Source organism: Pelobates fuscus, chromosome 7, assembly GCF_036172605.1.
Source record: "Pelobates fuscus isolate aPelFus1 chromosome 7, aPelFus1.pri, whole genome shotgun sequence".
Lineage (NCBI taxonomy): Eukaryota > Metazoa > Chordata > Amphibia > Anura > Pelobatidae > Pelobates > Pelobates fuscus.
This window is the reverse complement of record NC_086323.1, coordinates 11,696,266-11,968,008: the sequence shown is the minus strand read 5'-3', so window position 1 is coordinate 11,968,008 and position 271,743 is coordinate 11,696,266. Positions and strand designations below refer to the sequence as shown.

At 43.7% G+C, this 271,743-nt stretch overlaps 5 protein-coding genes across 5 annotated transcripts in view; 2 read left to right on the top strand and 3 right to left on the bottom strand.

Annotated features, from left to right (window-relative positions):
* LOC134568521 (uncharacterized) overlaps positions 1 to 27,475 on the top strand; it is a 35,881-nt gene extending 8,406 nt beyond the window's left edge. The window contains exons 2-5 of the mRNA XM_063427153.1: positions 19,670 to 20,116; positions 22,042 to 22,317; positions 23,670 to 23,833; positions 26,332 to 27,475. Coding sequence (XP_063283223.1) covers positions 19,670 to 20,116; positions 22,042 to 22,317; positions 23,670 to 23,833; positions 26,332 to 26,376 — 932 coding nt within the window. The 3' untranslated portion in view covers positions 26,377 to 27,475. The remainder of the gene's footprint in view (positions 1 to 19,669; positions 20,117 to 22,041; positions 22,318 to 23,669; positions 23,834 to 26,331) is intronic.
* A 2,931-nt stretch (positions 27,476 to 30,406) lies between these two features.
* Positions 30,407 to 54,134, bottom strand: LOC134568952 (uncharacterized). Its single transcript, XM_063427694.1, has 12 exons — positions 53,985 to 54,134; positions 42,319 to 42,428; positions 41,493 to 41,526; positions 39,866 to 40,026; positions 38,570 to 38,651; positions 37,759 to 37,951; positions 36,752 to 36,819; positions 36,465 to 36,541; positions 35,746 to 35,846; positions 32,662 to 32,744; positions 31,996 to 32,148; positions 30,407 to 31,203 (listed from the first exon to the last, which is right to left on the bottom strand). The coding sequence occupies exons 2-12, from the start codon at positions 42,382 to 42,384 to the stop codon at positions 31,064 to 31,066; spliced, it is 1,158 nt and encodes a 385-aa protein (XP_063283764.1). The 5' UTR covers positions 42,385 to 42,428; positions 53,985 to 54,134; the 3' UTR covers positions 30,407 to 31,063.
* Positions 54,135 to 54,225: 91 nt separating this feature from the next.
* On the top strand, positions 54,226 to 61,472 carry MMACHC (metabolism of cobalamin associated C). The gene is made up of 4 exons (XM_063427695.1): positions 54,226 to 54,340; positions 55,237 to 55,431; positions 58,046 to 58,198; positions 60,615 to 61,472. The coding sequence occupies exons 1-4, from the start codon at positions 54,275 to 54,277 to the stop codon at positions 60,924 to 60,926; spliced, it is 726 nt and encodes a 241-aa protein (XP_063283765.1). The 5' UTR covers positions 54,226 to 54,274; the 3' UTR covers positions 60,927 to 61,472.
* Positions 61,473 to 76,243: 14,771 nt separating this feature from the next.
* Positions 76,244 to 159,657, bottom strand: LOC134569100 (HORMA domain-containing protein 1-like). Its single transcript, XM_063428002.1, has 10 exons — positions 159,607 to 159,657; positions 153,576 to 153,720; positions 128,480 to 128,543; positions 127,363 to 127,399; positions 121,495 to 121,515; positions 119,170 to 119,196; positions 111,914 to 111,981; positions 110,104 to 110,255; positions 77,331 to 77,548; positions 76,244 to 76,769 (listed from the first exon to the last, which is right to left on the bottom strand). The coding sequence occupies exons 1-10, from the start codon at positions 159,655 to 159,657 to the stop codon at positions 76,704 to 76,706; spliced, it is 849 nt and encodes a 282-aa protein (XP_063284072.1). The 3' UTR covers positions 76,244 to 76,703.
* Positions 159,658 to 176,355: 16,698 nt separating this feature from the next.
* On the bottom strand, positions 176,356 to 193,507 carry PRDX1 (peroxiredoxin 1). Its single transcript, XM_063427693.1, has 6 exons — positions 193,411 to 193,507; positions 183,855 to 183,965; positions 183,197 to 183,350; positions 182,416 to 182,538; positions 180,793 to 180,923; positions 176,356 to 176,775 (listed from the first exon to the last, which is right to left on the bottom strand). The coding sequence occupies exons 2-6, from the start codon at positions 183,958 to 183,960 to the stop codon at positions 176,690 to 176,692; spliced, it is 600 nt and encodes a 199-aa protein (XP_063283763.1). The 5' UTR covers positions 183,961 to 183,965; positions 193,411 to 193,507; the 3' UTR covers positions 176,356 to 176,689.
* Between the last annotated feature and the right edge of the window lie 78,236 nt (positions 193,508 to 271,743).

Below are 271,743 nucleotides of genomic sequence, written 5' to 3'. Positions count from 1 at the left end.
TGTGTGTGTATACATAGTATATATAACGGTGTATAGTGTGTGTGTGTGTGTGTGTATATACATAGTATATATAACGGTGTATTGTGTGTGTGTGTGTGTGTGTGTGTATATACATACATAGTATATATAACGGTGTATAGTGTGTGTGTGTATATACATAGTATATATAACGGTGTATAGTGTGTGTGTGTGTGTATATACATAGTATATATAACGGTGTATAGTGTGTGTGTGTGTGTGTGTATATACATAGTATATATAACGGTGTATAGTGTGTGTGTGTGTGTATACATAGTATATATAACGGTGTATAGTGTGTGTGTGTGTGTGTGTGTGTGTGTATATACATAGTAGATATAACGGTGTATAGTGTGTGTGTGTGTACATAGTATATATAACGGAGTATAGTGTGTGTGTGTGTGTGTATACATAGTATATATAACGGTGTATAGTGTGTGTACATAGTGTATATAATGGAGTATAGTGTGTGTGTGTATACATAGTATATATAACGGTGTATAGTATGTGTACATAGTGTATATAATGGAGTATAGTGTGTGTACATATAAAGGTGTATTGTGTGGCTGAATGATATTAGTTGAGTTTTTCCTGGAAGCCGTGGAAAGCGAGGAATTAACAGAATTATTCCGTCAGTATTCCCAATGTTTCCCTTCATTCCGGATTCATGACATCCTGCGTAGCTGACCGTTAGGTTGATTTATTGGGCTGCTTCATGTTTTTTTTTTACAATAATTCTACAAATATTTTCATCTTTCTCATTATGACTAAGAAACATTGTTCCATTTTTGGGGGAGATTTTTGTTAACTCTTTGAGCTCCCAGAGAGGGCCGAATCCCGTCATTTCATAATTTAGGCGGAGTTATGAGTCCTATATTAAGCTTGGTTTTGTGATTTGGATTTACTTTTCGTATAATTTGTCGTTTAGAGAATAAACCTCATGGAGTGGGAAGGTTTCTTGGTAACATCTCACATCCCACGAGTGACGCAAACCTTAGCCAGATGTTCTGAATGTCACTGCTCTCAATGAAAGTATTTCAGAGAAACGTTTGATATCTATCTGTATTCACTATATTGTGTATCTATAAAATACCACGGTCTCATTCACTGATCAGCCACAACATTAAACCCACTGACAGGTGAAGTGAATAACATCGATAATATTGTTACAATGGCTCCTGTCAAAGGGTGGGATACGTTAGGCAGCAAGTGAACAGCCAGTTCTTGTATTTCATGTGTTGGAAACGGGAAAAATGGACAAGTGGGAAGATCTGAGTGATTTTGACGAGGGTCAAATTGTGATGGCTAGAGACTGGGTCAGAGGGTCTCCAAAACAACAAGTCTTTTTGGGGAGTTCCGAGTGGTTAGTTCCTACCAGGTCAGGGCACCGGACTGGGAGGGAAAGGGTTACTCATATACAATTTACCTACCGTTCAAGCAACCTACAATCTTGGGGTTTGAATGTGCTCAGATAGCTCAGTTGGTTAATGCACTATCTCACCAACAGAATCAATGAACATTCCCAAGTGTCTGTGCTCCCAGTTGTGTTTTGTGTACAAATGATACAAACGTTTTCTGCCTTAGAAGTCCGATTTCCCGTCCCAGGCCTGTGCAGCTGTATTACAGTGTTACATTCCTACACCCATTAACACAGGGCTCGTTTTTGGAGATCAGAGGGTACACAGGTGTTCCAAAGGGGAAATACAATCGACAAACACAGGACTCAGCAAAGAAATGGTCCATAAAATAGACCAAGCCTAAGGGCGATAATGACTTCACACTAACCTGAAAGAGACGATTACAGTGTTAAAACATTTCCCTAAAGCCTTTTTAACACCCAGAGACAAAACAGCTGGAGACCACCCTAAGCAATGCATGTCGGGGGGTTTAACAGGTCCCAACGATACCTAGGAGGTTTCCATACCAGGCAGGGAACTAACCGAATTAAAGGCACTAACTATTCACAACTGGCGAAATAATAATAATAATATAATGAACAGTCAGAATAAAAAGTCACAATATGGAAATTAAACCATCTCATTCCTTCTTGTACCTTAACCAACAAAACCCAATCGTACAATAGGGATAAACCGTAAACGTGCACACAGTAAATGTCACATGCAATAATAAGTGTGTTAAACAAACCCATTACTGTGCATTTTATGCGCCATGTGCCAGCCAGCATTTGTTAATACATTAGGAGCGTTATAAAATGAACACATTGACATTTGATAATAAATAACTGTTAGTGGTTAAAGCAAAAATTAGTAACTATTAAAATCCATTTTTTTCGTATAGGTTATTAATTCTAATGGTTGCTATACTCTGACTCCCATCACTCACACAGCCTCTCTACCTCCATAATAGATTAAGGGGACAGAGTTTGGGGGTGTTAATTCTAGCGGTTGCTATACTCTGACTCCCATCACTCACACAGCCTCTCTACCTCCATAATAGATTAAGGGGGCAGAGTTTGGGGGTGTTAATTCTAGCGGTTGCGATACTCTGACTCCCATCACTCACACAGCCTCTCTACCTCCATAATAGATTAAGGGGACAGAGTTTGGGGGTGTCTGCCCTAATTTGGCATCCGCAACAGGTTGAAGAATGTTCCTTTAAGCCTAAAATGTTTTTGTATTTGGCTACTATAACCCAAAATGGTCAAATCCTTTGACAAATTTTCAGATTAGTTTGACAATCCCTAGTTTAGTGAGAAAGGCACTAATCATATATATGATTTTATTATTATTATTATTATTATTTTATTATTATTGTAATAAGATGCACGCACATAGACACACATTAGTAGAATTTGTACAGTCAGACATCACGCCCCGAGCATTGGAAGCGAAGTTACATTCACTGGAGTCCGGGGGGATTTAATAAACAGTGAATGGGGGGGGGGGAGTTGACCTAAAATAGAATTGGAACCAAAAAAAGGAATGTTGGGATTGAGTTGAAACTTGTTTGCTGTTTAGTGAATGGACCCCATGCGGTTCCTTTGGTGCAGTGTGAATGTGACCGTGTGCATGACTCACCGCCTGCCACCAGTCCCTCGCTGTCAGTCACTGAATCTGGGACATTGCAGGTGACGCACAGATCGCTCCCCTGTGGAAACACAAATCACACATTTCACAGAGTGACGGTGGGTTGTGAGCTCAGCCGCTCCTGGTGCAGACGCAATACATGTCTCCCCGGCAACCGCACAATCTCCCAGGGCCAACAGTCTGCCATTCAATGTCAGTTTTAATGTTTACGCCAAAATGACTGAATTGCAAACATTTGCCAGCTGTGTCCCCAGTTTGGCTATTTTGACACAATATTTGAAATTCACTTGGAATCCATTTTAAATTCCTGGCAGTTCACAGGGGATAATCCTGTTCTGGACCGCCTGGTAACTGCAAGCAGTCGGTGAAACTGTAAATGAGGGGAACCTTAACTGTCAGAGGGTATTTTTCTTTTTTTTTTTTCTTCAGTTTTGAGAATCCTAAAGGCTCTCCTGCGAGTGGGGAGGTGACAGCATAGACGCTGTGTCATCGCTGAGGGTGATGTGAGTGGTGTTCATAAGACTGCCTCGAGAGAAACAGTGCTTTACGCTGCTCTCAACCAGCTCTCATAAAGTCAATGTAGTACGCCAGTTAGCGTTTCACATGACACTTGAGAAACTTATAAACTACAATTCCCATGATGCTGAGCCAGCCTTCAGGTAGATCTGCAGCGCCATGTTTCAAATGTTAGTTGCGTGGTGTTGGGTTATTTCTAAATATTAATAACAAAGTATTTAACCAGGAACGGTACATTCAGATTACTCTGGTTTAGCCCGGCATCCAGGGGTTGTTACTATTACCCAATTTAATGGTAACGCCGCTGAACAGTGTTTTCAAACTGGGAACATTCTCCAAAGTAATTTTGTCTGCGACTGTGACATAAAATGATTTTGTCAATTCTCTCCAATTCCCCGATAAGTGAATACGCCCGGAATGTTTTACGCTCCTTGGAGACGAGCGCTGGCGGTCAGGTTTATACAGGTGGGAGTGATTGTGAACACAGTGATTCTAATCCCTAAAGCATTTTAATCTCCCTCGTCAGATGGGAATAAATGTACCTGTATTTATGAACCCTGTACACTCCAAATACACTTTATACAGGAAGGAGCAATACTGTATCCAACAGGTAAATAGATTCAACTTCAACTTATTCAATTCCAATAAAATATACAGGTATTTAAATCCCACCACTGTGGGGCCAGTAACTGACAAAGGGGAGTAATCCAGCTTTTTACAGAATAATCAGAGGAATTCCTAAACAATAAATTGAAAAGTTTATAAAAGGGGCACACCTGGCACTATAACCACTGCAGCAAGCCACCAACACAGGAGAGCCTGAAGTTCCTAAGAAGAAACCTGTGTTAGCTCTCCTGAACAGAGCCCTATCCGGCAAGGCTTGGCTCACCGGCTGAGAGCAATCCGATAATGTGGACCCCAAGTTAGAAGTAAATCTGTTCCAATAATCACTATGGCGAGATGTAGTGGTTATGGTACTTGTAGTGTTGCTTAAATCTAAAGTTTCCAAACTGTGACTATCGCCCAGTTTGATACATTTTCCAAATCATCTGCTCTCCAAATTCTGTGTAGAATTGCGTCTGTGACTTTTCAACAGTTCACAAATTAGTTTGTAGCCCTGTGCATCGAATAAACCTAGACTTAGAGGACTGTGGAGAAAGGGCCAAAATACGGCGTACACCTATACAGAACAGCGACTCACATGATTCCGAGCCAGTGGCTCAAAAGAGTTCAGAGAAGGGCTACTAAACTGGTTGATGGATTGCAGGATAAAACTTACCAGGAAAGGTTAAAGGATCTTAACATGTATAGCTTGGAGGAAAGACGAGACAGGGGGGATATGATAGAAACATTTAAATACATAAAGGGAATCAACACAGTAAAGGAGGAAACTATATTTAAAAGAAGAGAAGCTACCACAACAAGAGGACATAGTCTTAAATTAGAGGGACAAAGGTTTAAAAATAATATCAGGAAGTATTACTTTACTGAGAGGGTAGTGGATGCATGGAATAGCCTTCCAGCTGAAGTGGTAGAGGTTAACACAGTAAAGGAGTTTAAGCATGCGTGGGATAGGCATAAGGCTATCCTAACTATAAGATAATGCCAGGGACTAATGAAAGTATTTCGAAAATTGGGCAGACTAGATGGGCCGAATGGTTCTTATCTGCCGTCACATTCTATGTTTCTATGTTAAAAAAAAAAAGAGAGAAAATACCAATGTCTTTCATTGGCACCATGTTGCTGACAGTGGTAATGACCAGCCAGATGGCAGATCAGATGGCATCATTTGACCAGGGAAACCCTATCATGCTGGGCTTTGTGGCTCTGGCTGTGGGCAAGGGTGGGCTATTTCTGGATATTTTTATTTATTTTTTTAATTTTTTATTTTTGCAGTGCAGAAAAGTTTAACATACAGGCATGTGATGCCCCGACGGCATTTCACGTGCTTATGCAAATAAACAATAATAACAGCGGGGTATCTGATATATCTTGCACATTTTTTAGGGTATAGGGTGCGATTGCACGCAACTTTAACATGGTAAGATAGGTTGTAGGTTTTCAGTAGCTTGTGGCTAGATATTCACGATGCTTATATCAACGTTGGTTATATTTACGCTTAATGTGCATTATATAGATTACGTGATGGAAAGTCATAACAGTAGAGGAAAAGAAACGATAACTTGGCTCAACAATTAGTATGACTGTTAGCTTGTGGGTCACTGAGGTTCGGAGCTGTGTGTAGTGGTGCCTCCTTTTCTCCATGGGTGTCAATCCTGGTCTCACCGTACAACAGGCTTAGGCTGAAGATGATGAGCCTGGCGCTGACCTGTATGGAGGCTATGTGTAGAGAGTCTCTATTATCCAATGCCATCTCTTGTGAAGCAGTGGACAGTGGTTGAGGTAGTGTCGGATGCTGCTGCAGCGGTGGGCAGTATGGGGACATCCTTCCAGCCCCAGGCTGTTGTGTAGGCCTGCATCACGGTGCCACAAACTCTGCAGCTTCTGGAGCCTGAGTTTTTTCCCCTGACGGGGGGCAATGGAGGGCATGGTGGTCTTTGGCCTCTTTCGGCAGTGAAGCCTCCTTGCATGTGGATGATGCGTCCGGGACTTCGCCCTTTTGGCCTCCAACCCGGGTGGGCACTGTGGTTTGGGAGTGTGTGGAGCGCCTGTCGCTTTGCCCAAGGGTATGCTCGCCTCTCCCCGCCGCTGTCTGCCTCCCCCGCCCGTCATCCGTGCTGGACTTTGAGCGGTTTGTGCTGCTCTCATGCGGTCTCTAAGGTTTGCCCAGAAGCGGCTGAATATTACCTCCAGGTGTCTTGGTAGATCAGCGTGAGCTGGGGTTGATTCGGCGCGGGCGGCGTGTCACTATCCGCCATCTTAGGGGTGCCTCGTGGGCGCCGGCAGTGGTCTTTCTCCACCTCACTTCTCGGTGTGGCTGGCGGCTCCGAACCCACCGTGCGGACCGGGATGACCCCCGCCGGTCCAGGGGGGAGGGGGGGTAGGAGGTGAGTCGTTTGGAGGATCTCTCTCCCGAGTCACCCGCGAGGAGAGCAGCTGCCTCTCCCCAACAGGGCCTCGAGTAGGCCTCTTGATGCTGGTGCCGGTTCCCGGCAAGCAATTGGTTAACGGCTGGTATCAGTCGATTTGCCCGGGTGTCCCCGGTTGTGCTGTCACCTTCCAGGCGTTGAGCGTGCTGTTTTATTGGGGGTTTTGCCCCAAATCGTGCCATAATGCTCAGGAGCTCTAATTCAGCACGTCCTTGCAGCCTGGAAGCCAGGCTCCGCCCCTATTTCTGGATATTTTAAGTGACTTCATGAGAATTTTCTTCCTAACTCGGGCCACTCAGTAGGTATGAGATATGTGTCCATTTTACCCCAATCATTCACCAATACCATTTATATATATATACTGGGTAATTGTAGAATAATGTGTGCACCATAACATGTAGATTTAAATGATCAAGTTGCAGATTTTATACCAAATTAGCCGAGCTGCAGAAACTGTTTAGTTGGAAACGTTTGTCCAGTTCGGCTCTCGACCTAATATGTCCCTTCCGTTTAGTTATTCCTAGTGATTCCGAACTCCATTGTAGCTGTAAGGAATGTGTACTGAGGTTTCTGTTTGTTATTCAGTTTTCCCTGAAAGACCAGCAGCGTCTCTGCCTGAACCTGTCCCAATCGTTCAGATTATCGCAGCTCCCGGCCACGAGCTGTACGTGTTGCCACAAGGAACGTGTCTTCCTTCCCCCACGCCCTGCCCCACGGGCTGATTTTCCATCGTCTATTGTCTTTGAAAAGTGGTTGTCCCACCCCGCCGCGATCCCTGGTGCGCTAACATGAGAAGGAACCGGGTATATTTACAAAACGGTAAATTGTAGGTAAGAAAAGCCAAGATGTGATTATGACACCGTTTATTTTCAAAAATGTTCTTTTTGAACAATTATTTTTTCTACAAACCAGCACAATTCACTGTTTAGTAAATAGTTCCCCAAATCATTGCCACACCGCTAAGTTAGCGTTCTGGGCGGACGTATTCTCTGGCACTCCAACTGTAACATACTGAAACTCCCACCATGCATAACTTGTTTTATGATCTGTGTGAGAATAATGGGAGTTGCCTTCCTCAACAAAGTGAATGCCAGAGCTTGTCAATCTGTTTAGGGTTAGAATGAAGAGAGAACATCTATAGCAGGGTACCCGGCCTTGGCTTGCGACTTATTGTTGGACTACAGTTCCCATAATTCTCTGCCAGCAATATGTCTATGTATGAAGTGTTTACACCCAATATATTTTATAAAATGTTTCCATATATGACATAATATAAGAAATATGGTCTCTGCACCTAAAGAGATACCTCTGGCAGGATCTCAAGAATAGACTTCACTTTCAATTTAACCTGAAGGGTAAACGGCAGTTTTTGAGTTTCTCTTACGAAGTTTAAGAAGCTCTGACATATACAGTGGCGCAGTGTCATGGGCATTCTCTAAATGGGAACGTTAAACTATAAAACCTTTCAAAGAAAATGATTTTTGTGAAATCTGAGGCTCAAAATGATGACATTTTTAATAAATCCTGACAGTCCATTCTAAAGTTTGTCCTGATAATGTGGGGGGTCATTCTCTTACTGTGTCACGGAGACAACCGAAGAGCAAAATGTCAAATTAAAAGCTGTCAGAATTGGAGAATTCTTGATATTCTGCTAATTTGACCTAAAATGGCAATTTTGTTTCAGTGACCCCATAATTTACTGTGACCCCCCCAAACTGAATCTGACATAACTCCAAAGCGGATATCTATATGTGGACTATACGCTCTGCGTCTAACGAGTTAAAGATTATTGCTGTTTAATTAAAACTGGTTTCCTTCAGTGAAGCTGAATTGATGCCAGTCTCTGCAAAAAGGTGGATTCTAAAAATATTCGGCTAAATCTACGCATTTCCATCGAGCAGTGATGGCTGATTTTGGCACCTGGAATAATTCTGAACTACTTATCATTCTGTGCTCAGCCAGCCTCAAACACAAATTCCTAACCCTTTACTGTCCCTCGTTAGACAGGACCTGTACAGATTTTTACTTACCTCTCCTCCTCCTGTGAAGTCACAGATGAGGCATTGTCTCCTAGAGCATTGGGGACCTGATGTGCATAGCAGTGGTTATGGTGTCTCCCTGAGTAAGTAGGGAAAGGGAAATACAGATTAAGTTATACACTATGGAGAAAGATCTTTAGATTGTAAGCTTCTGTGGGCAGGGCCGTCTTGATCTACTGCTCCCGTATGCACATCATGTTCTGAATTAAACGTTTGCCTTATTAACCTATTGTACAGCGCTGCATAATATGTTGCCGATATATAAATAATTGTAATAAGAAAACATTTAAATCCAATACCCGCTAACCGGATCTGGTGTGAAACCCAGAGACGGCCAATGGGAAGCCATGTTACAGAGGGTATGTTTATGACCGATGAATTGTGTGACTGCCTTTCCCATGATGCTTAGCCAGCCATTATTGCTAAACAATACTTCGTCCAGTGTATATAACTACCAGAGGGTCAAATCACACCTCGCAGGTGACGCAGGATCCTCGCCATTCCTGTCCGAGCTGCCGGGAGGGGAAGACGCTCACGGTCACTCTCATTCCCTCTCTAGCTGAAGTGAAGAAAAATGAATTAATAAATCATGATGTTCATTGCGTGGAAATCCCAACCGAACAACGGGGTAAAACCCCTGAGCTGGTTTATTTTTATAATTTATACCCCGGCTGTGAAGTAGACGTATTCTATACAGACAGTTTACAGATTGCTTTAAGCCACTGGATCTTTAATATTTATTAACCTCGACCCACCCATCTGTAACACGTTAGAAAGACTTAAAGTGATTGTAAATCAGCCAGACAGGGAGAGGCAGGTAGGTGTCTGCAGGTAAGTGCTCGATATCCCCATTTGGGGGCCAGGCAGGTGCCCCTGAATGAAAGGCTTACCCCCTTCCACGCTTTTCAGTCCAGGGCGCTCAGTGTTTATTCAGTTAACTCGGAATTACGCTGAATGGAAAGCTAATTTCAGACTAAAATAGTCAATCTGTCACTATATTCTCCTAATCGGCTATTATAGCCTGCGTTTTGAAATCCGGGCTTCAGTTCACTGCTATTTGGTGTTTAGCGAATAAACCCCTCGGGGTCTGACTGAGTCTCATCAAAGTGAGAATTATCTGGAATTTCACAATTAAGGCCAAAGTAATAGAACTAGGAGCATAGCTGACTTAAAGAATTTGGCAACTTCAACTATTTTGGCCTGAAATGTAAAATTCACCTTAAAATCCCAACAATTATCACTTTAGTTAATAACCCTGTGTGTATTTTTTGTTTTGTTTCTGATTTTTCTTTTTTACGTGAGGTAGATGGGCGGGACTAATTCTCAGTGTGAATGAGCAGATTCTCCATAAATACACAGATTCTCAGGGTACCAGTGTAAATGGGCAGATTCTCAGTAAATACACAGATTCTACATAAATACACAGATTCTCGGGGTACCAGTGTGAATGTGTAGATTCTCAGTAAATACACAGATTCTCAGGGTACCAGTGTGAACGAGCGGATTCTCAGTAAATACACAGATTCACAGGACAAATCCTTGGGGTACCAGTGTGAATGGGCAGATTCTCAGTAAATACACAGATTCTAAGGGTGCCAGTGTGAATGGGTAGATTCTCCACAAATACACAGATTCTCAGGGTACCAGTGTGAATGGGCAGATTCTCAGTAAATGCACAGATTCTCAGGGTACCAGTGTGAGGGGGCAGATTCTCAGTAAATACACAGATTCTACATAAATACACAGATTCTCTGGGTACCAGTGTGAACGAGCGGATTCTCAGTAAATACACAGATTCACAGGACAAATCCTTGGGGTACCAGTGTGAATTAACAGATTCTCAGTAAATACACAGATTCTAAGGGGGCCAGTGTGAATGGGTAGATTCTCCACAAATACACAGATTCTCAGGGTACCAGTGTGAATGGGCAGATTCTCGGTAAATACACAGATTCTCGGCGTACCAGTGTGAATGGACAGATTCTCAGTAAATACACAGATTCTCGGCGTACTAGTGTGAATGGACAGATTCTCAGTAAATACACAGATTCTAGGGGTACCAGTGTGAATGGGCACATTATTGGAGTCTCAACGTGAACGAGCAAAGTCTGAGATTGGCCAGATTCTTGATGCATGCGCAGATTCTCAGGGTGAATGGGCAGATTCTCACAGTCTTACAGTCTGGAGATAATTCTGTTACAATTTCCACTGACCATAAACGAGTTTCCATAAAGGATATCAATAATGAACTAGGACTGGTAATAACATCACATTGTTATCACAATGTCATTTCAGTGATGGGCTATTGAAGAGTTCATTAAATTCCATAAGGATTTGAGGCTATAAGCTCCTAGCCAGTAATTTGGCCCAATTTCTTGAGGTCATTTCGGACGAGTCTAAGGCCAGAGCTGACCTCCTCGTAGGATGAAAGGCTCATGAACCAGGCATTTTATAAGCGTTTTATTTTATAAGCATTTCTCTGTTTTGCTTCTACACTCAGATCCCCTGAGGAGGGATGGAGGATTAGATTTAAAAAGTCTGGATGGAGAGAGGCCTGTTTTCACATGAGAGAGTATTTGTTGATTTGTCCCGCGATTCCCATTTGTCTGTCAGCTTAGCAAATATTTATAACATCCCCTGGTGTCTGCGTCAGCTCAGAGCTTCACAGATATTCCAAATAGGGCCTGCTTTCTGACTGAGACTCTCTGACAATCCTCACGTCACTGGGAGCACAGGCCGGCTCTCGTTCTGAGAATTAGCACGAGCCTCTGACTCACATGGCTCAATGGAGCGTTCGTCTGGGCTTCGTGAGAGCATCAAACACAAGCTGCTGCATGGAATCGCGCTGTTGCAAAGGCGTTAATTTATCTTGAGGTTCGCACAGGAGATGGTGAAAATCTCAGTTTTAAGTAGCGACTTTTATTGCATCAATTTTCACAGAAAGAGCCCACAGACAGACACCCTTCTAAAACCTTTTCACACTTTGGATTTTTATAGCCTGCGCAAATTGATGTTTTTATTGGGCTTCCGGCAATCCAGACTGGGGGTTATTCACTGAACGGAGTATTGGGCAGAATTAACCAGGGATGTGACAGTTTGTCTGTGGATTCTGCTCCTGCAGTATTATCTATGGGAGTCTTGTATAAAAAGAATCTGATGATGTGCCACGTTCCTATTTACAAATCTCATACCCTGACCTTTATACACGATGCCTTAATCCACCGCGCAGGGAATAGCAGAAAAAATCTGACGGTAACACAGAAGCAGTAACTTGTTTAATTGTGTGGGTTTTTTTTTTTTTTTTTTAACATAGCGAACGTCATACTTGCGATGTGAAAATTAATTGAGGAAAGGTGTGGGAAGAAGAGCCAAGTGGAGAATTCTGATGCAGACAGGAACATGGCTAGAAACCGCCTTGGCACGTTTTATTAAAACTGTCAGGACAAGTTTGGCATATTGTCTGCACATGGTTAATAAAATGGGTTCCATTAAAGGGACACGAAACTCCTAAATACTACAAAGAAATAACTATTTAGGAGATATACCCCAATGAAAACATGCGTGCATTTAATTATGCATTTTCTTACCCAATGAGGGTATATCTAAAAAAACAGCTTGCAGACGCTGCAGATCTCTTTCTGCTTCCTTTGCAAGCCCTCCCCTTCTAACCCCGCCCAGACTTTCTGTGGCTGTCCAATCACAGGCTTCTCAATGCAGCTCAATGACACGTCTTTGCAAGGCAGGTGCTCTGGGCAATTGCTGCCTCTTGAGTTTATCTCCACTGAGCTAACTAAACCAGGAAGTAACAGGACCGGTTATCTGAGTGACAGCCAGGTGGGTGTAACCGGGTTAATTTATAAACTGCTAATTTCTAATGATGCACTTTTTCAAAAACGAAAAAAAGAGACACTCTTCACATATAAAGCCCTCCAGCAAGCTAAAGGGTCCATTTCAGTTTACTAATGATATCTAGAATAATCCAGGATGGTGACAAGTCCTTTCCTGGTTAAATCATTTCATTTTACTAGTTGACTGTTTGTTTGTTTGTTTGTTTGTTTTCCTTGTCAGGGCAGTTCAGTAAATGATCCCCGACGCTCGTGCAGTCTGGCATTCTGGTGACTAAACTGCACTTTATTAAACACCGAATACTTAATGTCATAATCTGATAAATACTAATTAATCCGGTACCGGATAATAACCGGTCTCCCCTGTTTATAAAGTATGTAAAGTACTGTTCCACCGGAATGGATGGAAAGTTAGCCGGAAATTGATATCATGTTTTTATAAATGGTTCATTATCGAGGAATCCCAGCAGAGTTTGATATATCATTTATTAATGTTTTATTCATTTTAGCCGTTATATAGCGCATTCTCTGTGACATTCTCGCTGTATTATAAATGGGTTAGAAGGGATTATATCTGTTTTCTGGTCCCAGATTTCGGTAGGTGTACACACACGCTGTCTGACACACACTGTTCGAGGGATCTGGTTAGCATCAAGCTAAAATACTGGAAAATTAAAATGGTTATATATAGTGTTGTTAGTGTGACGCAAAAAGGCATCGGAAAACACCCCCAGACCTTGTAAACCCACCACAAAGATTATCATTACGGGAATCTCTGGTTATTGCCCCTCGCTGTAATATTGTGTCTGTAATACCCCGCTCTGGTTATTGCTCCTTTGCTGTAATACCCCGCTCTGCTTATTGCCCCTTTGCTGTAATACCCTGCTCTGGTTATTGCCCCTCGCTGTAATATCCCGCTCTGGTTATTGCCCCTCGCTGTAATACCCCGCTCTGGTTATTGCCCCTCGCTGTAATACCCCGCTCTGGTTATTGCCCCTCGCTGTAATACCCTGCTCTGGTTATTGCCCCTTACTGTAATACCACGCTCTGGTTATTGCCCCTCACTGTAATACCCCGCTCTGGTTATTGCCCCTCGCTGTAATACCCCGCTCTGGTTATTGCCCCTCGCTGTAATATCCCACTCTGGTTATTTCCCCTCGCTGTAATACCCCGCTCTATCTATTGCCCCTTGCTGTAATATCCCGCTCTGGTTATTTCCCCTCGCTGTAATATCCTGCTCTGGCTATTGCCCCTCGCTGTAATATCCCACTCTGGTTATTGCCCTTCGCTGTAATACCCCGCTCTATCTATTGCCCCTTGCTGTAATATCCCGCTCTGGTTATTTCCCCTCGCTGTAATATCCTGCTCTGGCTATTGCCCCTCGCTGTAATATCCCACTCTGGTTATTGCCCTTCGCTGTAATACCCCGCTCTATCTATTGCTCCTTGCTGTAATATCCCGCTCTGGTTATTGCCCCTAGCTGTAATACCCTGCTCTGGCTATTGCCCCTCGCTGTAATATCATATCTGTAATACCCCGCTCTGGCTATTGCCCCTTTCTGTAATATCCCGCTCTGGTTATTGCCCCTCGCTGTAATACCCCGCTCTGGCTATTGCCCCTCGCTGTAATACCCCGCTCTGGTTATTGCCCCTCGCTGTAATACCCTGCTCTGGTTATTGCCCCTCGCTGTAATATTGTGTCTGTAATACCCCGCTCTGGTTATTGCCCCTCGCTGTAATACCCTGCTCTGGTTATTGCCCCTTACTGTAATACCACGCTCTGGTTATTGCCCCTCGCTGTAATACCCCGCTCTGGTTATTGCCCCTCGCTGTAATACCCCGCTCTGGTTATTGCCCCTCGCTGTAATACCCTGCTCTGGTTATTGCCCCTCGCTGTAATACCCTGCTCTGGTTATTGCCCCTCGCTGTAATATCGTGTCTGTAATACCCTGCTCTGGTTATTGCCCCTCGCTGTGATATAGTGTCTGTAATACCCTGCTCTGGTTATTGCCCCTCGCTGTAATATAGTGTCTGTAATACCCCGCTCTGGCTATTGCCCCTCGCTGTAATACCCCGCTCTGGTTATTGCCCCTCGCTGTAATACCCTGCTCTGGTTATTGCCCCTCGCTGTAATATTGTGTCTGTAATACCCCGCTCTGGTTATTGCCCCTCGCTGTAATACCCTGCTCTGGTTATTGCCCCTCGCTGTAATATTGTGTCTGTAATACCCCGCTCTGGTTATTGCCCCTCGCTGTAATACCCTGCTCTGGTTATTGCCCCTTACTGTAATACCACGCTCTGGTTATTGCCCCTCGCTGTAATACCCCGCTCTGGTTATGGCCCCTCGCTGTAATACCCCGCTCTGGTTATTGCCCCTCGCTGTAATACCCTGCTCTGGTTATTGCCCCTCGCTGTAATACCCTGCTCTGGTTATTGCCCCTCGCTGTAATATCGTGTCTGTAATACCCTGCTCTGGTTATTGCCCCTCGCTGTGATATAGTGTCTGTAATACCCTGCTCTGGTTATTGCCCCTCGCTGTAATATAGTGTCTGTAATACCCTGCTCTGGTTATTGCCCCTCGCTGTAATACCCTGCTCTGGTTATTGCCCCTCGCTGTAATACCCTGCTCTGGTTATTGCCCCTCGCTGTAATATCGTGTCTGTAATACCCCACTCTGGTTATTGCTCCTCGCTGTAATATAGTGTCTGTAATACCCTGCTCTGGTTATTGCCCCTCGCTGTAATACCCTGCTCTGGTTATTGCCCCTCGCTGTAATATCGTGTCTGTAATACCCCACTCTGGTTATTGCCCCTCGCTGTAATACCCTGCTCTGGCTATTGCCCCTCGCTGTAATATCATATCTGTAATACCCCGCTCTGGCTATTGCCCCTTTCTGTAATATCCCGCTCTGGTTATTGCCCCTCGCTGTAATACCCCGCTCTGGCTATTGCCCCTCGCTGTAATACCCCGCTCTGGTTATTGCCCCTCGCTGTAATACCCTGCTCTGGTTATTGCCCCTCGCTGTAATATTGTGTCTGTAATACCCCGCTCTGGTTATTGCCCCTCGCTGTAATACCCTGCTCTGGTTATTGCCCCTTACTGTAATACCACGCTCTGGTTATTGCCCCTCGCTGTAATACCCCGCTCTGGTTATTGCCCCTCGCTGTAATACCCTGCTCTGGTTATTGCCCCTCGCTGTAATACCCTGCTCTGGTTATTGCCCCTCGCTGTAATACCCTGCTCTGGTTATTGCCCCTCGCTGTAATATCGTGTCTGTAATACCCTGCTCTGGTTATTGCCCCTCGCTGTGATATAGTGTCTGTAATACCCTGCTCTGGTTATTGCCCCTCGCTGTAATATAGTGTCTGTAATACCCTGCTCTGGTTATTGCCCCTCGCTGTAATACCCTGCTCTGGTTATTGCCCCTCGCTGTAATACCCTGCTCTGGTTATTGCCCCTCGCTGTAATATCGTGTCTGTAATACCCCACTCTGGTTATTGCTCCTCGCTGTAATATAGTGTCTGTAATACCCTGCTCTGGTTATTGCCCCTCGCTGTAATACCCTGCTCTGGTTATTGCCCCTCGCTGTAATATCGTGTCTGTAATACCCCACTCTGGTTATTGCCCCTCGCTGTAATATAGTGTCTGTAATACCCTGCTCTGGTTATTGCCCCTCGCTGTAATGTAGTGTCTGTAATACCCTGCTCTGGTTATTGCCCCTCGCTGTAATATAGTGTCTGCAATACCCTGCTCTGGTTATTGCCCCTCGCTGTAATACCCTGCTCTGGTTATTGCCCCTCGCTGTAATATCGTGTCTGTAATACCCCGCCCTGGTTATTGCCCCTCGCTGTAATACCCCGCCCTGGTTATTGCCCCTCGCTGTAATACCCTGCTCTGGTTATTGCCCCTCGCTGTAATACCCTGCTCTGGTTATTGCCCCTCGCTGTAATACCCTGCTCTGGTTATTGCCCCTCGCTGTAATACCCCACTCTGGTTATTGCCCCTCGCTGTAATACCCCGCTCTGGTTATTGCCCCTCGCTGTAATACCCTGCTCTGGTTATTGCCGTTGTAATATAGTGTCTGTAATACCCCGCTCTGGTTATTGCCCCTCGCTGTAATACCCCGCTCTGGTTATTGCCCCTCGCTGTAATACCCCGCTCTGGTTATTGCCCCTCGCTGTAATACCCCGCTCTGGTTATTGCCCCTCGCTGTAATACCCCACTCTGGTTATTGCCCCTCGCTGTAATACCCCGCTCTGGTTATTGCCCCTCGCTGTAATACCCTGCTCTGGTTATTGCCGTTGTAATATAGTGTCTGTAATACCCCGCTCTGGTTATTGCCCCTCGCTGTAATACCCCGCTCTGGTTATTGCCGTTGTAATATAGTGTCTGTAATACCCCGCTCTGGTTATTGCCCCTCGCTGTAATACCCCGCTCTGGTTATTGCCCCTCGCTGTAATACCCTGCTCTGGTTATTGCCCCTCGCTGTAATACCCCGCTCTGGTTATTGCCCCTCGCTGTGGTACTGAAGTTTGAAAGCATATAATGTGTTTGCGGTGATGGGGCCGGGACCTGAATTCCTGTTTACTCTGCAGTTTAGTTATGAATGAGGCTTTGAGAGACTGTGTGCTTATTATTGACCCTTTATCTACCGGGGTCCGGCAGGGCTGTACTTATTATTAACCATTTATCTACCAGGGACCGACAAGGCTGTACTTCTTATTAACCCTTTATCTACCAGGGACTGTCAGGGTTGTGTACTTATTATTAACCATTTATCTACCAGGGACCGGCAAGGCTGTGCTTATTATTAACCATTTATCTACCAGGGCTGTGTACTTATTATTAACCCTTTATCTACCAGGGACTGGCAGCGCTGTACTTATTATTAACCATTCATCTGCCTTAACCATTCATCTGCCAGGGACCAGTAGGGCTGTACTTATTATTAACTCTTTATCTACCAGGGACCGTCAGGGCTGTACTTATTATTAACCATTTATCTACCAGGGACCGGTAGGGCTGTACGTATTATTAACCATTTATCTACCTGGGACCGGCAGGGCTGTGCTTATTATTGACCCTTTATCTACCAGGGACTGTCAGGGTTGTGTACTTATTATTAACCATTTATCTACCAGGGACCGGCAGGGCTGTACTTATTATTAACCATTCATCTACCAGGGACCGTCAGGCCTGTACTTATTATTAACCAATTATCTAACAGGGACCGGCAGGGCTGTACTTATTATTAACCATTTATCTTCCAGGGACCGGCAGGGCTGTCCTTATTATTAACCATTTATCTACTGGGGACCGGTAGGCCTGTACTTATTATTAACCATTTATCTACCGGGGACCGGCAAGGCTGTACTTATTATTAACCATTTATCTTCCAGGGACCGGCAGGGCTGTCCTTATTATTAACCATTTATCTACCAGGGACCGGCAGTGCTGTACTTATTATTAACTATTTATCTACCGGGGACCGGTAGGCCTGTACTTATTATTAACCATTTATCTACCTGGGACCGGCAGGCCTGTACTTATTATTAACCATTTATCTACCGGGGACCGGCAAGGCTGTACTTATTATTAACCATTTATCTTCCAGGGACCGGCAGGGCTGTCCTTATTATTAACCATTTATCTACCAGGGACCGGCAGTGCTGTACTTATTATTAACTATTTATCTACCGGGGACCGGTAGGCCTGTACTTATTATTAACCATTTATCTACCTGGGACCGGCAGGCCTGTACTTATTATTAACCATTTATCTACCGGGGACCGGCAGGGCTCTCAGCTTATTATTAACTGTTTACCTACCAGGGACCCACAGGATGTTTGAAATGCTTATAGAAATGCTTTGCATTAACTGTTTGAACCGCAGCCCATTTTGCAGAGTGTGAGACTCCGTGTGAATGTTTAAAGCTTTTTCTTTATTGTGGATCTCTGTTTATTTACAGTAGTCAATGGCCAGCTCTCCAGCTGTTGCAGTACTGTATTTCCCATGATGCTTTGCTATCCTGTACACAATTCAAAGTAAATGTAAAATTTAAAGGAACACTACTATCATTTATATTCCTAACACTAAAGTGCTCCTCCTGCTCTCACCCCCGTTAATTAACCCTTTCTGTCACTCACCTTATCACACTTGGTGCTGGCTCCGTCTCAGCTCCCTCCAACGCCAGCCTTGAGGGGGATCCTGATGCGCACATTAGGGCCTTCCCATAGGAAAGCATTGAATCAATGTTTTCCTATGGGGGATATTGAGGACGCTGGACACCCTCATGCCCTTAGGACGTCCACCATAGTTTCCCAGAGTTAAACTACGTGAAACAGCAGGAAGCGCCTCTAGTGGCTGTCTGTTTCATTTCTCTAAAACTGCTGTGATTTACATTGCAGTATTACGGGAACAGAGACATGCTCCCAGACCAGTACAATGAAATGAAGTGGTCTTGGTGCCTATACTGTCCCTTTAAGGCCAAAATGGCCGAACAGGAAGCCTAGCGGACTTAGAGAATTTTCCAGTTTGGCTAATTTGACCGACATTTGAAATTCTTGTTGAATTCTCATTTTAATAAAAAACTGTGTAAGACTCCAAGAAGCTGCCCTCTCACCATGAGAATCTTCTCATTGACACAGAGACCCCAGGAAATTGTTAGTAATCCTCAGATACAATGACTCACCTTTACACTCCCGATGTTGCAGACGACATATCCTTCATAGCTCTGCTAGCAAGTTAATATTAATCACCACACGTGATCTAAGTTACCTGCCTTATACAATACCCACCTCCCCCCAGTATCAATGTGTAAATGGTTCTGTTACATTTTGTACAGCGCCATGTAACATGTTGGTGCTATGGAAATAATAAAGACCATATACAATTCAATGTTTATTAAGCGCCATCTAGTGTCCGTTTACCATATTGTAACCCACAATGAAACCGCTTAAAATGATTTGCCATTCCAATCTGCCTTAGCATTACGAGAATGGAGCACCCACATTCTCACAGGTTCAGAAACTGCACAGATTATTATATATTCATCAAAGTCTGAAAACTATCAGAAGTCTACCGTCAACCAAATGGGCCAAATGTAGATGCCTGGAACGTTACCCTGTAATATAAAACATTGTGTTTCTGTATTAGGAGTACCTCTGGAATCTCTGAGCACCCCAACCCCGGAGCTGTTTACTGAGAACCCCCTGGTTACTGGTGTTACGGACCGCTCTGCACAAAGAGTAAAGGCAGAGGTGGAGAACTGGGCCTGGAGTTCCAGCCAACCAGAAAGCACGAATGCCAGTCCGGTACGATCTGTGAATGAAAGTGAAGGAGTAACAGAACAAAGCATATCGGTAGCCGATACATTGACTACAGGCAGTATGGCAACGGAACCCGACAATCCTGCAGTGAGTACCGGAGCTCCTGAGGAGGTTATCACCGGGCTTGTGAAGACCACATCCAATCCCACTCAGACATTCCCCAATCAAAACAACATGGAAAGGGAGGTAACCAGTTCTTTCAACTCCCAGCCCACATCCACAGCGACACCGACCACCACTCCAACAGCCACCACCAGAGCCGAGGAGACAGCAGGTACGGAGCTTTATCTGCTCATCATTTCTCTAGTGAGGCGGCCTGGGCCTTTACCACAAGGGCTCAATGTACTGCATGTATGATTGGGGTGTGGTCTTCCGTGAGTTAGTGTAAAGAAATGCACTATTTTATTTTGTCTGTGGTTCCATGGAATTATAAAAGATATAAATATAAATATAACATTTATTTGTGATAGTTTTGATATATCGCACGTCTAAGGGGCATCTAGGAGAATTTTATCCCCACATTATTTTATTGCAATCTACAGCCTGGAGTGTCCATTTAATAATATAAACCCACCCGGTATAACTAACTGTAACCTAACCTACACAGTGCATCTAACGTGTGTGGGAGCCTGGAGTGTCCCTTTAATAATATTAACCCACCCAGTATAACTGTAACCTAACCTACACAGTGTACCTAACGTGTGTGGGAGCCTGGAGTGTCCCTTTAATAATATAAACCCACCCAGGATAACTAACTGTAACCTAACCTACACAGTGCATCTAACGTGTGTGGGAGCCTGGAGTGTCCCTTTAATAATATTAACCCACCCAGTATAACTGTAACCTAACCTACACAGTGTACCTAACGTGTGTGGGAGCCTGGAGTGTCCCTTTAATAATATAAACCCACCCAGTATAACTAACTGTAACCTAACCTACACAGTGCACCTAACGTGTGTGGGAGCCTGGAGTGTCCCTTTAATAATATAAACCCACCCAGTATAACTAACTGTAACCTAACCTACACAGTGCACCTAACGTGTGTGGGAGCCTGGAGTGTCCCTTTAATAATATAAACCCACTCAGTATAACTGACTGTAACCTAACCTACACAGTGCATCTAACGTGTGTGGGAGCCTGGAGTGTCCCTTTAATTATATGAACCAACCCGGTATAACTAACTGTAACCTAACACACACAGTGCATCTAACGTGTGGGAGCCTGGAGTGTCCCTTTATTAATATAAACCCACCCAGTATAACTAACTGTAACCTAACCTACACAGTGTACCTAACGTGTGTAGGAGCCTGGAGTGTCCCTTTATTAATATAAACCCACCCAGTATAACTGTAACCTAACCTACACAGTGCACCTAACGTGTGTGGGAGCCTGGAGTGTCCCTTTAATAATATAAACCCACCCGGTATAACTAACTGTAACCTAACCTACACAGTGCACCTAACGTGTGTGGGAGTCTGGAGTGTCCCTTTAATAATATAAACCCACCCAGTATAACTGTAACCTGACCTACACAGTGCATCTAACGTGTGGGAGCCTGGAGTGTCCCTTTAATAATATAAACCCACCCGGTATAACTAACTGTAACCTAACCTACACAGTGCACCTAACGTGTGTGGGAGTCTGGAGTGTCCCTTTAATAATATAAACCCACCCAGTATAACTGTAACCTGACCTACACAGTGCATCTAACGTGTGGGAGCCTGGAGTGTCCCTTTAATAATATAAACCCACCCGGTATAACTAGCTGTAACCTAACCTACACAGTGCACCTAACGTGTGTGGGAGTCTGGAGTGTCCCTTTAATAATATAAACCCACCCAGTATAACTAACTAACCTAACCTACACAGTGCATCTAACGTGTGTGGGAGCCTGGAGTGTCCCTTTAATAATATAAACCCACCCAGTATAACTAGATGCACTGTGTAGGTTATGTTACAGTTAAAGTGTGGGAGTCTGGAGAAGCAAGTTCCCTCTCATAATGGCAATTCAGATATATCAGACAATTTATAGAAATTATGTGACTTTGTTCGGTGTCTTAAATCTGAGACCATGACTCTGTCTGTTATTTTCCAAACTGAGTTGATATTTCGTGTACCGGTTCTTCTATATATTGGCCTCATGGTCGGCAGCAAACCATCTGATATTGTTGACATTTCCCTCATTATTTCACCCATCAGAGACCGTGAAAAGCCACACTGAGATGCCTCTCACCACTCCCGAGCCACCAACAGAACAATCACAGTCTAGCAGTGACACATCCACAGTTATCACGCAGGGTACAGTGACGACAGCCACACAAATGGCCGCCATCACCACGAACGTGTTCATAACCTCCAGGGCAACCACAGCAAGTCCCACCAGTCCTGCCACCCAGGGCACCAGGGCTGCCCACACAACACGATCAGAGGTTGAGGAGCATCCGTCTGTACTGAATGTGGGAGATGATGATAGAGGTGAGTGTCATGTCTACGGTAATCGTAATACAGCTTATTTAAACTTTTTATTGAGTAAATATTCCCAGCTAAGTCCAGTATGATGTTATTATTCATTAAACGCAGAGCTCAGTGCATTCACACATATTAGCGATCCCCTGCAGTATCTAATGAGCTTCTCATCATAATTTTCCTGGTTTTATTCTGTCTTGCGGTGTTCGGACTTGTGTACGGGCTCTAACTAAATACCGAATTAGGAAATGGCCACTTGTGTCTATTTTAGACCCAAGGGATGTGTAGTCATACTGCATTGTAGAGGAAGTATATCGGTTATTTATCGGTAATTAAGTCTTGTCAGAAATTCTATGTGAATTTCAAATTTGAGGCTAACAATAATAGAACTGAAATCTTAAAGGAAAACTCCAGTGCCAGGAAAACAGTCCGTTTTCCTGGCACTGCAGGTCCCCTCTCCCTCCCTTCCCCCAATCCTCGGTTGCTGAACGGGTGAAAACCCCTTCAGTTACTTACCAGAAGCAGCGACATGTCCCACGTCGCTGCTTCTTACTCCGCTGCTGCTCCTCCCTGTGATTGCGTCGGCCGGTGGGCGAGACTGATCCCGCCCACCGGCCGAGGAGACCTAATACGCATGCGCGGCAAAATGCTTTTCAGTGCTTTCCTATGGGGAAACATAGCGTGAGGACGTCCAGCGACGCTATAGCACAGGTTTCGTGTGCTAGGAACCAGGAAGTGCCCTCTAGTGGTTGTCTAGTAGACAGCCACTAGAGGTGGAGTTAACCCTGCAAGGTAATTATTGCAGTTTATAAAAAACTACAATAATTACACTTGCAAGGTTAGGAGTAGTGGGAGTTGGCACCCAGACCACTCCAATGGGCAGAAGTGGTCTGGGTGCCTGGAGTGTCCCTTTAACTAACGAGGAGAATTCATCCATTTTGAGTAGTGTGTACTAAAGTTTGATGTTTATTTTGAATTCCCAGCAATTCATGCTTTAGTAAATATCCCAGACCTGAGTGTTATCTCACCACTGCTTCACTAGATTGGAGACTGTCAGAATAAGAAATGTTAGGTGAGTTGGCTAATATTTCCAGTTTGCCGATATGTTCCAGTTCCTGGCTTATTTAATAACCTTGACAGAAAATAGACAGGAGATTTGTAAATTTTATGCAAAATGGATTCGTCATAATTTGTAACAACGTTATTACCTTTTGTATTTTGACCAAAAATGTAGTGATTAAAAAACAAATATTTGTATTAATATCTGTTTTTGGTAGATGGCACTGTCATGGGCACCTCATTCTGCATTGCTGAACCGTGCTCTAGAACACATCTGATTGTAATGTCCTATCCTTTCCCAGATCTGCCAGGTTTCTACTCCAAAAGTAATTCCAACCCGCTCTTTGTGATGATCGTGTCTGTATTTACCATAATGGTCGTCATGGTTGTTGTCATTGTGGGGTTTCACCGTTACCGGCGGAGGAACAGCCGAACCGAATTTAGAAGACTACAAGACCTCCCGATGGTGAGTGACCCCAACATGCATTGTGTTTGAGAAACAGTAAGGTCACATCATGGAAGGTGTCCAACAGGAACTCCTAAGGACACTCTGCATCACATCAGGGATAAGGCTAGGCAGAAGTGTTGTACAGTTCCCCCTAGGAGTTGTTGTATCTTAAATTCCATAAGTCTCTGCAACCCAGCTATGAGGTAGAGTCCAACAATAGCTAGTGTAAGAGTTTAAATCCCCTGCAATACAGTACTCCTGGAATAACAACAGTGCAGTAGACATTTACTAAATATAAGCTAGGGATCGACCGATTATCGGCCAATATTCAGTATTTTCGGCAATATTGGTATCGGCCTATAGAGATACCGATATTGCCGATAATACATACTAGGACCGCTGGGCCCATGACAAGCCTGGCTGTCCTGGTGGGCCCGCAGCAAGCTCTTACCTTCCCAACAGCTCCCCTGTCTAAATCTCGCGAGTCCCGCCGCCGTCAGAGCGTTGCCACAGATTACCATGGCAACGCTTCACGCGGCACGCTGGCCGCAACAGTTAGACAGGGGAGCTGAAGGGAAGGTAAGTAAGAGCTTGCTGCGGGCCCCCACTGCACAGTCCATGCCACCGGACCATTAGGGAATGCCATATCCCCCTCCCTGGCCAAGTAAGAAGCAGGGAGGGGGGGACAGAAAAAATTTAATATTTCTTATAATTTAAACTAAAAATGCCCCCCCCCACCCCCCTTTACATACATTACATACCTACACAAACACACACTGCATTCACTATACACACTGTATTCATTATATACACACTACACAACACACTCACTGCATTCACTATACACACTAGACAAACACGCACACACACTGCATTCACTAATCAAATACTCTCACTGCTTCCACTACACACACACACATATTCTTGACAACAAACAATTCTGACTGGCATGTATATTTTGGGCATTTACCTTAATAATAATAAAAAAAAAAAAATAGCAAAAAAAAAATAATAAAAATGTTCAGTTAACAGTAGATTTGTGTAGAAAGTTTTTTTTTTTTTTTTTTTTTAAGACTGTAAATGTACAGAATATCGGCAAATTATCGGCTATTGGCCTGAAAGTTCACAGATTTGTCTCTTAAAAAAACAAAAAACCAATATTGGTCCATCCCTAATATATGCTGTTCGATTTGACTTAAAGGGGCTCTAATAAGTAAAATTAGATGGTCCCACAATAATCTGCAACTAAATTTATTCTATATTTTAGGTAAAGTGAACAGGTTTCATATGTACAGACTATCCGATGCTGGTGGCAAAAAATGTGCCACTAGGTGTAGGAAGTCAGTTGGTTTACCCAGCATCCTCTCTGGTCGTCACAATATGGTCTGTGCGATGTTAGTGTTTTCTTGACAGAGTCCCTTTAAGATCAGGCTATCCCGGAGGATTCCAAGTGCAGCAGTCTGTACCTTTAATGACGTTACCATGACATACATACCCCTCTCACAGTCTTTGTTGTAGTTCACCTTTTCCCGACTCATTGTCAGCTCAGTGTTATTATTATTATTATTATTATTATTATTATTGCCATTTATATAGCGCCAACAGATTCCGTAGCGCTTTACAATATTTTGAGAGGGGGGGATGTAACAATAAATAAGACAATTACAAGAAAACTTACAGGAATAATAGGTTGAAGAGGACCCTGCTCAAATGAGCTTACAGTCATAGGAGGTGGGGTATTAGAAACATTAGGATAGGAAATATCAAGTAGGAGTGAAGCAGAGCTGGAGGAGAGAGCAAAGCACTATCCCATAGGAGAGCAAGAGACAGGTATGTAAGGGAGAGATTACTCTGGGAGGCCATACGCTTTCCTGAAGAGATGGGATTTAAGGCCCTTCTTAAATGATTGAAGACTAGGGGAGAGTCTGATGGCAGTAGGCAAGTTATTCCATAGGAGAGGAGCCGCCCGTGAGAGGTCCTGCAAGCGTGAGTTGGCCGTACGGGTGCGAGCAGCGGTCAGGAGGTGGTCGCGGGCAGAGCGGAGGGTACGAGGAGGGGCATACCTCTGGATCAGTGAAGAGATATAAGAGGGGCTGGAATTGTTCAGTGCTTTAAATGTATGGGTTAGCACTTTGAATGGACTCCTATAGGATACAGGGAGCCAATGTAAGGACTGGCAGAGGGGCGAGGTGTGAGAGGACCGACTGGATAGGAAAATCAGTCTAGCTGCAGCATTCATTACAGACTGTAGCGGGGCAGTACGGCTTTTGGGGAGACCAATCAGGAGAGGGTTACAATGTAGCCATTTGAGTCCAAGGCTATATTATATTAAACTATATTAAAGGGTTTATCTGAGTCACAATTCATTATTGTGTCCTTGTATCAAATAATTACCTCCAGCAATATGAATTTCTTATTGCGCAGGTAATATGTCACAAACGTTCTTTAAAAATAGACACATTCTTTATACACAGTCCCGATTGTTCCTAACCTCCGTTGTCGTTCTCTGTTTGCAGGATGATATGATGGAGGATACACCGCTGTCTCTGTACAGTTACTAAGACGGAGGTTGGACGGGAGCAGGGAGCGTTATTTTGCACAAGACTAAAAAAAGTTACAAACTAAAAATACAAAACCCTTTTATTGTGCCCCCAGAGACAACATGCGGGAAGAGAGAGTTTTTTTTGGACGCTCCTCTCTCCCCGCCCTTGTCCCCACTGTGCCTTCGGTCTCTGCAGTTTGGACTGAGTTCTCGCAGATGCCTTGCGAGAGGTTTCCTTGAAACTAATTCTGCTGACACGACTGAGGCAATTACAATCCATGGTGGGCCGTAAACGTACGACACCAGGCCTCCTAATACATAAAAGGTCCACTTAGCAACAGTGCCCCCTACAGTAAATGTATGTTGATAGCAATGCACCCCATTAACCCTTTAGTTCTAGAGTGACATTGTGTTCTTGTTTCACGTTTCCCAAAAGCATTTTGCCATTAACACTGTTGCTTTGAAGAGACACTGAAATCCAAAGTATCTGTGGGAGGAGGAGAACATCACATCACATCACGTCATAACCAACAGCACTGGCCAGAGGCCCCAGGCCATTCCACGCCTCTGCAAGGAATACAGAAATCACAGAAAATGAGCAAATATCGCAGGTTTATCTGAATAATCATCACATTTTGTCTGGTACTGCATTTATACCAGAGAGTAAAACACAGCAGCCGGGTCGAGGCCGAAGCACCCAAGACTAGGACACGGACATCTTTTCCCACTAATACTCCAGTCATGTTTTGGACACAATGTATGTTTCGTTCACAGAGCAGTGACTTGTCCTTTGAGCCTATTTTTTGTGCACAGAAAATACATTAGGAAATGGTGCTGCCATTAACCCTTCCACGGCGAAGTACAATAGTAATCTGTCAGTCCTTCAGCCAGGAAAGGGTTAATGGTAATGCACGGTGTTACTAGGTCTTAGTGATGTGAAGAGTGTGTTGTGTTAGGTTTAGAATTGCTAGTCTATATAGTGCAGATCTTTAAGAGATGTTATTGGTTTTGGCTATTTTAGCCGTGGGCATGTCACCAGTTACGTATCGTCCACTTTAACCCACTAACACAGCACCGTCTAGGGATAACCTACCTCTGATACTGCAGCCTCTATGGACTAGAACAGGCATAGGCAACCTTTGGCACTCCAGATGTTTTGGACTACACCTTCCATGATGCTTTGCCAGCATTATAGGTGTTAGAGCATTATGGGGGATGTAGTCCACAACATCTGGAGTGCCGAAGGTTGCCTATCCCTGGACTAGAACCTCCGGCTAGGCCGGGTTAGGCTTGGCTGAGCGTTGTAATCCACAGCCCAGAATAGCCAATCCTTTGTGTATCCGATGCTCAGGGTTACACCCGCTCCCATCACATCTAACACTATGTCGCTTTCTGTGCTTTGAGGTTACAGGAAACCTTTCGTTATTCTCACCGCCGCTTCCAACAAATACTTTACCTTCTAGTTTTCTTACTTCTTCAAATTAAAGTTTTATTTTCCCCAAATGACTCTCTCATTTCCAGCAATAAGTGGATGTTATTATCTACAATGGAAGAGCCAACTATACAATATTATTGCTTTATCTGCTCCAATAATGTCAGCCTAGAGCCGAAAACACTGGATCGTATGTTCACATCCACGGCAAACGCAAAGTTCAGGTAAATTCTGTTATCAATAAGGGTTTGATGAGCATTTAAAGAGTAAAGTTCTCAAAACAGAGAAATATAAATAAAACTGGATTGTTCCTGCTGGAGAGTTATTCCAACGTGCCTATATTGACCTAAAATGTAATTGGCGCACAGTACCATAACCACTACAGCCCACTGTCTATCAGATACACTAGAGCCAACTGTCGTAGTTAATGTTCTGTCACCTTCCCAGTATACGTTGTCAAACAGTCTGACAATGTACCTGGGTGCCGTCACTGCCTCCCCTGATGGCAGTAGCTCCTGTAAGTAGCACTGTAGTGGCCATGGTGCCAGGAGTGCTCTGGTGCACCCAGGGCCAAACTGGCCCACTGGGATACCGGGAAATTTCCTGGTGCACGGCTACTTGGTGCGCACCGGCCTGTGGGCCGCACGGCGCAATTACAGGGTGACCGGCGGGAGGGTATGCGCTCCCCCTCCTGTCGGTCACAGAATGTAGCGTGGCTGAGTAGGCAGACCGCGGTAGAGGAGCTTCTGTTCCTCTACCCGGTCTGACAGGAAGTACTCCCAGAGAGCACATGACTGCTTCTTGTCAGACCGGGTAGGGAAACAAACTCCTCCACCGCGGTCTGCCTGATCGACCACGCTACAGCAAGGTACAGGGAAGGGGGGGCTATAATGGGACACATGGAGGCTGGGGAGAGGACTAATGGGACATATAGGGGCTATAATGGGACATATAGGGGCTGAGTAAAGGGCTATAATGGGACACGTGGGCTATAGGGACACATGAAGGGCTGGGAGAGGGGGCTAGTGGGATACATGGAGGGCTGGGGGAGAGGGCTAATAGGATACATGGAGAGCTGGGTGCTGATGGGACACGTGGGGATGCTGCGGAGACACATGGGAGGGCTAATAAGACATACAGGGCTGGCAGGGGGATAATGGGATGCATGGAGGGCTGGAAGGTAGTATAGGAACACTGGGAGGGAGGACTAAGCTGAGACACATGGGAGAGCTAATGAGATACGTACAAGGCTGGGAGGGAGCTAATGGGACAAGTGCGGGGCTAATGAGAAGCACGAAGGAGCTGGGCGGCTAAAAAGACATTGAGAGGCAGGGGAGTAAAAAGACACTGAGAGGCAGGGGAGTAAAAAGACACAGAGTCTGTGGAGACAAAAAGACAGAGGGGTCTGGGGAGAAAGACTAACAAAAGACACACAGAGGGACTGGGGAAGGGGAGAATGAGACACACATAGGAGCTGTGGGGAAAGACACTTACAGAAGGGGAGAAAAAGACAAAGGGGCTGGGGCGAGGAGACACATGAAAGGGGCTAGTGGGAGAAAGACACAAACAAAGTGCATCTTCACTTGTGTCTCCTGCTCTCCCTGTAATTTAGAGTTGACCGGTGAGAGAAAGACTTTGTATTAAAGGGACACCATAATCACCAGAACTACTACAGTTTAATGTTGTGGTTCTGGAGTCTATAGCCTATCCCTGTATGCTGAGCACTGTAAATGCTTTTCAGAGAAAAGGCAGTGCTTACATTGCTGCCTAGGAACACCACTAGTGACAGTCACTCAGACGGCCACTAGAACTGCTTCCTAGTCCAGTACTGCACACTGTGCAGCACCTATGTTGAGCATCTCCACTCTCTGCATAGAGGCGCTGAACGCTCCCCATAGAGATGCATTGATGCAATGTATTTCTATGAGGAGATGCTGATTGGTGCGGTGAAGCGCAGCGTTTTGCCACACATGCGCAATAGCCTCCCAATGCTTTCCTATGGGAATTAAATTGGCGTTGACCAAGATCATCCAGTTGTCAGCCAAAGTGAAGAGCACACTCTTGTTACTTCAAAATGAGCAAGATAACGTCATTTTTTTTACTGCTGTGCAATAACATACATTGACAATTTCAGTCCAATTATGAAACTTTCCTTAATATGTCAAGGTAGTTGTACTGAAACATGGATTATATGCAAATGTACGTCTGCTTACAACAAATCCGCTCTTTTGTTTATTGAGTGCTTTCTTTCACGTTTGAGTGATAGTTTTCAGTTTTAAGGTATTTTTCCCGCTTCCCTATCTGTGCACTATGCTGGCGCAATGCATTATGGGGCTGGTATAGAATAATTTTCCAGGGCTGCTTCTCATTCCCAGTCCGGCCCTGGGTGCACCGCCTTTGTAATCAGTCAGACCGTTTAGTAACAGATTAATTCTTACCTGGGGTTCGCCGGGTGCCACTCCCTGCCTCCTCTCAGCCAGAAGTTCTCTTGTCGGAGATAATCCTGGTAATGCAGAGCTTAGCTTCTTGGTCAAGAGTGATAAGGTCATGCTTTCACCCAATGTGTTGGGCTTAGCTCTGGATGCCTAAAGAGGAAGGGGCAAGCTGTAGTGGTTATGGTGCCTGGAGGTTTTCTTTAATAATGATTATGATCCACATAGAGTATTTTCTGTTTAGAGTGGAGGCAGTTTGGCACAATATGATCTAAATGCACAAATGAAAAAAAACTTCAAATCACATTTGGACTAAATATAAAAAAATGTATTTATGGAATTATATATAAAAGGAGAACATGTTCTTATATCTCATACATAGCAGCGGCAGACAGTCCTAGACAGCGGACTGAAAACACATTGTGGGAGAACGAGCGACGATGGTTCAATACAATTGGTGCAAATGTGAGCACAGTGATTCAGTCTTTACCCGATGTGGACATGGCCATAATTAGATCTGCACTTTTTATAAGCCATTTAAGCCACACTCAGCTACAGAATGAAAGCAGACGGCTACTTTGATGCTTCAGGTCTGTCAATGTGCTGCTCATCCAGTCCTAGTCATTAAATAAAATCAATGTATAAAAATCTTTTTTTTCTTGATAACATAAAAAAAAAAGTCCTGTTCTGGTTGATTGTTGCTGTAACAGTACATCCGATAATGAAATACAATGTACAGTCTTTGGTTTGCATTGCGCCTGGAAGATGCTACTCATTGTAGTCTGCTGGGTAAGTAAATATTCAAACGATAAGTGTCCCAGTACGGTGACATCACAGAAAGGTCAGAGGTCACTGAAATTGAGTTCGGGAGGGCTGTCAGAGAGGCCATCAAGGTCATCGCTAAGGCCATCCCCATTCGGGATACTAGTTGTCTTGTCTCTGCTGCCGACCCCGCGGCTAGTACTCGACTTTTCATTAGAACCTGTTGACAAGGCAGATTGGTAGATTAAATTATTACATCTCAACAAATATTTATTACACCTCCATCATTCTAGGTACAGATGGCAGTAATAATAATTATGGATACATTTAAACATTGGTTATTGGGCCTATGACCTGAAAAACATTATATAATATTAATCAGCTCAGCAGGAAACCCAGTTATATTAATATTTTTTTAATCTAGATCAACAATTGAATTATTTTCTTAATCATACAATTCACACTGGGTAGAGTTCTTTCCAGAATGCATTGGACCTTGTCCTAATTAGCGGTATCTCTTTAAATCCGTAACATTATACTGGAGGCACAAATCAGCACATGACAAGCGGACATGCTGAATGGTTTTACGCACATTTGATTTTGGCAATGGTTTATAAAGGAGAGCGGTCTGCTTTATCCTATTCAGAATATGCCTTCTGATATAATATTGTTTATTTTAATTCTGACCTGCCATCTGCCAAACACGTGGGTGGCAAGATCACCTCCGGGCGGGTGTATATCTAATTTATATGCAAAACTTTTCACAAAATACCTCCTCCTCCAAGGTGGAGGTGGCAATGTCTGCCTGCTACTAATGGTGGGATTTGATCAATAAAGACAGACATATCTAAAGAAAATATCAATACATTTTAGGACAAAAGTGGTAGATTTGAAATATTCACCAAGTCTGTCAAAGTTCTCTGGAATTTCTAGTAAATCATGAAGGATTTGTTTGGCCCTCGTCATTTGTGCACGTTACCATTAATGTGATAGTGTAGCGGGATGGACGTACCACGTGACGCAGGTGGGATTCCCAGACTGTACGACGTGTCCTCTGAGCTAATGTCTGCCAGGCTGACCTGAGATGATGAATCCTCCTCCTCAGAAGAAGAAGAAGAAGGACACTGAGATTTTACAGATTTCTTCTTCCGCGTCCCGGCCTTTCCTGTTTTGGCAGATAAATTCACTGATCAGGAATATAATTTATATCCAAAGCATTTTGTTAGGCAACAAAAATTAAGTAAGAGTTTGCTTAAAAACTATTGGTCACCCAGGAATGAGAAACTTGTTAAAGGAATATAATATTGTCAAAGGGAGTTCTGTTCTGACACTTCCCAAATCGATAGGTTGAATCAATCACTAGGAGCCGCGTTTGAGATGCATTGCTCTGGAATTTGCCAGCTAACGAGAGTCCCTTCAAATGCCCCGTTATTGAATAAATGATGCTATTATTTTAATTATTAGACATTGAATACAGGATGGGGGTTGCTTTCAGGAATGGTAGGTTTACAATTTCAAGGAATTACAGATTGTGAATCGGATTTGGCCAAAGTGAAATTATGATGATGGTAAAGCTATGCAGACTGCAAAACCGTGTGGGCTGCGATTCAAACAACACTCAGCCAGCCGTTAGGTATCATTCACAGCCGTGACAAACATGGTGGTTAGATTCTCTTACCACCTCGGCCGCTGCTGGCAGAATGTCTGTACACCTTTCCCTCTAGAATTTGCATATCTTCCTTTAACTCACTGATCGATGACCTGAAAATTATAAACAGAGTCAAAAAGCGTCTTTTAAGCTTCCGTCAATGCAGTAGAAGCAACCCAGGACTAGTAGATTGTCCTTATTGAATGTTAGCAAGGCATAATGGGAGGTGAACAATAGTTAAAGTGTTAATTAACTAAATCGGAAATTTCAAATCAGCCTATTTAGTTCAAAATGTCCAATTTCTCTACAAATCCCATCTATGTAAATAACCCCACTAGTATCTGTCACTGATCTGAAACGATTTGTGTTTGATTCAGCTGGAAAAGAAACCGGAGGGAATGCTGCCGTTATAAAACCATGCGCTGCTTTCTCCGTCCCAAAGACAATGTACCAATACACTTGTAATGACAGCAGCACCTAATGTACAATATAAGAGATCTGCTTATTTACTCTAAGGATTATCACAGTTAAACTAGAAGAGGCTATAGAGCATGCAATGTCCACATCCATAATGAATACATGTTGTGCACAATATGTGGGAACCAGCTTACTGGGACAAATCTGGGGTATTTCTGGAGACCCAGTAGGAGGATAAGGGTTTATAGTCAGAGGTCGAAAGGTCAGGCGGTGATCGATAAGCCCGCTCACTGCTCGCTGACCGGAGGGACCGGTGGCTGAGTGTCAGTTGTAGCAGTTTCCAAAGGGAGGAGAATCCAACTGTATCCACTGTCATCATGTAGGACTGCTCCCCATAGTGTGTGTTTTTTAAAGGAACACTATAGTCACCAAAACAACAGATTAATAAAGCAGTCTCACTGCTCAATTCTCTGCCATTCAGGAGTAAAATCACTTTGTTTATACAGCCCTAGTCACACCTCCCTGCATGTGACTTACACAGCCTTCCTAAACACTTCCTGTAAAGAGTCATCTAATGTTTATACTTCCTTTATTGCAAATTCTGTTTAATTTAGAATTTCTTATCTTCTGCACTTTTGAAGCCTTCTAGACCTTGCAGGAGCCTCGTGTACGTAATTAAAGTTCAATGTACAGTTTAGGAGATAAAAAAGTAAATTACCATCTGATTGAAAATGAAACTATTTATTTTCATGCAGGCTGTGTCAGTCACAGCCAGGAGAGGTGTGACTAGGGCTTCATAAACAGAAACAAAAGTGATTTAACTCCTAAATGGCAGAGAATTCAGCAGTGAGACAGCAGAGTCGTGCATTATGCACTATAGTGCTTGTGTGGATTTTAGGTTTCCAGTCCCCCTTAGATCTCTCTGAAAAGGTGATTTTACTTACCTTTTCGCACGTCGTATCTGTCTCGCTGTGCCTGACCCCGTCTCCATGGCTGGGAAGATCCAATTTGATGATCTCAGCCAATCCAATAAGAAAGCATTGGGATGCTATGTGCGACAAAAGCAGTGCTGCTCCAATCAACATCTCTTCATAGAGATGCATCGAATTAATGCATCTCTATAGGGAGCGTTCAGCGCCTCCATGAAGAGTGTGGATACACTGTACATGGGTGCTGCACACTGGGCACTGACACAGGAAGCACCTCTAGTGGCCGTCTGAGCGACTGCATCTAGAGGTGTCCCTAGGCAACAATGCTTGCATTGAAAAGCCTGCAAGGACTGACTATACTCACCAGAACAACTACATTAAGCAGTAGTGGTTCTGGTGACTATAGTGTCCCTTTAAGGTAAAGTTGTTTTCTTGACTATAGTGCCCCTTTAAGGTAAAGTACAGTGTAATGAACTCGCAGTATATAACAATCTCTCTAATTTCACTTACACTTGGATCCCAGAAAGCAGCTGAGAATCTGGTTGCAGCTTTCTAAATCTTGGAAAAAGATAGAAAAGTCTGGGGCCTGGCCCTCTATCACTTCATAGCACAACCAAGCATGGACCGCAGGCCTACCCTCTCTGTGCTCCATGAATTTGGATATTACTGTCCCGATGTAGATCCATCAGCTTCTTAAATTCTAACCCCAATGTCTGCCACTGTTTCTGCACCGCCACAGACAGTCCAACGCTGACTAGCAGGTACTGATGAAAGTTAAGACTATATAAAATGAGGATTGTCTGTCTGGTCTCTACCCAAAATGATTGCGAGTCTAAAAGATATCCCACATAGCCTGGGCAGGTCAGTGGAAAGTCTGTGTTCACGGTAATCATACTATTTGTGTTAACAATTAATGTTCCTGGTGCCCAAATTCTGCAAAGCCAGACCAGAAGTCGGGTTCTGTGCTGAGGGATAGCAGCAGTCAGGGCTGGAGTTAAACCCTGGTAAATATATTAAAATATCTCTGTATGGGCTGGATTTTAAGGAGAATTCATACAGAGTCCTTGCACTATAATATCTCAATCAAGCAGCAGTAATTGTGGTGCTTCGATAATCCATTTAACACACTGATCTACAATACATTACTTTTACAACACTGAGATTAAGTCATCTGGTTGCCTACAGCACGACTTAAACCACTTCAAAACACTGGCCAGCAATGTTTCGTCATGTGGATCCTATCCTTAAGGACATTAGATGGAAAATTTCTGGCATGTACTGGACAAAATGCTGTTCTGGGCACCCCGGTGCCTGGGCGCCTGATCCGCATTCCTCCACCTTGTTGTGAAGTGCAGATAGATGGATTGGTGTGCGCTACTTTGTGTCCCTGTGTGAAATGTTTTTTTTTAAAGTGTCCCCTTTAGCCCTATTCTTTTAAAGCAATTAACGCTTTCCCTACCCTTGGATCACTGCTTGCAGTGATTAGACTACAGATCACAGTATTTTTACCATCAAAGATTAAAATGTATTTAATTTTTTTCCCAATATTTTTAAATTGGGGATTTAGTTAGCGGAGGTAGGTGGAAGTTCGTGGGAAACTGGAAAATTTAGTGTTGGGCTAGTTAAGGACAAAAAGTTTTAAGAAGTTACAAAAATTAAAAAAAAAAAAAAAAAAAAAAAGTAGAGAGCCAAGCTATTGCTATAGTGGAGTTGAGAATTTTTCTAGTTTAGTTATTACTGTTAAGAGATTTTTTTTGTCTACTTTTACCTGATCTGCAGCAGGTCTCTCTGCACTCCTTGTGTGTCCATCCTTGTTCGGTTTAGATCCATTGTGTGAGTCTGCTGGCTGCTTATGACTCCCTCCAGCATCTAAATCAAAGAAACAAATGGATGAATCCAGTGTATGATAATCTATTTACTACAGAGACATCATGAATGATAAATGAAATATTTACAGTCAGGAAGCGCACTGATATCACAGTCTAATTAGAGAAGATTGAGGCTGCTTAAAGGGAAATTGGCAACAGATCAGTGCGAACTCAGCTCTAGCAATAATTCTCAGCAGAGGTAATACACTTACCATGATCCTGCTGTGCTGGGCATTACTTTACTATACTGCTAATATTATAGGTGTGAGTACTGAATTATGGGACCCAATTAATTCGCACTCAATGCCAGGTTGTACCTGGACAGAATTAGATTTGAATTTTTTTTTATTTTTTTTTACGCACAACCAACGGAAAGCTTAGTTCTTAATTTAATGATGTTGCATAAGCTTTTCTATATTTGAAAAAATATATAAATATATATATCACATATATATGAGATATATTCATATCAATATATCAAAATATTTTATCTTATTTTGAAAAGTTTTTCCAAAAATATTAAATGGGGGCTGAGGTTAGCAATCAGAACGTGCCATTATCTCCAAAGTGACAGTTCCTTTTAATTTACTGGTAAAGACTGACATCTTCGCACACCCACCTTAGCATTCCTTTCCTGAGCTCTCTTCACATCCTGACTTTCTGACAACTGGCGCAGCAAATCATCCTCCTGACGACCTGACAGAGAAACATCGAAATGTTATTCAACGTCTAAATAACATAAAAGGTTAAAACGAATCTTACTGAAACTCATCTACAACGTTACTACCAAAACATAACTCAGCTGCTCCTAGTCCTTTACCAGCTTCAGGACTCCAAGCTAAATGCCTGGTACCCACTAATGAGATGGATTCCCAATGGCAGCTCTCTGTAAATGGTGACACTTACGGAGACGTTGGTGGAGATAGTCCATGTCTCTGCGCAGACTCTCATACTCCTTCCAAAGGATTCTTTTGCTAAAATAAATAAATGAAAAGTAAAAATCCTCACATTAAAGATTAACTCTCATAAAAAAATGTTATAACTTAGTATGATCTTCATATCATAAAATGCCATTTTTAAAAATATTTTTTACATTTATATTGATTTTCTTTTTTTTTATTAAAGAGATCACCTGCCTACCTTTCCCATTCCCTCTTACTGACAGCCATCTTTATACTCCTGTGAGTTATCCCATCCAACGCTCACTTTTTGGTACCATCAGTTGCTTTAAAATAATCAGCAGACACAAAATGCTGCAGGCAGAGGGAGCACACAATCCTGATAAGTAATCGATGGTGGCAAAATAGTGAGCATTGGCTGGGATAACAGATAGTGGGATGTAAGGTGTAAAAGTTAGTGGTGGGAGGGTTTGAAAATGAAGGCTAGTGATTTCTCAATTTCCATATCCATAATCCTCTAAAGTCTAGTTGTGTTATTGGTGCATTCCTCGGCGTTACGGTTATCTGCATCGTTAAATTAGACATCATTTAATATACAGATATTCTTTTTTTATAATTAAATGTTAATGGAATTTTAAAGTACAAGAAAAGAAACCTAAAAGGACAGTGGAAAAACACCAACAAGCTTTCTAACAAAGCAATGCTTTTTTAAACATAACAGGATAAGTTTAATAATTTTGCCTTTTTCCTTGACAAGCATATGTAACTGCAAGCAATATCACAAAGCTTAGCCTGAGATTGTACTGTACTGTGAGCGACACACATTTCCGACTCAATGTCAAACGCTAGAGATGTAACCAGCAATTTGCTGACTGATCGCACAACACAAGAATGACATTTTCTACACTTGCATACCACGTGCCCTAAATCTAAGCATTTTCATTTAAGCTGTGATAAGTGACCAGGATGAAGGAGAACGCTCTGACCAAGTTACAGGTGGGTATAGTCACTTACTTCTCATTTACTTCCTGTAGGATACTGGCCGTAGAACGCAGCGCAGAACTCGTGTCTCTTGTTGGAGAGTCCCGTCCTCTCTCTTGCAGGTGGCGTAATTCATTGGACAGCTCTTGTTTTAGTCTCTCCATCTTTCTCTCCAAATCAGCCCCATGTGGGTCAACCTGTGCCCCTCGCAGATGGCGTACTTCATCTATAAAATATAAAACCATATAATAACCAGGTCAAAACACGTGACAACATACCAAATCAGCAACCACCTATGAACACATCATTAGCCATGCCACAACAAGCCTTCACGGTGGTTATTGTGAATACGCTAACCACAAAAACACCATTTTTGGTTGAAATGACCTCTTCAATTCTCCTCTATTCCAGAGAAGTGAATCAATTTGTGAGTAAAAGCAGAGAAATGCAGCTAAGGCTGAGAACGAATGAGCTACATTTTGAGCTCTGCGATATCTGCAACCATAGTGAGATATTCTAAATATAGCCAGAAAAGTTATTCGCTTGAATAATTTGATTGCTATTAATTATTAACAGACATGCAACTGCACTGCTTCCCAGTGGCCACTTGATGTCAGCATTATACGGCAAGACACTATCAGTATCCAAAGGTTTTTTGCCGACTTCACTGCAGTGATGGCTAACCTTTGTGAACTACTACCCATGATGCCTTTTCAGAGGTGCAAGGTTGGCATTTACAATTTAAAGAGACAGGTATCTACATGTGGCACTTGATAATCCCAAATGACATGTTTCACTGAAGACTGTGTTTCCATGGCTGGTGATGGGCACACAAGTCTTTTACCTTCCAGGCCCTGGATTCTCTGCTCCTGGTGGTCACGGTCTCGCTCCAGCCTGCCTATTGCCTGATGTAAGGAGGAGATCATCTAAAGGAGGAAACACATGGCATAAACATATACACACACCCAATGGGGTAAATCTACTAAAGATCTACACAAATTCTCCAGTGAAGAAAACCCAACAAGAGGTCAGAGCTTCGATAATACAAATCAAGTCCACATATATTGTGCAACTCAAAATATAAACATGTGATGCATGTACTGTATTATTAATGCAAAGCAACACAGTGTTTAGAGTTACACACTTGAACTACACTCTAGAGCTGTTAAATAACTAGACAAATAAGCCAACTACAGCCCAAATAATCCACTGGATATGTATATTCCAAAGTTCCACTGGATATAGAGGCAGTAAAATCTTGCCCATCAGCAATACAACTCCTTAATAATGTTTCTCTGTTTGAGTCCCCTCTTTCTGCGCTTGAAGCCCTGTGATTGCCAGCAAAATTGGGGAATGTATGAACTGGGTCCATTTACCCACGAAACGCGTTAGGCTGATGTGAATTGGTTTCTTGTGCAATTATAACACAGACAGCCACTTTCTCCCAGGTCTCCAGTTTGGCGTTTTGACTCAGCCAATGCTTCTCGTTGAAGCAGAGGATTGATAACGCAGTGCCTGAAACCAAAAACCTAAGGAACACTTTGAAATTGAAATGACATATATTTCTTTTTAAAGCTAAAGTGTTCCTTTAAACGATGTGCTGGTTTAATGGCCTGCATTGAGAAATACTAAAGTACAAAAAATAAAAGCCAAAACAAATACTATTCCTAATGTTTTTGCATTGTGTTGACTTAAGGGTGTTCCCCTTTCGGCCTTCGGACTAAAGTAGGAAATAATTCATACAGGGATAATAATAAACAAAAACAGATTTAGAAGAAGAAGAAAAAAGTGTACTCTAGAAAATACCTATGGTATCTTTTAAGAATTGTTGCCCTATCTGTATTTCAATATTCTGTGCTGCTTTCTAGAGGTTATTTCTACCAGTCTTGAGTGAACTGGCAGATTTGTGTAAAGGGACAACTTCGACCCTAACAGAATAAAGGAAAACTATGAGAGTCCAACTGACTGACAGCTGTGAGGGGCCGTCTTATACCTGGGACATTGCAACATAGTGCTGCCAGTTGATGATATGGTCTGCAGTCATGCAAAGCTGCAATGGCCCTTGGAAATATTGGTGTTAGTGTGGCCCATGACATCACTAGTCTGTTCCTATAATATATATGGCAGACTAGACACTTACCTTAGCCTGCGATAGAAGCTGGCTGCTCACGGTCACCCTGTCCTCAGACGGGGATACTCGGCTAAAGCCATTTGTGTATGAAACATATGGTGAAGAAGGTTTAGAGGGAGGCTCTTCATAAAGAGGGGTCTTTTCTTGTGGCAGATCAAACTGGACATCAGCTAGAAATTGTTCAGAAAATAAAGGGTTAAACGTGGTTAATAGTCAGTCTGTAAGTAAGTAACGTATGTCTGTCACATTTGGCTGTGAAATAATAACAGAGACCCCAGGACGTACGTGGAAACTAGTAGAAAGACCTTAGGTTAATACTTTATATTACAATGTTATCATGTCTCCTTTACACAGGATCTATAAACAAAGGACTTTAACAATACCCAGGACAATGCGAAGACGAATTGATTAAAGAAGTGCTGGTAGAAGGATAATTCTGGGCTTTTTAAAAAAAAGTTTTACATTCTTTATTTATATTTTGTCATATTCACTTGTTTTCCTTGCTCTATAGGGTCTCTAGGTCCCCCCACCCTCAGGGCCCCCTCCCACCGGGCTGTAGGGGGGGAAGAGGTTAAATTTACCTATTTTTCCAGCGCCTCCTCGACGTCGTCATCATCGGCTGAATGCGCATGCATTCTCAATGCTTTCCTATGGACGCTGGCGTCTTCTCACTGTGAAAATCACAGTGAGAAGCGCGGAAGCGCCTCTAGCGGCTGTCAATGAGACAGCCGCTAGAGGCTGGATTAACCCTAAAGTAAACATAGCAGGTTCTCTGAAACTGCTATGTTTATAGAAGAAAGTGTTAATGCTAGCTGGACCTGGCACCCAGACCACTTCATTAAGCTGAAGTGGTCTGGGTGCCTATAGTGGTCCTTTAAGCATAGAGAATGACAGAAGGGTGAAGTCAATAAAAATGTAAAACATGAATACAATGCACAACATAGTACTGTCATTTAAGTAATCATATATATATAGAAATGATGGTGAAAATAGTACAGTCCGGTTATATACAACACTCCTGAATAAGGTCCTGTGGTCCTGTGGTGTGTTTTAGGGACCTACGTGTGGGACCTAAAAAGTGTCTAGCCCTGGAGATCAATAGTTTGGGGAGAGTAGCCAAAAATGCGGTTTGCAACAGCTAGCCGTACCCTGGATTCGGTCGAAGTATTAACAGTGATCAATTACCCCTGAGCATTATAGGGGGGAATAGTGTGTGTCTGGAGCCCTGACGTCTGTGTGGTAGTATGTGGATCCATTAGTTGAGCATATATCAATTAAGAAAAATAAAAGGTCTGCATCTAGTAACGTGACAGATATATATAACAGTGATAACATTAGAACCGCGTTAAATGCCATCTGAAGACTGGCTTTTGGTTCGCAGAAAAAACTAAAGAAAAGAGTCAGGTCTGTTTCAGCCGGTATCCACTCCCGTGCGGGGCACGTCCCAGCGGCCCTTCACAACAGGGTCAGGAGCCTTTCGTAGGATGATGCCCAGCTCGGCAAGGAAGGAGGCCAGAGGCCTCTGGCGCAGTAAGCCTGTGAGTTTGTTTCTCTCTATATATTCTCATTTTAAATACTATGCAGTGTACATTTAACATTATATAAAATATTTCGAAGAAATATGAGAGCAATTTACCTCTGGTAAGTTCCCCTCGGGCGTACAAGCGCTCCTGTGAATAAAAGCATAGTAATAAAGGGATGTGCTTCTAGGGGACAGACAGAAAAACATGGTGTTGAAAAAGTTTGTGAAATAATATTTCTGTACAAACAACATCACATCTGCCAACCATATTGTGTCAAAACCACGGATTCACCCAATTCCCAGGCTCCCACACACGTTAGGTGCACTGTGTAGGTAAGGTTACAGTTAGTTATACTGAGTGGGTTTATATTATTAAAGGGACACTCCAGGCTCCCACACACATTAGATGCACTGTGTAGGTTAGGTTACAGTTAGTTATACTGAGTGGGTTTATATTATTAAAGGGACACTCCAGGCTCCCACACACATTAGATGCACTGTGTAGGTTAGGTTACAGTTAGTTATACTGAGTGGGTTTATATTATTAAAGGGACACTGCAGGCTCCCACACACGTTAGATGCACTGTGTAGGTTAGGTTACAGTTAGTTATACAGGGTGGGTTTATATTATTAAAGGGACACTCCAGGCTCCCACACACGTTAGGTGCACTGTGTAGGTTAGGTTACAGTTAGTTATACGGGGTGGGATTATATTATTAAAGGCATACTCCTCCAGGCTCCCACACAAGTTTGGTGCACTGTGTAGGTTACAGTTAGTAATACAGGATGGGTTTATATTATTAAAGGCAGATGCTGTGTAGTTGATACATTTTAAATAACTCGGTCATGGTGCCACGTCCCCACACCTGTGTGCAAGAAGTGCTCATTGAAGCCTATTCTGGCCCTTTATAAATACAGAATGAGGGCCCTACATACTCACCTTGATTCTAGCCATATTGATGTCTGTTGCATTCAGAATACCATCCAGCTTGGTGTCCCAGTTCATGCTTGTTTCGAAGGTACAATATACAGCAATGAATGCAGAACTACCTGGAAATCCAAATCACAATAAAAATAAAGCGAATTATTGGAAATTAACCTGGGAATTGCAAATGTAAGTGTGTCTGTCACCAGACTGTACATTCTGTTATTATGACATTATATATTGTTATTAGAATATTGTTTTTACAAAGGCCAACACTGACTGTGTTATTTATTATTATATTGTGTGTGATATATATTTTTAATATAAAATGTTATAAAGGCCAGCAGCCAACACTGGGTGTGTAAAAAAGTTATTATTATGACATTATATATTATATAATATTCATATTGTGTGTTATATATAATTATTACTATATTATTATTGAAATACAACAGACAGCACTGTGTGTTATATATTATTATATTATATTCTATTATAAAGCAGACAGCATTGTGTGATATATTATTATATTATAAAGCAGACAGCACGGTGTGATATATTATTATATTATATTATAAAGCAGACAGCATTGTGTGATTATATTATTATATTATAAAGCAGACAGCACTCTGTGATATATTATTATATTATATTAAAAAGCAGACAGCACGGTGTGATATATTATTATATTAAAAAGCAGACAGCACGGTGTGATATATTATTATATTATAAAGCAGACAGCACTGTGTGATATATTATTATATTATAAAGCAGACAGCACTCTGTGATATATTATTATATTATATTAAAAAGCAGACAGCACGGTGTGATATATTATTATATTATATTAAAAAGCAGACAGCACGGTGTGATATATTATTATATTATATTAAAAAGCAGACAGCACGGTGTGATATATTATTATATTATATTATAAAGCAGACAGCACGGTGTGATATATTATTATATTATATTATAAAGCAGACAGCACTCTGTGATATATTATTATATTATATTAAAAAGCAGACAGCACGGTGTGATATATTATTATATTATATTAAAAAGCAGACAGCACGGTGTGATATATTATTATATTATATTATAAAGCAGACAGCACGGTGTGATATTGTGGTGGAATCTCGGTAAAAATAAATTTAGTAGGCCGAGATTACCACGTGGCATGTGTACGTGCATATGCTGACGTATCGATCAGTTGGTTGCACGAGGCAAGATACGATCAGTAGTGTACGGAGCATGTGCAAGAATACAGGATGTAGTATTCCCCCTCCTCCATTGTGCTGGATAAGCCATGCGGTCAAACAGGAAGTTAATTCTTATTTGTGTTGATTGGTTAAGAGAATGTGCGGGTGGAGCTTAATATGGGAGGAGTTATGTGCCTATATAAGGAGCCTGCACTATTGTCCGGGGCTCAGAACTTGTGGTATTTTGGTGACGCTAGTCCCTCTGAGTCCCGATCGGTGATCCAATAAAGAATCTCTTCCTTCCTGAAGAAACCTGTGTCCATCTCTCTGTGCTTGGCTTCCGTCAGTTTCTCCGGTATCATTTGGTGCATTGGCCGGGAAGCTCATCGTTCAACGGTAGCTGAGAGGCAGAGGCGTGAGACGGTCTATCTTTGCCCACGTTCTCTACGGCTGCACCCCTGAACTTCTGCGTGGACCTCCCTTCGTCTCGGCGCCACTGGTCTGTTGTCCAGGAGATCATCGGCCTCTACGTGAGAAGTGCTGGGGTGTCCCCGTCGATGAGTGTGAACTCAGGTTCAGGAACGAGGAGGTAAGACAACTGCTGTTTTAGACGGCAGGACCCACTAGGGGTATACCGATTGTGCGGTAGGCCCAAAGGGGTTTTGAATCTGTGTATCTGCCCCCTCTGTCGGAGGGAAGGAGCGAAGGCGCACCGCTCGATCGAACGCTCTTTAGTCAGACCGTTTGATTCTGTTAGTCAGGCGGGGCTCTGGTGTAAATAGCCCTAGCCGGACACCGGTGTCTTGTCTAGACTAGCGTTCTAGGGTGTACATTTTGTTCGCTAGGTCGGAGGGACCGGGAGACTAAGCGGCGTCTGTGTAAATTCGGTTCGCTAGTTCTCATCCTATCTGGGCTAAGTGGGAAGGCGTGTAAATTTGGAACCCACTAGACTTTTGATAGTGCGACTAAGAGGCGTCTGTGTAAATTCGGTCCTCTAGCTCGCTATATATGTGGTGATTGGGCAGTGTGGCTAACCAAAACGTATGTAGATTGTTTTTAGGTAGTCCATTCAAGGTACTGGCCAATAGTTTAGTTGGGAATTGTAAATGTGTTAACGATTGTTTTAGTAAAGTGTATATCTTGTTAGATAGCGCGAGCTCAGCCGTCTAGCGAGAGTGTTAATAGTGTGTTGCTGTATTATAGTGCACGGTACCATAACCCTGTATATTTACTGACACTGTATATAAGTACTAATCATTGTCGTCCATTGCATGTTTAACACCATAACCACTAATAATTGTATTGTGACCTTAACTTGTGCTTTGACCTATGCTAACCGTACTGTAACCGCTATTTGTAAAAGACGATGTTACTGGGGTGTGTTATAGACGGGTAATTCGTATATAGAGAATTATAGCGTGGGTGACTGTATAGTTACGCCAAAGGGCATAATATTGATTATATAGTGACTGGTGTAACAGCTGTGTGTGTACGGGAATTCCCTGAGTGTTTATTGTTATTGTGTACGTTTCACTTGGTAACTGTACCACGTGGTGCTGTTGCCAGAGGAAACGGGTGTGACTGTTGAATAGTACGCGTGTATAGTATTCGTTGTCGACGACGTTCCATTGTTAAGTATGGGTGCGTCGCAGTCAACGATCCCGGATCCCTTAGGTTGTATGGTGAAGAATTTTAAAAAGGGATTCAAAACTTGTGATTTTGGGGTTAAAATGTCTCCTGTACGTTTGGTCACTTTGTGTACTAGGGAGTGGCCTACTTTGGTTGCGGCATGGCCGCCACGTGGCAGTTTGGATCCAACTCTGGTACAGCGCTTACACGTGGCTGTATCAGGTAGGCCTGAACTTTACGGCCAGTTTCCTTATATTGACTGTTGGAGACAGGCCGTAAATGACTCGCCAAAATGGCTCCGGACATGCCACGAGGAGCAATGTCGCCTCATGGTAGCTAGGACTTGTTCGTCCACTAGGACTGGTGTTAGGCCCATTTTGGACACGCCCCCTGAGTCCGAGATCCCTTTGCCGCCCCCTTACTTTCCGTTAAGAAGAAGTGACGCAAACGCAGGAAGTCCTGCAGCCCTCCCCTCATTACCCCCATCCACTTCCGCTTCCTCCTCCAGTACAGGATCCACCCCCCCTCGTACTAAATCTCCCCTTCCGGAATCAGAACCAACCCCCATTAAAAACGAATATCCTGATTTGGCGCCACTTCAGACTTCCGGTCAAGCTTCATCTAGCTCGGCTCGAAGTGTTTTATTTACGACCTTTTCCCAAAGCCAACCTCCCACATCCCCATACCCTATCTCTCCCCGACCGGAACCCATGACTGACGCCTCTCTACGTAGCCCCATCCAAACCCGACAGTTGACTGGTGCCCAACAATTAAAGCACTATCAGATGCCTCTTCGTCTGAATCCCGGGTCAGCCTATATCGATGCCGCAGGTCAAATGGCACACGCTGACCCTGTCTTCGTATATGTCCCATTTACTACAACCGACCTTTTAAACTGGAAGACCCACAATTCCTCGTATACCGAGAAACCACAAGCCATGACTGATCTGTTCACCTCAATAGTACAGACGCATAATCCGACATGGGCTGATTGCCAGCAGTTACTAATGACTTTATTTAACAATGAGGAAAGGACAAGAATAAATCAAGCAGCCATAAAAGCACTAGAGGATAGAGCCCGTGCTTTGAACCAAGCTAATCCAGCAGCATGGGCCGCAACACATTATCCCAACACTGATCCCGATTGGAACGTAAATGGTGCTGATATGGTTCAACTCAGAGCCTATAGAGACGCTATAATTGCTGGCATGAAAGCCGGAGGAAAGAAAGCTATTAACATGTCGAAGACAGTTGAGGTGATCCAGAAAAGCGATGAAGCGCCCAGTGTCTTTTATGACCGATTATTGGAGGCATACCGCTTGTATACCCCCTTTAATCCGGAAGACGCAGATAATTCCCGAATGGTGAACTCCGCCTTTGTCAGCCAAGCTTACGGAGATATTAAGCGCAAGCTACAAAAGTTAGAAGGGTTTGCAGGTATGTCAATCACCCAACTAATGGAGGTAGCGAATAAGGTTTATATGAATAGGGAAACAGAAAGCAAGAAAGAGGAAGAGCGCAAGATGCGTAAAAAGGCTGATATGCTAGCTGTAGCGATCGCAGGCGTAGATAGACGGGGCCCAGATAGAGGCGATAGTAAGTGGAATGAGGAACCTCTAAGTAGGAATCAGTGCGCATACTGTAGGGAAGAAGGGCATTGGAGAAATGAGTGTCCGCGAAGAGAACAGTCTGAGAGAGACAGACCTAGGACAGGTTATGTAAACTTTAGAGGCAGAGCGAGAGGTAGAGGAGGCCCCGGAGGGAGTAATGGTTATAGAGGGAGTAATGGGAACAGAGGAAGTGTTAGGGAAGACAGGTATATTCCAGCAGCGCAAAGGTCCCGCGATAGAGAAGGTAGGGACTTCGTAGGATTGGCTGACACGGTCATGGAGGACTATTGATACCGACCGGGCTCCATCCCCCTTGGTCGAGCGGAGCCTATGGTCGATGTATCAATAGGGGGAAAAAGGAGTGCGTTCATGATCGACACTGGTGCTGAACATTCAGTGGTGACTAATCTAGTTGCTCCTCCATCTGGAAGGACTATTACTGTGATAGGAGCAACTGGAAGAAGTGCTGAAAAACCGGTTCTTAAAAGTCGACTCTGTACATTGGGAGGCCACGTAGTAAAACATCAATTCCTTTATATGCCTGAATGTCCAGTCCAATTGCTGGGACGTGATATGCTATCAAAGTTACAAGCGCAGATTACGTTCCTACCAAATGGAACAACATCCTTAAAGTTTAATGGACCTTCAGGTATTATGACTGTATCCGTACCAAAGGAAGAAGAGTGGCGACTTTATACAGTGTTGACTAGCCAAAACCCTAGGAGTGATGAGACATTATTCAACATACCAGGAGTTTGGGCAGAGAACAACCCACCAGGACTGGCCCGCAATATTCCACCTATAAAAATTGAACTGAAACTTGGGGTTTATCCAGTGAGCCTAAGACAATACCACATCCCGCAGAAGGCTAAGAAGAACATTCAATCCTATCTGGATAAGTTCATACGGTATGGTATCCTAAAATTCTGTACTTCCCCCTGGAACACCCCATTGCTGCCTGTTCAAAAGCCCGGTACAGATGAGTATCGACCTGTGCAGGACTTGAGCGCAGTCAATGATGCGGTTGTTAGTATACATCCAGTCGTACCCAATCCATATAACCTGCTTGCTTTAATTCCGGGCGGGGCTACTTACTTCACAGTCTTAGACCTCAAAGATGCCTTCTTTTGCCTCCGAATTGCCGCAGAAAGTCAATGTATTTTCGCTTTCCAATGGGAGAACGCTGTAACGGGCTCAAAACGCCAAATGACCTGGACAAGACTGCCCCAAGGGTTTAAAAATTCACCTACCCTATTTGGTTCAGCTCTAAGTCAAGATCTACTGGATTTCGAGTCTATCCCAGGAGAGTGTGTATTGTTACAGTATGTAGATGACTTGTTGATAGCAGCAGTTACAAAGGAAAAATGTCAGCAAGCAACGCACGATCTACTACACATTCTCTGGAAGGCAGGATACAAGGTGTCCAGAAAGAAGGCTCAGTTGTGTTTGCCAACTGTCAAGTATCTGGGATTCCATATCTCTGAAGGTCAAAGAATTATGGGGCCAGAGAGAAAAGAAGCTGTCTGCCAAATACCAATACCCAAGAATAGAAGACAAGTGCGAGAATTCTTGGGGGCAGCAGGCTTCTGTAGGATATGGATTCCCAGCTATGCGATACTGGCAAAACCTCTGTACGCAGCCATCAAAGGTACAGAGCACGACCCCTTCTTATGGACTCAAGAACAGCAAACGGCATTTGAAGATGTGAAGAAGGCTTTGATGAGTGCCCCAGCATTAGGTCTACCTGATCACACACGACCATTCTACTTATATGTACACGAGCAAAGAAGAATGGCTGTGGGAGTATTGACACAGTACTTGGGATCATGGCAAAGACCTGTTGCTTACATGTCTAAACAATTGGATGCAGTGGCCAGCGGACTTCCACCTTGTCTAAGAGCCGTAGCTGCAGCCGCCCTGCTAGTAGCTGAAGCCGATAAACTCACTCTGGGTCAAGAACTTTATGTACGAGTCCCACATGCAGTACAGACGTTGTTGGATTACAAAGGAAATCATTGGTTTAGTAACAGCCGTATGACCAAGTATCAAGCAATGTTGTGTGAGTGCATTTAGAGACTGTAAACACCTTAAATCCAGCTACCCTTTTGCCACAACCTACTGAAAGTCAACATGATTGTTTGGAAGTAATGGATGAAGTATTCTCAAGTAGACCAGATCTTCGTGATTTTCCCATCCAGAACCCCGATGTTCAATATTATACCGACGGCAGTAGTTATGTGAAAGAAGGGATCCGCTATGCAGGATATGCAGTAACAACAATAGACAAGGTGATAGAAGCTCGGCCACTGGCGAAAGGAACATCAGCACAAAAGGCAGAATTAATAGCACTAACACGAGCGTTACAATTGGCTGAAGGTTTAAGAGTGAATATCTATACGGACTCTAAGTATGCGTTTTTAACCACTCATGCCCACGGAGCTTTGTATAAAGAAAGAGGACTACTGAATTCAGAAGGCAAAGAAATCAAATACGCAGCTGAAATCCTACAACTATTGGAAGCAGTGTGGGAGCCGAAAGAAGTCGGTATCATACATTGTCGAGCGCATCTGAGAGGAGATGGTGATGTAACCAAGGGAAATCGGATGGCAGATAGTGCAGCTAAGCGTGCTGCTGAATCAGGAAGACAGGAGTATGTGGGGCATATAGCTGCTCTTATACCAACTCCACTGTCCCAATGGACTCCAGTTTATACAGCTCAAGAAGAGGAGTGGTTAAAGACTGAACCGGGAAAGTATTTGGAGAACAAGTGGTATCAGCTAGAAGATGGAAGAATAGTCATACCAGCATCACTAGCGGTAGAAATTGTCCAAAATTATCACAACGGGACACATTCTGGGAGAGACAGTACTGAAGAATCTCTCAGAAAACATTTCTACATACCAAGATTGTCCAACTTGACTCAGGCCATTGTACGAAGATGTGTAACGTGTGCTAAAAATAATGCAAGACAAGGACCAGTAAAGCCACCAGGAGTCCAGTTTATGGGGGGACTCCCCATGTCCGATCTACAAATAGACTTTACAGTGATGCCTAAATCGGGTGGACATCGTTACCTGTTGGTAATTGTGTGCACCTATTCAGGCTGGGTAGAAGCATGTCCTACTCGTACAGAGAAAGCAGGAGAAGTTGTAAGATTCCTGCTACGAGAAATAATACCCCGATATGGACTACCCTGTTCTATAGGATCGGACAATGGTCCAGCTTTTGTTCATCAGTGCCTACAACAACTGACTCATATGCTTGGTATAAAGTGGAGGCTTCATACTGCATATAGACCCCAGAGTTCTGGTAAGGTAGAGAGAATGAATAGAACTATTAAGAACCAGTTGGCTAAAATGTGTCAGGAAACCCAACTTAAGTGGAACGTTCTCTTACCCATAGCTCTATTGCGAATCCGCAGTACCCCTACCAGAAGGATGGGCCTCTCTCCTTTTGAAATTATGTATGGGCGACCACCTCCCGTACTTGGTAACTTAAGGGGGGATTTGAGTCAGTTGGGAGAAGGAATTACCCGGCAGCAGGTTGTAGAGTTGGGTAAGACTATGGAGGAGGTACAGAAATGGGTACAAGATAGATTACCTGTGAATATTTATCCCCCTGTTCATAGTTATCATCCAGGAGATCAAGTGTGGATTAAAGAGTGGAATAATGTACCGTTAGGGCCCAAGTGGAGAGGTCCTTATGTTGTTCTTTTGTCTACCCCTACAGCGATAAAAGTAGCCGAAGTGACTCCGTGGCTACATCACTCCAGGGTTAAACCAGCAGCAGTCGATTCTTGGCAAGTTACAGCAGATCCAGAGAATCCCTGCAAGATCCGGTTGAAACGCACTACTCAGTCGGAGTAACGAGGAATTATTGTGGATTACAAATTTTATTGTTACAGGTGTGAGTGAGAAGGCCATAATAAAGCCTGTCCGCTTACCAACACATAGTGTATAAGCCAGGAAAGTCTCGAAGGGACACCTGTGAAGACGAGCAGAACTCCATTCCCTGCAGCCCTCACATCCTGGAAGCTGAGGTTCCATCGCACGGACGAAGACTGAGGATGACGGCGAAAGATGTGCTTTTTATAGTGTTTATTTATATGTGTTTTTATATTCAGGAAGGTAGAGGTACCGACACTCCTAGCTGTGAGGTATGCATTAAGACTACGAGAACAGGTAACCATATTTCCCAAACCCTAATTTGGCATTCACAATACGAGTGTAAAGGAGATGTATCGAGATGTAGATACTTAAATATAGACTATAGTGTGTGCCATTTAGGAGTAGGAGAACCTAAGTGCTTCAGTCCAGAGTATCAACCTCGTACAATTTGGTTGACTCTCAGGAATGGAGATCCTCAGGGGACCCTAATTAATAAGACGGTGTTAGAATCCGTACATTCTTCGCGTGTTCTGCTATTTGATGCGTGTAAAGCGATATCGAGTGGTAGAAAGCCGTGGAATGTATGTGGGGATCTTAGATGGGAGAGGACGTATGGGTCTAATGATAAATATATTTGTCCCAGTAGTAAAAATAAATATGTAAGTCCTAGATGCCCAAATAAAGACTATAACTTTTGCCCCTATTGGTCTTGTGTGGGGTGGGCGACTTGGGGACAGACAGTAGATAAAGACATGATAGTGACTAAGTTGCCGACTAGCCCATATTGTAAGTCTATGGAATGTAATCCCATCCATATACTTATAAATAACCCCGATAAGTTCTTAGACAAATATGGCAATTTATTTGGGTTTCAGATATACGGGACGGGTTTAGATCCTGGGACATTATTGTTTATAGGGATAGAGACTGATACGGTATCCTCCCAAACTCATCAAGTATACCATTCCTTTTATGAAGAGATGAGTATAGATAATAAGATCCCCCATAAAGCTAAAAACCTGTTCATCGATTTAGCCGAAAGTATTGCCGGTAGTCTTAATGTTACCAACTGCTATGTGTGTGGAGGTACTAACATGGGAGACCAATGGCCTTGGGAAGCAAAGGAGGTAATGTCCGGTTCTGAGGCAGTTGACCAACTAATATCTACACAAGCCGATTATCATTTGAGTGTTAGAGGTAAATCTGAGTGGAGATTAAAGACCTCCATCATAGGTTATGTTTGCATAGCAAGGAAAGGAATAATGTATAATACTTCTGTAGGAGAATTAACTTGTCTAGGGCAAAAAGCTTATGATGATGATACTAAAAATACAACTTGGTGGTCGGCTTCAAATGTCTCAGAACCATCTAACCCGTTTGCTAGATATGCCAGTTTAAAGGATGTGTGGTTTGATCTATCTATCACATCTACCTGGAGAGCCCCAGCAAATTTGTACTGGATCTGTGGTAAGAAAGCCTATTCGGAGCTGCCACAGGACTGGGAAGGGGCATGTGTGTTGGGTATGCTCAAACCATCCTTCTTCTTGTTACCGATTGAAACAGGTGAGACTTTAGGTGTTAAAGTGTATGATGTGAATCATAGGAAGAAAAGGGGACCCTTAGAGATAGGCACCTGGGAAGATAATGAATGGCCTCCCCAGCGTATCATAGATTATTATGGGCCAGCCACGTGGGCAGAAGATGGTACCTTTGGTTATAGAACCCCTATTTATATGCTCAACCGCATTATAAGATTACAGGCGGTGGTTGAGATTATCACTAACGAAACATCACAAGCGCTCAATCTCCTAGTGAAACATAATACCAGGATGAGGACAGCAGTATACCAGAATAGATTAGCCTTGGATTACCTTTTGGCAGTAGAGGGAGGTGTATGTGGGAAGTTTAACCTAAGCAATTGCTGTCTTCAAATAGATGATGAAGGGCAAGCAATAGCTGAGCTTACTAGCCATATGGTTAAACTAGCGCATGTGCCTACTCAGGTATGGAAAGGGTATAATCCAAGTAGTTGGTTTGGTAGCTGGTATGAGTGGTTTGGAGGGCTTAAGGCAGTGGTAGGTGGAGTCCTACTGATTTTACTGTTGTGTCTACTCCTACCGTGTCTTATACCCTTAGTAGTTAGGTCTGTGCAAAGCCTGATAGGAAGTATAGCAGAGAGGAAGGCTGCTGCACAGATAATGGCGATATATAAGTATAAGGCTCTAGATCAAGGAGAACCAATGCAGGAAGATGAATGTTGAAGATTCACCTCATAAGATAAGTCTGGTCTGGTTCAGGGTAACTTGCGGTGTATGCAAACCAAGGTTAAGTGATGCCTCAAGTAATTGTAAAATATCAAGAGGCATCAAAGGGGGGAATGTGGTGGAATCTCGGTAAAAATAAATTTAGTAGGCCGAGATTACCACGTGGCATGTGTACGTGCATATGCTGACGTATCGATCAGTTGGTTGCACGAGGCAAGATACGATCAGTAGTGTACGGAGCATGTGCAAGAATACAGGATGTAGTATTCCCCCTCCTCCATTGTGCTGGACAAGCCATGCGGTCAAACAGGAAGTTAATTCTTATTTGTGTTGATTGGTTAAGAGAATGTGCGGGTGGAGCTTAATATGGGAGGAGTTATGTGCCTATATAAGGAGCCTGCACTATTGTCCGGGGCTCAGAACTTGTGGTATTTTGGTGACGCTAGTCCCTCTGAGTCCCGATCGGTGATCCAATAAAGAATCTCTTCCTTCCTGAAGAAACCTGTGTCCATCTCTCTGTGCTTGGCTTCCGTCAGTTTCTCCGGTATCAATATATTATTATATTATAAAGCAGACAGCACTGTGTGATATATTATTATATTATAAAGCAGACAGCACTCTGTGATATATTATTATATTATATTATATAGCAGACAGCACTGTGTGATATATTATTATATTATATTATAAAGCAGACAGCACTGTGTGATATATTATTATATTATTATTATATATTGTATTATATTATATTATAAAGCAGACAGCACTGTGTGATATATTATTATTATATTATTATATAGTGTATTATATTATAAAGCAGACAGCACTGTGTGATATATTATTATATTATTATTATATATTGTATTATATTATATTATAAAGCAGACAGCACTGTGTGATATATTATTATTATATTATTATATAGTGTATTATATTATATTATAAAGCAGACAGCACTGTGTGATATATTATTATATTATTATTATATATTGTATTATATTATATTATAAAGCAGACAGCACTGTGTGATATATTATTATTATTATATTATTATATAGTGTATTATATTATATTATAAAGCAGACAGACCTCTCTCCTCTCTCCTCTCTCCTCTCTCCTCTCTCCAAGTCAGAAAGATTCAAACTGTCGCCCAGTTACCAGCGTCCCCTAACCGTCCGCGCGGAGCATGCCGGGAGCTGTAGTTCGAACTCTCTTCTATTCTATTGCGATCACTGACTGAAAAACTACAAGTGCAAGCGAGGCCTGGTGCCGTGACGTCATTGCCGGTGGCCGAGGCTTCTAAACTACAACTACCATGAATCATCGCAGGAGTGGGCGGAAGTTAGCTGTCAGTCGGTGGCAGCAGCCTGGCAGGTGTTATGGAGACCCACGTGGAGCTGCAGGAGATCCTGGGACCCTCTGGGTTTGAGGTTTATCCCTTCCAGGTAATGTTTGCAGCCCGAGGGCATGGCTGGTAGTGGGCACCATTTCTTCTCCTTGAGTTGTCATGGGTAACCTTGGAACAACTAGTTCTGAACTCCACTTCACATGATGCTCAGCCAGCCTGAAATTATATGTTGGCCATCGCTGTCCTGAGGTGACGTGTTGGCCATCGCTGTCCTGCGGTGACGTGTTGGCCATCGCTGTCCTGGGGTGACGTGTTGGCCGCCGCTGTCCTGGGGTGACGTGTTGGCCGTCGCTGTCCTGGGGTGACGTGTTGGCCGTCGCTGTCCTGGGGTGACGTGTTGGCCGTCGCTGTCCTGGGGTGACGTGTTGGCCGTTGCTGTCCTGCGGTGACGTGTTGGCCATCGCTGTCCTGGGGTGACGTGTTGGCCGCCGCTGTCCTGGGGTGACGTGTTGGCCGCCGCTGTCCTGGGGTGACGTGTTGGCCGCCGCTGTCCTGGGGTGACGTGTTGGCCGCCGCTGTCCTGGGGTGACGTGTTGGCCGCCGCTGTCCTGGGGTGACGTGTTGGCCGCCGCTGTCCTGGGGTGACGTGTTGGCCGCCGCTGTCCTGGGGTGACGTGTTGGCCGCCGCTGTCCTGGGGTGACGTGTTGGCCGCCGCTGTCCTGGCGTGACGTTTTGGCCGCCGCTGTCCTGGGGTGACGTGTCTGATATCACTGCCTAATCAATGGGCTGGCTGGAATGCAAGTCCAGAGCTGTTTTAGAAAATCTCATAGCATCTTGGGATGTGTAGTTCTTCAATAGCTGGAGGTCTTATCTTTAATGATATATATCTTTAAAATGTTAGGTAACACTATCAGACTCTTATTTTGGTCATTCTCTGCCGGGTGGTTTGTGTAATATTTAGGTGTTCTGACAGTAGAATTTTTTTGTTTCAGGTTGGTTGGTACAATGCAGTGCTTGACCCTGTCTTTCACCTCTCCTACCCTGAGGACACCTTGGCTTTTGTCGTTCTCAGCAAGCCTTCGATGTTTGAATGCGCTTTTAAGCCTTTCCTCTGTGAGCAGAAGCTTCAAAGTCTACGTGATCCTATTGACCAGTGCGTCGCGTACCACATGTCACTAGCGAAGGAGGTCAGTCGACTCCCACTTTATACGTTATATTTAGCTGGTGATATGATAATCCACCCACCAGATAAGATACTCCTAACAGAACCCCCAGGTCAGGCATTTTTATGGCTTATTTACCGTTTTCTTTAAAGAATCTCTATCAAAATATTGCTGTGAAAGTGACAAGCTCCATATTCTTAAGGTTAGTACAGAGCTATTCATAACAGCCCACAGCATTAACACTAATTATACCAATGTATCCCATGTACATTAAAGGAGCACTCCAAGCACCATAACCACTACAGCCATCTAACGTCGCCTACTACCTGAATGCGGATGCTACACTGGAAATGATGAGATTACCATATCACAGCATACTAAAGGGACACTGTAGGCACTATAAACATTTCATCTCCTTGAATTGGTTTTAGAGCTTTGAGTGCCCCGGTGCTGTCCCTCCATTTGAGTAGTTTAACGCTGGTCACTGGCCACCCGCAGCCCAGCCCACACTTGAGGTATGGCTAAAACATAAATTACACACTTCCTTCTAGCCGTATCAATTCATACCACTCATTGTACAGCGATGCAGAATTTGTTGGCGCCATATAAATAATACCAGCAGTGGTGGTGATGACTGGCTGAAAGTGGCCAGCTGATACTCTCAGCCAATCAGAGCTGCCCATTGCTGCTCAGGATAATGCTTCTTCATTAGCCCAATCAGTATAGAGGGTATAGGCTGCTGCATACTCTCACATTGTTTTAAAAACAGTTTAATAATGAACGGAAGGACGGCGCCAGGGGACGCCTGATACTATAACCACTTCAATCAAATGAAGCAGGTGCAGTGCCTACAGTCTCTTTTTAAAGCAGAATTGTCACTTCTATGGAAATTACATTATTAAATAAAACGTTGAAAATAACCTCTGAATTGTGTCTACCTTTTTTAATTCTCTGTTTTCTTTAAAAATGTATACTAAATATTTAGCAAGTGGCATTTCAATCCTGTTCAGTCTAGGCACAGCCAGGGCACGCTGTGTAAATGAGGAGGGGAAGTAGAAACATTGTTTTATTGTCTCCTCTTCAACTATCTGTGTTCTATGGCATTAAAGGGCAATATATAAAACAATGACTGACAGGGAACCAAGATGAAGACTTCCCAGTTCCAGCCTAGATCTGTGGATTTCTCTATTTAATTATATTTATTTACAATTTATGGTGGATACGTAAATATAATATTACGAGATCTTCGGAAGTGACAGTTCCTTTTTATGATCATGTTTACCCCAGAATTAAGTTGTATCCGCGGATAGTCTCAAGAATACTGTGCTAGTGGCGATGCTTGTTTGTCGGAACATATTTTATAGCTGCAGAGCTTTGGGTATTGATGTGTATATCTGAATACCATTACTGAAGCCGACATTTAGGTGAACAGATATTTGTCCACCGCAGCCTCTCACTGCAATACAATCTGTTGCCTAATTTCAGTGTTTTCTCCCCAGAGGTGTCCTTCGAAAAAAATCGATGTTATATATGGCACTATAAACATTTCATCTCCTTGAATTGGTTTTAGAGCTTTGAGTGCCCCGGTGCTGTCCCTCCATTTGAGTAGTTTAACGCTGGTCACTGGCCACCCGCAGCCCAGCCCACACTTGAGGTATGGCTAAAACATAAATTACACACTTCCTTCTAGCCGTATCAATTCATACCACTCATTGTACAGCGATGCAGAATTTGTTGGCGCCATATAAATAATACCAGCAGTGGTGGTGATGACTGGCTGAAAGTGGCCAGCTGATACTCTCAGCCAATCAGAGCTGCCCATTGCTGCTCAGGATAATGCTTCTTCATTAGCCCAATCAGTATAGAGGGTATAGGCTGCTGCATACTCTCACATTGTTTTAAAAACAGTTTAATAATGAACGGAAGGACGGCGCCAGGGGACGCCTGATACTATAACCACTTCAATCAAATGAAGCAGGTGCAGTGCCTACAGTCTCTTTTTAAAGCAGAATTGTCACTTCTATGGAAATTACATTATTAAATAAAACGTTGAAAATAACCTCTGAATTGTGTCTACCTTTTTTAATTCTCTGTTTTCTTGAAAAATGTATACTAAATATTTAGCAAGTGGCATTTCAATCCTGTTCAGTCTAGGCACAGCCAGGGCACGCTGTGTAAATGAGGAGGGGAAGTAGAAACATTGTTTTATTGTCTCCTCTTCAACTATCTGTGTTCTATGGCATTAAAGGGCAATATATAAAACAATGACTGACAGGGAACCAAGATGAAGACTTCCCAGTTCCAGCCTAGATCTGTGGATTTCTCTATTTAATTATATTTATTTACAATTTATGGTGGATACGTAAATATAATATTACGAGATCTTCGGAAGTGACAGTTCCTTTTTATGATCATGTTTACCCCAGAATTAAGTTGTATCCGCGGATAGTCTCAAGAATACTGTGCTAGTGGCGATGCTTGTTTGTCGGAACATATTTTATAGCTGCAGAGCTTTGGGTATTGATGTGTATATCTGAATACCATTACTGAAGCCGACATTTAGGTGAACAGATATTTGTCCACCGCAGCCTCTCACTGCAATACAATCTGTTGCCTAATTTCAGTGTTTTCTCCCCAGAGGTGTCCTTCGAAAAAAATCGATGTTATATATGACTATGAGCTACACCCTAATCGGCGGCCCAAAGTGCTGATGCAGACAGCGGCTCACGTGTCTGGTGCGGCCTATTACTATCAACGCAGAGACGTACCACAAGACCCCTGGGGAGAGAAGGTGAGTTAAGACATCAATTGAGCTGCATGGATTTTGGAGACTCTCGTCTGATGGATCGTGGCAGACATGTGGTTAACATTAAGCATTTTTCATGGTCCTCAGAGTTCTTGCTAGTGTTTAGTCTCTGTGTCTAAGGCACTTTAAAAGTGTCAGCTTTTTTGGCAAATTATTTGGTAAACAAACTGTTAATATAAATGATTACATTTACTTTTTTTGTGTAAAAGTTCATCCTTTTGTGTATTATTTATTTTTTATCTCTATTCACTTCAACATGTGTTTCGGCCTCCAATCCAGTATTCTGCCTTTTTACTCTATTCATAAATACAGTGTTTATCTTTTAAAGTCTTTGTAATCCTTTTACGACATCCAAGACTTTCCATCTAGGGATTCCAGTTCATAGTACATTAGAGAGTGTTCTTTTTACTATCTGTGTTATCAGCCAGTGGTGATCCTCATAATACCAATGTTAAATAGGCGAGGGACTGTTCATTTTCTGTTGAATTTTGTCTTTCGGTTGGTGCAATCTGACCATCTCTCAGCCCAGAACTAGTTAGAATAGATAGATTACGTAGGACACAGTGTTAGTGACTGTCATTTGGTCAGTATTGTAAAAAATCTGTACTCTGATTCTAGAGGAAATGTACACATAGAATGAAAACTAGATGTAGAAAATGAAAACTGGTGCAGCTGCATATCTAGAGAGAGAAACAAGAGTAATGCTCGGGAACAGACTCCTGCAGGACCCCCAGTATTGAATTCACAAGATTTCAAAAAGTTATGTCAAAATAAATGTTATGTGGTATTTTTTTATTGCCACAGTAACTATGGACTATATAGAAGTATTTTTATGAGATGAGCCTTTTTAACCTGATTGTGAGTATCCGAATAAATGGAATCTGTATTGTGTTCAAACTCGTCGTCATTTAGTTGCAATTGGAAGAAACACACTAGCATTGATTTATAAAATGCTGCACATACGGAGATAGATATAACTCCACCTCTGACAGTCATGAGGATGTCATCTGCCAGCCCGGAACTAGAGTGTTTGGTTGGCTAATGTCAATTCTGTGCAACTTTCATTGTATAGAATGTTGTTCATTGGCTGAGAGCATCATCAGCTGACGCTCTCAGCCAATGAATGGTGAAGGCCATGGCTTCCGACTTCTGCAGGAGCCGGAAGTTGTCACTAAACCACCAGGGAGCCCTGCGTGGATCAAGGTAAGGGGGCAAAATGCTGCTAAACTGTGATGTCCCACAAGTACAACAATGCCACCCCATGTACAGGTTTCATGTTGTTTTGAAAAGTTACAGTGTCAAATAAAGCCCAAGAATGGAAATTCCCTACATCTTGTCACACCATTTGCATAAGTAGACATGGGGTAAGTCTAGACTTTTTTAGTAGCCACTTAGTCACAAACCCTGGCCAGAGTTAGCGTTCATATTTTGTGTTTTTCATTTTCCACACAAAAACAGCACTTTCACTGATGATATCTCCGTCTTTATACGTTTTACTGCTCTTTTCCGCAATGTCTCATGAATACAATAGGACCCCCCATGTACAGGTTACATGAGGTTTTGGAAACTTACAAATAAGTGGGTTGCAAATTAAATTCTATGACATTTCTGCCTGTGTTCCTAGGCAGTTTCCATGATCGGATCCGGCATAGGGAGTATGATTTGGGTGGCTGCAGGAGCAGACGTTGGGAAACGTCCTAACGTTGTTAAAGCCCATGCCGTTCAGGACGTAATGACACTCCTAGTGGCGCGAAAAGGAAATGGAAGATTTTAGTTATGAAATAGTACTTTAAAAAAAAAAAACACTCCATTTGTTTACTTTCGAAAAGATGTCTCAGAAGGCATAGAATAACATTATACAAATACATATAGCGATGGTACAAACAGCTCTTTGGTAAAAGATTTCACATATCGCAGAAGAAAGAGTTCTTAACAATAAAAACAAGATATGGAATTCTCTGATTTTTCTTGTCCGGATTCTGCCGAGATGTAAAAATAATGCATTTTTGCATAAAACATAAAATAGAAGGATATGATCCTTAATATGAGGGGTAAAATTGATTTATAAAGAAATCTGTCTGAGTCAAGAAGATTTATTGATTTTATTTCTCTTTTTGCGCTGCATTTGGAAATCATTTAAATTTGGGGTTTATGCCTTCTTTTGGATCAGCAGAATAAATCGCTATATGAAAGGTTGAACTTGATGGACTCTAGTCTTTGTCCCCAACCTATGTAACTTTGTCATGTTTGACAGATTTTATATTTGGATTTTATTGGTATAAAGTTCCACGATATGTTTAAAGCAACATTCCAATCCCTTAAAACACATCAGCTGAACGGAGTCTGTAAATAAAGATAAGTATAGGTGTTTATTAATGTGCTTTTCTTGGCTCTCTTTCAGAAAATATTTGGGGTCTGCATACACCCTCGATATGGGGGCTGGTTTGCTATCCGTGCTGTGCTGGTGTTCAGTGAGGTACGAGCTCCTACCTTGGAGCAGCTTCTCCCGATAGACTGCATCCCCTCTCGAGAAGACAGAATTCAACTTCTTGAGGACTTCAACTTTCGCTGGCGAGATGGGAAATACCGAGACGTGCTGCCTGTTGAGCAACGCTACTCTACAGAACAAATCCTTTACTTCGCCACACCCCCCGCAGAAAGATTTAAACTGTTGGAAATGTGGGGTACACTACCTCTGAGCCCTCCCTGCTGATCCGGAATAGCCCTGTAGCTGTCTGTCTGTTCTCAAATCAAGGAAGAGTTACATAAACTCTACACATAGATCTATGTATGTAATATATTCCCATTTATCGCAGCTTGATACGCTGTGCCTTTTACAAGTAGGGTTATAGGTTTATATACTAAATCTTACTGGCCATATAAAATACCTCCTCTTTTATTTATTTTTATTTAGTTCCAGGGTTACATTTTTGTAGAACCGTTTTGTAGAAAGGTTCCCTGCAGTGACTTTTTAATGCAAGAAATGCACAACTTGTACATACCTCAGGGCTGCGGGTTCTGCTACCAGCTGAGTCAGCTCAGTTTTTTATTCTATTTAGGTTCATTTAAATGATTACTTAAGAAATGTGTATTAATTACATCTGCTAATCCAAAATTAATACTGTTATGTTATATCAGGCACCAGCTATGTCCTGAGTGCGGAGGTCGACAGAGTATGACTTTTGATAAATAGTTATTGCTGTTGATTAATTAACATACTGTCTTTGAACACTACAAATAAACCTGATACACAATTAAAGAGTGTTATTGGATGCACCCACAAATAAATGAAACTGAGCAGCTCCTTTTTAAAACGTCAAATTTACATACCTCCCAAGTTTCCCTAATTGGGAGGGAAAGTCCCTATTTTGGGCCCAGATCCATCTGTCCCTCTTTTCTATCCTAATGTTCCTCTTTTCTAGGAGCTCCATATTGTTGGTGTGTCCAAGTGTATAACAGAGCTCCCAGTAATATGTCTTTAAAGGGACACTATAGTCACCAAAACAACTACAGCTTATTGTATTTGTTCTGGTGAGTAGCATCATTACCTGCAGGCTTTTTGCAGTAAACACTGTCTTTTCAGAGACATCATCAGAAGTGCCAGAGGGCTGTGTTTGGCTTGTTCTGACTCTGCCCCTGATCTGCCTCCTTGACAAGCTCAGCCAATCCAATGCTTTAATTTGGGAGAAGCATTGTGATTGGCTAAGATCACCACTTCTGATGAGGTCATCCAATGAGGCAGATCAAGGGCAGTGCCAGCACCAGTAGACTAGAATAAAGGTAATATTTTACTATTATTACAGGGGATGGGGGCTAGATAGTGTTTTACACTGACTATAGGGTCATGAATACAAATGTGTTTCTTTAAACAACAATAAATCTGTTTAGAAATCAATCTGTATAAAATAAATATAAGATACTTTGTTCTTGTTCTAAGTTACATTTTAGTTGCATAAATTATCATTAGTAAGTCAACAAAAATATCTCAGAACAGCCCCACTCTTGATCAAACCCCCGATTAAACTCAGAACACTCAACCCCTGGTCACACCCTCTCTCACACCCCTGAAATTAAAGTGTCCCTCTTTGTCTATTTGAAATGTTGGGAGGTATGAATTTCTCCAGTAATACAGATATACTAAATTCTCTACAAAGTAGCAAATCAATTTAAAAAAAAAAAAATCCACCTACTTAACCGGATGACTAGCCTGTCAAACATGCCACCATCCCTGTTTTCGCTATAGACACCAAACATTAGGGTTCTTCACAAGAGAAATATATGTGACTTTTGTTCTACTCCACCCACAATTTGGTACCATTGTGCTGACTCCATCCGTGCTGTGTGTTATCTTCTTTAGAGAATTGATTTGTGTAATTTTCAAGCTTTGGATATCATGTGCATGTAATTTGCATACACAATACTCTGAGTATATTTGTTTTTGTAAAATAAAACTCCAAACCTCTAAGGTACTTTTTCAGGATGCTGAATTGCCTTAGGGATTAGTGTCCCCTGATTTCCACTTTCTAAAATTACCAGTTTCAAGAGAAATCATGACTTATATAAAGGTGCTAAGTTGCACCCTTAAAGTAGTCTGTCAGACGCCTGGGAGGGAGCCCTTTCCTGATTGCTTTGTGCCCAAGAAAAAGGGGAGGTGTCAGGAGAATCTCTAACACTCCAGTGCTATAACTATGTATTTACTTTGGATTGAACGCTGGATTGTTCCTTTAAGGAATACTCCACTCACTAGCGAATTAGTTTGATTAATGTTAAGAGTATTGATGTACCGAACTGTTCGCCGGCGAACATAGCGTGTTCGCATTCGCCGCCGCGGGCGAACACATGGGCGGTTCGATCCGCCCCCTATTCGTCATCATTGAGCAAACTTTGACCCTGTGCCTCACGGTCAGCAGACACATTCCAGCAAATCAGCAACAGACCCTCCCTTCCACACCCTCCCACCTCCCTCCCAGCATCCATTTTAGATTCATTCTGAAGCTGCATGCTTACTGAGAGGAGGGAAAGTGTAGCTGCTGTTCATTAGATAGGGAAATTGATAGCTAGGCTAGGGTATTCAGTGTCCACTACAATCCTGAAGGTCTCATCTGATCTCTGCTGTAAGAACAGCACCCCAAAAAGCCCTTTTTAGGGATAGAACATCAGTCTGCTTTTTTTTTTTTTTAATGTAATTGCAGTTGCCTGCCTGCCAGCTTCTGTGTCAGGCTCAGTGGATACTGTGCCCATTTCCCAGTGCCACCACTTATATCTGGTGTCACAATAGCTTAAGCTTGCATTTAAAACCAAAAAAAGTTTTTCACTGTAATAGATTGAAGAAAAGCAGTTAGTTGTCTACCAGCTTCTGTGTCAGGCTCAGTGGATACTGTGCCCATTTGCGCAGTGCCAACACTCATATCTGTTTTCACAATAGCTTATGCTTGACATTTAAAAAGAAAACATTTTTTTTCACTGTAATAGATTGAATAGCAGTTAGTTGCCTGCCAGCTTCTGTATCAGGCTCAGTGGATACTGTGCCCATTTGCCCAGTGCCACCACTCATCTGGTGTGACTATAGCGTGCCTTTAAAAACAAAAAAAGGGTTTCACTGTAAGCTAATAGCAGTTAGTTGTCTGCAAGCGTCTGGGTGTCAGGCCTTCAGCGTGTGCTCTGCCAACCTCCGCAAGTGTAATTTGCCACTCATATCTGGTGTCTCTATAGCGTGCATTTAAAACCAAAAAACTTTTTTCACTGTAATAGATTGAAGAGCAGTTAGTTGTCTGCCAGCTTCTGTGTCAGGCTCAGTGGATACTGTGCCCATTTGCCCAGTGCCACCACTCATATCTGGTGTGACTATAGCGTGCCTTTAAAAACAAAAAAAGGGTTTCACTGTAAGCTAATAGCAGTTAGTTGTCTGCAAGCGTCTGGGTGTCAGGCCTTCAGCGTGTGCTCTGCCAACCTCCGCAAGTGTAATTTGCCACTCATATCTGGTGTCTCTATAGCGTGCATTTAAAACCAAAAAACTTTTTTCACTGTAATAGATTGAAGAGCAGTTAGTTGTCTGCCAGCTTCTGTGTCAGGCTCAGTGGATACTGTGCCCATTTGCCCAGTGCCACCACTCATATCTGGTGTGACTATAGCGTGCCTTTAAAAACAAAAAAAGGGTTTCACTGTAAGCTAATAGCAGTTAGTTGTCTGCAAGCGTCTGGGTGTCAGGCCTTCAGCGTGTGCTCTGCCAACCTCCGCAAGTGTAATTTGCCCCTCATATCTGGTGTCTCTATAGCGTGCATTTAAAACCCAAAAACTTTTTTCACTGTAATAGATTGAAGAGCAGTTAGTTGCCTGCCAGCTTCTGTGTCAGGCTCAGTGGATACTGTGCCCATTTGCCCAGTGCCACTACTCATATCTGGTGTCTCTGTAGCGTGCTTTTACAAAGAAAAAAAGTTTTACAGTGTAAGCTAATAGCAGTCAGTGTCCTTAAAGCGGGTGTGTCAGGCCTTCCTTCAGCGTGTGCCCTGCAGAACCCTGCCAGCGTACTTTGACAGTTGCCACTCATATCTGGTGTCTCTGTAGTGTGCTTTTACAAAGAAAAAAAGGTTTCCAGTGTAAGCTAATAGCAGTCAGTGTCCTTAAAGCGGGTGTGTCAGGCCTTCCTTCAGCGTGTGCCCTGCAGAACCCTGCCAGCGTACTTTGACAGTTGCCACTCATATCTGGTGTCTCTGTAGTGTGCTTTTACAAAGAAAAAAAGTTTTACAGTGTAAGCTAATAGCAGTCAGTGTCCTTAAAGCGGGTGTGTCAGGCCTTCCTTCAGCGTGTGCCCTGCAGAACCCTGCCAGTGCACATTGCCACTCATATCTGGTGTCACAATTTTGTGCATTTAAAACATTTCTTCACTGTTATAGATTGAATAGCAGTTAGTTGTCTTCAAGCGGGTGTCAGGCCTACAGTGTGTACTCTGCCAACCTCTGCCAGTGCACATTGCCACTTATTTCTGGTGTCACAGTAGCTTGCACGCATAGTACCACTAATCCCCCAAAAAATGACAGGCAGAGGCAGGCCACCCCGCAGGGGCCATCGTGGTCGTGGTGCTGTGATTCCCTTTGGCCCTAGAATAATGCCCAGTTTTCAGAGGCCACGTACCCTAAACTTGAAAAGTTCTGAGGACATAGCTGACTGGCTAACACAGGACACCCAATCTTCTACAGCCTCCGCTCGGAACCTTGACGCACCATCCTCCTCCAGCTTAGCTTCAGGCACCTCTCAAGATACCACTCACCCGCCTGCCGCCACCACCAAAACTAGCACCACAGCCGCTTTACTTGGTATGTCAGAGGAGTTATTCACACATCCGTTTGAAGAAATGAGTGATGCGCAACCATTTTTGCCAGAGGATGTAGATAACAGGGATATGTCTCAGGCAGGCAGCATTACACACATGGACATACGGTGTGATGATGATGATGTTGTACCAGCTGCTGCTTCCTTTGCTGAGTTGTCAGATACAAGTGAAGCGGTTGATGATGACGATGCATCCATGGATGTCACGTGGGTGCCCGCTCGGCAAGAAGAAGAACAGGGCGAAAGTTGAGATGGGGAGACAGAGAGGAGGAGGAGGAGACGAGTTGGAAGCAGGGGGAGGCCGTCGCAAGGAGCTAGTGGCACAGTCAGACAGCATGCATCGGCACCCGGAGTCAGCCCGACAGCACGCCAATCAACGCATGCTGTGTCCACCACCAGAATGCCGTCATTGCAGAGCTCAGCAGTGTGGAATTTTTTTTGTGTGTCTGCCTCTGACAACAGCGATGCCATTTGCAACCTGTGCCAAAAGAAACTGAGTCGTGGGAAGTCCAACACCCACCTAGGTACAACTGCTTTGCGTAGGCACATGATCTCACATCACAAACGCCTATGGGATCAACACATGAGAACAAGCAGCACGCCTACTCTAAGCCGCCATCCTCCTCCTGGTCCAGCATCTTCAGCCACGTCAACCACTGCTGTCCTCATTGCCCCCTCTCAACCATCCGCCACTCCGTCTCCCGCCTTGAGCAGTTCCCGCTCATCTGCCCACAGTCATGTGTCTGTCAAGGACATGTTTGAGCGTAAGAAGCCAATGTCAGAAAGTCACCCCCTTGCCCAGCGTCTGACAGCTGGCTTGTCCGAACTATTAGCCCGCCAGCTTTTACCATACAAGCTGGTGGAGTCTGAGGCGTTCAAAAAATTTGTAGCTATTGGGACACCGCAGTGGAAGGTACCCGGCCGAAATTTCTTTTCACAAAAGGCAATCCCCAACCTGTACTCGATTGTGCAAAAGGAAGTAATGGCATGTCTGGCACACAGTGTTGGGGCAAGGGTCCATCTGACCACTGATACCTGGTCTGCAAAGCATGGTCAGGGCAGGTAAATCACCTACACTGCGCATTGGGTAAACCTGCTGACTGCTGCCAAGCATGGAATGCATGGCTCTGCAGAGGAGTTGGTGACACCGCCACGACTTGCAGGCAGTCCTGCTGCCACCTCCTCTACTCCTCCTACTCCATCCTCTTCCATAACCTCCTCGGCTGAGTCCTCTTCTGCTGCTGCGTCTTGCTCCACATCAACGGCACCCCCCCAGCTCCTCAGGTACTATTCCACATCCCGGATACGGCAGTGTCACGCCCTCTTGGGTTTGACTTGCTTGAAAGCAGAGAGTCACACCGGACAAGCACTCCTGTCCGCCCTGAACGTACAAGTGGAACAGTGGTTGACTCCGCAGCAACTGGATATCGGCAAAGTGGTTTGTGACAACGGAAAAAATTTGTTAGCGGCATTGAAGTTGGGCAAGTTGATACATGTGTGTAATCTGATCGTACAACGCTTTGTGCATAAGTACACAGGCTTACAGGACATCCTGAAGCAGGCCAGGAAGGTGTGTGGCCATTTCAGGCGTTCCTTCACGGCCATGGCTCACTTTGCCGATATCCAGTGGCGAAACAACATGCCAGTGAGGCGCTTGATTTGCAACAGCCCGACACATTGGAATTCAACACTCCTAATGTTCGACTGCCTGCTCCAACAAGAAAAAGCTGTTAATGAATATTTGTATGACCGGGGTGCTAGGATAGCCTTTGGGGAGCTGGGAATTTTTTTGCCACGTTACTGGACGCTCATGCGCAATGCCTGTAGGCTCATGCGTCCTTTTAAGGAGGTGACACACCTAGTCAGTCGCACTGAAGGCACCATCAGCGACATCATACCATTTGTTTTCTTCCTGGAGCGTGCCCTGCGAAGAGTGCTGGATCAGGCAGTAGATGAGCGTGAAGAGGAAGAGTAAGAGTTGTGGTCACCATCACCACCAGAAACAGCCTTATCAGCATCGCTTGCTGGACCTGCGGCAATGCTGGAAGAGGATTGTGAGGAAGAGGAGTCAGAGGAGGAATGTGGCTTTGAGGAGGAGGAGGAAGACCAACCACAACAGGCATCCCAGGGTGATCGTTGTCACCTATCTGGTACGCGTGGTGTTGTACGTGGCTGGGGGGAAGAACATACCTTCATTGACATCAGTGAGGAGGAGGAACGGGAAATGAGTAGCTCGGCATCCAACCTTGTGCAAATGGGGTCTTTCATGCTGTCGTGCCTGTTGAGGGACCCTTGTATAAAAAGGCTGAAGGAGAACGACCTGTACTGGGTGTCCACGCTACTAGACCCCCGGTATAAGCAGAAAGTGGCGGAAATGTTACCGAATTACAACAAGTCGGAAAGGATGCAGCATTTGCAAAAGAAATTAAAAAGTATGCTTTACACAGCGTATAAGGGTGATGTCACAGCACAACGGGAATCTAACAGGGGGAGAGGTGGAAGTCATCCTCCTCCTCCCATGACCACGCCGGCAAGGACAGGACGCTTTAAAGACGTGTTGTTGATGGAGGACATGCAGAGCTTTTTAAGTCCTACGCATCGCACAGCCCTTCGGGATCCACCCTCAGAGAATGACTCGACCGACAGGTAGCAGACTACCTCGCCTTAACTGCAGATATCGACACCCTGAGGAGCGATGAACCCCTTGACTACTGGGTGTGCAGGCTTGACCTGTGGCCTGAGCTATCCCAATTTGCGATAGAACTTCTGGCCTGCTCCGCTTCAAGTGTCCTGTCAGAAAGGACCTTCAGTGCAGCAGGAGGTATTGTCACTGAGAAGAGAAGTCGCCTAGGTCAAAAAAGTCTAGATTACCTCACCTTTATTAAGATGAATGAGGGATGGATCCCGAAGGGACTGACACTGGGCGATACATTCGATTAAAAAAGGCCTGATGAGATGAGCTGCCTTGGGCTAAAAATGGTCCACACGCTGCTGTATTTTAGCTCTGAATGCCGGTTGACTTGCGTGACTTATCCGCCACCAACTAGGGTTCAAGCCGCCATGTTTTAGGGCACTTTCTGCCTGTGAAACAAACATCATTTTTTTCTGGCTACAGCAGCGGCTGCAACAATACCAAATTTTTCAGGCATGTGTACATGCCTAATTTTTAGGCCCTCTGGTGCTGCACTGTGGCTTCAAAAACCAAACCAAGGGGGGCGGAGCCTGACCACGAGCCGGAGCGGTCGCACCTCAGCACAGCTCCCGACCGCAATCCGCAAAAATCCCGACAAGTGGGGATTAACACCCCCAACTCACCCACTCCTGACCAGGGGCATCATTGGCACTCTCCCCTACCACCTCCCATGCCGTTTGTGTGCCCGGCACGGGTGAACCGCCGGAAACGCAGACCTGCGGCCTACAAGCCGGCTGCAGCCCTCGATTGGGCGGCATTCCTCGACGGCCTCGATCAGCCTGAGGACTCAGCAGGGGACGATCCCCATACGGCACCCCTACACACTTGGGCAGAAATGGGCCGCCGGTCCCAGAAACCCTCACCGGAGACTGCCTCAGGGTCCAGGGATATCAGCACCATGCTGCAACAACACAGGCCGCCAGCCACAATGGCGGGAACAGCGGAGCAGGACACCATGAAGGTACACAGGGGTCCCAGCCCACATGCCCAACCCCCAGAACAGGTACCTACACCAGGGGGAACCACTGATGGGTCTGCCCCGGTCACCCAGCGGGACTTCCAACACCTAATTGGGGAAATCAAAAACCTCTTGGCGACCAGCATAGAAGCCATTAAGTCTGACGTGCAGGCTATAGCTGTCAGGGTTCAGACCACAGAGAACGATGTTACTGACATCAAACAGGGACTAACCACCTTGCAGGACACAGTACTGGCACTCCAGAATCAACAGCAAGCACTCTCTCTCCACTATATCGCCCTCGATGACAGGACAAGGCGAAATCACATAAAAATAAGAGGAGTACCAGACGACGTCTCCTCAGACGAATTACCTCACTACCTGAGACGCCTCGTGGCCGCCATCCTGCCACCTACACAGGCCAAGAAATTTAATACGGATGGGATATACCGCCTGCCACCTTCGGGCAGGACAGCCCCAAACTTGGCCCGAGACGTGATTGTCCGCTGTGCTACCTCCCAAGACAAAAGAATCCTGATGACTGCTCTCCGGGGCAAGACGCCACTCACATTTGAAGGCGCACAGCTTAACATCTACCAAGACCTCACCAGAGCCACGGTACAATGGCGCAGATCGCTGAACCAAGTCACCAGCACCCTCCGAGAAGCGGGGATAGAATACCATTGGAGGTCACCCAGATTCCTGGTGGTCACTAGACACGGAACTGTTCACAAAATCTCCACACTTGAGGAGTTCCCGACATTCTGCCACGCTCTGGGCATACCCGTACCCAACCAGGCCATTGACAAGCGACCTACTCCTGATGCCTGATTCCAATAACAGAGACTTTAACACACATGTTCTACGTTGCACAGTTATAACTACACACAATCTGCTGGCCTTGAGCCACTCCTAGCTCACCCCATTCCCCCCACTGACAAGAGGGAACGACCGCTCCAAACCTACGTACCCCCCCCCCCAGGCCCCCCAGGGCCCTGGGTACACATAGAAGAAGGCCATAACTCAGAACCCGAGAGGGTTACTACACACATATTATGGTTACTCGCCCATTCTCCCGAGGCAATTCACACACTCACGATAACATACCATTGCAGGCCCAAATTCTCTAGTACATGATTTCGTTTACATGCTATTGTTCATGCCATACTATGTTTTCATGATTATGTTTGATGTACATTTCAAATATTCTTGACCCGCAAGGGTATGAAAAAACAAAATTTCAATAAAAAGAGATTGACAAAAAAAAAAAACCAAACCAAAAAAAAGGCACATAGTGACCCTATGTAGGGGGAACAGTCCCTATTCTGCTCTGTGTCAGTGTGTATCAGGGATTTGACTATCTTTATTCAGATTCCAAAATTACAATTCCAGGAAAAATTTAACAAACATTTACAAGAACATGTTATGCACATCATAGAAACAACGTGAATTCTGCTCGTTGTCAGTGTGTATCAGGGGCTTTGAGGACGGGGAACAGTCTCTATTCTGCTCTTTGTCAGTGTGTATCAGGGGCTTTGAGGTCAGGTGTCAATCCATATCTGCCAAGTGACCCTATGTAGGGTGAACAGTCCCTATTCTGCTCTGTGTCAGTGTGTATCAGGGGCTTTGAGGACGGGGAACAGACTCTATTCTTCTCTGTGTCAGTGTGTTTCAGGGATCCTTAGGATAGGTGTCAATCCATATCTGCCAAGTGACCCTATGTAGGGGGAACAGTCTCTATTCTGCTCTGTGTCAGTGTGTATCATGGTCTCTGAGGACGGGGAACAGTCTCTATTCTGCTCTGTGTCAGTGTGTATCATGGTCTCTGAGGACGGGGAACAGTCTCTATTTTGCTCTTGCATTTCTATTTCTTCTTCTCGTGACCAGGGCCCCTTGTATCACCCCCTCAACTGCCTTCCAGTATCCTCTGATGGCCGAGCAGGCCCACCAGATGTGGTGCATTGTGCCCTACTCTATTAAACATCTCCAGCAAAGTCTCGAGGTGTTGGGATATATGGTCGCTAGTCTAGTCGGTACCAAGTACCACCTATATTGTATCTTGCGCATTAGCTCTAGGTGGGATGCGCATCTGGATCTACCTTTATGGGCTATGAAGGCTTGGTTCCATTGTTCTTCTGAGAAGACTGTACTCAAATCCTTATGCCATGCCTCCCAGGTGTGCGGTTCCTAAAATCGCTGCCATATACACGTCCACTGATAGGAGACGCAACAGGTATTAAACTGATAAGAATAGTACTAAACACACCACTCCTATCTGGTGGCACATTAGATTGCACGCGCAGTGCCCCAAATTTGAAGTAGGAGGACCGACCAAGCATCTTCTTCCATCTCGCTGTTCCAAAAATCGCTGCCATATACACGTCCACTGATAGGAGACGCAACAGGTATTAAACTGATAAGAATAGTACTACTAAGTTAACACACCTTATTACTTTTATGGCCCACACCCACCGCTCTCGGGTGGGGGCGGGGGGGAGGACAGTAGGTCCCCCCCATTGTGTTTTATGCCCCCCACCCACCGCGCAGGGGTGGGGGCCGGGGGGGAGGACAGTAGGTCCACCACCTTATCCTTATTTACTGAATATTATATTTTTTGTGTGCCCACACGAAGCTAGTGAGAGTCCTTTGTAGATGTCGCAAGTACGCATTGGGTAATGGGATCTGTAACGTTCTAGTCAGGTATTGGAATTTTCGGCAGCAGCCGTTTCCACTTTTTTTTTTAAGAATTTGCCAGTAATCTTTTTTTGAAGTTGTTCCCCTCCTCTTGACACGATCAATGACCTGAGAGTCTCCGTAAGCAGGGTTGACCTGTTAGTCCCGTTTTCCATTCAAGTTGTGCATGATGTCCAGGCTAGGTTTCCAGGGACAAATGTTGTAGCCTGTTGAACGAGGTGACCTTGCTCGGGTCCCAGGTGTGCGGTTCCTAAAATCGCTGCCATATACACGTCCACTGATAGGAGACGCAACAGGTATTAAACTGATAAGAATAGTACTAAACACACCACTCCTATCTGGTGGCACATTAGATTGCAGGCGCAGTGCCCCAAATTTGAAGTAGGAGGACCGACCAAGCATCTTCTTCCATCTCGCTGTTCCAAAAATCGCTGCCATATACACGTCCACTGATAGGAGACGCAACAGGTATTACACTGATAAGAATAGTACTAAACACACCACTCCTATCTGGTGGCACATTAGATTGCAGGCGCAGTGCCCCAAATTTGAAGTAGGAGGACCGACCAAGCATCTTCTTCCATCTCGCTGTTCCAAAAATCGCTGCCATATACACGTCCACTGATAGGAGACGCAACAGGTATTACACTGATAAGAATAGTACTGCTAAGTTAACACACCTTATAATAACGCAGAGAGAGGCAACGCAGAGAGAGGAGTCTGAAGAAGAGGAGTCAGAGGAGGAAGGTGGCTTTGAGGAGGTGGAAGACCAAACACAGCAGGCGTCCCAGGGGGCTTGTTGTCATCTTTCGGGGACCCTTGGTGTCGGCAGCAGCCGTTTCCACTTTTTTTTTTAAGAATTTGCCAGTAATCTTTTTTTGAAGTTGTTCCCCTCCTCTTGACACGATCAATGACCTGAGAGTCTCCGTAAGCAGGGTTGACCTGTTAGTCCCGTTTTCCATTCAAGTTGTGCATGATGTCCAGGCTAGGTTTCCAGGGACAAATGTTGTAGCCTGTTAAACGAGGTGACCTTGCTCGGGTCCCAGGTGTGCGGTTCCTAAAATCGCTGCCATATACACGTCCACTGATAGGAGACGCAACAGGTATTAAACTGATAAGAATAGTACTAAACACACCACTCCTATCTGGTGGCACATTAGATTGCAGGCGCAGTGCCCCAAATTTGAAGTAGGAGGACCGACCAAGCATCTTCTTCCATCTCGCTGTTCCAAAAATCGCTGCCATATACACGTCCACTGATAGGAGACGCAACAGGTATTACACTGATAAGAATAGTACTACTAAGTTAACACACCTTATAATAACGCAGAGAGAGGCAACGCAGAGAGAGGAGTCTGAAGAAGAGGAGTCAGAGGAGGAAGGTGGCTTTGAGGAGGTGGAAGACCAAACACAGCAGGCGTCCCAGGGGGCTTGTTGTCATCTTTCGGGGACCCTTGGTGTTGTATGTGGCTGGGTGGAGGAAGAGGCCTTCAATGACATCAGTGAGGACAAGGAACGGGACATGGCTAGCTTGGTATCCAACCTTGTGCAAATGGACTGTTTGCGGTGCGTTAAACGGGGAGTTTGGTCTGTCACTGTGAAGCAGGCATAACCCTTACACTACCTGATCGATACAGCATCATACAGTAGGTCCCCCCCCTCATTATTTTTATGGCCCCCACCCACCGCTCTCGGGTGGGGGTGGGGGGAGGACAGTGGGTCCCCCCCATTGTGATTTATGCCCCCCACCCACCGCGCAGGGGTGGGGGCCGGGGGGGAGGACAGTAGGTCCCCCACCTTATCCTTATTTACTGAATATTCCCCTGTATAACAATGTTTGGCATTTAGTGAATATTCCCCATTCTGCTCTGTGTCAGTGTGCATCAGGGTCTCTGAGGACAGGTGTCAATCCATATGTCAAGGTGTCAATATGTCATATGTCAGGTGTCAATCCATATTCATTGCGATTTAGGAATGTTAGGTGATTTCTGCCCTTTATGGATTAAAACCAGACTCTGCATCAACTGTGTAATTTTCCATGGGGGTTTTGCCATGGATCCCCCTCCGGCATGCCACAGTCAAGGTGTTAGTCCCCTTGAAACAACTTTTCCATCACTTTTGTGGCCAGAAACAGTCCCTGTGGGTTTTAAAATTCGCCTGCCCATTGAATTCAATTGCGGTTCGCGCGGTTCGCCGGTTCGCGAACGTTTGCGGAAATTCCCGTTCGACGTTCGCGAATCGAAAATTTTGGGTTCGCGACATCACTAGTTAAGAGCAAATGGTTTCTATGTGGACCGTCTTTACTGAATGAAATGTATTTTATTGTATATTTAAAGTGCTTCACTGTTTATTGAGAGAGTGTTTTTTTTTATAAAAAAAAACACTGGTTCAAAGGCTTGGTGTTGATATTCAGGTGTTTAGAATTGGAGTAGAATGTACAGTGCTGGTCATCTACTCCAAATTACAGTGAAAACATGTATACATTTAATTATGAGGGGTTTTTTTTGCTTGGAGTGTATATTTAAATCAGCTTGCAAAACCTATAGATCTCTTGTCTTTACAAGCCCTCCCCTTCTAACCCCGCCCAGACTTTCTGTGGCTGTCCAATCACAGACTTACCAATACAGCTCAATGACAAGTGTTTGCAAGGCATGTGCTGTGAGCAATTGCTGCCTCTTGAGTTTATCTTCCCCAAGATAAACAACCAGGAAGTAACAGGACCGGTTGTCTACTTGACAGCCAGGGGGTGTAACAAGGTTCATTATAAAATGACAATTTTATATTCCATTGTTTTACTTTTTGTAAAATTAAAAAAGGGGACACTTTCTAAAGCAAACTAATGTGCTTTAGTGGTCTGGAGTGTCACTTTATGGACCTCAGCGCTTTCCCTGGTGCTTTTACAACCTGAGAGAAAACGTAATCTAATGTTTGAAAAGAAAAAAGGTTTTGTTTGTTTTTTTCTTTTCTTCAAGACTGCCAAGTCGAGGGGATGTCTGGCTGTTTGTCCACAGGTTCTGGTAGATATAATCAAGGTTTCTTCACCTACAACGGCCAGTTCCAGGAACCCATGGTTAATTCCAACTTCTTTCCTTGTCTTCCTGGCGTGCCCAAAAAAAAATATTCTCCTGCACAGTAAATAAGAGGTAACTATTTACGCTCAAGTGATTCAGAGCCTATGGATTCTCGAATGTCTCGAATTGCTTGCCGTGTGTGGGTGAATTCCCACCAACAGTACAAGCATCCAGGTTATTCCTCCAAAATAAGGATAAAATTTGAAATAAAAACAGGTTTATTGATTAAAACAATAAAATTTGCAGACACGATTCACCCAGATTGGCAGGTTTCCCCAGTCTGCGATACATTGTGGGAGTCATTATTTTATTTACATATTACTGACACCTAGGAAAACAATTAAAATGTACTAATGCTTTGTATGGTTAATTTAAGCCTTATTTGTATTGTTAAAATAGGAATCGAGTAAAGCTAAAATAGTTTCTAACTTTAGTTTTCACCCTAATATTAATTCTAAATGTCTTATGTCTTAGTGCTGCAGTGAAGCCCTAATTGTAAGCTCAGCCTGTTTTCAGACACCGTGATCCTGAAGGAGGAGGAGTTCCGATGACTGTCAAGGTGTGAGGGGGAAAAACATTCTTATATAAAACTCAATGTGACTGAACACCAGTAATCTGTGGCTAGCTGTTCTCCACAAGTGTAGTCACTAAGGGGGTGCAGCTGAACCAGGGGCCATCATCAGAGGGGGAGACAACCGGTGCGGTTCTTTAGCCCCAAATCTCTGTCCTAACCGCAAACCGAATACAAGACAGGGAGAACCGAGCTTTAGGATTCTTGACTGTCTTGTGATGCCCATGAGCGGTTCTATCCTGGGTCCAAAAAACAGGAAAGAAATAGGCAGCCGCAGAGTGGGGATAGGGGCTGGGGTGAGGGACCAGACAATCGCTTCCTCACACGGACAGACTGAACCGTCGTGTCCAACACTGGGATGGTGCCTGCCTCTCCACTTGGTCTGCACAGGAAGAAAGTCCCACAAAGCCAGAACTTAAGGTTTCCAAACAGAACATTGCACTGAGCATCTCTGCCGGGCTTCCTCGTGCATACTGCTGCCATCTCTTCCCCAGGTACCTGGCCAGGCCAGGCAGAAGCAAATGTAACAAAAAACAAACCAAAATTAAAGAGTGCAGACAAATGCAAGAACATTAAACAAACCAGTGGAGCACAGAAATGATGGATAATGAGAACAATGCCAGGTCAAAATGGCAAAAGTAAAATAGAAAAATTTTATTCTCAGACACCACAACAGAGCACTGAAGAAACAGAACAATAATGTGTATTATTACAAGATCAGTTAAGACTGGTCAGCGTCACTCCTGCAATCACAGAATATGGAAGTATGAAAATATTTGCAAGATTGACTAATCATGGCTTGTATCACTACAGGGAGGAGGAGGCGGAGTGTCATAAAATGATGCAGGGTTACAACGTCCAGTGTCAGTCATAACTCCAGAATGCTACACATATCATCGCAATATCATACCGGTAGTTAAACATTCCATTGGAAGAAATTAAAGTAATTTGAAGGGATATGTGTGTATTTTACTATATATGTGTGAAAGATTTAATAACTATTAACTGATCAAATAGTATGATTTTTTTAAATTAATTACTGCTTACCATATTATATTTGAAACCTGGAAGATAAAATACATTTAAAAAACAGGTAAAAAGCTAAATAACCAATAATTAACTGTCTTCTATAATTTTAAAATGATAAAAAGATCTAAATGATATTTGAAAAGTTCTCAACGTTTTCTTTTCCTTGATGTTTCCTTTATTTTAGGTTTTTTGGCAACAGCATGTCCAGACACCTAAACAAAAAAGTAACAGTCAGATTTTCAAATAATTAATTAAAATACTATAATATTTAATTCCGTTTATTCTGTAGTACTGGATAATTACTTTAAAAGATATGTCTCATTGCAAACACAAAACAATTATTAGAAAAAAGTATGAAAATATGAATATTAAAGGGACACTAAAGTCACCAAAACAACTTTAGCTGAATCAAGTGGTTTTGGTATATACATCAGGCCCCTGCAGTCTTACTGCTCAAAGTGTATGTGTATATGTATATACATATTAACATAGCTAAATAAACGTCCCCTTCAATAGGGTTAGTTGTCTATTTTTGTTGAAAGTTTCGAAGAAATTGAGTATTGGAATGAGATTCAAGACATAGATTCAGTCTACATATTCACATCCAGTTGCTAGAATTAAAATAAATAGATAACTATGAAATAAATTAACTCTTTTGAATGGGACAAGGCAAGGTTGTCCCCTAACCCCTCAACTTTTTGTATTGGTTATGGAACCTTTATTATCCTCAGTCAGACAGGCGGAAAGTAAATAAAGAATCTCACTGTACTTACACATTTCTTCTGTGGCCCATCATTCTCTTCCTGTTCCTTAAATATTGATTGTTCATTCAATGTTTCCATTCTGTCTTTCTCAGTGGTAATCCGCAATTTAAACACATGAAATGAGGTTGACACCTCGGCCAGTTTCACATGCACAGGGTCACCTTCGAAATGTATTATGTGCGCCACCCCTTCCTTAAAGCCAGGTGGTTGGTAATGGGGAGGGGTCACTAGAAGAATGAAGCATGCATTTACAAACAGCTTTAGCTTACTAAATGAATATTGCATTTTTAACTGTTATTAGCACACTAGAATTCACAATTCACATTTTGTATGCATTCTGCCCATCCTGTCACTTAAATATCATGATCTAAAAATATTTATTTAGGTGCAGTGGCGTAGCGTGGGTTGTCAGCACCCGGGGCAAGGCAAGTAATTTACGCCCCCTAACCCGTGGATTTTAGCATAGTGCGTGGAGAGAGTGCCGTTTGTGCGTGGGGGGGTTCTGTGTGCGTGGGGGGGTTCTGTGTGCGTGAAGGGGTTCTGTGTGCGTGGAGGGGATCTGTGTGCGTGGAGGGGATCTGTGTGCGTGAAGGGGTTCTGTGTGCATGAAGGGGTTCTGTGTGCGTGAAGGGGTTCTGTGTGCGTGGGGGGGTTCTGTGTGCGTGGACGGGTTCTGTGTGTGTGGAGGGGTGCTGTTTATGTGTGGAGGGGCTTTGTGTGCGTGGAGGGGTTTTGTGTGCGAAGGGGTTCTGTGTGTGTGGAGGGGTGCTGTTTATGTGTGGAGGGGTTCTGTGTGCATGGAGGGGTTCTGTTTATGTGTGGAGGGGTTCTGTTTATGTGTGGAGGGGTTCTGTGTGCGTGAAGGGGTTCTGTGTGGAGCGTTCTCGCTTCCTGCTTCCTGTTACACTGGGTAGGGGATCAGAAGCTCCCCTACCCGGTCTGCCTGCTCGGCCACGCTACATTCTGTGACCGGCAGGAGGGGAGCGCTTCCCCTCCTGCCAGTCACCCTGTAATTGCTGCCGGGGCTGGTGCACACTAGGCGGCCGCGCACCGGCCCCCTAGTGTGCCGGCCCACCGGGATGTTGCGCCCGGTGCGGCCGGCCCGGTGCGGCCGGCCCGGTGCGGCCGGCCCCCCCTGCACCCCCCACGCTACGCCTCTGTTTAGGTGCTAGAGGTTAATTGACACATAGGCATACATTTTATTTTAATATTATTTTATTGATATGGAACCTAGGGATCAAGGTAATTAGCATGAAATCCATTAACCCCTTAAGACCGCAGCCAAATGTACAAGTTGTGATCCAAAAAAAATTTAAACAAACCACAGAATGTCTGTTCAACAATAATTTACCTCTTTCATACTAAGTGCACCCACACTTATTATATATAATTTTGTTCAGGGGAAACAGAGCTTTCATTTAATATCAAACATTCATATATGGAACTCCATTTTATATGAATAAAATCTAAAAAACTTGAAAAAATTATGAAATCTTGTTATTTTTCAATTTCAGCATGGCAATTTAACTGTTAATGTCAGAATACTGTTCGGTTTTCCTGCAATAAAACATACATATTTGTATTCAGAAATGTCTCACGAGTAAAACAGTACCCCCCATGTATAGGTTTTATGGGGTTTTGGAAAGTTACAGGGTCAAATATAGGGCTTGTCCATTATTTTATTTTCTGCATAGAAATTTGACAGATTGGTTTGAGTGACCTAGGTTGCCTTTTAGACCGTATGGCAGCCCAGAAATGAAAATTACCCCCATCATGGCATACCATTTGAAAAATTAGACATCCCAGGGTATTCAAAATGGGGTATGGTCAGTCTTTTGTAGTAACCACTTGGGCACAAACCGTAGCCAAAGTTAGCGGTTTTTTTTTTGGTTTTTTTTTACATAAAATCTGTACTTTCACTGATAATATTATTGTTAGTATATAGTTTACTGCCCTGAAACACTCCTAGTTCTGCTCAGTGATGTCTCACGAGTGCCATGGTACCCCCCATGTATAGGTTTTATGGAGTTTTGGAAAGTTTCAGGGTCATATATACGGCTTATCCATTTATGCTTTTTCACCTTGAAATTTGTCAGATTAGTTTGCAGTGTCCAGGCTGCCTTTGAGACCGTATGGCAGCCAAGAAATGAAAATTACCCCCATCATGGCATACCATTTGAAAAAGTAGACATCCCAGGGTATTCAAAATGGGGTATGCCCAGTCTTTTCTAGTAGCCACTTGGGCACAAACCCTAGCCAAATTTAGTGTTTTTTTTTTTTTTGCATTTTTCACATAAAATCTGTACTTTCACTGATAATATTATTGTTAGTATATAGTTTACTGCCCTGAAACACTCCTAGTTCTGCTCAGTGATGTCTCACGAGCGCCATGGTACCCCCCATGTATAGGTTTTATGGGGTTTTGGAAAGTTTCAGGGTCATATATACGGCTTATCCATTTAGGCTTTATTACATTGAAATTTGTCAGATTAGTTTGCAGTGTCCAGGCTGCCTTTGAGACTGTATGGCAGCCAAGAAATGAAAATTACCCCCATCATGGCATACCATTTGAAAAAGTAGACATCCCAGGGTATTCGAAATGGGGTATGCCCAGTCTTTTGTAGTAGCCACTTGGGCACAAACCCTAGCCAAAGTTAGCGTTTGTTTTGTTTTTTTGAATTTTTCACATAAAATCTGTACTTTCACTGATAATATTATTGTTAGTATATAGTTTACTGCCCTGAAACACTCCTAGTTCTGCTCAGTGATGTCTCACGAGCGCCATTGTACCCCCCATGTATAGGTTTTATGGGGTTTTGGAAAGTTTCAGGGTCATATATACGGCTTATCCATTTATGCTTTTTCACCTTGAAATTTGTCAGATTAGTTTGCAGTGTCCAGGCTGCCTATGAGACCGTATGGCAGCCAAGAAATGAAAATTACCCCCATCATGGCATACCATTTGAAAAAGTAGACATCCCAGGGTATTCAAAATGGGGTATGCCCAGTCTTTTCTAGTAGCCACTTGGGCATAAACCCTAGCCTAATTTAGTGTTTGGTTTTTTTTGTTGTTGCATTTTTCACATAAAATCGGTACTTTCACTGATAATATTATTGTTAGTATATAGTTTACTGCCCTGAAACACTCCTAGTTCTGTTCAGTGATGTCTCACGAGCGCCATGGTACCCCCCATGTATAGGTTTTATGGTGTTTTGGAAAGTTAGACGGTCATATATACGGCTTATCCATTTATGCTTTATTACATTGAAATTTGGCAAAGTGATTTTCTGGGCCTATATCGCATTTGAGAGAGCATGGCAGCCTGGGTAATAACATTTCCACTATTATGGCATACCATTTTCAAAAGTAGGCAACCCAGAGTATAAGAAATGGTGCATTGCAAGATGTTTGGTCTAACCACTTTATCAGAAATGAAGGGCCCACATAGCGGTTATAGCTTTATTTGTGCTTTTTCACGCACATGAACTCAATTTTCACATGAGATTTCATATTCCTGATATGAGTTATTGTAACAAAGCCTCACTATTTGTATTTAACATTGTCTCCTGAATGTAACAGTACCCCCATGTACTAGATTTTCTGTTTCCGGGGGGAAGTCACGGGGACAAAAATATTAGATGTCCTTTTCAAAGTTGGCAATTTGACAAAGTTAATTTCTGGGTCTATCTCGCCTTTGAGAGAGCATGGCAGCCTGGGTAATAACATTTCCACTATTATGGCATACCATTTTCAAAAGAAGGCAACCCAGAGTATAAGAAATGGTGCATTGCAAGATGTTTGGTCTAACCACTTTATCAGAAATGAAGGGCCCACATAGCGGTTATAGCTTTATTTGTGCTTTTTCACGCACATGAACTCAATTTTCACAGGACATTTCATATTCCTGATATGAGTTATTGCCACAAAGCCTCACTATTTGTATTTAACATTGTCTCCTGAATGTAACAGTACCCCCATGTACTAGATTCTCTGTTTTTTGGGGGGGAAGTCATGGGGACAAAAATATTAGATGTCCTTTTCAAAGTTGGCAATTTGACAAAGTGATTTTCTGGGTCTCGCCTTTGAGAGAGCATGGCAGCCTGGGTAATAACATTTCCACTATTATGGCATACCATTTTCAAAAGAAGGCAACCCAGAGTATAACAAATGGCATAATTTGAGATGTTTGGTCTAGCCATTTTAACAGAAATGCTGGGCCCATGTAGCGATTTCTACTTTGATTTTTGTCTTTTTAATCAGATAAATAGCATTTTCACTGGAAATGTCATAATACAGATATTAGTTAGTGCACTAGAGACTTGGTATTTTGATTTAACACTGTCTTCTGAATATAACGGTACCCCCACGTACTATTATTTCAGATTTTACTGATAAGTCACAGGGCGAAATATATTAGATGCCCTTTCAGCTTGTAAGTTTGCCAAAATTATTTTCTGGGCCTATGTAGCTTTTCAGAGAGTATGGCAGCCTGGGTAATAACATTCCCACCGTTATGGCAAACCATTTTCAAAAGTAGGCACCCCAGAGTATAACAAATGGCATAATTTGAGATGTTTGGTCTAGCCATTTTAACAGAAATGCTGGGCCCATGTAGCGATTTCTACTTTGATTTTTGTTTTTTTAATCAGATAAATTGCATTTTCACTGGAAATGTCATAATACTGATATTAGTTAGTGCACTAGAGACTTGGGATTTTGATTTAACACTGTCTTCTGAATATAACGGTACCCCCAAGTACTATTATTTCAGATTTTACTGATAAGTCACAGGGCGAAATATATTAGATGCCCTTTCAGCTTGTAAGTTTGCCGAAATTATTTTCTGGGCCTATGTAGCTTTTCAGAGAGTATGGGCAGGGCCGGATTAACATAGGGGCTGATGGAGCTGCAGCTCCAGGCCCAGGCCCATGGAATAGGCCCATTGATTTAAAAAAAAAAAAAAAAAGATTTTGTTTTTTTGTTTTTTTGTTTTTTTTACACACACTACTCTTAGGGTTGCCAGATATTTCTCATGTATTTCTTATGGTTGCCAGGTATTTCTCAGAAATATTTCCCAGGTATTTGAGGCTGCCTAGCCGGTGCGGGTATTGCAGTAATAAACAGAGTATAAACAGAGATTATTCTGCAATACCAGCGCCAGCCAGTAGGGGTCGCTGTTTGTGTGGAGAGAGGCAGGGATAAGAAGTTACAGCATCTCCCTCACTGCCTCTCTCTACTCATTGATCCGCAGGGGAGCAGCTCTGCACAGAGAGTCCAGACAGCAGTTTTGAGCCTGCGAGACATGGGGACAGTCTCTCAGTGTCCCCATGTCTCCCAGCCAGTGTCCCCATGACTCCCAGTGTCCCTGGTGTCTCTCTGTGTCCCTAGTGTCTGTGTCCCTAGTCTCCCAGAGTGCCCTAGTCTCTAAGTGTCCCCATGTATCTCAGTGTCCCCATGTATCTCAGTGTCCCCAAGTCTCACAGTGTCCCGATGTCTCTAAGTGTCCCCTAGTGTCCTAGTGACATCAGGACACTGGGAGACATGGGGATACAAACACTAGGGGACACAGGGAGACATGGGGACACTGGGCGACTTTGAGACTTGGGAGATATGGGGCACTCCCAGTGTCCCCATGTCTCCCAGCCAGTGTCCCTAGTATCTCAGTAGCTCCATGTCTCCCTATTTCACCCAGTATCTCCATGTCTCTCAGTGTCCGTAATGTGCCACTGTCCCTAGTCTCCCAGTGTCTCAGTGTCCCAATGTCATCCAGTGTCCCCATGTCTCCTAGTGTCTCAGTGTCCCCTAGTATGAAAGAAAAAATCTGAGGCACTCACTGTGATAGATTTAAGGTTTATTGGACACCACAATGTTTCGACCTGTACCCAGGTCTTCATCAAGTCTCCAGTGTCCCCTATGTATCACAGTGCCCCTATGTATTAGAGTGTCTCAGTGCCCCATGTCTCCCAGTGTCCCGGTGTCAGGATCGGGACAGGGATCCAACACGCAGAGTACAAACAGGTGGTAGGTACGTATACCGGACCTTAGAATGCCCGGACTTAACGTAAGGAGTAAGTAGAGAATGGTCTAGGAACAAGCCGAGGTCGAGGGAACGAGAGGACAGGTAAGCGAGAGACAAGCCGAGTCAAAGGGTAACAGAGATAAACAGGGTAGTACAAACAAGCCGGGTCAGAACCAAAGAGACAACTAGAATACAAGAGCACTGAGTGACTAGACAGGCTAGAACCACGACAGGGCAATGAGCAGATGCCGAAAGCCTTACTTTATACCTTGATTCTAGAGGGTAATCACGCCCCCGACGAGTCCTGATTAGTGCTCGGGACTTGACTGACAGGTCGACCCGGGTTGGCGTCATGACGTCGACTACTGAGCGTCGCGTCATATAAGGAAGTGGATCCCTCGCGGTCGGCTTGTAAATGGCCGAGAGAACCGCGAGGAACGGAAGAAACAACCCCTCTGGAGGATAAACGTCTAAGTCTCTTACCTCCTCTGAGGTAGAGACTTCAGGTACCCTGACAGTACCCCCCCTCTCAGAAACGCCCACCGGGCGGAAGGAACCGGGACGAGATGGAAAACGGGAGTGAAAAGCCCTGAGGAGGCGAGGAGCATGTACATCCTCCTGAGGTACCCAAGTCCTCTCCTCAGGACCATATCCCTTCCAGTCAATAAGATATTGTAACTTCCCCCGGGAGATTCGAGAATCGATGATGGAGTTGATTTCATACTCCTCCTGACCCTCAACCTGAACAGAGCGAGGAGAGGATATAGTGGAGGAAAATCTGTTACAGACTAGCGGTTTCAGTAAAGAAACATGAAAGGAGTTAGGAATGCGTAAGGCAGCTGGGAGAGCTAGGCGATACGCAACTGGGTTAATTCGAGTCAGAACCCTGTAAGGGCCAATGTAACGAGGAGCGAATTTCATAGAAGGAACCTTCAAACGAATGTTTCTAGTACTCAACCATACCCTATCACCTGGAACAAAAACCGGAGCCGCCCTTCTGTGCTTATCAGCGTGTTTCTTGAACAACATGGAATTATGTAGGAGAATTTGTCGAGTCTGATCCCACAACTTCCTCAAATTGGCAACATGAACATCAACCGACGGTACCCCTTGGGAAGGAGAAACCGAGGGAAGAATGGAAGGATGAAAGCCATAATTCATGAAGAAGGGACTGGAACGAGTAGAATCACAAACGAGATTATTGTGTGCAAACTCCGCCCAAGGAATCAAACCGACCCAATCGTCCTGGTGTTCAGAAACAAAACAACGCAAATATTGTTCAATCTTTTGATTGGTACGTTCAGCAGCTCCGTTAGACTGAGGGTGATAGGCAGAAGAAAAATTCAATTTGATGCCTAGTTGAGAACAGAAGGATCTCCAAAAACGTGAAACAAATTGGGAACCTCTATCGGAGACAATTTCGGAAGGTATCCCATGTAAGCGAAAAATCTCTCTCGCGAATATCTCCGCCAATTCAGGAGAAGTCGGGAGTTTAGTTAAGGGCACGAAATGAGCCATCTTAGTAAACCTATCAACCACCGTGAGGATCACAGTCTGTTTTTTAGAAACAGGCAAATCTACAATGAAGTCCATAGCCAAACAGGACCATGGTCTCTCTGGAATATTCAAGGTATGTAACAACCCACATGGAAGCGTATGAGGTTGCTTAGTCTTCATACAGACCTCACATGCTCCGATGAAATCCCTAATATCCTTCCGTAAAGAAGGCCACCAGAAATCTTTAGAGATCAAGGAACATGTCTTGCGAATACCCGGATGCCCAGCCGCCTTACTGTTGTGAAAACACTGTAAGAGTTCCAGTTGGAGTTCAGGAGGAACGAAATGCCTTGCCCCAGGAGTCTGTCTAGGCGCCAGATGCTGCAACTTCATGATCTGACCAAGCAACGGAGAGTGAATCTTAAGACTCGTGTTGGCGATAATATTGCACCTGGGTACTATAGAAGACAAAACCGGCTCAGATATCGCAGAAGGTTCATATTGTCGAGACAAAGCATCGGCTTTAGAATTCTTAGAACCAGGTCTATAAGTGAGCACGTAATTGAAATGCGTGAGGAATAAAGACCAACGAGCTTGCCTGGAGGACAAGCTCTTGGCCTCCCCAATATAGGACAGGTTCTTGTGGTCTGTCAAAATAGTAACAGGATGTAAGGTGCCCTCCAATAAATGTCTCCACTCCTTTAAAGCCATGATAACTGCTAGTAGTTCCCTGTCACAAATGTCATATCTGCTCTCAGGGCCTGATAGTTTCTTGGAAAAAAACCCACATGGATGTAAGGGCTTATCCACACCTAACCTTTGGGACAGGATAGCACCTATACCTGTCTCTGAGGCGTCTACCTCGAGTAGGAAAGGCAGAGTCGTATCAGGGTGAACTAAAATTGGTGCAGAAGCAAACAGTTCCTTGAGTGTTTTGAAGGCAAGAAGGGCTTCAGTAGACCAGTTCTTAGTGTCAGCCCCCTGTCTGGTCATATTGGTAATAGGAGCTATAATTGAAGAGTAACCCTTAATGAAGCGCCTATAATAGTTGGAGAATCCAATAAACCTCTGAATGGCCTTGAGGCCCCTGGGTAAAGGCCAATCCAAAATGGACTGGAGCTTATCCGGGTCCATCTTAAAGCCTTCCCCAGAAATCACATAACCAAGAAAGTTTATCTGGGATTGGTCAAAGCTGCATTTCTCCAATTTGCAGTACAGGCCATGTTGAAGAAGCTTGCGCAATACCCTTCTGACTTGTCTGTGGTGAGTCTCAATCTCTCTAGAGTGTATAAGTATATCATCCAGATATACAATAACGCAGTCATGTTGAAATTCCCTAAGAACTTCATTGATCAGGTCCTGAAATACTGCCGGTGCATTACAGAGGCCAAAAGGCATTACTGTGTATTCATAGTGCCCATAACGGGTATTGAACGCCGTCATCCACTCGTGTCCCTGCTGAATTCTCACCAAGTTATACGCCCCTCTGAGATCTAACTTGGTGAAAATCTTGGAGCCTTTTAGACGATCAAAGAGCTCGGTAATCAAAGGAATTGGGTAGGCATTTCTAATGGTTATTTTGTTCAAACCTCGATAATCAATGCAAGGTCTTAGTGTACCATCCTTCTTTTTAACAAAAAAAAACCCAGCCCCGGCAGGAGAGGAGGATCTCCTAATGAATCCTTTTTCAAGGTTCTCACGAATATACTCCTCTAAGACTAAGTTCTCTTTAGTGGACAAAGGATATACATTACCCCTGGGGCGCACAGTACCAGGTAGTAGATTAATCTTACAATCAAAAGACCTGTGTGGAGGTAAAGTATCAGCATTCTTTTTGTCAAATACTGCCTTTAAATCCAGGTACAGGGGCGGTATTTGTACCTCTGTAGAGTAGGTAGAATTAATCGGTGTGTTAACTGCGCAAAGCGGTGACACTGTCCGTAAGCACCTGTCCTGACAACCCTGACCCCATGAGATTATCTCCCCTAATTCCCAATCAATAATAGGGTTATGTTTTTTTAACCAAGGGTACCCCAGGACTATGGGAACAGAAGGAGAAGAAATAAGCAATAAAGATATGTCTTCCTCGTGTAAGATACCAACAGTTAATTTAACGGGTATGGTTTCACGGAAAATAACAGGCTCAACTAAAGGTCTACCATCTATGGCCTCAACGGCCAAGGGTGTCTCCCTTAACTGGGATGGGATAGCGTGTTTGGTAACAAAAACTTGGTCGATAAAGCTCTCAGCAGCTCCGGAATCTATCAATGCCATAGTTTCTAGTACTCCCTTCTCCCAAGTTAAAGAAACGGGTAGCAGAAGCCTGTGATCTTTATAATTAAGATTAGAGGACAAAATAGAAACACCCAAGGCCTGTCCTCTAGAGAAACTTAGGTGCGAGCGTTTCCCGAGCGATTAGGACAATTTAGGCGTAAATGACCTCTGACTCCACAGTACATACACAACCCCTCCCTTCTCCTGTACTGTCTCTCCTCTTCTGAGAGGCGAGTATTGCCTATCTGCATAGGTTCTGGAAAAAGTGAGGTTGTGGATTCAGAACTTTGAAATGAAGGAGCTAGTTTAAAGGAAGGTCTACGGTTTCTCTCTCGAGTGTTCTGCCTCTCTCTTAAACGTTCGTCAATGCGAGAAATAAAAGAAATTAAATCCTCCAAATTTTCAGGAAGCTCTCTAGTAGCAACCTCGTCAAGGATTATGTCTGATAACCCGTTTAAAAATACATCTATATAAGCCTGTTCATTCCACTTAACCTCTGCCGCCAAGGACCTGAACTCTAGTGCATAATCCACAAGTGTTCGGTTTTCTTGTCTAAGGCGCAACAGTAATCTAGCTGCATTGACCTTTCTACCTGGAGGGTCCAAAGTTCTTCTGAAAGCAGCTACAAAGGCATTACAATTATATACTAACGGATTATCATTTTCCCACAATGGATTGGCCCATCTCAAAGCTTTCTCAACAAGTAATGTGATAATAAATCCAACCTTCGCCCTATCTGTAGGATAGGAGCGGGGTTGTAATTCGAAATGGATACCTATTTGGTTTAAGAAACCACGACACTTCTCTGGAGAACCACCATAACGTACAGGTGGAGTGATACGGGAAGAAGCACCTACAGTGGCTACCTCTAGACCTGAACTCACAGGAGAGATAGAAGTATTACGCATCTCCTCTGGTTGATTACTAGAACGAGATAGTAACGCCTGTAGTGCTAGAGCCATCTGGTCCATTCTGTGATCCATGGCGTCGAACCTAGAGTCAGAAGGACCAACCTGAGTGTTTGTACCTGCAGGATCCATTGGCCCTGTCGTAATGTCAGGATCGGGACAGGGATCCAACACGCAGAGTACAAACAGGTGGTAGGTACGTATACCGGACCTTAGAATGGCCGGACTTAACGTAAGGAGTAAGTAGAGAATGGTCTAGGAACAAGCCGAGGTCGAGGGAACGAGAGGACAGGTAAGCGAGAGACAAGCCGAGTCAAAGGGTAACAGAGATAAACAGGGTAGTACAAACAAGCCGGGTCAGAACCAAAGAGACAACTAGAATACAAGAGCACTGAGTGACTAGACAGGCTAGAACCACGACAGGGCAATGAGCAGATGCCGAAAGCCTTACTTTATACCTTGATTCTAGAGGGTAATCACGCCCCCGACGAGTCCTGATTAGTGCTCGGGACTTGACTGACAGGTCGACCCGGGTTGGCGTCATGACGTCGACTACTGAGCGTCGCGTCATATAAGGAAGTGGATCCCTCGCGGTCGGCTTGTAAATGGCCGAGAGAACCGCGAGGAACGGAAGAAACAACCCCTCTGGGAGGATAAACGTCTAAGTCTCTTACCTCCTCTGAGGTAGAGACTACAGGTACCCTGACACCCGGGTGTCTCCCAGTGTCGATAGTGTCTCAGTGCCCCCTAGTCTCTCAGAATCCCTTAGTATCTCAGTGTCCCCATGTCTCACAGTGCCCCCAAGTGTCTCAGTGTCCGCTAGTATGAAATAATAAAAAAAAATTAAGCATTGTTTTGACCTGTACCCAGGTCTTTATCGAGTCTCCAGTGTCCCCTATGTATCACAGTGTCTCAGTGCCCCATGTCTCCCAGTGTCCCCTCATGTCTCAAAGTCACCCAGTGTCCCCATGTCTCAATGTCCCTAGGTATCCCAGTGTTCCCTAGTATCTCAGTGTCCCCATGTCTCCCAGTGTCCCAATGTCTCTCAATGTCCCCTAGTGTCCTAGTGACATGGGGACACTGGGAGACATACTGACACAGACACTAAGGGACTGGGAGACATGGGGACACAAACATGTCCCCTTTTTGTGTATGTTCACCCCTTTCAGCAGTTCTGGTTATGTGATTTGTGTCAGTGGCCCACCCTTTTACCCCATCCATAGACTTCCTGCTTTACTGGACACTGTTGTTAGGGGGTATGGTATGGGACGGGTTTACTTGAAAGATGAAAGGGTATGTGTTTTCTCATAGCTGCATCCTATGAGTTTCCCTCCAGCACCATCTCCATCAGATACATGACGCTTAGGAGGTAGGACTGTTTTAGTGTTGCTGGTCAATAAGATTTTGTAATTAGGCCCATCATAATTGTCAGCACCAGGCCCACTAGGCTCTTAATCTGGCCCTGATTAGACGGGGTGGATTTATTAAAGAGGGGGGTGGATTAATTAAGGGGGGGTGGATTAATTAAAGGGGTGGTGGATTAATTAGAGGGTTGGTGGATTAATTAGAGGGGGTGTGGATTAATTAGAGGGGGTGGATTAATTAGAGGGGGTGTGGATTAATTAGATGGGGTGGATTAATTAGAGGGTGTGTGTGGATTAATTAGAGGGGGGTGTGGATTAATTAAAGGGGGTGGATTAATTAGAGGGGGTGGATTAATTAAAGAGGGGGTGGATTAATTAGAGGGGGTGTGGATTTATTAGATGGGGTGGATTTATGAAAGGGGGTGGATTTATTAAAGGGAGGTGGATTAATTAAAGAGGGGGGTGGATTAATTAAAGGGGGTGGATTAATTAAAGGGGGTGGATTACCGTAATTAGAGGGGGGGTGGATTAATTAGAGGAGGGTGTGTGGATTAATTAGAGGGGGTGTGTGGATTAATTAGAGGGGGGTGTGGATTAATCAGAGGGGGGGTGTGGATTAATTAGAGGGGGTGGATTAATTAGAGGGGGTGGATTTATTAAAGAGGAAGGGTGGATTAATTAAGGGGGGTGGGTTAATTAAAGGGGTGGTGGATTAATTAAAGGGGTGGATTAATTAGAGGGGGTGTGGATTAATTAGAGGGGGTGGATTAATTAGAGGGGGGTGTGTGGATTAATCCGATGGGGTGGATTAATTAGAGGGGGTGGATTTATTAAAGGGGGGGGTGGATTAATTAAGGGGGGTGGATTAATTAGAGGGGGTGGATTAATTAGAGGGGGTGGATTAATTAGAGCGGGGTGGATTAGAGGGGTGGTGGATGAATTAAAGGGGGGTGGATTAGAGGGGGTGGATTAATTAGAGGGGTGTGTGGATTAGAGGGGTGTGTGGATTAATTAGAGGGGTGTGTGAATTAATTAGAGGGGGGTGTGGATTAATTAGAGGGGGGTGTGGATTAATTAAAGGGGGTGGATTAATTAGAGGGGGTGGATTTATTAAAGGGGGGGTGGATTAATTAAAGAGGGGGTGTATTAATTAGAGGGGGTGTGGATTTATTAGAGGGGGTGGATTTATTAGAGGGGGTGGATTTATTAAAGGGGGTGGATTTATTAAAGGGGAGTGGATTAATTAAAGAGGGGGGTGGATTAATTAAAGGGGGTGGATTAGTTAAAGGGGGTGGATTACCGTAATTAGAGGGTGTGTGTGGATTAATTAGAGGGGGGTGGATTAATTAGAGGAGGGTGTGTGGATTAATTAGAGGGGGTGTGTGGATTAATTAGAGGAGGGTGTGTGGATTAATTAGAGGGGGTGTGTGGATTAATTAGAGGGGGTGTGTGGATTAATTAGAGGGGGTGGATTAATTAGAGGGGGTGGATTTATTAAAGAGGGGGGGTGGATTAATTAAGGGGGGTGGATTAATTAAAGGGGTGGTGGATTAATTAAAGGGGGGTGGATTAATTAGAGGGGGTGTGGATTAATTAGAGGGGGTGGATTAATTAGAGGGGGTGTGGATTAATTAGATGGGGTGGATTAATTAGAGGGGGTGGATTTATTAAAGGGGGGGTGGGTTAATTAAGGGGGGGTGGATTAATTAGAGGGGGTGGATTAATTAATGAGGGGGTGGATTAATTAGAGGGGGTGGATTAATTAGAGGGGGTGGATTAATTAGACAGTACGGTATTTTGATCCCCAGACAAGATGAGTGCAAAGAGAAAGAGCTATTCTGTCGAGTACAAGAAAGGAATCGTGGAGGACTCCCACGGCAAGAATCTGACCACTTTCTGCAAAGAGATGAAGTTAGATCTCCGAATGGTCCGAAAATGGCTAGCAGAGTATAGTAACCTCAGTCAAAAGGTGGACGAGGGAAATGCTAAGAAGCGCAAGTGTGGATCAGGTCGCCAGCCATTATATCTTGAGCTGGAAGATGTCATCTGTGAATGGATTGCTGACAAGAGAGCAAAGGCTTTGGTTGTGCGCAGGGCTGATATTCAAGCATTTGCCCTTGAAATGGCACCACAATTCGACATATCCACAGAAGATTTCAAAGCATCACACCACTGGCTGGATGGCTTCCTTAAGCGATATGAACTGTCTCTAAGAAGATCGACAACATTGTTCAAGCTGGAAGATAATGAAGTTGTTAAACGTGCACTTGCATTCAAGTTCTTCATTGATGGCATAGACTTTTCTAAATACCAACTCTCCAACATGATTGCGATGGATGAAACTGCAGTGTATATGGGCCAAGGATCTCAAACGACAATTGATCAGAGGGGAGCCTCCTCAATCTACGTTCCCTCCACTGGTTATGAAAGTGCACGTGTTACTTGTGTTTTGGCAATTCGTCTGGATGGAACAAAAGCCACACCTCTAATTATCGCAAAGGGCAAGAAAGATAAGATTGAACGCTTTTCAGGCATTTATGTTCTTGAAACAGAAAAAGCCTGGTGCACACAAGCAGTTATAAGAAAGTGGATCGATTTAATGCTGCCACTTGTTCTGAGAGGTGGCCAAAGAGGTCTGCTAGTCTGGGATTCAGCCAGCACTCACCGCGCAAAAGACATGAAGAACTTCCTTGCAGAGAGAAGAATAGATCAAGTAATGATTCCTGCAGGAATGACTGCTTATCTCCAAACTCTTGATATTGCAATACCGTGTTTCCCCGAAAATAAGACCTACCCCTAAAATAAGCCCTAGCCGAATTTTCGGGGTGGGCTGCAATATAAGCCCTACCCCGAAAATAAGACCTAGGCATTTTACCTTTGCGGCTCGGCGGGACTTCTTTCTTCTATGAGGAGGAGGGGGAGGAGCGTTGCGGGCCGCGGCATCGCGCAGCGTGATGATGACGTGCGCAGCGCCGTCATTCTGCCTTCACGGATCTTCAGCGGAAGGATCCAGCGGAGGCACCCAGTGGTCGGATTCTTTGTTTTTTTTTTGTTTTTTTTTTATATTTTTATTGTGCAGGTAGGTACATGAGATTTACATACGCCACAACAGCGTTTATATAGATACACATACAGACGTTTGCGTGGCATTAGTGTGTGCACATTTTTTAAAGTATAAACAAAGTTGCTATAACAAGCTTAACATTGGTTAACAGTTACTGCACTGTAGTGTAGCGTGCAAGTGAGGTAGGTTTGTGTTGCTGTATACTGCTGCAGTATAGTAAAAGCTTGAACATACAGGTCTGGAGGTAAGCAAGACTGATTAATCAATAATAGGATACTGCAGACATGTGAGTATTAATAAAATAGTTAGGCAAGTAAATATACAAGCAATGCTGAATGGTTAGTACAGTTAACCCCTAGGCTTTACTTCCTTAATCAAAGCTACATTATGCATATTATCACCAGTTCCTAGCGACAGTAGTGTTAAAATTGCATGAGAAACAATATGAATCAGTATGAGAGATCTTAGAGATGGAGTAAAGAATGAAAGGTGAGTTGTAACAAAAGGAAGGAAACATAAAAGAAAATACTTTGGGCCTTATTCTCAGATATGTTGGTGTCTGAATAGGGGTGGTATGGCATGGTCAGAAAGTCCAGCGTTAGCCTATGCCCCGGCTTGGGTGGAAATTAAGGCTGATCGTGGGTTGTGCCATGCTGGAGCTGAGCGTGGAGACCCTCCAGCCCTGGGTCATGGTGAGAGCCGTCGAGGGGCCACAGGCTTGGGTCTTCTGTCTCCAGGCCAGGTCTCTCTGATGTAAGGGACGGCTGGTGCTCTTGTTAGATCGTCGCCGCCAGCGGCGGTGGGTCCTCAGCCTCCGTGGCAGATGTCGGGGTAGTATGCCCCTGGTGGCTTTGAGCCCAGTCTGGCCCGGTTGTGCTGTATCAGGTGTGTGGCATGGGAGTTCGCTCTGAGGGGGCCCGCTCACGTCCTGCTGCTCTCTGTTGCACTCTTCCTCTTGGTTTTGGCGCTGTGTCTCCATTGCACGGGCCTCTAGCTTTGCCCAGAAGTTAGCAAAGAGCCTGTCTACATTGTAAAGTAGACGCTCAAACGTATTTTGGAGTGACATTGTGATTTGTTTCGTGTCAGGAGTCTCCGCCATTTTGAGATTTTTGTCAGTAGTTTGATCCTGTCGCTTGATGGCTTTTTGTAGCCGACTAGTTGATGCTGGGTATGTCAGGGGGGGACCGGGATGACCCCCACCGGTCCAGAGGGGGGGGGGACAGCTTTGGACTATGTGCACTCCGCTGGGTACAGGGCTCGGAGAGCGGCCGTCTCTCCTCTGCCCACGCTTGTGTAGGCCGCAAGCCTGATTGTCAGCGTTCCGGTGCCTAAACGGCTGGAGTTTGGTATCGCTGGGTGCACCGTCGAACCCTTGTCTGGGTGGTCGTCGGTGGTGGGTCGGATTGGCAAGTGGCCCAGGTAAATCTGTGCTTAATTGGTTCCAGTCTGTGGAGCTCAGGCGATACACGTCTGAACGGCTCTGCATCCAGGCTCCGCCCCCCGTGGTCGGATTCTTTGAACGGTGAGTGGATACCGGCATTTTATGTCTGGGACTTAATTAATTAAAGGGGGGGGGATGAATTAATTAAAGGGGGGGGGTGAATTAATTAAAGGGAGGGTGAATTAATTAAAGGGAGGGTGAATTAATTAAAGGGGGGGTGAATTAATTAAAGGAAGGGTTAATTAATTTGGGGGGTGAATTAATTAAAGGGGGGTGAATTAATTAAAGGAGGGGTGAATTAATTAAAGGGGGGTGAATTAATTAAAGGGGGGGTGAATTAATTAAAGGGGTGGTGGATTAATTAGAGGGGTGGTGGATTAATTAAAGGGGGTGGATTAGAGGGGGTGTGGATTAATTAGAGGGGGTGGATTAATTAGAGGGGGTGTGTGGATTAATTAGAGGGGGTGTGTGGATTAATTAGAGGGGGTGTGTGGATTAATTAGAGGGGGTGTGTGGATTAATTAGGGGGGGTGTGGATTAATTAAAGGGGGTGGATTAATTAGAGGGGGTGGATTTATTAAAGAGGGGGTGGATTAATTAAAGAGGGGGTGGATTAATTAGAGGGGGTGGATTAATTAGAGGGTGTGTGGATTTATTAGAGGGGTGGATTTATTAAAGGGGGTGGATTTATTAAAGGGGTGGATTTATTAAAGGGGGGGTGGATTAATTAAAGAGGGGGGTGGATTAATTAAAGGGTGTGGATTAATTAGAGGGGGTGGATTTATTAAAGAGGGGGTGGATTAATTAAAGAGGGGGTGGATTAATTAGAGGGGGTGGATTAATTAGAGGGTGTGTGGATTTATTAGAGGGGTGGATTTATTAAAGGGGGTGGATTTATTAAAGGGGTGGATTTATTAAAGGGGGGGTGGATTAATTAAAGAGGGGGGTGGATTAATTAAAGGGTGTGGATTAATTAAAGGGGGTGGATTACCGTAATTAGAGGGGGGGGTGGATTAATTAGAGGGGGTGGATTAATTAGAGGAGGGTGTGTGGATTAATTAGAGGGGGTGTGTGGATTAATTAGAGGGGGTGGATTAATTAGAGGGGGTGGATTTATTAAAGAGGGGGGTGTGGATTAATTAAGGGGGGTGGATTAATTAAAGGGGTGGTGGATTAATTAGAGGGGTGGTGGATTAATTAAAGGGGGGTGGATTAATTAGAGGGGGTGTGGATTAATTAAAGGGGGGTGGATTAATTAGAGGGGGTGTGGATTAATTAGAGGGGGTGGATTAATTAGAGGGGGGTGTGGATTAATTAGATGGGGTGGATTAATTAGAGGCGGTGGATTTATTAAAGAGGGGGGTGGATTAATTAAGGGGGGTGGATTAATTAGAGGGGGTGGATTAATTAGAGGGGGTGGATTAATTAGAGGGGGGTGGATTAGAGGGGTGGTGGATTAATTAAAGGGGGGTGGATTAGAGGGGGTGTGGATTAGAGGGGGTGGATTAATTAGAGGGGGTGTGTGGATTAATTAGAGGGGGTGTGTGGATTAATTAGAGGGGTGTGTGAATTAATTAGAGGGGGTGTGGATTAATTAGAGGGGGGTGTGGATTAATTAAAGGGGGTGGATTAATTAGAGGGGGTGGATTTATTAAAGGGGGGTGGATTAATTAAAGAGGGGGTGGATTAATTAGAGGGGGTGTGGATTTATTAGAGGGGGTGGATTTATTAAAGGGGGTGGATTTATTAAAGGGGGTGGATTTATTAAAGGGGGGTGGATTAATTAAAGAGGGGGGTGGATTAATTAAAGGGGGTGGATTAAAGGGGGTGGATTACCGTAATTAGAGGGGGGGTGGAATAATTAGAGGGGGTGGATTAATTAGAGGAGGGTGTGTGGATTAATTAGAGGGGGTGTGCGGATTAATTAGAGGGGGTGTGTGGATTAATTAGAGGGGGGTGTGGGTTAATTAGAGGGGGTGGATTAATTAGAGGGGGTGGATTTATTAAAGAGGGGGGGTGGATTTATTAAGGGGTGGATTAATTAAAGGGGTGGTATATTAATTAGAGGGGTGGTGGATTAATTAAAGGGGGTGGATTAATTAGAGGGGGTGTGGATTAATTAGAGGGGGTGGATTAATTAGAGGGGGGTGTGGATTAATTAGATGGGGTGGATTAATTAGAGGGGGTTGATTTATTAAAGAGGGGGGTGGATTAATTAAGGGGGTGGATTAATTAGAGGGGGTGGATTAATTAGGGCGGGATGGATTAGAGGGGTGGTGGATTAATTAAAGGGGGGTGGATTAGAGGGGGTGTGGATTAGAGGGGGTGGATTAATTAGAGGGGGTGTGTGGATTAATTAGAGGGGGTGTGTGGATTAATTAGAGGGGTGTGTGAATTAATTAGAGGGGGTGTGGATTAATTAGAGGGGGTGTGGATTAATTAGAGGGGGTGTGTGGATTAATTAGAGGGGGTGGATTTATTAAAGAGGGGGGGTGGATTAATTAAAGAGGGGGTGGATTAATTAGAGGGGGTGTGGATTTATTAGAGGGGGTGGATTTATTAGAGGGGGTGGATTTATTAAAGGGGGTGGATTTATTAAAGGGGGTGGATTAATTAAAGAGGGGGTGGATTAATTAAAGGGGGTGGATTAATTAAAGGGGGTGGATTACCGTAATTAGAGGGGGTGTGGATTAATTAGAGGGGGGTGGATTAATTAGAGGAGGGTGTGTGGATTAATTAGAGGGGGTGTGTGGATTAATTAGAGGAGGGTGTGTGGATTAATTAGAGGGGGGGTGTGGATTAATTAGAGGGGGGTGTGGATTAATTAGAGGGGGTGGATTAATTAGAGGGGGTGGATTTATTAAAGGGGGGGGTGGATTAATTAAGGGGGGTGGATTAATTAAAGGGGTGGTGGATTAATTAAAGGGGGGTGGATTAATTAGAGGGGGTGTGGATTAATTAGAGGGGGTGGATTAATTAGAGGGGGTGTGGATTAATTAGATGGGGTGGATTAATTAGAGGGGGTGGATTTATTAATGGGGGGGGTGGATTAATTAAGGGGGGTGGATTAATTAGAGGGGGTGGATTAATTAATGAGGGGGTGGATTAATTAGAGGGGGTGGATTAATTAGAGGGGGTGGATTAATTAGACAGTACGGTATTTTGATCCCCAGACAAGATGAGTGCAAAGAGAAAGAGCTATTCTGTCGAGTACAAGAAAGGAATCGTGGAGGACTCCCACGGCAAGAATCTGACCACTTTCTGCAAAAAGATGAAGTTAGATCTCCGAATGGTCCGAAAATGGCGAGCAGAGTATAGTAACCTCAGTCAAAAGGTGGACGAGGGAAATGCTAAGAAGCGCAAGTGTGGATCAGGTCGCCAGCCATTATATCTTGAGCGGGAAGATGTCATCTGTGAATGGATTGCTGACAAGAGAGCAAAGGCTTTGGTTGTGCGCAGGGCTGATATTCAAGCATTTGCCCTTGAAATGGCACCACAATTCGACATATCCACAGAAGATTTCAAAGCATCACACCACTGGCTGGATGGCTTCCTTAAGCGATATGAACTGTCTCTAAGAAGATCGACAACATTGTTCAAGCTGGAAGATAATGAAGTTGTTAAACGTGCACTTGCATTCAAGTTCTTCATTGATGGCATAGACTTTTCTAAATACCAACTCTCCAACATGATTGCGATGGATGAAACTGCAGTGTATATGGGCCAAGGATCTCAAACGACAATTGATCAGAGGGGAGCCTCCTCAATCTACGTTCCCTCCACTGGTTATGAAAGTGCACGTGTTACTTGTGTTTTGGCAATTCGTCTGGATGGAACAAAAGCCACACCTCTAATTATCGCAAAGGGCAAGAAAGATAAGATTGAACGCTTTTCAGGCATTTATGTTCTTGAAACAGAAAAAGCCTGGTGCACACAAGCAGTTATAAGAAAGTGGATCGATTTAATGCTGCCACTTGTTCTGAGAGGTGGCCAAAGAGGTCTGCTAGTCTGGGATTCAGCCAGCACTCACCGCGCAAAAGACATGAAGAACTTCCTTGCAGAGAGAAGAATAGATCAAGTAATGATTCCTGCAGGAATGACTGCTTATCTCCAAACTCTTGATATTGCAATAAACAAACCATTCAAGGACCATTTGCGCACGGAAATCAATGAATACACTGAAAATAGATTGGTCAGAAATCAGCGTGGAAACTTTGTGAAGCCTAAACTGCTAGAGGTCGTGACATGGGTGAAGAATTCCTGGGATAAAATCACTGACAGCTGTGTTGCCAAAGCACTACGAGCAGGCTACATGGACAAGAAGTACTTGTTTAAGGAGAGCTATATTGCTTTACATGAGAGATTAGGCCCAATGGTTCAAAAGGAAATGGAGATGCAAGAAATTCAGGCTGGCAATCAGGGTTTGGAGAGTTATGATGACATTCCAGAAGAAGATGACATGATTGTAATTGAATAAATGTTGTTTATGGTAGGGAGAGCTACTGTACCATATATTGCTGTAAAGGAGAGATTAGGACCAATGGTTCAAAGGAAAATGAAGATGACTGTACCGGTATTTGAAGAAAAGTTGTTTAAATGTTGTTTAAATGTTGTTCAATGTACATACCGGTACCGTAAATAAATAAGCCCTACCCTGAAAATAAGCCCTAGTGTGTTTTTTGTGACTAAAATTAATATAAGACCCGGTCTTATTTTCGGAGAAACACGGTAAGTAATGTTACGTACCACCAGGCAGGTTATGGCTTACTGGGTTCTCGTCTACAATAATCTGGGTACTAAGACTGACATTTACTGTAACCTTGACTGTGATGTTGGCAGCAGGTATGTCCGTTTAGTGGCAACCAGAGCATCTTCTGGTAAGGCTGTCAGTGATAAGTCCAGCGGTGTGCGCTTTAGATGCCTTTCGTCGTGAAGAGCTGAGGTGGCTGTCGGCTGTGGCTTCAGGGTTGGTGTTAGTAGGCAACCTGTTCTCCGGCATAGGAATAATCCTCACAGGGCACCCCAGAGTCCATTTGAGTCCCGAGGACCCTCTGCAGGTCAAAGTGTTCGTGGGTAACCGTGATCTAATTACCCAGTTGTTAGGTGAGTGCGGATATGGCGCTTTACAGGCCACAGTGTCCATTTGTGGGTAGCGGTGGGATGGTGTCGTTGTGTGGTATTTTCTCAGTGTTAGTCTGCGGTCTAAATTATAGGGAGCTCCGATGGGGTGTGCTCAGGTGGGGTAGGTACTAAGCCTGCTTTTCGGTATTGCCGTTACAATGTAAGTAATCTGTAGAGTTGCAGGCTGCCGTCTTCCCTTCGTGGCTACGTTTGTATTCCAGGAGTGGTCATGGCTCTGGCTGTTAGGTGCATCGCTGTCGGCCATTTTGTTGAGGTCGCGTGGTAGCCGCTAGCTGTCGGTGTTGTGTCGCCCAGGAGTACTGCAAGGATGTTTATTTGCCTGGTGGGGACCGGGATAACCCCCGTCGGCCCAGAGGGGGGGGGGGGAACGGGGCCAGGAGGGCTCCAGCTGCGTTACTCAGTAGTCGGGGTGGAAAGCGAGGCAGCGGCCGTCCGCCCCACTCCCCTCCTGGGTAGGCCTCAGTCCCCCGGCCCCGGAGCGTCTCACCAGGACCCAGATTCACCCGATATTGGGTGCTCCAGCTGCACCGGGACACTCCAGGACCATGTACCATGAACCTCCAGGGTGTTCCAAGCTGAGAGAGGTGGGTATTTCCCCATTTTTAGCTGAATTCCTCATGAGCCATAGTGACTTGCAGCCTGCTAGCATGGCCGCCCTGCTCCGCCCCCGAAAGGGTTATTTTTTGATCTGTAAAAATAACCCTAAAAAAGGTCAGTCTGATCAGAGAGCCCTCTGATCACAGTGATCACTGATACAGTACTGTACAGCAGATATACTGTACAGTATAGTGATCACGGCAGCGGGGAAAGGGTAATGGAGATTTGGGTTGCTGCGACTGACACAAAGGGTAAAAATGATCCAATTGATCCAATTGATCCAAAAAATAAAAATAAATAAATACCCTAATCAGGTTGATCACAGTAATATGCTGTGATCAGCACTGAAAGGGTTAAATAAAATGTCAATTTTAAAACTTTAAAAAAAAAAATGTAAACTTTCTTTTTCCACAGGAGCTGCAAAAGCAACGATCTCTCTGCCTCTCTATCTCAGATCGAAGTGAGGTGAGGAGAGGGGCAGAGACAATGTGTCAGCCAGTGATCTGAGATCATTGGCTGACACATACTAACAGTGATCACAGTGACTGGCTGTCACTGTGATCACCTCCTACAGATCGCGGTAATTGGCCACAGGGGGAGTGCCTGGGAGGTACAGGCATGCCCCCCACCGGGATCTGTAGGGGGCTAATGGCTGCAGTTACATGTGTCAGCCAATAGGCTGACACATAGTAACACTGATCGCACTGACAGACTATGGCAGCCTGTCAGTGTGATCAGACTGCAGCCTGACAGTGCAGATCGCGGTCACTGACCCCAGGGGGGCTGCCTGGGGGGCCAGGCATGTCCCCCGACCGCGATCTGCTGCAGGAGAATGCGGCCGGCTCCATGTGTCAGCCGATTTCAAATCGGTTGACACATGGTAAATACCGATCGCAGTGACAGCCTGTCACTGCAATCAGAAGCTGCAGACCGCGGTCCCCAGGCACAGGGGGGCTGCCTGGGGGGCCAGGGATGCCCCCCGACCGCGATCTGCAGCGGCCATGTGCCGCCGGCCACGTGGGGGGTAAGACCGCACAGGACGTTCTATGCCGTCTTGCGGCGTTTAGAGCCGGCCAATTAAGGACGGCATAGTACGTCCTGCGGTTTTAAGGGGTTAAATCTTAATTATGGTTAATTAAGAATTGGAATCCCGATAATAAAGGATGGGTGAAACAAGTAGGATTACGAAGTGCCTATCTCTACAGTGGATTTTATATTATTTAGGCCCTCTTTGTAGAAAAGTAAATAAATAGACACACACCCTTCTTTTAGAATTTATATACCGTAATTAAATGTTGCCTTATGCTTTACTCGCCTTAAAGTGGCACTGTCATGCCGAATCCCGTTTTTTTTTTTTAACCCCCCTCCCGCCTCCACTACATCCAATTGACCCACTAGTCACCCCCAAATACCCCTAAGCCCCCCAGATAACCTCTTTTTAAATCTGTATCTTCTGCCCGATCTATATTCAGGGCGCCGTCATCTTTGTGTGGGTAGGGGAAGTCCCTGAGGGACACGTCATCTGCCCACACTAGACAGACTGTGAAATTCCTGCACATGCCCAGTGAAACACCTGGACATGCGAACGGGAATTTCATCTATTCATTCATTCATCAGACAGACGAATGAATGAATAGAAAAATCAGACGAACAAACTAACACTGTATCAGTGTTAGTTTGTTCGTTCAGTTTATTACAAGGAGGGAGCTACCGGCGTGCAGCTCCCTCCTTGTAATATGTAAAGATAGAAGCGGCAGGGAGCAGTGCTCCCCGCCACTTCATAAGCCCCCCATGTCCCCCCCTCACTCTATGGGAGTCAATTTGACCCCCATAATAGCACAAGGGAGATTAAAATCTCCCAAATGCCCCTACTCGCTATACCGCGAGTAGGGGCATGTCTACTAAACAGTGAGCAATTTAGTTTGAAAAAAAATTACATAAATTACAATAAGGGGGGGGGGGGGCGGACCTATTGTCATCCCCCACTCCCCCACCCCCACCCTGAGCGGCGGGTGGGGGCCATGAAGATAATGAGGGGGGGCCTACTGTCCTCCCTCCCGGCCCCCACCCCTGAGCTGTGGGTGGGGGCCCTAATAAAACAATAAGGGGAGGGGACCTACTGTCCTCCCCCCCTGGCTCCCACCCCTACGCGGTGGGTGGGTGGGGACCCTAATAAAACAATAAGGGGAGGGGACCTACTGTCCTCCCCCCGGCCCCCACCCCTGCATGGTGGGTGGGGGCCCTAATAAAACAATAAGGGGGGGACCTACTGTCCTCCCCTCGGCCCCCACCCCTGCGCGGTGGGTGGGGGCCCTAATAAAACAATAAGGGGGGGACCTACTGTCCTCCCCCTCTGGCCCCCATCCCTGCGCAGGGGTGAGAGGCAGGGGGGGAAGACAGTAGGTCCCCCCCCCTTATTGTTTTATTAGGGCCCCCACCCACCGCGCAGGGGTGAAGGCCAGGGGGGGAGGACAGTAGGTCCCCCCCCTTATTGTTTTATTAGGGCCCCCACCCAAGGCGCAGGGGTGGGGACCAGGAGGGAGGACAGTAGGTCCCCCCTTATTGTTTTATTAGGGCTCCCACCCACCGCGCAGGGGTGGGGGCCAGGGGGGGAGGACATTCAGTTAGAACGCAATTCGTCAGTTTCGTCTAAAATGACAGGAAGCATCGTGGGAACACAGAGGAAAGGTAAGGATTATGGGAAAATTGCTCTGACCAGCGGAAATAAAGCACACTTTGCTCCTCCGCTGGTCAGAGCTGTTCAAGCGGAGGAATCCTCCATAAGGCAAAGAGTCCCTACTTTGTCTTATGATTTTAAAGAAAACTAAAGAAGACGGGAAGAAAAGAATAAAAGATCCTGAGAGAGGGGGAGCAGAGGAAGAGATTGAGGAAAGGTAAGTTCGGCATGACAGTGCCGCTTTAAATTGATTTTTCTTTGGGTTTAGCATCAAGAAGAGCAAAAAGGTTTTTAAACGGTTTAACAGTTCCACCCCCCAACTTCACCTTGCACTGCTATAAATTCTATAAAACCCCAAGACATTGACTGTGTATTCCTCTTTCTTGGGTCCTCTACCAGGGGCCTGGGAGTCCAAGGGTTTGTCAGGGTACCTGAGGTCTCTACCTCTGAGAGAGGTAGAGACTTAGAAGTTTATCCGTCCGGACGGCATCTCTCCTCGGCCCCTCGCGGTTCACTCGGTCTTGCTAACGCCGGCCGCGAGGGAGTCACTTCCTTTTATAACAGGAGGACCGGAGGTAGACGTCATGACGCCAACCCGGAACGTACTGTCACTCAAATCTCGGGAGACGAATCAGGACTCGCCGGAGGCGTGTCTTCTCTCCCTAGCCAGGATACTTAACAGTGGCTCTCTCATTCACTCATTGCCCTGTCGTGGTTCTAGTCCGCCTAGTCACACAGTGCTTTGTTATTCTCTTGTCTTTTGGTTCTGACCCGGCTTTGGTATTTACTCTCCTGTCTTTCCGTTATCCTTGACCCGGCTTGTCTCTCGCTTAATTGTCTTCTCGTTCCCTCGACCTCGGCTTGTCTCTGACCATTCTATCGTAGTTATACGTTAAGTCCGGCCATTCTAAGGACCGGTATACGTATCTGCTACTCTTTGTACTCTGCGTGTTGGATCCCTGACCCGATCCTGACATTACGACAGGGCCATGGATCCTGCAGGTACAAATTGTCAGCTTGGTTCTCCTGATCCTAGGTTTGACGCCATGGATCATAGGATGGATCAGATGGCTCTAGCACTACAGGCGCTGCTGTCTCGTCCTATTAATCCACCTGAGGAGATGCGTAATATGTCTGCTTCTTCTGTGGGTTCAGGACTAGAGGTAGCTACTGTAGGTGCTTCTTCCCGAGTTACCCCACCTGTACGTTATGCTGGTTCTCCTGAGAGGTGTCGTGGCTTTTTGAACCAGATCAGTATTCATTTCGAGCTGCAGCCTCGTTCATACCCTACTGATAGGGCAAAAGTGGGATTTATTATTACCTTACTCATTGAGAAAGCTCTGAGATGGGCTAATCCGTTGTGGGAGAATGATAATCCATTAGTCTACAACTATAATGCCTTTGTAGCTGCTTTTAAAAGAACTTTTGATCCTCCTGGCAGGAGGGTTAATGCAGCCAGATTACTGTTGCGCCTTAGACAAGACAACCAAACTCTTGTGGATTACGCACTAGAGTTCAGGTCTTTGGCGGCAGAGATAAAATGGAATGAACAGGCCTATATAGACGTATTCTTAAATGGATTATCTGATGTAATACTTGATGAGGTAGCAACAAGAGAGCTTCCCGAGAATCTGGAGGACTTAATTTCCTTTATCTCTCGTATTGACGAACGTCTAAGGGAGAGACAGAATACTCGCGATAGAACCGGTAAATCTTCCTTTAGACTAGCACCATCATTTCAAATTTCTGAAACCAAAAATCCACAGGTTTCAGAACCTATGCAGTTAGGCCTTACTCGTCTCTCAGAGGAGGAGAGACAGTACAGGAGAAGGGAGGGACTGTGTATGTATTGTGGGGCCAGAGGTCATGTACGTTTGAGCTGTCCCAGTCGTCCGGGAAACGCTCGCACCTAAGTTTCTCTAGAGGACAGACCTTGGGTGTTTCGATTTTGTCCTCTACTCATAACTACAAGGAACATAGACTCCTATTACCGGTCTCTTTAACTTGGGAGAGGGGAACTTTAGAGACTATGGCATTGATAGACTCCGGCGCTGCTGAGAGTTTTATCGACCAAAAGTTTCTCACCAAACACACTATCCCATCCCAGTTAAGGAAGACACCCTTGGCTGTTGAAGCCATTGATGGTAGACCTTTAGTTGAGCCTGTGATTTTCCGGGAGACCACACCTCTTTACTTAACTACTGGTATTCTACACAAGGAGGAAATATCCCTACTACTCATTTCATCTCCTTCTGTTCCCATAGTCCTGGGATACTCCTGGCTTAAGAGACATAACCCCGTTATAGATTGGAGATCAGGGGAAATAGTTTCGTGGGGTCAGGATTGTCAAGAGAATTGTTTAAAGAAAGTGTCACCTCTTTGTAGTGTCAACTCACTTAATAACGCTACCGACTCTACCAAAGTACAAATACCTTCCTTGTATCAAGATTTAAAGGCAGTATTTGACAAAGGAAAGGCTGATACCTTACCACCACATAGGCCTTTTGATTGCAAAATTAATTTACTTTCTGGTACCATGCCTCCCAGGGGTCATGTATACCCTTTGTCTACGAATGAAAACTTAGTTCTAGAGGAGTATATTCGTGAAAACCTAGACAAGGGGTTCATTAGAAGATCCTCCTCTCCTGCTGGGGCTGGATTTTTTTTTGTTAAAAAGAAGGATGGTTCTTTAAGACCCTGCATTGACTACCGAGGTCTTAACAAGATAACCATCAGAAATGTATATCCGATTCCCTTGATCACCGAGCTTTTTGATCGATTAAAAAGTTCTAAAATTTTCACTAAGTTAGACCTTAGAGGTGCTTATAATTTGGTGAGAATTCACGATGGTGACGAGTGGAAAACTGCATTCAATACTCGATATGGGCACTATGAGTATACTGTAATGCCTTTTGGTCTCTGCAATGCTCCGGCAGTATTTCAGGACCTTATTAATGAGGTTCTTAGGGAGTTTCAGGATGACTGTGTGATTGTATACCTTGATGATATACTTATACATTCCAGGGATATTGAGACTCACCACGGACAAGTCAGAAGGGTTCTACACAAACTCCTTCAGCATGGCTTATACTGCAAACTAGAGAAATGCAGCTTTGACCAATCCCAAACTACCTTTCTTGGTTATGTGATTTCTGGGGAGGGGTTTGAAATGGACCCGGAGAAGCTCCAATCCATATTAGATTGGCCTTTACCTAAGGGTCTCAAGGCTATCCAGAGATTTATTGGTTTCTCCAATTACTACAGACGTTTCATTAAGGGATACTCCTCTATCATTGCTCCCATCACCAATATGACCAAACAAGGGGCTGAGACTAAGAATTGGTCTACTGAAGCACTTCTGGCTTTTAAGACACTCAAGGAGCTGTTTGCTTCCGCACCAATTTTAGTTCACCCTGATACTACACTACCTTTCCTACTCGAAGTTGACGCTTCTGAGACAGGTATAGGTGCTGTTCTGTCCCAAAGGTTGGGTGTAGATAAACCATTACATCCTTGTGGATACTTTTCCAAAAAATTGTCAGGTACTGAAAGCAGATATGACATTGGTGACAGGGAACTACTAGCGGTTAAAATTGGCTTGAAGGAGTGGAGACATTTATTAGAGGGTACTTTGCATCCTGTTACTATTTTGACAGATCATAAAAACTTATCCTATATTGGAGAGGCTAAACGACTTTCATCTAGACAGGCTCGTTGGTCCATATTTCTCACTCACTTCAACTACGTACTCACATATAGGCCAGGTTCCAAGAATTCTAAAGCCGACGCCTTATCTCGCCAATATGAACCTGCTGCCATATCTGAGCCGGTTTTGTCCTCTATAGTACCCAAGTGTAACATTATCGCTAACACTACTCTCAAAGTCCATTCTCCGCTACTTGATCAGATAAGGAGCTTGCAGCATCTGGCACCTAGACTGACTCCGGCTTCCAGACTTTTCGTTCCTCCTGAACTCCAATTGGAGCTCTTACAGTGTCTTCACGAGAGTAAGGTGGCTGGTCATCCGGGTGTTCGCAAGACGTATTCTTTGATTTCCAAGGATTTCTGGTGGCCTTCGTTACGGAGGGATATTAAGGATTTTATCGGAGTTTGTGTGGTCTGTACTAAAACTAAACTAAGGAATTCACTTCCGTGTGGCCTTCTACAACCTCTGGAAATTCCTGACAAACCTTGGTCCTGTGTGGCAATGGACTTTATTGTGGATTTGCCTGTTTCTAAAAAGCACACGGTTATCCTCACCGTAGTCGATAGATTTACCAAGATGGCACATTTCGTACCTTTGCCTAAACTCCCGACTTCTCCTGAATTGGCGGAAATCTTTGCTAAAGAGATTTTTCGCTTGCATGGGATTCCCTCGGAGATCACTTCTGATAGAGGCTCCCAATTTGTTTCACGTTTTTGGAGGTCGTTCTGTTCTCAATTAGGCATCAAATTGAATTTTTCGTCCGCCTATCATCCTCAGTCTAACGGAGCTGCCGAACGAACCAACCAGAAGATTGAGCAATACTTACGTTGTTTTGTTTCCGAACACCAGGACGATTGGGTCGGTTTGATTCCTTGGGCGGAGTTTGCGCACAACAATCTCGTTTGTGACTCTACGCATTCAAGCCCCTTCTTCATGAACTATGGCTTTCATCCATCTATTCTTCCCTCGGTTTCTCCTTCCCAAGGAGTGCCGTCGGTTGATGTCCATGTGGCCAATTTGAGGAAGTTGTGGGATCAGACTCGACAGATTCTTCTACACAATTCTGTACTGGTTAAGAAACATGCTGACAAACGTAGAAGGGCGGCTCCGAATTTTGTTCCAGGCGATAGAGTTTGGTTGAGTACTAGGAATATTCGTCTTAAAGTTCCTTCCATGAAATTCGCCCCTCGTTATATTGGTCCCTACAGGATCTTGACTCGAATTAACCCAGTGGCGTATCGTCTAGCTCTCCCAGCTACTTTACGCATCCCGAACTCCTTTCACGTGTCATTGCTGAAACCTCTAATCTGTAACAGATTCTCCTCCACAATCGCCCCTCCGCGCCCTGTTCAGGTGGAGGGTCAGGAGGAGTATGAGGTTAACTCCATTATTGATTCTCGTGTCTCCCGGGGGAGAGTACAATATTTAGTTGACTGGAAGGGATATGGTCCTGAGGAGAGGAGTTGGGTACCACAAGAGGATGTTCATGCTCCTCGCCTTCGCAGGGCATTTCACTCCCGCTTTCCATCTCGCCCCGGCTCCTTCCGCCCGGTGGGCGTATCTGAGAGGGGGGGTACTGTCAGGGTACCTGAGGTCTCTACCTCTGAGAGAGGTAGAGACTTAGAAGTTTATCCGTCCGGACGGCATCTCTCCTCGGCCCCTCGCGGTTCACTCGGTCTTGCTAATGCCGGCCGCGAGGGAGTCACTTCCTTTTATAACAGGAGGACCGGAGGTAGACGTCATGACGCCAACCCGGAACGTCCTGTCACTCAAATCTCGGGAGACGAATCAGGACTCGCCGGAGGCGTGTCTTCTCTCCCTAGCCAGGATACTTAACAGTGGCTCTCTCATTCACTCATTGCCCTGTCGTGGTTCTAGTCCGCCTAGTCACACAGTGCTTTATTATTCTCTTGTCTTTTGGTTCTGACCCGGCTTTGGTATTTACTCTCCTGTCTTTCCGTTATCCTTGACCCGGCTTGTCTCTCGCTTACCTGTCTTCTCGTTCCCTCGACCTCGGCTTGTCTCTGACCATTCTATCGTAGTTATACGTTAAGTCCGGCCATTCTAAGGACCGGTATACGTATCTGCTACTCTTTGTACTCTGCGTGTTGGATCCCTGACCCGATCCTGACAGGGTTCTGCTGTATCTTAGCTGTTCCTAGAATTGCACTCTTCTGGACAGAGACATCAAATGTCCCACCTAGAATCTGCTGCAGCGAATCTCCCAATTTGTTTGTTACAGCCTGAGTCCTCTTATCACAACTGGGAGTACTACTGCCTCTCCACATGCTTTCAATATTCTCTTTCAGTTCTTGGTATTTGTCCACCTTCTCATGTTCCTTCTTGATGTTTTGGTCACTGGGTATTGCCACATGCATTACAACTGTAGTCTTCTGTTCTTTTTTAACCACCATAATGTCGGGCTGGTTGGCCAGTACTTGCTTGTCTGTCTGGATCTGAAAGTCTTACAGTATCCTAGCCCTGTCATTCTCAACTATCCTTTATGGTATCTCCCATGAACGTAAGCAGGTGCAGCCCATAATTTATGCAGATATTTTGATACACAATACCAGAAACTTGGTTGTGCCTCTCAGTGTATGTGGTCTCTGCTAACAGCTTGAACCAGCTACTACAGGCTCCCTTGTTGATTTATATATAATAGAATGTAGCTTAATTGTCTAACCTCACTTCAATCCACCGGTTCTTCAAATTGTGTTGAAAATACTGAAGCACTTTCAGGACTGCCTATAGTACCTTGATATTTGATGAGTGGAGTCAGTTCCTTTGATTCCAGAAGCCCATTGTTATAATTAGTGTTCTCCCTATCCCGGGCCTAACTTGCCTTTTGTAAATACTGTGCAATGGACTAGCTCAGAGGACTTCTAATCCATAACCCCTTAAGAACACAGCTTCTGGAATAAAAGGGAAATATGACGGAATAAAGAATAAAGAAGCGGATAAAGAAGCTTTACTGTAGGTGAATGCTAGATTTCCATGACAGAATCCAGAAAATTAAGAGTTAGCAAGCTAAACTGCTTTAGGTGTGTGGATTGTTCCTTTATTTGAAAAACCTTCACAGATAGATCTCATAAATTATATAGATCAACTTTGATCAAACCTCACTTTCTAATCATGAGCTAACCCTAGAATTACAAAGCTATTTTAGACGTTGAAATTTCAATTTATGTGGAAGTAATTGTATTCAAATAACCCCCTCTATAGGCAACGACAGTGATGGATATTTATACCTTTCCTAGGTGCATTGTGATTTCCTTTGACACAGTATTTTTTTCACTGGTAGGGTGCCTGTTACATTATAAATACTTTCTTTGTGTTGTTTGATTCTTGTTAGTGCATTCGTTCATCAGGCAGGAACCTTCAATTTGTTTCTGAAGGCTTTCTTTTTGTTTAGATAATGCTAGCATGTCCTAGGCTCCATCCCATAGGTCCTTATAAACTCACTTTTGATGTTTTGGTGTAACCCATTCATGATGATCAAAGTACTCTTTAGCATTAGATTTGTTTCATAGTTCAGAATTATTTTCCATACCATTTGTAAACACCCATACGCTGACCCTTCAATCAATTTCAACAACACATTCACTCAGTTCCTTTACTGTTCTCTTTCCTGAAGCTGGAAAATAATTCAACCACAGCTTGACATGGAAACTGTTAGATGCAATTTGCAATAAGCTGTGTCATTGCAATCATTTTCAAAATATTTCCTTGGTAGCTCTCTTTTACTATCTAAGATGCAAACTATTTGAGATCTAAGAAATACGATATATGTATGCAGTATACTCTGTGTTCCTTTGCATTTGGACAGTAGCACTTTTTATTGCCTTGTATTTTTATTACATACTACTTCATCCACTATTCCATAATGTTTGGTGGAATCATGTCAAAAGAGTATTTAGTTTCTACATTGATTGTTGAAGATGACTGGAATCACCCGCTTGCAGTTGTGTTTCATTTCAAATTTAATGTTCTGGTGTACAAAGCCAAAACACCAACATTTGAAACACTGTCCATACACACATGGATGGCGTTGTATATTAATAGTATTGATGTCTGACAGAACCACCAACTTACCAGCATCATAGTAGAACAGTTTCATGGTCATCGATATATCACTGGGTAGAGGTCCCAGATTGTGCATCAAAAGGAAAAGTTTACGGATTAGACCCATTGATGCACTTTTAATGCCACCCATTGTGACATTTTTCAAAAGTGGAATTCTGTCACTAAAAGATAAGTATTGAAATAGTTATCATTTGTACAAAATATAAAACAATTAAGATTAATTCAAAAACTTAAAGTAACACTCTATGCAGAATAACCACTAAGTAGTCAGTTATTACCTAAGGTCTCTTCTCAGCCACCAGTAGAGCTATAAGCTCCTGTTTAGGAGCTCACCTTAGCTCTCCTGGGTTATGACCTGCACCGAACAGCTTATCTCAGACACAGCTTCTGAAGGCTATAGGTTAGGCAGGGAGCAGTGCCTGGTGGACCCCATTTAAGAAATCAAACCATTCTGACACAGTTTATTTATATTGGGAAACTCCAGGGCACTCTTGGCACTATAACCAATACAGCATGTGGTACTGGTTTTACTGCTTGGAGCGTTCCTTTTAGGGACAATTATATTACTTGGTGGCATCCTTATCTGCTCACCAAGACCTTATCCCATTGTGCTGCATCCTGCTTATATAGTACCAGCAGGCCTACACAGCTCTGTTGACATTAAATGAATAATATACTTATAATAGCATAGATATATTGTCATTGGTCCTGAAGAGGACACTCTGGGGGGTCACGAGTAGGCAAACTTTGGCACTCCAGATGTTCTGGACTACATGTCTCCTAATGCTTTTCAAGTATTATTGCTGCAAGACCATTATGAAAGATGTAGTCCACAACATCTGGAGTCCCCTAATGTTGTTCTTCTGGTCATTGTTAAACCCTTTTGGAATGGTTTAACCCTGAACAAGTGTCTCCAGGCCCCGCTGAAGGTATGGATAACCAGGGATTATCATTTAAAGTCCTACACTACTAGCCAGTCCTTAAGTTACTTCCCACAGCAATCCTGGAGGGCACATGGCAAACTCACTAGGAGGGGAGTTTTACCTACCAGGCTGTTGGCAAGTAGAAATGTTATGCCTTGATGTAATCATACCAGCATTGGGCAACTGTGATAGACCGAGAGTGGCCATACTTTAGCCACTATTTAGCCTCATTAGCCCAAGCAGCATAGAGGGTCGGGTCTGCGGGAACCTGGAGACCCTAATTCAGTGTTAAACAATTTAAAAACAGTTTAACCATGAGCAGAGGGATGACATCAGGGGATTGCAGGTGCTAAAACCATGTCAATGAGATAAAGTGGTTTTAGCACCTACAGTGTCCCTTTATTGGGTTCCAAATGTAACAGTATCCTATCCCTCTTTCTGACACCTCAAGGGTTAGTGAGTAGACATTTACGTTCTTCATCTACAAATAGACATAAGAAAATCAGTCTACAGCTGTCTGCCTTGGCTTTTTCACTGCTTTATATTTAGGAAAGTCACTGGTGTTTTTGTTTTCATTTTTACAATTAAGTAAGAATTCGAAAATGATCATCAGTAAAGGAGTTAAATATTACAATATAGATCTTCTCTTCTCAACTATTCTATACCGAAGGAGTGGAACGTTACATTTCTCAGCAGTTAAATTATAGTTTTTCATTATATGCAAAATTGGTTGATAATATAAGATTCATCTATTTTGATATTGGAAATACGAATGTTAGCAAATCATAAATACGTATATGCAAACACTAAGACCAGCAGCACTGTCCTGTATATACGGTGATTATCTACAAGTACCAATATATATCTTCTATACAAATGTGATTTTTTTCCATTACCTGGCAATATGCATCTGAGGTCCCTTGGGTGTGTATACAAATTTAAACTGGTATGATTCAATCAAGCTCTAAAAACATCAAAATCATGTAATATTTTATTATTTATATTTGCATTCATAAAATATGAATATTTGAAAATAATATATACAGATTTTTACATATTTTATTTACCAGTAAATTTCAAAGAACATGAAATTATTCTAATTATATAACCCTCAGGGGTTATGCTGTTTGCAGGAGGTATATTCACTTATAGCTGAATTTTGGATATAGAGTGAGATACCAGGAAATGCAATGGAAGTTTAGTAAACAGATGTGAGCTATTAGCGACAACAGTGCAAATGTCGGGTAGTCTGCTGGCTATGGCACACACATTATTATCATTATTTATGTCATATGTGCAGCCACAATGCCAGGCTAAGGATGAGTTACAGACATTCAATCACTTATACCGAGGGTACCAGCGGTATTTGCTGACAAAAAAACAAACAGAAAAACAGATGAAAGTTTTGTTAAGATTGTTAACAACACAAAAATCAGTTACTAATGGAGGTGACAGGTGAACAGCTGGTAGTTGTTGATAAAACATCTGTTTAGATATGAATCATACCCAGCTCCTTAGGGTGCATAGTAATGTTTTTTTTCTCCTCCTCTTCTTTATATGTCTAGTCAGTATATTGTTATTGTTGCGGTCACCGGCCCACCGAGCCTCACGGCCGTGCCCGACCGGCACGGCCACGCCGGGGACCGACCTTAGGTGTGATGTATATGTCCCCTAAATTGACTAAGAACCGTTTCCTTATCAAAGTAACCTTATCTTTCAAGAACACTACTGTTCAGTGTGAGGCTATGATTGACTCTGGGGCAGCGGAGAATTTCCTAGACAAAGAATTCTCTGCAAAACATCTCCTGCCCTTATGACATAAAGAGAAACCGATAGCAGTCGAGGCCATTGATGGAAGGCCTCTTACCCAGCCTTTCATCACACACGAAACTCTGCCAATCACTGTTTCAGTGGGTATTCTCCACTCTGAAGAAATTACCTTTCAAATCATATCTTCACCTACAGTTCCGATAATACTCGGTTTCCCTTGGCTCCTGAAACACAATCCACGTTTGGATGTGATTGAAGGAGAGATTGTGAGTTGGGGTGAGAGATGCAAAGGTGTTTGCTTTAAGCAAATCCCACAACCTATTGGTACCATTAATGTTCCTGTTGCACCTCCCTTGACCACACAAATTCCACTGCAGTATATGGATTTGAAAGAGGTATTTAACAAGGTCCAGTCAGAAGGGTTACCTCCTCATAGACCTTATGACTGTACCATAAACTTATTACCAGGGACTATGCCTCCCAAGGGAGGAGTCTATGCCTTGTCCCCCCAGGAAAATCTTTGTTTGGAGGAATATATTAAAGATGCTCTCAGAAAGGGTCATATCCGTAGGTCCTCCTCACCAGCCGGGGCTGGATTCTTCTTTGTCTCTAAAAAAGAAGGAGACCTACGCCCTTGTATTGATTATAGGGGTTTGAATAGGATTACCATAAAAAATGCCTACCCTATTCCCCTTATATCAGAGCTGTTTGACAGATTGAGGGGAGCTCGAGTCTTTACCAAGCTCGATCTCCGAAGCGCATACAATCTAGTCAGGATTAAGGACGGTCACGAATGGATGACCGCATTTAACACCAGAATGGGACATTACGAATACCTGGTTATGCCATTTGGATTATGTAACGCTCCAGCGGTATTCCAGGATTTTATTAACGATGTCCTAAGAGAGTACCTTCACATGTTCGTTCTAGTGTACTTGGACGACATTCTCATCTATTCCCCAGACCTAGAGACACATCACGAACATGTGAGAATTGTACTGAAAACCCTGTTACAGAACGGCCTTTAGTGTAAACTGGAAAAATGCCAGTTTGACCAAACGGAGATACAATTCCTTGGATACGTTATATCTCCGTCTGGTTTCCAGATGGATCCCCGTAAACTGGAGGCAGTCTTACAGTGGCCATTACCCAAGGGCCTTAAAGCCACTCAACGCTTTATAGGTTTTGCGAATTACTACCGCAAATTCATAAAGGGTTTTTCCTCCGTGATTTCCCCTATAACCAATTTAACCAAAAAAGGAGCAAATTGTACATCTTGGCCCAAAGAAGCAAGAGAGGCATTTGAACTGTTAAAATCTTTATTTTCCTCAGCACCTGTCCTGACCCATCCTGATCCAACCAAACCATTTATCCTAGAGGTGGATGCATCAGAGACAGGAGTTGGAGCCATTCTGTCTCAAAGAGAAAATCCTGATACACCTTTACATCCTTGTGGATTTTACTCTCGCAAACTCACACCTGCAGAGAAGAATTATGACATAGGGAATAGGGAACTTTTGGCCGTTGTACTTGCCCTTAAGGAATGGAGGCATCTCTTGGAAGGTTCCAAAGAGCCACTTTTGATCTTTACTGATCATAAGAATTTGGCTTATATTGGGGACGCTAAGAGACTGTCCTCTCGTCAGGCTAGATGGTCATTGTTCCTCTCCCGATTCAATTTCATAATTACGTACAGGCCTGGTACTAAAAACACCAAGGCAGATGCACTTTCTAGGCAGTTTGAGACAGATGAAGCTCCGGAACAGGTGATATATCCTATTATACCTCCTGAATGCCTCATTGCCACTACAGTTACCGAAGTGCATTCTCCACTCTTCTGTGCCATAATAGCAGATCAAACTCAGGCACCTGTGGGAAAACCTCCGGACAAACTGTATGTGTCACCTCAGTTTCGAAAGAAGGTACTAGATTTGTTCCATGACAACCTCACAGCAGGCCATCCTGGAGTCCATAAAACCCTCTCTGCCATCTCCCGGAGGTTTTGGTGGCCTGCTCTTAGAAACGATATCAAAGAATATGTTGGGGCATGTCAAATATGTGCCGTTTCTAAAGTTCCTCCTAGATCGCCTCCTGGACTCTTACAACCACTGCCCATACCCAGTGCTCCTTGGACCCACTTAGCCATGGATTTCATTGTGGATCTACCCAGTTCAAACGGATTTAATACAGTCCTTATGGTTATCGATAGGTTCACAAAGATGGCACATTTTGTCCCCCTTAAAAAATTACCATCTGCTCAAGATCTAGTTCAAATATTCTTGAGAGAGATCTTTCGGTTGCACGGTGTACCTAAAAGCATAGTATCTGACAGAGGTACCCAGTTTGTTTCTAGGTTTTGGCGTTCCTTTTGTAAGCAATTAGGCATTGAACTCTCCTTTTCGTCGGCGTATCACCCTCAAACTAATGGAGCAGCAGAGAGGGCGAATCAGTCTCTAGAAGCCTATTTACGTTGCTTTATAAATGCCAATCAGTCTAACTGGTGTGAGCTCTTACCCATGGCTGAGTTCGCCAGGAACAACGCCACTCATGAATCTTCTAATCATAGTCCATTCTTTGTAAATCAGGGTTATCACCCCGCTGTTTTTCCTTCTGAATTCTCAGACACGGAAATTCCTGCCTTGAACACCCGTTTGGAATCAATTCATGATACCTGGGATTCCGTCCATTCAGCTCTGCAGAAAGCTTCATTACGAGCAAAGGCCCAAGCTGACAAAAAACGGGGCGCTAATCCTGTATATCTTCCAGGTGACAGGGTGTGGCTCTCCACAAAACATATCAAGCTTAAGGTCCCGTCCATGAAATTTGCCCCTCGGTACATAGGTCCCTTTCGAGTTACCCAACGTATTAATCCAGTGACCTATTCTTTGGCACTTCCGGCTCATATGAGAATTGCAAATACTTTCCATGTGTCTCTACTCAAAACCCCTTACTTGCAATCGCTAGACCAGGTTATCCACTCCTCCTCCGCCCTTGGTAGTGGGTGATCAAGAAGAATACGAAGTCCGTTCTATCATGGACTCCAAATTATCCAGAGGTGTCTTGTCCTATCTCGTTGACTGGAAGGGTTATGGTCCCGAGGAACGTTGTTGGGTTCCTGCTGACCGGGTCCATGCGCCCCGTCTTATCCGGTCATTTCACAATCGCTTTCCTCTTAAGCCGGGTCCTTCCTGCCCGGTGCGCGGTCTTCGAGTGGGGGGTACAGTTGCGGTCACCGGCCCGCCGAGCCTCACGGCCGTGCCCGACCGGCACGGCCACGCCGACAACACGAGCTTACCTGCTCGTCGGCGAGCCGGGAACCGCTCCTTCCGTTCTTCCGGGCATCACGCCCGAATCAAACATGGCGCCGACCACGTGGTCGCGCCTAAGAGTAGCTCCGCCCCCGAAAATTATACCAACGTGTGCGTGACGTCACGACGTCAACGCACACGCACGTTTTGGGGTCAGAGGTCGCCCTCTGACCAATCATAGCCTAGAGAGGGGTATTTAAACCGCTAGCTTTTCCCATTACTTTGCCATGTCGTGGTTTCAGTTTCCTGATTTCCTGAGAGTGCTATTTCCGTGATTCTGATTTCCTGGTATCCTGATCCTTGGCGTTTCCCTGGTTATTCTGATCTCTGGTTTCCCTGACTTGGCTTGTTTTATCGGTATTGAGTATTTTCTGGCGTCCTTGACCTCGGCTTTCCCTTTGACCATTCTCTGTCTCTAGCGTATTAGTCCGGCCATTCTAAGGTCCAGTTTACGCTCTATCCTGTTATTTTCCTTTTCTTACCTATGTATATGTTTACATAGTTTCTGCGTGCTGGACCACATTACTAGTCGTGACAGTTATTTTTTGTACATGTATTTTATGTCTCGATATCTATCATGGATGACAAAGAAAAGGGTTTTTTTTGGTAATTATAACTCCTGATATTGCTTCCTTCTCTGGAGTGCTTAGTTTTGTAATAGTATTATTATTATTATTATATGTGCATTGAGGAGTCACTCCATGATGCACCCAAGAGTGGATTACTTAAGTTCTCCATGGTATTATTTTATGTAATATTAAGTTCCCTGAAGAACTAACTAAATTGGACTTTTAGTAGATAAGCAATTGATATTTCAAATTAAGTTTTCAGACTACTGTCATCTGGCCAACCAACTTAAGCGCCTATTTCTATATTACTTTGTATACAGCAGTTAGGTTGAGCAGCGGTTGGGCAGATAACAGAATAGTCTGACACAACATGGCTGCTCAGACAGACAAAAAACAAAATGAAATTTTCTCAAAAGAAAACAATATACATAATTTAAAAGATATTCATCATTGTTTTTGGTGTCTACCTATCAAGTTGTGTTTGATCAACTTTAGTGGTTATTCATCATTGTTTTGGTGTCTACCTATCAAGTTGTGTTTGATTTACTATAATTTAAAAGATGACTGTTACGCTTCTTAAACTTTTTTAACGTTAAAATGCCCTATTGGGCATTATGAATTGCCCTCCCCCATCTAAAAAGCTGCAAAAAAGACTTATAAAATTACCTTGAATCCAGCACAGTGCAAAGCTCCCAGCACCTATCTCCCTCCTCTGTCTGACCTCAGCAGGGGGTCTTGTGTGGTCCAATCACATGATTCTCGTAGAGAAGTCTATGATTGGACCATTTGCTGGATCAAAGTGCATTACTCACAATCTGAGCCCGCAAAGGGAGGGAGTGGGGGTGAGCAAGAGAGGGAAAAAAATAGACTGCAAAACTTAATGCAGGGAGGCATGAAGCTGGGAGGGCTGAATAAATGAAGGGAAGGTACATTTAGGTGCTCCAGGCTATCTGAGTCATGCGTGACTGTCACGTTCACAGTAAATGATGTGGAACACAACTGCAGATTTCTTAGGACTTTGATATTTTATTAAGACACTTAGATGGAACTGAGACTTCAGTTCCAGAATTACAGGTAATGTTTCTTTAAATAATAAACGGTTTGTTTCATTAAGCAATGACAAGGTTCAGAATTCATTAGAGTCCGTTATTCTTGTTAACAGTGCAAATTATAAGAGATTGTATACATTGAAATTATCTGTAGCAAGACTGGTGCAGCAAAACTTATATAGTACTTGTTTTGGGGGATGCTGTAGCAGGCTTGCTGGACAACTTGACAGCAGACTTTAGTATGAAGAAATAAGACTATCTGTAGCAAGACAGGTACAGCTGAACTTGAATAATACTTGATTTGAGGAAAGCTGTAGCAGGCTTGCTGAACAACTTGATAGTAGACTTTAGTATGAAGAAATAAGACTATCTGTAGCAAGACAGGTACAGCTGAACTTGAATAATATTTGATTTGAGGAAAGCTGTAGCAGGCTTGCTGGAAAACTTGATAGCAGACTTTAGTAAGTTGAAATAAAGCTTTAGCATTGTTAGCTCTTATCTCAGAGACTTTAAGTTACTTAACTTCCAGAAGTAGAGGGATTGTGTCCCCAGCTCTCCTCTGAGGCGGTTGCTTCAGTGAACAGTTGCAGAGAGTGCAGGCACCTGTCGGTGATGAGGAGAGATGTTGGGGACTTGAATATTCCTCCAGTCCGGTCCAGTAGCGAGTGGTCGTCTCAGCGAGGTATGTGAGCCGGTGAGTTTGGTGCGGTACGCGTTTCAATAATCCAGCGTCTATCAGCTGGTGCGGTCGCATTAAATAGCAGACCGCGTCAATGGGGGTGTGGCTAAGCTCCGTCAAACCCGGAAGCATGAGGAGACATCGGGAGGCTTAAGGCCTGACAGTGACAAGGTGTAACTAGCCCTCAGCAGTTGAAATGCTGAACATACAAACTCCTACCACCACGATCATTTCAAATCACTGAAATGGGCATGATAGATAGAGTTTAAAAGAAAAAAAAATCACTACATTTCATTAAATGCAATACACTTTTTAAAAATGAGATGTGAAAATGTGTGAGAGGGTAAAGGGTTACTCCAAGTTTCATAACCACTAGTGCCCACTGTAGTGCTAATGATGCTAGGAGTACCCTGGCATCGGTTTACGGAAATTGGTGAACCATTTTGTAAACTTTTTCACTCTTATCTAGGTACCTCCAGGAGCAGAACCTCCTCTCAATCCAAGTGAGATGCAGAGCAGCAGAAACCAGATGCCCATCCAGCTGGTCATTCATTGGCTGAGAGCGTCAGCTGAGCGCAATGCTTTCAGCCAATCAATGACGCTCTGCAAAGAATATGCACAGAATTATTATTAGCATGTACAACATTTAGGATTACATTTTTATTTGAGACAAGAAGTACAAAGGTATAAATCATAGAATTAATATTGTCTAAATAAAAAAATAAATTCAAAAATTCAAAAGTGTAGTCATGCAATAATAATGCACGTATACATTACATTTGGGTCTTCAGTATTCTTGTAAACCTAGAGAATGAATCAGAAATAAATATATGAAAAATAGTTGATTATTCTGTGTGTGCTATCTATAGATATTAACATGTTTAACACATTTAGCTTAATTGCATTTGCAATAATTAGATTCTTGCAGATTATTGGCAAAGAGAAAAACACCTGGTTATACTGGTCCTCCCTAAAACCGCACTACTCACTCTTCTGAGAAGTTTGTATATGGTGACCTAAAATTTAGTCACCTAAATTGTATGCGTGCTAGTTCTGTCTAGGGCTACCCAAAGCTTACGTGCCAGGGCTGCGTGCCATTTCCTTTGTAGGACCGTTGCCTGGTGATATTTATGGTAGTCAGGCAATGCCAGGCCTCCCCAAGCTCTCATGGTATATGCCATGGCGGAAGTATAAAGTGCATGGGGAGAACCTTTCGCAGAGTCAAGCTTAAGTATATGTTACCACTGTGGGGCCCTTTGTACGTTTGCCTGGGGTGCACACATGCTCCTCAAAAAAGGAGTAAAGTTCAAAAGTGAGTAGAGTGGATCACCTAACCACGTCCTGCAATCACTCTACAATGGGCTGTAGGATTCTTTATGGGGTAGTCAGGAAAGCCTTAAGAAAGAAATAAGGAATGAGCAAGAGGAAGAGAAAGAAAGAAAAATTAAGAGAAGTAGCAAAGGGGTATCGGATGACCTACAGGGCAGTCCACTCCGATAGGTTCATGATAAATTTGTCCCCTACCCAGATTTGACAGAGAAGGCTTACTGGTAACTCTCCTCACTCACTTGGTCTGCAGAGCCAGTATGTCTTTGTGAGAGCATTTTTTTAGTACAGGGAATTATATGATTTATTGTTGTATAGGGCTTGTGCAGGGAGTCTTCCAGCACAAGTTGTTATTTGTTGGTTGTCTATTTTATTCTCAGCTCTTATATATAATTTTGTTTTATTCGTGGATATACTATAATGTAGCCACCAAAGCTGCTCCAGCAGTTGTCTACTAGTCTGTTGGAGCTAATTTATATACCATCTCACACTTTAAAACTCTGATATACTATTGTTGTTGTTTTTAAACGGATCTATTTATCTTCAACCTGTTTAATAATCAACCTGTTTAATAATCATCTTGCAATAGGCAATAGAAGTTAAGTATCAGTCTTTGCAGATAACAGCAATCTGGTAAGTTAATAAATTGTGAGCACGATATTACAGAGGGATTTGGATAAATTAAGAGCAGATTCGATTGAATGTACATAAATGCAAAGTTATGCACAAGCAACCTATACCAAGTTATTGAAAAACAATAAAGGAGAAAGATTTGGGAATAGTTATAGACAACTATGTGCAATGTCAGGTACATGTTGCTAAGACCAATGAGGTATTGACATGCATAAGAAAGGGTATTAATTTAAGGGACAAAATTTTTATCACTCACTAATTATATTTTTATAATTAGTGAGTGTAGTAGTAGCACCGGCAATGTAGTAATTGTAGCAACCAGAGAAGATGCTATGCTGGAGAGGGCCTGTAGGAGAATTCTCCTGCTCTCATTATTAATCAGCACAGAGATCTATGCCATGCCATGCTTCTGAAGGATTGAAACCTGGGAAGGGAACTATATTTTTTTAACATAACATTTTGTAATTGTCTCATTTATTGTTAAATACCCCCAATTATAATATTATAAAGCACTGTTTAATAACTAGGGGCTACCTCTAGCATGTAAGCTCATCGAGCAGGGCCCTCAACCCCCTCTGTTCCTGTACGTCCAGTGGTCTGCTCTCAATTATGTGTCTGTTAGTCCACCCATTGTACAGCGCTACGGAATTTGTTGGCGCTATATAAATAATAAAATAATAATAATAATAATATAAATGTTAAAAATCATAATATTCATAGATTTTCCCTTGTCTATATATATATATTTTTTTTTTTTTAAATTCTGCTACAATATAAAGATGAAATTAAATGTATTATTACATTTAAAAGTTGTACCGTGATAGCTAAGCATCATGGGATACACTCTACTCCTTTGCAAAGCTATAAGAACACGAGGATTAGGCAGTTTGTGATTTGGTGACAACATGGTTTTGTGAATTTTGGAAGAACTCAAAATATGAGTCTCTTTTTATGTTGGAGTATTTTAAATGTATTTTTATGCAATATGTTAAATGCACTATTTATAAAACATTAGATAAAGGAGGTAAACTTTTTTAACAAAAATCACTGTATTGATTTCTTTATACATCAAAATCAGACATGAAACTTTTCAAATATTTGAACAACAAACAATATAAATCTGCTTAATTGATAAACACTTACTCCAAGTATTACCATTTGTAGCTGTGAGAAAATGAAACAAGAAAATGAATGTTTTACAGAATCATAGTATTACATATTCTTAACTTAAAAGTAAAGCAATAATAAATTTTATGTAATTTTCATGTTATAAAGCACTGTGTTTTTTTTAACAAATGTTAAGCAATAACATTACATACACATACGTACATGTGTAAAAGCTCCATTCTTTTACGCACTGCTTAATCCAATATGCCTAAATTATAACTGTAGGATTTATTTCCTTAGGTTATGAGGTTTTTGCAAATAAAGTAGATACAATACATAAAGTATACAATAGATTTAATTTTTTAAATATTTAAGAAGAAAGCAAAAATGGAGAATAAATATGTAAGATGAGTGAGGGAATTAAAATGGCACAATTCCAAGAAAGGGAATAATAAGAAGAGTGAAGTAGATGAGAGAATAATGAATAGGAAGAAAATGTAAATTAATGCAATTCAAACCATGTGCCCCGGAATTTAAATACATTGTGCAATGACGATAGCAAAACCATGATTATAGAAAAAATATATATATTTGATCATAGGACAGTCTTCAGAATAGGAAGTGTGTATGTATAAACAGTGACAGAGTTTTTCACCAAAGTGTGAAATGTCTCAAACTGAACTGCAAATTTAGACTGAATTAAAAACAAAGCTGACTAGGGGAGTTTCTTCCAATTAATTTATTTTGGCCTACATTTTAAATTCACTTTAAATCCCTGATAATTAAAACTTCAGTAAATAACCCTGTGAGTATAAAAAGAGAGAATAAAAGTATGTGAGTATCAAAGAGAGAAAAGGTTGAAAATTGTATCTGTACTTATTGTTTTAGAGACTTGTAAGATGTATTTCATGTACTGGAAAAGTAGGCTACTACAAGAGTTTACAATGGTTCAGTTTTTTTAGATGATGAACAGGGGCGTATTTGCCGCGAGGCAAACAAGGCATTTGCCTTGGGCGGCATTTTCCAGGGGGCGGCAAAAAAAGCCGCCCCCAAACGCCCAGGGCAAATGCCTTGTTAGCCTTGCGGCTAACAGACATCCTGGGCTGGTGGCTGCTGGGCTGGTTGCTGGGCGGGCGGCTGGCGAGGGAGCACTTCCTCTGAGCTGTCTGCTCAGCTCCCTCGCGCGCCGCAGAGTGAGGCTGGGAGCCGGAATATGACGTCATATTCCGGCTCCGCCTCCCAGCCTCACTCTGCGGCGCGCGAGGGAGCTGAGCAGACAGCTCAGAGGAAGTGCTCCCTCGCCAGCCGCCCGCCCAGCAACCAGCCCAGCAGCCCGACCGGCAGCCCCACTAGACCCCAGGGAGAGGGAGAACCCCCCCAGCATTCCCAAAGGTAAGGAGGCTGGGGGGGTAAATTAAAAAAAAAAATGAGTTAATGTGAGTGAGTGTGTCTGTTAGTGAGTGTGTCTGTTAGTGTGTGTGTGTGTGTCTGTTAGTGTGTCTGACTGTGTGTGTCTGTTAGTGTGTGTGAGTGTGTCTGTTAGTGTGTGTGAGTGTGTCTGTTAGTGTGTGTCTGTTAGTGAGTGTGAGTGTGTCTGTTTGTCTGTTAGAGTGTGTGTGTGTGAGAGTGTGTCTGTTAGAGTGTGTGTGTGTCTGACTGTGTGTGTCTGTTAGTGTGTGTATGTCAGTGTGTGTGAGTGTGTCTGTTAGTGAGTGTGTGAGTGTGTCTGTTAGCAGCTAACAGACACACTCACACACTCACTAACAGACACTCACACACACTGACATACACACACTAACAGACACACACACTAACAGACACACTCACTAACAGACACACTCACTAACAGACACACTCACACTCACTAACAGACACACTCACACACAGACACACTCATACACTCACACACACACACTGACAGATACGCATCCATTAGCTAACAGTTAGCTAATGGATGCGTATCTGTCAGTGTGTGTGTATTTAGAAGGCGGGGGAAGGGTTGGGTGGGGATGGCGGGGGGGGGGGGGGGGGGTGAGGGGGGCGCCTGAGTTTTGTCCTGCCTAGGGCAGCACAAAACCAGGATACACCCCTGATGATGAAGTTGCAGGAGAGAAGTTTAGTTAGTGAGTTGTGGGGAGGGAAACGTACTATCAGTTTCATTAATATACCTTCTTGAAGAACTGAGATTTCATTGATTTTTTGAAAGGACTGGGTCACAGTCTAATGGTGGAGCAGAGAAAGAAGTTAAAAAAAGAATAATGAAACCCTTGAGTATAGATGCAGATCGTCAGCCGAGCATAGATGATAGGTGGGAGTTTTGTAGAACTGTATAAAGATAATCAGGTTGTTGTAGCTGGAGTCGCCATTGCTTTATTAAGGCAAGCTAGCCTTTTTTCCACTAGGAATGTATAACGTCACCAGTAGTTTTATGCCCATGTAAGTATGCCTCTATGGGAATAAGGTGGAGTTTCTCATCCATCTAATGACCGTGTCTTTATGTGTGAGGCGGTCAATGGGTCCATGTCTGTGTGTGAAGAGGTTTTCCAGCTCTGTCTGTGGTGGTGAGGTCAGAGGCTCCCAGACTGTGTGTTGGGATCAGCGGTTCCATGTCTGTATGTGTAGGGGGAGGATTGTAGACCTAGTCTGTAGGGGCTTTTATCCCTGCCTATGTGTAGGTAAGATCTGTGAATGGTGTGGGGGATGGGGGCGGCTCTGATTCATATGTGTGTTTGTGTGTGTGGGGGGGTTACTGTAGTCGGTTACTTGCATCTCAGGGTACAATGCTATTGCTAAATGAAAAGGGAGACATCATGGTCCTTGGTGTCTACCTATCACTGAGCACACATAGCACTTGATTTAGCACCTTTGTTTCAATGGCCATGCAGTAGTATACAGTGGCGAGGATGTGATTTTTAGAGAGGGATTTTAGCCTCAAACAGATCGATATTTACCTTATCTGGATACCAGCACAGGACTGTCTGTCATTATGAGCCAGTGTATATACATATATAAATATATACTTTTATTTGATAAAATGATCCTCTTTACATAGGCTTATCTATAAATTTAGACGTATAGCTTAACTTTATGTAAATGTTAATGGGTATAGAAACATAGAATGAGACGGCAGATAAGAACCATTCGGCCGATCTAGTCTGCCCAATTTTCTAAATACTTTCATTAGTCCCTGGCCTTATCTTATAGTTAGGATAGCCTTATGCCTATCCCACGCATGCTTAAACTCCTTTACTGTGTTAACCTCTACCACTTCACCTGGAAGGCTATTCCATGCATCCACTACCCTCTCAGTAAAGTAATACTTCCTGATATTATTTTTAAACCTTTGTCCCTCTAATTTAAGACTATGTCCTCTTGTTGTGGTTAATGTAGATGTTGTGGTATATGTAGATTAATGGTGCATTCTGGTTTTGTGCTGCCCTAACTTGACAAGACAAACATGCACACTTACTGAGAGAAATGCATACACACTCAATGACAGACGCACACACTGGGACACACATATACTCACTGACAGATACACACTGACAAACACACATATACAACACTTACAGACAGACATATATACACTCAGTGTCAGACACACACATTGACTGACAGACACACATACACTAGCTGACTGACACACACTAACAGACATACACATTCACTGACAGACACATACTCTCTGTGACAGACTTGCATACACACACTGACAGACATGGATACACATGCTGAAACACGAATACACACACTGACGCATGCATACACACACTAACAGAACACACTAACACACTCACTAACAGACACACACTAATACACTCACTAACAGACACATTGACACACGCACTAACAAACACATTAACACTCTCACTAACAGACACATTAATACTCACTAACAGACACATTAACACTCACTAACAGACACACACACACACACACTAGCAGACACATTAACACACTCACTAACAGAAACATTAATACTCACTAACAGACACAATAACACTCACTAACAGACACACACACTCACTAACAGACACACTAACACATTCACAATTATTATTTTTTTAAATTCAATCCACACAGCCTCCCTACCTTTGGGAGTGCTGTAGTGGATTCTTACCTGGGGTCCAGTGTAATGTTTTGTGGACCCAGGATATACTTAAATGCAATGTTTTGTGGACCCAGGATATACTTAAAAATGAGAGAAATCTCAATGTATCCATCCTGGTAAAATATTTTATAAATAAATAAATACACAAGGGAGCTGAAAAGGGGAGAGCTCAGGGGACCGTGCTCGATCTCGCGCCCCGCAACATCAGCCATTCCAGCTTCGGGGGGTCTCTGCAGTGGCCAGTCGGTGAGCTCCTGGGCCCCCCAGGACAAGAGGCTGGCAAAGCATTTGCCAGGGCGATTGAGGGCGGCTTTTTGCCGCGCCCCCTGAAAGTGTCGTCCAAGGCAAATCCTTTTTTAGTCTTGTGGTAAATACACAGCTGATGTAGACTTTAAGTCCAGGTAAAGCCTTTTTTGGAGGAATTTACCCTCCTTATATTCAGATAATCCTGTTTAGATAATCCTGTTTTCACTTGGTCTCTGCATTAGCTGTGGTACCTAATATATCTTTCTCTGCTCTCTATCCTATGCTATCTGGTTCTGATCGAAGGCTATTGCTAACTACATTCTATCTATTTTTCAAATTGTATTTACCACTATTCTCAAATATAATTGTATCAGAGACAGGGATACAGTATAATATTGTAAAGCAGTGAGGAATAGGTTGGCGCTATATAAATGCCAATAATAATAATAATAAATTCCCACTAAAGGTTAGTTCCCACTATCATAGGGTAGTTAGATAATATCAGCAGTAGATTGGTCATAACACATGTATTCTTGTTTTTTTCTTAATCCTCTATTCATTGAGTTCAGGATGCCATCTAGTGGGGGTGGGTTTAAGTAATACATCACGTTTGAGAAAATATGACTTCTCTCATATTTGGTTCTTCCAGTATGGTGGTTTAAACCTTCATTTTAAAAATTAGTTTATTTGAGGGTTATGCCTTAACCCCTTAAGGACCAAACTTCTGGAATAAAAGGGAATCATGACATGTCACACATGTCATGTGTCCTTAAGGGGTTAAAGGGAAGTAGTGAGATTCTTTTTTTTTTTTAACTTCTATTTTTATTGTAACATATAAAAGGTCATACACACAAGGTGAAGAGATTTTTTTTAAATGTACATTTAATATAGTATTAAAAATCACATTTACCTTTACAAATTACATTTTGAAAGCCCAGTGTTGTGGGAGCACCAGGCTGTGGATGAGCTTTTTAGTAGAAGTATCCTGAACAGGCAAATGTGATTCATAATACTAACTTTTATTTTGCAATTTGTCGTAGAAAAAAAGTGAAAAAATTGTATTTAAAATCATGTTTTCAAAGTTGACCAAATGCAATATTTTTTTTAATGCTCATACATCGTACACATTAAAATAAATAAATCAAAATGGAATGCTAAACTTTAGTCTGGAGTGCTCTATAACAGTGTTTCAGGTTGTAGAATTGTATGCTTTTGAACAAATACTACCCCTTCTAAAGGAAATCACATTTTACACAAAATGCATGCAACACTACACAAGAAGGATTAGTAATTTAAAGATATAGCAGACACTGATTAGGTATCCCAGTGTAGCCATTACAGTTGTATAAGTAATGAAGCATGGGATGAACGCACAGAAATGTATGCATATTACAGCTGTAAAGAAGTACAGAAACCTAAATACTCCAGTGTGAGATGCATCCATGTGTGTGTATCATGTGTCTTTACAAAGAGCAGCCACTGCTTAATAAGATTACTAACTTCAGAAATATCAGTAGTAAGTTATCCTGGTAGACTCCTATACTTACGTATTTTTTTTCTAATGCATCAAAGCATCCTTGCATCCTATAACAATAAATGTGCATTAATTTGGGTGTCTATGCACTGAATGCTTGCAAAGCTGAAAGCACATACCAGATATGAAACAAACTATGAGGTTCAGCATTTCAAATTAACAAGTTGATAAACCAACACTTCAAGTATAACTACATGCTACAAGATTTGACAGAGTTTTAAAAAACCCACACACTTTGAAATTACAATTCAGACAAATATTCCACCAACTGGGAAAAATGGTTCCTAAAACTCAGGAATCTCTGCTCTATGATCTAGATCAGCAATAAATACCATTGCAAGAACAGCACTGCCGCTTGTAGGGCTTTTTAATTTTTTGTAAAGACTCCACAAGATGACATATCAGTTTGTGCATAGGTGTCCCAGAGTAGAGCTGAAAAGGACCTTAAACTGTCATTCACACCTTGGTGCTGCCTTTTTCTTGCCAATTCTTTGGCCATCACTTGTACTCTCCAACATGTGTGAAAATACAATAAGGGGTTTATAAAGAATATTGTAGGATAATCCATATATAATCTTGCTCATGCCCAATAAAGTACCACAGGCTTGAACTGCACATTACGTAAGATGATACCTGTTCCTATCACAGTTGATGGGAAATTGCTATGGAAACAAAGAATGTCAGTTACATAAGACAAGGTTGTCTCTACACTGTCTTGTGTATATATTTTGATTGTGATGGAATTGCAAAGAAATCCCAACACTGTTAAAAAGAGATTTATGAAATGTTTAAAAGTGGCATAGCTGCTTTGCCACTTATTTAAATGAATGAAGTTTTAATTGAATAAACACAATGAAACTGGAATCCTGTAGTGTCCATAAAATTATCAAGTGTTAATATTTTTAAAAATGCAGTGCGTTATCATTCCTACAGCAGAAGAGCTGAGGAGGATGAATACAATGATATACACAGAGGTATGTAGCTAGGTACAAAAGCTGAAAAGCAGAACAATTGAAACATAGTAAATTATTAGTTAATCCAGTTAATGTTTTATAATATCACTTAAAATCGTAAGTGTCATTCTAATTAACTTTATTATATTAATTCAAAATATCATAAAAATGACTCACCATTGTATTATCTTTGATGCACGTGGGTGTGAACTGTTTTCTCGCAAAATGTTTATGCACAGGTCTAGAATTGTAGAACATGAAGAAAAGGGGCACTTAATCCTGGATTTTTTTCTCAATTCGTTGCATAAATGAATTGTGAAAAACATGCAAAAACATATGAAATGTTATACAATACTCACTTTTAAAGTTTATTGTTTCAGTGGAAATCCCAACAAACTGCAGCATCAGCATTATTTATTCTAGGAAATAGCATGGCCAATCAAGAACCTCTCTTTCTAATTTATGGAGTTTGAGCTGTTGGGTATGTCTAACAGAGAACTGTAAAGCTTTAACGTGCACATTTAGTCCTAAAAATAATGGTTTTTTGTGCTATAATTTACCTGCTGTAATTGTGACCTATGTCCAGCCCCATCTCTGTCGAAAAATGCAAGGGTGCTGTGTCCCCCTCTCCACCTCCCTTTTGCATCAGCAAGCATGCTCACTTCTTCTGTCTTCTCATCCAAATCCTAGGTGGTGGTCTCAGACCCCTTTCTCTGTTTAAAAGGACACTATAGTCACCAGAACAACTACAGCTTATTGTATTTGTTCTGGTGAGTAGAATCATTACCTTCAGGCTTTTTGCTGTAAACATGGTCTTTTCAGAGAAAATGCAGTGTTTACATTACAGCCTAGTGATAGCTCCACTGGCCACTCCTCAGATGGCTGTTAGAGATCCTTCCTGGATCATGGCTAAAATGCATCCAAACATTCAGTATCTCCTCCCTCTGCATGCAGACACTTAACTTTCCTCATAGAGATTCATTGATTCAATTCATCTCTATGAGGAGATGCTGATTGGCCAGGGCTGTGTTTGAATCATGCTGGCTCTGCCCCTGATCTGCCTCCTTGTCAGTCTCAGCCAAGCCTATGGGGAAGCACTGAGATTGGATCAGGCTACCACTTCTAGTTATGTCAGCAGACTGCTTGTTTTTCTGAGTCTAACAGCATGCAGAGTTACAGCTTCAGGCTTGAATACAGTAAGATTTTGCTATATTTATGGAGGCATGAGGGGCCCAGGGGGGCTAGATGGTGGTATTAACACTATAGGGTCAGGAATACATGTTTGTGTTCCTGACCCTATAGTGATCCTTTAATGATGGGAGAGAGGGGCAGCAGGCATTGACATTTATGAGTGCAGGGGTCTATTGATGGACTCCTGGGGGTTAACCCCCCCTCCCAGGGTGTGTGTTCTGTGTGTCGGTTTCTTTTTCTTCTTCCTCCTTCTCTCACTTTCTCTTCATTGCACTTTCCATTACTTGGTGTTTCTCTCTGACTCACTCTTCTCCATCACTTCTTCATGTGTGTGAATTTTCTCTACATCCCCGCCTTGTACCTAACCTGACCCACTTTATTTCACTTTATACCCATGATTATTACCTTGCCCAAAGTTGCAAGTTAGTTATAGACTCACACACAACTACCCTATGGGCATATTACAGCAGCCGACTTTGATTGACCAAGAATCTAGTTAGTTTATAACTAAGAGTGGATCTTTACAGATATTAAATGTATTTGAAGCATAAACTATGGGTCCTAGTTCTTTTTTTTTTTATTACCCTGGGGTCCAGGAAACTCAAACAGAGATGCAATAAAAGAGGGAGGGAGTGGAAGCAGAGTAGCAGGGAATTTAAAGCGGCACTGTCATGCCGAACTTACCTTTCCTCAATCTCTTCCTCTTCTCCCCCTCTCTCGGGATCTGTTATTCTTTTCTTCCAGTCTTCTTTAGTTTTCTTTAAAATCATAAGACAAAGTAGGGACTCTGTCTTATGGAGGATTCCTCCGCTTGACCAGCTCTGACCAGCGGAGGAGCAAAGTGTGCTTCATTTCCGCTGGTCAGAGCAATTTTCCCATGATCCCTAGCTTTCCTCCCTGTTCCCACAATGCTTCCTGTCAGTATTGCCGAAAGTCCTGTCACTTAGACAGAACGCCGGCAAAACTGCCGAATTGCATCCTAACAGAATGAGCACTGTTTCTCCATTGGTGTTAGGATGCAATTCGGTACTTTGTTCGGATCGGAATTTCATTCAAATGAATGAAACTCCGATCCTATTCATTGCTGTGGCTGCATCTTGCAGCCGCTTAGTAGATAACTCCCTAATTCCCACGGTATCAGGGAGCTATCTACTAAAAGGCTGAAAGACCTAAATTGGTCTTTCAGCCAAATTTACTAACATCAAGTAAAAATGACTTGGTATTAGTAAATAATATGCTATACCGCGAGTAGGGGCATGTCTAGTAAGCAGTGAGCAGGCTGCTCACTGTAAAAAAAAATATATATATATTGCCCCCCACCCCCTAAACGACGGGTGGGGGCCGTAAAGTAAAATAAGGGAGGGAGACCTATTGTCTCCCCCTCCCGGCCCCCACCCCTGGCAGGCGGGTGGGGGCCATAATGGAAATAAGAGGGGGGGGGACCTACTGTCCTCCCCCCCCCGGCCCCCACCCCTGGGCGGCGGGTGGGGGCCATAATAGTAGTAGGGGGGGGGGGACCTACTGTCCTACCCCCCGGCCCCCACCCCTGGCCGGCGGGTGGGGGCCATAATGGTAATAAGAGGGGGGGGGACCTACTGTCCTCCCCCCCCCGGCCCCCACCCCTGGCCGGCGGGTGGGGACCATAATGGTAATAAGAGGGGGGGGGGGACCTACTGTCCTCCCCCCCCGGCCCCCACCCCTGGGCGGCGGGTGGGGGCCATAATAGTAGTAGGGGGGGGACCTACTGTCCTCCCCCCCGGCCCCCACCCCTAACCGGAGGGTGGGGGCCATAATGGTAATAAGAGGGAGGGGGGGAACTACTGTCCTCCCCCCCCCCGGCCCCCACCCCTGGGCGGCGGCCATAATAGTAGTAGGGGGGGGGGACCTACTGTCCTCCCCCCCGGCCCCCACCCCTGGCTGGCGGGTGGGGACCATAATGGTAATAAGAGGGGGGGGACCTACTGTCCTCCCCCCCCGGCCCCCACCCCTGGGCGGCGGGTGGGGGCCATCATAGTAATAAGGAGGGGGGGGGGAGACCTACTGCCCCCCCCCCCCGGCCCCCACCCCTAGGCGGCGGGTGGGGGCACTAAGTAAATTCCCCCCCCCCCCCATCAAGGTGACTAGGGGTGCCCAAGCCCCTAGTCACCCACCCCCCACCCAAATAAAAAATGCCCCTACCTACCCCCCTCACCCTAAAAAATAGTGAGGGGGGAATAAAATTGCTAACCTGTAAAGTAAAATTAAACTTACCATTCGACGTCTTCTTTTTTCTAAAATCTTCATTTTTCAGCCCCAAAAAAGGGCAAATAAAAAACCATCATAGCCGTCGAACTAAAAATAAAATAAAAAACCCGAGCGCAAAAAAAAAAAACCCGACGAAAAAGAAAAAACCCGAGCGCACAAAAAAATAATCCATCTTCACCCATGGAGGGCTCCGCGCAGACTGAGCTCCGCAGTGCGGGGCAAGGCTTATAAAGCCTTGCCCGCCCTGCAATTAGCCTAAGAACACTCTGATTGGTGGGTTTAAGCCAATCAGAGTGCTCTTTGTCATTTTACAAGCGTGGGAAAGTTCTTTGGAATTTTCCCACGCTTGTAAAATGACACAGAGCACTGTGATTGGATGGCTTGAAATCCATCCATTCACAGTGCTCTGTGTCATTTTACAAGCGTGGGAAAGTTCTTTGGAATTTTCCCACGCTTGTAAAATGACACAGAGCACTGTGATTGGATGGATTTCAAGCCATCCAATCACAGTGCTCTGTGTCATTTTACAAGCGTGGGAAAGTTCTTTGGAATTTTCCCACGCTTGTAAAATGACACAGAGCACTGTGATTGGATGGATTTCAAGCCATCCAATCACAGTGCTCTGTGTCATTTTACAAGCGTGGGAAAGTTCTTTGGAATTTTCCCACGCTTGTAAAATGACACAGAGCACTGTGATTGGATGGCTTGAAATCCATCCAATCACAGTGCTCTGTGTCATTTTACAAGCGTGGGAAAGTTCTTTGGAATTTTCCCACGCTTGTAAAATGACACGCTCAGTCTGCGCGGAGCCCTCCTGTTGCGGTCGCCGGCCCGCCGAGCCTCACGGTCGTGCCCGACCGGCACGACCGCTCCGACTACACGAGCTTACCTGCTCGTCGGCGAGCCGGGAACCGCGCACATAGTTCTTCCGGGCATCGCGCCCGGATCCAAGATGGCGCCGACCGCGTGGTCGCGTCTATTACCAGCCCCGCCCCCGAGAATTATACCAACGTGTGCGTGACGTCACGACGTCAACGCACACGCACGTTTTGGGGTCAGAGGTTGCCCTCTGACCAATCATAGCCTAGAGAGGGGTATTTAAACCCCTAGCTTTCCCCATTACTTTGCCATGTCGTGGTTTCAGTTTCCTGGTTTCCTGAAAGTGCTATTCTCGTGTTTCTGATTTCCTGGTATCCTGATCCTTGGCGTTTCCCTGGTTATTCTGATCTCTGGTTTCCCTGACTTGGCTTGTTTATCGGTATTGAGTATTTTCTGGCTTCCTTGACCTCGGCTTTCCCTTTGACCATTCTCTGTCTCTAGCGTATTAGTCCGGCCATTCTAAGGACCGGTTTACGCTCTTTCCTATTATTTTCCTTTTCTTACTTATGTATATGTTTACATAGTTTCTGCGTGCTGGACCACATTACTAGTCGTGACATTACGACATGGCCATGGATCCTGCAGAACTATGCAAGCATATGATCGCATGTGAGAGTAGGGTGGAGGATATGGACCACAGGTTAGACCAATTTGCCCAGGCATTTCAGACCTTGCTCCAGAGGACTGCCTATTTAGAGGTCCCTCCGGTACCACCTGTGGTTCCGCCACCTGTAGTGGTTCCCGTACCACATAAACCACCGTCCATAACCTTGTCACCGCCCCCACGCTATGGAGGTGATTCTAAGGAATTCAGAGGTTTTTTAAACCAAATTGAATACCACTTTGAGGCCTCTCCAGGTTCATTCCCAACAGATAGATCTAAAATAGGCTATCTGATGAACCAATTATCTGGAAAAGCTTTGACCTGGGCTAACCCCTTATGGGAAAGTGGTGACGCAGTAGCTCGTGATTACAATACTTTTCTTACGGCTTTTAAAGCTACATTTGAACCCAAAGGCAGGGAGAAGAACGCTGCCAAAGCCCTTATGCGAATCAAGCAAGGCACTCGTTCTGTAGCCGATTATGCTATAGAGTTCAGGACATTAGCGTCTGAGGTTGATTGGACCAATAGCGGTCTGGTGGCTGCTTTCTCTGAAGGTTTAGCTGAGAATATACAAGATGAGACTGCAGCTAGAGACCTTCCGGTTAGTCTAAATGAGTTTATTGCCTACATGATAGACATTGACAACCGGCTCAGAGAGAGAGAGAAAAACAAACAACGTAACAGACGCTCTAATTTGTCCATAGCTCCTCGTTTCTCTAACCCAGTGGTGAGTAGCCAGACGCCTCTTCCAGAACCAGAACCCATGCAATTGGGTAGTGCTAAACTCACTGAGGCAGAGAGACAACACAGACGTAACGAGGGGTTATGTATGTATTGTGGCAAGAAAGGGCATCTAAGGTCATCATGCCCGGTTCGGCCGGAAAACTTGCACACCTAAGGCACGTACGGGGACCGACCTTAGGTGTGATGTATATGTCCCCTAAATTGACTAAGAACCGTTTCCTTATCAAAGTAACCTTATCTTTCGAGAACACTACTATTCAATGTGAGGCTATGATTGACTCTGGGGCAGCGGAGAATTTCCTAGACAAGGAATTCTCTGCAAAACATCTCCTGCCCTTAAGACATAAAGAGAAACCTATAGCAGTCGAGGCCATTGATGGGAGGCCTCTTACCCAGCCTTTCATCACACACGAAACTCTGCCAATCACTGTTTCAGTGGGTGTTCTCCATTCTGAAGAAATGACCTTTCAAATTATCTCTTCACCTACAGTTCCGATAATACTCGGTTTCCCTTGGCTCCTTAAACACAATCCGCGTTTGGATTGGATTGAAGGAGAGATTGTGAGTTGGGGTGAGAGATGCAAAGATGTCTGCTTTAAACAAATCCCACAACCTATTGGCACCATTAATGTTCCTGTTTCACCTCCCTTGACCACACAAATTCCACAACAGTATATGGATTTGAAAGAGGTATTTAACAAGGTCCAGTCAGAAGGGTTACCTCCTCATAGACCTTATGACTGTACCATAAACTTATTACCAGGGACTATGCCTCCCAAGGGAGGAATCTATGCCTTGTCCCCCCAGGAAAATCTTTGTTTAGAGGAATACATTAAGGAGGCTCTCAGAAAGGGTCATATCCGTAGGTCCTCCTCACCAGCCGGGGCTGGATTCTTCTTTGTCTCTAAAAAAGAAGGAGACCTACGCCCTTGTATTGATTATAGGGGTTTGAATAGGATTACCATTAAAAACGCCTACCCTATTCCCCTTATATCAGAACTATTTGACAGATTGAAGGGAGCTCGAGTCTTTACCAAGCTCGATCTCCGAAGTGCATACAATCTAGTCAGGATTAAGGACGGTCACGAATGGAAGACCGCATTTAACACAAGAATGGGACATTACGAATACCTGGTTATGCCGTTTGGATTATGTAACGCTCCAGCGGTATTCCAGGATTTTATTAACGATGTCCTAAGAGAGTACCTTCACATGTTCGTTCTAGTGTATTTGGACGACATTCTCATCTATTCCCCAGACCTAGAGACACATCACGAACATGTGAGAATTGTACTGAAAACCCTGTTACAAAACGGCCTTTACTGTAAACTGGAGAAATGCCAGTTTGACCAAACGGAGATACAATTCCTTGGATACGTTATATCTCCGTCTGGTTTCCAGATGGATCCTCGTAAACTGGAGGCAGTCTTACAGTGGCCATTACCCAAGGGCCTTAAAGCTACTCAACGCTTTATAGGTTTTGCGAATTACTACCGCAAATTCATAAGGGGATTTTCCTCCGTGATTTCCCCTATAACCAATTTAACAAAAAAAGGAACAAATTGTATATCTTGGCCCAAAGAAGCAAGAGAGGCATTTGAACAATTAAAATTTTTATTTTCCTCAGCACCTGTCCTGACCCATCCTGATCCATCCAAACCATTTATCCTAGAGGTGGATGCATCAGAAACAGGAGTTGGAGCCATTCTGTCTCAAAGAGAAAGTCCTGATACGCCTTTACATCCCTGTGGATTTTACTCTCGCAAACTCACACCTGCAGAGAGGAATTACGACATAGGGAATAGGGAACTTTTGGCCATTGTACTTGCCCTTAAGGAATGGAGGCATCTCTTAGAAGGTTCCAAAGAGCCACTTTTGATCTTTACTGATCATAAGAATTTGGCTTATATTGGGGAAGCTAAGAGACTGTCCTCTCGTCAGGCTAGGTGGTCATTGTTTCTCTCCCGATTCAATTTCGTAATTACGTACCGGCCTGGTACTAAAAACATCAAGGCAGATGCACTTTCTCGGCAGTTTGAGACAGATGAAGTACCAGAACAGGAGATATATCCTATTGTACCTCCTGAATGCCTCATTGCCACTACTGTTTCCGAAGTGTCTTCTCCACTCTTCTGTGCCATAATAGCAGATCAAACTCAGGCACCTGTGGGAAAACCTCCGGACAAACTATATGTGTCACCTCAGTTTCAAAAGAAGATACTAGATTTGTTCCATGACAACCTCACAGCGGGCCATCCTGGAGTCCATAAAACTCTCTCAGCCGTCTCCAGGAGATTTTGGTGGCCTGCTCTCAGAAACGACATCAAAGATTATGTTGGGGCATGTCAAATATGTGCCGTTTCTAAAGTTCCTCCTAGGTCACCTCCTGGACTGTTACAACCACTGCCCATACCTAGTGCCCCCTGGACCCACTTGGCCATGGATTTCATTGTGGATCTACCCAGTTCAAACGGGTTTAATACAGTCCTTATGGTTATTGATAGATTCACGAAGATGGCACATTTCGTCCCACTTAAGAAATTACCATCTGCTCAAGATCTTGTTCAAATATTCTTGAGAGAGATCTTTCGGTTGCACGGTGTACCCAAAAACATAGTATCTGACAGAGGTACCCAGTTTGTTTCTAGGTTTTGGCGTTCCTTTTGCAAACAATTGGGCATCGAACTCTCCTTTTCATCAGCATATCACCCTCAAACAAATGGAGCAGCAGAGAGGGCGAATCAGTCTTTAGAAGCCTATTTACGTTGCTTTATAAATGCCAATCAATCTAACTGGTATGAGCTCTTACCCATGGCTGAGTTCGCCAGAAACAACGCCACTCATGAATCTTCTAATCACAGTCCATTCTTTGTTAATCAGGGTTATCACCCCGCTGTTTTACCTTCTGCATTCTCAGACACAGAAATCCCCGCTTTGGACACCCGTTTAGAATCGATTCATGATACCTGGGATTCCGTCCATTCAGCTCTGCAAAAAGCCTCATTCCGAGCAAAGGTCCAAGCTGACAAGAAACGGGGCGCTAATCCTGTCTATCTTCCAGGTGACAGGGTGTGGCTCTCCACGAGACATATCAAGCTTAAGGTCCCATCCATGAAATTTGCCCCTCGGTACATTGGTCCTTTTCGAGTTACCCAACGTATTAATCCAGTGACCTATTCTTTGGCACTACCGGCTCATATGAGAATAGCGAATACTTTCCATGTGTCTCTGCTCAAGCCCCTTACTTGCAATCGCTACACCAGGGTATCCACTCCTCCTCCACCCTTGGTAGTGGGTGATCAAGAAGAATACGAAGTCCATTCTATCATGGACTCCAAATTATCCAGAGGTGTCTTGTCCTATCTCGTTGACTGGAAGGGTTATGGTCCCGAGGAACGTTGTTGGGTTCCTGCTGACCGGGTCCATGCGCCCCGTCTTATCCGGTCGTTTCACAACCGCTTTCCTCTTAAGCCGGGTCCTTCCCGCCCGGTGCGCGGTCTTCGAGTGGGGGGTACTGTTGCGGTCGCCGGCCCGCCGAGCCTCACGGTCGTGCCCGACCGGCACGACCGCTCCGACTACACGAGCTTACCTGCTCGTCGGCGAGCCGGGAACCGCGCACATAGTTCTTCCGGGCATCGCGCCCGGATCCAAGATGGCGCCGACCGCGTGGTCGCGTCTATTACCAGCCCCGCCCCCGAGAATTATACCAACGTGTGCGTGACGTCACGACGTCAACGCACACGCACGTTTTGGGGTCAGAGGTCGCCCTCTGACCAATCATAGCCTAGAGAGGGGTATTTAAACCCCTAGCTTTCCCCATTACTTTGCCATGTCGTGATTTCAGTTTCCTGGTTTCCTGAAAGTGCTATTCTCGTGTTTCTGATTTCCTGGTATCCTGATCCTTGGCGTTTCCCTGGTTATTCTGATCTCTGGTTTCCCTGACTTGGCTTGTTTATGGGTATTGAGTATTTTCTGGCTTCCTTGACCTCGGCTTTCCCTTTGACCATTCTCTGTCTCTAGCGTATTAGTCCGGCCATTCTAAGGACCGGTTTACGCTCTTTCCTATTATTTTCCTTTTCTTACTTATGTATATGTTTACATAGTTTCTGCGTGCTGGACCACATTACTAGTCGTGACACCTCCATGGGTGAAGATGGATTATTTTTTTTTGCGCTCGGGTTTTTTATTTTATTTTTAGTTCGACGGCTATGATGGTTTTTTATTTGCCCTTTTTTGGGGCTGAAAAATGAAGATTTTAGAAAAAAGAAGACGTCGAATGGTAAGTTTAATTTTACTTTACAGGTTAGCAATTTTATTCCCCCCTCACTATTTTTTAGGGTGAGGGGGGTAGGTAGGGGCATTTTTTATTTGGGTGGGGGGTGGGTGACTAGGGGCTTGGGCACCCCTAGTCACCTTGATGGGGGGGGGAATTTACTTAGTGCCCCCACCCGCCGCCCAGGGGTGGGGGCGGGGGGAGGACAGTAGGGCTCCCCCCATTATCGTTATGGCCCCCACCCGCCGCCCAGGGGTGGGGGCCGGGGGGGGGGAGGACAGTAGATCCCCCCCCCTTATTACTATTATGGCCCCCACCCGCCGCCCAGGGGTGGGGGCCGGGGGCTGGAGGACAGTAGGTCCCCCCCCTTATTACTATTATGGCCCCCACCCGCCGCCCAGGGGTGGGGGCCGGGGGGGGAGGACAGTAGGTCCCCCCCTATTACTATTATGGCCCCCACCCGCCGCCCAGGGGTGGGGGCCGGGGGGTGGAGGACAGTAGGTCCCCCCCCTTATTACTATTATGGCCCCCACCCGCCGCCCAGGGGTGGGGGCCGGGGGGGGGAGGACAGTAGGTCCCCCCCCCTTATTACTATTATGGCCCCCACCCGCCGCCCAGGGGTGGGGGCCGGGGGGTGGAGGACAGTAGGTCCCCCCCCCCTTATTACTATTATGGCCCCCACCCGCCGCCCAGGGGTGGGGGCCTGAGGGGAGGACAGTAGGTCCCCCCTCATTCCCATTATGGCCCCCACCCGCCGTCCAGGGGTGGGGGCCGGCGGGGGAGGACAGTAGGTCCCCCGTCCCCCCCTTATTACCCTTTTTTTTTCTTCTTACAGTGAGCAGCCACAGGCTGCTCACTGTTTAGTGGACATGCCCCTACTCGCGATATAGCGAGTAGGGGCATTGGGGAGATTTTAATCTCCCTTGTGCTATTATGGGGGTCATATTGACCCCCATAGAGTGAGGAGGGGACCTGGGGGGCTTATGAAGTGGTGGGGAGCACTGCTCCCTGCCGCTTCTGTCTTTACATATTACAAGGAGGGAGCTGCACGCCGGTAGCTCCCTCCTTGTAATAAACCGAACAAACAAACGAACACTGATACACAGTGTTAGTTTGTTCGTCTGATTTTTTCTATTCATTCATTCGTCTGTCTGATGAATGAATGAATAGGTGAAATTCCCGTTCGCATGTCCAGATGTTTCACTGGGCATGTGCGGGAATCTCACAGTCTGTGTAGTGTGGGTAGATGACGTGTCCCACAGGGACTTCACCTACCCACACAAAGATGGCGGCGCCCTGAATATAGATCGGGGCAGAAAATAAAGAATAAAAAATAGGTAATGTGGGGGGCATAGGGGCATTTGGGGATGACTAGGGGGTCGATTGGATGTAGTTGAGGCGGGAGGGGGGTTAAAAAAAAAACGGAATTCGGCATGACAGTGCCGCTTTAAGCATCCTGCAGTGATGCCCCTAAGTTTACCCTTGTCATACAGTGCTGTTCATTGGAAGCTTATTTTCTGCATAAATATTAATTACTGTTATTGGTTCAAACTAAATAAGAAACAACAGAAACTATATATACAGTGACAATTACAACTTTAATATAAAACAGTGAGACAATTGTGTGCAAGTTAAGAATTATTTAGAGAACTTTCCTTAAGTAGGAAATATGCCCCAAAGATTTCCTCAGATCTTCAGATACAAATGTAAAACACATAGGGGTAATTCTGCTAAAAAAAAAAGCACACCACAACATTAAACATAAACATTTTAACTTTATCTTGCATTTGCAATATATTTTGCACTTTTCCCTTTCATAATACAGTTGTGCTCAAAAGTTTGCATACCCTGGCAAACATTGTGACATTTTGGCATTTATTTTGAATATTTGACTGATCATGCAAAAATGTATTTTATTGAAAGACGGTGATCATACGAAGCCATTTATATAAATGGCTCCTTTCAATTCATAATGATAACAGAAATCCCCCAAATCATTGTTAACAGGAGTAGTCAAAGAAGATTGGAAATTAGCAAATGTTGTGCCAATTCACAAGAAAGGTAATAGGGAGGAGTCGGGCAACTATAGGCCAGCAAGCCTAACTTCAGTAGTGGGGAAAGTAATGGAAACCATGTTAAATGATAGGATTTTTGAACATCTAAAATCACATGGATTTCAAGATCAGAGACAACATGGGTTTACCTCAGGGAGATCATGCCAAACTAATCCTTTTGATTTTTATGATTGGGTAACTAAAATAATGGATCAAGGTGGTGCAGTAGACATTGCTTACCTAGATTTCAGTAAGGCTTTTGACACTGTTGCACATAGAAGGTTCATCGATAAACTACAATCTGGTTTGGATTCCAATATTGTTAAATGGATTAGGCAGTGGCTGAGTGACAGGCAACAGAGGGTTGTAGTCAATGGAGCATATTCAAACCTAGGTCTAGTTACCAGTGGGGTACCTCAGGGATATCTGTACTTGGACCCATTCTCTTTAATATTTTTATTAGTGATATTGCAGAAGGTCTTGATGGTAAGGTGTGTCTTTTTGCTGATGATACTAAGATATGTAACAGAGTTGATGTTCCAGGAGGGATAAGCCAAATGGCAAATTATTTAGGCAAACTAGAAAAATGGTCAGCGCTGTGGCAACTAACATTTAATAATGGTAAGTGCAAGATACTGCATCTTGGACATAAAAATCCATGGTGTGAGTATAGAATATTTGATAGAGTCTTAACCTTAACATCTGATGAAAAGGGTTTAGGGGAAATTCTTTCAATTGACTTTAAAGTAGGAAGACAATGTAATAAAGCAGCAGGAAATGCTACTAGAATGCTTGGTTGTATAGGGAGAGGTAATAGAGATAGACCGATTATCAGTGGTCGATATTCCGTATTTTGGCAAATGTCAGTATCAGACACTATTGATACCAATATTGCCGATAATGTGAGAGGCAGCGGTGGTCCAGTGAATGCAGGGCCGGCCGCCTTAAGGCGCACCGGCTGTGGGGGCGTAACAATCAAGTGACTGGCAGGAAGGAAGCGCACAGCGCTCCCACTACCAGTTATTCAGTGTAAAGTGGACGAGCAGAGCAGACCGCGGTACAGGAGCTTCCTTTTCCTGAGGTGAGGTGAGAGGAACACTTAATAGTCTTGAAAGCAAAAAAATATCTGACTGTCATGTGTATTTTGTGCATTTACCACTTAAAAAAAAGATTTGCAAAAAAATAAAAAAATTATAAACATGCTCAGTTAACAGTAGATTTGAGTAGAAATTGTTTCTTTTTTTCAAAACGGTAAATGTACAGAATATTGGTAAGTTATCGGCTATTGGCCTGAAAGTCAGGGCCGCCATCAGGGCATGACAACCGTGACAATTGTCACAGGCCCAGCGGCCCTGGGGGGCCCGGCCGCCCTGGCCCCACCTGTATCAGCTTAACTGCCGCCGGTGCATCTGCACTGGGGCCCACACGCTGATGGGGCCCATCAGGTGGCCCAAGCATTTAGGGCCACCCAACGGGCCCTATTATCTTCAGGGGCCCGGTCAGCGCTGTAATAGCGCGACCGGGCCCCTTTAAAAAAAAAAAAATGCAGCCGAAAAGCAAGTGCTGCTGGGAGGGAGTGGCGTCCGGTCACTTCCTCCCTGTTTACTCCGCGCGGGAAGGAGGAGAGAAAGGCCGCGAGGAGAGGCAGCCGGCGCACATCATCTCCAGCCACCCTCCTGCGACGAAATGGTAAGGAAGAGAGGAGGGTGGCTGAATATGAGGTGTGTGTATGTATGCCAGTGTATGTATGTATGCCAGTGTATGTATGTATGCCATTGTATGTATGCCAGTGTATGTGTGTATGCCAGTGTATGTATGCCAGTGTATGTATGCCAGTGTATGTGTGCCAGTGTATGTATGCATGCCAGTGTATGTATGTATGTATGCCAGTGTATGTATGTATGCCAGTGTGCCAGTGTATGTATGCCAGTGTATGTATGTATGCCAGTGTGCCAGTGTATGTATGCCAGTGTATGTATGCCAGTGTATGTATGTATGCCAGTGTATGTATGCCAGTGTGCCAGTGTATGTATGTATGCCAGTGTATGTATGCCAGTGTATGTATGTATGTATGCCAGTGTATGTATGCATGCCAGTGTGCCAGTTTATATATGTATGCCAGTGTATGTATGTATGCCAGTGTATGTATGTATGCCAGTGTATGTATGCCAGTGTGCCAGTGTATGTATGCCAGTGTATGTATGTATGCCAGTGTATGCCTGTGTGCCAGTGTATGTATGTATGCCAGTGTATGTATGCCAGTGTATGTATGTATGCCAGTGTATGTATGTATGTATGCCAGTGTATGTATGCCAGTGTGCCAGTGTATGTATGCCAGTGTATGTATGTATGCCAGTGTATGTATGTATGCCAGTGTATGTATGTATGTATGCCAGTGTATGTATGCAAGTGTATGTATGTATGCCAGTGTATGTATGCCAGTGTGCCAGTGTATGTATGCCAGTGTATGTATGTATGCCAGTGTGCCAGTGTATGTATGCCAGTGTGCCAATGTATGCCAGTGTATGTATGTATGTATGTATGCCAGTGTATGTATGCCAGTGTGCCAGTGTATGTATGTATGTATGCCAGTATATGTGTGTATGTATACCAGTGTATGTGTGTATGCCAGTGTATGTATGCCTGTGTATGTATGTATGCCAGTGTGTATGCCAGTGTGTGTATGCCACTGTGTGTGTATGTATGTATATATCAGTATGCAGTATGTGTATGTATATGTATGTTTGTCAGTATGTATGTCTGCATGTATGTGTGTGTCAGTATCTCCCTATGCATGTGTGTATGTCTGTTTCAGTATTTGTATATGTTAGTGTGTGTGCATTCCTGTGGGCGGTATTTGGAGGCGGGCCCTGCGGGCGGGCTTGAAGGGGGGCCCAGACCTTGAGCTGTGTTAGGGGCCCCAAAATTTCTGATGGCGGCCCTGCTGAAAGTTCACAGATTATCGGTATCGGCTCAAAAAAATCAATATCGGTCGACCCCTAAGGGGTATAAGCAGTAGAAAGAAGTAAGTGCTCATGCCATTGCACAGAACACTGGTGAGACCTCATTTGCCGTATTACTGCAGTACATAGTACTGGAGACCATATCTTCAGAAGGATATTGATACTTTGGAAACAGTTAGAGAAATGCTACTAAACTGGTTCATGGTATTTCTCAGTATGTACCATTGGGTAATAAATATAAAAGAAACTAATTAAAACCAATGTGGCTTAGTAGAGAAGTAAAACAAGAGATTAAAAATAAGAAAAGGGCATATAAAGCATTTAAATCGGACAAATCAGATGCATGTTATAAAAGAAAAATGATAGCTAAAGAGAGCAAAACCAACCCCAAAGCATTTTTTAAGTACATAAATTCTAAAGAAAACAAAAATGAAAGTGTAGGTACACTAAAAACTGAAACGGGGGTGTTAGTTAATGAAGACCAGGAAAAGGCAGGAATTTTAAATAAATATTTCTCCTCCGTATATATTAAGGAAGAACCCATGGCAATAGATGTGCAAATGATTGCTACTAAAAACTTGCAGAATAATTGTAATTGGTTAACTCAAGACAAGGTGCTGCAGCAACTAAAGAAAGTTAATCTAAACAAAGCTCCAGGGCCTGACTGTGTCCATCCACGAGTACTTAAGCAACTAATTGTAGAAATAAGTGAACCTCTGTTTTTAATCTTTCAAGATTCTTTTCTTTCAGGAAGTGTTCCGGAGGATTGGAGGAAGGCAGATGTGGTTCCTATATTCAAATAAGGTTTCAAAATCCTTGCCTGGAAATCATAGACCTGTGAGCTTAACTTCTGTGGCTGGGAAAATATTTGAAAGGTTATTAAGGGATAATATTCAAGAATTCCTTGAGAAGAACATGGTTATCAGCAAAAATCAGCACGGTTTTATGAAGCACAGGTCATGTCAAACTAACTTTATTGCATTCTACGAAGAAGTGAGTAGAAGTATAGATCAGGGTGTTGCAGTGGATGTGATCTATTTGGACTTTGCCAAGGCATTTGATACAGTTCCACACAATAGATTAGTGTTCAAACTCAAGGAAATCGGTCTAGATGAAAATGCTTGTTCTTGGGTAGAACATTGGTTTAAAAACAGAGTACAAAGAGTTGTCATTAATGGTAAATTTTCAAGCTGGACAGAGGTGGCAAGTGGTGTCCCTCAGGGGTCTGTTCTGGGACCCCTTCTATTTAACATGTTTATAAATGATCTTGAAGACAGCATTGAAAGCCATGTTTTAGTGTTTGCAGATGACACAAAACTTTGTAAAATAATACAATGTGAGCAAGATATTACTTTGCTGCAGAGGGATTTAGATAGACTGGAGCACTGGGCACTCAAATGGCAGATGAAATTTAATGTTGAAAAATGCAAAGTTATGCACTTCGGCGTAAAGAATACACAAGTAATGTATACCCTTAATGGAAGCGAATTAGGGATGACAACACACGAAAAGGACTTGGGAATTGTTATAGACAACAAACTATGCAACAATGTGCAATGTCAATCAGCAGTGGCCAAGGCCAGTAGGGTATTGTCATGCATGAAACAGGGCATTCATTCTCGGGACGAGAATATAATTTTGCCTCTTTATAAATCACTGGTAAGACCACATATTGAATATGCTGTGCAATTTTGGGCACCTGTTCTAAAGAAGGATATTATGGCACTAGAAAAAGTGCAGAGGCAGGCTACAAAATTAATGAAAGGAATGGAACATATCGGCTATGAAGAAAGGTTAACAAATTTAAACCTATTTAGTTTAGAAAAACATTGCCTGAGAGGGGATATGATAACATTATACAAATATATTCGGGGCCAATACAAACCATTGTGTGGAAATCTATTGACAAACCAGGACTTTACATAGGACACGAGGTCATGCGATTAGACTGGAAGAAAGAAGATTTCGTCTAAGGCAAAGGAAAGGTTTTTCTACTGTAAGAACAATGAGGATGTGGCATTCTCTGCCTGAAGAAGTGGTTTTATCAGAGTCCATACAAATGTTCAAACAGCTACTAGATGCATACTTGCAAAAACAGAATATTCAAGTATATAATCTTTCAATGTAGGGTAATAACTGCTTGATCCAAGGATAAATCTGACTGCCATTCTGGGACTAAAGAAGGATTTTTTTTCCTAGTTTGTTGCAAAATTGGAAGTGCTTCAAACTGTTTTTTTTTTGCCTTCTTTTGGATCAACAGCAAAAAACTAATGTGAGGAAGGCTGAACTTGATGGACGCAAGTCTCTTTTCAGCTATGTAACTATGTAACTATGTATAACTTGGAGGAAAGATGAAACGGGGGGATATAACAGAAACATTTAAATACATAAAGGGAATCAACACAGTAAAGGAGGATGCTACATTTAAAAGAAGAAAAACTACCACAACAAAAGGTCAGTCTTAAATTAGAGGGGCAAAAGTTTAAAAATAATTTCAGGACGTATTACTTTACTGAGCAGGAATAGCCTTCCAGCTGAAGTGGTAGAGGTTAACACAGTGAGGGAGTCTAAGCAAGCGTTAGATCGGCATGAGGCCATCCTAGACTTAAGATAAGGCCAGGGACTAATTCAAATATTTAGAAACTTGGGCTGACTAGATGGGCCAAACAGTTCTTATCTGCCATCACATTCTATGTTTCTAAGTAAATGACCCTGATCGAAAGTTTACATACCCTTGAATGTTTGGCCTTGTTACAGACACACAAGGTGACACACACAGGTTAAAATGGCAATTAAAGGTCAATTTCCTACACCTGTGGCTTTTTAAATTGCAAAAAAGTGTCTGTGTATAAATAATCAATAAGTTTGTTAGCTCTCACGTGGATGCACTGAGCAGGCTAGATACTGAGCCATGGGGAGCAGAAACTAACCGTCAAAATACCTGCGTAACAAGGTAATGGAACTTTATAAAGATGGAAAAGTATATAAAAAGATATCTAAAGCCTTGCAAATGCCTGTCAGTACTGTTCAATCACTTGTCAGGTAGACCAAGAAAAATTTCAGCCACAACTGCCAGAAGAATTGTTCGGGAAAGAAAGAAAAATCCACAGGTAACCTCAGGAGAAATACAGGCTGCTCTGGAAAAAGACGGTGTGGTTGTTTCAAGGAGCACGATACGACGATACTTGAACAAAAATTAGCTGCATGGTTGAGCTACCAGAAAGAAGCCTTTACTACGGCAATGCCACAAAAAAAGCACGGTTACAATATGCCCAGCAACACCTTGACACGCCTCACAACTTCTAGCACACTGTAATTTGGAGTGACGGGACCAAAATAGAGTTTTATGGTCTCAACAATAAGCACTATGTTTGGAGATAGGTCAACAAGGCTTATAATTAAAAGAATACCATCCCCCACTGTGAAGCATGGTGGTGGCTTTCTGATGCTTGGGGGAGGGGCATGAGCTCTAAAGGCACAGGGAATCTTGTGAAAATGGATGGCAAGATGAATGCAGCATGTTATCAGAAAATACTGGCAGTCAATTTGCATTCTTCTGCACGAAGGTTGCGCATGAGACACTCTTGGACTATCCAGCATGACAATGACTCTAAGTACAAGGCCAAGTTGACCCTCCAATGGTTACAGCAAAAAAAGGTGACGGTTCTGGAGTGACCGTCACATTTTCCTGACCTTAAAGCGGCACTGTCATGGCCGAATCCCGGTTTTTTTTTAACCCCCCCTCCCGACTCCACTACATCTAACTGACTCCCTAGTCACCCCCAAATGTCCCTAAGCCCCCCAGATTATCTATTTTTAATCATTATTTTCTGCCCCAATCTATATTCAGGGCACCGCCATCTTTGTGTGGGTAGAGGAAGTCCCTGTGGGACACGTCATCTGCCCACACTAGATAGTGCTGTGAGATTCCCACACATGCCCAGTTAAACACTTGGGCATGCAAACAGGAATTTCATCTATTCATTCAATAAATGGAAATATCAGACGAACAAACAAACACTGAATATCAGTGTTAGTTTGTTCATTCAGTTTATTACATGGAGGGAGCTACCGGCGCACAGCTCCCTCCTTGTAATATGTAAAGATAGAAGCGGCAGGGAGCAGTGCTCTCCACCACTTCCTAGACCCCCCATGTCTCCCCTCACTCTATGGGGGTCAATATGACACCCATAACAGCATAAGGGAGATTAAAATCTCCCAAATGCCCCTACTCGCTATGCTGCGAGTAGGGGCATGTCCACTAAATAGTGAGCAGCCACTGTAAAAAAACAAAACCCTACTATCCGGCCCCCACCCCTGCGCAGCGGGTGGGGGCCCAAAATAACAATAAGGGGGACCTATTGTCCTCCCCCCCAGCCCCCACCCCTGAGCGGTGGGTGGGGGCCATAAAGATAATGAGGGGGAGGACCTACTGACACCCCCCCAGCCCCCACCCTTGAGCGGTGGGTGGGGGCCATAAAGATAATAGAGGGGGGACCTACAGTGGCTGCTTGGTTAGATTCCAAGCCCACCAATCAGAGTGTTATGAGTCAAATTACACAGCATTGGAAAGTTCTTTGGAATTTTCCCACGCCGTGTAAAATGACAAAGAGCACTCTGATTGGCTTAAACCAACCAATCAGAGTGTTCTTAGCCTAATTGCAGAGCGGGCAGGGCCTTATAAGAATTATTTATTATGAACATTTTCCTAGAGGATATGGTGGAAAATAGTGTAACAGAGACACTTAGGTAAGTACCGTGTCTTATTCTATGCAGGTTAGGTACAGTATAAGAGTGGTCTGAGATGGGTGTGAAAATGTGTGGGCATTTATACTGGGTTGCTAATAGTTAACAATTTCCAATCAAGAGTTATTCGGAAGAGATAAAAATATATTGAATGATGCCCTGAGAGAAGAGCTAGCATGAGTAGTATGCATGAATAACGTTCCCTTCAATAGAAGGAGTGGCGTATGGAGGGGCTTAATAGCCAACTCTAGAAGGGTGATACTCCTAACCATGGGGATGGGGGGTTTGGGTACCTGTTGATGGTATTCCAGATTTATATGTGGGAGCAAACCGGCCTTGTGCGTATCCTATCATTGAGTTTGGTCATATCACAATGGTCTAAAAGGTTTTCTTGAAGCAAAATACGTAGGCAGTTTAGAGCGACAGAACAGAACCATAATAAAAACAATAAACACAGAAACATTTTCCTGTCCCCTTTTTTATTTTTCCCCTTCCCTTCCCTTTCCTTTTTTTTTTTTTAATTCTTTATTTTTGCGTGCCAGGGTTAACAGAAAAGTATACATCGCCACAACAGCGGTGATAGACAATATAAAGACAGGTGTTACATCGTTTTGTTATGGTTAGCGAGGAACTTGCACATTTTTATAATTTGATACGGAACACTTATAAAAGGTATAGCACCCATGTGCGTCTCCCGGTTGGAACAGACATTTTAACAGTAGCCGGTGGGGAGCTTCATAATTTCAACAACAGCAAAGAGAACCAGCATTCGCAGTAAAGCGAGCGACACATGTTGGGTGTGCTTAAATAAAATATGGTCTGCTACACAGGGGTAGCTAAAAAAAGGTGAGCGTCGGGAAACAGACCATGTAGTGTTATCCCCCATAGAGGGTTAGTGACCCCATAGGGTGTTTGCGAGTTGCTTAAGTTTTCTTGGGGGAGGGTAATTAAAGTACCTGTGGGGCATTTCTGGCAGTGACCAGGGCGCTAAATGATTATCTGGGTGGGATTTTAAGCAGGGTACCTACCGGAGGTTGGGGTCGCCGGTAGTGTGTGGTCATATGACTCAGCGGGGGTTAGCTCTGATTAGCCTAGTCTAGGAGTGAGCATAGAGATAAAATATCTCAGTAGCTGGGCAAAAACAATAAAGCACGTCAATAAGTGATGGTCAATTAAAAAACAAACAAACAACAATTAAAATAAACATTAGACTGTAGAAAGTAACAGCGGTGGTGTAGTTGGGTATGTCCCGTATTAAAGAGAGGCCTTCTCGGCCAGGTTGTCTCCCTGTCGGCATTCTCAGACTTGGAGTCAGGTTAAGTCTCTGGACGACAATGAAGCTTGGGCCGTGCGGGGTGTAAATTCCGGGATTGTGGCTGGGTTTAGGTGAGCTAGTCCTGAACCAGAGGTTGTGCTTGGGGTTAGGATTCCCAGCTTACCCAGTTGTTCTTCCAGCTCCTTCGAGGTGCCCGCACGGAACGTTTCTCCTTTTGCTTGGAATCGGACTGTTCTTGGGTGTCCCCACCGATAGGAGATGTTGTTTGCTCGCAGGAGCTGCAGAAGTGGACGCAGGGAGCGGCACCATGCTAACGTGTTTCTGGTGATATCTGGAAAGATTTGCAGCGTTGCTCCTTCAAAGTCCAATGAAGACTTCTCTCTCACCGCCGTGAGGAGTAGGGCCTTATCCTGCAGGGATTGGAACCGCACGATGAGGTCTGGCGTTGCGGTTGTCGGTGCGCTCGTGGGCTTCTGCAGGCGAAACACGCCATCGAGCTTAATTGCCTTCGCTTGTTTGTGAGGGATGAGTGCAGCAAAGAATCGCCGTAGGAAATGTGGCAGGTCAGAAGTCTCCAGCATCTCCGGCACCCCTCTGATCTTGAGGTTGTACCTTCGTCGCACATCCTCCATAGCGTCAAGCTTATTCATGGCGGTACCTTGTGCCTGCTCCAGTTCTTCAATCTTCTTCTCAGCCCTGGTTAATCTCGAGTCATGGGCACTGCGCGCCACCTCAAGCTGGGCGATCTTTGTTGTAGCGCCTTCCATGGCTTTTTGGATGTGGGCCATGTCTCCCGCTATGTTGGCGCGCAGCTCCGCAAGCATTGTTTTCAGCTGAGCGGCGGTGACTGGTTCTCTATTTTCTGGGTTGCTTGTTCTGGGACCCGTGCGAAGTCTGAGGGCAGCTCCCTCCTCTGGCTCGGCATAAAAGTCGTCAGATGAGTACGAGGAACCTTCCTCGAGGGACGCCATCTTGTCCCATGCGGCCTTCTGTGTGTTGCGGAGCATCTCGCCTATGTCTCGGCTCGGTATGCCTATGTCCGCTTTAGGCTTTTTATTTTTTCGACCCATAGTGGTGTGGGTGCTTAGGGCAGGGTGGGTAGTCCGTTTGTTCGCCAGGTAGCCTTAGAAAAATAGCCTTTTAGGGCAAGTTATAGCAGAGCTCGGAAAAGTGTGGCCGCTCTGGTTCGCTGCTAGGCTCCGCCCTCTCCTTCCCTTTCCTTTTTAAAAGAAAACAAAACAGAAAAAGAACAGAAAAAGGAAACAAGGTATTTCAGGGTGGTTACCAGCCAATGTTAATAGGTGAGTTTATCACTAGCGTTAGTCAAGTGACCGCTCTGTCCTTGGCATGAATGGTACAACGGTGGCTGGGTCCCATGGTGGGGTGGCATGGTGGTCAGAAGTGGCAGCCGACACTTCCTTGATGCCCAGCGCTGACAAGATTGTATGTGCTTCAGCGCCATTGGTGAATTTGTGAGTTGTCCCGCTGTGAGTGAAGAAAAGGGCTTTTGGGTCCCCATCTATAGACCACCCATGCCAAGTGTAGGCAGCTGGTGACTGCGTTTAGGGACCTTCTCCATTGTAGTGTGGACTTAGTTAGGTCCTGGTAGAAGAATAAATAAAAGTGGTGTTTTACCCCTCAACGCGGTCATGATATGTCCCTTATCTTGGGATACTGAACAGCAAAGAATGACATCTCCAGCAGCAGGTGCTGCAGTTTGCGCCGGTGTAGGAAGGCAGTAGATCCCAGCGAGTACGTTTTTTGTTGCTGTGACAGGTAGTAAAATTGAGGCCAGGAGTCGCCACCATATATAGTGTGGCAATTCGTCCTTTGTGATTGTCGATGGTACGCCTCTGATCTTCACACTGATGCGGCGGTGTCTGTCTTCTTGTGCTGAGAGTTGCACGAACAAGGTTTGTTGATTAGTTTGTAGTTGGAGTATGGAGTCCTGCATTGTGGACATCTCATCCCGGATTTCCCTGACATCCCCCTCTGTTGCCTTAATCTTTTCTGATACCTGCTGCATACTTGTCTTGAGACCAGGCAAGTCAGTGGTCAGCAAGCTCTGGATTTCCTGCAGCATAGTTTGTAAGTGTTTTGGGTCCTGCTTAGTGCTAGGTTCTGTACCTCCAATTGCTGCTGTGGTCGGCTGTTGATTGCCTGCCTGTGTGGATTGCGTTGGTGAAGAGGCCTGAGGTGATATGTAACAGGCTGTTGAGCCGTCCATGGCCGCTATCTTGGTTGGGGCTTTCCGCTAAAGCAAGGTTCCAATAACTCGCTGGTCGGTCGAGGTACCTGGCTGGGGTCTCTGGGATCGGAGCCCCATTGCTGGTGTGGCGTTAGCGGGCTGGTGCTGCAGCGTGTCTACCAATCTATTGGTGTAGGCTCCACTCAGGAACTGCTCCAGACCGGGGATTGTCTGTGTCAGGTAGGCCCTGGTTCTGCATTTCAGCTTTGCCAGCTTCTGGGTATACAAAAATGGCATCGAGTGGTGCTGCAGGAGTCCCTCTACCTGGACCCGATGTTCAAGAGACTGGCAGGGTTCGCAAAGTGGGATAATGAGTAGATTGTGTTGGAATATCGGGAGCTGCCAGAAATCGCGTCTGGTCGGTCTCCCTGTCAAACTCCGCCGCCCGGTATGCAAATTTTAAAGGACCACTCTAGGCACCCAGACCACTTCAGCTTAATGAAGTGGTCTGGGTGCCAGGTCCTTCTAGGGTTAACCCATTTTTTCATAAACATAGCAGTTTCAGAGAAACTGCTATGTTTGTGAATGGGTTAAGCCTTCCCCTATTTCCTCTAGTGGCTGTCTCACTGACAGCCGCTAGAGGCGCTTGCGTGATTCTCACTGTGAAAATCACAGTGAGAGCACGCAAGCGTCCATAGGAAAGCATTATGAATGCTTTCCTATGTGACCGGCTGAATGCGCGCGCAGCTCTTGCCGCGCGTGCGCATTCAGCCGACAGGGAGGAGAAGAGGAGGAGCGGAGGAGGAGAGCTCTCCGCCCACCGCTGGAAAAAGGTAAGTTTTTACCCCTTTCCCCTTTCCAGAGCCGGGCGGGAGGGGGACCCTGAGGGTGGGGGCACCCTCAGGGCACTCTAGTGCCAGGAAAACGAGTATGTTTTCCTGGCACTAGAGTGGTCCTTTAAGCACAACTGTATATGGTCCATTACACAGAGAGAGAACACGGATTTGGAATACTGGAAGACACTTTCATTAATTGGAGAATCACTCAGAAGGCTTGATTTTGGCATATAAAGTGTAAGTGGCCAATTAGAAAAACATATTTATTTCAATCTATACACAGTTATGCCGTGCTCTTCTAGTTTCCTCTAGCAGAATTGCCCCTATGTGTTTTACATAAATAAGAAATGAGACAGTGTTTGCTAGCACTACACAATGATTACTTGATGCTACTGAATGATATGACTGTTTGACAATATTGTCTTGCAAATATTTTTTTCACAAAAGAAAAATATGTATAAAAAAAAAAAAATGCAGCTAATTAGTTAAGCCAAAGCTATAAAATGTTAAATAGTATGCTGCTGCCTGGAGTATTACTTTAAATCTGCTACCAATGACCCCAATTACTCTGCCTCTATGCATTGTCTTTGGTCACAAATCCCTATTATCATGGGATGCACCTCTTTTGCATTAAAGTGTGCTGCACTGGTTATGGTGCCAAGAGTGCCATGTTGCCTCCTCAACATAAGAAGTTTAAAAAAAAAAGAAGTTATTAATATATCAAAAAATATCAACATTTTAATATATTTCTAAAAATTTTAAATCATTTGAAACGTTTAGCCAAAAATATTAAACTGTGGCCTTGTTTGGTAGAATTGTAGCCAGAAATTCTTAATATCATTTACAGACAAACACCAGACAAATGCATTGTACAGATAATACATTATCAATGTACTTTGCTGAAAAGGTAAAGCTGTGCAAATCACTTAAGACCTGTACATCATGTGCACACTGTAAATTCAGGGGAATATATAGCTTCCCTCCATGGTGTCACAATGTGGTGGGGAGACTTTTCAAATTATTATTATTATTATTTTATTATTTATATAGCGCCATCAGATTCCGTAGCGCTATACAATGGGGTTGACTATAACTATAACAAACAGGATGAAGACAGATGGGGATGGAAAGCTCTTTGCACAGTAAACTACGCAAGTGTGTTAGTGGTTATGGTGCATAGAGTGTCCAATTAAGAGTCCATTATATATTCAATTTCAAGATATTTTTTTATTTATAATTCCAGGCAAATATTTCACAAGGGTCTCTGCAGATTACCTTCCAAATACCGTGTACTGTATGCATCTTCAGGAAAAATGCCACGTAGGTACGTAATGCAAGACACCGAAATAGCCATCATTCTTTTTACAAACACTAGAGACTGAGCAAGTGTTTCTATTTTATCTGGAAACAATTCGGTCCACTATCAAACAAAGAATGTAAGCAAAGAAATGTTATTTTAGAGACACACATATAATTGGACATGGGTGTACTTTAACTAGTCACATTCAGTTTTATGCTTAAATTTCACAATTAAATTACTATATTTATGTTTTCATTTTTGTCTAATGTCATTCTGTCACCTCAGATCAGTTTTTTAATTTAATTGCTATCTTATGCTGCATTGGTTTTTACGTCCCATAAAATCTATGTTCTAGTTAACCATGGCGGCATTAAATATGAGTAGCCCCTTCCCTCTCAGCAATAAGGACAGGATAAACTAAAGAGTTTTACCAATCTTTTTCCTGTGATCTCAGCAGGACACTTAGACAGGGATTAATATAACTTTAACATGGATTAATTCTGACTCCCTAGCTGACCTCAAACTTCAGGCAGTTTTCCCAGCCTGGAGTTCAACGTCTCTCCATCTGGAAGCTCCAGTGTGTATCCCATGCTTGTAGGACATACTTCCTGGAGGCTTTGGCATGTCTGGGCTTCTTCTCCACCACAGTCTATGGCAGTAGTGCTGTTATAACACTAGGAGTCTGGCCTATCGAACTGTACATATCAGTGACATCTGACGCTGATAAGAGATTAAATAAAGTTTTGTCCTCTCCTGTTCTGGCAGAGAAAAGCTTTTTCACACATGTACAAAGTGCAGACAATGATTGGCCTAAAAAAGGCTTGGAGTTTAAAGGGATAAATTACTTTAGGTTTTTTTTGCAGCACCTAGCCACACCTCCCCGTCTGTGACTCATATCATATATATATTTAAAAAATGGTTTCATTTTTAATCAGTTTCATATCTCCCACTTTATTAATTGAACTTTAGTACATACATGACCATGTTGCAGGCTCTAAAAGGCAATTAACAGAGCAGGAGATAAGACATTCTAACTTTAACACACATTTTAAGTAAAAAGGCTAAAAAGAATTAGAATCTTTTTCAGAAAGTGTGTATGGAGGCTGTGTGAGTCTCTACTAGGGCTGCATAAATAAAGACATTTTACTCCTAAATGGCAGAGAAATGAGACTGGAGGAGCATGATCTCTGTATTGAAACCACTTTTTTAAAGGACCACTATAGTGCCAGGAAAACATACTCGTTTTCCTGGCACTATAGTACCCTGAGGGTGACCCCACCCTCAGGGTCCCCCTCCCGCCGGGCTGGATGGAGAGGAACGGGTTAAACGTACCTCTTTCTACAGCGCCGGGTGGGGAGCTCTCCTCCTCCTCGGCTGAATGCGTATGCGCGGCAAGAGCCGCGCGCGTATTCAGCCAGTCTAATAGGAAAGCATTTACAATGCTTTCTTATGGACTATGGCGTCTTCTCACTGTGATTTTCACAGTGAGAAGCACACAAGCGCCTCTAGCAGCTGTCAATGAGACAGCCACTAGAGGCTGGTTTAACCCAAATATTTACATAGCAGTTTCTCTTCAACCCTTCCCCCTCCCCCCCCATTTAACTGCCAAGTTTCCCCTAAAGATGGTTTCTGTATACTTCACCACTATCATGACTAACCTAAAGCATATGCCATGAAAAATATACCCCTAAAGCATATGCCATGAAAAATGTACCAAAACTTGCAGACCTCGCTTGCCAAGTACCGCACTAAGAGGTGTAGGGGGGCATACCGCACACCTAACGAACCACTTTTTATATTAGAACATACAAGCCCAATGATGAGCACGCATCCAAATGTCTATTAATGCTTGCTCCTACGCTCATGTTGACGTTATACGATGTATAATGTATGAAAGACTGTCTAATGTCTGCACAAATATCATGAATTATATTACAAAACTTTTAAGTATACATACCCGTTGTATTTCTCTGATAAAACTCCAATAAAAAATTATATATGGAAAAAAAAGGAAATGCTTGCAGGGACATGCTATAGACACCAGAAACACTACATTAAGCAGTAGTGGTACTGGTGACTATAGTGTCCATTTAAGTATTTTTAAAAGCATTCAAAGGGAAACTCCAGTGCCAGGAAAACAATCAGTTTTCCTGGCACTGCAGGTCCCCTCTCCCTCCCAATCCATGGTTGCTGAAGGGGGATTGTCCCACGTCGCTGCTTCTTCCTCCTCTGCATTACGTCGGCCGGTGGGAGAGACTGACCCCGCCCATCGGCCGGGGAGACCTAATGCGCATGTTTTTATAAAAAACTGCAATAATTACACTTACAGGGTTATGGGTAGTGGGAGTTGGCACCCAGACCACTCCAATGGGCAGAAGTGCTCTGGGTGCCTGAAGTGTCCCTTTAAAAGAGTGCATGAGTGTCACTGAAGGGTTTAAACAGTCACTCAAGGTTTAAACAGAGTCAAAATAGCTCCTGTGTCCCTCAGTCCTCAGACAACCTGGCCATTTACAAATACATGGTGAGCCTATCTGGTTGTTTGTATAGGATTTACCTCATATAAGGTGGACCACAGCACCACTCCAATAGGTGGTGACAGGTTAGAGTTTGAGTCCATACATGGATTTGTAATCCGATTTAGATATGGGACTCTCTATGCATTGGTGCACTCTCCCTTACTACACATTTGGTAATCAGTAAGGGAGAGTGCACCAATGCATAGAGAGTCCCATATCTAAATATATATAGTAAAATAGCAGGAATATGTTGTTACCCCTGTCAGCAGCAGGGGCACATTAGGATTAATTGTTAATTGTCATTAACATGATGTGCAACATATTCCTGCTATTTTACCTGAGGAAGCAATTGTGAGGCCATGTCCAGTCCCAGCAGCAGTATTATGTGAGAACTTTTGTTGAAGTTGTCCCATTTGACTACACCAGTAGCACGTATCCAGGGGTTCTACTGGCCAGTTAAGCACAGTCCTGGCCATAAAACTGCCAGTAGATGGAATCTGAGGTGGGCCTGGTTGCAGTGCAGAGGATACTCTAGTGCTCTGACAATTGTCCAGTTATTAATCTGCCAGTGACAACCTCTTTTACTGTGAGGGTTTTGGTGTCTCATCCTTTGCACTAGGACAACAAACTGGATTCCTCCTCCACTGTGGACTCTTGGCACCCTACCACCAGTTTAAGTCTGTTTGGTATAGTCTTTTACAGATTCCAGAACTCCCGCCAATAGAATTATAGAATAATAGCACACTGGCCTAAAAGTATTTCTTTCACACTTACATAGACCTTGCTCAGGTAATTTGAAACAGCCTTGTAGTCTTCAACAGCACGGGCAGCGCGTTTACCATCCAGGAGGGTGACCTCGTCCTCTGGGTTAATTCCATGAAGGGTACAGTACCAATCAAAACTCTGCAGGATTGCGTCAGCAATTATGTGATTTTACGTAGAAGATGCCATGACATGGGTGTGGCTTTGTGACATAATTTAGAAATGGGCAGGGCTACAGCATCTAGCATCAGAAAAGCAGGCAGAAGTGTCTGAGTATGTGTAACTGATATTGTGCTTATTTAGGGACGTAGGGGTACCAGGTGAGTGGTGTAGCCAAAAGTATTTATCTTTACACCTTCTTCCAGGCAGGACCCCTCTGCCTGTGCTGCCTCCATGTACTTTCTTTACAAGGGATCCATGCAGCCAGAAAGCAGGTCCTAAAACTCTGCATTATAAAACAAGAAAAACACATAACAGGCGATACACATTTTATAGCCAGAACCTGTGGACTGTTTTTTTTGTTGGTTCACTTATTCCACATGGTACAGGTCTTCCATTATGGTTACAAAAAGCCCATAATAGTAGAAATCGGAACTTGAGAGTTATAAATACTTATTAACAAATTGAAACTGCAGCCTACAATTTAGATGTAGAAAAATCTTTATTGTATTAAAAATGTATATAACAAAAAAAAAACACATGTAGACCGTCCTTACCTCTCGGACCTAATATGTTTCATGCTGGAGCTTGCAGGTTCACCTTGCCTACAGATCACTAAAGGTCCACATCTTGGATATCAGCGATCCAACCCTGACAAGAACCATACACCACTTTACAAGCACTAGTTACTCTTTGATAGGGCCCCGCTGCTTACCTCACACTCTCTTGCTGCGTCTTTCCCCTTGTTCCACGAGGTGCAGCACACTCAGCAGCTCCATGTGTGGTGTTTTTCATAGACTGGTCCGAATGGTGCTTCTCTTGGATGACTAAGGTGGCCTTTGATTCTCCCTTGCGGTCAACCTCCTTAGGTGCCCTTGCGGAATGACTTGCTAGGCGTGTGCCCTGAAGTACATCAACCTTAAAGGTAAATAGCCACTTGAAATCATGGGGGAGTGTCTATGCTGTGAGGGGTATGTCTCTCTTCCATCTATATATTGTCCAGTTGCCCAGTCCTCCGTGCTCAGTTGTACTGTGCTCCATTAGCACTTCTACCTCTGTCCTTACTAGTTGACTCCTGTTACCTGATTTCTGCCTGACTCACCGCTTAAGAACCCGTGTACCAACCTTTTGCTATCCTGACTACGTCTCTGCCTTTCCCCAACTGGTACGCCGCCTTGGTTTTACATTTACTGCCATATAACCGCAACTTGAACTCCTCTTACAATACCCTGACTCTCTTCCACCAGTAGAAGTCTTTCTTCCTGTGATTACTAAATTTAATTTAAACCAAAAAGTTGTTCTTCTATCTCTATTTCCTGATACCTCCACAGGGGAAGAAAATCTATGGCATATCTTGGCCTTAGTCCAATGCCTTCAGATCTTTATTTGTAGAACGTCAAATTGTCGGAAATCTTCTCACCGCTTAGTCCTGCCTTTTGATTCTCATAAAGGAGAATCTGCTTCTGTTTCCACTTATAGATCTTGGATTGTCGCCATTATTGCAAGAGCTAACCCATCCAAAGGTTTTCCAGTCCCTAAATATGTGAAAGTACACTCCACTAAACCTGTCTGTATCTTGGACAGCTGCATCTCCAGGAAGTATTAGTCATGATTCATCCTGGAATTTACGGAACGTTTAGCTTCTTTTGATGATAATTTTGAACGTACATTATTTCCAAATGCATATTTGTGTTCAGAATAACATGTTTTTGCATATAGCACTGTTTTCCCTCCTACTCTCATGTAAATGCTGCCATGGTTAACCAGGAAAACAGAAAATGTATACAAATTTACTGTTATTTTCTTTTCATGGTTATTTCCCATGGCAGTATATTTAGTTCCCACAAGTTATCTTTTTTTTGTCTCCGGATCAAGAAGCTAGTCACCAGACTTGTGGTGGGAATCACACACAATATACTAACATGCAAATTTCAATTAATTATCTTGACCTGATTGCTGAGAGGCGGCAAGCTACCCATATGTAAATGATGTGGTGGAAAATAACAAGGAAAAGAAAATGATGGTAAGTATGAAGCTGTTGGTATTCACAAGCCAAAGCTGCTAGCTGTTACTAATCAGTAACAAATATGTGATAAGTAAATAATACGCCAAAATAAACTATTTAGTTACAAAAAATGTATGGTGATAGTTGGGGAACCAAATAGCAAAATTTTGTAATGGGATCAGTTCTACTCTACTTCTTTGGAAGATGGGTGGCCAGATGTTAGCTCCACAAAATGGTGTAAAATAATGAAAATTGCACAACTCCCACAGCTGGAGAGTCTATCTATTGACACCAGAAACAGCTGCTGCTCATACCTGCTTTACCCTGTAAGTATGCTTGAGCAAGGAACTTGCCACCACGTATGTCTAAATATGCAAGTAGTCATTTCCCCACCAGGTCAACCATTCTGCATAAATAGTTTTAACCTCAGATTTATAATACTAAAGCGGATTGGTATGTATAAAGAGAGTGAGAGAAGATAAATTAAGCAAGAGGAAAAAGCAAGTAAAGAGTCATACTAAATGAAACTTAAGGAATAGGCAGAGAGTCTTATCAGCATCTTACCCCACATGTTTCTTGGATCTGAGGAAATCTTATCTTTTGCAGGGCAGCCATGGCTTTGTACTAATACAAACGGCCTGTAATACATCAAAACAAAGAAATAGCACTTTGCAAGTATAAATGACGTCAGGTACTATGTAAAAGGATTCAAGACTGGCATGTTTTTCACTACTGCCACAGAAATAGATGCTGATGCTGAAATGTTGATGTACATGACAGTGCTGTTGAGCTGTTACTAGGAGATTGGAACTGGCTTGGGATTGGACATGAACAAGTTCATGAACTGCAAAACAGTGGGAAACTGGAAAGGCATATAGGTAGAGTGAGAGAAGAAATCCTGTCAGCCTGTTCATTGGACAAGAGTGTCATGGACAAAACCCCTCCACCCAGTGGCGTACACACAACCCATGGGGCCCCGGTGCGAAAACTGATCCGGGGCCCCCCTCTCCCCCCGCGCGAGCGCTTACTCTGCGCAGGCCGGGGCCGCAACACATGGCGGCGGGCACCTGGTCGCAGGGCTGCGACCCGTGCGACCGCGGTATGTATGCCAGTGCATGCATAAACACATACACTTAAAGGACCACTACAGACACCCAGATCACATCAGCTCAATGAAGTGGTCTGGGTGCCAGGTCTCTCTAGTTTTAACCCTGCAGCTTAAAACATAGCAGTTTCAGAGAAACTGCTATGTTTCACTGAGGGTTAATCCAGCCTCTAGTGGCTGTCTCATTGACAGCCGCTAGATGATTTTCTGTGATTCTCACTGTGAAAATCACAGTGAGAAGACGCTGAACGTCCATAGGAAAGCATTGAGTAATGCTTTCCTATGGGCGGTTTGAATGCGCGCACACTCACTAACACTAACACACTCACTAACACGCACACTCACTAACACTAACACACTGTCAGGATCGGGACAGGGATCCAACACGCAGGGTACAAAGAGTGGAAAGGTACGTATACCGGGCCTTAGAATGGCCGGACTAACGTACCGAGAGTGATAGAGAATAGTCAGAGACAAGCCGAGGTCGAGGGAACGAGAAGACAGATGAGCGAGAGACAAGCCGGGTCAAGGGATAACAGAGAAGCAGGGTAGTACAACAAGCCGAGTCAAAACCAAATAGAGCAAACTAGAATACCAGAGCACTGAGTGACTAGACAAGCTAGAACCACGACAGGGCAATGAGCTGAAGAGAGAAGCAAGCTTAAATACCCTGGCTCCGGATGGTAAGCACGCCTCTGACAAGTGCCGATTGGATATCGGACACTTGAGTGACAGATCGCTCGTGATAGCGTCATGACGTCACGTATTGAGCGTCCTGCTAGAAAAGGATGTGGATTCCTCGCGGCCGGTGTTTAAGTGGCTGGATGAACCGCGAGGAACGGAGGAAACAGCTCGCCTGGATGGATAAACCACCAAGTCTCTACCTCCCTTAGAGGTAGAGGCCTCAGGTACCCTGACAGTACCCCCCCTCTCAGATACGCCCACCGGGCGGAAGGAACCGGGGCGAGATGGGAAGCGGAGGTGAAATGCTCTGCGAAGGCGAGAAGCATGAACGTCCTCCTGAGGTACCCAACTCCTCTCCTCAGGACCATATCCCCTCCAGTTGACCAGATATTGCAATTTTCCCCTTGAAATTCTGGAATCAACGATGGAGCTTACCTCGTACTCCTCCCGACCCTCCACCTGAACAGGACGAGGCGAGGAGACCTTAGAGGAGAATTTGTTGCAAATAAGGGGTTTCAACAAGGAGACATGAAAAGAGTTAGGAATGCGTAAGGCAGGTGGCAGAGCAAGGCGATACGCAACCGGATTGATACGAGTGAGAACCCTGTAAGGGCCTATGTAGCGAGGAGCAAATTTCATAGATGGAACTTTTAGTCGAATATTCTTAGTACTTAACCATACCCTATCCCCAGGAACAAAAACAGGAGCCGCTCTTCTATGCTTGTCAGCGTGTTTCTTGAACAACGAGGAACTATGTAACAGAATTTGCCGAGTCTGATCCCATAATTTCTTCAGGTTGGCGACATGATCATCAACCGACGGTATCCCCTGAGAAGAGGAAACCGAAGGAAAAATCGAAGGATGAAAGCCATAGTTCATGAAGAAAGGGCTAGAGCGAGTTGAATCGCAAACAAGGTTATTGTGTGCGAACTCCGCCCAAGGAATCAGACCGACCCAATCGTCCTGGTGTTCGGAAACAAAGCAACGCAGATACTGTTCGATTTTTTGATTGGTACGTTCAGCAGCTCCGTTAGACTGAGGGTGATAGGCCGAGGAGAAGTTCAATTTGATGCCCATTTGAGAACAAAAGGATCTCCAGAAACGTGAGACAAATTGAGAGCCTCTATCAGAAACAATCTCTGAAGGAATCCCATGTAGGCGAAAAACCTCTTTTGCAAAAATCTCCGCCAATTCAGGAGAAGTCGGAAGTTTAGGTAATGGCACGAAATGGGCCATCTTAGTAAATCTATCCACCACCGTGAGAATAACAGTCTGTCTCTTGGAAGCAGGCAAATCAACGATAAAGTCTATGGATAAACAGGACCAAGGTTTCTCAGGAATGTCCAAGGGGTGTAACAGGCCACATGGAGATGCATGAGGTAGTTTAGTTTTGGCACAAGTTTCACAAGCTGCGACGAACTCCTCAATATCTTTTCGAAGTGAAGGCCACCAGAAATCCTTGGATATCAAAGAGTATGTCTTGCGAATACCAGGATGACCAGCTACTTTACTTTCGTGAAAACATTGTAAGAGCTCCAGTTGAAGTTCAGGAGGAACAAAGTTTCTTCCCTCAGGAGTGTTTCCGGGAGCTAGATGTTGTGACTTCAAGATCTGGTCAAGTAGCGGAGAATGAATTTTGAGACTGGTATTAGCAATAATATTGCATTTGGGTACAATGGAGGACATAAGTGGTTCAACTGAAGCAGAGGGCTCTTATTGGCGAGATAGCGCATCGGCTTTAGAATTCTTTGACCCAGGTCTGTAAGTCAGAACGTAATTGAAATGGGTAAGAAACAACGACCAACGAGCCTGCCTGGAGGACAACCGCTTAGCCTCTCCGATATAAGACAAATTTTTGTGGTCAGTTAGAATGGTAACAGGATGTAATGTACCTTCCAATAAATGTCTCCACTCTTTCAAAGCCTTGATAACCGCTAGTAATTCTCTGTCACCAATGTCATATCTGCTTTCAGTACCGGTCAATTTTTTAGAGAAAAATCCACATGGATGTAATGGTTTATCAACCCCCAACCTTTGAGATAGGACAGCACCTAAACCAGTCTCTGATGCGTCTACCTCAAGTAGAAAAGGCAGAGAAGTGTCGGGGTGAACTAAAATTGGAGCGGAAGCGAAAAGCTCCTTGAGAGTTTTGAACGCAAGGAGAGCTTCAGTAGTCCAATTCTTAGTATCAGCCCCCTGTTTGGTCATATTAGTGATAGGTGCGATAATGGAAGAATAGCCCTTAATAAAGCGCCTGTAATAATTAGAAAAACCAATAAATCTCTGTATGGCTTTAAGACCTGTGGGTAAAGGCCACTCTAGAATGGATTGGAGCTTATCCGGATCCATCTTAAATCCCTCCCCAGAGATCACATAGCCGAGAAAGGTTACCTGGGTTTGATCAAAGCTACATTTCTCCAACTTGCAGTACAAGCCATGCTGGAGAAGCTTGTGCAAAACCCTCCTGACTTGCTTGTGATGAGTCTCAATCTCACTAGAATGAATGAGTATATCATCTAGGTATACAATGACGCAATCTTGCTGAAATTCCCTAAGAACCTCATTTATCAGATCCTGGAATACAGCTGGCGCATTGCATAACCCAAAAGGCATAACAGTATATTCATAGTGACCATATCGAGTATTGAATGCCGTCATCCACTCATGTCCCTGCTGGATTCTCACCAAGTTATATGCCCCTCTGAGGTCTAACTTGGTGAAAATTGTAGAGCCCTTCAAACGATCGAAGAGTTCGGTGATCAAGGGAATCGGGTAGGCATTTTTAATGGTTATCTTATTCAAGCCTCGATAATCAATACAAGGTCTCAAAGAACCATCTTTCTTTTTAACAAAAAAAAATCCAGCCCCGGCAGGGGAGGAGGACCTCCTGATGAATCCCTTGTCTAAATTCTCGTGAATATACTCCTCTAGAACTGAGTTCTCTTTTATAGATAATGGGTATACATGACCTCTGGGAGGCATGGTACCAGGGAGTAGGTTAATTTTGCAATCAAAGGACCTGTGTGGGGGTAAGGTATCGGCTTTCTTTTTGTCAAATACTGCCTTTAAATCTAGATACTGAGGCGGAATTTGTGTCTCTGTAGGATTGTCAGAGGTATTCGATGTATTAGTTAATCCGAGAGGTAAGACCTTCCGCAAGCATTTTTCTTGACAATTCTCTCCCCACGAAACTATCTCCCCTGACTCCCAATTAATAATAGGGTTGTGTCTCCTCAACCAGGAGTACCCCAGGACTATGGGAATAGACGGAGAAGAAATGAGCATTAAGGATATATCCTCTTTATGCAGGATGCCAACAGTCAAGTTAATCGGTATGGTCTCATGGAAAATAACAGGCTCAAGTAACGGTCTACCATCGATGGCCTCGACAGCCAGTGGTGTCTCTTTTAACTGGGATGGGATAGCATGCTTGGCAACAAAACCCTGATCTATAAAGCTCTCAGCAGCTCCAGAATCGATTAGTGCCATAGTCTTTACTACTCCCTTCTCCCACCTCAAAGAAACGGGTAACAGAAGCCTGAACTCTTTGTAATTGTGAATAGAGGACAAAGTAGAAACACCCAAGGCCTGTCCTCTAGAGAAACTTAGGTGCGAGCGTTTCCCGAACGATTAGGACAATTTAGGCGTAAATGTCCTCTGACTCCACAATACATACATAAACCCTCCCTTCTTCTGTACTGTCTCTCTCTCTCTGTGAGATGAGTACTGCCTATCTGCATAGGTTCAGAAATACGTAAGTCCTCGAACTCAGAATTTTGAAAGGTAGGCGCTAGTTTAAAGGAGGGTCTACGGGTCCTATCTCGAGTGTTCTGCCTCTCTCTTATGCGTTCATCAATACGAGATATAAAAGAAATTAAATCCTCCAAATTCTCAGGGAGTTCTCTAGTAGCGACTTCGTCAAGAATTACATCTGATAACCCATTCAGAAACACATCTATATAAGCCTGTTCGTTCCACTTAACTTCTGCCGCCAAGGACCTGAACTCTAGTGCATAGTCCACAAGTGTTTGATTGTCCTGTCTAAGGCGCAACAGTAATCTAGCTGCATTGACCTTTCTACCAGGAGGGTCAAAAGTTCTTCTAAACGCAGCTACAAAGGCATTATAATTATAGACTAGTGGATTATCATTCTCCCATAAAGGATTGGCCCATCTCAGAGCTTTCTCAATGAGTAAAGTAATAACAAATCCAATCTTCGCTCTATCTGTAGGATAAGAGCGGGGTTGTAATTCGAAATGGATGCTAATCTGGTTCAGAAAACCACGGCACTTCTCCGGTGACCCGCCATAACGTACTGGTGGGGTAATACGGGAAGAAGCACCTACAGTGGCTACCTCTAGACCTGAGACTGCAGGAGAAATAGAAGGAGTACGTGTCTCCTCAGGTGGGTTACTAGCACGAGACAAAAGTGCCTGTAGTGCTAGAGCCATCTGATCCATCCTATGCTCCATGGCGTCAAACCTGGGATCAGAAGAACCAAGCTGACTGTTTGTACCTGCAGGATCCATTGGCCCTGTCGTAATGTCAGGATCGGGACAGGGATCCAACACGCAGGGTACAAAGAGTGGAAAGGTACGTATACCGGGCCTTAGAATGGCCGGACTAACGTACCGAGAGTGATAGAGAATAGTCAGAGACAAGCCGAGGTCGAGGGAACGAGAAGACAGATGAGCGAGAGACAAGCCGGGTCAAGGGATAACAGAGAAGCAGGGTAGTACAACAAGCCGAGTCAAAACCAAATAGAGCAAACTAGAATACCAGAGCACTGAGTGACTAGACAAGCTAGAACCACGACAGGGCAATGAGCTGAAGAGAGAAGCAAGCTTAAATACCCTGGCTCCGGATGGTAAGCACGCCTCTGACAAGTGCCGATTGGATATCGGACACTTGAGTGACAGATCGCTCGTGATAGCGTCATGACGTCACGTATTGAGCGTCCTGCTAGAAAAGGATGTGGATTCCTCGCGGCCGGTGTTTAAGTGGCTGGATGAACCGCGAGGAACGGAGGAAACAGCTCGCCTGGATGGATAAACCACCAAGTCTCTACCTCCCTTAGAGGTAGAGGCCTCAGGTACCCTGACACACACACACTAACACTAACACACTCACTAACACACACACTCACTAACACTAACACACTCAAACGTTTTTTTTTTTGTTTTATTTAATCCCCCCAGCCTCCTTACCTGTGGGAGAGCTGGGGGATTCCCTGGGGTCCAGTGGTGTTGCTGGCCAGGCTGTCACCCGGCTGGCTGGCGGGCGCGCGAGGGAGCACTGTCCCCTGGGTGCTCCCTCTTCAGCTCCCTCACGCGCCGCGTACTGATGCCGGAGCCGGAAGATGACGTCATCTTCCGGCTCCGGTTTCAGTGCGGTGCGCGAGGGAGCTGAAGAGGGAGCACCCAGGGGACAGTGCTCCCTCGCGTGCCCGCCAGCCAGCCGGGTGACAGCAGGGCCTCGGGGGGCCCGGAGGTGGCCGGCTCCTGGGCCCCCCAGCAGAAGAGGCTGGCCCTGTGGGTACATACCTGGGTCGCAGGGCGGCCGGGCCCCCTGGTGGGCCGGGCCCGGTCGAAGCCGCGACCCCGGTATGTACGCCACTGCCTCCACCCCATTTTAAATTGTTACTTGTTGTGGTGTTTGTGGAAGAACTACTACTCATTCTGTTATTTTTCCCCCTTGTTCGCAAATCATGTTTGGGCTTGATTAGAAGATTCTGCTTGTCCCATTCTAAATGTAATAGAAACGAGGCTTAGTTATTAATCTGTGGGTAAGTGTTAATGTCTCTTTAATATGATACTGGATCACAGAAGGTTTTGCTTGAGGGCTGATGACTATTTATATCAAAAGGACACCTTATCTAGTAGGAAATCAGGACATATGGCAAGTGAGAGAGTTAGTTCATACTGAAGCCAGACTTCCAGGCCACTTGTGTGTGACTTCAAAGAGGAATTTGGGTTGGTAGCTCTGATCTTGCAGGCAATCAAATTAGCCCATTATGAAAATGTATTTTTGGAAGTGTTTAGAATATGGCATTGTTTTCTGTAGAGGATCCTGGGAGGAAAAGCCCTGTATTATTGTACGGGAGCATGGCTGCCATCAGAAATTTTGGGGCCTCTGACACAGCTCAAGGTCTGGGCCCCAGGGTGCCTGCACCCAGGTCCGCCCAAAGTGCTGCCCCCCCCCCCCCCCCCCCCCGAGTCCGCCAACAGGGATGCAGTGTCTGTACTGATTCTGGTGTGTGCATAGTGGATGTAGAATTTGTGTGTTAAGTGGATGCGGTGTGTGTTTAACAGATGCAGTGTGTATAGTGAATACACAAAATAGAATGAAGCTGTAGATAGGATAACTGGACAGAAATGGTAGAGGTTAACCCATAGGACTAAATTGCAAACAAAAAACTGGACTGTCCAGTGACCAAAAAGTATGATAAAAATTAACTTTTAATAAATTCTAAGTATAAGAGGAACTGGAGAGATACCTAGCTCTAGACGAACACCACATAAAATGAATCAGAGAGGGAAAAGAGAACAGAAAAGGATACAATTAATAGTGTCCCCTTGAAAAGCCGCTCACAGGCGAAACGCGCGTCGGGGCTTTTGTGTGTAGCTCTGTCTGCCAAGTTGCGCTAAGCTACTCAGCTAGACTTAGTGATCTGAACATTAGATGTCTCTTTAAAATCGATTTGTGGTTCTTGAGTCTTAGGCTTCTCTGAGGTCCGTAATTTGGTAATTGAAGCGACAGAGTAGCGTTCTTTGATAGTTAGACGCTGCTAACTAGTAAGCTCAGTATCTCCATGATTCATATTTCTGGGACATTCTAGCTTAGCCACTTGTAATTGTTTTTCTTTATATATTTTTTTGGCTGTGGCAGGGATTTCCAGCTAAGCCATGGTTAGGCAATTAGTCGTCTCTCACTTACCTAGCCTTTTTAAGTATTAGCTACACTATTACTAGTTAGTCCAGGTTAGTTCAGAAAATTGCCCTGATAGGGCTAGATATATATTTCTTGCTGTCTCTACTACGAATATCTATACCATCCTGGGCTACTATCTTACACTTATTCTGTCTTTATTATTTTTGCTTTAGGCAAATGATTGAGGTCTGTCAACATATTATGTAGCTATCTTCTAGGCAGTTTTTCTATATTAGTTATAGTCAGACCCAGCATTTACCTTTCTATTAGTTCTGTCTCTGCATCATATTTGATACTTTGTACCGATATATTTTCTCTCCTTTCCCTTTACCTTCATGGACACTCTGTTTAGATGACCTTTGGTTACAGATATACTGTGACTTTGTATCATCTTCCAGTTCAGTAATATAGTGCTTGTTTGCACCTAGGGTATGCAAGATTTATCAGTATAGTAGGGACACTATTAATTGTATCCTGACATACCTTTTCTGTTCTCTTTTCCCTCTCTGATTCATTTTATGTGGTGTTCGTCTAGAGCTAGGTATCTCTCCAGTTCCTCTTATACTTAGAATTTATTAAAAGTTAATTTTTATAATACTTTTTGGTCACTGGACAGTCCAGTCTTTTGTTTGCAGTGTGTATAGTGGATACAGATTGTACATTTGTGTAATGTATGAGGTGTATATTAGATGCAGAGTGTGTGTTTGTGTAGTGGATGTAGTGTGTATTTTTAGTGAATGCAGAGTGTGTATGTGTTTGTGTAGTGGATGTAGTGTTTGTGTGTATTAAATGTGATGTGTATAGTGAATGCAGAGTGTGTGTTTGTGTAGTGGATGTAGTGTGTGTGTGTGTAGTGAATGCAGAGTGTGTGTAGTGTTTTGTGAATACAGTGTGTGTCTTTGTGTAGTCGATGTAGCGTGTGTGTATAGTGACTACATAGTGTGTTTGTGTAAGTATTTAATGTGTGTATAGTGACTGCAGACTGTGTTTGTGTAGTGGATGTAGTGTGTGTAGTGACTGCAAAGTGTGTGTGTTTGTGTAAGTACTGCAGATTGTGTGTTTGTGTTAGGAAGTAGTATGTGTAGTGACTGCAGAGTGTGTGTTTGTGTAAGGATGTAGTGTGTGTAGTGACTGCAGAGTGTGTGTTTGTGTAAGGATGTAGTGTGTGTAGTGACTGCAGAGTGTGTGTTTGTGTAAGGATGTAGTGTGTGTAGTGACTGCAGAATGTGTGTTTGTGTAAGGATGTAGTGTGTGTAGTGACTGCAGAGTGTATGTTTGTGTAAGGATGTAGTGTGTGTAAATGTTAGTGTATAGTGTGTGTAAATGTATGGGGCTGCAAAATGTGGGGGGGGAAAGCCTACAGGTTTTTTTTTTCCATCCTTTAATTGTCTTGTTTTATTCCCCCCTCCCTGTATCTCACCTGTGGCCATGGAGGGGGGAGATCAGATTGGCGGGAGCCCTGGAGCCGGAGGCCCTGAGGAATGGTGCAGCCCCCGCTACCTGTATTCTGCAGGGGGCCCAGCACACTCTGCATACACTGCCCAGCCACTCTGCTCTGTAGAAGTCTTGCGAGCCGTGCGGAGCGTTGCCATGGCAATACTCTGATGATCGCGTCGCTCGCGAGACTTCGACAGAGCAGAGTAGCTGGGCAGTATATTTTAAGTGTGCTGGGCCCCCTGCAGAATACAGGTAGCGGGGGCCTACAGTGCGCACTTATATAGCGTTAATCGCTATATATGTGTGCACATAGCTAATGTGGGGCCCCGGACAACCTGAGCAGTCCGGGCCCCCCAGGGCCGCCGGGCCCATGACAACTGTTATGGTTGTCATGCCCTGATGGCGGCCCTGTACGGGAGACTCCATGTAGGGGTCTGTGCATAAAAGCCGTGTGTTCCAATAAACTACAGTTGACTCCAAGAACTATGTTTCGTCTGGTTACTGGGGGAATGGATGTCTGTATGCTTTAATGGTTCCAGAGTGGCTGAAGAAATAAATTAGCGGAGGTAACCAGTCGGGTTACCCGTGGTCCGCTACAGTGTTTATCTAAGCAACGTGGGGCAAAAAGTTGTTGGGGTTAAACCAACACTATAGTCACCAGAAGAATTACAGCTTAATGTAGTTGTTCTGGTGTCTATAGTCAGTCTCTGCAGGCATTTTAATGTAAACACTGCCTTTTCAGAGAAAAGGCAGTGTTTACATTACTGCCTAGGGACATCTCCAGTGTCTGTCAATCAGACAGCCACTATAGGTGCTTCCTGGGTCAGTGCTGCACAACGTTTAATGCTCTGCATGGAAGCACTGAACTTTTCCCAAATAGATGTATTGAATCAGTGCATCTCTATGAGGATATGCTGAGTGGCACAGTGCGGGGCTTTGCCGCACATGCATGATAGCCTCCCAATGCTTTCCTATGGCAAAGCATTGGTTTGGCTGAAATCTTCAATTCTGATGAGCTCAGCCAAGAAGGCCGAGCCAGCACTGGCGGATCCACGCATCGCTGGAAAAAAAAAATTATACTTAAGGGGGGCGGCCACCTAAGATATTATGTTAACACTATAGTGTCAGGAATACACGTTTGTGCTCTTGACCCTATTGCGTTCCTTTAAGTTATGAGCATAAACTTGGTGGTAAATGGTATGAAAGACAGGGAGGTCATCTAAGTCTAACTGGAAACTTGGTGATATTTAATAAATACAATTTACTGTTTTAAGACATGTTACTTGGTTACTCGTTTTAAAGTGTATAATTGTTATACCTCCTTGAGTTTTAAAGAAAACACCACGGCCTAGATTTTCTGGTCTCTTTATGCAAATATATACTATTGAAAAAAGGCAGGTGTAGGCCTTTGCTATAATGTGAACAGGTAGCAGTAAATCTACAAGGATTTCCAAACCTTGCGTAAGACACAGAAATGTGACAAAACAGCAGGTGATAAGCCGAGCCAAACTTGTAATTACTTTTAACTACTATATATAAAAATAAATTAATTGGCTACAACATCATTTCCAATGTATTGTTTTGCTGCTGAACAAGTATCCTGGTTCCTGGATTATACCACCAAGGCTTTACACCACCAGAGCAAGTTGGCTTTTTACTACCAGAGCAAGTTTATTGCTCTTTAAAGTGTAAGTAGGATACTTTGCTTTTGTGCATCTTATATATTTTAACATATTGCACTAAACTGGACACATAAAATTGTGGATCTACATATATCACAAGACGGGGATTGTACCGCCAAAGTGCTAAACAGCAGAGCACTCAGTAGCTCATAAAAGTATGAGTGAGACACCTATATACTTAACCATCTGTTAAACCATTAAGACATATTACACAATTTTTTGCTGTATTTCTGATTTATTTTGAGGTTTTCCTGGTAACGGAATACAAAATCACCTTACACCAGAGAGAGTACGGATATACCGGTACATCATATATTATACATTATTGGGTTATTGTTGAGATTTAGTATACCCGTGTGATTTTTTCAGTTTTGTTTGGCGTGGTTTCTCACCTGTTGTTTTGTCAAATATATACTATTGCCTACCATACATATATGTGTACAAACTTGTCATTAAAACATGCAAAGTTATACTTAGTTTATAATGATGGTGGATAATTAAAGGACACTAGACACCCAGACCACTTCAGCTTATTGAGGTGGTCTGGGTGCAGTGCCCCTGTCAATTTAACCAGGTAATTGTAATTATTGCAATATTTACCTTGCAGGGTTAACTCCACCACTAGAGGTGCTTCCGGGTTGTTATGCTACACATGAGGACATCCAGCATCAGCTGAAACCCCCATTGGAAAGCATTGATTCAATGTTTTCCTATGGGGTTGTCCTAATGCGATCATGGCACTAGCTGCGCATTCGCCACAGGTCCCCATCGTCAGCTGACGTTGGAGGAGTCTGACCCAGTGGATTCTGGTGAGTGAATTAAGGGTTTTTAATGTTTTTTGCACTACATGGAGGGGGTGGACTATAGTGATAGGTATATAATCGTTTTAGCAGATGCCTTTACCTCTTGACCTTTCCAGGAACTTATCCCAAAAAATACTTAAAGGAACACTGTAGGCACTTTAACAACTTACTCTAATTTAAGTTGTTTAAGAGTGCCTTTAATATTTTTCTCCTAATTTTAAATAGTTTCCCGTATTCTGTATAAAGTCTTTGAAGACCGGCTTTAAGCCATGCCCCCAAGCCAGCCGATTCTGAGAGCCAGGAATGTAACTTCCCTGCTCTCATACCCAGCCATACCCTGACGTCAGCATGCATTACTGATGTTATGGGCAGGGGTTGGGGTTTGTCACCAGAATGAGCACTATTCGCAGGCTTTGGTTGGTCACGTGAGATTTTGGTGCCAAACCGGGTGAGAACTCAGCTGGACTGAGACAGACACAGAGAGCGGCATGGCAGTGAGTGGGGCTTCCCACATGGATAATGTGTGTATAGGATCCTTTACTGCAAAGACGGGTCTTATCACTATTAATCACTGGGCTGGGGCTCAAAAGGAAACCATTAGTAGTGAGTATTCATAGCTCTAATATTCACCAGGAATAATAATAATAAGTCTGCAACGCTTCTCTATGACACGTTAGTGATTGGCCCCCAACAATAAGTCACGGATGACGCGCATGGTCCGCAACGCTTCTCTAGGACACGCTAGTGATTGGCCCCCCATCGATAAGTCACTGATGACGCGCATGGTCTGCAACGCTTCTGTATGACACATTAGTGATTGGCCCCCAACGATAAGTCACAGATGACCCACATGGTCCGTAACGCTTCTCTGTGACACGCTAGTGATTGGCCCCCACCGATAAGTCATGGATGACGCGCATGGTCCGCAACGCTTCTCTATAACACGTTAGTGATTGGCCCCCAATGATAAGTCACGGATGACCCGCATGGTCCGTAATGCTTCTCTATGACACGCTAGTGATTGGACCCCATCGATAAGTCATGGATGACGCGCATTGTCCGCAACGCTTCTCTATAAACACGCTAGTGATTGGACCCCCAATGATAAGCCACGGATGACGCGTAAGGTCCGTAACGCTTCTCTATGACACTTTAGCGATTGGACCCCCATCGAAAAGTCGTGGTTGCAAGGTTCGTAACGTTTCTATATGACACGCTAGTGATTGGACCCCCATCGATAAATCACGGATGACGCGCAAGGTTCGTAACGTTTCTATATGACACGCTAGCGATTGGACCCCCAACGATAAGTCACGGATGACGCGCAAGGTTCGTAACGCTTCTCTATGACACGCTAGCGATTGGACCCCGAACAATAATTCACGGATGACGCGCAAGGTTCGAAACTTTCTATATGACACGCTAGCGATTGGACCCCCATTGATAAGTCACGGATGACGCGCAAGGTTCGTAACATTTCTATATGACACGCTAGTGATTGGACCCCATCGATAAGTCATGGATGACGCGCATGGTCCGCAACGCTTCTCTATAACACGCTAGTGATTGGACCCCCAACGATAAGCCACGGATGACGCGTAAGGTCCGTAACGCTTCTCTATGACACGCTAGCGATTGGACCCCCATCGATAAGTCGCGGTTGCAAGGTTCGTAACGTTTCTATATGACACGCTAGTGATTGGACCCCCATCGATAAGTCACGGATGACGCGCAAGGTTCGAAACGTTTCTATATGACACGCTAGTGATTGGACCCCCATCGATAAATCACGGATGACGCGCAAGGTTCGTAACTTTCTATATGACACGCTAGCGATTGGACCCCCAATGATAAGTCACGGATGACGCGCAAGGTAGGTAACGCTTCTCTATGACACGCTAGCGATTGGACCCCCATCGATAAGTCACGGATGACCCACAAGGGGGCGGGGCGTAATGATGCGAGGTCAACTAAACAACTATAATAAAACCAGGTCAATACTTACTTTAAATGTAAATATTACTAATAATGAAATAACTGGAATGGTGTTTGGTGAGATACAGTATATTAATATATATAAAATACATTGGAAGATACCGGTAGTACCGTGTAACAGCTATAATACACAGAGTATTGGGGAAAGCGGCATAAAATAAATAAATAAATATAGACAGTAAGCAAATTAACTCCCTTCACGATTAATCGCCCTCACAGTCAGCGAGATGAAATCACCGTATTGAGCCCTCAGTGTGTGACAGACGATTGTTTAGCTCCCGGTAAATAGGCCCCGCCCCCTCACCGACCTCTGACGCGGGATTATAACCGAGTAGGTCTCTGCCTCACGTGCCTTTTCCCGCTCAAACGCCTAGTCTCGCGCCTCCCAGCCAATCAGCAGCCCCGCGAGAGAGACGCCTCTTAGCCAATCAGCAGCCCCGCGAGAGAGACGCCTCTTAGCCAATCAGCAGCCCCGCGAGAGAGACGCCTCTTAGCCAATCAGCAGCCCCGCGAGAGAGACGCCTCTTAGCCAATCAGCAGCCGCGGGGAGGGAAAAAAATAATAAAATAAAGACAGACAGTCACCTCAGCCACTCGTAAAGGAAGATAGTGAAACGCATCCCAGCCAATCAGCCGCCGCGAAAAGAAACGCGCCAAAATGCGCCCTCACCCCTCACTGAGCCGCCATGTTGGCGAGATGGACGTGTTGTAAACTCCTCGCGCTATTTATCATTCCCCTGGTTTACCCTCAGCCCTTGGGTTTCCTAAATGCCAGACTCCATCTACCAGTGCCCTCAGCCAGCCTTCTCACGGAGTCTGTTATCCAATACTAGATTTACCTCATGTAACTGCGAGAATTCAAGGAGACATTTAGTATATATTAGGCAGCCTGCTAATTATTATTATCGGAGGGTGTAGTTCTACCTAACTTACAGTTTCTAAAATAACTCCTATTAGAGTAACAGTACTTCGTTTAGAGAGATGGAGAGTCTAATAGATTATTAATCAATCACTGGGCTGGGGCTCCAAAGGAAACCATTAGTAGGGAGTATTCATAGCTCTAATATTCACCAGGAATAATAAATCATATTCTATCATGGAGCAGCCTCCTCCTACTTGATGGAGAGAGTAATACAGGAGTTAAAGCTGAATTTGTCCTAATAGTTATATTACACAATTTGTAAAGTATGTACACCATACCTCCCAAGTGTCCATATTTAGCAGGAAAGTCCCTAATTTTGCCCAATACCACCTTTCTAGGAGCTCCATGTTGTTGGTGTGTCTGAGTGTATAACAGAGCTCCACAGTAATAATACTCCCAGTAATGTGTCTGAGTGTATAACAGAGCTCCACAGTAATAATACTCCCAGTAATGTGTCTGAGTGTATAACAGAGCTCCACAGCAATAATACTCCCAGTAATGTGACTGAGTGTATAACGGAGCCCCACAGCAATAATACTCCCAGTAATGTGTCTGAGTGTATAACAGAGCTCTACAGCAATAATACTCCCAGTAACGTGTCTGAGTGTATAACAGAGCTCTACAGCAATAATACTCCCAGTAATGTGTCTGAGGGTATAACAGAGCTCCACAGCAATAATACTCCCAGTAATGTGTCTGAGTGTATAACAGAGCTCCACAGCAATAATACTCCCAGTAATGTGTCTGAGTGTATAACAGAGCCCCACAGTAATAATACTCCCAGTAATGTGTGTGTGTATAACAGAGCTTCACAGCAATAATACTCCCAGTAATGTGACCGGGTGTATAACAGAGCCCCACAGTAATAATACTCCCAGTAATGTAAGTGTATATCAGAGCTTTTTTTTTTTTTTTTAAAGGATCACTATAGTGTCAGGAGAAAATTTTGTTTAGGAAGACAGCCACAAGAGGCTGGATTAGCCCTGCAATGTAAACAGCAGTTTCTCTGAAACTGCTATGTTTACATCTGAAGGGTTAAAAACCTTGGGGATCCGGCACCCAGACCACTTCATTGAGCTGAAGTGGTCTGGGTAAATATAGTGTGCCTTTAAGGGATTTGCGGAGATAGTCAAATCTGATGATCTCAGCCAAATAGGCAGGCCCTGGAAATAAGGGGAATACAATTAAGTTTTTAAATGCAGGCATGGGGGCCCAGAAACCTAAACAGCTTAAAACTAAAGTCAGGAATATAGATTTGTATTCCTGACACTATAGTGTTCCTTTAAACTACAATAAATGTGTTTAGAACATCAGTCTGTGTACATTAGGTACATCTCATCACTAATGTTTAGTAGTATCAGTGTATGAATAAGTCTCACAAGTGACAGTTCTGCTTGACAATGCTACAATTAATGGGGAGAATTAACGGTGGGAGACACATGGGGGACAGTGACAAGATAAAAGGTGTGTATGGTGAGGGGACTTATGTGAGCCAGCTGTTGGTTGTCACCTTAAGGAGTAGGATTGACTCACATGTTTTAGTCACATTCCTTTTTTGTAATTCATAATTAAGAAATGTTGGAGTGATCACTCCTAAATTTTGCACTTGAAGGCCTAAGGCCAGTTGCGGAGAGGCAATATACTGCAGTCTGCATGATAGACATTGTTATTGCATAGTATGGTGTACTGTATAGCCATGCATCTTCCACTCTCATACTTGGTGTATTAGAATATAAAAAATAACACTAACAATATGTTCTATACCACTTAGAACTTTAATTTTTACAAAACTCGAAAAAGTAGTTAAGGTCAAGAGGAATGTTCCTACACAAAAAAGGGTGCCCTTGTGCAGCAATGCCCAAAATTTAGTAACAAAAAAAAAAAAATCAGTATCACTTCTATCTTACTGAAGGTCTCAAAGTGCGTCAACCCCTGGCACACATTTAGAAGGGACCATCTTTAAGCAGCAATACTTGCACAACTAACACTTGGTTTTGGGAAAATGGATCACCAATACCCTTTTCTTCCTCCTAAACACTAGATAGACAGGCGAGGTGAGAACTAGTTAAGACTGCGAACATTTTCGGCTTTTATTTTTGCTTGGAGAAATATTCTTTGCTTTCTTTGATGTCTGGCTTGATTGTGTCGTTCCCAGGTTTCCAACCGGCTGGGCAGACTAAAATAGAGAGACATTTAAATAAATCCATGTTTGCAAGAAAGAGCAGTTTAATATTCCCAATACGAACACTGCACTCACAATATACAACAGTAGATGTCACTAGATGTGCACCATTTACAAAACAGTCCTAGATTCAACAAGTAGAGAACATGACTATCAGGCTTTTCACTTAAATGAAAAGAAAATCTCAAATTTTAGGTCCAAAATAGCCAAACTGGAAAAACTCTAAAAGGCAACTATGCTGTTGAAATTGAATTACCAAAAATTTTCACTTTTGTGCATAAGCCTGACTATATCTAAGCCAAAACAGTTTTTCCTTAAAGTGTTAATTTCTGGGAATTACAAACATTGTTTAACGTTATGAGCCAGAATAGCCAAACTGAAAACATAACCAATTTGGAGAATTTTATCAATTCAGAGTTTTTGGCCTAAAATCCACCAACAGTGTGTTCTCCGCTATATAATGAATATAGGACAACGCATGCTTTAGAGAGAAAAAAAATAAAAAGAGTCAATTACTGCATTAAAACATTAACAGGGTTATTCACCAACGTGAGATTTCAAAGTGAATTTCAAATTTAACACCAAACTGAAAGCATAGTGGACTTTAGTGGAATTTATCCAGTTCGGCTAATTTGAACTTACATTTTCAAACCCTCTTTGAATTCACCTGGAATTCTCACTTTAGTAAAAACCCTGTGAATGTTTAGACAAATTATAGAGTTTCATGACACTATTTAAGAGACACTGCAGCCTAGAAATGGATTTAAATGAACAAAACAAAACCTGCAAAGTTTGAATTGACAGACTGTAATTGTATCAATCAGTGCTCCCATATAAATGTACTGGAGTAGCACTGAGCATGCTGGTGAGTGACACTCACATTTCCTCATCGTGGAGGCATTTGCAGGAGCAAGGTTAATACCTGGGAACCTATGCAGGTTTTACCTGCAGAACTTTTTAAATCCTCAAAAAAGACCAATTCTTTAATTTTGCAGTTTTAACTTATTACCCATAAATGGGGTTGGTTCATTTCCAGGCTGGTGTTTCTTTAAGATAATTTAAAATTGAATAAATGAATTAGCTGCAGCCCTTCTATCTGTAGTCTGCCTGGAGAGTCAGATATAACACATAAATCTGCTAAAAAAATACGTCTGCCGCATTGCAGTCCTCAAGTACACAGATCAATATGCTTCATGCAATAAAATGCTAAAGTCAGTACCGTCACTAATGACTACTGGGGGGGAATGACAAAACTCCCTCCAGCTCTAGCATGGTCTAAAATAGGTTCTTAAACGCACATAAAGAAAAAAAAATCTCCACTTTCCTTACATCACTAATATTCTACCTCTTCTGTTGAGTTCTGCAGCAAAGTTGAACCAAACCCTTTTTGTCCTGCACTAATTTCCTTCTTCGTGCTGGGCAGTGTCCAATTAAATTAACTACAAAATCCACACCACAGCAAGCCTGGGAGGTCCATGGCACACTCGCCACAGGTGATTTTGTACTGCCAGGGTTGAATTTTTTTCTCAACTTGCCAATGGGAAGTAGCTTTATCTCATTATCAAATACTGGGTCTTTACAATTTATACAAATAAAACACATTGTGGTGGAATAGGTTCAAAAATGTGCTTCACCAAGAATGAAGATTTTAAAGTTTTGATTTCTCCTCTCTTTATCTAACTTTGGATTCCATTACAATTTTTGGAAACGTATTTAAAGTTACTTAATATTTTTGGATACAGTTTTACAATGTTTTTCAAAATATTTCAATATAAAAAACAAAACCATATACACTATATAAACATAACAAAATATTAAATCATGTGAAAAGCTCATTCACAAATACTGAATCAAGGCCATCATACCTCACACGAGGCTGCTTTATACTAAAGCAAGACATACAGAGGTCTTACGTAAACTCATCCTAAGAGGTTCTGAATTAACACTTCATTTCATGAAGGTAGGGCTGCAGAAAAAAGTGATTTAACACCTAAACAAGTAGAGAAGTGAGACTGAAAGCACGTGATCAATGCACAGAAAATCACTTCTATAATTGAAAGTGGTTTAAGTGCTTAGACAAATCCTTTAATTTAAATAAAGGTCAATGGCTTGGAGGACTGAGATGGGTAGCTCTGGTGGCAATTATGTGGAACTCCAAAATCAGTTGGAGAATTAGGTAACTGGCAAAATTAAAATATAAAATGAGAACTCTCGACCAGAGAATTTACCACTTTGGGAGGTTTTTCAATAGTTTCAATAGGCAATTCACCACACAGTGGGGTATCTGAAATCATAAACACACACTGCCTGTTTGTCACAGGAAATCCTGTGTCAGACCCCACACCTGCAAGCTGCAAACTACATCTTCATCCTATTATAGTTATTATGAGGCCAAAAGTCTATAGATGCTATGACATGCAATGGGAAATTCTAATTTACTATCTCCACTAGTATTATTTGGCTGTAATAATTCTAATCAAAAAGCTCAAAATGTATTTTGTTAGAAATTCTACGAGCACAATATATAGATGAAATTTTATCCACTTTAATCTCAACACAAGCTGTAAACCTGATATTACAGGAAAATAATCCCATCAAGGGGTTCTGGAGAGATTAGAAACTATAAAACTAAAGGATTCCATTTTATCTTCCCATAATATATGGATCGTTTATGCTACATGACTTAGTTGAGATGGTGCCCTAGAAACCCCAGAGCACTTTAATAAAATAATTTACCGAAGTTGAAAGTCCCTATAAAGGATAGCATGTGCCATTAACCCATTCACTTCCAAAATAGTGTATACACATTTTTACTAAATAAATCAGCCACCATGTCTGCAAACATTCTTCAAACGGTAAAATATAAAGTATCTCAATGGGTTATACCACTGCTACAGTTGGGGGTGAATGAGTTTACCTGCTCACGGTTAGCATTACTGAGACTGATAAAGAGTTCTACAGTGGGGGGGGGGGGGAGGGGGGAGTATTTGATCCCCTGCTGATTTTGAACATTTGTCCACTGACAAAAAAATTATCAGTCTATAATTTTAATGACAGATTTATTTTAACAGTGAGACAAAATAAAAATAAAAATCCAGGAAAACGCATGTCACAAAAGTTATAAAATGAGTGTAATAAGTATTTGATCCCTTATCAGCAAGATTTTTAGCTCCCAGGTGTCTTTTATACAGGTGACGGGCTAAAGGAAGTGCTCCTAATCTCAGCTCATTACCTGAATAAAAGACCCCTGTCCCCAGAAGCAATCAATCAGATTTTAAACTCTCCACCATGGCCAAGACCAAAGAGCTGTCCAAGAATGTCAGGGACAAGATTGTAGACCTACACAAGGCTGGAATGGGCTACAAGACCTTGTTAATTATCTCAATTTAAAATTATAGACTGATCATTTCTTTGTCAGTGGGCAAACGTTCAAAATCATAAGGGGATCAAATACCTTCTCCCCCTAACTGTATAGGCCTGTTTAAAGACCTTTATGTTAGAAAAGTATAGATTTGTGTGGAACCACGTTGATGCCACTTTTAGTAAGGTGCTAGCCATTCCATCAGGGTCCTTAAAAATACATACAAGCATAGTATTAAACCTTTTGTCACACCCCTTTGTGCAAGAGAAAAAAGAAAAAAAAATGAGTTTTCCTTTTTATACCAACATTTCTGACCTAGTTTGCAATTCGTAGTGAAGAGGTTAAATGAGGCATTTCTTTAAGATACTTGTGATTCAGCAGTGCTCCGTGTACGGACAGCTCTCGCTGGCCACCTTGCTCAGCCCTCTACCCAGTATGTGTGTAAGAGTATCAGCACAATACGTTATCTTTACAGCCACATAGGTCAGCAGTGATGCAGTTTGCGTTGTGGGCATGCCAGCCTTCCCCTTACCAGCTTTACACCCGACACATACAGATACTAACTTTCGTATGGTTTTCATCCACCCACCATTTCCTGATAGATTGACTTTGAAGACAATTTTCATAATTTGTCAGAACACAAAACCCACCTTCCCCATATTTGTCTGTATGCTGGAATGCTTGTACAAGCCTCAGAGTTTCATCCACAGAACGGCCAACGGGCAGGTCATTAATGGTGATCTGTCTCAGGATTCCGTTGCTATCAATTATAAATAGACCTCTGTAACAATGAGAGAGAAAAATATAAATGCAATAAAAGGCTTCAGAGACTATTTAAAGCAGACCTGTCTGCAACACCGCTCCCAACGCAGATAGTTCAATAGACTAGGTAGTACTTTTAAATTAAAGGAACACTTCTACCCCCTTAGTAACTTAAAGGGACACTAGAGTCAGCAAAACAACTTTAGCTTAATGAAGCAGTTTTGGTGTATAGATCCTGCCTCTACAGTCTCTGCTGAATTCTTTGCCATTTAGGAGTTAAATCATTTTGTTTATACTGCCCTAGTCATACCTCCCTTGGCTATTACTTACACAACCTTTCTAAACACTTCCTGTAAAGAGAGAACTAATGTTTTATCTTCCTTTATTGCACATTATGTTTAATATAGAATCTCTTATCTCTTGCTCTGTTAACTACAGCAGATAAAATCTTTTAACCCCTTAAGGACCAAACTTCTGGAATAAAAGGGCGTGCGCATTCAGCCGGTCGCATAGGAAAGCATTTACAATGCTTTCCTATGGACGCTGGAGTCTTCTCACTGATTTTCACAGTGAGAAGCACGCAAGCGCCTCTAGCGGCTGTCAATGAGACAGCCACTAGAGGCTGGATTAACCCTCAGTATAAACATAGCAGTGTCTCTGAAACTGCAATGTTTATAAAAAAAAAAAAAATAAGGGTTAATCCTAGAGGGACCAGGCACCCAGACCACTTCATTAAGCTGAAGTGGTCTGGGTGCCTAGAGTGGTCCTTTAAGAAGGCAGGAGTCTGAGTGTCTTCCGACATTCAGGAGTTAAACCATTTTGCAACAGTTTAAGCCTGAACTTGGGGCTCCAGCAGCTGAGACAGAGGCCTCCTGGATCCTCTCTCTGTTTAGTATGAAGTAGGTTTAGCTGGGCAGAAAGAGACAAGCTGAGAGTCTCTTTGGCTGTTAAACTTATGCAAAACAGTTTAACCATTGAAAATAGGAAGGCATCCAGATAGGCCTAACCCAATAGAACTTAAATGGCGTTAAAGAAAGTGTTCATTTAAGAGTAAAATACAATCTTTCCTCTATCACTTTAAATGATTTTCAAGGTAGCAATTGTTACATTGAGATTGCCATCTTTATTTTAGCTTTCCTTTCCTTTTTTTTTACTGCTAGTTTTAGGGAACAAGGGGTGAAGTTAGATTACAAATTATTGGATATCATTTTATAAAGAGATTAATGATGGGGAAACATTTGTTTGCTTACCCATATTCAGTTTTGTTTTATAAAATGTTGAGATTTTACTGTGTCCTAAACTATTATTCCGATTTACTTTTGTGGAAACTGGCTCTTCTGATTTCTGAAGAACCTGTATCTTTATGGACTTTCGAATTTAAAAAGGGTTGGTGTTTTTTGCTAAAAGACCTGACACCTTGCGAAAAACCTTTCCTCTACTGCATCTTTAATATTAGCAGTTTCTAGAAATGACTCAAAACCAACAAACTGAAACAGGAAGATAATGGTTACCGATAGGAAATGCCTTCATCTTCCTTGAGAACACCATAATCCGTGGAGATCGTGCGTAGTGTATCTGACACGAGGGGGATTTGCAGGGCACCCAGACCACCATCATTACGTGGGGTGTTGGTCCTGTAAGAAAACACACAGGCCTCGATTATGTATAGAATACAGTTAAACATGTGTGTATGTACTTTTCATTTTTGGTAAATAAAATAAATAAAAATCTTCTTTAAAATTAGATCTGCAGCTAATATAGGATCAGTTTGTTTACTGCTATCGGTCTATGCATAATTCATTAAAAATATGCATAGATAAAAAGCAGTAAACAAACTGATCCTATATTAGCTGCAGATCTGACTTCTGCAGTAATGAAGACCCACCCTAATTTTTGCCCAGTAGGAACCTCCTTGTTGATGCAGGACTTTATACAACCACATGTTTTTCACAGAGAAGCATTGAAGACAAAGCGTGCATGCGCCATCACTACAAGAATTGACCAGAGAAACATTGCCTCTTCGAGATAAGCACTGCTGTGTAGTGATGGCCGTGTACAGCATCAAAAACAGGGTCCTTACACCACAACCAAGTGGAAGGGATTTTAGAGCTCATCGTAACCCTTAAATTATCCATTGGACGTTTTTTAAATGAAAAATAAAGTTCAGACCTCAATGTGTGCCAAGAAAAGAGCATGTTGTGGCACAAAACATTACAAAAAAAAGTTTTTCTATATACTGTGCTAGCCAGCCGGTTACCTGGCAGTACCCCTCATACAGAGAGATGGACTTACCAAGCCAAGTGGCAGAAATGGGAGTCCACAGAGGCAGCAATAACTTCACAATCGAGTTTCCTGAAGTCCTCCACGCGGTCACTGAAAGCAATGATTTCCGTAGGGCAGACAAAGGTGAAATCCAGGGGGTAGAAGAAGAACACCACATACTTTCCTGTAAGAGTTCATAAGGTACATGACTAGGGAGCCACTGGTATTGCCAACAAACAAAACGTCTTATGAAACAGGAGTCAGAGATTTAATAAGAGAATTCTCAATAAACTGGGGCCGGCAAACAGTTTACATAAAGGAAGCCCCTTAAAAACAGTCATAACAAAGATGGACATTCATGGTTTACTTAAATAAATGAAAAGGTCCTCAAAAATTGCAGAAATTTCCAGGCCAGGGATCAAAGCATATGAACAGTCCAGGATTCAGACAGCTCTGTTCCAGTCGCGATATTGATAAGAACAGCACGGTTTTAGTGCCTTGGATACTGGGTTGAGGACTACCAGTAATGCAGACAACCTGTCCTCCACTGGGAAAAGGAGAGATTCTTAGAAATCCCTAGCTGGGACGTGCAACAAGGCTAATTTTACCAACATTAAAAAGAGAGCACAAGCAGAAAGTAAGACCGTGTACTGGATGCAGGAAAGCGTCAGGTTAGGAAAATACAAACCTTTGTAGTCTGAGAGTTTCACCTCCTTAAACTGTCCATCTGGCATCACTGCATTGGCTTTAAAATCTGGAGCAGGTTTGCCAATTTTTGCATTTCCAGAAGACATTGTGTCTACATTGGGGATAAAAAAAAAAAAAATTAATTACTTTGAATAAACCACACAAAAAAAAATATCTAATAACCACAATGATTGTAAAGAAGGATTGTGTAGCGGAGCCCTGGTCCTAGCAGGTGCTCTCCTCCGCCATGTACTCCAAGATATACTCTGGAACAAGTAAAACACTCCAATGGAACACAGTCAGACACCGTAAAATAATCCAGGAATCTCCCACTTCATCCCCAGCAACTGGCCGAAACTCCGCTCTGGGGGTATAACTCAATTTTATTCACACATACACAGCTTTTATGCCATCTCCCATGCAAGGTTTTCAGTCCCAATATCTCTTGTGCCTAAGAGATAATTGACTGAGTAAACTCCAATTTAATTCTCTCAAGCACACAAAATCCCCAAAATATCCCATATCTCAAAAGTCCCTCGTTCAGGAGACAAGATGACTGCCATTCTCCCAGCCACGTGTTCGGTTATACGAAATGGCGGCCACGCAGGAGAAGCACTCATTAATGGTTTCCCTTACGGTTTCGCACTGAAGTGGTTGGTGTTAACGTTCTAATTGGATACAGGGGTGGTCCTTGTTCGGGAGACGAATGGATTCCGTTCCTATGAAGTCTCCCGAACGGCCAAAGAAGAACCACACAAAATAACCGGCAAAACACAAAACAGGGGGATACGGACAGCCAATATAGGGCAGTAAAAGTAGCTTGCAAATGTCCATTCTGCTAGAGGTTGTGATGCTAACTTTGGAACAGAAGGGGTTTCTGAACTGTATATCCCAAAACGCACAGCCACGTCACAATGTAATTCAGAAACATCAGCGAGGCACACATAGCATACACTATAGGACTGCAGGTTTATTTCACCAAATACTATGGAAACAGACTGTACAATAGACTGGTGTAACAATACACACAAGGCTCTGGGGGTCCTACGTTTCACGGGGCAGATATAGGGGCTTATTCAAGCCATGGTTCACAGTTTGAAAGTTGTAATGTTAAATTGGAACTCACGGCGTGACAGTGCAAAATTTTTCATAAAACATTTAAATGTGTTGTCCGATACATTGGGGGTTTATTAACAGCAAGTTGTAGAAAATGGAAACGTTTGCAAAGGCTGGGACTATACCAGGGCTTGAAAATGTGTCTAAATTTTGCACATTTTTTTTATACAATAAACCCCACTCCTTATTATGCCTCTCTGGTATAATTGGAAAATAGTAGGCCTCCATCTCTCATCTTTTTACTTCCAGAGCAACAATCCAAAGGGAATTTCAGCAGTATGCCCCCCTCCCCCCCCCCCCCCCCCACCTCCATTAATCAACCTAGCAGTGCAACGGCCATCATTCTCAGCCTAAATCCACAACATGTGACATGGAAAAGTGAATTGCAATCGTACTCTTTACCAGCTCACCCATAACGCACAGTAATATTTACTAAGATGGACCAGTATTAGCTGGGTACCTGCATGAAGTCATTTTATTTAACTGGCTTGTGGTTTCACGTTCCAACATGAATATGACTTATTTGTGCGTTAATCATAAAACATGATTGCAGGGATCATACCACACCCTTATCCAACAAGGGTCAGACTTTCAATTCCATCAACCTTTGGCATGATGTGTGTACAGGCTGCGGCACCCTGAGAGTCAAACAGGTTTCACAGCGTCCAAAAATAGTTTCAAAAATAGAAGTTAAAAAAAAAAAAAGCGAAAATTATTAAAGAGAAAGACTTTTAGACCATTTAGCAACATCTACCTGATCAGAGACATTACCTAGGGCAATAGGGTGTTAGGGTGTCAAAAAGAAAAAGAAAAAAAAGGCACCTGCATACCAGGTGGTGGTGGTAAGCAAACTGTGCCCCGAAATGAGGTATGCCACAGGCCTGGAGGGCTGATCAGCAGTGATGGGGAAACCATTCCTGAGCCAAATTAGCCCATTAGGACCTGCTAGACATGAAGTAGGGGACCCTCCTGCTTTACGCTCTTAGTATTGTATGCCAGGATCAATGGCATCAATGGCAACGGACAGACAGACAGCATGACAATGATTAGGCTTTTCACAAAAAAAAAAATCATCATTTCTTGAATAAACCCCTTTGCAGAAACAGACAGGAGTGTGTGAATTGCTGGAGTGACAGTTTAACATGGCCATTGACTCTGCAACGTGGCTATCTCTAATCTACCTACAAAGCACTAAAGTAACCACTCTACTTTATCAAAAACTTTAGCTTTTCTCAGTCACCTCGATTCCAGTGTTTGCAGTTCATTTCGAAAACCTGCAGTTATTCACTCAAGTCGGCATTGTTGAGAATTCAAAGGAATTTCATATTTTACAGTAAAATCGCCAAATCTAATTAATTTGGATAATTTTTCCAAAGTGGATATCTTGGCCTAAAAATTTGAAATCCACTTGAAATTAGTAAAAATTCACACTTTTAGCAAATACCCTGACAGGCTCTGTTAATAAGCAAGAAATTCATTTTATTCCAGTTATATTAAGACTTTTTCCCCTCTTAGAAAGTTTCAAAATTAATGTCTGTAAAACGGAAGGAGACGATTAAACGCACAAACAAAATACACGGATATCTGCACATGTCAGCTGCTGAGATTCAGAGTTAAAGGCTATAATAGTATTTACTATATTGAGTCACAAAACATGAAACATATTGGAGGCGGCATTGCTAATAAAAAGCTGATGAGTTTGCTAAATCTGCCCACATTTTACCATTTAGTGAATAAACCCCCAACACAGCTCTCTTTGGGACATGGTTTGAATTTACCCTGGGCCAACAATGCCAGCTAAGCTATGGGGTACCAGACACATTTAAGGGCAACATTCTAGGGCAATAGGGTGCCAGGCAGTTATAAGGAGTAGGACAGAGGATTCCCGTACTCTGGGTGGTATTTATCACTTCAAGTAATTAATTAACTTTAACTAGCAGTCAAAGCTCAGAAGCATCTACTTCAAAAAAAGCGCTTTCATTCCAAAGGGCGCTTTAAGTTATCTTCCCGAGGATAGGATGCACAAAACGAGCTGAATAAACAATGTTTGTTGCAGTCTGCATTTTGACTAAAGTCACGAACCCCTCTGCAGACTGGGTTGTTATTCCGACAAATCTTTATCTCTATATTCTGAATGTCAGAGTGCGCCCCATGTTGGCATCACCGGCTGAACCCCATACAAAAAAAAATTGGAATAAAACATACCAAGATCATGGAGTGACCAAACAAGGACAGGTTTCTGGTATGGTTTAGAACTCACACAAACTTCAGCCAGCCGTATCGCACACGGACATGTAGAATTTATGGCTTTATTACAGAGGAATGTCTGTATTAAACGTCCAAACTATTGATTTAACAGTTCTTATATAGTGCTCTTTACCAGAGCGTTTTACAACTGATGCAGAGAACACTGGTAATTGTACAGACTGGGGATATGTAATTAGACACACTGATACAGAAGGGGGAAGATAACCCGACCCTTGGGATTCAATTCCCTGCAACGTACCAAGCACGAAAGCCATGAGCTTGCAATCTAGAGGGAATAACCTAATTATCACGCAAGGATGGAAAGGTGCAGGGGCACAATCAGTGACATCAGATAGCAAAGTTCAGCTGTAAAGAAATGTGGAATATTCTATCCCCAGCATGTGCAAGATACTTTGTTTTAGGAGCACCAAGCGGAACCAGCACATTGCCAAGAATATTTAAGCAACGCCATGACTCAATATTTAAGTGTTTGGTAAAGTCATTTAGAAAAACCACTTTACAGAGAGACTTCTAAAACACACATTGGCTGCAATTAAAACATTACAGCGAGTTTTATTGCTGTGGAGCTCTGTGATACAGTCACACTGTGCATTACTGTGAGTTTTATTGCTGTGGAGCTCAGTGATACAGTCACACTGTACATTACTGTGAGTTTTATTGCTGTGGAGCTCAGTGATACAGTAACAATGTACATTACTGTGAGATTTATTGCTGTGGAGCTCTGTCATACAGTCACACTGCGTATTACTGTGAGTTTTATTGCTGTGGAGCTCTGTGATACAGTCACACTGTACATTACTGTGAGTTTTATTGCTGTGGAGCTCTGTGATACAGTCACAATGTACATTACTGCGAGTTTTATTGCTGTGGAGCTCTGTGATACACTCATACACACTGCTCATTACCGTAAGTTTTATTGCTGTGGAGCTCAGTGATACAGTCACACTGTACATTACTGTGAGTTTTATTGCTGTGGAGCTCTGTGATACAGTCACACTGTACATTACTGTGAGTTTTATTGCTGTGGAGCTCTGTGATACAGTCACACTGTACATTACTGTGAGTTTTATTGCTGTGGAGCTCTGTGATACAGTCACACTGTACATTACTGTGAGTTTTATTGCTGTGGAGCTTAGTGATAGTCACATTTCGAGGTGTTCTTGGTTAAGGGAACAAAAGAGACAAAATTGGAGTCTCCAGGGAAGGGGGCTCAAATCTGTAATTGTTCCATTCAGAGTGCCTCCTTTCTATATATTAAAGCATTTATTATTTTGGCACTTCTTTGGAACAGCTGTATGTGACAATTAGGTGAGGTTTTCCCCACTAATATCACTCTGTGCTGTTTTACCATTTACCTGTAGTATATATATTTTACAATTATTGTGGTCCTTGACTTTGTTTTTCAAAACCAGATTTGAGCCTCCTTCCCTGGGGACTCCAATTTTGTCTCTTGTTTCTTTAAAATATCTGGGGTACAAGCCCTTTCCGGTGGACCTCTGTGCGTTCAATTCCCACTTTGTGTGAGATAGATACAGTTTCTCTTTTCTTATATTGTTCTTGGTTAAGGGTCCCAAAAAGATACTGTCTTTTCTAAAAGGGAACTCACTCTGTGGCAAGTTATGGGTGAGTTGCTCTAGTAGTGTAGCAAGAAGGTTTGATAAAATGAATATTTCTCCTACTCAATGCAGAATGTAAAGACACATGAATGTATATTACATTCAGCCACAGATCACGTTCCTCGCTCCATCCTGTGACTCAGTGCTGTCTGCTCACCATGACACAGCAGGACACAGATTTCATGCATGGACCACAGCATCTTTCAGGCTCATTAGAACAAGGCACAAATACATGGCAGGTTTCTCCGTAAGCAGAGAAATGATCTAAAGGGAATAGGGTTATAGCACTTCAAGTAATCGATTATTTCAACCAAAAAAAATAAAAATAAAGTAGTGTTATCATAAAATACAGATTTTGTATTAGGGTAGCACTCCTATATTCACCCAAATTAAGGAGGGTGCTGGCATCAAACGCGAAATTCTCATTAGCCAGCCCAGAATTCATACTAATTTCTTCAGATAGCTAGATACATAAATTCTGAAATTGGAACAAGATACTGTAGGGCAACATTTTTCTGTCGAGTTCTATCCTAGGATGCTTTGTGAGCCCAGTGATTGGCTGAGATACATCTGCCATAGATCAGATCCCTGCAATGGTGGCATTCAGAAGCAAGAATTCTGTTTGCTTGCCATCCTTATTGATACATTCTCTAGGCAAGACAAGCAAAGTCCCATAAACTATCACAGCTTAAAAACCCTGCCTAACAAAAGTAATAATTAAAAAAAAAAAAAAAAAAATATAGCCATTTAAGATAATAAATCTGCAAAGGTATTCAAGGATCAACTATAACCAGTAATCTATGCAAGTCAGGGTATCTGAAATATTTATGAAGATAAGCAGTCCGTAAAAGATCAGGTGAGTTCTGTGACACAAGTTTAAAGTACACAATGCGGGTAATTCAACATGTAACGAGGAAACATTTAAAAACACCATCAGGATTATTCACGAAAATTACGTAGTTAAGGAATTTATAGAGAATATCACATTTACGGCAAAGTAGTCTAGTTCGAAAGATAGCGGACTTGAAGAATATTTCGAGGTCGCCTATTTTGGGCGCACATTTCAAATTCACTTTAATGAATTGCTTGTAAATCGTTTTTTTTTATATAAATAAAGCAATAGGCTTACATTTGGCTCAGGACCTGACATTGGCCTCTTCCAAATGGCTCAATCCAGTGGAGGTTTCCATACGATTATTTCTACAGTTATCGGGTTTATTGTGTTCCTTTAACTCCTAATGAAAGAGGTGGTAAACTTTCATGGTTGCCCCCCCTCCATAGATTTTGTTTTTGAACGGCCCCCCCTGAGCAAATTGTGGAGGCCCAGGGGGTTTAATTGGGGACCTCCGTCACACTGTAATAATACAAACACAGCCCTGTCAGTGCAAAGATACAGAGTTACACTTCTTTTAACCACGGAACGGCAAATTCTGCTCTAGCTGGCAATATTCACAAGAAACGCACGTCTTCCCAGTTTTTCCTGAAAGCTCATACAGGCTGAAGGTAAAACACAAACAGACTTGCCAAGGCTATGGCAGGGTCTTCTCTTATATGGGAGCAGTGAGTAATCAGAAAATCCAGTCATTTATTATAACACAGAACCGTGACCGAGACTTCTGTGGACAATTCCACCAGTCAATAGCCAGTGGAAACGGAAGATTAGCTATGAACATACCAACTTCAGGGCTGTAACAGGCTGAACGTAGTCCTTACAATGTCTGAACTAAAACTGGAATTCACATCTGCCAAACTATTAGAACCAGAAAATCCATTTAGCTAGAAGTATTCATACCTCTCCAGTAACGCTGCCACCACCTACAACATTTACAAGTAACGGTTGAAGGTTAAAATATTTATTTTCCCCCCAAAAAATCAAGAGTGCCTTGAGAATTGTACTCTCATTGACGTGCCTCTTGGTTTAAATTCGGTTGTGACCCTCTGCTTTAGAGCCGCCCTAGACCAACAAAACATCCTTAGTGAATAAGCCCCTTAATGCAATAGGTCACACGGGGTTGGTAAGTGTCCGAGTAGCATTTTGTATCTGTCCTGACTGCGTGATGCAGAGATAAAATGATTGATATTATCTCCAAAAGCCCCACCGAAGGGCGGTGTAGTACCCAAATATCACCATCAATGTTCCCATTCTCTAGCCTCTATTTCACTAACCTGTAAACGGAGTGGACTGCAAATTAAAGACAAAAAAAAAAAGCTTACATTATACACATTGAGAATTTATTTTCCAGTTAATCTATTTTATCCTTTAATTTGTAATTCCAGACTAGGTACAGTCTACAATAACCCCGTGCCTGTTTACCATCCCGTTTCCGTACACAGATTTAATATTCACCCACTCGATCAGGAACTGCGGGCGTTATTTCTACATACATTATTCAGAAATGAGTATTAATTATCTCGAATTCTCCTTTATTGCAACACACATTAAAGTGACACTGCCATCATTAACGATAGAAAGATCTGGCTAAGCTTGATAGCTTGTAAAACAACTTAGCAATTCCCCTAACTCCTCCTTAAAGCGATTTCCCAATTTACAGAATCATTGCATATGCTCAGATTTACTGAGAATTTCACTATATTAAGAGTATTCCACCTCTATATTCACTATTTTGTAGTTACGGCCACTCGCCGTCCTTGCTAATCTATAAAACGCTTAGAAGAGTGGTTTCAATTAATTTTCACACAGACGCTGTGAATGGGGAAGCCAAGTGGAAGCCACAATATATTAATCATTCATTTTCACTTCTTAAAACTGCTAACTGGGAAACTGGCTTTCTGCCTCCACAATTCTATTCCAATCTCTGTCATCATATCAAGAGTACTACAGACCGGGAGGGCATGCTACTCTGGGTATACCACCAGCAACCTCAGCTCCTGCACAACCTCTTGGGGAGCAGTTTATTTTTACTTGTTGCTCTGAACTATACAGTGTTAGCACTTCTTGATATACAATTATCAAATTCTAGAAGGTTCAGCCAGCTTGTTAACCTGAGTGTCGAGTTAAAATGCAAATAGTTAAAGTTGGCCCCCACTGTCCCCAGCACAGGATTAATATCTGGATGTCTCCAGCTTCACCAATCTCTGTAAATAAGGAGAGCATGTCATGGATAGGACAGGAAGCTCCCAGCAGCAGGACTGGGAGTGTGTGTGTGTGTGTGTGTGTGTGTGTGTGTGTGTGTGTGTGGGGTGTGTGGGGTGGATTGGCAGTGGGGCAGACTGGGAGCAAAGAAGGGCCTGGCAGCAATGGAGGGGGGCAGACAGCCTAGGAGAAAAGTGGGGCAGGCTGGGAGGAGAAGGGGGTCAGGCAGACTGGTACAAATATTGTGGGGAACAAACTGGGAGAAAGATACACTGGGGGAGAGAGAGAGAAACTGGAATAGACAGACTGGAAGAAACAAAGAGAGACAGGAAGAGACATACAAAAACAGACTGGAAGAGACAGTGCGATGGCAGATTAATGCCCTGGGATCAGATCCTGCTTTGCACAATGAGACAGCCAGCAGGGATCTGTCTACAACAAAGGGATCTTTGTATAATATAAAATATCTCATTCAATGCACAGTCTGCACAGGCAGGTGCAATGAGCACCCCAGGGGCAGGGATGGGGTGAGTATAGAGTGCCCAGGGGCAGTTTTGGGGTGAGTATAGAGTGCCCAGGGGCAGTTATGGGGTGAGTATAGAGTGCCCAGGGGCAGTTATGGGGTCAGTACAGAGTGCCCAGGGGCAGTTTTGGGGTGAGTATAGAGTGCCCAGGGGCAGTTTTGGGGTGAGTACAGAGTGCCCAGGGGCAGTTTTGGGGTGAGTACAGAGTGCCCAGGGGCAGTTATGGGGTCAGTACAGAGTGCCCAGGGGCAGTTATGGGGTCAGTACAGAGTGCCCAGGGGCAGTTATGGGGTCAGTACAGAGTGCCCAGGGGCAGTTATGGGGTCAGTACAGAGTGCCCAGGGGCAGTTATGGGGTCAGTACAGAGTGCCCAGGGGCAGTTATGGGGTCAGTACAGAGTGCCCAGGGGCAGTTATGGGGTGAGTATAGAGTGCCCAGGGGCAGTTATGGGGTGAGTATAGGGTGCCCAGGGGCAGTTATGGGGTGAGTATAGGGTGCCCAGGGGCAGTTATGGGGTGAGTATAGGGTGCCCAGGGGCAGTTATGGGGTGAGTATAGGGTGCCCAGGGGCAGTTATGGGGTGAGTATAGGGTGCCCAGGGGCAGTTATGGGGTGAGTATAGTGTGTCAGGGGCAGTTATGGGGGGAGTATAGGGTGCCCAGGGGCAGTTATGGGGGGAGTATAGGGTGCCCAGGGGCAGATATGGGGGGGGAGTATAGGGTGCCCAGGGGCAGTTATGGAGTGAGTAAAGTGTGTCAGGGGCAGTTATGGGGGGAGTATAGAGTCTGTCTTCTATTTCATTCTCCCAAGTTCAATGCCTACCCCTCCCATGCTGCAGCTTGGATTGGCCCCTGTGTGGCCCCCAGCATAGAGCAAGGCAGGTGGATGGATTAACCCATGCAGTGGTGGGGGGGGGAGGGGGCAGTTGATGTCCACTTACAGCTGATGGTGTGTGAGCAGCTCAGGGCAATCAGTGCAGGAGGAGGAAGAAGAAGAAACTCTCAGCCTTAGAGAGATTTATATTCTGCAAATATCGCGAGCACCGCCCATCCCTCCCCCTCCCTTCCTATAGCTGCAGCATCTCTGTCACCCTGTGCTTACATCCCTCTGCCACTAGGGGGGGTGAGAGGGGTGACTGACCTCACTACCAGCTGTCACTGCAGGGACCTACCCCCTTACTGGGGTAATACAATGTATACACCATGCTATACCCTGTATAAAGTAATATATTCTATATATAACACACAGTGTCAGCCAATCACTGGGATAATACAATGTATACACCATGCTATACCCTGTATAAAGTAATATATTCTATATAACACACAGTGTCAGCCAATCACTGGGGTAATACAATGTATACACCATGCTATACCCTGTATAAAGTAATATATTCTATATATAACACACAGTATCAGCCAATCACTGGGATAATACAATGTATACACCATGCTATACCCTGTATAAAGTAATATATTCTATATAACACACAGTGTCAGCCAATCACTGGGGTAATACAATGTATACACCATACTATACCCTGTATAAAGTGATATATTCTATATAACACACAGTGTCAGCCAATCACTGGGATAATACATTGTATACACCATGCTATACCCTGTATAAAGTAATATATTCTATATAACACAGTGTCAGCCAGTCACTGGGATAATACAATGCATACACCATGCTATACCCTGTATAAAGTAATATATTCTATATAACACACAGTGTCAGCCAGTCACTGGGATAATACAATGCATACACCATGCTATACCCTGTATAAAGTGATATATTCTATATAACACACAGTGTCAGCCAATCACTGGGATAATACAATGTATACACCATGTTATACCCTGTATAAAGTCATATATTATATATAAACACACGGTGTCAGCCAATCACTGGGGTAATACAATGTATACACCATGCTATACCCTGTATAAAGTCATATATTCTATATAACACACAGTGTCAGCCAATCACTGGGATAATACAATGTATACACCATGCTATACCCTGTATAAAGTAATATATTCTATATAACACACAGTGTCAGCCAATCACTGGGATAATACAATGCATACACCATGCTATACCCTGTATAAAGTAATATATTCTATATAACACACAGTGTCAGCCAGTCACTGGGATAATACAATGCATACACCATGCTATACCCTGTATAAAGTAATATATTCTATATAACACACAGTGTCAGCCAGTCACTGGGATAATACAATGCATACACCATGCTATACCCTGTATAAAGTCATATATTACATATAACACACAGTGTCAGCCAGTCACTGGGATAATACAATGTTTACACCATGCTATACCCTGTATAAAGTCATATATTCTATTTAACACACAGTGTCAGACAATCACTGGGATAATACAATGTATACACCATGCTATACCCTGTATAAAGTCATATATTCTATATAACACACAGTGTCAGCCAATCACTGGGATAAAACAGTGTATACACCATGCTATACCCTGTATAAAGTAATATATTGTATATAACACACAGTGTCAGCCAATCACTGGGATGATACAATGTATACACCATGCTATACCCTGTATAAAGTAATATATTCTATATAACACACAGTGTCAGCCCATCACTGGGATAATACAATGTATACACCATGCTATACCCTGTATAAAGTCATATATTCTATATAACACACAGTGTCAGCCAATCACTGGTATGATACAATGTATACACCATGCTATACCCTGTATAAAGTCATATATTCTATATAACACACAGTGTCAGCCAATCACTGGGATAATACAATGTATACACCATGCTATACCCTGTATAAAGTAATATATTCTATATAACACACAGTGTCAGCCAATCCCTGGGATGATACAATGTATACACCATGCTATACCCTGTATAAAGTAATATATTCTATATAACACACAGTGTCAGCCAGTCACTGGGATAATACAATGTATACACCATGCTATACCCTGTATAAAGTAATATATTCTATATAACACACAGTGTCAGCCAGTCACTGGGATAATACAATGTATACACCATGCTATACCCTGTATAAAGTGATATATTCTATATAACACACAGTGTCAGCCAGTCACTGGGATAATACAATGTATACACCATGCTATACCCTGTATAAAGTGATATATTCTATATAACACACAGTGTCAGCCAATCACTGGGATAATACAATGTATACACCATGTTATACCCTGTATAAAGTCATATATTATATATAAACACACGGTGTCAGCCAATCACTGGGGTAATACAATGTATACACCATGCTATACCCTGTATAAAGTCATATATTCTATATAACACACAGTGTCAGCCAATCACTGGGATAATACAATGTATACACCATGCTATACCCTGTATAAAGTAATATATTCTATATAACACACAGTGTCAGCCAGTCACTGGGATAATACAATGTATACACCATGCTATACCCTGTATAAAGTAATATATTCTATATAACACACAGTGTCAGCCAGTCACTGGGATAATACAATGTATACACCATGCTATACCCTGTATAAAGTAATATATTCTATATAACACACAGTGTCAGCCAGTCACTCTATTCATACGGTCAGATTTATTCTCAGGAATTGTGGATCATTGATAAGAGATTTCTAATGTTTTAATTATTTTCCATCCTCGTCCTGTTAAGTGGATAGACCTATAAATCTTTTAGATTGTAAGCTCATGTGACCAAGGACACCTTCACCCCTTATTCCATTTTTAAGTTATTTGCTGTTATACATTCCTTCAATAACTTTTATATTCCATCAGTATAATTGTACAGTGCCTCAGAATATGCTGATGCTACGTAAATGAGAACAGTGATAATAATACAAATAATATTTCATCTTTTCCTGGGGATGGCAGCTATGTATATACCAGCCATGTATGATCTAAACCAACAGACTGAGTCTGGTAAAGTAACTATAAATATAAATGTATATAATCAAGAGTCATTTCCTAACTGTAATATTACCTAACCAGCTTAGTAACGAAGCTTGTGATATGACGGGGTGATTAGTCTCTGCATTGTGTCTTTGCTATTGTATTGTGAGCTAAATACCTTAATTCCATGTATCGTTAAAGCGTCTGAGAAAGCCGTCTGATTTAAACGATAATTCATAGTAAATCAAGCACCCAGGATCCTAACAGTTACCTGGATATTTATTATTTTTCCTAGAAAGCAAGGCATTTCAAATGATTAATAACCCATTCCCTCCGGACCTCAAGCCACTATAGGTTAACTTTTATTTTCCATTTCTAAAGGGATGTGCAGTGTTTACATTGCATCTAGGGATACCTCCAAGTGGCCACTCCTTAGATGGCCACTGGAGGTGCTTCCTGGGTCAGTGCTGTCGAAAAAGCAGCCCTGATGTTCAGCGTCTCCACGCTCTCCCTGGAGATGCTGAATTTTCCTCATAGAGATGCATTGATTCAATGCATCAAACTTAGGAGGTCCTGATTGGCCAAATGGCTATAATGGGACACATGGGGGCTGCGGGGAGGGGGGGGGCTACAATGGGACACATGGGGGCTGTGGGGAGGGGGGGCTACAATGGGACACATGCGGTCTGGGGGGGGGGGGTGATAATGGAACACCTGGGGGCTGGGCTATAATAGGACACCTTTGGGAGGCTATAATGAGACACATGGGGGCTGGGGAGGGGGCTATAGGGACACATGGAGGCTATAATGAGACACATGAAAGGAGCTTGGGGCAGAAAGACACAAACAAAGTGCATCTTCACTTGTGTCTCCTGCTCTCCCTGTAACTTAGAGTTGACCGGTGAGAGAAAGACTTTGTATTACAGGGACACTATAGTCACCAGAACTACTACAGTTTAATGTAGTGGTTCTGGAGTCTATAGCCTGTCCCTGTACGCTGAGCACTGTAAATGCTACCTTTTCAGAGAAAAGGCAGTGTTTACATTGCTGCCTAGGAACACCTCTAGTGACAGTCACTCAGACGGCCACTAGAACTGCTTCCTAGTCCAGTACGGCACACTGTGCAGCACCTATGTTGAGCATCTCCACTCTCTGCATGGAGGCGCTCAACGCTCCCCATAGAGATGCATTGATGCAATGTATTTCTATGAGGAGATGCTGAAGCGCAGCGTTTTGCCACACATGCGCAATAGCCTCCCATTGCTTTCCTATGGGAATTAAATTGGCGTTGACCGAGATCATCCAGTTGTCAGCCAAAGTGAAGAGCACACTCTTGTTACTTCAAAATGAGCAAGATAACGTCATTTTTTTTTTTATTTCTGTGCAATAGCATACATTGACAATTTCAGTCCAATTATGAAACTTTCCTTAATATGTCAAGGTAGTTGTACTGAAACATGGATTATATGCAAATGTACGTCTGTTTACAACAAATCCGCTCTTTTGTTTATTTTGAAGCCCTATGAGTGCTTTCTTTCACGTTTGAGTGATAGTTTTCAGTTTTAAGGTTTTTTTTCCCGCTTTCATATCTGCACACTATGCTGGCGCGATGCATTATGGGGCTGGTATAGAATTCATTCCCAGGGCTGCTTTTCATTCCCAGTCCGGACCTGGATCTAACCAATCAGAGTTCTATCCCTAGGAATGCTGGAAAAGTGCATTTGGCATGCCTGACAGGGCATTTACACACGTGCTGTTGGAAGATCTGTTCACCTTCAACATCTGACAGGGGGAGAAGAGAGGGATCTGATCAGTGGGATCATGCAGCGCAAGCTCTGGTGTTTAGTTTCGATCTCCTGCTGCTCTATGATGCCCTGTTTTTGACATTTAGTGGACTGGTCTAAAACTCAGATGGGTGGGTAAGGGGGAGGGAAGGTCGAAGATACTCTTCTAGCTGAGAGGTGTGCCCAAATAATGGAACCTGCCCAAGTTTATAGTAAGTTTATAAACATTAAGTACATACTTTTTAACGTTTGTCTTGCTTTATTTTTGTTTGTATATTTGGTCAAAAGTGTTTGCTTGCTGATTTAAAAAAAAAAATGTCAAGTGATGCATGACTCTTTAAGCAATCCTAAAGTTAGCCAATAAGGCCAAATTTAGTCTCCCCTACCTCCCCCCTTTTACATATGGAATGTCTCATAGTCTAATTTTAGGAATTTATTATACTATACGATTGTAATCCATTAATTTTTTTCCCTCAATCAAGGTTGAAATAATAAACAAATAAAAAAACGTTTATAAATTTACATTATTTCATCAACCGCAATCCCTGCATAAAATGGTTGTTTTATCCTTTGTTCTGTTGCTAAAAAACGTTATGTTCGATATTTTAATGACAATAAATGTGTAGAAGGGTTTTGCTTATTTAATACCAATATTTTTAGGAGTCACTTAGAATAGGAAAATATTATGATAACACTAGTTAGGTATATATGGTATAAATAGGCGAATGGGCTTGCAATCTATAGTGTGGTGGAATCTCGGTAAAAATAAATTTAGTAGGCCGAGATTACCACGTGGCATGTGTACGTGCATATGCTGACGTATCGATCAGTTGGTTGCACGAGGCAAGATACGATCAGTAGTGTACGGAGCATGTGCAAGAATACAGGATGTAGTATTCCCCTCCTCCATTGTGCTGGACAAGCCATGCGGTCAAGCAGGAAGTTAATTCTTATTTGTATTGATTGGTCAAGAGAATGTGCGGGTGGAGCTTAATATGGGAGGAGTTATGTGCCTATATAAGGAGCCTGCACTATTGTCCGGGGCTCAGAACTTGTGGTATTTTGGTGACGCTAGTCCCTCTGAGTCCCGATCGGTGATCCAATAAAGAATCTCTTCCTTCCTGAAGAAACCTGTGTCCATCTCTCTGTGCTTCGCTTCCGTCAGTTTCTCCGGTATCAATAGGACGTATGATAGGAGACATACCAGGTAACACTGAAGTCTAGTATTAATTAAATATTCATTAGAATTAACCCGAATAGAAGTGTTTTATTGGAATAAGAGGCTCTGGTAATTTGTCAGTGAATTCAGACAGTGCAGAATTAGTAAAGAAATAGGAGGTTGGAAACCTGTGGTCATTGGGATTTACCGTGTGGCCGCCATGACTTTGCCGCATTGTACCGGGAGTGATTTTTTTTGTGTGTGTTTAAAACTGAAGGCTTTTCAGTGACATTACCTCCTTGAAATACCTGATATAACACGGAGTATGCACAGAAGAAGCCGCTTCTCTAAATATTAACCTTTTTGTGTTACAGGTTTTCTGTTCCTTTCACATTGCACACTCGAGATGCAATCCTCCTATTCCATCTTATCCCAAAACTGCACTATGGCATAGTATGGTGGAGATCCATGCGCTGTGGGAACTAAAGGCATGGTCATGTTGGTGGGGCCATCGTGGCACGCGGTCAGTGCTCAGGTACTCTGCACTATTTAAATGAGACATGTTTGGTATAAAGAAATCTAATGTTTGCCAAAAACAATAGAGCAAAGTCTGTACGACTGACACAGGGCACGATAGGTCCTTAGAATCATTCAGTGTGTTCTAATTTCTGACAGTTACGCTTTGCCCAGCAGTATTTGTAAGAATATGGTACTACAGTGTCTGGTATAGATACTATGGCCTCATATGGCTGGTTTTAGCTGATGGCAGTGGAACGATCTCTGGCTGTCTTCTGTCTTCTGCTGGAACCCAGCGGTATTAATCATGAAAGCACCTTGTGTTGGGTCCTCCTACACATCACTGTCAAGGGAGGTTAAATAAGTAGTTATATAAGTACCTATTGGCTGATATTCCAACGGCATGAAATGTGGAGGTAGGTTACTGTCAGTATCACTGCATCTTGGGATCTGTGTGTAAAGCAGTAACAAACTATTAACTGGATGCCATAACTTAACACGTCACGGGGTGTGTTTCCAGAATTTGGTGTTACATGTTATCATTGGTATGGCACCATCACCACTGAGGAGGACAGCCAGTAGAAGGCGTGCCTGTGGGCTGTGTTAATATGGAGTGCATGCACAACCGGCCGAGGGTACAGCTGCACTAGCCAGCCCAGCTCAGGGCAACCAATATACAGAGCGTTGTTAATGATCTCTACTATTGGCCAAATGAAATTCGTGCAGCGTCCGCCCTGCTAATGCTCACACTGTGAGTTCAGGGGTTTGTTCCTTATCCAGAAGCAGGACACTGTGAAACAAAGTCAGGAAGACAGAACAGGGGCCCCAATGTGGGACTGTCCTCTTAAATCTGGGACTGTTGGGAGCTATGAATTTCTTTTCACAATGAGTTAGCATTGAGAAGCTGATTAGTTTCCAGTCCTCTGGCAATCAAAGTGTTAAAAAATGCCATTCTCCACATTCTTCATGTGACTGAGCAATCAAAGAGTTGATGAGATGCAGGAGCACTGTCTAACCCTTCCCCAAGCATTACACGGATGTGATAAATATTAAACCATAGTTTGATTTTCTCCTGATAATGACTGCGATGGTTTAACATGTCCTCTCTCTCCCCGTCCTATTGTATGTTTGTTTATTTCAGTTATTTCCCTGTCACCCTCTCGGCCAGCGATGCTCCCCCTTCCTGACTTCCCAGACAATGGCTGCACAGCCAGCATGACTCTGCATTTTCCCCAGTAACTCGACGCTCCTACGTGCGAATGGCTTGTAAATGTGATTCCTGCTCATCTGGTCTGTGATTCAGAATCTTAGCATGAAAGTAAAGGAAGACTGTAAAAAGTAGCCAAACCTTCATTGTGAAACGTTCACTCTAGGCGCCATTTGCAATATTGAGAGATTTCTGGTATAGATAGAGTTAGATAGAGATTAGCCAGCACCCTGTCCCAGCATGGAGCGTGGCCTACAACCGCAGAGATTTCTGGCAATCACACAGCTATAAGAATCACACAGCTATCAGAGCTGTTAATCTGTGATCTGCCTTAAAGGGTTACTCCGACTGGGCCTTTATTGCTGTATTGGGCATTGCCTAAAAGGTGTTAAAATTTACCTGTAAACCAGCGCAGAAAAATGTAGCCACCCTCCCTGAATCTGGTTAGGTTAGATAACTTTTTCACAGCGGCGGGGAATGGCCAGGTTAAATCGGGGGGTAGATGGTGGAGGAAGTGGGCATCCGGAGTTTTAGTGTGTATTAGGCAGTGTTACACGTGGTTGGTAAGTTCGAGCCCGTCGGTGGCTCCGAACCTGGGGGTGTAGCGGTGTCTTGATTGGGTTCGGGGTAAGGTTAGCGCATATGCCAGTAAATCAGACTATGCACCTATCAAGATGATCTCCCTCCTCCTATTGATGTCAGCAGAGGGCCGCACGTGGTCCAATCAATGGCTTTTCATAGACTATTTCGCCAAAAAAGTGGATCGCAAAAAAAACTCTTCCTAAACACTGACAAAACTTTCACAATGATCTTTGGAACTGTACCTAAATTACACAAATTAAAAGATTTCCATCTATGCTTCAAAACAAAATCAAATAACACACTGACCACAGTCCACTCTTTCAAATACTTGGGTATGATGTTAGACCCCAATCTATATTTTGGCCTCCACCTAGAAAAACTTGCATCTAAACTTTATCCAAAAGTAGGTGCCCTGTACAGAACAGAAGGTCTTGATGATAAGGTATGTCTTTTTGCTGATGATACTAAAATTTGCAACAGGGTTGATGTTCCAGGAGGGATAAGCCAGATGGCAAATGATTTAGAAAAATTAGAAAAATGGTAAGAGCTGTGGCAACTGACATTTAATATGGAAAAGTGCAAGGTAATGCATCTTGGATGTAAAACCCAAGGGCAGAGTACAGAATATTTTATACCCTACTAACCTCAACATCTGAGGAAAGGGATTTAGGAGTAATTATTTCTGAGGACTTAAAGGTAGGCAGACAATGTAACAGAGCAGCTGGAAATGCTAGCAGAATGCTTGGTTGTATAGGGAGAGGTATTAGCAGTAGCAAGAGGGAAGTGCTCATGCCATTGTACAGAACACTGGTGAGACCTCACTTGGAGTACTGTACACAGTACTGGAGACCGTATCTTCAGAAGGATATTGATACCTTAGAGAGAATTCAGAGAAGGGCTACTAAACTGGTTCATGGATTGCAGGATAAAACTTACCAGGAAAGGTTAAAGGATCTTAACATGTATAGCTTGGAGGAAAGACGAGACAAGGGGGATATGATAGAAACATTGAAATACATAAAGGGAATCAACACAGTAAAGGAGGAGACTATATTTAAAATAAGAAAAACTACCACAACAAGAGGACATAGTCTTAAATTAGAGGGACAAAGGTTTAAAAATAATATCAGGAAGTATTACTTTACTGAGAGGGTAGTGGATGCATGGAATAGCCTTCCAGCTGAAGTGGTAGAGGTTAACACAGTGAGGGAATTTAAGTGTGCGTGGGATAGGCATTAGGCTATCCTAGACTTAAGTTAAGGCCAGAGACTAATTAAAAGTATTTTGAAATATTGGGCAGACTAGATGGGCAGAATGGTTCTTATCTACCGTCACATTCTATGTTTCTATGTAAATCCTGCCTAAGCCCTACAGTAAGGAAACAGTGCAACACATGCTATTGCTCACCTTCATAAACATAATACATTGTATAATTCGTTCTGCCGCTTTGTACTAGAATGTAATTTCTTTACCCACCACTGTGACATGTTAAAAGAGCTAAACTGGCTATCGCTGGAATCCCGACGCACTCTTCATTTTTCCAGCCTTGTGCATAAGAGCATTTCTGGAAAGCTCCCACCCTACCTGAGCAGAATGCTCTCCCCGGCTGTTCCCACCTCCTATAACCTCCGATCCAGTACTAGCACGATAATAAAGTGTCTCAATCCTCCTTTTCCTACAATTATGGAATAACCTCAGGGACACAGTCAAATCTTCATTCAATCTAAAATCGTTTAAGAAATCTATGGCAATATACCTCAGCACAGAATGCACCTGTCATGGTTGAATATATTTACTACTTGTTATCCGTTAAATCTATATATGTGTGTATGTGTATATATATATATATATATTGTTTGTACATTGTACTTTTTTGTAATATTGTACCCTATTGTAAAGTTGCAATGTTAGCGGGCCCAGGACAACCTGAAAACTGTATCCATCCTGGTGAAATATTTTATAAATAAAAAGAGTTCACAAACTGTGTTTAATGTGACGGCTGTATGGCAGCGGTCCTAAACGAGCAGTTCCACTCATCTTGAGTAAGTTTGCCTCGGTTTGTTTGTTTGTAATTTTTTTTTTTTTTTTATTCTTTATTTTTATTTTTTTTATTTTTTAATTCTTTATTTTTGTTTTGCATTATGGGTTACAAGCAAGCCTGTTATGTCACGACAGTAGTCACAGGTATATCAACGTAAACATTGTCATGACAGGAATAATCTGCACATTTTTTGTGAGTAGGTATGCGTACTAGTACATGCAATCAACATTAACATTGTGCGAATTGTTGAAGGTTATGTGTATTAAAATGAACATGTCATGGAAAAGTTGGTAGAAGAGAGACAAAGGAGGAGAACTAGGTTTGAGCATACAATCTACGTTCAAGATTATACTAGTTAGCTCTCGCTACGCTGATGGTTAAGTAAATGACTAATGGCTATAGACAGGTTGATTATTCTGACAGGATGGGTACTCAGGTCTGTAAGGTAGCCTGTAAGCCAGCTTAAAGTGAGATGTAGTAGTTGAGTGGTACACAAGCTCAAACATGCTTAAACTCAAACATGAAAGGGTTAAAACTAAGATGATACACCAGCTTAATAAAAAATGTTTAACTCTGAAGTGCCAGATTGTTATAAGTCACAGCACCGTTGGTCAAGATGCGCTTCACAGCAGGTAACTCCCGGTGGTGAGAGCAGAGGGGATGTGTGTCAGAGTGGTTGCGACTGAGTAAGGAGACTTCATCGCTTTTCTGTTATGTTTAGTCCCTGGGTCAGTCTATGCCACTCGAGCCCTCGCCAACTCTTATGGTTAGGTCGTGCGGGGGGGGTCAGGCCTGCGTGCTTCATTATCATGCAGCCGCTGATGGGTTCTGTGTGCCGGCACTTAGTGCTGGAGGGGGAGGGTAAGGTTTCTCTCTGCCGCCTGTCGTGAGACACTCTCCACTGTTTGCCGCTGTTAAATGGTTGCCACCGACCTCCCCGGCTTCCTCTGCCCTGTTGTTGCACTGAGCCTGTTAGCGCCATCCACGTGGGCGATGTGCGGTAGGATACTGGCGTTGTGTGTCCGGTGCATCTCCGTACTTGGGTGTCGCTTGTTAGCATGCATCGTTTGTAGCTCTTTGCCCTGCGTATTGAGCCAGCAGGTGTCTGCGGTTTGCTTTGGTCTCTGCAGTTCGGGTCTTACACGCTTGGCCTCCGCCATCTTAGCCTCAGGCCACGGCCTGCATGGTGGTTTGGCAACGCCTCCGGCAGTGGTTGTGGGGCAAGGACCAGGATCACCCCCCCGGTCCAGAGGGGGGGGGGGATCAGGACCGGGTCCGCCGAGGTTCCATAAGCTTGTCGGGCCCCGTTGGGCAGGATAGTGGAGCGGCGGCCGTCCACTCCACTCACTGCCAGGTGGGATCCCGCATGGTGCCGCGGGAGTCCCTCCTCCGGGGGACTAAAACTCCGGGAGCAAGCCTCTCCCCAGCTCCGGTAGCCCTTGTACATCGAGGGTCGCGATTTTCGGTCCCATATTGCTGCCAAAATCGCTGTTTATCAGCTTAATTAGCCATGTTGTGCAGGAGCTGATCCTTCCTGCGACCGCTCAGCTCGGCGGCCCGGCCCCGCCCCCTCTTATTCTTTATTTTTGAGTGCATGAGTATACATCGCAGCTTACTCTGCCACGACAGCGATCGTAAGCTTGAACATATCACAGTGTAGTACAATAGTGACATATGAGCATTGCACATTTTTATATTAATGTAATGAAAAATAAGAAACTAAACCTTAGTTAACATTTGTTGCTCAATACAAGTAATAGTGGTAGCTGAAGTTAGGCTAAAGTGTCAGCTTGGTTAAATAGTGAGGGCAGTTGTGGATAAACAAGAAGAGCATAGAAGAACAGGCAGCAATGCTGATCATTGTTAGGCTATTCGATCTAAAGCTGTTAATAATCCTGCCTTGCGGTTGTGTGCGTTGTAGTGCAGTCATTGCTGTCTATCATAGGATGTTGGGAGTGAGTCTTAGACTGTTCAATATGCGTCGGGTTCAGTCGTTGCTCAGTTTGGGCTGGTGTGTCATTGCTCTGCATACTATGGGTCGGTGATTTTTAAAAATGATAGTGTGCGTCTGTGCTGTATAGGCGGTCATGTGGTTGCTCTGCCTGCTATCCTGCTACTTTGCATGAGTAGTAGTAGTGCGTCTTACTGTTATTTTCTCGTGTGTCTCCCCGCGGGTCCTCTTGACCATCGGGGGGGGGGGGGGGAGGGGTATCTGAGTATGTCCTAACGTGTTGGCTATCTGTGGTGGGAGCAGAGAGGCATCTGTGCGTACAGTCTCCCAGCTATGGTAGGGCGCGTATCTACTGAACGGTAACGGTAACAAAAACAGGTGGAGGGCTAGAGAGAGGGCAAATCAAGATGCCAAGGGGGTTGTGGTTAAACACTAAATTATACATTGTCCCATTAAAGTCAGGATGCGGCTTGTGGGTCCTTCAGGGTCCCCGTGCACCGGCCCCCTGAGAGGGTTCCTGCCTGGATTGTCGCGGCACAAAAGTTTTAACACACTCAGGGTTCCAGCTATGTGTAGGTCTTGTGGTCTTCTAGGGCGCCGTGCGGTGCATGGTGTCCTGGGGTAGGCCTAAAACGTGTAGTATGTCTCTTGCTTCTTGGAGGTCGTAGACCACGTGTTTGTCTTCGCCCCTCACGATGAGAACGGTCTGGGCGCCATCTATATGGTATGTCTCTCTGTCTGAGGAGTGTGGTAAAGGGTTTTAGTGATCCTCTCCAGGCCAAGGAGTCGCCCGTCAGGTCCGGAAAGAATGATAATGAGTGGCCTTCAAACGTGAGTTGCGCCCAGTCCCTAGCCGCTGCCATGGTTGCGGTCTTGTCTTTTCAGAACTGGAAGCGAATTATAAGGTCGCGAGAAGCTGTTGCTGGGGCTCTGGCCGGCTTTGGGACCCGGAATATGCTTTCGAGTGGGATGGCTTTGGCTGCTTTTGGTGTGAGTAGGTCAGTTAGTAGCCTGCGCACGTAGTCTGGCAGCTCTTCGGTGGGCACGTCGTCGGGTAGCCCCCGCACCTTTATGTTGGCAGCTCGGCGCCCATCCTCCGCAGCGGCGAACCGCCGTTCGAAGGCTGCGGTCTTTTGCATGAGGTTAGCAATCTCCGTCTGCTTGGAGGTGATGTATGAGTCTTGTGCTGCAGAGGTGACTTCCAGGGTGTCCAGCCTTGAGGTGATACCTTGTAGTTCCGTGCGGAGGGTGGCTATGTCCCCTTGGAGCGTGGACTGCAGGCCTGCCAGCAGATTCATTAGTACCGCTGTTGTGATCGGTGCCCCATCAGGGTCCTGGGGTTTGGACACGGCCACCGGTAGTCTCGGTGTTACTAGCGTGTCTTCCTCCAGGGAGTATTCGTCGGATAGGTCGGAGTATGTGTCGGCAAAGGTAGCCATCTTGGGCCCTGAGGCTTCGTGGGCTTGTCTCCACAAAGGTAATTTCTGTCTCCTAACGTCAGCAGAACTAATCAGTCACTACCACCAATCATCGTCTTTAATAATCATTAATAATTAATCATTAATTCCTGGCAGTTTCTCAGCTTGAAAGGTGCATGTCAGGAGAATTTACTCCGATAAATTTTCAAAGTCTGCTCTGACATCTCAGGATGGCTTCATAAGATTCGTGAATGTACTTAATATCTATCTGAGAAATTACTAGTAGCGAAATATGACCCAGTAATCTCCATCACACTCGCATGGTAATGCATGCCCAACAACACCAATGAGGACCTGCGAGTCCGAATTAAACCTGGGCCTGCGAGCCACTTTACCTGCAAGCATTCAGATATCCCTTCTGTCTGTACACATTGCATATTGTCGAACCGTATACATACTATAATGGTGGAGACCTGCGAGTCTCAATGTTATATTTAAACAATCTTCGCAAATAATAAAAACATATTTACAAAAAAAAATATCTGTCTAAGAAATGATATCGCACGTAAACCGGGCAAGCCAGCAATATAGCAATAACCTCTTGGCGTTCCCCTACAGATAGCCAGAGGTGTGAACACACTGGTATTTGAAGAACGACGTGTGGGCCATGAGAGATCAGTGCGGCAGGAATCCGAAATCTCCCAGCATCCTCTCTAGCTCACAGTATTACAGGGAGCACACCGACTCTCATATGGACCTGTAGGAGAGTGGAGTTGAGATCTGTGCCACACTAACCCCGCTCTTTATACAGGATGCGGATTGGCTATTTCTACATGTTAAAACACAATTTATATTTAACCCCTTAAGGACACATGACAGAAATATTCCATCACGATTCCCTTTTATTTCAGAAGTTGTGTCCTTAAGGGGTTTTAATACACATTGTTTATTGGTTCGACTTGTAGTTATTCCCAAGCTGATATTTACAAAACTCCGAGAAATATTTATGTCCATCCAGTTCCTGAAATAATGGGTTCAGTATAGAAACAAACTAGTTAAGATAGAATGTCATTTCTCTCAGTGGGTAACGATACGGCCAGTGTTGTGAAAAGGCACCATATTCTGAATGACAGACTCCAACAGAGTTACCAAATCACCATATATTAACGGGGACTTTTACAATTTCTGCATTCTGTCAGGCAGTGTAGGGTTAAAAGCCCCCAATATGAAATCTATTAATTGATCTCGGTGGTTCCTTTGATGCATGAGCCAAGGTTAATTGATTTCACACCAGGAAAATCCTGTAGAATAAACAACAAAGCATAAAAACACGGCAATCTGACCGTCCTCCACCAATCCCTCGAAGTATAGATTGGGGAGAAATCTAGCCAGCCTTGCACCAAGGTAAAGCAAGGGTTGAACTGCACAGTTAACGTTTGGGTTAAAGTTACTACAGCAGGGGATCTTCACTGTAAATATTGGTTTTGAATATCACCCTTACAGATAACAGAACTATGAGTTAATATTCTACATAGGATACTGTAACACAGGTGACTGACAGGGCGCGGTGCGGAGTGGTCACACTATTGGCTGGAAGATCACCATAAAAATGTCTATACTAATTGTTTAATAAAACTGGGCCATGCCTAGTAAAAGCTAAAAATGAGTGGATTTAATGCTGAATTGCTCTCTCCGAGTTCTATTTTTGATTTCACGTGGACTGGATAGAGGTGTCCCTTCATAAGGACATCCTTAAAAAGAAGCTCTTACAATCGTGGCTCCTCTACAACAATTCTTTAAAGTGAAATGTAATTTACTAAACTAATCTCTGGCCAGCACCCACAGGGTTAATCACTAAAGTAACAAATTAAAGTGAATTTCATACTAAAGGCCCGAGTAGCCGACCTGGAAGCAGAGCTGACTTAGAGAATCTTTCTGGTTCAGCTATTTCGGCCTTAAATGTGTAATTTAACTCTGCCAGTCTCTCTCATACCTTCACCTGTAGATGCCGGTCGTACGAGGGCTATCAGAGACGTCTATACGATAAATCCAAGATGCTAATGGCAGATATATATGTTTATCGATCTATTGTTTTTGTATCTTATGTTGTTTGAAAATTGACAGACATTTGCAACAGCTCAACTGTGTATCGTTATACTACTAACCTATTGCTCATAAAAATGTTTGAAACTGAATTGCAAAATATAGGCAAAAACATTGGATTTGGGAGAATCTGCTATTCCTGTATAGCTACAGCTTGGATTTTCTAAAGATGAACCAGTTTGTGTCTCACAACAAAACACTTGATCTTTTTACAGCTTTAACCCCTTAGGGACACATGACGTGTGACATGTCATGATTCCCTTTTATTCCAGAAGTTTGGTCCTTAAGGGTTTAATAGGCACTGAATGCAGTCATTGTTTGCTGGAATATCTCAAGAACTAAACCGGATTAACAAAGAGAGTGCAGAGGAACCACAGTACGCTAATCTACAGGATATGGAATATTACCAAACAGAAATTTTATAGTATTTACAAACACTCTGTGTACGGTGCTTATTAAAGCAGAAATGTAATACACAGAAGCCATCTTTAACCTGTTTCGCCTGAATTTCTTGAAGGCCCCTTATTTGTGTATACATCACAGAGATCAGCATTGTGCCCCAGACAGTAAACTGAGCTGAATTTAAAAGAGAACTGTTAAATATCCAAACCAACCACTATGCGTTATCTTTTTTTAACGCAGCTATTTTGTCTTGTATTTTGTAGTTTGGTTCTAATTTTGCTTCGCTTGACTTCGCTTGCGCACAGTGGGATTTCCAAGAACACGTTGAAAGGAACTTTGTAACAATTTAAAATTTTAAGATTAAGTGCCATGTCGCGCGAAACGCGTTATGCTGTCTCCCTGGGAAATGCTTTTGAGTGGTTTTTTTTGCTGCTATGTCCTAGAATTTGGTCATTTTTTTAGACTGTTTCAATAAACATTATGTTTTATTTTATCATAGACTGCAATGGCTTTCTACATGATTCTGGATGTTAGCCGGCGTCTCTCTTGTGATTCTGCAATTTTTGATGTTACCTGATTTCCGCAGACGTTTGGGCAAACATATTCGCCATCAGTGCTGTGAGCCCTCAGTATAGGTCTGTGGATTCTAAAGAGCAGAATCAATTACATCAATCAATACTACGTACATTCCACTATGCTTTACATAATGTATTACTGGACACTATCTACTTTGCAAACCTATTTTATTGCTCAGCAATAAAGCTTTGTTGAAGCTTTGAAGATAGAAAAAAATTAAATAAAATAAACACATGTTGTTGGCCAGAAGCATAGAGATAAAAGCATTCAGTATAAAGCAAACAGCATGCTTTGTGAGTTAATACATTGACCGTACTCTACAAAGAGGTTCACTTATAGGTGTGTACTTGTTACATATTAAACACCTTCATTCCGGATACAGGAATAATTACCAATTCAATTACAAGGTTTTTATGGCACGTTACATGGGTTTTACAAACAGGGATCATCACTAGACCATGAATTTCAGATTCATTAACAAATTGAAAATTTGAGGCTAAAATCGTGTCGTTGGAAATCTTGCCCAATTATATTTCCAGTTTAGATTTTCTGGCCTTGAAGGAATTCTCTATTTAAAGTAAAAAAATAAAATGTGATGCAATTAGCATTGTGTTCTTATATTAAAGGGACACTACACAAAACAAAATACAATGAAATCACTGTTTAGTAGATATATCCCAAATTAAAACATGCGTACACTTCTTTTTATGAGGGCATATAAAAAACTTGCAAAAACTACAGATCTTTTCACAACTGCATGCAAATGCCAACGCTACATACAAATGACAACAGTACATTCAAAAACACACACTCCACGCAAAAACATGCTTACAGTCACACATACACATACACATACAGGAATGGGAAAATGATAGCTCGCCAGTCATCCTTGCGCTAGAGGGGGCCCAAAAAAATATCTTGCGCCAGGGCTTTAAATGACTTCCACCAGTGACAGGACTGATTGTCTGAGTGACAGCCAGGAAGGTGTGACCAGGTTAATTGATAAAAGTGCTAATTTCTATCCAGCATTTTCTAGTCTGCACTGCTTGAAAATGAACAACACACTCTTCAAACGTTAGGCATGTCAGAAAGCTAAAGTGCTTTAGGAGCCCTACACTTTTAAATCATAAAAACATGTTATCTTCACTGCAGTGCAGAAACAGCATATTCTTAGCCCAATCCACCCCTGATGATGTCATCAAGATGATGTCATCAAGATTCTCCAATGAAATGATTCACTCATGCAACCGATCAAATGGTTCTCATGGATTAGGATTTAACCAGTTCAGTGATGATATTATTGGAGGCACACACTGGGCCACGGCAGCACTCTACATCACAGGGATTATACGCAGACTTACAAGCTCACTGGGAGAGTTTGTATAAAAGCTGGGAATAGTAAATCCTGGCTCTTTGATTGACAGTACTGCAAGGCGGAGCTACAAGCTCAGCTTTGAAAACCTGTGGGAAGTGACAATAAATTAAAGTCTAGTTGCTGCAGGGACACTATTAGAGCACCATAAATGTCAATAACATGAAGTGTTTATGGTTTCAATGGTGCCCCTTCCAGTGTGAAACGCCTTAGTGAATTCAAAATAATTCATGATTGAATTGATAGCCCTGTGGAATTGTGCAGAATTCATACGGATATGTTCAGGCTAAAGCAGACGAGCCGCAAACAAAGATGGCGTGGAATCATTTATCTAATTTGACTATTTTGAGATAATTTTGTAATTGCTTAGTCAAGTTATTAAAATTCTAATTGCAAAGAGCGTAGATTATTTTGTCACACACGGACTAACAGTATTTGTTTTATTTATTTATTTGTTTATTTTTAAATAAGGGGTCATTTGCAAAGTGTTTCCCTAATAAATAAATATATTAGAAGAAAGCATAAGGGCAGTGAACTATTGACTGGGTTCATATTACAGAGATACACACACACACATTGGCGCCCCCTAGTGATGTCATACAGATTGCAGGCACAGAACCAGTGATATGGCAAGTTTTAAGAATATCAGTCCTGGTTATCGGTTATTGCTGCTTCTGGACCCGTAGTTCACATTTTTACACTGGCTGACAGGAAGTTATAGTACACGTGGTCCAGCCAGGGGGAGAACAAAGACTAAACAGTCCATATCTACAGCTTAACTCATGGTTTCCTTAAAACACCAATCAAGTCACCAAACCTCTCCTCACCTGAATTCAATTAACACACTGCATCCTTACATTGGCTTAAATACTCATTAATATTTGTGTGTGTTTGTATATATGATCTACATATCTATATAATACACATTTTCTCTAATGTTCTCCCTTTTATTTTTCACTTTAACACTAACTTCTCTGATCACTAAAATATCCCTATCCTTTCACTCACCTGTCCCTGGCAACACAATCATCATTACTTCCACCTTACTCCCCTCCCCTCTCTATTCATCCCATGCACTCTACACATACCTTTCCAGCCTATCTCCACCAACTCCTCCCAAATCCTCTACATACATACCCTCCTACAAAACTTTCAAATCCTACTCCCACCTTCACTTCCTTTCTATCCTTCTGCTCCTAGCAGCTGGTGATGTCTCTCCAAACCCCGGTCCCCTCTCAACAAACACAGCACATACTAACCCAAGGACCCACGCTAATCTCATACCCATCTCATGTTCCTCTAGATCCTCCTTCAATACTGCCCTCTGGAACGCACGCTCTGTTTGCAATATAACTAAATCCACTGCTGTCCATGACTTCTTTATCTCTCGTTCAATAGATTTACTAGCCTTAACAGAAACCTGGCTCTCCCCCTCTGACACTGCCACCCCTGCATCTTTGTCCTTCGGTGGTCTCCAACTTACCCACAACCCAAGAAACTCTGAATGCAAAGGTGGTGGTGTTGGGTTTCTCCTCTCCCCTCACTGCTCTTTTAAACCTCTTCCCATCCCCCCTTCCCTCTCTTTCCCATCATTTGAAATACACTCAATTCGCCTTTTCAAACCCTTCTCTGCTAACATTGCTGTTATTTACCGTCCCCCTGGTTCCCCTCTTCTCTTCCTTGACCACTTTGCTGCCTGGCTACCCTATTTCCTCTCTTCTAACATTCCATCCCTAATTCTCGGGGACTTCAATATTCCTATAAACCCACCTTTGACCTCTGCAGCCACTAAACTACTTTCAATTACTTCCTCCCTCGGGCTATCGCAGTGGGCAGATTCTCCCACCCATGTAGCTGGCAATACCCTTGACCTAATCTTCACTTATGCATGTACAGTAACTAATATCTGCAACACTCCATATCCACTCTCTGATCACCACCTCTTATCATTTGCTCTTGCGTACCCCCTCACCCAACAACCTCAGCCTAACCCCCCTCAACTCAGGAGGGACCTTAATTCTCTTGATCTCCAACAGTTGTCAGCTGACATTGATTCACAACTGCTGTCCATCCCTTCCCTCTCCTGTCCTTCACTGGCCATCTCCATATATAACTATACTCTTACATCTGCCTTGAACACTGCAGCGCCACTCCAAACCAGCACCTCGAGGAGGACCCGCCCCCAACCATGGCATACTAAATCAACGCGCTACCTGCAAAGATGCTCCCGTTGTGCTGAACGCTCCTGGAGGAAGTCTCGTACCCAATCAGACTTTCTCCATTATAGATTCATATTGTGTTCATACAGTGCAGCCCTTGCCCTTGCCAAACAGTCCTATTTTTCCTCTCTCATTAGTTCATGTTCCCGCAACCCCAGGCGTCTCTTTGACACCTTTAATTCTCTTCTTCGCCCTGCTGTGGCCACCCCCAAAACTAACCTTACTTCTGATAACTTTGCATGTTACTTCACTGACAAGATTGAACAGCTAAGGAAAGAATTCTCCCCTCCTTGCCTTTCTGTTTCTCAATCACACATAAATCATGCCTTTCCTACCCTTCAGACATTCTCCCCAGCTACTGACCAAGAGGTGGCTGCTCTTCTTTGCTCCTCTCGCCCCACGACTTGCCCGCTCGATCCTGTCCCATCTCACCTTATCAGATCTCTCTCCACTTGTCTCGTGCCTTCTCTAACACACATCTTCAACTGCTCGCTCTCTTCTGGCATCGTCCCTGCTGACCTTAAACATGCCACTGTAGTACCTATACTAAAAAAACCATCCCTCGACCCATCCACCCTTTCTAACTACCGTCCCATATCAATGCTCCCTTTTTCCTCAAAGCTTCTGGAAAGACTTGTCTTTACCCGTTTGTCTCATTTCCTCAATTCCAACTCTCTCCTTGACCCCCTTCAATCTGGCTTCCGCCCTCTCCACTCTACAGAGACTGCCCTTATCAAAGTCACTAACGACCTAATCGCAGCTAAATCCAAAGGCCACTACTCCATACTAATTCTTCTTGACCTCTCAGCGGCCTTTGACACCGTTGATCATGCTCTCCTTCTTCAAACTCTTCAATCGCTTGGTCTCTGTGGCTCTGTCCTCTCGTGGCTTTCCTCTTATCTCTCCCAACGCTCATTCAGTGTCTCCTTTTCTAATGATACCTCCTCCCCTCGCCCTGTCTCGGTTGGAGTCCCCCAAGGCTCCGTCCTTGGTCCCCTTCTATTTTCTCTTTATACTGCCTCTCTTGGCAAACTTATTACCTCTTTTGGATTCCACTACCACCTGTACGCTGATGACACCCAGCTATATCTCTCCTCCCCGGACCTCTCCCCTGCTGTCCTGCAACGTGTCACTGCTTGCCTTTCTTCCATCTCTGACTGGATGTCCTCCCGCTTTCTGAAACTCAATCTCTCAAAAACTGAGCTCCTTGTCTTTCCTCCTCCTAATACTGATCCTCCTCTTTCGCTCTCCCTTCAAGTTTGTGGTACCAACATCAGTCCATCCTTGCAAGCGCGATGTCTTGGCGTCATACTTGACTCTGGTCTCACCTTTGAGCCTCACATCCAGCATGTTGCCAAATCCTGTAGATTCCATCTTAAAAACATAGCCCGCATCCGCCCCTTTCTTGCACCAGATACTACCAAGGAGCTTGTCCATGCTCTAGTAATTTCCCGCATGGATTACTGTAACCCTCTCCTGATTGGTCTTCCCAAAAGCCGTACTGCACCCCTACAGTCCGTAATGAATGCTGCTGCTAGACTGATTTTCCTCTCTAGTCGTTTCTCTCACACCTCACCCCTCTGCCAGTCCTTACATTGGCTTCCTGTATGCTATAGGAGTCAATTCAAGGTACTAACTCACACCTATAAAGCACTGAACAACTCTAGCCCCTCTTATATCTCCTCACAGATCCATAGGTATGTCCCTTCTCGGTCTCTCCGCTCTGCCCGTGACCACCTCCTGTCCGTTGTCCGCACTCGTACGGCCAACTCGCGCTTGCAGGACTTCTCGCGGGCGGCTCCCTTCCTATGGAATAGCCTGCCTACCGCCATCAGACTCTCCCCTTGTCTTGCATCTTTTAAGAAGTGCCTTAAAACCCATCTCTTTAGGAAAGCTTATGGCCTCCAAGACTAACCAATACCTCACATACCTGTCTCTTGCCCTCTCCTAAAGGGCAGTCCACCTTATTTGATTGCAAATTCCTGTCCTAATGTGTTTTACACCCCACCTCCTATAGAATGTAAGCTCGATCGAGCAGGGTCCTGTTCAACCTATTGTTTCCTGTAAGTTTATTTGTAATTGTCCTATTTATAGTTAAATCCCCCCTCTCATAATATTGTAAAGCGCTACGGAATCTGTTGGCGCTATATAAATTGCAATAATAATAATAATAATAATAATGTTTAGTCTGACAGCCAAACTTAGCACTGATCGGCCACAACATTAAACCCACTGACAGGTGAAGTAAATAACATTGATAATATTGTTACAATGGCTCCTGTCAAAGGGTGGGATATGTTAGGCAGCAAGTGAACAGCCAGTTCTTGTATTTCATGTGTTGGAAATGGAAAAAATGGACAAGTGGAAAGATCTGAGTGTGACTTTGACATAGGTCACTTAGGGATGTATAGACGACTGGGTCAGAGCATCTCCAAAACAGCAAGTCTGTTGGGTGTTCCCACTATGCAGTGGTTAGTACAATCACATGCAGTTTATTTGAATAACATGCTATGTTTGGATGCAGTCAGGTATTTTAAATGCACACTCACCTCCGATCCTTAACGCTTAGGACCTCTGCGCAGGTTCCTCGATGTGATGTGTTATTGTCTTTCACTATTCTATTTAGCCTCTGCGTAGGCAAATGTAAAACTGCAACAGGGCCATATCAGGGTCATGGACTTCCAAGGATCATTGATGCACGTGGGGAGCAAAGGCTAGCCCACCTGGTCGGATCACACAGAAGAGCTACTGTAGCTCAAACTGCTGAAAAGTGAATGCTGCCCATGATAGAAAGGTGTCAGAGCACACAGGGCATCTCAGTTTGCTGCCGCAGACCAGTCAAATGCTCATGATGACCCTTGTCCATCACCAAAAGCACCTTTAATGGGAAATTGAGCATCAGAGCTGGACCATGGAGCTATGGAAGAAGACTGATCTGATGAATCATGTTTTATTCTAGATCAAGAGAATGGACGAGTGTGTGAGATGGCTGTAGGAGGCGCTATGGGAAGAAGGATGGCTGTTGGAGGCAGTGTTATGCTCTGGGCAATGTTCTGCTGGGACACCTTGGATCCTGGCATTCACATGGATGACTTGCATGACAAGTACCACCTACCTAGAGATAATTGGAGGCCACATGCAGCCCTTCACGGCACTGGTGTTCCCTGATGACTGTGGCCTCAGAATAATGCACCCTACCACACTGTGTGTTCAGGTCAGTGGTGTATCCTGGTTTTGTGCTGCCCTAGGCAGGACAAAACTCAGGCGCCCCCCCCCCCCCCCGCTCCGCGCGCCAGCCCCACCCAACCTTTACCCCGCCCCGCATTCTAAATACACACACACACATTCACTGACAGATACGCATACACTAGCTAACAGAAACACACACTCGCTAACAGAAACACACACACACTAACAGACACACTCACACTCAGTAACAGACAAACACACTCACTAACAGACACACACTAACAGACACACACTCACTCACTAGCAGACACAAACTAGCAGACACACACACTCACTAACATACACACACACTCACAGGCAAACACACTCACAGACAAACACACACACTAACAGACACACACACTAACAGACACACACACTAACAGACACAATCACACTCAGGAACAGACAAACACACTGTCAGGATCGGGACAGGGATCCAACACGCAGAGTACAAACAGTAGCCAGATACGTATACCGGACCTTAGAATGGCCGGACTAACGTAAGTAGTACCGTATAGAATGGTCAAAGACAAGCCGAGGTCGAGGGTAACAGAAGACAGGTAAGCGAGAGACAAGCCGAATCAAGGGTAACAGAGATAAGCAGAGTAAGGTAAACAAGCCGGGTCAAAACCAAAAGGGAAAATAGAATACACAAGCACTGAGTGACTAGAACAAGCTAGAACCACGACAGGGCAATGAGCTAATGAAGGAAGCTCTGTTAAATACCCTGTTCAGAGCAGTAATCACACCTCCGAGACGTCCTGATTGGTCCTGCAGCAATTGACTGACAGGTCGATCCGGGGGAGTGTCCTGATGATGACTTCCTGCCTAGATGGTGTAAAAGGCAGTCACTCCCTCGCGGCCGGCCTTGCATGACCGGATAGACCGCGGGGAAGGGAGTCATCAGACCGTCTGGATGGTGGAACAGCTAAGTCTCTACCTCTTTTGGAGGTAGAGACCACAGGTACCCTGACAGTACCCCCCCTCTCAGATACGCCCACCGGGCGGAATGAACCGGGACGAGATGGGAAGCGAGAGTGATACGCCCTGCGGAGACGGGGAGCATGAACATCCTCCTGAGGTACCCAACTCCTCTCCTCAGGACCATATCCCTTCCAATCAACCAGATATTGTACTCTCCCCCGGGAGATTCGAGAATCAATAATAGAGTTGACCTCATACTCCTCCTGACCCTCCACCTGAACGGAGCGAGGAGGGGCTATTGTGGAGGAAAATCTGTTACATATGAGTGGTTTCAGCAATGAAACGTGAAACGAGTTCGGAATGCGTAAGGTATTAGGAAGAGCTAAACGATACGCAACCGGATTGATACGGGTCAGCACCCTGTAGGGTCCAATATACCGAGGAGCGAACTTCATGGAGGGCACTTTTAAACGGATGTTCCTCGTGCTCAGCCATACCCTATCACCTGGAACAAAGACCGGAGCCGCCCTTCTACGTTTATCAGCGTGTTTCTTGACCAACATAGTTGAGTTGTGCACAAGGATTTGTCGAGTTTGATCCCACAACTTCCTCAAATTGGCAACATGAACATCAACCGACGGCACCCCCTGGGAAGGAGAATCCGAAGGAAGAATAGACGGATGAAAACCATAATTCATGAAGAAGGGGCTTGAATGAGTAGAATCGCAAACGAGATTGTTGTGTGCAAACTCCGCCCAAGGAATCAAACCGACCCAATCATCCTGGTGTTCAGAAACAAAGCATCGTAAATATTGTTCAATTTTCTGGTTGGTACGTTCAGCAGCTCCGTTAGACTGAGGATGATAGGCAGAAGAAAAGTTTAATTTAATACCAAGTTGAGAGCAGAAGGACCTCCAAAAACGGGAAACAAATTGGGAGCCTCTGTCCGATACAATTTGAGAGGGTATCCCATGTAGGCGAAAAATCTCCTTGGCGAATATCTCTGCCAATTCGGGAGAAGACGGAAGTTTAGGCAGGGGAATGAAGTGTGCCATCCTAGTAAACCTGTCAACCACGGTGAGGATAACAGTCTGTCTTTTAGAGATAGGTAGATCGACAATAAAGTCCATGGCCAAACAGGACCATGGTTTCTCTGGAACCTCCAAGGGTTGCAGGAGTCCACATGGAAGCGTATGGGGTTGTTTGGTTTTAGTACAAACTTCACATGCAGCATGAACTCCTCAACATCCCTCCGTAAAGTAGACCACCAGAAGTCCTTAGAGATCAAGGCGTAAGTTTTGCGAATACCAGGATGTCCCGCCATCTTGCTATTATGTAAACACTGTAAAAGTTCCAGTTGAAAAGCAGGAGGAACGAAATGACGACCCGCAGGGGTCTGTTTAGGTGCGAGATGTTGCAACTTAATGATCTCGGCCAGTAATGGAGAATGAATCCTGAGATTCGTATTAGCAATGATATTGCACTTCGGAACTATAGAAGAAAGAACTGGTTCAGGTACAGTAGAAGGTTCATATTGGCGAGATAATGCATCGGCTTTAGAGTTTTTAGAACCAGGTCTGTAAGTCAGTACATAATTGAAGTGAGTCAGGAATAAGGACCAACGAGCTTGTCTAGAGGATAAGCGCTTAGCCTCCCCAATATATGACAAGTTTTTGTGGTCTGTCAAAATCGTAATAGGGTGTAGGGTCCCCTCCAACAAATGTCTCCACTCCTTTAAGGCTTTAATGACTGCTAACAGTTCCCTGTCTCCGATGTCATATCTGCTCTCAGCCCCAGAAAGTTTCCTGGAAAAAAAAACACACGGGTGTAATGGTTTATCTACCGCTAATCTTTGTTACAGAACCGCACCTACTCCTGTCTCAGAGGCATCGACCTCGAGTAGAAACGGCAAAGTCGTATCAGGATGGACTAATATTGGAGCAGAAGCAAAAAGTTCTTTGAGCCTCTTGAAAGCAGCGAGAGCTTCAGGAGACCACGTCTTAGTTTCTGCCCCCTGTTTGGTCATATTGGTAATGGGCGCAATAATAGACGAGTAACCCTTAATGAAGCGCCTATAATAATTGGAGAAATCAATAAACCTCTGAATAGCCTTGAGTCCCTTAGGTAATGGCCAATCTAAAATAGACTGGAGTTTGTCAGGGTCCATCTTAAAACCTTCCCCAGAAATCACGTAACCAAGAAAATCTATCTGAGACTGATCAAAGCTGCATTTTTCCAATTTACAGTATAGACCATGTTGCAGAAGTTTCTGTAATACCGCTCTGACCTGTCTATGGTGAGTTTCAATCTCCCTAGAGTGTATCAGTATGTCGTCTAGGTAGACAATGACACAATCATGTTGAAACTCCCTAAGTACCTCATTAATCAGATCCTGAAATACTGCAGGAGCATTGCAAAGTCCAAACGGCATAACTGTGTATTCATAGTGACCGTACCGAGTATTGAACGCCGTCATCCACTCGTGTCCCTGCTGGACTCTCACCAAATTATATGCCCCTCTGAGATCTAACTTGGTGAAGATTTTGGAGCCCTTAAGACGATCAAATAACTCGGTAATAAGTGGAATAGGATAGGCATTTCTGACAGTTATTTTATTCAAGCCTCGGTAATCGATACAAGGTCTCAGCGTGCCATCCTTTTTCTTAACGAAAAAGAACCCAGCCCCGGCTGGGGAAGAAGACCTCCTAATGAATCCCTTTTCTAAGTTCTCCCGAATATACTCCTCTAGAACCAAGTTTTCCTGAACAGACAAAGGATATAGATGGCCCCTCGGAGGCATAGTCCCAGGTAGGAGCTTAATTTTACAATCAAATGGCCTGTGTGGCGGCAAAGAATCGGCATTCTTCTTGTCAAATACTGCCTTTAAGTCTAGGTAAAGGTCTGGTATCTGTCTTTCTGTGGACTGAATAGGAGTCTCAGGTATGTTAACATTAGCTAATGGAGAAACCTTGCATAAACACCTATCCTGGCAACCCTGGCCCCACGAGAGTATCTCCCCTAACTCCCAATCGATAATAGGGTTATGTTTCTTCAACCATGGGTACCCCAGAACTATGGGAACGGAAGGGGATGAAATGAGCAAAAGAGATAAATTCTCCACGTGTAGGATACCAACATTTAAACTAATGGGTATGGTTTCACGAAAGATAACAGGGTCTAGTAGTGGTCTACCATCTATGGCCTCAACGGCCAAGGGTGTCTCCCTTAGCTGGGATGGGAAATTGTTCTTAATAGCAAAGGCTTGGTCGATAAAATTCTCAGCAGCACCGGAATCTATCAATGCCATAGCCCTTACTACTTCCTTCTCCCAAGTTAAGGAAACTGGTAGCAGAAGCCTGTGATCTTTATAATTAGGAGTAGAGGACAAAATAGAAACACCCAAGGCTTGTCCTCTAGAGAGACTTAGGTGCGAGCGTTTCCCGGACGGTTAGGACAGTTCGAGAGTAAATGACCCTTGGCTCCACAATACATACACAAACCCTCTCTTCTCCTGTACTGTCTTTCCTCCTCAGAGAGGCGGGTATAACCTATCTGCATAGGTTCAGGAAGCAAAGATACCGTGGAGTCAGGACTTGGAAAAGCGGGGGCTAACCTAAAAGAAGGTCTCCGGTTCCTCTCTCGAGTGTTCTGTCTCTCTCTTAAACGTTCATCTATACGAGAGATGAACGAAATTAAATCTTCTAAATTCTCAGGGAGTTCTCTGGTAGCAACCTCATCAAGGATTACTTCAGATAGGCCATTCAAAAATACATCCATATACGCCTGCTCATTCCACTTGACTTCTGACGCCAGAGACCTGAACTCTAGTGCATAATCCACCAGTGTTCGGTTCTCCTGTCTCAGGCGCAACAGTAATCTGGCTGCATTAACCTTTCTACCTGGAGGATCAAATGTTCTTCTAAAAGCAGCTACAAATGCGTTATAGTTATACACTAATGGGTTATCGTTCTCCCATAGTGGGTTGGCCCATCTCAGAGCTTTCTCAATAAGTAGGGTGATAATAAATCCTACCTTTGCCCTATCTGTAGGATAAGAGCGGGGTTGCAATTCAAAGTGGATACTAATTTGGTTCTCAGGAGTCCCACCATAGCGTACTGGGGGGGGTAATGCGAGAAGAAGCACCCACTGTGGCTACCTCTAGACCTAAACTGACAGGAGAAACAGGGGTATTACGTATCTCCTCTGGTGGGTTATTGGCACGAGATAATAGAGCCTGTAGCGCAAGCGCCATCTGATCCATTCTGTGATCCATGGCTTCAAACCTAGGATCAGGAGAAGCCAGCTGACTGTTTGTACTTGCAGGATCCATTGGCCCTGTCGTAATGTCAGGATCGGGACAGGGATCCAACACGCAGAGTACAAACAGTAGCCAGATACGTATACCGGACCTTAGAATGGCCGGACTAACGTAAGTAGTACCGTATAGAATGGTCAAAGACAAGCCGAGGTCGAGGGTAACAGAAGACAGGTAAGCGAGAGACAAGCCGAATCAAGGGTAACAGAGATAAGCAGAGTAAGGTAAACAAGCCGGGTCAAAACCAAAAGGGAAAATAGAATACACAAGCACTGAGTGACTAGAACAAGCTAGAACCACGACAGGGCAATGAGCTAATGAAGGAAGCTCTGTTAAATACCCTGTTCAGAGCAGTAACCACACCTCCGAGACGTCCTGATTGGTCCTGCAGCAATTGACTGACAGGTCGATCCGGGGGAGTGTCCTGATGATGACTTCCTGCCTAGATGGTGTAAAAGGCAGTCACTCCCTCGCGGCCGGCCTTGCATGACCGGATAGACCGCGGGGAAGGGAGTCATCAGACCGTCTGGATGGTGGAACAGCTAAGTCTCTACCTCTTTTGGAGGTAGAGACCACAGGTACCCTGACACACACTCACTACGCATACACTAGCTAACAGAAACACACACTCGCTAACAGAAACACACACACACTAACAGACACACTCACACTCAGTAACAGACAAACACACTCACTAACAGACACACACTAACAGACACACACTCACTCACTAGCAGACACAAACTAGCAGACACACACACTCACTAACATACACACACACTCACAGGCAAACACACTCACAGGCAAACACACACACTAACAGACACACACACTAACAGACACACACACTAACAGACACACTCACACTCAGGAACAGACAAACACACTCACTAACAGACACACACTAACAGACACACACTCACTCACTAGCAGACACAAACTAGCAGACACACACACTCACAGGCAAACACATACACTAACAGACACACGCAGTCAGACACACACACACACTCACTAACAGATACACACACTAACAGACACAGACACACACACTAACAGACACACACTCGCACTCACTAACAGATACACACACACTTACACTCACTCACATTAACACTTTTTTTTTTACTTTAACCCCCCCAGCCTCCGTACCTTTGGGAATGCTGGGGGGGGGCGGTCATCTTTCTCCCTGGTGGTCCAGTGGCTGCTGGGCGGTCGGACGGCGCAGGTGGGTGGCTGGCGAGGGAGCACTTCCTCTGAGCTGTCTGCTCAGCTCCCTCGCGCGCCGCACAGTGAGGCTGGGAGGCGGAGCTGGAATATGACGTCATATTCCGGCTCCCAGCCTCACTCTGTGGCGCGCGAGGGAGCTGAGTAGACAGATCAGACGAAGTGCTCCCTCGCCAGCCGCCCAGCAGCGCCGCCCGACCGCCCAGCCCAGCAGCCCGCCGGCATGTCTGTTAGCGGCAAGGCTAACAAGACATTTGCCTTGGGCATTTGGGGGCGGCTTTTTTTGCCGCCCCCTGGAAAATGCCGCCCAAGACAAATGCCTTGTTTGCCTCGTGGCTAATACGCCCCTGCACACACTCACTAACAGACACACACTCACACTCACTAACAGACACACACTCACACTCACTAACAGACACACACACACTCACACACAGACACACACACACACACTCACTAACATACACACACACACTCTCACACTCACTAACAGACACACACTCACACTCACTAACAGACACACACACTCACACTAACAGACACACACACACACTCACTAACAGACACACACACTCTCACCAACAGACACACACACACACTCACACTCACTAACAGACACACACACTCACACTCACTAACAGACACACACACACTCACTAACAGACACACACTCACACTCACTAACAGACACACACACACACACACTCACTAACAGACACACACACACTCACTAACAGACACACACTCACTAACAGACACACACACACACACTCACACTCACTAACAGACACACACACACTCACACTAACAGACACACACACACTCACACTCACTAACAGACACACACACACTTACACTCACTCACATTAACACTTTTTTTTTTTACTTTAACCCCCCAGCCTCCTTACCTTTGGGAATGCTGGTGGGGGGGCGGTCATCTTTCTCCCTGGTGGTCCAGTGGCTGCTGGGCGGTCGGGCAGCGCAGGTGGGCGGCTGGCGAGGGAGCACTTCCTCTGAGCTGTCTGCTCAGCTCCCTTGCGCGCCGCACAGTGAGGCTGGGAGGCGGAGCTGGAATATGACGTCATATTCCGGCTCCCAGCCTCACTCTGCGGCGCGCGAGGGAGCTGAGCAGACAGCTCAGAGGAATTGCTCCCTCGCCAGCCGCCCAGCAGCGCCGCCCGCCCGCCCGCCAGCCCAGCCTAGCAGCCCACCAGCATGTCTGTTAGCCGCAAGGCTAACAAGACATTTGCCTTGGGCATTTGGGGGCGGCTTTTTTTGCCGCCCCCTGGAAAATGCCGCCCAAGGCAAATGCCTTGTTTGACTCGCGGCTAATACGCCCCTGGTTCAGGTTTAACCCCTTAAGGACCAAACTTCTGGAATAAAATGGAATCATGACGTGTCAGACATGTCATGTGTCCTTAAGGGGTTAAGGAACATGAGAGAGTTCAAGGTGTTGCCTTGGCCTCTAAATCCCCCAGATCTCAATCTGATTGAGCGTCTGTGGGATGTGCTGAAACAACAAATTCAATCCATGGAGGCCCCACCTCGCAACTTGCTGGACTTAAAAGATCTGCTGCTAATGACTTGGTGCTGGATACCACAAGACACATTCAGAGGTCTTGTGGAGTCCATGCCTCAATGCATCAGAGCTGTTTTTGCAGCACGAGGAGGACATACACGATATTAGGCTGGTGGTTTTAACGTTATGACTAATCAGTGTATAAAGACCTGCGACTAACCCAGATAAAGATACAAATACACACACCCATTAGTCAGACAAACACTTTAGGTATTTCTGTCACTGAAGGCTTTATAGTACAATTTTAAAAGTGAATGGTCTCGTCTCTGGAATTAACATAATTGAATAATACACTGAAAATCACCTATAACTTGTGTTACTCTGGTTTTTATGAGATGCTCCAATTTCCTTTAAACTAATATTTAGTCTTTAGGAAAACTACACAAAAATCCAGTTCAGACAAGGCACAGCCAAGGCACACATTGCAAATGAGGAGGAAAATAGAAACATTGTTTCATTCCGCGCTTCTCTCTCTATGCTGACTGTCAGGTGCCGAGGACAGAGCTTAGAACAACGATTGACACGGACCTAAGATGGAGGCACCCTGCTACAGGGTAAAGAGATGTGAATTTCTACATAATCATTTAAACTTATTTTTCACAGAAATAAATTGCTAAGTACACTTTTAAGTATACGTAATATTAAAAATCCAGGGACGTGATATATTCCCAATGCGATGCACTGTCTGGTCTCTTAAATTATATTTTTGAGATGAAATGATCATTAGACCGTTAGTAGATATTAAATTTAATCTGTGATTTTATACATTTCTGTTTGATTTTTGTGGACTTTCTATACCATGGGCCTTTCTACAGACTGTGTAATTATTTATTATTTATGAGGGGCTCAGTCCATTTCTTATTATCCTATATCCTCTCCTGAAATCATCTATTCTTTATTTATTCCTGAGTGGGGATAAAAGTATATTATCTCTTTGTTTATATTGTACCAGTTTATATGCACTTTGCATAGGGTGGAGGAGCCAGGTTAATGTGAAAATGGGCAAACATGGAAGAATGTTATGTCTCGCTGGGGGGTCGAGGAACTATAAGTGGATATGACAGCCATATGAAGTCTCCAGGAAGTGTGATAAGGTTGGATTAGTGATGTATTTTAAGTTCTGTGGATCACCTGTGCTGTTTTTGGATCTCTGAAACACTTTAGTGTTTATTTTCTTTCTAGTGTCAGGTGGTTCGAATAATAGGGACAACTGAACACAGCTGTGATAATGTTTGATGTAAATTAAATATTCTGTCTGTGACTGTGTGATGGGAATACTGTGTCAATCACGTGGTGGAACGCTTGTCAAGCAATAAAATTAAGGTACCCTGTTTGCGTGTAACGAGTCTGGCTGCTGAGTTTCATGTTCACGGATACCTGCAGCCCTCAAGTCCCAGATTGAACCCTTCCAGCTGACATTTTATTACATCTAGCACACACAGGGCTATGATATCATCTTCCCTCATTCACTGAACTACAATGTATCTCCAGCCCCCCATTAAACTGCCAGGGACCCCTACCTAACCCCAAGAAGCTTCCACTAGTTGGAAAGACACTGACTGGGACATCATAACCAAAATTGAATGCATTAACACTGCATTAATAAAATTATGAGTTTATTGTATATCTTTATTTTGTTCTAGTGTCTGACCACTCGTCTCTGTCTTGGGAAAATTAAAATATAAGTGATGCCCTCACTAGCGCCTGATTGTGTTTTGGGATGGTAGACATGGAAGATCTACCCTGAAGGGATTAATATGTTCAGGTGTTGATTGGATTTGTGTCATTTAAATTCACTCACGTCGGGTAGCATTAAGCTAATCAGTGTGCTCTGACCACAAAGCGTGATTTTCTAACGGACCAAGTGCAAAAATAAACCTATTTCCCCAGCTCTGCATGTACAAATAACAATCCTGATCGTTACAATGCACCAAGCTGACATTCAATGACTGAAATATGCATCAGTGTGTTAATGGCATGGTTTTTACCCTGAATGGTTTTAATATTAATACAGTCTGCTTATCAGATCAGTCTGCGTGCTGTGCGTCATCCAGTATCAGGACATCTGATAAACAGAACATATTTCATTTCCTTTTCTGTTTTATTCTGCAGCAGTATGGAGCCATGTCCGAACCCTCGAATATGGCAATCGATACTATGTGGCAGGGGTACCAAAGCTTACATTTAGATTTTTTATTTAAACAAAATGGAAATTGGTGGCACACCCAGAGTACTGAAACATGCGTTTCTTTTTGGCTGTAAAGACCAAAATATTTACAAAATACAGACACACACAAAAATATAATTTGACATTTTATACGATTACTTAAAATCACCTATCTTAGCAAACAAAAATGACGATTCAGTTACACCACACGGCCATATTGTGTTAACACCACCACTATTCTTTTCTTTCAGGAAGTGTTCCGGAGGATTGGAGGAAGGCAGATGTGGTTCCTATATTCAAAAAGGGTTCAAAATCCTTGCCTGGAAATTATAGACCTGTGAGCTTAACTTCTGTGGCTGGGAAAATATTTGAAAGGTTATTAAGGGATAATATTCAAGAATTCCTTGAGAAGAATATGGTTATCAGCAAAAATCAGCACGGTTTTATGAAGCACAGGTCGTGTCACACTAACTTGATTGCGTTCTACGAAGAAGTGAGTAGAAGTATAGATCAGGGTGTTGCAGTGGATGTGATCTATTTGGATTTTGCCAAGGCATTTGATACAGTTCCACACAATAGATTAGTGTTCAAACTCAAGAAAATCGGTCTAGATGAAAATGCTTGTTCTTGGGTAGAACATTGGCTTAAAAACAGAGTACAAAGAGTTGTCAATAATGGTAACATTTTCAAGCTGGACAAAGGTGGCAAGTGGTGTCCCTCAGGGGTCTGTTCTGGGAAAAAAGCATTGAAAGTCATGTTTCAGTCTTTGCAGATGACAGAAAACTATGTAAAGTGATACAATGTGAGCAAGATATTACTTTGCTGCAGAGGGATTTAGATAGACTGGGGAACTGGGCACTCTAATTGCAGATGAAATTTAATGTAGAAAAATGCAAAGTTATGCACTTTAGGGCCAAGAATGCACAAGCAACTTATACCCTTAATGGAAGCGAATTAGAGATAACAACACACGAATAGGACTTGGAAATTGTTATAGACAACAAACTATGCAACAATGTGCAATGTCAATCAGCAGTGGCCAAGGCCAGTAAGGTATTGTCATGCATGAAAAAGGGCATTCATTCTCGGGATGAGAATATCATTTTGCCTCTTTATAAATCACTGGTAAGACCACATATTGAATATGCTTCTAAAGAAGGATATTATGGCACTAGAAAAAGTGCAGAGGCGGGCTACAAAATTAATAAAAGGAATGGAACATATCAGCTATGAAGAAAGGTTAACAAATGTAAACCTTTTTAGTTTAGAAAAACGTTGCCTCGGAGGGGATATGATAACATTATACAAATATATTCGGGGCCAATACAAACCATTGTGTGGAAATCTATTCACAAACCGGACTTTACATAGGGCACGAGGTTATGCGTTTAAACTGGAAGAAAGAAGATTTCGAGGCAAAGGAAAGGTTTTTTTACTGTAAGAACAATAAGGATGTGGAATTCTCTGCCTGAAGAAGTGGTTTTATCAGAGTCCATACAGATGTTCAAACAGCAACCAGATGCATACTTGCAAAAAACAGAATATTCAAGGATATAATTTTTCAAAGTAGGGTAATAGTTGCTTGATCCAAGGAGACATCTGACTGCCATTCTGGGGTCAAGAATGAATTTTTTCCTAGTTTGTTGCAAAATTGCAAGTGCTTCAAACTTGTTTTTTTTGCCTTCTTTTGGATCAAACGCAAAAACAAATGTGAGATAGGCTGAACTTGATGGACGCAAGTCTCTTTTCAGCTATGTAATCAGGGACGCCATCAGGGGGTGACAACCATAACGGTTATCACGGGCCCGGCGGCCCTGGGGGGCCCCGCCGCCCGGGCCCCACATGTAGCGGCGGAACTGCCACCGGTGCAGTTGCACCGGCGCCCGCACGCTGATGAGGCCCATCGGGTGGCCCATGCACTTAGGGCCACCCGATGGGCCCCATATCTTCAGGGGCCCGGTCAGCACTGTGGCCGTGGTATAGCGCGACCGGGCCCCTTTTAAAAAAAAAAAAGCCGCCGCAGCGCAAGTGCTGCTGGGAGGAAGTGGTCACTGCCTCCCAGCTCACTCCGTGCGGGAGGAGCGCCCGCCCGACAATGAAGAGGGAGAGCCAGCCGACTGCCAGTCCCATCAGCCCCAGCCAGCCACCCTCCTGCAAAGACAAGGTAAGAAACAGGAGGGTGGCTGGAAAATGAGCTGTGTGTGTGTGTGTGTATGTCTGTCTGTCTGTTTGTGTGTATGTCTGTCTGTCTGTCTTTGTGTATGTATGTCTGTGTATGTATGTCTGTCTGTATGTATGTATGTGTGTATGTCTGTCTGTCTGTGTGTATGTCTGTCTGTGTGTATGTCTGTCTGTCTGTTTGTGTGTATGTCTGTATGTGTGTCTGTATGTGTGTATTTATGTCTGTATGTCTGTATGTGTGTATGTCTGTCTGTCTGTGTGTATGTCTGTCTGTTTGTGTGTATGTCTGTATGTGTGTCAATCTGTCTGTGTGTATGTATGTCTGTGTGTATGTCTGTCTGTCTGTGTGTATGTCTGTCTGTCTGTTTGTGTGTATGTCTGTATGTGTGTCTGTATGTGTGTATGTCTGTCTGTCTGTTTGTGTGTGTGTATGTTTGTCTGTCTGTATGAATGTCTATCTGTATGCATGTCATTATGTGTGTATGAATGTCAGTGTATGTATGTCTGCATGTCATTATGAATGTGTGTTTGTCTGTCTGTCTGTATGAATGTATGTCTGTATGCATGTATGTCTATCTGTATGCATGTCATTATGTGTGTATGAATGTCAGTGTATGTATGTCTGCATGTCATTATGAATGTGTGTTTGTCTGTCTGTCTGTATGAATGTATGTCTGTATGCATGTATGTCTATCTGTATGCATGTCATTATGTGTGTATGAATGTCAGTGTATGTATGTCTGTATGTCATTATGAATCTGTGTACAGGGAGTGCAGAATTATTAGGCAAATGAGTATTTTGACCACATCATCCTCTTTATGCATGTTGTCTTACTCCAAGCTGTATAGGCTCGAAAGCCTACTACCAATTAAGCATATTAGGTGATGTGCATCTCTGTAATGAGAAGGGGTGTGGTCTAATGACATCAACACCCTATATCAGGTGTGCATAATTATTAGGCAACTTCCTTTCCTTTGGCAAAATGGGTCAAAAGAATGACTTGACAGGCTCAGATAAGTCAAAAATAGTGAGATATCTTGCAGAGGGATGCAGCACTCTTAAAATTGCAAAGCTTCTGAAGCGTAATCATCGAACAATCAAGCGTTTCATTCAAAATAGTCAACAGGGTCGCAAGAAGCGTGTGGAGAAACCAAGGCGCAAAATATCTGCCCATGAACTGAGAAAAGTCAAGCGTGCAGCTGCCAAGATGCCACTTGCCACCAGTTTGGCCATATTTCAGAGCTGCAACATCACTGGAGTGCCCAAAAGCACAAGGTGTGCAATACTCAGAGAAAGGCTGAAAGACGACCACCACTGAACAAGACAGACAAGCTGAAACCTCAAGACTGGGCCAAGAAATATCTCAAGACTGATTTTTCTAAGGTTTTATGGACTGATGAAATGAGAGTGAGTCTTGATGGGCCAGATGGATGGGCCCGTGGCTGGATTGGTAAAGGGCAGAGAGCTCCAGTCCGACTCAGACGCCAGCAAGGTGGAGGTGGAGTACTGGTTTGGGCTGGTATCATCAAAGATGAGCTTGTGGGGCCTTTTCGGGTTGAGGATGGAGTCAAGCTCAACTCCCAGTCCTACTGCCAGTTTCTGGAAGACACCTTCTTCAAGCAGTGGTACAGGAAGAAGTCTGCATCCTTCAAGAAAAACATGATTTTCCTGCAGGACAATGCTCCATCACACGCGTCCAAGTACTCCACAGCGTGACTGGCAAGAAAGGGTATAAAAGAAGAAAATCTAATGACATGGCCTCCTTGTTCACCTGATCTGAACCCCATTGAGAACCTGTGGTCCATCATCAAATGTGAGATTTACAAGGAGGGAAAACAGTACACCTCTCTGAACAGTGTCTGGGAGGCTGTGGTTGCTGCTACACGCAATGTTGATGGTGAACAGATCAAAACACTGACAGAATCCATGGATGGCAGGCTTTTGAGTGTCCTTGGAAAGAAAGGTGGCTATATTGGTCACTGATTTGTTTTTGTTATGTTTTTGAATGTCAGAAATGTATATTTGTGAATGTTGAGATGTTATATTGGTTTCACTGGTAAAAATAAATAATTGAAATGGGTATATATTTGTTTTTTGTTAAGTTGCCTAATAATTATGCACAGTAATAGTCACCTGCACACACAGATATCCCCCTAAAATAGCTATAACTAAAAACAAACTAAAAACTACTTCCCTCCCCAGGTTGCTGTACCTCTTTGCGACACTCCCCACCAGGATCCCCCAGATGTTTTTCAACTCAGTGACAACAGCTATTCGTAGGTTTGTATGGAATCACAGGCAGACGCGTATCCGCAGATCGATCCTAGAGAGACCAAAGACAGCAGGAGGTATGGGACTACCGTCAGTGATAGCATACTATAGAGCGACGCATCTCCACAGAATAGTAGACTGGCATGCAAGCCCCAGCACTAAACGCTGGGTATCCATGGAACTACAACAGACACGGGGAATTGTTCCATCACAGCTCTGGCTCGGGGGGTACACTTTCACTGACCTACACACGAAGAACCCGATGATTGACGCCACCCTCAGGGTATGGTGTGGACAACGGTATGCCCACCAACTTACCACCTCCCCAAGCCCGCTTACGCCCATCACACACAATCCGGGGGTGGCAGGAGGCCTCCACCCGGCCGCCCTAAGCAATTTCCAGAGGACAGATTGTTTTTTTATACGCCAGTGGAGTCCGGGGGGAACGCTACAACCGCTGGACAACTTAATAACAGACAGACAACCTACCCTGCTTGACAAATTCCATTACCACCAAATTAGGTCCTACTACGCCAAACTCCCAGGGAAACCCCACCTCCACCGTACACTTACAGAATTCGAACGATTATGCACAGAAAGACGACATATAGACCATGGGGTCTCCTGTCTATATGCTATGCTCCAGAGGACAGGAGACAGCTGCCCATTAGGCTACACGAGCAGATGGGAGGGGGAGACAGGCACACAGCTGACAGCTCACGAATGGGACAAAATATTCATCCTTATCCATAAATGTTCAATAAGCTCTAAGTTCCAGGAAACAGGCTACAAATTATTAACACGGTGGTACAGAACACCAGACACACTTAGACACATACATGCAACGGAATCAGGCGACTGCTGGAGATGTGGCTTGGAGAGAGGCACGAACCTACACATCTGGTGGTCATGCCCACATATCACACCATACTGGCAGATGATCAGGGCAAAGATCAAAGAGATCACGGGGGATGATATCCCCATGCAACCCCTGACGATGCTCCTGCACCATACCACCAGCCCCACGCAAGCATACAAAAATTCGCTGACAATCCACCTACTAAACGCAGCAAAAGCTCTTATCCCCCTGCACTGGAAGAGTCCGTCAGTCCCCACTCTTAGACAATGGATAGACAAAGTAGAGACCATTTACGATATGGAGATTCTGACGGCCTCCTTGCGAGAGCGCTCAGATAAGTGCGCCCTGACATGGTACCCCTGGAGGCGATATGTCACAGGGGGAGTAGCATAAATCACCAGAGCCCTGGAACTAACCGGAACAACGGGGCTGCAGTGGTCGAGACCCAATACGCAGAGCCCAGACGCTCAATACGCCCCCCATTAACCCCCCCCTTTTTTTTTTTTTTTTTTCCTTCTCTCCCCTCTTTCTCTTCTACTATCTCTTCCCCCACGTTTCCTTTTTCTTCTGTACTTATACGTAGCACGACGACTCGACAATAGACCGGCTCCGACCGGACCACTTATAGACTGCAGCTCTACCTAGCAGCACACAGCCGACACGTCTGACGCGGACAGATCACACTTACACAACTAAAGAGGTCACCCTCCTAGGTGGCACCATCAGATGTACGGCTGCCCTCAATATGACGGAGGCCTGCCGGCACCAATATCCTGCCCATAAAAACTGACAAGGACACACACTGACACTGGGTACGACGATAGACAACGCTCACTGTCTAGGACGGCTAGAAAAGAGCCGACTTTCCACAAGACACACATGAGAAGGGCTATATCAGCACCTAAGCAATCATTAGATCTTGAGGGCGGAAAAGACCTGACTTTGTAAAGCTGTCCATAAATGTATTGTACCATATACTGTTTTATTGGCCGTATGCTTACGGAATTCACGAAAATTTCTTCAATAAATATGATTGACACAAAAAAAAAAACTACTTCCAAAAATATTCAGCTTTGATATTAATGAGTTTTTTGGGTTCATTGAGAACATGATTGTTGTTCAATAATAAAATTAATCCTCAAAAATACAACTTGCCTAATAATTCTGCACTCCCTGTATGTATGAATGTCAGTGTATGTATGTCTGTATGTCATTATGAATGTGTGTATGTATGGATGTCAGTGTCTGTATGAATGTATGTATGCCAGTATGAATGCATGTCTGTAAACCACCTTTTCAGGCAAATAATTCCACTTCCTTATTGTTCTTACTATAAAAAACCTTTTCTTTGCCTTAGATGAAATCTCCTTTCTTCGAACCTAAATGTGTGACCTTGTGTCCTATGTGTAGCCCTCTTTATGAACAGATTTCCAGATAATGGTTTGTACTTGCCTCAAATATATTTTTATAATGTTATCATATACCCTCTGAGGCGCCGTTTTTCCAAACTAAAGATATTTAAATTGTTTAACCTTTCTTCGTAACTAAAATGCTCCATTCCTTTCACCAATTTTATAGCCTACCTCTGCACTTTTTCTAGTGCCATGATATCCTTCTTTAGAACAGGTGCCCAAAATTGCACAGCATATTCAAGATGTGGTCTAACCAGCGATTTATAAAGAGGACAAATTATATATTTATCCTGAGAATGTATGCCCCTTTTTATACATGACAATACCTTACTGGCCTTAGCAACTGCAGATTGACATTGCATATTGCTGCCTAATTTGTTGTCTATTACAATTCTCAAATCCTTCTCGTGTGTGGTTATCCCTAATTCACTACCATTTAGGGTATAAGTTGCTTGTGCATTCTTGACCCCGAAGTGCATAACTTTGCATTTATCTACGTTAAATTTTATCTGCCATTTGAGTGCCCAGTCCCCCAATCTATCCAAGTCCCTCTGCAGCAAAGCAATATCCTGCTCACATTGTATTACTTTACAGAGTTTTGTGTCATCTGCAAACACTGAAACATGGCTTTCAATGCCTATTTCAAGAGCATTTATAAACATGTTAAATAGAAACAAACACACACTGGAAAAGAACAAACTCAAACACGAACTGGAAATATATATTACACCAAGGATTTTGTTGAATAGCACATTTTACAAATTGCTGTGTGGGAAGAAAATTGCCCAATTTGCTACTATTACAGCTTGTCTATTATAGCTCAAACTCAATTTTCCTGGTTCCCCACAATTCTCTGTTTTATAATCTCATACAGATTGTCTCCCAGACTGTGATAAATGTATATTAATGAGCATATATTAAACACATATTAATATATATTAATGAGCAGCTGTGTGCCCCCGGCTCTTTCTGGGCTCTAAAATAGGATCAAAGTCACCCTCTGATCTCTTTTATTAGACGATTCTGTGCAATTATTAGTATGTAACGGCCGGGCACAGGTGAAAGAAAGACAAGCTAGCATTCATGAAAGTAAAAAAAAAAAAGAAAAAAAATCTTTGTTGTAACAAGCAAGCCATATAGGACAATAGATTATTCTTTTATTTATGTTTTTGTGAGCTATCACAAAGAATGGAGTGGCCTAGCACAAATCTCCGGGTGTAAATAGTGATTTTAATATTTTTTTTTAGTGAAGCAGGATTTTTCTAAAGCTATATGAAACTGAATGTTCTCATTAATTTGTACGGCAGAGAAATAATTTGTGGGGGGGCTCAGGATACTGGGAACATGTACATAGTCCACTGTAGCGGTTATGATGCCAGGAGTACACTTGCCTTGTTACAGATTCGGAACACACCGACAACCAAAGCAGTTATACAAAACCTTCTTCAAGAGTTGAAAGCTCTCTCCGCAGCGGACATAGCCCTGGTCCGGGAGGATATGGGTGTAGTGGGGGATACAAACAGCACCATACAAGGCACACTAAGCGACCTATGGAAAGTATACATTATATATACACATTATTGTGCAAATGTGTTAGGCAGGTGTGAAAACATACTGTGAAGTAAGAATGATTTAAAACAAATAAAAATGTTGCTAGTTTAATTTTATCAATTAACAAAATGCTAAATTAGTGAAAAGAAAATAATCTAAACTCAGCATTTGGTGTGACCACGCTTTGCCTTCAAGACAGCATCCATTGTTCTGGGGACACTTGCACAAAGTCAGGGGTTTTCCCAGCAGTGTATGGAATATGCCTACATCAAAAAGAGACGGCCGGGCCTGTTTGCAACATTATGAGATTTGTCTCCCTCTACAGGGCTACTTACTCAAGTGAGAATTTCAGATTTAAGGCCAGTATAGCTGAACTGAAAGCAGAGCTGATTTAGAGAATTTTTGGTGTTTAGCAATGTTGACCTTATAATTTAAATTCCCTTTGAATTCTCACTTTAGATAAAAATCCATTCTTTCCCTGCAGTTACCTGATCACATGTGAACACTCTCGCAGCATTGCGGTGCGATGGGAAGGGGTGATAAATTCTTCAGCATTCACCGAGGTAGAGGGAATGAGGAACTGAAAGTGACACTTCCTCTATAAGAGTGAGGGTTAACAGACTTCAGCTGAATGTAACCCCTTCAGTACCCTTTGCTATTATGACTGCTGTAAACGAGATACATAGCCAGACACCAGCTTCTGGCAGTGTTCCTGAGGAGTTTCAGCCCATTGCTCATGAGCAATGGCCTTCAGTTCAGTAATATTCTTGGGTTTGTGTGCTGCAACCCCCTCCTTCAAATCCCACCAGAGATTTTCTATGGGGTTCAAGTCAGGTGACTGTGATGGCCAATGTAGAATTTTACAGGATGTCTTCCACAACCAAGCCATAGTAGTGGAATTTGAGGCATTCTCTTGTTGGACAGTTCAATAACACCCAAGCTTTAGCTTCCTCAAAGACGGCATGACATTTTCTCATATGGTTTCCTGATACTTCAATGAATCCATCTTGCCTTCCACACGCTGCAGGCTTCCAGTGCCAGAGGATGCAAAGCAGCCCCCAAGCATCACCAAGCCACCACCAGGCTTAACTGTAGGCAGAGTGTTCTTTTTAGCGTATGATTCATTCTTCTTCCTCCAGACATACCGCTCATCCATTGGGCCAAAAAGTTCCAGTTTTGTTTGATCACTCCACAAAATAGATTCCAAAACTTCTGTAGCCCATTAATATGATTTAGAGCATATTGGAGATGACCTTTCTTGTGTTTTGGGGTCAGTAGTGGTATTCTGGCATGGGAATCTTCTGCATTTAGTATGTGTCTTACTGTGCTCATTGAAACCTCACTGCCTGTTGCCACCAAGTCTTGCTGCAGGTCTTTTGCAGTCACTCACGGGTTTCTTATAACCTACCTTCTCAGAAATCTGGTTGCAGCCATTGATACCTTTCTTTTTCTGCCCTATCCAGGTAGTGTAACTACTGTTCTTTCAACTTTGAACTTGCGAACTATGCTCCCAACTGTATCTCTAGGATTCAGTGCCTGTGCTAGATTTTTGTATCCTGTTCTTTCTTTGTTAAGGGTGATGACCTCTTCTCTTAACTTTGTCGTCCATTCTTTTGAGCCATATTTCTAACATGCAGTCAAACGTGACGTATTGTAAGTGTTCCAGCTCAAGCACACCTGATGCAACTAATGAAGCCCATGATGTGCTGTTGTGAGGGACTCTATTTAGGAGGTTGAATAATTTTGAGACTGGAGAAGTCATTATAAGTTGCATTTTCAGTTGAATTTGTGGAAACCACGTGAAGCATTCGTTGTCTTAAAGGGACACTCCAGGCACCCAGACCACTTCTGCCCATTGGAGTGGTCTGGGTGCCAACTCCCACTACCCTTAACCCTGCAAGTGTAATTATTGCAGTTTTTTATAAACTGCAATAATTACATTGCAGGGTTAACTCCTCCTCTAGTGGCTGTCTACTAGACAGCCACTAGAGGTCACTTCCTGGATTCTAGCAAAGATTTCCTTTGCTAGAGCGTCGCTGGACGTCCTCACGCTGTGTGAGGACCTCCAGCGTCGCTCATTTCCCATAGAAAAGCATTGAAATTATTTTTCAATGCTTTCCTATGGGGAGCGCTAATGCGCATGCGCGGCAATGCCGTGCATGTGCATTAGGTCTTCTCGGCCAATGGGCGGGACCAGTCTCGCCCACCGACTGACTGAGACAGAAGGAGGAACGGCGCGGAGGAGGAGGCAGCGACGAGGGACATCTCCGCTGCCTCAGGTAAGTGACTGAAGGTGTTTTCACCCCTTCAGTAACCGGGGATTGGGGGGTGGGAGGGAGAGGTACCCTCCAGTGCCAGGAAAACGGATTGTTTTCCTGGCACTGGAAATTCCCTTTAAGCTATTTCAAATGCTTTTGTTTGATTTGTGCATTGCAAACAGCTGAAAGTCTGTACATTTTGACAATACACCTGATTTTCAATGTTTTTTTTCCGTCAAAATTTGTGTGAATAATTTACAACTGTATATGTATGTAAGGCAGGGCCTGTAGTTGTGGGAGAGGCTTGGTTTCCTTTCTTAAGGGACGCCAGACCTCTCCTCACTACCATTTCAAGTCTGGCGATTTGCATACTATGACTTCCGGTCAGTGCAAATCGCCATTTACCTTCCTTCACATCGTGGGAACTTTACTGGTCCTTTAGCCTCCGGTAATCTGGTTTGCTGTCTCTCCAACGCTCCAGTGCCTCGCCAAGACACCCGTTCCTTTCTCTGGTCTCCTCGCAGACTGCCTGGGAATCATCAAAACCGTGAGTCATAAAGCCAAATGTCGCTCCTTAGTGGCGACCAGTTATAGCAAACGAGGTGGGAATCAATCCACGAATGCTCCCCCTAGATGGCGTTCGTCTAACAAACGGGCCGCCACCCAGGGTCGGCACATGCTGAGGCTTCCCTTGCGGTTTGTGGTTTTGACACCTTGTTACGAGGTGTGAACGTTCTAAGACAACATTGTAAATGAGGTTTTGTGGTGGTCCCCGTTCGGGAGACGAATGGAACTCGTTCATAATTGCTCTCCCGAATGGGGAGCAAGTAAAACACACGAATATAACACAATACAGGGTAAAACACGGGGAATAACACATAGCAATTCACGAACAGGCAGCGGTCCCGCCACATCAGTGTCATCCTGGCAGGGCCGCCACCAGAAATTTTGGGGCCCCTGACAAAGCACAAAGTCTGGGCCCCCCCCCCCCTCCCTGCCCGGCCGGCCTGCCTCCCCCCCAATGAATGCAGTATGTGTGTTAGTGTAGTGGATGAAGAGTGTGTGTTAGTGTAGTGAATGCAGAGTGTGTGTTAGTGCAGTGGATACAGTGTGTATGTTAGGGCAGTGAATGCAGTGTGTGTTAGTGCAGTGAGTGTTAGTGCAGTGAATGCAGAGTGTGTGTCAGTGTAGTGAATGCAGTGTGTGTGTGTCAGTGTAGTGAATGCAGTGTGTGTCAGTGTAGTGAATGCAGTGTGTGTCAGTGTAGTGGATGCAGTGTGTGTCAGTGCAGTGGATGCAGTGTGTGTGTGTGTTAGTGCAGTGTGTGTCAGTGCAGTGAATGCAGTGTGTGTGTCAGTGTAGTGAATGTAGTGTGTGTGTAAGTGCGGTGGATGCAGTGTGTGTGTCAGTGCGGTGGATGCAGTGTGTGTGTCAGTGCGGTGGATGCAGTGTGTGTGTTAGTGCAGTGAGTGTGTTAGTGCAATGTGTGTTTGTGCAGTGAATGCAGAGTGTGTGTCAGTGTAATGAATGCAGAGTGTGTGTTAGTGTAGTGAATGAAGAGTGTGTGTTAGTGCAGTGAATGCAGTGTGTGTGTTAGTGCAGTGAATGCAGTGTGTGTTAGTGCAGTGAATGCAGTGTGTGTGTTAGTGCAGTGAGTGTTAATGCAGTGAGTGTTAGTGCAGTGAATGCAGTGCGTATGTGTCAGTGTAGTGAATGCAGTGTGTGTGTTAGTGCAGTGAGTGTCAGTGCAGTGAATGCAGTGTGTGTCAGTGTAGTGAATGCAGTGTGTGTCCGTGTAGTGAATGCAGAGTGTGTCAGTGTAATGAATGCAGTGTCTGTCAGTGTAATGAATGCAGTGTGTGACAGTGTAATGAATGCAGTGTGTGTCAGTGTAATGAATGCAGTGTGTGGCAGTGCAATGAAGGCAGAGTGTGTGTCAGTGTAGTGAATGCAGTGTGTGTGTGGCAGTGTAGTGAATGCAGTGTGTGTGTGTCAGTGTAGTGAATGCAGTGTGTGTGTGTCAGTGTAGTGAATGCAGTGTGTCAGTGTAGTGAATGCAGTGTGTGTGTCAGTGCAGTGGATGCAGTGTGTGTGTGTGTGTTAGTGCAGTGTGTGTCAGTGTAGTGAATGCAGTGTGTGTGTCAGTGTAGTGAATGCAGTGTGTGTGTCAGTGCAGTGAATGCAGTGTGCGTGTGTTAGTGCAGTGTGTCAGTGCAGCTGATGCAGTGTGTGTGTCAGTGCAGCGGATGCAGTGTGTGTCAGTGCAGCGGATGCAGTGTGTGTGTGTTAGTGCAGTGTGTGTCAGTGTAGTGAATGCAGTGTGAGTGCAGTGGATGCAGTGTGTGTGTGAGTGCAGTGTGTTAGTGCAGTGAGTGTCAGTGCAGTGAATGCAGTGTGTGTGTCAGTGTAATGAATGCAGTGTGTGTGTCAGTGTAATGAATGCAGTGTGTGTATGTGTTTAGTAGTGTATGCATGTAAATGTAGTAATAGTAATTTAAATGTATTTTTGTTATTCCCCCCTCCCTGTTTCTTACCTGGTTCAGGGAGGGGGGAAGATCCTTTGATCCCTGGTGGTCCGGTCAGGTGGAATTGTGGGCCCCCCGGCTCCCTATACTTGCAGAGGGGGCCCAGCGGACTGCAGAAGCACTTTACAGCATTTCCTGCTCTCACTCCCGCGAGATGTGGTGTGCGCGCCGCGCGGAGCGTTGCCATGGCAACGCTCTAACGGCTGCACGTCTCGCGGGAGTTAGAGCGAGGGAAATGCTGGACAGTGCTTCTGCAGTCCGCTGGGCCCCCTCTGCAAGTATAGGGAGCCGGGGGGCCCGCGGCTGCACATATATATAGCGATGATCGCTATATATATGTGCAGAAAGTAATTGTGGGGCCCTGGACTGCCAAAGCAGTCCGGGCCCCCCAGGACCGCCGGGCCCGTGACAACCGTCACGGTTGTCACCCCCTGATGGCGGCCCTGCATCCTGGGTCGCGTCCATGCTTTACTTACCAAAATTCTTATGCATCTGTTTGTTTCATATTTTGCAGGTATACGAACGACTAGGTTACTTTGAGTCTTTTGGCTATTTTCAGCCCAATTCGTGGCATTCGGGTATATGCGCGCAACCTGTTCGGCCCTATACACACGAACATAATAGATTGAGTATAATCGTACGGCTATATTTTGTATATAAAATGTTTAGTTATGGAACGTTCGGTTATATGCAAATCTTGCCCTATTATATCCTTAGGCATTTAGACAAGTTATGCGAAATCGTATGAAATGCTTTTGACTTTTTTGTTTGGTTAATGCTGGATTGTAATGTCAGCCTTTAGTGGTCGGTTGGGATACTGCCTATTGTCCATATTTCAAGTTTGTCTATGCTATGTGGAAGACTGTATATTCGATATATAGTTAAGCAAGCGTATTGCTTGTTCATTGTTTTACATGCTTTGTCAAGTAGATTATGATGGTATGGTTATTCTTTTTAGGTGACTCAATTCCTTTGTCTCTGGCTATGGTCCAGGATGGGTCTCATTTATCTAAAGACCGTAGAAGAGGTTCCATTTTCCTGTTTTAACCTAGGTTATAATAAGGCATTGGCGAGGGAGCACTTTCCCCTGAGCTCTCTGCTCAGCTCCCTCGCGCGCCACCCGCAGAGTGAGGTTGGGAGGCGGAGCCAGAATATGACGTCATATTCCGGCTCCCAGCCTCACTCTGCGGGCGGCGCGCGAGGGAGCTGAGCAGAGAGCTCAGGGGAAAGTGCTCCCTCGCCAGTGCCGCCCGCGCCTAACAGCCAGCCCATTCAGCATGTCTGTTAGCCGCAAGGCTAACAAGACATTTGCCCTGGGCGTTTGGGGGCGTCTTTTTTTGCCGCCCCCTGGAAAATGCCGCCCAAGGCAAATGCCTTGTTTGCCTCGCGGCTAATACGCCCCTGGTCTAATGTAGTGCCGGTTCAACTTAAACTACTTATAAACCAGTAGGTATTGCAATTTGATTGCTATTTCAATAACAATACGATTTATGTTTTATACCACTACCATTACTCTCATAGGTACTGCTGGGGGCTGCGTTACCCGAGACTTAATCCGTTCCGATATATTACATCAGGTATGTCAATCTCAATCTGAACATACTTCCCTACCCCCCAACTACCTGCAAAGTAAATATATAGTCGCTTATAGGGTTTAGGAGCCCACAAGTTAAATTTTTACAGGCCTTTTTGCCTTAGCATAGTAATCCCACAAAGTCAACACCCATCCTCAAACTCGGAGGTATTTTCGCTCATTGGGCCAACTTACAGTTAGTCGCCTCACCTGTCACGCACATTCTATCTTATGCTTTACAAGTCATAAGAGGCCGATACCGCGCCACATCTTACGGTGGCCACAAAATCCCCGCAGCCAACTGATAGAGCCTCTCAAGCCGCTTGGCAATTAGCAGGGCCTCACCTGTCACCAAATCTAGGTATTTCTTTCGCCATTTAGGGCCAGTGCTTCCTATAGGCCAATTAGGCGGCCGCTTACAGTGCTGCTTAGAGGGGGGCACTGGCCCCATGGCTTTATGATCTTCTGTGCCGCCCCTCTATAAAGTTTCTGCCATGGCAACCCCTCTATTATTTCTAGCGTGCCGCTGCCCATGTTCCCAGGTGCTAGGGAGCACTTATATTGCTGCTCACTAGCGCCCGGTAAAACACCGGTCCGGCGGCATACACATCCTGTTCAGCCAGTCCCCCTCCCAGTCATCCATTGCGGCAGGTGGAAACAGCGTGAGGGCGATTCAATTGCTTGCTCCCGCCCCTTCCTCTGTACGTGGGGACAGAGGGCAGGAGCATGTCACGAAATGTGTAGAAAAAATAAGTACTGGGGCCGCCAGACGCAGGCAAGATGGACAGCATTGAAACAGCATTGAAGGTAAGATGTGTGTCAGTGAAAGTGTTAGTCAACTTCAGTCAATATGTTTGTGTCTGTATGGGTCATTGTGTGTCTGTATGGGGCATTGTGTGTCTGAATGGGTCAGTGTGTGTCTGTATGGATCATTGTGTGTCTGTATGGGTCAGTGTGTGTCTGCAAGGGTCAGTTCATGTCTATATGTGTGTCTGTGCATGGATCAGTGTGTGTATATGGGTACAGGGCCGTCATCAGGGGGTGACAACTCACGTATAGTGGCGGAACTGCCGCCGGTGCACTTGCACCGGGGCCCGCACACTGATGGGGCCTATTGGGTGGCCCATGCACTTAGGGCCACCCGATGGGCCCTGTATCTTCAGGGGCCCGGTCAGCGCTGTGGCCGTGTAATAGCGCGACCGGGCCCCTTTAAAAAAAAAAAAAAAGCAGCCGCAGCAAGTGCTTCTGGGAGGAAGTGGTCACTTCCTCCCAGCTCACTCCACGCGGGAGGAGAGACAGCCCTGCAGTGAGGGAGAGCCGTGCCGACTACTCCCATCAGCCCCAGCCACCCTCCTGCAAAGAAAAGGTAAGAGACAGGAGGGTGGCTGGAAAATGAGCTTTGTGTGTGTGTGTGTGTATATTTCTATGTATGTATGTCTGTATGTCTGTCTGTCTGTATGCATGCATGTATGTCTGTATGTATGTCTGTATGTATGTCTCTATGTATGTCTATGTATGTATGTATGTCTGTATGCATGTCTGTATGCATGCATGTCTGTATGTCCAGGGCCGCCACCAGAATTTTGGGCCCCTAACTCAGCTCAGGGTCGCCTCCAAATACCGGCCACAGGAATACACACACAGATACAAACACACACACTGATACAAAAGGACACAGATACATACTAACAGACACACATACATACACAGACATACAGACATACACAGACATGCATGCGACAGACAGACAGACATACATACATAGACATACATAGAGACATACATACATACAGACATACACACAGACAGACATACATACATGCATGCATACAGACAGACATGCATACAGACATACATACATAGACATACATAGAGACACACATACAGACAGACAGACATACATACATACATACAGACATACATGCATGCATACAGACAGACATACAGACATACATAGAAATACACACACACAAAGCTAATTTTCCAGCCACTCTCCTGTCTCTTACCTTGTCTTTGCAGGAGGGTGGCTGGGGCTGATGGGAGTAGTCGGCTGGCTCTCCCTCAGTGCCGGGCGTGCGCTCCTCCCGCGCGGAGTGAGCTGGAAGGGTTTTTTTTTCTATTTAAAGTGGCCCGGTCGCTCTATTACACGGCCACAGCGCTGACCAGGCCCCTGAAGATACAGGGCCCAGTGTAGCGGATGGCAATGGGCTGTCCTCAAGGATTCATGTTACAAATGTATTTTGTGTAATTATTGCTATGTGTAGCAGTATTGTATATAGCTTTCGTCTGATTGTTTGGTAGTTTTCATTCCGTTTTTCATACGAATGAAACTACCGAACCATCAGACCACCCCAGCGAGAAGTGTGCACCTCATTAAGCTTTCATACTCTGTAACCGCAACCTAATTGACCGTGAAATCGCTACTTTGTATGTATCTGTGTGGTCGCCGTTCGGCATACGAACCACGTGGCGGCGGCCGTCTTACGCAGGAAAATCGCAGCGGTGTTTGGTCGTCGAGTGTCTGGAACTCAAATCGGACACTCAAACAACTGAACACCGCTGAGACCTCCAGAGCTCCGTAACTCCCGAAGGAGGGGCCAACCAGCCCCTCGTTCAGTGAAATCAATGTTCGGGACAAGGGAATTAATACAAATGTAAGATTAGCTGTGGATGGCTACCAGGGGGTACCCATTATATAATTCTAGCTGACTGTTTTGGGGTACATCCAGAAATAAGTGGATTATGTGTCACACTGAGGGGAGGAGATGTGTGGGAGGTAACCGTTACACTATTGGATACCGTACTAATTAATGTGAATCCCTCCCTTGCATGGGAGAATGCTTTATAAGGAGACTGTGGATTAAAAGTCAGTTCTGCTCCTGATGCTGTGTGTCGTCCAGTCATTGGGATCTGTATGGGGATATTCGTGGATTACCTTGCTTGCTATTGTTCTATGGGATTGTTCTATGGGATTGTATTACTAGTTCCTGAGCCTCACATCTTTAGTGGAGTTAACCTGTGAAAGACCAGCTCTCCGCTACACCCATCGGGTGGCCCTAAGTGCATGGGCCCCATCAGAGTGCGGGCCTCGGTACAAGTGCACCGGCGGCAGTTCCGCCGCTACACGTGGGGCCCGGGTCCCCCAGGGCCACCGGGCCCGTGACAACCGTTATGGTTGTCACCCCCTGATGGCGGCCCCGTGTATGTCTGTCTGTATATGTGTCTCTATGTATGTCTATGTATGTCTGTCTGTATGCATGTATGTATGTATGTCTATGTATGTATGTCTGTCTGTATGCATGTATGTATGTATGTCTATGTATGTATGTATGTCTGTCTGTATGCATGCATGTATGTCTGTATGTCTGTGTATGTATGTATGTCTGTCTGTATGTATGTCTGTATGTATGTCTATGCTCAGTCGGGGCACATGGGACCTGTCACAGGCACTTCGGAACTTTGGCACTTTGGCAATTTGTACATTGCCACCACAACCACTTACACAACTGTAGGGCTCCCTAACCCTACATCTAGGGTTAGGCGTAGGGTTAGATGCCCAGACTGCCTCCACAACCACTTACACATGTATAGGGCTTCCAGTGCCAGGAATTAGCTTGTTAGTCTAGATTCCTGTAATCATTCACGTAATTTTCCCTCCCTCTCTTGTTTTGCCACTTTTTCAAAATCCAAAGCACTTCAGCACTTCCGAAATTCGGTACTTGGGCAATTCAGTTTGGTTCGGAATGTCCGAATCAACGAAATTTGTCCGAATTTACATTCGGAACGTAACGAATTGCACAAATCTACATTTTTGAATGTAGCAACTACCAGATGGTTGGGAGGAATTATCTAACCCTAGCACTCCAGCTAGATCTGTCACTCCATCACCAGGAGGTGACAACGCAGGTCCACCATCACTCAGATCTTGGGCTATTCCACGTTACAGCGGAGTTACGCAGAAGAAATATTCCATACTCTCCTACCGCAAGGAAAGTGGAATTATATAGACTTCTAAACACAAATATTGATAACACGGGAGCTGGAGAGGGATCCAGTAGTGGCCAGTCAGCCGACATACAGGCAGTATTATCGTCGGTCCTGTCCTCATTGGGATGGATCAACGACAGGCTGGACCAGTTGGAGTCAGGAAACCAATCATGTTCACTGTTGACACTAGTTACTCCTGATTCTGTAAACCTCCCCAGCGCTCAATCTGGTAATACTCCAAGCTACCCTAAGAATCCTAATATTATTAACCCGGCACATATGGTGCCAGCAAACATTAAAAAGGATATCTTGGAGAGCAAAGATGTGAATTTGGTCTCGCTCCTGATAGCCTCCCAAGATATCCTAAAGAATAAAATGTATGCATATTGAGATGTGTCTGTGGTATTGAAAGCCAGAGACCCTGGTTGAATTGGAAATTGTCAATACCAGAGTTTCTTTTAGCATTTGGGATATACAGAGATGTGGTATGTTCGGTTCTTTCTCCTTTTTACAAATACTCTGCTCCTTCTTTCTCCTATTCTACGAGTACTCTGCTCCTTCTTTCTCCTATTCTACAAATACTCTGCTCCTTCTTTCTCCTTTTTTACAAGATCTCTGCTCCTTCTTTCTCCTATTCTACAAGTACTCTGCTCCTTCTTTCTCCTATTCTACAAGTACTCTGCTCCTTCTTTCTCCTATTCTACGAGTACTCTGCTCCTTCTTTCTCCTTTTTTACAAGATCTCTGCTCCTTCTTTCTCCTATTCCACAAGTACTCTGCTCCTTCTTTCTCCTATTCTACAAGTACTCTGCTCCTTCTTTCTCCTATTCTACGAGTACTCTGCTCCTTCTTTCTCCTTTTTTACAAGATCTCTGCTCCTTCTTTCTCCTATTCTACAAATACTCTGCTCCTTCTTTCTTCTATTCCACAAGTACTCTGCTCCTTCTTTCTCCTATTCTACAAGTACTCTGCTCCTTCTTTCTCCAATTCTACAAGTACTCTGTTCCTTCTTTCTCCTATTCTACAAGTACTCTGCTCCTTCTTTCTCCTATTCTACAAGTACTCTGCTCCTTCTTTCTCCTATTCTACGAGTACTCTGCTCCTTCTTTCTCCTATTCTACAAGTACTCTGCTCCTTCTTTCTCCTATTCTACGAGTACTCTGCTCCTTCTTTCTCCTTTTTTACAAGATCTCTGCTCCTTCTATTCCTATTCTACAAGTACTCTGCTCCTTCTTTCTCCTATTCTACAAGTACTCTGCTCCTTCTTTCTCCTATTCCACAAGTACTCTGCTCCTTCTTTCTCCTATTCTACAAGTACTCTGCTCCTTCTTTCTCCTATTCTACGAGTACTCTGCTCCTTCTTTCTCCTATTCTACAAGTACTCTGCTCCTTCTTTCTCCTATTCTACGAGTACTCTGCTCCTTCTTTCTCCTTTTTTACAAGATCTCTGCTCCTTCTTTCTCCTATTCTACAAGTACTCTGCTCCTTCTTTCTCCTATTCTACAAGTACTCTGCTCCTTCTTTCTCCTATTCTACGAGTATTCTGCTCCTTCTTTCTCCTATTCTACAAATACTCTGCTCCTTCTTTCTCCTTTTTTACAAGATCTCTGCTCCTTCTTTCTCCTATTCCACAAGTACTCTGCTTCTTCTTTCTCCTATTCTACAAGTACTCTGCTCCTTCTTTCTCCTATTCTACGAGTACTCTGCTCCTTCTTTCTCCTTTTTTACAAGATCTCTGCTCCTTCTTTCTCCTATTCTACAAATACTCTGCTCCTTCTTTCTCCTATTCCACAAGTACTCTGCTCCTTCTTTCTCCTATTCTACAAGTACTCTGCTCCTTCTTTCTCCTATTCTACAAGTACTCTGTTCCTTCTTTCTCCTATTCTACAAGTACTCTGCTCCTTCTTTCTCCTATTCTACAAGTACTCTGCTCCTTCTTTCTCCTATTCTACAAGTACTCTGCTCCTTCTTTCTCCTATTCCACAAGTACTCTCCTCCTTCTTTCTCATATTCTACAAGTACTCTGCTCCTTCTTTCTCCTATTCTACAAGTACTCTGTTCCTTCTTTCTCCTATTCTACAAGATCTCTGCTCCTTCTTTCTCCTATTCTACAAATACTCTGCTCCTTCTTTCTCCTATTCTACAAGTACTCTGCCCCCTCTTTCTCCTATTCTACAAGTACTCTGCCCCCTCTTTCTCCTATTCTACAAGTACTCTGCTCCTTCTTTCTCCTATTCTACGAGTACTCTGCTCCTTCTTTCTCCTTTTTTACAAGATCTCTGCTCCTTCTTTCTCCTATTCCACAAGTACTCTGCTCCTTCTTTCTCCTATTCTACAAGTACTCTGCTCCTTCTTTCTCCTATTCTACGAGTACTCTGCTCCTTCTTTCCCCTTTTTTACAAGATCTCTGCTCCTTCTTTCTCCTATTCTACAAATACTCTGCTCCTTCTTTCTCCTATTCCACAAGTACTCTGCTCCTTCTTTCTCCTATTCTACAAGTACTCTGCTCCTTCTTTCTCCTATTCTACAAGTATTCTGCTCCTTCTTTCTCCTATTCTACAAATACTCTGCTCCTTCTTTCTCCTATTCTACAAATACTCTGCTCCTTCTTTCTCCTATTCTACAAGTACTCTGTTCCTTCTTTCTCCTATTCTACAAGTACTCTGCTCCTTCTTTCTCCTATTCTACGAGTACTCTGCTCCTTCTCTCTCCTTTTTTACAAGATCTCTGCTCCTTCTTTCTCCTATTCCACAAGTACTCTGCTCCTTCTTTCTCCTATTCTACAAGTACTCTGCTCCTTCTTTCTCCTATTCTACGAGTACTCTGCTCCTTCTTTCTCCTATTCTACAAGTACTCTGCTCCTTCTTTCTCCTATTCTACAAGTACTCTGCTCCTTCTTTCTCCTATTCTACAAGTACTCTGCTCCTTCTCTCTCCTTTTTTACAAGATCTCTGCTCCTTCTTTCTCCTATTCTACAAGTACTCTGCTCCTTCTTTCTCCTATTCTACAAGTACTCTGCTCCTTCTTTCTCCTATTCTACGAGTACTCTGCTCCTTCTTTCTCCTTTTTTACAAGATCTCTGCTCCTTCTTTCTCCTATTCCACAAGTACTCTGCTCCTTCTTTCTCCTATTCTACAAGTACTCTGCTCCTTCTTTCTCCTATTCTACGAGTACTCTGCTCCTTCTTTCTCCTTTTTTACAAGATCTCTGCTCCTTCTTTCTCCTATTCTACAAATACTCTGCTCCTTCTTTCTTCTATTCCACAAGTACTCTGCTCCTTCTTTCTCCTATTCTACAAGTACTCTGCTCCTTCTTTCTCCTATTCTACAAGTACTCTGTTCCTTCTTTCTCCTATTCTACAAGTACTCTGCTCCTTCTTTCTCCTATTCTACAAGTACTCTGCTCCTTCTTTCTCCTATTCTACGAGTACTCTGCTCCTTCTTTCTCCTATTCTACAAGTACTCTGCTCCTTCTTTCTCCTATTCTACGAGTACTCTGCTCCTTCTTTCTCCTTTTTTACAAGATCTCTGCTCCTTCTTTTCCTATTCTACAAGTACTCTGCTCCTTCTTTCTCCTATTCTACAAGTACTCTGCTCCTTCTTTCTCCTATTCCACAAGTACTCTGCTCCTTCTTTCTCCTATTCTACAAGTACTCTGCTCCTTCTTTCTCCTTTTTTACAAGATCTCTGCTCCTTCTTTCTCCTATTCTACAAGTACTCTGCTCCTTCTTTCTCCTATTCTACAAGTACTCTGCTCCTTCTTTCTCCTATTCTACGAGTATTCTGCTCCTTCTTTCTCCTATTCTACAAGTACTCTGCTCCTTCTTTCTCCTTTTTTACAAGATCTCTGCTCCTTCTTTCTCCTATTCCACAAGTACTCTGCTCCTTCTTTCTCCTATTCTACAAGTACTCTGCTCCTTCTTTCTCCTATTCTACGAGTACTCTGCTCCTTCTTTCTCCTTTTTTACAAGATCTCTGCTCCTTCTTTCTCCTATTCTACAAATACTCTGCTCCTTCTTTCTCCTATTCCACAAGTACTCTGCTCCTTCTTTCTCCTATTCTACAAGTACTCTGCTCCTTCTTTCTCCTATTCTACAAGTACTCTGTTCCTTCTTTCTCCTATTCTACAAGTACTCTGCTCCTTCTTTCTCCTATTCTACAAGTACTCTGCTCCTTCTTTCTCCTATTCTACAAGTACTCTGCTCCTTCTTTCTCCTATTCCACAAGTACTCTCCTCCTTCTTTCTCCTATTCTACAAGTACTCTGCTCCTTCTTTCTCCTATTCTACAAGTACTCTGTTCCTTCTTTCTCCTATTCTACAAGATCTCTGCTCCTTCTTTCTCCTATTCTACAAATACTCTGCTCCTTCTTTCTCCTATTCTACAAGTACTCTGTTCCTTCTTTCTCCTATTCTACAAGTACTCTGCCCCCTCTTTCTCCTATTCTACAAGTACTCTGCCCCCTCTTTCTCCTATTCTACAAGTACTCTGCTCCTTCTTTCTCCTATTCTACGAGTACTCTGCTCCTTCTTTCTCCTTTTTTACAAGATCTCTGCTCCTTCTTTCTCCTATTCCACAAGTACTCTGCTCCTTCTTTCTCCTATTCTACAAGTACTCTGCTCCTTCTTTCTCCTATTCTACGAGTACTCTGCTCCTTCATCTCTGCTCCTTCTTTCTCCTATTCTACAAATACTCTGCTCCTTCTTTCTCCTATTCCACAAGTACTCTGCTCCTTCTTTCTCCTATTCTACAAGTACTCTGCTCCTTCTTTCTCCTATTCTACAAGTATTCTGCTCCTTCTTTCTCCTATTCTACAAATACTCTGCTCCTTCTTTCTCCTATTCTACAAATACTCTGCTCCTTCTTTCTCCTATTCTACAAGTACTCTGTTCCTTCTTTCTCCTATTCTACAAGTACTCTGCTCCTTCTTTCTCCTATTCTACAAGTACTCTGCTCCTTCTTTCTCCTATTCTACAAGTACTCTGCTCCTTCTTTCTCCTATTCCACAAGTACTCTGCTCCTTCTTTCTCCTATTCTACAAATACTCTGCTCCTTCTTTCTCCTATTCCACAAGTACTCTGCTCCTTCTTTCTCCTATTCTACAAGTACTCTGCTCCTTCTTTCTCCTATTCTACAAATACTCTGCTCCTTCTTTCTCCTATTCTACAAATACTCTGTTCCTTCTTTCTCCTATTCTACAAATACTCTGCTCCTTCTTTCTCCTATTCCACAAGTAATCTGCTCCTTCTTTCTCCTATTCTACAAGTACTCTGCTCCTTCTTTCTCCTATTCTACAAGTACTCTGCTCCTTCTTTCTCCTATTCTACAAATACTCTGCTCCTTCTTTCTCCTATTCTACAAGTACTCTGCTCCTTCTTTCTCCTATTCTACACGTACTCTGCTCCTTCTTTCTCCTATTCTACACGTACTCTGCTCCTTCTTTCTCCTATTCTACAAGTACTCTGCTCCTTCTTTCTCATATTCTACAAGTACTCTGCTCCTTCTTTCTCCTATTCTACAAGTACTCTGCTCCTTCTTTCTCCTATTCCACAAGTAATCTGCTCCTTCTTTCTCCTATTCTACAAATACTCTGCTCCTTCTTTCTCCTATTCTACAAGTACTCTGCTCCTTCTTTCTCCTATTCTACAAGTACTCTGCTCCTTCTTTCTCCTATTCTACAAGTACTCTGCTCCTTCTTTCTCCTATTCTACAAGTACTCTGCTCCTTCTTTCTCCTATTCCGCAAGAACTCTGCTCCTTCTTTCTCCTATTCTACAAATACTCTGCTCCTTCTTTCTCCTATTCCGCAAGAACTCTGCTCCTTCTTTCTCCTATTCTACAAGTACTCTGCTCCTTCTTTCTCCTATTCTACAAGTACTCTGCTCCTTCTTTCTCCTATTCCACAAGTAATCTGCTCCTTCTTTCTCCTATTCCGCAAGAACTCTGCTCCTTCTTTCTCCTATTCTACAAATACTCTGCTCCTTCTTTCTCCTATTCTACAAGTACTCTGCTCCTTCTTTCTCCTATTCTACAAGTACTCTGCTCCTTCTTTCTCCTATTCTACAAATACTCGGCTCATTCTTTCTCCTATTATACAAATACTCTGCTCCTTCTTTCTCCTATTCTACAAGTACTCTGCTCCTTCTTTCTCCTATTCCACAAGTACTCTGCTCCTTCTTTCTCCTATTCCACAAGTAATCTGCTCCTTCTTTCTCCTATTCTACAAGTACTCTGCTCCTTCTTTCTCCTATTCCACAAGTAATCTGCTCCTTCTTTCTCCTATTCCGCAAGAACTCTGCTCCTTCTTTCTCCTATTCTACAAATACTCTGCTCCTTCTTTCTCCTATTCTACAAGTACTCTGCTCCTTCTTTCTCCTATTCTACAAGTACTCGGCTCCTTCTTTCTCCTATTCTACAAATACTCGGCTCATTCTTTCTCCTATTATACAAATACTCTGCTCCTTCTTTCTCCTATTCTACAAGTACTCTGCTCCTTCTTTCTCCTATTCTACAAGTACTCGGCTCCTTCTTTCTCCTATTCTACAAATACTCGGCTCATTCTTTCTCCTATTATACAAATACTCTGCTCCTTCTTTCTCCTATTCTACAAGTACTCTGCTCCTTCTTTCTCCTATTCCACAAGTAATCTGCTCCTTCTTTCTCCTATTCTACAAGTACTCTGCTCCTTCTTTCTCCTATTCTACAAGTAATCTGCTCCTTCTTTCTCCTATTCTACAAATACTCTGCTCCTTCTTTCTCCTATTCTACAAGTACTCTGCTCCTTCTTTCTCCTATTCTACAAGTACTCGGCTCCTTCTTTCTCCTATTCTACAAATACTCGGCTCATTCTTTCTCCTATTATACAAATACTCTGCTCCTTCTTTCTCCTATTCTACAAGTACTCTGCTCCTTCTTTCTCCTATTCTACAAGTACTCTGCTCCTTCTTTCTCCTATTCCACAAGTAATCTGCTCCTTCTTTCTCCTATTCCACAAGTAATCTGCTCCTTCTTTCTCCTATTCCACAAGTAATCTGCTCCTTCTTTCTCCTATTCCACAAGTACTCTGCTCCTTCTTTCTCCTATTCTACAAGTACTCTGCTCCTTCTTTCTCCTATTCTACAAGTACTCTGTTCCTTCTTTCTCCTATTCTACAAGTACTCTGCTCCTTCTTTCTCCTATTCTACGAGTACTCTGCTCCTTCTCTCTCCTTTTTTACAAGATCTCTGCTCCTTCTTTCTCCTATTCCACAAGTACTCTGCTCCTTCTTTCTCCTATTCTACAAGTACTCTGCTCCTTCTTTCTCCTATTCTACGAGTACTCTGCTCCTTCTTTCTCCTATTCTACAAGTACTCTGCTCCTTCTTTCTCCTATTCTACAAGTACTCTGCTCCTTCTTTCTCCTATTCTACAAGTACTCTGCTCCTTCTCTCTCCTTTTTTACAAGATCTCTGCTCCTTCTTTCTCCTATTCTACAAGTACTCTGCTCCTTCTTTCTCCTATTCTACAAGTACTCTGCTCCTTCTTTCTCCTATTCTACGAGTACTCTGCTCCTTCTTTCTCCTTTTTTACAAGATCTCTGCTCCTTCTTTCTCCTATTCCACAAGTACTCTGCTCCTTCTTTCTCCTATTCTACAAGTACTCTGCTCCTTCTTTCTCCTATTCTACGAGTACTCTGCTCCTTCTTTCTCCTTTTTTACAAGATCTCTGCTCCTTCTTTCTCCTATTCTACAAATACTCTGCTCCTTCTTTCTTCTATTCCACAAGTACTCTGCTCCTTCTTTCTCCTATTCTACAAGTACTCTGCTCCTTCTTTCTCCTATTCTACAAGTACTCTGTTCCTTCTTTCTCCTATTCTACAAGTACTCTGCTCCTTCTTTCTCCTATTCTACAAGTACTCTGCTCCTTCTTTCTCCTATTCTACGAGTACTCTGCTCCTTCTTTCTCCTATTCTACAAGTACTCTGCTCCTTCTTTCTCCTATTCTACGAGTACTCTGCTCCTTCTTTCTCCTTTTTTACAAGATCTCTGCTCCTTCTTTTCCTATTCTACAAGTACTCTGCTCCTTCTTTCTCCTATTCTACAAGTACTCTGCTCCTTCTTTCTCCTATTCCACAAGTACTCTGCTCCTTCTTTCTCCTATTCTACAAGTACTCTGCTCCTTCTTTCTCCTTTTTTACAAGATCTCTGCTCCTTCTTTCTCCTATTCTACAAGTACTCTGCTCCTTCTTTCTCCTATTCTACAAGTACTCTGCTCCTTCTTTCTCCTATTCTACGAGTATTCTGCTCCTTCTTTCTCCTATTCTACAAGTACTCTGCTCCTTCTTTCTCCTTTTTTACAAGATCTCTGCTCCTTCTTTCTCCTATTCCACAAGTACTCTGCTCCTTCTTTCTCCTATTCTACAAGTACTCTGCTCCTTCTTTCTCCTATTCTACGAGTACTCTGCTCCTTCTTTCTCCTTTTTTACAAGATCTCTGCTCCTTCTTTCTCCTATTCTACAAATACTCTGCTCCTTCTTTCTCCTATTCCACAAGTACTCTGCTCCTTCTTTCTCCTATTCTACAAGTACTCTGCTCCTTCTTTCTCCTATTCTACAAGTACTCTGTTCCTTCTTTCTCCTATTCTACAAGTACTCTGCTCCTTCTTTCTCCTATTCTACAAGTACTCTGCTCCTTCTTTCTCCTATTCTACAAGTACTCTGCTCCTTCTTTCTCCTATTCCACAAGTACTCTCCTCCTTCTTTCTCCTATTCTACAAGTACTCTGCTCCTTCTTTCTCCTATTCTACAAGTACTCTGTTCCTTCTTTCTCCTATTCTACAAGATCTCTGCTCCTTCTTTCTCCTATTCTACAAATACTCTGCTCCTTCTTTCTCCTATTCTACAAGTACTCTGTTCCTTCTTTCTCCTATTCTACAAGTACTCTGCCCCCTCTTTCTCCTATTCTACAAGTACTCTGCCCCCTCTTTCTCCTATTCTACAAGTACTCTGCTCCTTCTTTCTCCTATTCTACGAGTACTCTGCTCCTTCTTTCTCCTTTTTTACAAGATCTCTGCTCCTTCTTTCTCCTATTCCACAAGTACTCTGCTCCTTCTTTCTCCTATTCTACAAGTACTCTGCTCCTTCTTTCTCCTATTCTACGAGTACTCTGCTCCTTCATCTCTGCTCCTTCTTTCTCCTATTCTACAAATACTCTGCTCCTTCTTTCTCCTATTCCACAAGTACTCTGCTCCTTCTTTCTCCTATTCTACAAGTACTCTGCTCCTTCTTTCTCCTATTCTACAAGTATTCTGCTCCTTCTTTCTCCTATTCTACAAATACTCTGCTCCTTCTTTCTCCTATTCTACAAATACTCTGCTCCTTCTTTCTCCTATTCTACAAGTACTCTGTTCCTTCTTTCTCCTATTCTACAAGTACTCTGCTCCTTCTTTCTCCTATTCTACAAGTACTCTGCTCCTTCTTTCTCCTATTCTACAAGTACTCTGCTCCTTCTTTCTCCTATTCCACAAGTACTCTGCTCCTTCTTTCTCCTATTCTACAAATACTCTGCTCCTTCTTTCTCCTATTCCACAAGTACTCTGCTCCTTCTTTCTCCTATTCTACAAGTACTCTGCTCCTTCTTTCTCCTATTCTACAAATACTCTGCTCCTTCTTTCTCCTATTCTACAAATACTCTGTTCCTTCTTTCTCCTATTCTACAAATACTCTGCTCCTTCTTTCTCCTATTCCACAAGTAATCTGCTCCTTCTTTCTCCTATTCTACAAGTACTCTGCTCCTTCTTTCTCCTATTCTACAAGTACTCTGCTCCTTCTTTCTCCTATTCTACAAATACTCTGCTCCTTCTTTCTCCTATTCTACAAGTACTCTGCTCCTTCTTTCTCCTATTCTACACGTACTCTGCTCCTTCTTTCTCCTATTCTACACGTACTCTGCTCCTTCATTCTCCTATTCTACAAGTACTCTGCTCCTTCTTTCTCATATTCTACAAGTACTCTGCTCCTTCTTTCTCCTATTCTACAAGTACTCTGCTCCTTCTTTCTCCTATTCCACAAGTAATCTGCTCCTTCTTTCTCCTATTCTACAAATACTCTGCTCCTTCTTTCTCCTATTCTACAAGTACTCTGCTCCTTCTTTCTCCTATTCTACAAGTACTCTGCTCCTTCTTTCTCCTATTCTACAAGTACTCTGCTCCTTCTTTCTCCTATTCTACAAGTACTCTGCTCCTTCTTTCTCCTATTCCGCAAGAACTCTGCTCCTTCTTTCTCCTATTCTACAAATACTCTGCTCCTTCTTTCTCCTATTCCGCAAGAACTCTGCTCCTTCTTTCTCCTATTCTACAAGTACTCTGCTCCTTCTTTCTCCTATTCTACAAGTACTCTGCTCCTTCTTTCTCCTATTCCACAAGTAATCTGCTCCTTCTTTCTCCTATTCCGCAAGAACTCTGCTCCTTCTTTCTCCTATTCTACAAATACTCTGCTCCTTCTTTCTCCTATTCTACAAGTACTCTGCTCCTTCTTTCTCCTATTCTACAAGTACTCTGCTCCTTCTTTCTCCTATTCTACAAATACTCGGCTCATTCTTTCTCCTATTATACAAATACTCTGCTCCTTCTTTCTCCTATTCTACAAGTACTCTGCTCCTTCTTTCTCCTATTCCACAAGTACTCTGCTCCTTCTTTCTCCTATTCCACAAGTAATCTGCTCCTTCTTTCTCCTATTCTACAAGTACTCTGCTCCTTCTTTCTCCTATTCCACAAGTAATCTGCTCCTTCTTTCTCCTATTCCGCAAGAACTCTGCTCCTTCTTTCTCCTATTCTACAAATACTCTGCTCCTTCTTTCTCCTATTCTACAAGTACTCTGCTCCTTCTTTCTCCTATTCTACAAGTACTCGGCTCCTTCTTTCTCCTATTCTACAAATACTCGGCTCATTCTTTCTCCTATTATACAAATACTCTGCTCCTTCTTTCTCCTATTCTACAAGTACTCTGCTCCTTCTTTCTCCTATTCTACAAGTACTCGGCTCCTTCTTTCTCCTATTCTACAAATACTCGGCTCATTCTTTCTCCTATTATACAAATACTCTGCTCCTTCTTTCTCCTATTCTACAAGTACTCTGCTCCTTCTTTCTCCTATTCCACAAGTAATCTGCTCCTTCTTTCTCCTATTCTACAAGTACTCTGCTCCTTCTTTCTCCTATTCTACAAGTAATCTGCTCCTTCTTTCTCCTATTCTACAAATACTCTGCTCCTTCTTTCTCCTATTCTACAAGTACTCTGCTCCTTCTTTCTCCTATTCTACAAGTACTCGGCTCCTTCTTTCTCCTATTCTACAAATACTCGGCTCATTCTTTCTCCTATTATACAAATACTCTGCTCCTTCTTTCTCCTATTCTACAAGTACTCTGCTCCTTCTTTCTCCTATTCTACAAGTACTCTGCTCCTTCTTTCTCCTATTCCACAAGTAATCTGCTCCTTCTTTCTCCTATTCCACAAGTAATCTGCTCCTTCTTTCTCCTATTCCACAAGTAATCTGCTCCTTCTTTCTCCTATTCCACAAGTACTCTGCTCCTTCTTTCTCCTATTCTACAAGTACTCTGCTCCTTCTTTCTCCTATTCTACGAGTACTCTGCTCCTTCTTTCTCCTATTCCACAAGTAATCTGCTCCTTCTTTCTCCTATTCTACAAGTACTCTGCTCCTTCTTTCTCCTATTCTACAAGATCTCTGCTCCTTCTTTCTCCTATTCTACAAGTACTCTGTTCCTTCTTTCTCCTTTTTTACAAGTACTCTGCTCCTTATTTTCCTTTTTTACTGGTACTCTGCTCCTTCTTTCTCCTATTCTACAAGTACTCTGTTCCTTCTTTCTCCTTTTTTACAAGTACTCTGCTCCTTATTTTCCTTTTTTACTGGTACTCTGCTCCTTCTTTCTCCTATTTTCCAAGTACTCCGCTATCGTGTACCCCTCTACCTACTCCAACTCCTCCCCTTCCTCTACCCGCGTGTTACACCTACCCTCGGCTTGGGAGATTATTAAGTTAATTACTGTATTAACTCATCTTAAAAAGAAAAAGAACATGTTTTATACATTTCTGGAAACACCCCCAAATCACACAAAACCCTATAAAAAGTATATCCCTTGATAGCCCAGATCTGGGTGAACAACATATTCAAAAATCACACAGATCGGTTCAGGGGTTCAAAAGATGCATGGAAGTCCCATTTCTTTTTTTTTTTTTTTTATATTCTTTATTTTATTTGTGCATGTATTGACAGTGAGCATGCAGAGCCACGACAGCTGCTGCAAACAGTTTCATAGCATTACATATCATGGCAGATTAAACAGCACAGTTTTTTTTTTTCTTTGTTGTTCATCATGAAGCTAACAAGTTATAAGACATTTATGTTTTGTGATAGACATGCTAGGCTAAGTGTGTACATAGCAAAAGTGTTCTCGCTTAACGTTTTGAAACATTAGAGTAATGCTGAGTATATCAGGATATTAGTGTAAGCAGGTTGCTTTAGCTAAATTTGTGGTTTGCACAATAGTAATTTATATGACAGACACAGGTTAATAGTCTGCTGGGTTGTTACATCCTCCTAACATATTATGAGATTACTTGAGGTCTAGAGCAGAGTATGTGTCAGTAAAATTATATGAAAAATAGACATGTGTACAGGCGTTCACATCTAGCAAATAGCTTAGCTAGAATGATTATTCAGATAAAGTAAAGTAAAGTATTATAAAACAAAGTGAGGTACATTAGGTCAGAGCGCGGCACATTAGGTCATCATCTGCGGCAGTCTGGGTGTTGAGGACCGCTATGTGGTACACGTTTGGCTGAGACCTTACTACCAGTTATGTCCGTGTAGCGGTGTTTACCGCTAGAGTGTCCTTTTGGCGAGGCTGTCTGCGGTGAGTTCCGCGGTAATGTCTTCCATGTCTTCCTTCATGCTGTTAGTTGGCACAGGCATGGGGATAAACTCAGCTGGCAGCCAAAGTCCACAAGGTTCCAACGTCCCGCCACTGGGTATAGTGTCAGAGGGTCATGAGGTAAGTACAGATGTTGCGCCGTGCAGACCACAGTGTCCAGATACGGGTAGCTGTGTAGCTGTTTCAAGGGGATAGCTTATCCGGGCCTTCCCCCAGTGGTGGCACACAATCTTGGTGGTAGGAGGTTGAGGTGAGGCGCTCTCGCCTGGGGCTTGCCCTGCGCTTGTAATTGCCCTTTCCTTCTCTCCTCCACATTCTCCGTTCAGGGTTGTTCTTAAATTCAGCTACGTGGTATATGGGGTCTGTATCAGCGCTGCCTGTGCGGTCTGTCTTCCGCGGCCTGTGGGGTAGGCGCAGCACGGTCGCCATTTTATTGAGGCCGCGTGGTAGGTATTAACAGTCGGCGCAGAGTCACCTAGGCTTGCCGTAAAGATGTTTACCTGCCCGGTGAGGACTGGGATAACCCCCACCGGTCCAAAGGGGGGGGTGCACGGGGCCGGGCGGGCTCCAGTCGCGTTGTGGTTCGCTGTAACCGGGGTGGAAAGCGAGGCAGCGGCCGTCTGCTCCACTCCCCCCCCAGGTAGGCCTCAGTCCACAATCCCCAGAGCATCACACCGGGACCCAGATCCACCCGATTTCAGGTGCTCTAGCTGCACCGGGACACTCCAGTGCCACAAATTTCCAGGGTGTTTCAGGCTGATTTTAGTGAGTATTAACCCAATATTAGTTGGTTTCCTCAGGAGCTGTGGCGACTTGCAGCCTGCTAGCATGGCCGCCCGGCCCCGACCCCGGAAGTCCCATTTCTGACCGGTGGCACACGAGGCTCCTGCCCAGAATAGTTCCATGAAATCGGCTGTGTTGAACAATGTCTTGAATAACCGTTAGTGTGTAAGGTAGTTGTTCTTAACGAATGCCGCCTCTTTCGGATGAATTATGACGAAGCTAAGTGGTCCTGGAAGTCTTAGCGGTGTTCGGGTCTTTGAGTGTCTGAAAATAGTTACATACACTCGACGACCAAATCCCACTGGACACATTCGACAAAACAAGATGGCCGTAGTGGACCACGGTAGAGGAGCTTGTTTCAGTCATCTTTACTGACAGGAAGCAATTTGGCACCCCGAGCGCGCACTTCCTGTACAACTATGTAGAGGGAAAAAAAGCTCTTCTTCCCCCGGTCCGCGGCTCAGCCACATACATTCTATTACCAGCAGGAGGGAAGTGAACAATCCCCCTAAGCCAGTCACCAGGGCATTGCACCAACAGGCTTGTGCGCCATTGGCGGCTGCGTGATCTGCTTAGCGCTCGTGCTGGCCTTGTCTGTTAGTCCACCTATTGTACAGAGCTCTGAAATTTGCTGGCGATTTATAAATAGTAATAATAACTAAAATCGGGTTGGTGGGACAGGATCCTCAAACAGGGACTGTCTCGCTGAAAGCTGGACAGTTGGGAAGCCTGGAGGTGTGCATTCATCCAAAAAGTAAAACCCAGCAACCTAAGATACAATGACTCCACTTAAAAAAGGGGGAGACGTCAGCAGACAGCTCTGCACACGTACAGAGACTTGTCAAACACACTTACTGAGGGTGCATAGAGGTCTCTAAATACTTTCCATGGCTTGTGAGGTCAGAGGTAAAACCCAGGATGGCTCTAAGTTATGGTAATTTTATTTATAAAGCAGCTACATACCTGACGTGTATTTGAGTGGTGAGCAGGCTATAAGCCGCAAGTGAGACAAGGACAGGTGAAACATATTCTGTGCAAGGCAGGTACTTTATTACCCATTTACCCTGCTCCAACATTCCCATAAAATCTCAGCTACATGTGTGCGCCACAACCACTGCTGACATTCTACCGAGTTTAATAAACTCAGAATTGTAGCAAATTTATATTAAAACTGCAAAATTCAGGCTAAAATAGCCAAACCCTGTCTATCGCTATGAGTTGGGGATCATTTCCAGATCAATTATTTTAGCCTATTCTATTTCACCTCAATTCTTAGTTGATTCTTTACTGAGGTTCAATGGAACTATTTTTAATTAAAATTAAACCCAGAATAAGTCAAGTGGGGAAGATTAGCCATCACGGTTCGCTCTGTTTAGATGTGATATAATTCGATAAACAGCTGACAAATAAAACAGAATGAAACGTAATCTACGCCTGGTGTGGAGGTATAGCTGTCAGAACCATCACCTTTTCCTGCACACATTCCACGCTGATAATTACTTCTAAAGCACCAACATATTCCACAGCGCAGTAATATGAATGGTTGAGCAATAAATGTACTAATAAGACAGGTTAATTTACACGGACAGCAGGCAGTGAAGGCCCTACAAACTAAAGGATTTGTTAAAATATTACAGAATATCAGGGTTTTCACTGAGTTCCTAATTGTAGCACTCGGATAAGTTTTTTTCCAAATGAACTATGTGGCAAACCTAACCACTTCAGACTATATGGCTGTGACTTTAAAGGTTGTCCAGAACACTGCTGCACTATTATGTTTAAACTAATTTTGCTACTGTATGGAAATGTATGTTTGCATGTATTACCTAGAGCATTCGTATGCTAGCAGCCGAAAGCCGCTAGCATTTACATGGTTGTTTCACGAACACCAACTTTACCGGCTGTTCGTGAAACGAACCAAGTACCGAACCCGAGCCCACACACTGAGGGTCGTGTGGCACCAATTAACGGATTGCAACATTGTTGCAATCGGTAGTTAAGTGCTTTCCTGGGTGGCCGTCGTTCGACTACCGACCATGCGGCGGTCGGCCATCTTGGATCCTTTGTCTCACCAGCAGTGTTTGGTCGTCCAGCGCGTGGAACTGAAAACGGCTACTCGACGGCGCAAACACCGCTGGACTTCCAAGCCGTTCTGGAGCTCCGGTTTTCCCCTATTGTGGTTCCCCATCGGTGTTCGGTACTTTTAGACGAACTTAATGAGAAAGTATATTTCGTGCGGCGTTCGGTTGTTTTAGCTGGGATCTGAGCTGTATTCCCACGAAATGTGCACTCCAGCTATCTACCGAACGTCCGTTCGTCTAAATAACATGAATATTGTTAAAGTTGTGAATTTAAATGTAAAATTTAGCATGGGGACTTGCATAAATACTGGAGCTGTGAATAAAGACCTTAGTTGACTACCATACTGTGCTTCGGCCGGTTACTGGGGGATTTGGGTTATTGCCTCACTTCGCAGCGCTGACTGTGGATTACCTTCTGTACTAGCGGAGATCGTGGATTTTAATATTTGCCGATCCGCTACAAGATATTTGGACCCGCTGACAGTCCTGAACCGTCATAGCGAAAAACGGGCTGCGGGAAGCGATCAAAGATCGCTCCCACCAGTATAATGCTGTAACTATCTGCCAGACATCCCAGGCAGATAGTAACAGCCAATTGCGGCGCGGATCGCTCACAATTGGCTGCTGTCAAAGTGGGTGTTACAAACACTCACTTTGACAGTGATCTCTGCCCAGCTCTCCTCTGTAGCGGTTTGTGAGGTGAGAGAGACAGAGATTGTGATAGTTTGTTGCAGCAGAAGTGTTCCAGAGCTTTATACAGTATCTAAAGTGAATAAAAAATCCCTTTTAACTGATTCCCTGCCAGATCTGTTACAGCAGTGCATTTGTACTGTCTGTATTTTTTATTTTGCCCTTAAAGGGTTACATTTGTTTTACAAATCTGTGTCTTGGTCTGTCTTGGTCTGTCTTAGTCAGTCAGTTTTCTTCCCCTAAATCTCCATTAGATTTTTGTGACAGGAGTTAGTTTAGGGATTGCGGTTTAGTCTGTTTTAGTAAAAAAAAAAAAGTGTGTTTGTAATTTGTTTTAGTCGTGTGTAAAACATGCAGCGTATGTATAACTTGCAGGAGGCATATGCCTTCTTGGCGTCAGACTCTGACACTGCATCAGATTTTGACCCAGGTCAGTTTTCTGACACGTCTAGTCAAGACGACATGTCATCTGTGTGTGAGCCGGCTGAAGAAAGAAGCTGTGCTTCCTCTGCTATGCCGTGGAGGAGGACTGGGTTCCTCCATAGTTAGCCGAGCCCAACGTCCCCCCTTTTAGTGCCAACGCAGGCACTAATGTTAATGTGGATGGCTTCTCCCCAATGCAGTATGTAGAACTATTTTTAGGGGATACCATCTGGGAGGAGATTGCGTCCCAGACTAACTTGTATGCTACCCAATTTATTGATAACAATCCAGGTAGCTATACAGTCAGAGAGCATGACTAGCATCCCACAGATGTCCCAGAGCTTAAAAAATTCTGGGCTCTTACAATGCTCATGGGGATTATAAAGAAGCCATTGATTCGCTCATACTGGAGCACCAACCCAATAATGTCTAGTCCAGTATTCTCCCAAACCATGCCTAGAGCCAGATACGAGCTACTGCTGAGATTTTTACATTTCAGTGACAATACCCTCTGTCACCCTAGAGATCACCCCCAATACGATAGGCTTTATAAAATACGCCCACTGCTAGACCATTTTCAGGACAAATTTTCGGATGTTTATACCCCCCAACAAAATGTATCCATAGATGAATCTCAAATGAAATACAAAGGGAGATTAGGGTTCAGACAATACATCCTCTCAAAGCTCTCTAGGTATGGCATAAAACTGTACAAACTGTGCGAGAGCGAAAGTGGATACACATTTGCCTTTCGTGTATATGAGGGGGGAAATGGTCAACTGGACCCTCCTGGCTGTCCTGACTCCCTGGGGACAAGTGAGAAACTTGTATGGGACCTACTAAACCCCTTGTTTAATAAAGGTTACCACCTTTATGTGGATAATTTTTATAGTAGTGTCCGTCTGTTTAAAACACGTTATGGTTTACAGACACTGGCCTGCGGCACTGCCAGGAAAAATTCCAAAGACTTTCCACGATCTCTCATAGATGCAAAATTAAAAGAGGCGAATGTAAAGCACTTCGCAAAGCTGAAGTGCTTGCACTAAAATTTAGGGACAGGAAGGATGTCAACATGCTAACCACCATCCATGACGAACACATGTCAGACGTCTCTGTCCGGGACAGAGTAGAGTCCAAACCGGTTTGCATCAGGGCATATAATAAGTACATGGGGGGGTGTTGATTTGGCTGATCAGCTGATGCAGCCAGGGCCGGCACTACCATAAGGCGGCACAGGCGGCCGCCTTAGGGCGCACCGGCCGGGGGGGGGAGCAAATATCCAGTTGACTGGCAGGAGAGAAGTGCACAGCACTCCTCTCCTGCCGGTCATTTCCCGTAGCGTGGCCGAGCGCTACCCTCCACTGTCTCCACAGCCCGGTGCGGCTCAGAAGGAGAGGGCGCGCGAGGGAACTGTTTAAGTTCCGCATCTCCTGTATGTATAGCTCCCTCGCGCGCCCTGTAGAGGTCCTGGGGGCTGGAATGTGACGTCATATTCCAGCTCCCAGGACCTCTACAGGAAATGCAGATCTCAGAAGGTAGGGATTGTGTGTGTGTTTATTTATTTTTAATTTATTTTAATTTTTGCAGCCACTTTAAGGTATCTATAAATCTAGATATAGAGATAGCCCTGGGTAGCTGTAGATTGGGAGCTACAGATAGTATACACCTGTATATAGAGACAGGGCCGGCCTTAGGGGTGTGCGAGCTGTGCGGCCGCACAGGGCGCCATGGAGCAGGGGGCGCCCTGCGGCCGCATAGCTCACACGGCAGGGGCGTATTAGCCGCGAGGCTAACAAGGCATTTGCCTTGGGCGGCATTTTCCAGGGGGCGGCAAAAAAGGCCGCCCCCAAATGCCCAAGGCAAATGTCTTGTTAGCCTTGCGGCTAACAGAAATGTTGGGCGGTCGGGCGGCGCTGGCGGGCGGCCGGTGAGGGAGCACTTCCTCTGAGCTGTCTGCTCAGCTCCCTCGCGCCCGCAGAGTGAGGCTGGGAGCCGGAATATGACGTCATATTCCGGCTCCGCCTCCCAGCCTCACTGTGCGGCGCGCGAGGGAGCTGAGCAGACAGCTCAGAGGAAGTGCTCCCTTGCCGGCCACCCGCCAGCGCCGCCCAGCAGCCACTGGACCACCAGGGAGAAATTGGAACCCCCCCCCCAGCATTCCCAAAGGTAAGGGGGGGTGTTTAAATACATTTTAAAACATGTGTTAATGTGTGTGTGCCTGTTAGTGTGTGTGTGTCTGTTAGTGTGTGTGTGTGTCAGAGTGTGTCTGTTAGTGTGTCTGTTAGTGTGTGTGTCTGTTAGTGTGTGTGTGTCAGAGTGTGTCTGTTAGTGTGTCTGTTAGTGTGTGTGTGTCTGTTAGTGTGTGTGTGTCAGAGTGTGTCTGTTAGTGTGTGTGTCTGTTAGTGTGTGTGTGTCAGAGTGTGTCTGTTAGTGTGTGTGTGTCTGTTAGTGTGTGTGTGTCAGAGTGTGTCTGTTAGTGTGTGTCTGTTAGTGTGTCTGTTAGTGTGTGTGTCAGTGTGTGTGTCAGTTAGAGTGTGTGTCTGTTAGTGTGTGTGTCTGTTAGTGTGTGCGTCTGTTAGTGTGTGCGTCTGTTAGAGTGTGCGTCTGTTAGTGTGTGCGTCTGTTAGTGTGTGCATCTGTTAGTGTGTGCGTCTGTTAGTGTGTGCGTCTGTGAGTGTGCGTCTGTGAGTGTGCTTCTGTGTGTGTGTGACTGTGTGTGTGACTGTGTGTGTGGCTGTTTGCCTCTGTGTGTGTGGCTGTTTGCCTCTGTGTGTTTGTGTGTGTGTGTGTGTGTGTGACTGCCTATGTGTGACTGTCTGGGCAGACTAGATGGGCCGAATGGTTCTTATCTGCCGTCACATTCTATGTCTGTGTTTGTGCGTGTGTTTGTGTGTGGCTGTCTGTGTATGACTGCCTGAGTGTGTTTGTGTGTGTATGGCTGTCTGCCTGTGCGTGGGAAGGGGGAAGGAGTGGGGGTGTGATTTTTCACACAGGGCGCCCAAATGCCTAAGGCCGGCCCTGTATAGAGAATGATATATAGGGGTAGTATTGATCAATAGATGTTTGTTTGTTTTTAATGATTAAGTGTCCCAGATCAGGATCACACTATGATTTTTAGAAAACAGACCAAAATTAAAGTGTTCCCTGTCAGATCTGACAATGTAGAGCTGACATTGGTTATTCTGCATATAATATGTACGTGTGCACGGAGGCTGCTGTGCTCACTTTCATGCCACATATAGTATACAGAGAGGTGTATATTCTGTATTGCATGCTTGTGTATGAAGGCTGCTATACCCACTTTGATATAAGATACAATATATAGGGAGGCAGCTGTACATACTTTATGACATGCACTATGTGGAATAGTGTATAGTCTGCTTTGCATGCAGTGGTGTATCCTGGTTTTGTGCTGCCCTAGGCAGAACAAAACTCAGGCACCCCCCCCCCCCCCCCCGCGCCACCCCCACCTAACCTTTACCCCGCCCCGCATTCTAAACACACACATTCACTGACAGATACGCATACACTAGCTAACAGAAACACACACTCGCTAACAGAAACACACACACTAATAAACAAACTCACACTCAGTAACAGACAAACTCACACTCAGTAACAGACAAACTCACACTCAGTAACAGACAAACACACTAACAGACACATATACAAAGTAATCTGTGTTAACAGGCGCTTAAAATGATTTCCAAAAATAAGGTGCTCTTAGTGCAGCAGCTCACACACAAAAAATAGGAACTCTCCAATCCTATTATAATCCAGTACAATAAATCCACTATTTACACAACCAATATGTGATAGTGAGAGTGTGTAGCGCTTAGTAATTAATCACTTACTCCCCGGCAATTTCTTAAGGGTATGTAAGGTATCTGGGTAATATCCGATCCGTTTGTTGTATGTTCCTCAAGAAAGAACAAAAAAAGAGAAAACAGGGAAAATTCGCCCTGGTGTTGAAATCCTTATAACTTTAGGTATCAGAAATAAAGGTGGAGGTATTCTTCTCACCTGAACAAGAGCCTGTAACCTGGCTCTGAGTGTAATGGCCCGTGAGTCCTTTTTAGGGATGACTCTTTCCCCCTTTCCAGCAGGATAGAAGATATACCAGATGCATGTAACTTGATAAAGGTTTATTCATACGAACATTTAAAACCATTTAAAATACATACAATATCCTGGTAGTTGTCCAAAACGCGTTTCGCCGATCTCACCCGGCTTTCTCAATTGGTGACTTCCATCCTGGTTTGTTATACTTAAATATCCCTCCTTCCGTCCTGATTGGAGGAAACGGACCGCATTCCAACCAATCACGGGCGTTCTTATGGGGGAGTATGAGGAAATTCAGCTGAAGGTACTCTATCCCTTATTGGTGACGCCATCGCGCACGCACGTAAAAACGAGCGCGTGATGTCACTTCCGGGAATCTGAATAGTCTCTATCCATCCCACTACTTGATAATGCCTCCTTCCCGGTCACGTGGGATCCAGCTTCCTCTTCTGTGATGTGGATTCGTATTCAGGTTTCCACACTTGTAGAGGGTGATTCCGCCATTTTATTCGAGGGCAAAGTGTTGGCAAAGGAAATGTCCTTAATAATGTCCACATAAAAGTCCATATTCTTCCCTTTATTTGGGTGGTATGCCCATATTGGAGCATTGTAAACACATAGATAAAGAGATACAGAGTATTAGTCAATCCCAAAAACATTAAAAGTAATTTTATCATCTCCACCAAAAAGTAACCCAAAACACTGTGCAAAAAAAGGGAGGGGGGGAGGGGGGTCTTTCCATAATGGTTACCATGATGATTTCTCCACCTCAATTTGTAACAATAAAATACACAAAGTTATTATATAGATTAAAAAATAGTAAATAGATAAAAAATATTTATAAAAATCTGTAGCCAATAATTTTGTTAAATATATATAAAAAATATATAGTAAAAAGGAGTTATAAAAAGTGGCATATTTCAAAATCATCATTAAGACCATAAGGTTGCATAGTGTTTAAATTAAAAATCCATTTCATCTCTGCTTGTCCAATTAGTTTTATGGGATCCCCACCTCTCCAATTTCCAATTACTTTTTGTATTCCCATAAACTCCATTAGATGTGGATTACTATTATGATAATTTTTTAAATGTAAGGATACACTGTGTTTTAAAAACCCATTTTTAATATTTCTGATGTGTTCCTGAATCCTAGTTTTAAGGGTCCTAGTGGTCCTCCCTATGTAGGCTAACCCACAGGGGCATGTAATCACACTAACAGACACACACTAACAGACACACGCTAACAGACACACACACACGCTAACAGACACACACACACGCTAACAGACACACACACTCGCTAACAGACACACACACACTCGCTAACAGACACACACACACTCACTCACTAACAGACACACACACACTCACTCACTAACAGACACACACTCACACTCGCTAACAGACACACACTCACACTCACTAACAGACACACACACACACTCACTAACAGACACACACACTCACTAACAGACACACACACACACACACACTCACTAACAGACACACACACTCACACTCACACTCACTAACAGACACACACACACTCACACTCACTAACAGACACACACACTCACACTCACTAACAGACACACACACACACTCACTAACAGACACACACACACTCACACTCACTAACAGACACTCACATTAACACTTTTTTTTTTTTTTTTTTTACTTTAACCCCCCCAGCCTCCTTACCTTTGGGAATGCTGGGGGGGGAGCCTTCTTTTTTTCCTGGTGGTCCAGTGGCTTTTTTTTTTACTTTAACCCCCCCAGCCTCCTTACCTTTGGGAATGCTGGGGGAGGGGGGGCCTTCTTTTTTCCCTGGTGGTCCAGTGGCTGCTGGGCGGTCGGGCGGCGCTGCTGGGCGGGCGGCGAGGGAGCACTTCCTTTGAGCTGTCTGCTCAGCTCCCTCGCGCGCCGCACAGTGAGGCTGGGAGGCGGAGCCGGAATATGACGTCATATTCCGGCTCCCAGCCTCACTGTGCGGCGCGCGAGGGAGCTGAGCAGACAGCTCAGGGGGAGTGCTCCCTCGCCGCCCCCCCAGCAGCGCCGCCCGACCACCCAGCAGCAGCCCAGCATGTCTGTTAGCCTCAAGGCTAACAAGACATTTGCCTTGGGCATTTGGGGGCGGCTTTTTTTGCCGCCCCCTGGAAAATGCCGCCCAAGGCAAATGCCTTGTTTGCCTCGCGGCTAATACGCCCCTGTTTGCATGATGTGTATGGAGGCTGCAGTGCACACTTTGTTATGGCATGCAGTATATATTGACCACTGTATAGTATGAATGTGTATGTTGGCTGCTGTACACACTTTGCAATGTCATTCAGTGTATGCATGTGAATGTAGGATATATACAGTATATAGAATACTGTATTCTTTGTATGTTGTCAGCTGTACACACTTTGTTAGAGACACAGGGTGGGTGTAAGACACTAAAGGGGGTGTAACACACACAGGGATAACACATTCAAGAGGGGATACTAAAGGGAGTAAGAACATTTAAAAAAAGGAGTTACGAGGCACGCAGGTGAAGATACATTTTTTTAGGGGGTGAGGGGGAGAAGGGGAGGGCAAAATGCATATTCGCCTGTGTAGCCAAAAATCCTTGCACCGGCCCTGGATGCAGCCATATCTTATTTTACGAAAAACCAAAGCATGGTATAAAAAGGTGGCTATATATCTGATGCAAATAGCAACCAACAACTCATTTTTGCTTTTTTTTTTTAAATAATCCAGGGAAAACCACCTTTCTCCAATTTCAGTTGAAAATAATTTCTTTAACAATTTATGGAGATGGACAAGTTCCAACAACGGTGCAAGCTGAGTCCAGACATTTTATTTTTAAGTTACCACCAACTGCTAGAAAAAAAAAACCCAGAAAGGTTGACGGGTCTGTTTTAAAAATGGGAAAAGGACAGACACCCTTTTTCACTGTCTTGATTGCCTTTCGAAACCAGGACTCTGTGTAGGAACATGTTTCAAGCTGTACCACACAGAACAGTTGTAAGAAGTGTTCCTGAATTTTATTTTTATTTTTTGTTTCTTTGGAAAGCAGCCATTTTTTGTTAGTCAGTTTCCTTCCCCCAAATCTCCAGTTAGATTCTATTTGCAGGAGTCAGTTTAAAGATTGCTGCTAAATGTACATTTGCTACCTGCACATTTGGCCTAACAAGTTTTTTGGAAGTAACACATAACCAGCTGGCCAAAACCAGATGACGTGTGCATAACAACCAGAATTAAAAAAATGACCACTACACTTTATTTGGGGGGCAAAATGGTTGGGGGAAAGAAGTCAAAACACCCCATCCTCTATAACCTTTGATGTCTACTTTATAAAAATATATACTATACATATTGTCATGATGGTAACATTAACTGGGGGGTGCAAAAATATATCAAACTGAAGATAGACCAAGCATACCTATATATCAAGTTGAAAAACTGACATGTACAAGTTCTGATTGTTGCCTTTTGGCCCCCAAACAACCCAGCAACCCTATACACGGGGGGTATCCCTGTACTCGGAGGTGTTGCTGTCCTGTTATGTGTCACTGCCAAACACTGCCCAATATGTTCATATTGGGCAGTGTTTGGCAGTGACACATAACAGGATCTGTTAATTCATGCCTAAAGTACAATGTGTGTGACAAAGAAACAAAAAAAGATTACTATCCAAAAGTTTGACAAAGGCTGGTGGTAGAATTCAGTGCATGAAAAGTGTTAAAATACCACAATTTAAAATGCCCTGGGTTGTCTACTTTTCAAAAATATATGGTTTGATTGGGGTAAAATACATTGGCTCAAATGGGACATGGGCGCAGGTTGATTACATGTCAAAATTCCAAGTTGGGAAACTGATAAGCGCACCTGCCAAACGTGGCCTTTTAGCCCCCAAAGAACCCAACAAGCCTATGCATGGGTGGTATCACTGTATTCAGGAGATCTTGCTTAACACATATTGGGGTGTTGTTTGGCAGTGACACATAACAGGATCTGATAATTCATGCCTAAAGTACAAGGTGTGTGAAAAAAAACAGAAACAAATGTACTAACTCAATGTTTGACAAAGCCTGGTGGTAGAATTAGTGCATGGAAAGTGTAAAAATTCCACCATGTGAAATACCCTAGGGTGTCTACTTTTCAAAAATATATGGTTTGATGGGGGTAAAATACATTGGCCGGCTTAAAAAATGTCCCAAATAGGACATGCATGCAGGTTGACTACATGTAAAAATTCCAAGCTGGGAAATTGATATGCGCACCTGCAAAATGTGGCCTTTTAGCCCCCGGACAACCCCCTGGGGGGTATCCCTGTACTTGGGAGATGTTACTGAACACATATTGGGGTGTTGTTTTGTAATGACACCTAACAGAATCTGTGAATTTATACCTGAATTGCAATTTATGTGAAAAAAAATTAAAAAAATTAACTACCTATGCAAAGTTTGGCAAAGGTTTGTGGTAAAATGGCTGCATAGAAAGCATCATAATATTCTTAGATAAATACCCTGGGTTATCTAGTTTAAGAAAATTATATACATGTGGGGTGTTTTTTGGAGATTCATGACATAACCGTGTTACAAGAGGCTCCCTTGATAAAGGCTTTTTGCCGAAACGTTGGGGGCTTTTTGATTGACTCTGTCCCAGCTTCTCACTTAATTTGGTATGGTTTTTGTATTATTTTTGTATGTTGTATCCTTTTTTTGGGTTTGACTATACTAGCATTATAGTTGTTTGCTTATAGTTTTTTTTCACCTATATATTATGCATTGTGCGCTCATATATGTCCAGATTTTTTTCTGGTAGAGTTGTTATAGCATTATGACTTTGCATCTTGGGTTTAAAATTTAAAGAGACATTCTTATAGTATATACCCATTTAATAAAGATTTTTCTTGTACATAAATAGGTATGGTTGTGCTCCTTACTCTATTCATAATAACAGTGTTACAATGTCACTATTGATACATTTGACAA

Bases quoted from the DNA above. Each gene is read 5' to 3' on its own strand.
- PRDX1 (XM_063427693.1), bottom strand. From the start codon at position 183,960: ATGTCTTCTGGAAATGCAAAAATTGGCAAACCTGCTCCAGATTTTAAA. The intron at 183,351-183,854 runs GTTTGTATTTTC...GAACTCTTACAG, and splicing joins GAAACTCTCAGACTACAAAG to GAAAGTATGTGGTGTTCTTC. The intron at 182,539-183,196 runs GTAAGTCCATCT...GTTTTCTTACAG, and splicing joins CATTTCTGCCACTTGGCTTG to GACCAACACCCCACGTAATG.
- MMACHC (XM_063427695.1), top strand. From the start codon at position 54,275: ATGGAGACCCACGTGGAGCTGCAGGAGATCCTGGGACCCTCTGGGTTT. The intron at 54,341-55,236 runs GTAATGTTTGCA...TTTTTGTTTCAG, and splicing joins TTGAGGTTTATCCCTTCCAG to GTTGGTTGGTACAATGCAGT. The intron at 55,432-58,045 runs GTCAGTCGACTC...TTTTCTCCCCAG, and splicing joins ACATGTCACTAGCGAAGGAG to AGGTGTCCTTCGAAAAAAAT.
- LOC134569100 (XM_063428002.1), bottom strand. From the start codon at position 159,657: ATGGCTGCCCTGCAAAAGATAAGATTTCCTCAGATCCAAGAAACATGT. The intron at 153,721-159,606 runs GTAAGATGCTGA...TTTGTTTGATAG, and splicing joins AGATCCAAGAAACATGTGGG to TGGACCGAATTGTTTCCAGA. The intron at 110,256-111,913 runs GTAATGGAAAAA...CTTATCTTTTAG, and splicing joins CCTCAGATGCATATTGCCAG to TGACAGAATTCCACTTTTGA.
- LOC134568952 (XM_063427694.1), bottom strand. From the start codon at position 42,384: ATGAACTGGGACACCAAGCTGGATGGTATTCTGAATGCAACAGACATC. The intron at 35,847-36,464 runs GTGGGTGTGCGA...TCTTTGATTTAG, and splicing joins CTCAGGAAAGGAATGCTAAG to ATGCTGGAGGGAGTCATAAG. The intron at 32,149-32,661 runs GTAAGAGAATCT...CTGCCAAAACAG, and splicing joins TGCCAGCAGCGGCCGAGGTG to GAAAGGCCGGGACGCGGAAG.